Source organism: Clarias gariepinus, chromosome 19, assembly GCF_024256425.1.
Source record: "Clarias gariepinus isolate MV-2021 ecotype Netherlands chromosome 19, CGAR_prim_01v2, whole genome shotgun sequence".
In the NCBI taxonomy this organism is placed as follows: domain Eukaryota; kingdom Metazoa; phylum Chordata; class Actinopteri; order Siluriformes; family Clariidae; genus Clarias; species Clarias gariepinus.
The window spans coordinates 4,890,873-5,179,230 of record NC_071118.1 but is presented as its reverse complement, the minus strand read 5'-3'; the positions used below and the strand labels follow the sequence as shown (position 1 = coordinate 5,179,230).

The following is a 288,358-nucleotide window of genomic DNA, read 5'->3' as shown; positions in this document are numbered from 1 at the left end:
ATTGTTCCCGTCAACAGGAATATCAAAAACAAACAAACAAAAAAAAAACGTAGCTTGTTATGCTACCAAGAAATCTGAATGCACAAAGTCTTTATTCAGTGGCAGAAAACAGAAAACCCGGTGATACTGGAGACTCCTTCCTTAAATCTTAAACAGATATTTTAAAACAGAAACCGCCACTCCACCTTATTCTTTCACTTTTAAATCAAGTATTTTAATTTGTTTATTATTAGCCCCGGTGGTGGTGGCTCAGTGGATAGCACTGTCACCTTGCACCGCTGCGGTTCTGGTTCGATTCCCGCTTCTGTGTGTCTGGAGTTTGCATGTTTTCCTGGTGCTTTGTGGGTTACCTTCCCATTCTCATTCTCTGGTTTCCTCCCATAGTCCAAAAACATTCACGTTATTCACGCTAATTGGCATTTCCCAAATTGCCCGTAGTGTGTGAATGGCTTAGTATGAGTGTGTACCCCGCCTCGTGCCCTAAGTCTCCTGGGATAGGCTCTAGACGATGAGTGAGTGAGTGCGAGAGGGGGAAAAAATACTTTTGTTATATTGGGTTAATAGAATTAATGCCTTAAAGTATAAAAAAGTCCCTATAAAGGTTTAATCAAGTTACTTATACTTGGCTTCTTTTCATGCAGAACGAAAATTTTAGACAGGAAAGCTTTATGCTCCGCTGTACTGTTTGCTCCCTAAAATTATAACAGTCAAATTAAAAATTTAAACTTTACAACTCCCATGTGTGCAATTAGCTGGTGTTTTTTTCTTCTTTTTCTTCTTCTTCTTCTCCTTCATGGAGTGTGTGGCAGGTGAGAACAGAGAAAGAGGAGTCTTGATAGATAGATTGCCTCAAGACTTGAAATGAAATTAAATGCTTGTGTTCAAGACCAGGCCAGAAGGTTGTTTGTCTGAATGTTTGTGCGTGCGTGTGTGTGTGTGTATGTGTGTCATGCCTAGTGAGAGAAAGACACACTCGTGCCAGCTTACGCTCAGATTCCTTCCAAAACTTTCCTCCCCTGTGTAAAATAGTTGCAGCCTTCTGCAGGAGTTAAGAAACTTGTATTGCGATGTCTTGCTCCATCTCCAAAACACCTACAAATTAGACAAACCCGAAGCAATCCACCTCAGCCCAGGCCTTGTGGATAAAAAAAAAAAAAAAACCTAAATAAATAAATGAAAATAAAAGAGCCGAGATGCCCTTCTGAGTAGGAGGAAGAGCTGCTGCATGATTGAAAAGCTCTCCCAGACTCCGACACTCCCGTCCGGCGTGTGTGATTAGTAGCAGCCTGGTCCGCCCTCCTATTCGCAAGCTGTCAGGCCTGATCCAGACGCCTCTCGCCCCCGTCCTTCACCTGGGTCCAACTTCATGACAGGACACGCTGTGCTTCTCAAACGTATGATCCGACCTGATCTGATCTGATGCTGCCGTTCGGAGCTCTACTGTATGTATTTTTATTTTTCTAGCTGAAGGCCTGAAAGTGAAGGTTGAAACTGGAACTCACCAAAAACGGGAAGTATGTGTTTGATCACATTATCAGCTTACACCTTGTTGGGGACTTAAAGGTCCCGGTGATGCAGAGGAGGAAATTTAGAAACTCTTTCTATCCTTAAATATCTACAGTACGAAGCCCCACTGGTGCCATCTATAGTTTAAAAAATGGGAATGAGATCCTAATAATTAACACGACTTAAATAATTGTCTTCATTAATTTTAAGAAAGCTAATAATTAAGCAGAGCCATGACGCAGAAAATGTGGGAGAATAAAGTCGATGAAATTAAGTATAGACATAAATGAACCAGGATTAAACACTGGGTTGTGTTTTAAAATCACTGTGTGTGTTTACATACATTTACATTGAATGGCCAAAAAAAAAAAAAAGTCACGCACTGTAATAATTTGTTGAAATGCTTTTTTCTTTGATTACGGCACATATTCACCATGGCATCATTTTGATAAGCTTATGCAATGCCACAACATTTTATTTCCGTCCAGAGTCACATTCATTTTCTCTCTGATTAGAGAGTCAGTCCTAAGCATAAAGCCTTCTTCAGCACATCCCATAGATTCATAATAGGGTTACGGTCTCAATGGATCAATTCATGTGTGAAAATGATGTCGCATGCTCCCTGAACCACTCTTTCACAATTCGAGCACGATGAATCCTGGCACCGTTATCTTGGAATATATCCGTGCCATCGGGGGGAAAAGGAAAAAAAAAAATCCATTTGATGAGAAAAACCTGGTCATTCAGTACATTCAGGTTGTCAGCTGACGTCATTTGTTTGGGCGCATACAGTAACATTACTGAAACTAGACCTGATCAACAAAAGCAGCCTCAGATCATAACACTAACACCACAGGCTTGTACGGTGGGCTCTAGTCATGATGAGTGTGTCACTCTTTTCTTACCCTGGTGCGCCCATCACTCTGGAACAGGGACTCATCAGACCACATGACCGTGTATACTGTATGCCAACTTTATTTTATTAACCAGTCGCTAACAACTTGTAATGCTAGCGCCACCCCATTGTTCACTGTTTTCAATACGCCAAAAGTATCACCGCATTTCCGGAAACCTTTCTGCTACTTTTAAGCACTACAAAAAAACTCCAACTGGTCCCAGTACATTGTGAATGAGGGAGTGGAATGTTTAAAGCTAAGCATCAGCGCTGTGTTCATCAGCCTGCTTACGCTACACTGTGTCTGTGCGACCTAATTATCTCCAATAGTCTACTGTTTTGCTTTTTGTGTGTGCTGGAAACATGGGAAATGTTTTAATGGAAAAATATGGAATCCATTAACCTTGTGGACAAAGGCCGCTCGCTCTCATCTCGTTAGAGTCGAGGGGAATTGAGCAACTAAGTGAAATCTATTATTGTTTTAACAAGCCAAAAATGTGTTCATTTCTTGGGGTCTTTAGCGTAAACGCAATTTCTCATCACTATCAGCTTAATTGAGTGGGTGCGCTAGGAGTAAATTAGAGAAAGATTCGCTAAATAGGTAAATGTTCTCATGGACACACAAATACACACTACGAGCGTTATGTAGCTGTATGCACGTGAACATCGTGTGCCTATAGCACTCATTTACTGTAAAGTAGCAGCATGGTAATTTAAGTATAAGTATAGACATTACAAGAGTTTTAAAGGTGCACTACATTCACTTTTCCCAGAACTAGAAAAACACCAAAGGCACACAAAAGTGACAAGTAATGGACCACTTTAGTACCTTTTTGTAGGATTGATAAAGCTCACAGCAAGCCATCGGAAAGAAAAGAAAATATCAGTGGAAATGTCAATGCCATTTCATATCCGGAGAATTGTGTTTAAGATTTTGCATCAATAGTTAGATTTGTGAGACATAGCCAGGGGGCGCTACTGTGGTGGAAAACATAAAAACATTTACTTTAGAACAACAACATAAAAATCTTAAAAATACAAACAAAAATCAACATAAGAAACCAAGAACACAACAACACAAGAGCACAAACAAAAGTTGTTGGTTTTTCGTCTGCTCCCGCCAAGAGGTCGCCAAAGCAGAATATCCAGTTCGCACAAAAACTTGGCACAGGTTTCACGCCGGATGCCCTTCCTGACGTAACCCTCCCATTTATCCGGGCTTGAGACCGGCACTGCGTCCAGTGGCTGGGGGGTTTGGGTACTGGCTGGGAATCGAACCTGGGCCTTCCGCATGGCAGGCGAAACATCTACCATCGAGCCACCAGTGCCCAAATGAGAGCGCAAACAAAAGTAAGACCTAAAAACTAAAAACACAAGAGCACAACAACACAATCTTACAATCAAAAACACAACAGCAAAACCAAAAACAGGGCCTCAAAATCAAGAACACAACAACATAAAAAAGCAAAACATCATAACTGAGAACACAACACGAACAAAAGCAAGACCTTAAAATCAAGAACACAATGGCACAAACAAAAACACATCTACATCTAAGCATTTGGCAGACGCCCTTATCCAGAGCGACTTACATTTTTTTATCTCATTATACATCTGAGCAATTGAGGGTTAAGGGCCTTGCTCAAGGGCCCAATAGTGGCAACTTGGTGGTTTGGGGGTTTGAACCTGGGATCTTCTGAACCGTAGTCCAATGCCTTAACCACTAAGCTATCCCTGGCCCTCAACCTCAACATTAACATTAAGAAAACAACAACAAAAAACAAAAAAACAAAATAAAATAAAAACATTTTTAGTCTTTGTGTTTGTGCTGTTGTATTATCTTACTAGTGGCTTGTGGTATGGTAAATCTGGTATTCGGGTTTAGTTTCCGTGGTTTTGTTTACGTGGTTTTGTTTTTGTGGTTTGGTTGACATGGTTTTGTTTACGTGGTTTTGTTTACGTGGTTTTGTTTACGTGGTAGCCCCCAGTGCTGCTATTAAATAGCCCTGAGCATCAATAACAATAGGATTTGTGCTAGTCGCACGATAAAGAGGTTCGGACTGCAAACGTATGATGCTGTAGGATCATCTCAGACATCTGACCTCCATGTAACCTGCGTACGTATCTCCTCCATTACTGTAGCTTCATGAAAGCTAGACACCGACTATAAGCTATAAGATACCGTTCTGTTTGTGGTGGTCTGCTCCTCTGTTTCTCTGGACCAGTCGGGATTATAAACTTGGGTGGGGCTTTGTGTCAGGTGACGCCGGTGTTAAGTCGAGTCTTTTGTGTGTGAACACGCCCGTGCTTGCTCTCTCCCTGCCTCTATGCCGAGCTGAATTTCGGCTCAGTGTCTCGAGCATGCCTCCTCCGTGTTTACTTTAAACACTAATATTTGCACGGCAAATATTCCGGATCAGCGAGGATTGGGCTGACATATTTTCAAAAGAATATTGTACCGTCTGACAGACGGATATTGTACGATGACAGAGCTTTTTACTGCATAGGTCAACATTCTTGAATTTTCTAAATATTCCTTTATTATACGCCCCCGGAGTTGTTTTGAGCGGCTAACAAAGGGTGGGATAAAAGCACAATGGCCCTGAAACGCACTTTGAGTCAGGATTCAGTTTTAACTGTTGACTTACTTCCTTTTTTAAAGACAGAAATCAGAGAGGAAACGTGCAGAAGGGCTTAACTTTATATCTTTTAATGCTTGCTTGCTCAGTGCATCATACACACACACCTTGGATTGAGATCAAGTGTGTATCGTGGCACGTAAACCAACATGATGCGTGGTGGCTTTGCTCTGGGGTTCCTACTAGAATCCGCTGTAGAGCACGGTATGTATCTCAGAACATGTTCCAACAGTAATAAATAGTTTGTATTATGCTAGGAAACATTGGGCTTTTTGGGACGTGGTGCTGTAGCATATATTAGGTTCCAGATGTGTGAGGACGTTGTGGCGGTGAAGGGAGCATTTGGACCGATTTGCTAGAAGCGCCCTCACCTTGTTTTGGGGACAGTGATAAAGTAGGGCTCGCTTCTACCGCAGCAGCATCTGCCCTCTGACAGCAATGACAAATCAGCAGCAGTAAACTTTGCTGAAGAGCAGACGAAAGCAAGGTAGCCTTCCCATCCATCACGGGAGCACGCAAACGAACACACAAAGACTTAAATGGCTCTTTCACGTCTTGCTTTTCAGTGGAACCGCGACACCAGGCTTTCCACTTTATACGTCTCGCTGATGGAGACTGACATTGCCCTTCAGCAGGACTCAAACACAGCGGGAACTCGAAGTTCGTTTGTGGTGCGCGTGTGGGTTTGGGGAGACATGGGTGATGGCTGTGGGATGTGTGGGTTTCAAACAAATCAATAGAGGAAGAGGAGACAACGAGAGACAGATGATATCAGTCGTTACGTCCATATGACAGGCAGCGTCTGGGGTACGAGACGGCATCCAAGATGCCTTACGGCTCCCCCGATTCCCTGCGGAAATCAGCCACTCAGCCAGGGTCATATTAGACCCGATATGATGCTTAAAACGCGTCTGTGACATGTCATTTCCGAGTACACGGCATGTTCGATAGCATTTCATTTGGAGGGAGTGTCTGCAGCTGCGCTGGAGATTCCTCCGTAATCGTAGTAACACGTATCCACTTATCCAGCATAATTCTTCATATTTGGTTGTCAGAATTAAGTATAGGAGCGTGGGTGATGTGATTGAGGGCGGTGAGGAGGCAAGGACAATCAGCAGCACAGATGTCAGTCAAAGCAGATGGCAAGCGAAAAGTACGGGCTGTCACGTGAAGAAAAAAAAAATATGTCAGCCGTCATTTACTAGGAGCCGTAATCGGATTCGCCGAATCGAGCTGATAAGATATGTCAATATTTACACAAAGAAACTCCTTCGCCTGCATACGTAGGTGTAAAATTTAATATTTTGGGTATATTTATAAAATTCTCTCCATATACAAGAGGCATTTAAGTCAAACCATGACTTTTGATTGCGCAGAACATAGTTATGAGAGTAAAAACTCTTTTTAATTCTCTCTTTAATTCACTAATGCGCCTATTCCATGAAAGTAGAAAAAAACGCTGGCCTCCCAGGAACTCCTTCAATAGTCCAAACATGTGTAAATGCCTTGGAGCGAGGTCAGGACTATACTGGGATGTGGCAATAACTCCCAGATGAGTTCCTGTAATGTGGTGTAGGTGAGTGATTGTGTGTACGGTTCATACAGACAAATCAGTGACAAGTCATTGTCCATTGCTTTTCAAGGATCAGGCGTTCGACTTTCTGAATTTTCACTGGAACGTCTGCAGTTCAGCTTCGAGCCACCTCGGCTGCTTAAAAATAGTTTCACCGCTTAAATGATGTACCGCGGCGAAGAGTCTCATCATCTGTGACTGTCATTAAAGTCTTCTGTAAACTTCAATCACTTTCACGCCTTCATTAACCAGAAATTTCATCACAAGTCCCGGTTGGACTTGTGATGAAATTTCTTGCTTATTCGAGCAAGGAAAAATGACGTAAGCTCGAGGTCTGACTCGTGCTCACCTCAGACACGTGTCTGTTTTCGATGGTTTTATTTTTTGGCCACACGCTGGGCTGAAACGAGGCCCTCAGCACACTGATAGCTTTCCGTTTTCTTCCTGACGTGTCAGTTCAGCAGTCAGAAGCTGCTGTGCTGTTCATGGGCTCAAAACACCAGAGGTGCCTTTGAAAAGTCTTTGGTCACCATGACCTGTGTACATTTTCTGAAATGGGGAAAAAATGTCCTGGGTAGCTAGTAGCAACAAGAGTGTAGATTAAAGACGCTTGTGCTGCTTGTGCCTGATGTTCTGCTGATACGGATTACTGCGTGCCTTTAAAAACAGCGAGAGGGAAATGCTAAAGGAGAGCGAAACAAGGAGGCGTATTATTAACCGTATGAAATAATCAGCAGCTATTTAACAACGTTTTAGCAACACAAAATTTCATTCTCAAGGTGTTGACTGTATTTTTGTTACAATGTTTATAAAACAAATTACAGTACGCAGTGTACATTCAAACATCCTACTGATCTGTGAACAAATTAAATGTTTGAAAACATATTTTTAAAAGCAATGGGCCCTGACCCATTAATATTTATTTGTTTATATTTGTTTTTGGTATTTAAACAAAAATAGACCCACAAAAGATTTTCTTTGTGTAAATGAAACATAATAAAATTTGTAAATATTATTCTCTGGTTAAATGATTTTAATAGATTCAAATTATTTCTTTTTTTTATTACAACATGTCAGAGTACTTCCTTTAATTAAAAAAAAATGCAAAAAGTCTTTTATTTTCATCATATTATACCCCCCAAAAAAAATTTCTTGAGCAAAAAAATTACAATACACCAAAGAATTGTATGAAATAAATACATAAATAAACTTATCATATTTTTTAAATCTAAAACTTACTAAAATAGTTTCTTTTAAAAAATTATTTTAAATTGTCTATTTAAAAATTAATAAACCAGCAATGCTTTTTTATTAAAACACCAGTATTTTATTTGGCAGCATATTATACCCACAAAATGTTTTTTGAAGAAAAAAAAATTACAATACACCAAAGAATTGTCTAAAATAAATGTATAAGTAAACTTACCACAGATTTTTTTAAAATCTAAAACTCACTAAAATATTTTCTCTGTATGAATTATTTTAAATTGTCTATTTTAAAAAATCAGAAACCAGCAATGTTTTTTTAATTTAAAACTTACAAAAGGTTTTTTTTAAACAAATGTAAATAATTAAAAACATTCTTGTATTTAGTGTATTCTTGATTAAGAAATAAAACCCACCAAAGAATTTTCTGTCTTACAAAAAATGTAATATACAGTACCATTGAAATATTTTTTGCTATTTAAAGTATTTTTTTTACTTTTTTTATATAGTGAAAATACACCAAATTTCTTACTTTGCTTAAAAAATTTAAATCCACTGAAGTTTTCTTGAATTTTTAAAATGCTTTAAACATTCCAGAGTGTTTTATATTAAACCAATCAAATAGGGGCTGGGCAATAAATAAAAAATTTATTAAAACGGACATTCAGAACCTCGATGTCATCTTGCACATGTAATTTTTTTTTCTACATTCTGTTAATACGTTCTGCGCTCTGGGTGTTTATGTACTGTCCTCTTAAAAAACATTCCAGCATGTGTTTTAAGAAACTTGGAGGAGATATATCTCAGCTTAAATAGTTAAGTACAAACCCTGTCAAAAAAATTGTTTAATAATAATAATTAAGGTAAAATGTTTGATATTGGTTTGAGGTCACGTCACCCAGCACTACTATCAAAGTATTTTTTTGTTTGTTTTTTTTGTACTTTTAAACCTGCCATAGGATTTTCTGTATTTCACAGTACGAATCACACAGCACGTATCAAAGATCAGATCTTTGATGAATTTAACATGACACTGGCTTTTGACGTGACTCTAATATAATAAACACACTCTAATATAATTCCGTATCAAAAGAATAGGATTAGGGAAATAAATGAATAGTGCATCCGTGACACTTTGGTGAACCTGAGATCAGAATAAGTGCTGGCACTCGCCACCGTCCTCCGTTTGCCAATTTCCGTCCGAGCCGTGTGAGGTGGGAGGGAGAGGTGGTGCAGGCGGGGGTACGCGTGCTGTCACGTTTCCATGCCAACAGGTCTTCAGATCTAATTAGTCGAAATGCTAGGGACTTTGTTTTAATTATGATTGAAGCAGCCGTCTTCCTCCTCCTCCTCCTCGTCCTCCTCGTCCTCCTCCTCTTCTTCCTCCTCCTCACGCTCTTTCAGAATTAACAGTCTCGCTGAGTTTCTCTGCCACGCGCCTCTGCTGCTGGAACAGGTGGTCTTATCTCCGTGAAGCTGCTCCTGACATCCATGTGCACTCTGTTTCACAGGAGCGTGGCAGGGTAGCAGGGAACACACACTGCCGTGGCGCTTTGTCAGCCGGCATCACGCTGGCGATGACCCGCAGGGCCACGATGCTCCCTGCTCGTACCCAGTCAGGGGCCTGCGCCTCGGCTTTCTTCCCTCGTGCCGCCTCCGAGGCACAGCTGGAGCTGCTCGGTTCCAGGAGACACGGTCGCAGGAGTCTAATACGCGTTTGACATCCGGTCACCGCCAAAGCAGCAGTCCATAACAGTCTGTGTGTGTTTTAGGGGGTGGAGGGGGAAATGTGTGTGTGAGAGAGATGGAGCGAGTATTTATAGAGGCTGTTTGTCATGTTTTTAATATTCCGGCCTGGCGTAGGAGCAAAGAACCAGAACAGCACACTGTGTGGTTTAGAGGGAGCCCGTGTTATTGATCCTCCCTGTCAGCATGAACGGAGTTTAATTACCTGAGCCGCTTTGTCTGCCCTGCTCCTCCTAACTGGCCTTGTGGGGAGGCGTGCGTGTGTGTGTGAGAGAGGGAGAGCGTAGGAGTGTGTGTGTATGTATGTGCATTCATAGTTGTCTGTGTAAACACTGTATCTTTTGAAGTAGGGGGTGGGGGACTATAAAATGAAAATGCAATCTGTGCAATCAGTTCCCTCCAGAACATTTTTAGCTTTTTTGTAATATGAAAAGAGGTGTGGGAGGCAGATTCGGGAGACTGCCGTTCACACCGCGCGGCGTTTAACGATGCCAGCCTCGCTCTCCGAGACCGGAGAATTCCAGCTGCCGAGATTCGAAAGTCTTCACTTGATAACACGTCTGTACGATTAGTAACTCGGACCTTCAAATTAATTAGGACGTGTGCCTCCTCCAGTTGGAATTCCTTATGCCGTAAAAAAAATAATTAAAAAATAATAATAATTCCGGACGGTCTCATCGGCCCCGTGTTCCGCCAGGGATTTCAGGCGAATCTAAATGGCTGCTCAAGAGTAAACAAGGTAGTTTTAGCTTTAATGAGTTGCACTGTGTGTATAGAGTACTTAAAGTATTTGCTCTCGATCAGACAACACACAGATCGTCATCTCTTGTTCGTTTCTGCCGAAACACCGATCCGGGCCTTTTTTTTTTTAAGCAGGTGAATATCCGTCACTCGTAACAGTAAGCCAACCAGATTCCGTCTCCACACTTTATTAATAAAGGGATAAGTGTTAAAATCATGACGTGCTAGCAAGCAACAGCATCCGAGCTGCGAACCGTCCAGTGTTGATAGTGTTGATGTTTAGAGGCTCATATAGAGCTAATAGTGTCTTTTATGGTGACGGATTACAAACATAAAATTCCAGCGGTGCCTTTGGGAAAACTGGAGGAGTCAAAGTTCGATGTGTTCCGTCTTTGTTATGCTTTACCGTATGTGTTTAAACTCACAACAGAGCGCTGAGGTTTCCAGAACTCGCCCACGTAACGCCCCGACCGTACACAGATCCTCAGATCAATATTATAAAAAAGACTTTTTCTAATGGAGCTGTGAGGTCAAATTAATGTACAGTACAGTTATGGAAACATACCGTCTCCTCTCGACGTCATGACCTGAGAGGGTTTTAGAAATTAAAAAAAGTGCGTACAGCACAAGCGTGAGTTATAAAGATTATGATAATGAGACTGTATGCGGTGATGAGCAGATCCACGGCTGATTGCAGAGAATCACCGGCCACGCTCTGGACTTCCATTAAGGGAACATGAGAATCAATATGTTTGATATTTTTAGTATTATTATTGTTGATGTTTTTGTAGCATTTTTTTATTAAATCTATTTTCTTTAATCAGTTCTGGTGGAATCTGGCTCTGATTAAGCCATGACCAAAAAAAATCCAAGTTGAAACCCTTAAAAAAGCTATAACCATATAATTATACAGATAGATAGATAGATAGATAGATAGATAGATAGATTGATTGATCTGTGGATTTGTGGATGATGCTAGATGAATAGATAGATGGATAAATGGATGATTGATTGATTGATTGATTGATTGATTGATTGATTGATTGATTGATTGATAAATCTCTCTAATTCTCAGTTCTTATTGGTCTAAAAGTGTTGATTGATTTTCTATAGAAGTGGACTCGTTCTGACTTTATGCTTTATTGACTTGCGTTTGTTCAAACCTCTTATTTGTCCACCAACATCTTACTCAAGGACTTGCATTTCAGGTAGTCCACATAAGAGGAGTGGATTTTTTCTTGTTTGTTTGTTTGTTTGTTTGTTTTTTACTTACGGAAGGAGTCTCCAGTGTGAGAGCACTATAAGTTTCAAACATTAAAAAAGTTTATTTTTAAGTGCAGAGTGTTTTCCGGTTTCAATTCGCCGTTATATTCGTCCTATAAATTTGAGCGGAGCACGGGGAGGGAGTGGATCCAGTATTTACAGCTGCTATGACGCAAGTACGAACAGGAACTTGACATGGCATGGCATGTCCATCAGCATTGTGGTCAATGAGAGGTACTGCTTCAGAGAGCAGCTCGTCCTTCAAGCTTCACCGAGTCTTATAAAACTAAAACTCTCTGAGATTGTGATGGAGATGATTTTTTTGAACAGAATTAGGCTTTTTGTTTCGTTTTCTTTGTTGACGCCTGATGTGTGCTGAAGCACTTGATCACCTTCCTTAGACCGTGTGGGTCCTGTCAATATAAAGAAGGTTTATTCTGTTCAGTGTATTAAGCCCCACCATTTTCTCCTACAACAATCCTAATGAGACGATCCTCCAAATTATGAGTTTTCTTTTTTTTTTCCTTTTCTCACAGCCGTCGGTTGATTTGGCTTAAAAGGGCTTAGCGTTCTGTCTCGGCAGAGTCACGGGAAGCCATATTGTTTCGGTCGACATCAGATTAACTCACAGTTTGAGCGAAGAAGCTTTGTTTTACAGTCTGCTGCTTCGGCCACACGCGCCGGAATCCCTTAACTCGGCTACGCGTGACGCCGAGACGGGAGGAGGTCCGGCGGCATTGAAGTGCACTCATCTGCTGGTTAGCACCCAGACTTTAGAGCAGAGGCGGACTATTTACAGCTTGTGTGGGGTCGTTGGAAATGAATGTGAATCAGTGGGAGAGTACTGGATGTACCGTATAATGTGTTAATACGTTCTTTCTAATCGTAATGATAAGAGTTGACAAATAAAGTTGTAACGTTTTAGCGGTAACAGCGCTAGACGTTTAGAAGAAAGCAGCAGACAGACTCGGAGGAAATTGTTTATTTGTTGAAGCAGAAATGACAATCGAGCACACAATGTGTTACTGCAGATGGACTCGTCATAACGCTTAAGTTCAGCGTACGGGTCCATATGTTATAGCACGCCGGAGATACAGAGCGCGCCGGAGATCCTCTGCCTCGGGATCTTCTGTGAACGCCGTGTAGACGTAACCTCTCAGGTCAACACTTTCAGAGATTCCTCCTCCAAACAAAGACACAATAACATTTTTTTTTTACACACAAAACATTGCTTTCATGTTTATTTATTTACCAAGTGTTTTTACTCACTACAGCAATTTTTACTTAGTTTTAGATACAAATATGTTACCCCAATAAATGGTTGAAGGCGGCAGGGTGGTGTGTTGGTTAGCACTGTGTCTGGCACCTCCAGGGTCGAGGGTTCGAGTCCCACCTCAGGTCTGTGTGCATGTTATTCCCCTGTTTCCCTTAGTTTCCTTCCACAGTTCAAAGACACGCAAATTAGCTTAATTCTTGTTTCCTGATTGCCTGGATGTGTGCGTTGCGCAAACACACACACACACACACACACTGCAGGATTGGCACCTTGTCCAGCCTGATGCCCCCAAGTCTCCTGGGATCGGATAAGCAGTATAGAAGATGAATAAATAAATAGTTGCTTTTTTTATCTAATTGATTAATTTAATTAGTTAAAGAAGTAGTGCTTTAAAAATATTGCAACTTTTTCATGTGTAATATCAGATATTACAACTTTTCGTAGATAAATTGCATTTTTTTTATACTTTTGCACAACTTTCTTCTCAAAATTACATTTTTACAAATATTAATAAAAACTGGTAATTATTATGATTCTATTATTTTTATAATATTGTGACAAAGCAAATCTAAAAAAATTATCTCACATCATGAAATATTGCACTATTATTATATTTATAATTATTATTATTATTATTATTATTAGAGTTCTTGTAATATCAGAACTTTTGAAATGACGACTCCTTTTTCAAAATGTTTTTTTTTTTGTTGTAATATTACAACTTTACTTGCGAATGAATATTTTTTTGTCCCATATGTGATTCGTTTTTTTTCCTTCAATTTATTATGCAACTTCATTCTTGAAATCCACACACCTGTACGATTCCCTGAGCTGAGAGTTATCTTCATTTCCTCCCACATGCCCTAAAGCCATTATCGATTCGTGTCGCCTGACCGGCGGTTTTTTCGCCCGACTTTCACGTCACTGATGGGTTCAGCGATCCGTGTTTTTTTTTTTTTTGCAGACACTCTTAATTAAAGCCGCTGCTTTTTTTCTCTTGGTGCGAACACTTTTCCTGTACACGCAGCGATCGCGGCGGCGCTGAAGGCTGCCAGAGAGGCGGCAGGTGTAATTGGAATTCTCCTGGGAGGCAGAAGCAGGAAATGAATGTGACAGAATCAGAGGGATCTGCTATTTTGCAGCGAGCTCAATTAGAACCCAGACTCCCCCCAGAGGTGGGAAAGGGGGTGTTCGGGGGGGGGGGGGGGACGCTGTTGAAGGGGTGCAGAACTTCCCAACGGTGTGGTAAAAAGAGATAGATGGCTAAATAAATATATCAGGTGCATCCAGCCATACTGAGGACCAGGACTTCACGGGAGATTTGGTAACAATGGTTGTTGTTTTTGTTTTTTGTTTCTGTTTAAATGAGAAGGAATTAAAGCCGACACGGCAGTATTAGCTGCACTCTTCTATTTAATGCAAATTGCGCACACAGAGTCACAGGCCGGTGTGAAATATGAAAATAAGTGAGATCTCTTAGCGCGCATTAGAAAGCCTCTTATTTGGAAGTGTTTGGGTTTACCCTTCTCCCACCTGCCCGAAACCCTGAAATGAAGCATGATGGTAATATTCAAATACGCCGCAACGAAGGTGAGCCGAGCCTGTCAGGGCAGAGCACTCTTTTGTCGAGCGTTTTTTTTTGTTTTTGTTAAGCAGTCACGGCGTGTGAGAGGGGCTGATTCACTCCTTTGTTCGATTGCATAATAAACCTTTCTATCAGCCTTATCTTTCAGAACGCGGCTTTTTGTTCCTAATTGTGAAGAGAAGAGAAAAGGATGGCTTCGGCGTGAATAGTGGTGTGCCGGTGTGACGCCTAGGTCACAACTTCTCCACCTATTCTTTTCCCCTCTTTAATAGAGAGCACCGTGGTGTTTGTTTTGTGTTGTTTTGTGGTGCTTTGACCAAGTAAGTAGATTTGCATCCTGCAGTTTGCATGGAGCTGACAGGTTCTTACTCATGTTCAGATCTGGACGAAAAAGAGAAGGAAAAAAGAAAAAACCTGCTTCCTCATATTAACCCAGGACGCAATTCGGAAAGTATTCAAATTCACATCATTTGAAACCAACTGCGATTTTTTTTTCTTCTGTTTAATCATTTGGTCTGTTTGCCCGGGCGCTGATGGATTCTCAAATCTGATTGGTGATGATTCTAATACATACTGTATATCTACAATATTGTTTCTACGGTAACGACCTACGTACAGAGTCATATGTCGAACACACAGCAGAATCCAATCCTAATAGTAATCAACAGAATCAAGAATTTTATAAACATTTGGCATTTTTTATTTAAGAACAAGACAAGCTTTCATATTTTTGAAGGTTTATACAATTAAAAAGAGAGAGGGAAAGATAAAAGGTCAGTGAGGGAATGGTGGTCAGAAGTACTATAATAATCAAATAAATAAAAAAGGGACAACAAATTAAAAATCCTAATTGTTGACAAATTTGTTTACAATTTTTTTTGCTAAAAGGAAGCATAAAAGAACATCTAAGTTATAGTTAAAGAAAATCATTCCACGATGTTGCTTTGTTAACATGTCAGAGTTGATTGTTTTCCCGAAACCAACCCTCCCCAAACACCCCCCACCGTATTGTTTTAGTCCCTGTGTGTATATACAGTAGGGGAAAAAAATACAAAATGCAGTAATTAAATTACGATTTCATTTAATGAGGGAAATAAGTTATTCAAACCTAACTGGCCCTATGTAAAAAAGTAATTGCCCCCTAAACCTATTAACTGGTTATGCCATTCAACAACTACTATCAAGCGTTTGCGATAACTGGCATTGAGTCTTTCACATCGCGATGGAGGGATCTTGGCCCACATTGCTCACTCCGAGTCGGCTGTTCTGGAACATTTCTCGCAAGAACAGTTCTGTCAAGTGTATTTGTAAAACTCATCAAGCACCATGATGAAACCGGCTCTCATGAAGACCATCTAAGGAAAGCAAGACCCGAACATACCTCATTTCGAGTCACCAGACTCAGAAATCACCAATTAACAAACAGCACCTTAGATTAGAGCCGTTATAAAGAGCCATCCCAAAATCAACTGTTCAGAGGAGATTATTGCATATTTTGGACGCCTTCAGCAATAAAGAAAGAAAAAAAAGTCATGGAATTAGACGTTGTGTCCGAACGTTTGACTGGTAGTGTGCATGCATTACTGAAGCTTTGTTGCTTCAGCACTTTACATTTTAAACCCTTCAAACGCTTCAAGCAGTCCTCATTATCCACAGCACATCTAACCACCTTTTCATTTTCTCTCTAGAATGCCTCCTCGTCACTAACAGAAAGTGATGTTTGCAGGCTAAGAATGATTAGCAGCTCTCAGTGGTCCGCAGCCCCTGGCAGCCCACTTTCTCAGCGTGAAGCGCCTCGGAGGAGCCGAGAGAGAGCGCTTTGAGGAGTAGCCTTTAGTGGATATATTTTCTGGGTTTGATGTATCACACAGTGAATCAGGACAGACTGGGACTCTGCGCCCTTAAGCCGCTTACTTCTGACGCATCGACGTTGGTTTTCAGGGGTGTTTTCTTTTGATTTTTTTTTTGTTTGTTTGTTTATTTAAAAAATTTATATATATATATATATATATATAAAAGGCACTTATTACCCCATGCAGCCGTGTGCGTGATGTAATCTGCTTTGACTGACTTGCATAAATATGTGAATGTTGAATTATGGCAAATATTATTCCTCTCAGCATTGTGTTTTTCTAATGTGATTGTGAACGACAGGATATTATATTTTAAAATCAACATGCATTATTAATAAGGGTGGGAAAAGGAGAGGGGAGCGGAGTGGAGGAGAGCGGTGCGTGTCGAAGGCCGGGGTGAGAGCTGTTGCTCCGCAGCTTTGACTCGGAAACTGCGCTTGACAAACTCGAGGTGATTTTTCCGTTGCTGCTTTCCTCCTAGGCGCGTAAAGCGGTGTGAACGGAATAGGATGCGACAGGAAAGCTGCATTCTAATGAGGCTGGGAACCGGCATTCCGACTCTCTCTCTCTCTCTTTCTATTTCCCTCGTTCTTTTCTTGCTAAAGGAAGATGAAATCCAGCCGGTTGAACGTAAAAGGAGCTGCTTCTAATTCTGACTCTACCTCTTTTTTTTCTCCTTTTTTCCCCCTCCCTCCAAACCAAAGAGCTGCTGCGCTCAACCCGCTGGGAGCCCTGCGTTTGGCGAGTAGGATAGCTGATAACCTTGGCGAAGTGTTAGGGAGAGCGAGGATGGCTCCGCAATCTCATTAGCCCTGGCTCCAGCCTGGCTTTAATTACCAGGCACGTTCTACGAATGCCCTGTCTCTGATGAGTGAGAGGAGAGATCAATGGGCTGATGAGAGCGGTATGGCTTTCAGTGTGTGTAGGGGAACACCTGATGCACGCCGAGGGTGTCAGATTAAAGTGGGTAAAGATGCTCGGGGTGAATTATAAATACTAGCAGGCCCGGGTGCGTGAAAATCTACCGCGATATGCCAAAAATATCGTAAAGTGATAGCTAAAAGTGCAAGGTTCTGCGAGTGTGACGAAATCTTGGTTCCAGAAAAAGAAAAGAAATGAATGAATAACAGTACCAGCACATAAATGAATAAACTGAATTCAATTCAATTAAATACGAATAAATACAGATGACCCTGCTAATAAAAAGCAGTAATAAAAATTGGTCTAATGATTTCCATTTAGCATTTAAATCATTAGATTTAAATGAGAGAGAGAGAGAGAGAGAAATAATTAATGGAAACTATTACGGCAATCCTCGTTAAAATGTTGCGGGAAATAATAATAAAAGAATGAATACAAAAACATCAAGGAACAGATTAAAGGAAAGCACAAAATAAGTCTTATACTGTATGCCTTAGTGAGGGCAACACAATAAGTGGGTTTAGTGGGTGGCACTGTCGCCTTGGACCACCAGGTCTTGGGTTCTATCCCCGCCTTGTGTCTGTGTGCGGGTCGTTTGGGTTTTCCTCCGGGTACTCCGGTTTCCTCACGCAGTCCAAAGTCGTCCTGATTGGAGTTCCCAACTAATGATTATGGTGTTATACAGTACTGTGCAAAAGTCTTAGGCACCATATTATATGCTGTCCCAATTTTGTTATATATTTTTATCATGTCTGCATAAATGTACAAAATCATTCAGTATTTTCATATATAGCTTAAAAGTGTATAAATAAATAACATTACAGGAGAATATATGCATGTCTGTAAAAAAAAAAAAAAAAAAAAGAAAAAAGATATAATACAGACCAGTTTTCAGATGGAAACAAAAAAACCTAATGTACGCTCCTGGGATTTGCATAAAAATAGAAGAAGAACTCCGTATTCTCCAGCAGGCTCAGTAAAACCTAACAGCTGTTTTACTTATAAAACTGCACAAATCTGTGTCTAAAACTCCTGATATTAAGTTTTCACTCCAAATATTGATTATTTTATTTTATTGCCCTTTATTGCTCTTTATAGAAGTTTCTTTTATGCAGAAATGTTTTCAAAAGCATCTTTTGCTTATGCCATATTTTTGTTTGTGCCCAAGACCTTTGCACAGTACTAATATAAGACAATTGTTACCATCAATTAAAGTGTCCTTCATAGTTTTCGCCATATCAAATTCAGTCCTCGAGGATTTTTCGTGCATAAAAAATGGATTGTGTGAAAATTTCATGAAAAATAATCTTTTCATTTATCAATTCATCCATTCATTCATTCTTATATAGAGTGGTGTTCTTATATAGAGTGGTGTTCTTATATAGAGTGGTGTTCTTATATAGAGTGATGTTCCAGTGGATACAACTGTAATAGGAACACACTCTGAGTGAAACCAGTTGAGCACAAGATATTAAACACACACACGCATATGATAAAAGGTCGGTGGAACCTAGAAAAAAATGTGAGAGAGTAATTCAAGGTCAGAATTAAAACTATGAACCTGCGAGGTGGCAACTCAAACACTGAATATTTAATAATATATATATATAAACTGTGAAGTGCCGAGTGCCACAACGGAAACAATACCGTCACAATCACCTGGAGATTACGTGTTAGATCAGCAGGTGATGCTCCAGCCATCCGCAGCCAGGAGCTAAGGGAGCAGGTTGACCATGCTCCGTCAGGAGGGAGGGGTGACACCAGCCAATCATGGGCGCTCGTGTGTTAGAATAATCCAGTGATATAGATAAAATAAAACACCTGGGAACAAATGTGTTACTGCAGCAGCCTGCAAAGTGTCTAAAGATACTATATAAAAATTGGTTGTTTATGTAACACATAACTGTTTCTCGCTGGTTCATGTCCTTAAGATAGATGATTTTTATGCTTGATATGTGGCTTAACTAACAAAAAACATTCCTCTAAAACTGCTCAGATACAGGGACTGGACTGAAAATGTACGAGAGGCCGAAACCTACCAAACATGAGAGCCAACAAGTCCTTCAGGAACCCTGGAGAACTGTTTCTCAAGACTACAGACAAACTTTTTGGAAGCAAAATATGACGAAATGAGGGCTGGCTCAAGAACTTTGCACAACCTTAGCCGAATTCTGAGCGTTACTAGTCAGGTATCAATCAGACACATCTTATTTTCTTTTCTAATGCTAGTGATATGTGGTGCAATACTTCATCTATCTACTATGGTTATTATCTAAATCTGATAAAGCTTCTAATTAAGCAATATCACAACAGAGAAGGAGTGCTGTTGTACTGGTTATCAGCATGGTTGTGATAAGGACATAAGGGTAAGGGCACAGCTTGAGTGTCCAAGACATGCTCATTCCACACACTAATTAAAGCCCTTGATCTGGGGTTGGAGAGCGAATACTTTCATTACATAAAAGTACAGAGACAATTCTGAGGTCATTCGGGAATGATGAAAAAGCAGTAAATAAATAAAAGTCTTGTTAAAGATGACATAACGGTACCAGGAGTGTTTTCTGGCTAAATGTGTCTGTGTGATTGGTTTTGAATGTGGGTTTTGGCAGGTAGCTGCTCTCCCATCAGTATGGTGGACTGTACGGACCCACATTGGTGATCAACAGTTAGTGTAATTAACCATTATTATAACTCCTGTGATGCCGAGTGATACATATAGTTAAGCATCCCAATGTTGTTACTGAAACTATATATATATATTTATACATAATTTATGTGTAAAATTATTAATTTTTTTTTGCTGCACTTTTTTTTGCCAGGGCTTATTCAACATTTCCGGGTTCCCGTGTTTTTTTTTTCTGATTAACATCACAATGTATGCGTTTACGCATAACTATATACAGTTATTATTTTTTATTTGGAAAGTCAAGAAACAATACAATCTTTAGGTTGTTGTTGGCAACTACGCCGAACATGAACATGTAACCTACCCGAACTCGCCATATTCCATATCTTATTCATTACTTTCATGAAGCTGGTTTTATGTAAATCTGACACCTGTTTTTTTTTTTCCTGCCCCCCCCCTCCTACCAAACTTAAGCTCATTAATAAATGTATTACTGCAGATTATTTATTCATGAAGGTGTTGTGCATTGTAAGGTCTTCTGGCCTACACCACAGCATAAACACCTGAAGAACAAAGCTTATCTCTGAGAAGTAAAAAAAAAAAAAAACTCATATTCATAAATCAATCCATAATTGATGAAGCTAAACACACAGTGGATGGAAGTCACAAGAGACACTGAACTGTCAGATCCTTCAGCTTCACCTTCATCACTCTTCCTCCCTCAGAAGCCCAGCAAGGGAAGCACGAGTGAGTGGGAGGTTCTCCTCGCTTTGCCTCGCTCTCCTCGGTCTTCTTGGCACAAACTAAGCATTAGCAAAAATAATGAGAGCATTCTCGTTACTTCTGCATGACCGGTAACTGCTCTATAGACTGCGCAAGAGTCGGTCTTCTGATGTTTTTTTCTGAACGTAGTTCTTAATGTCGGTAAAATAAACATTTCTATTTACTTCGACGCATTGATCAGCAATGACATCAAAGCCGCCTGTTTAATATGGTGTAGGTGCTGCTTGTGGCGCAGCCGTGTGTTGTTGTATTTAGCCCCTAGACATCAGAGAAACAGAAGTCAGCTAGGTTGCGAGGTGTGGCCTCCTCAGGAGGAGGATCAGACTTGTTCTTCCAGCATGTACCGTAGATCCGCATTCAGGGTGAAATCAGGGAAATTTGAAGGCCAGGTCGCATTATAATACTGAAAGCTGTCAGCGTCATCAGGGAACTCCGTTCCCATGAAGAGGTCTACTCGGTCAACAACAATGTTTGGGTAGGTGGTACAAACTAACATCCACATCAATTCCCATCATTTCCCCAGGCGAGTGACTCACAAACACACATCCAGCCAGCCATTCTGATGTGAAAGAAAACGTGATTTCATCAGACCGAGCCACCTTTTTCTAGTTCTGACGCTCAGGGGCTCATTGTACAGTACTGTAGGTGCTCTACGTGGTGGACAGGGATCTGCATGGACACTCGGACTGGTCTGTTTTATGTCCTGACATCTTTCTATCAGAGCCAGTGTTGACTTTTTCAGGTATTTGTGCTCATCTGTGGAATCAGAACACACTGACTCCCTCAGTCCCCATGTATATCTTCCTTAGTCCACTTTCAGCAGGTACAGTACTAACCACCCGAGAACGTTTTTGGGCTTGCTCTGACCCAGTCATCCAGCTGCTTTCAGTTCTTCTCAACCTTATTCCTGAAGGACCCCCTGGCCTGAATGTTTTAGTGTTTTCCCTGCTCTACCACACTTTAATTAAGGAAAGGCTGTTAATTAGACGATTAGTTAAATTGTGTGTTCTGGGAGCTGAGAAAACATTAAAGTATGCTGGGCAGTGGTCCTCCAGAAAGGAGTAGAGAACCACCGGTTTAACCAGCACAATGCATACCTTGTGAAGGTCTCTCAGATTCTTACTCCTGCCCATTTTTCCTGCTTCCAATGCATCGACTTTAAGCAGTGACTGTTTAAACGCTACATCATAGATATCTCACACCTTGGCAGGTGCCACTGTAACACTATATGCTAAGTTATTTACTTCACATGTCAGTGGGTTTATGTTATGGTGTTATGGCTTAATTTTTCATATATAAAGCTTTTTTCCGCAATTTTCACATCATACAAATAGAAATTATTATTATTATTATTATTATTATTATTATTATTATTATTATACGCTTATTTCCTAAGATATAATGTTGTTGTTGTTATTCACATTGGTTCATCAATTTATATATATATATATATATATATATATATATATATTAGAATATCAAAGTCGTTTTTTTTTTTAAGCATGGTACTACATATACATTGTTTTTTATTATCGTAATAAAAAACTTTTTCGTCTAATAAAACACCCGTCCAATGTTTGCTTATGTTTATCAGAATAAAAACAAGAATTTTTATTAATTTGTTTATATATAATAAAAGTTATATATTCCTTTATTTATTTTCATTATATATAAAATATATGTTGTTTTAATGACATATAAGTTAATGATTAATAATAGTGCCTCAGGTTTTTTTTTTATTATTATAATAAAACCCCTATCCTTTTTTATAATAATGTATTTTTTGTGATGGTCAATTAATTCGAAAAAATTTTTAACAACAAATTGTTTATTTGTTTGTTTTTGGTTGTTTATATATTTTAAATGGTCTAGTATTGAGCCTTAAAATACTTAACATTACTTAAAATTTAAAATAAATCAAATTTAATACATTTTTAAAGGTTTGTAAACCAGACAGTCAAGATAAATGAAATAGTTAAAGGCATCTTTCACGATCTCCTTTCAACCCTGGCAGAGCATCGTCTCCATCATGTGATATTTGAAAAGGAAAAGGAAACGTGAATAAACATTTGAACAGATCGTCTGAATTGGAAATTGTCCGTTTGTTAATCAGAGGCTCTTTCTTTGCTCTCATTTGGATCGGATCCGCACTTTGTTATTGTGCCGCCGTCTCGTTTCCCTGTCTGTCTCTGAAAAGATGCCATCCTCCTTCTCTTAGCTCCATGTCCTCTCTTTTTCTTCCCACCAGACAATCGATAGGCCACCTCTCTTATTAGAGTGGGGTTTTTGTTTCCAGAGACGGCGTGTTCTCTTTCTCGTGGCCTTTCATCGCCGATGGCTCGGTCCGTTGTCTGAAAACTTACGTCCTAACTGAGTCTCTGTGCTTCTTTTTAAACTGAATCTCATACATTACATGTTACACGATAAATGGCAAACATCCCATACGTGCTTGTGTACTTCACTTGTCTTGTCATCTCTTCTCTCGATCTATTTTCTCTCCGTCTCTCCATGCTGGGCGAAGGGAGGAGATGTATCAGGGCAGGAGCGTGAAGTGACAGAAGGAGATTTCGGCACGTCTCCGTTGTTTATCGTGGTGAAATGCCGCTTCACACCCTGGCAGCCTCGCTCTCGTTCCCGTCTCAGGCTTTCACATGTGACAACCTTTTCCTCTTATTTACCAGCAGGATATTTCTCATATTGTCTTGATGAAGAAAAGAGGCTGATTGGATTTTACTTGTCAGGCTTCATTAAGCACTTAACCATCTTCACGCCAGAGATTATTGGCACATTTTTCAACTATTTTACGCTCAATGAAAGACAAAGCGCACTATTAATACAAGAGAATACATGGATTATAGTGACAAGCGGATACGGTTTACACATTATTGATAAATGATTGATAATGACCATAGATTACAAATCATTTAATTAGCCAGCGCAATACATGAAATCGTTTAGATACAGATCAAGAGCTTTGGAAAATGTCGAGATTGACCATCAGCGTGAGGGGGAAAACTGATCGACTTGACTTGAGCATTCTTTAGAGTTTATAGAGATTGGTGCGGAAAACCAACAACATCTAGTGAGCGGCAATTCCATGAGAATGAACATCTTGGGAAACGACGACGGTCCAAGTAGTTCCAAGCTGACATGAAAGCTCTGCTTATCAAAGAATATCTGACGTGCTTTTCTGCTCAACCTTCACAACCATGGTGAGATCAAAAGCATGTCAAATATACTTTGATATTCTGGACTAAATAAAAAAGTGATAGAAAAAGTAAAGAACTCAGATAAATTAACAAATGCAGTTTTTTTATGAATACCTTCCTTTATTGCATCCACCTTCAACTGCATCCTCACTATATATAACTTCTTTACTGTGTATTGTGTATTGTCAAACTATTTTGCACTGCGACTGTATTTAGTTGCCTTATATCTTACATGTGCTGTGACAATAAAGTTAAATCTAATCTAATTATCATGTTCAGTATCAATTAACTACATCATGTGCACTATCATTTAGCAGTAGCATGTGAAATATCTTTAAACAATATTATATTAAATATCATTTAACAATATTATGTAATATAATTTAGTAATATCAATATGTGTAATATCAATAACCAATTTCATTTTTAACATCATTTAAAAATAACATGCAATATTACGCATCATTGTTGCTATGTACAGGAAATTCTACATCAGAATTTGGTTTCTGCTATTCTATTGCTACAGATTGGTAGTTTGTGGGTTTTTAAAATTGTGTGTGTGTGTGTGAAGCTCAGAGGGCGAGAGTGTTTGTGTAAAAGAGCACGGTGTCAAATTCTGTAAGCGCAAACATAATCCACAAGCTGAAACAAAGAGGGAGAAAATGGATCTTTAACCACTCTAATGAGACTTTCTTTTGCTTTACACGCGCACACACGTGTGTTATAATAAACAGTACACGCGTGCTGTACACACATGCATACAAACACAAAATAAAACATGTTTTACGCACACACGTGGTCACAGTGTTATAGTAAACGGTACAGTACACGCGTGCACGGTTGTTAATTATACCAGTGAAAGACTTGTACTAAGACCCAGCAGGGGAGACGATTACCCACAATTCCGCAGCACAAGAGAGAGAAATCATTGGCTCAGTTGTGAACACGTGACACTCGACGTCAAAACAAGAAGCGCATGCTTAATACATGATACTCGTTCCTCGTAAACCAAGACTTGTTCGTTTTTTAGGTCACAATTTTTAAAAATCTTTGCTCGTCTTGCGGAACGCTCGCAAACCATCTTCCTCACAAGCCGAGGTTCCACTGTATATATTTTTTACTGGAACGGTTTCTGGCGCAGGTTTTATCCTATCTTACTTTATCTCATTTTAAACTTAAAATAATCAAATAAATGATGTGCTTTTCAATACACTTCATATGTAATTTGATATAAAAAGCAATAATACTGTTTAAAATTTAAGAAATAATTACAATACAAAAACACATGTTCATCAACAATGAATAATGTATCATATTGTAAAAAATTTATAATTTTTTTATAATGTATTGTTAACAAATACAATATTGTATATAGATTATATGCTAATACAGTATACATACATTATAATAAGGTTTAGAACATTATTATATACAGTCCAGTATTAAAATAATTGTTGTGCACTACGATTGACGCCATGTCTAGGAGGGGCAAAAGGGCGCATCAGGACGTCACTAATGACTTTTGTGTTAGTGTCTGGAGTGGTTTACCCATCTGCCCCCCTCCCTCTCCTGTCTCAGTCCAAGGGGTGGCATCAGAGGCACGGCTCGTTACCCGCTAACAAGCCCCATCACAGCCTCTCATTAACGCTCCATCGTCAAGAGCCAGATACAAAAGCTGTAAATCACTAGCCTCAGCATGCTGTAGTTAGCCGTTTTCATGAACACCACAACACACACACACATATACACACACCACAGCCCCACACCCCAGTCTGACCTAGCAATACACGATTTGTTATTAGTTCAAGCGCCATTATTCTTGTCTTCTCATTAACTGTTTGTTTTGGATAGATCTCAGAGTTTCCTCATCGCACCTCACTGTTGTTCGCTTTCTTGTGTATGTTGCTCTCTCTCTCTCTCTCTCGCTTGCTCTCTGACACTCCCTCTGTGGCGAGACTCCAGGTTTTAATTAAACTTCCACAACTGGCAAGGACATATCACATCCTGTTTCATCAGCCCTGCCATCCGACCCCCCTCCTTTCTCATTTAGCCCCAGAGGCATGGTTTGGACCAGACCTGGCTCTCCATTCGGGCTCCCCGCACTCTTGTACATTAGAGATGCCCACAGCTCCTCCATTATACTCTCATTCCTGCTCTCCGTCCAGTCGCAATCCATCAGGCCTCTCCGAGCAAAGCTCAAACACTAATCAGAGGCATCTATTGCTCTCCCTGGATATTACCCTAAACATATGATGGATGGCGTTTGCCAAAAAGAGATGGGCCTCTCATGTCTCTGAAGGTTTGCCTTAATTGCAATGGAGAGAGGACACGCTGCAGTAATGGGATAATGGTGGAGATGGACCGGACTTTGGAGCGAGAGTAATCAGATTCTCTACACTGTGCCTCTCTTCACTCTCCTGATCACCCCCAAGAACAGAGTGAGTGTGTGTGTGTGAGTGTGTGCGCGTGTGTGCACTTTGCTTCCGAGGGTGTGAAAATGTAAAATGTAAAAATGTGCCATTAACTCCAATGTAACCCAGATTTCCCTGCTGCGAGTGGTCTTTTGTATCTGCATATTTTTGCATAACATGGCGTATTTTCATAAGCTGCTCCAGTAGATGCGTTGCTGAGATTACAGAGCGTGGCCAGCGCACACGTCCTCCTCTCACATGACTGACACGCTAGCCCGTTTCAGAAGTACTGACCATAACCTGCTCTCATGATATCCCGTTAAGTAGTTCCTGTGCATGTTGAAAATGCGAGAGAGAAAAAAAAAAAAAAAACCTCTCGACTCTTGACGTGTTCATTTGAATACGATGCAAATGAACTCCGAATTACAGAGATCGTCAGAACCAAGCGACGCTGCATTTTTCATGGCGTAGCCACAGCATTTATGAGCGTTCCTCCTCCCGCTGTCTGCCAGGAAATGGACAGTTTTGGCTTTGATAGCTTTTTAATGTCTCTTCAAACATTTTTCGCCATCCATTAAAATCAAGCATTAAACCTGTAATGATGCTGCATGTAGTAGAATCATCTAACACTTTTGCTCAACCTTTAGCCAAGCTTGGCATGATGTAGATCTTAAGGATTTGCTTGTGTGTTTTTTTTTTTTCTTCCCGCACCTTGGTTGTCACAGTAATTAATTACGGTAAACTCAAAGGAACCCTCTCAGCACTTTCCTCTTTAGACGTGGAAAGGTGAGGTGACTCACTCACCAATTAATGCTCTAAGTGAGAGCTGAGGCTCGATGGAAGGCATTAGATTACCCTGGCCTAATGACTCGCAGCATTTCGCTGTCAGCCGGGAGCAGGAGCAGGGGAAAAAAAACAGAAAGAAAGGAGGAAAGAAAGAAACAGCGTCTCTCTTCTCTGCCCCTGCTGCGAGAGAATGATATAGAACAACGCTTCTAAAAGAGACCGGCTTGTAAATCGGTGTTGCTTTGCTCTAGGGATAAAAACACCTTTCTCAACTTTAGACTAGATACACAGCGCCGTTTTATGTTTTATTCTTGTTTTTTTGATCCCGTTGCCAGTGGCCAGCCCTCTGGATGCACCAGTTACCAATGTGGAAGTAGGCATAGTTTAACTTACAAGTCTCTCAGGTGTCTAGCGTGGACCTTTAACCCCGTGTCCACCGGGAGCTTCGGCAATCCTCCTTCGCAAGCTACACTCTCACGCGCACTCGCACACACAAAACACATTTGCCCTCTCCTGCCCTCTGTCATCCCTAAGGCTCACTCTCAGCCAGTTCTATCCATCCACCCTGCTTACACACACAATTTCTCTGTCTATCTGTCTATCTACCTCCTTATTTCTTTCCCCCCTAATAAGATAGGGGACCAAGGTGCTCAGGCTGTCTATCAGAGACATTTTGCTTTGCAGCTTTCTCTTTCCTTCCCCAGCTCCCCCTCCACACCTGCCCCGGGTCCGTGCCTGTCCTCCCCGACGTGAAATCGAATGAGCCGGGACGCCTGCTTCACCGCGACAGCTCCAGACTGGGAGCCCTGGAGATTTGAAACAAGGGATGACAGCAGAAATTGTCCCTTCAGCTCAGCGTTCAGCTTGGGGACAACCGGAGGAAGAAACAAGCTCTAAAATTGAATAACATCACACTAGTCCTTATGAAATATAGTCATTTTGGGGGGGTTCCAATGGGATTGAATTTGTGAACACCAGTTGTTGTTTTTTTTTTTTTTTTGAGTCTTTTTGGGATTGTTGTTCAATCAAATGCCCTAGTGATGTATTCACTACTGTTTCTCTTTTCCCTCATCACATGACATCTGCCAAACTGGGAGGGTAAAGGCTCATATGTGCTTCCTCTGAGACATACAAAGCCACTAAGACTTCCCGTCTTTTCGTCTATTGTTCATGTCCTCCATACCCGTAACATACAGTAATGCCTGATAAGGTGTAGATTCCTCCTGTGCCGTCTGGGCAGCTCTGGCCTCTCAAAGAAGCTTTTCAGAACATCTGGAGGTGCTCTGTGGTGTCTGGCATCAGGACATTGGCAGTGGATTCTTTGGGTGCTGTGGGTTGGGGCCTAGGGCATCCATGGAATGGAGTTTTCAGGCCGATTTGTGCTACACTGGCTTTTCTGTGGGATCGGACCAGACAGGCTGGCCTTTTGTCCCCAAAGGCAAAAATGATCCTTGGGTGCCCATGATCCTGTCACCTGTTTACGTGTACTGTGATAAAGCTGAGATTGTTGAACAGCGTCCCAGGAAACAAAGTCTCATTTGTGTTGTGGAGTCCCAGCCACAACTGAATTTAAACTTTTGATGATATTAGAACCTTTCTCCAGTGTTGGTCTTTGATCCTGAGGATGGGTTTCCTTAGAGCTCCCAAGTTTCCTTCCATTTTCCATAACATCTACCGATTTTATTAAGGGGGTATTAGGAAGTGTGTATTCCTCTGCAGCGGTCAGGTATCCTGTCGAGAGTGTGCTCCTGTCTTGAGCCCCCCAAGATAATGGCTTCGAAGATCGATTACTCGATTTTCAGGATCCTTAGCCAATCTCTGAAGCAATATTCGCGAAGCCATTCCAAATGGGACGTACAGAATGGGACAAATGACACGCAGCAGGTTTGATGTCCAAGACTGACTAGCAATTTTTAATTGTTTGCTACAGTACTAATGCGCTACGTTGCCCCGAGTGGTGATGCAAATGCGCCTGTTACAAAAGCACCCCGTCTCCTCCTGAGGTTCGCACATTTTGATTGCTCTGGCATCATGGTTGGCATGAATCTATTTAAAAAAAAAAACTTGCATAAAGCAGTTTTTTCAACCGAGAATGAAACTATAAAAAAAATCAAAATAAAATTACACCAACTGAAGCATTTTTATCAGCTTGGGTGGCACGCGAATCTCCACAAAGTCTTCAGCACCTGGCGGTTTTGCGAATTCAATGCAGCCACTTTTAAAATGGCCTGAATAATTGCTTCCCTCTCACTGTCATCACAAAAGAAGTGTTAAGTAGCAAACCCAGCTGCAGTGTATTAGAAACTGCAAGGCGTTGCTCAAAAATGCCTCCCGAAGAGCGCGCCGCGTGCTCGCAACAGTCGTTTCTTTCCGACTTGTTTATCATTTGCAGAGTCAGTAACCCCACTCAGGCCAAATGGCAAAATGTGTGTGTCAGAGAGAGAGAGAGAGAGAATGTGGATGTACATGCTGTGCCTCCATTCCGCCCTGTCTGTACTTTTCTGAAGCATTACTGATAATTGCATTTTGACTTCATTATGGGATGAGCAGCAAGAGACAAAATTAGATCTGTTTATCAGCCGCCCAGCAGTGTGTAAAGATTCCATTTACCAAAAAAAAAAAAAAAAAAATGCTTTTGTAGTAGCGTTTTGATTGGGGGAACGGTTCTCAGCATGAAAGACCATAGCAGGGGAGGACAAAAAGGAGAAATTAGTTCGCCCAAACAGAAATAAGGCAGTCCGACCTCAAAATAAATAAATAAATAAAATAAAAATGGAAGTGGCGCAGAAGGACAAGGTAGATAACGAGAACTTAAACAGGAAGTGACACATGGTAGAGGAGGGAACCTACTAAAAACAAAACCGGTCACCGGTGTCACCTCTTCTTCACTCCCACCTTTTCCTTCCGATACTGGAAGGACTGCGGGGAAGTGGACGTGAACGTGTTTGAAAATGTGGACAGGACGGAGTAGGAGACGACAGGCGCTTGTGACAAGAGAGATGATTAGAAGGGACGCTCATGTCCCGAGTCGGGGAAAAAAAAAAGTGCAGGGGGGAAAGAGGGAAGGAGAGCGCACGCTACACGTGGAAGCAGAAAGATTGATGACCGCCGGCAAAAGGGAGGAACAGCATAACTCATCCTTCATCATTCTGAAGAGCTTTTCATTAAAGCCTATATGGCAGCATGCTGAATTTTAAATGATGAGGCATTCGTAATTACAGATTAACTGCGTATGTGCAGCTGGGAAGATACTGAGACTGAGTTAAAAATGTAACTGCAGGGTTATCTATCTTATAAATTTTACATATGATTTGATTTTTATCTATCTATTAGCGTCGAGTGAAAAAATCGATTTAGTTCCGTAGTTTCGTGTGACAATTCACGTATCCTTACATTTAGTCTAAAATAGTCCTTAGTGATGTTTATAAATACGTTTCATGTCATATGTTTGCATTTGAGGTGAGAAAATGTTGCCATTCCGCTATAATCCTACAGGTGGTGCACTCTAAACTATTCACATATTGGCAGGCGGCACAGAATCCTGTGTGGTAGAAGCTAATTATTTACCAGGTTTGTTTAGAATATAACAAAATCCGGGAGTAAAAAAAAAAAAAATCCGGATATTTATAAAAATCTGGGTGATTTTACGACCAATGCGTAACCATTTAAAAAAGATTATAAATATATCCTACAGAATTGTACATTAAACAGCTTTTCATTAGACTGATAAAGCTCTCACACATGCTTCCTCGTAAGCTTATCAGCTGTAAATATTGCATGTATAATGTATATAGTGACTCATAATCATGCATTTTTATTAAGAACAACAAATATAAATCCAATCCCACAGGATTGTCAGTTCATTTACTGCAGACATGTTTCACCAGATAGCGCTGTTTATTTAACCCTGCGTAGACGAGGATTTCAGGAGTACTGGATTCAAGTCTTTGCATCCCACACAGAAGTCTATCTGGCTTATTCCTGGCCCACATGACCGGTTTCTATTTAACCCAGATGCCACAGAGAATGCTGGTCCAACAACGACCCATACCGCTTTGCTACAACGCTAGTCACGATGGTGTCAAATTTCCGCCAGCACTCGTCCTTATTTTTGGCTTGTCAGTAGAGCAGAACCTTTTTCAACTTTAATACCGAGATCTCAGCCATCTCTCAGCACCTAGATACTACATAAAACGACAGCCTAAGAGCGGTCCAGAATGATTCGCCAGATTAGGGCTGCATAAAAGCCTTAATAATAAATTTCAGCCATTAGTCGTGCTTTTTGTTGGCTGGTGCATGGGCCAGGACTCATTTCAGCTCTGGTACAGAATCTCAGCCATCTCTCTCAGTCCAGACATTGCAAAAAATGACAGTCCAAGAATGTCTCAGACGGGCCAGAGTAAGCCAAAGCATCATATATGCCAGGACTACTTGAATATATAGACATTTTGGACCAAATACCGTCACTCATCCACAGTCAACACATTTGCTGTTTGGCATAAAAGCTGTAGTGCTGTCTGACCAGCACTGCTGACTCAACACACTACACCACGGTCAGATATGTTTACTGTATTGAATTTTTACATGGCCTAGAAATTTGTGCAATTTCCCTGACTGTGTTATATCTAAATGCTAAAAAAAAAAAAAAAGTTAATATGCTTGTAGAATTCATTCTCATGGATTATTCATCAGCATTGAATGATACTGTATGCAGTATAGAATATTGCAAAGACAGATTGACCTTTGACTTCTTTGTACGGAATTTTTGGCAAACAAGAGCAGAATAATGAATTAACAACATAAAAGAGCAAATTTAAAAAGTAACAAATAAAGTACTGTAACAAATTATAAAAAAAATACAAAATTTAAAAATAACAAAACAAGAAAGGCATTTCACTAGTTAACAAAGCAGAAAAACTAAGAAAAAGTGAAATGTAACCGTAAGAATCAAAGAAATTTACAAAGAAAAATAGCTAAGTAATTTGCCATTTGACAAACAAAGAAAATAAACAAAGTAACAAAGAAAGCAAAATATCAAAGAACTGTAACAAATGATAAAAGAATTGTAAAAAAACAAGGAAATATACAAATTAACAAAAAACTGTAAATGTAAAAATACAAATTAACAAAAAAAAATTATTTTTACAATTAAAAATTTAAAAATAAAGCAAAGAAATGTAACACAATAAGAAACAAAAGAAAATTTACAAAGAAGTATAACAAAGTAACAAACAAAGAAAATAAAGTGACAAAGAAAGCAAAGTGTCATGATCGGGGTGTTGTGGCAGGTGTTGAACGCCGTGGGCGGAAGGAGCAGGCATAGAGGCAGAGGGGTGGTGTAACCCAAAAAGAGTCTTTTAATAACAAATAAGCACAAAGTATAAATAAAGATACAAACAAAGGAACAAACAAACTTAACCCATACTTAACTGTGTGCGAACAGGGGCTCTCTGGCAAGACACAGACAGGGGAACAAACATACGTCCTGTGACGAGACACAGGCAGGAGGAAACACAAAACACATCCTGTGGCGAGACACAGGCAGGGGGTCACACGAAACACGTCCTGTGGCGAGACACAGGCAGGAGGAGACACAAAACACGTCCTGTGGCGAGACACAGGCAGGGGGTCACACGAAACACGTCCTGTGGCGAGACACAGGCAGGAGGAGACACAAAACACGTCCTGTGGCGAGACACAGGCAGGGGGTCACACGAAACACGTCCTGTGGCGAGACACAGGCAGGAGGAGACACAAAACACGTCCTGTGGCGAGACACAGGCAGGGGACAAACGTAACAAGACACAAACGAGGCGTGGAGCTGAAACTGGACACACTAGAGAGGAACGGGAGACACTAGAGAGGAACGGGAGACACTAGAGAGGAACGGGAGACACTAGAGAGGAACGGGAGACACTAGAGAGGAACGGGAGACACTAGAGACTAGACGAGAGACCAAGAGAGGGACAGGACAAGGGCTAAAGACATGGCAATCAGCTAGGCATGGCTTCTAGCTAAACATGGTCAAGCATTGCTTAACCATGGCAGTTAGCTACACATACACCTAGCTAAGCATGTCTTTAGCCCCAACATGCACTAAGCTATGCTTACCTACTAGCTTAAACACACTAGGGAATAGGGGCACCGAAACACAGACAAGGATACCCAGTGGCTAGGCGAGGCAGCCCTCCTAGACTAAGGGAGGCGGCACTCACAAGCTAGTCGTTACTCCCAAGCCAGGAGGAACAGCAACCTAAACCTAGGCACACTGGAACACTAGGGGGAGAGGAAACACAGGACAAAGGATACCCAGTGGCTAGGCTAGGGGACCATCACAGGCTAGGCTAGGGGACCATCAAAGGCTAGGCTAGGGGACCATCATAGGCTAAGCTAGGCTAGGGGACCATCATAGGCTAAGCTAGGCTAGGGGACCATCATAGGCTAAGCTAGGCTCAGGACACATCAAAGGCTAAGCTAGGCTCAGGACACATCAAAGGCTAAGCTAGGCTCAGGACACATCAAAGGCTAAGCTAGGCTCAGGACACATCAAAGGCTAAGCTAGGCTCAGGACACATCAAAGGCTAGGCTGAGGACACATCAAAGGCTAGGCTAAGGACACATCAAAGGCTAGGCACACTGGGCAACTAGGAGGGGGTGAAAACACAGGATAGCTAGAGACACAGAGGGGCTATGGCTAGAAGCATGCTAGTACTGTAACTGCACTATAAACTCAACATAGCATTTAGCTAATCATGCTCCTAGCCACACATACACCTAACTGCTTACCTGCTCTAGCTAACCACACGAACACAGGAGGACAGGACTGAATCAGCTCCACAAACACAGACACACAAAACATACACAGAGACATTGCCAATAAGAGAGCCCAAGTCAACACAACTAAAATCAAAGTACAAATTAAACAAATAACAAAAACAAACCAAAATGCCCACATAACTGACAGTGGTATTCCCAACAATGCTCGACCCAGTTTCCCAGTCTAAACAGCTATTTATAGATTGATTGATGGCTACCTCGGTTCAGGTGTGCACTGCATCACCTGACCGAGGTGCCTGCTGGGAAACTGAGTCGGCCAACAAAAACTACAAAATAAAAACAGTGACCTCTAGTGGAGGACCCTTACAGTACCCCCCCCCCTTAAACCGCTCCTCCGGAGCGCTATTGGTGGTCCCAAGGCACTTCCCTGGTGTCCCTTCACCCGACCCCGACGGGCTAGCTCCCGTAGTCAACTGGGTGGCGGAGGCAGCACCGGATCGTTGTTGTAGGCCGGGCGGAGGGGGCAGCACTGTATTGCTCTGAGAAGTAGAGCCCCTGAAGACAGTGCTGTGTTGTCCCCCAATCCGGGCGGCCGATGCAGTACTGGCTTTTTCTCCGCCGTGCAGCGGTGGGTGCCCGACATCGAAGCCGGGTGCTGGACGCTGTGCTGGGGTGTCGCTCCGAAGGCGGTGAGCCTTGAATAAGGGCTACTGGACGAAGGTGGGGGCCTCCACATGAGGCCTGCTGGTGTTGCTGGGACCTCCTCGAGGCGCTCGGCGGCTGCTGCTGCTGGGACCTCCACGGGAGGCGCTCGGCGGCTGCTGCTGCTGGGACCTCCTCGAGGCGCGAAGCGTGCTGCAGCTGGGGCCTCCACGTGAGGCGCGAGGCGTGCTGCAGCTGGGGCCTCCACGTGAGGCGCGAAGCGTGCTGCAGCGGTGGCCTCCACGTGAGGCGCGAAGCGTGCTGCAGCGGTGGCCTCCACGTGAGGCGCGAAGCGTGCTGCAGCGGTGGCCTCCACGTGAGGCGCGAAGCGTGCTGCAGCGGTGGCCTCCACGTGAGGCGCGAAGCGTGCTGCAGCGGTGGCCTCCACGTGAGGCGCGAAGCGTGCTGCAGCGGTGGCCTCCTCGTGAGGCGCGAAGCGTGCTGCAGCCGTGGCCTCCTCGTGAGGCGCGAAGCGTGCTGCAGCCGTGGCCTCCTCGTGAGGCGCGAAGGGTGCTGCAGCGGTGGCCTCCTCGTGAGGCGCGCTTTAAAGTCCCAGCCCCCTCTGCTATGCCTTGGTGGGTCGAGCATTCTGTCATGATCGGGGTGTTGTGGCAGGTGTTGAACGCCGTGGGCGGAAGGAGCAGGCATAGAGGCAGAGGGGTGGTGTAACCCAAAAAGAGTCTTTTAATAACAAATAAGCACAAAGTATAAATAAAGATACAAACAAAGGAACAAACAAACTTAACCCATACTTAACTGTGTGCGAACAGGGGCTCTCTGGCAAGACACAGACAGGGGAACAAACATACGTCCTGTGACGAGACACAGGCAGGAGGAAACACAAAACACATCCTGTGGCGAGACACAGGCAGGGGGTCACACGAAACACGTCCTGTGGCGAGACACAGGCAGGAGGAGACACAAAACACGTCCTGTGGCGAGACACAGGCAGGGGGTCACACGAAACACGTCCTGTGGCGAGACACAGGCAGGAGGAGACACAAAACACGTCCTGTGGCGAGACACAGGCAGGGGGTCACACGAAACACGTCCTGTGGCGAGACACAGGCAGGAGGAGACACAAAACACGTCCTGTGGCGAGACACAGGCAGGGGACAAACGTAACAAGACACAAACGAGGCGTGGAGCTGAAACTGGACACACTAGAGAGGAACGGGAGACACTAGAGAGGAACGGGAGACACTAGAGAGGAACGGGAGACACTAGAGAGGAACGGGAGACACTAGAGAGGAACGGGAGACACTAGAGACTAGACGAGAGACCAAGAGAGGGACAGGACAAGGGCTAAAGACATGGCAATCAGCTAGGCATGGCTTCTAGCTAAACATGGTCAAGCATTGCTTAACCATGGCAGTTAGCTACACATACACCTAGCTAAGCATGTCTTTAGCCCCAACATGCACTAAGCTATGCTTACCTACTAGCTTAAACACACTAGGGAATAGGGGCACCGAAACACAGACAAGGATACCCAGTGGCTAGGCGAGGCAGCCCTCCTAGACTAAGGGAGGCGGCACTCACAAGCTAGTCGTTACTCCCAAGCCAGGAGGGACAGCACTCTAAACCTAGGCACACTGGAACACTAGGGGGAGAGGAAACACAGGACAAAGGATACCCAGTGGCTAGGCTAGGGGACCATCACAGGCTAGGCTAGGGGACCATCAAAGGCTAGGCTAGGGGACCATCATAGGCTAAGCTAGGCTAGGGGACCATCATAGGCTAAGCTAGGCTAGGGGACCATCATAGGCTACGCTAGGCTCAGGACACATCAAGGCTACGCTAGGCTCAGGACACATCAAAGGCTACGCTAGGCTCAGGACACATCAAAGGCTACGCTAGGCTCAGGACACATCAAAGGCTACGCTAGGCTCAGGACACATCAAAGGCTAGGCTGAGGACACATCAAAGGCTAGGCTAAGGACACATCAAAGGCTAGGCACACTGGGCAACTAGGAGGGGGTGGAAACACAGGATAGCTAGAGACACAGAGGGGCTATGGCTAGAAGCATGCTAGTACTGTAACTGTACTATAAACTCAACATAGCATTTAGCTAATCATGCTCCTAGCCACACATACACCTAACTGCTTACCTGCTCTAGCTAACCACACGAACACAGGAGGACAGGACTGAATCAGCTCCACAAACACAGACACACAAAACATACACAGAGACATTGCCAATAAGAGAGCCCAAGTCAACACAACTAAAATCAAAGTACAAATTAAACAAATAACAAAAACAAACCAAAATGCCCACATAACTGACAGTGGTATTCCCAACAATGCTCGACCCAGTTTCCCAGTCTAAACAGCTATTTATAGATTGATTGATGGCTACCTCGGTTCAGGTGTGCACTGCATCACCTGACCGAGGTGCCTGCTGGGAAACTGAGTCGGCCAACAAAAACTACAAAATAAAAACAGTGACCTCTAGTGGAGGACCCTTACACAAAGTATCAAAAAAACGTAACAAAGTAACAATGAATTGTATGTATCTAAGAAATAATTATAACAAAACAACAATTAAAATTTACAAATTAACAAATCCAAGAAACAATTCAAAAAGTAAAAATAAAACACATTTAAATACGAAGAAAAGAGTTTATAATGAGCAAAGCAAAATCAAAGAAACAAGTACTTAAAAAAAAAAATCACAATTAAAAAATAACAGTTTAAGTAATCGATCAAATTACAATGAAGTAAAAGACTAAATTAAATGATTTGTCCTTACGTTACATTACTAGCCGAGTACATGATTTTCTGTTTAAATGGAGTCAGGTGCAGGTTACAGTACAGATGATGATAGACAGTGGGATGTTATGTAACCTGTAATATTACTATTGCAAGAATCAAATTTTTAATATTCATCAATGGCTCCCATGCCTAGAGGATATTACAGTATGATTATGTGCCACTCTTGAGCTGTCCTCTACACTGGTCTGGACACGACACCAGACCTGTAAACCTCAACACTGTGGCTTCATTGCTTTTGCTTGCATCTGTAAGAAATGCATTTTTCATGACTACACTAAAACACCAAGGACGTACTGTATACATGCGGATGGCTTTGTTTTTTCTTGTTTTTGTGAATTTTATCGCAGGATAATTGGAAGCTCTTGGAACAGAATCCGAGAGCAATCCACTGCCAGATGTTTCCACGCTGAAAAAGTGCTAGCTAACGTGTCAGCAGATGATGTGTCAGGCGTACCTGTAGCTTTCGCCGCTCACTCGCTTTCGCCACAGATACATATCCTGTACAGGTGTAAATATAGCACAGGGTCCTGTTAGCAGGGCAGCTGTGAAAGGAGCTAGCAAGGCAAGAATAGCTTGACATAGGGATGGGTGATATGTCGGAACGTTAGCATATGAGCGAATAAAAAACTGTTGTTCCAATTTGTCTGCAACCCTCAAGATTTCCTTTATATTTGGTAAAAATACCTTTAAATACACGTGAATCTGATTGGCCTTATAGTACCACAGGAAATTAAAATGAAACAAACAAAAAAAAAGCTGTTGATTAACACAAAAATGTTTATTTCTTCAGCTACAATGCATGGAGAAGTTTTCATTAACAGGCGCATATTAAGGTGACGCTCTCTGATATGTAAATTTAGCAAATAATTGTATAAACGTTTATTAATATGTATGAGAGTCTGTTAATGTGTGCTAATCAGTTTGCTTATTTTTGCATATCAGTCAGTTAGTAATATGCAAAATAATAATAAGTAAAAGGCCTCAATTTGAAATGCTGGTAAGAGTCCAAAAAACCCTTCCACTTTACTTTGTGTGTGTGATTATGATTGTGCTTCGCTGAACATTATGTCTTATTCAAAAACCCAGAAATGTCAGATCTTCGAATCAGAACATGTGGATTGATTTTCTTTGACAGCATGACACTGACAGTACTTGCAGCTAAACTTCCATCATAAATCATCGGTTTCTATTAATGAGCTCTTTCTAATATATCATCGTTGCCGTAGTAACAGCACGTTCACGAGGCTCACGTGGCAGATATTGCACATGATCTAAGACGAATAATATTGAAAAACCTAAATAAAGTAAAAAACAGTTGATTGTTGACGTGAACGTTTATGGAAGGAGTCTCCAGTTTGAGGGATGTCTTGCCACTTTATAGGTTCTCAGTCACATAATAAGCTGCTTATCTTATTTAACATTAATTCCCTCGAGTCTCCTGGGTGAATGGGTGTTTTTATTGCCTCTCTAATACAAGTGATCATAAGAACTGTAACTAAAATCTACAGAAGCACTCTAACATTTGTTTTCACTTTTGTAATACGACACTGAAACTTTGCGTAGCGGCTGATACACATCTACAGTATATGTTTTTTTTTTTTTTCACTTGAAGTGCTTGACAGTTAAAGTCTTACTTGTAATTACAGTTAATTATAACACATACCATTATGATCACTGGTGACAAAGACACCGATCTGGCCTCCAAACTCCTTAGATCTCATTCCCATTACGCATCCATCGGATGTCCAATCCACGGAGGCCCCACCCCTCCAACAAACAGGACCCGAAATGATTTGCCGCCAACGTCACAGCACAACCCCAGAGGCCCTGCAGAGCCACGCCCACAAGGAGACCCCAAAAAAGGTAGTTTTAAGTTTAATGTTGTTAATGTGATAGCCGAAAAAAAAACTTTTTCATTAAAACTGTACGTGTTTCCAAATTCGATTTGCCGGTTTATTACAGCAAAAAAAGTTCAAAACCATGACATTTTGTTCATTTATTCATAACACTGCAAAAAAAAAAAACACACAAGTGAAGTATCTTAGCAAGTGAAGATATCTTTAATCAATATTAATCTACAATGTCTTGGATATAGGAATATAAAATTATTAAACATATTAAACCTAATCATTATAATCTGCCAATTGAGCAAGAAAATGAATGCTGCTTAAAAACAGTATAATATGTTTTGAAATAGGTTTAATCATTTTATATTTGGTTTAATCTTACATCAAAAAAAATGCACATTAATCATACTAAGTCAAGATCTGTTCACTTTATAAGACGTTGTATATTTACCCTGTAAGTATAATAGATTCTGTGGTATAAGTGGAATAACTCACTGGGACAATAACATGGGCAGTAAAGTAATCCTCTCTGCTTTGTGTCAGTTCGGTTCTTCCACCCTGACCTGGATTATTTTCCTGGAACGGCATGACTTGTCACGTGTTATTTCTTCCCCAGTCCGTGCTTGATATGATAGCCACCTGCTGTAGCGTATTCGTAGTTATTAGCATTCTAATGAAGGAATGCATTACAGATTTTGTCTTCGATTGTTTCAGACGTGCTCTCTTTCATCAGTTCGGTGCACAAAGGTCAGATCCTCGCTTGATTGGCATTCACGTCATGCCGAAAGCACGGCGCACGTTTTTGTTCCTTTCATGAACGGATGCCTGTTAAGCGATTTAGGGTCTGGTCTGTTCGGGCGAGATACGAAGCCAAACAGGTGAACTACTTCATTATGGAGATATGCCGGTGTAGCACCTGAGGCCTTTGCTTGTCATTAGCAGGGAAGATAGAACACACGCGGGCGTAAAGAATGGATTAGCGTGATAGATAAGCTTGTCCAGGAACTCATCCATCCACAATAGATGATGCCATTTGAAACTTATATAGTGGCTATTTCCATGTGGTTAGTCAGGGTGTATGCGAGCGTGTGTGTGTGAGTGTGTGCGTTTAGCACATTTATCTTACTGTACCTGAGTGAAGGTCATGTGAGTTGGTGTGTATTATAGTGTGGAGGATTACACTGCAGCGTATAAACTATTCAGCGAGGTCTTTCATCAGAGACCGTCCAAGGTGGCGTACAGTTTGTGTGTGTGTGTGTGTGCGTGCATGCATGTTTATAACTTGGTGCGAACAAAATGTTCCCACAAGGACAGGACTATCAGACAGTTTTGTCCTTGTGGGCGATTCAGATGGTCCCTGTAATTTTTTTTTTACTTTTTTCCTTAAAAATTACATATTTTATTTAAAAGCTTGCACGTGCATGTGTGTGTGTGTGTGTGTGTGTGTTTATATATGTGTGTGAGAGAACTACAACACAAGGCTTGACATTAAGCTTTTTGAGCCACTTGCATAAAAACTTACTTGGCCCAAAATGGAAATTATACAGTCTTAAGCCACCCTTCATTTCTCCATATTAAATTAAATAGCTCCGGCGTACTGAGAAGCTTTATAGCTAGATGGTATCCACGCACTAGTGAAACCCTGGAAAAAAATGCATTAGTGTAGCAGGGGATTATATAGAGAAATAGAAATAGAGTTTTTACTTTTACATTTGTTGTTGTTCTGTACAATCGAAAGTCTTGGTTTGGCTTGAACACTCCTCAGATATATTCACTCATGTTCTTTGCCGCTTTATATATAAAACAAACCTTTATGGTGGAATCCTTCTTCCTCCAGTTTCAAGTCACTTCTTTTTTGCCTAAAACCATTTTTCTGCTTTTCCTACTTCCACAGTCTCATGTGTTTCACTGGTGAACCTCCATTAGAAGACTTTTTTTTTTTTTTTTTTTTTTTTTACAACTATGCCTCTCTTAGTAACCATGACAACCATACCGGTGATGCTCCGTCCCTAAGCACGTGCACATCATTCTCTCCTCGATAACACTGAATTTAAGCTTTTTCACTATTTATTGTAAGAGTTTAGTTTATTTTATTATTATTTGTTTATTCACTATGAGGTTTTTCTTGCCGGTGGGAAGACTTAGTGTCATTATGACATGCTGTGTACAAAAATATTTGGAGTAAAAGCATTATATTAAAGAAGAAGAAGAAAAAGGATGGCTTGTATATTGCAATGGATGAGTGCCAACCCTTCTTTTAATCTACATACTGTATGGGGTATTGGAAGCTTAAGTCTCAATTGACTGTTTCTTTAGAAAAGGCTCCACTGCTTGATTTCCGGCCAACAACACTTGAATGCGCTTCACAGTCCATGTATATTCAGCCGGGTTGTATATTCAGATTTTAAGTGGCTAAAGTGCGCTTTGTCATACTGTTAGGAAACTGCAAACAAATTTAGCATTAAAGCAATTCAAATGTTCTTGAATTTAATCAAATCTCTCTATGATTTCTTAGAGTAAGTTTACAACAAACCAAATATAAGATCAACAAGTTTATTTCTAGTCAAATGTTACAACAAAATGCAAATACGTACAAAAATTTATTGATTTTTGCCTCTTTTTTTATGTGAAACCTATCAATAATTTCTTAAACTGTTTTAAACAAACCAAATATAAGTTTGTGAAGTTGATTTCCAGTCAAATGTTACTAAAAGTGCAATAGAAAAATTCTTGTTTTATTGCCAGATACATTTGCTAGTTTTATTTTTAGGAATCTATTTCATAATAAACCATAAATGTTCTGTTTGTAGTTCTAATAACAATCGACTGGAAATCGGACTGATAATCTTGTACAGAATGAATTTAGTCCATTCCAGATGTGAGTTTTATAGGCAAAACAATCGTATTGCGAAATGCATTTTCTCATAGGAAATAATGTAAATGCAGATAATCTGTTGTAGTCACACAAAAAAGTTACCAATATTACCAATTTTCCACACTGTAATCATATTTTTGCATCTAAAAACATTTCAAACATTTAGAAAACACATATAAATGAAGTAAAATATAAAATGAATAGACATGAAACCACCCTTAAGCTTACCTTATGATTCCTCTTGGCACCAGCTTCTTTAAAAATGAAATTGAAAGCAGCTCCCTTTTCTTCTTGCTACTGTCCTTGATAGCATTCTTGGGACCCATGCTGCTATGTCTTCACTAAATCTTACACAAAATGCAAAAGAAACAAACAAATAATTGGCTTTTCACTGACGAAAACAAAACAAGTTGGGCAAAGCAGACGTGTGTTAGCGACAAGTCCAGTGATCTAAAGCTATTAAAACCACTTACTGCATGTGGAAGAATGAATTGTAATGTGCCTTTGCCTAAAAATAGCAGTAACTATTAATGTGCTTAAACATACTGTACACTAATACTGTAGCTAGCTCGTTACTCTAACTGCTAGTCATCTAGCACCCTTCTCTGAAGTAAACACAAGCTAACATTGAAGTTTTTCATAGCAAAGAAACTCTCATAGCAAAGAGATCTCATGTTAATCTCTTCTTTGTCTCCTAGACAGAAATGAGCCTTGGGTGAGATTTAGGCATTTTTTGCATCTTCTCAAAAATGTTTTAAATGTGGATCATTACCTTTTAATCTTAAAGATAGTTTACATTTGTCTTGTGTGCAACTCACATATGCGGAAATGAGCCGTCTTTGAGTTTTCTCAATCCTCTCAAATGTGTCTCAAATATGGCTCCTTACCTCTAAATCTCAGAGATAGTTCATATTTGTCTTTTGTGCGGCTCACATATATATATATATATATATATATATATATATATATATTTTTTTTTTTTTTCTCCAAAGCAGTGTTACCGTACATAAAGTATACAATAATTGTAAACTGTGCATTTGGGTTTTCTGATATGATCCTTTTTAAAATTTTTGCTTAGTCATGTGTGTATAGTTAGTTAAAATAAAATAAAATTGAGTTCTTTATATTGAAGAATATATTCTGCTGAACAAATGTCACTCTATATTGCACAATCCTGATTCATATCCAGTATATTTATTAAAACATAATGCAGAGAATGGCTAAAATGCTTTTGGTTTACGTATACACTTATCATTTAAAACCAAACCTATTTTTTATTATACATTTGTGACTTCTCGGCCCGTTCTTGTAGCCCAGCAAGCAAACAGTTTTCCATGAAAAATTTCACTTTCTTTTCACTGGAAGATTGTCACATGCTGTGGCCTTTGTGTAACTCCTGTATAAATCACACTCTGAGTTAAGCAGTGTGACACTTAATATCTTTATCAGGTTTTATAACATTTTGTATCATTTAGTATCTTGATTTGCCTGATTTTGCTGGTGTCTGTTATATTGTGTATATTGTAATTTATTTCACTGTATGCTGTCAACTGAGGATTTTTAATATGTTCGATAAAACTATAATATTTTTAAGTTGTTTCATGCATCTCATTTGTAACTGATTTTAATCTCATCGTGATCTTATGTATGGCTCAGTTGCTTCTCCTTCAAATTAAGTTCTGTTTCTCATGTACATCTCAGCTTTCTCAAACGTTTCTCAAAAGTTTGTCTCGCTTTGTGTCTCAGTTATGTCCCTTTGTTTCTCCTAAGTGGGGTTTAGGAGAAATAGAAAAGACAAAGTCGAGCTTGTAATGAGACAGCTCAATTTAGTCTCATGAGACAAGATAAAGCTCATTCGGAGCAACAACATTTTGCTCTGTGTTTAGTTTCTGGTGAACACTTTACATTGTGAAATTCTCAATAATTTCATTGAACAGTAACTAAATCTACTAGGATGTAGGATAAAAATCAGGGGGAAAATCTCTTTAATGTTAGCAAGGTTGGCTAGTTTATAAGGCTAAACATTTATCTTCCATGTGAAGCATGCAGAAGCTGAGGTGAAATTACAAAAATACTTTTTTTTCCTTTGAAGTTTTATTCATTCAGACATGTGAGAAAGTCTTTTTCTTAGACAGAGAGGAAAAAAACAATGAATTTAGCGCTTGGATGATCAGCCATTTAAGAAGAGTTAGTCGAGTTCAGGGCTGGTTTAAAGAAAAGCTGCAGCAAGATGATAGCCGCGGACGTGCTGTTTTACTCAAAGTGATGTTTTTTTTTTAATCTAAAGGGATTTCTGTGACTATTTTTATAAGCACTATGGAAATAAAAATCGACTACTAGTGAACTCTTAAACGTGAACTCAAACAGATACACATTTTATTCAGGTGTTTCTTTGTTTTCGACTTAATGACTAAAATGTACACCTATTGTTGTGTTACGCATATGTTATGTGTAACTTCACATGATTGTGTGTCTTCTCAAGCGATCACTTGTGTAGGACACGGCAGAACAGAGTTGTTGCGCGCGAGACAAAAGCCGCCTCTGAATTCATACCCGAATCCGTTCAGCGTGTTGCAACCCCTTAACGCTGCTTCCATTCTTTATTCCGCGTAAGAAGAAGATCGATGGTATGGGCCGGCTTCCAAAAGTACACGTGGATATATATCTCAGCATTCACTCCCACGAGACCCGAGTCCATTGTCGCGCAGTTTCTGCAGAGAACAGAACGCCTGCGAGCTACAGTACAATACGAACACACACTCATTTTCATACACAGTTTTTGAGAGGTTTTGTGGTGATGGCAACAACAAAGCATTGAGTTGTGCCCTTTCTATTTCTTGCTGGGTCTCATACACACACACACATACACGCCATCACACATCCACACATGCACAAACCATCTCTTGCTCCATTGTTGCTCTCTGCACATTTGTCAGAGTCTCTGGGCGGAGGGGCTCTTTGTGAGCGCTGGCACAGAGCGGGCATGCCGTGCTGGGGTAATGAGGACGGATGCCCGCGCGTGGGAAGAGCAGCCTGCTTTGTAGCGTCTCGCAGCACAATACCACGGCTCCTGGAAGCAGGCAAGCCAAGACACAACCGTGCAGCAAATAGATACCCGGGCCAAGAAAGCGACAGTTTGAGGCGAGACAGTTTGTCTCTGAATTAGGCCCTAATGAGTGCACTTCTTCTGTTTCCCCAGCCAGGATTTATATAAAGGGAAGGTGTGCCATCAAGCCTGTCATGGAAAAGTTGCACCATCTGACAAAAATGCAGCAAACTGCAATATTGGTCACTGATAAATCTACACACACATTATTTACTGCCTTTTATTTATAATGTTCTGTATTACAGTATGTGTGGACCTGGACATGTTATAGCATATTTACAGAGAGCAAGGACATAAAAATATATTAATAATAAGAATAATCATTTTGTATTAATACGTAATACTGTATGATTTTTCTTTTATGTTTGAGCCCAACTGGGACTTTAGATTGTGCAAAATAACAGAACACATTTATAAAATTAGGAGTAAAAGGAGGAGTCCTTTATTTCTCTATATAATCCCCTGCCAAAACGCAGGCCTCCCAGGAACTCCTTAAATGCCCCAAGCATGTGGAAATGGCTTGGCGCAAGATCAGGACTGTACGACGGACATGGCAGTAACTCCAAGCCGGGTTCCTGTAACGTGCAAGGGGTGTAGGCGGTTTAAGGTCACACATTGTCTTTTAAAAAACAGAATACCTTTGATGGCATTTTTTTTTTCTTGAAAGAGTGAACTAGTTCCACTCGCTAAATGTTCATGGGAGTGACAGCAGTGGGCACAGAGCCACCTCAGCAGGGATCATCATTCACGGACATACAGCCTTCTTAAAAATGTTTGCACCGTTCAAATGTTTTACTGCGGCCAAGAGTCTCATCACTGTACTGTGTTTAAAGTTATCTTTAAATGTCAATCGGTTTTACGCCTTCATTCACCAAACATTTCATTACAAGTCTCAGTTTGACTTGAAAACCCCTCGTATTATCTTGCCATATTTAGACACAGCAGCCGTGCAATTTCTACAGTAGCATTACCGCACGACCTCGAGTGTGACATTGCTTTTATACAACAGTTTGGCAAACACCATTTATTATCATCAGATTATGATTTGGTTGCTGATTTAACGGGTTATTTAATGTAGCTCCGCCAACACATATCCTTCCTAGTAAAACTGTCTAAAAAAAATAAAAAAATAAAAGTAGTTTTAAATTCTTACTGGTACTATGTAGCCAAAAGGTGAGGAAAAAAAAGCATGAAGGTGGTAGACAGTCCTGTAAATCTCTCAAGTTCTCAAGTAAAAGTAAAAAGTATGGTGCAGTAAAACTCCTCATAGAAGTAAATCTTTTTCAAAAAGTTCCTCAAGTAAATATAATGGAGTAAAAGGCCTTATTTGACTTTTATATATTAATAATGGAAAAAATAAGCTTATTATTTTTTGGTTGAATTTTTTTTAACTCACAGTACATACGGTATTTTAGTTGAAAGTAAGTTTTGCTCATAATTTAAATAAGTTGATGGATGAGTCTTTTTTTAAGTTTGTTTGATCCTTTTTTTTTGAGTACAGTTTTGGACACGTCCACTATTAATTACGAAGGATTTTGGCACATTATCTGATGCTTTTGATTTTTTTGCATCATTAAGCTGGTCCCCATGAGAAAAACTGCTTCCCCAAAAAAAACAGTGTCTTTTATTTAAAAAAAAAAAAAAGAAATAAAACACAATATTTCTGAAAAGGTAATGCCTAGCATTAAATAGCTGTATTATTATTTATGTCAGTGCAACGTCCTCACTTGCATAATATAGGACTGTTATAGAATAGCACAGTAATAAAGACTAATTCAATATTCAGTAATATCACTCCACAAGTAATACAAATGAATTAAGGGTGTCATCAGTCACTCAGTAAAAAACTGTTTAACGTTTTGTTTGTTTATGCACATCCTGAAATCAGTGTGAATTGCAATTAGAAAGTGAGCGAAAAAAAGATAATGGAAGCTTGACATTTTTATAGCTGTGTCTGGCTTTTTGTTTAGATTATTTTTCCTCACAACATATCAGCCTGAGAAATAATTAGATTATTATAAGCACGTGGTTAAAAATGGAAGAAATGAATGCGATGCGCTTTGTTTTTTTTTTCCCCCCTCTCCGCCGTGCCACGTTCATATCGCAGCGCGCCGCCTCACGGCTCCAGGGTCCCCGGCTCGGGCCTGAGCTTGGCGATACTCTTTGCATGGAGAGGTTACAGTGACATGCATGTGGGTGGACTGGCATGTATTATACTCTCCATCTTGCACCCAGTGTTCCCAGGATAGACCAGAATAACCGATTCTCCTCTCACGAACGTATCAGAGTGGTGTATTCTGTATCGGCAAAACAGAAAGCCTATCAGAATGAGATTAATTCTCCCCTTGCTGGGGGCACACATTTATACCTGGGCCATGATAGATCATTTAATAGATCGGCATCCCTGTTTAGAATATTTACGTCCTGAATGATTTATTGCGGAAAGATTGCATTAATATTTATTGTTTTGACATCCGCCAACCGTGTTAACTCGCAGACCGTAGTGATTGAACTGACCATGCAGTCATTATGAGTGATTTCATGTCACTTTTAAAATATTGACTGCTACGCCGCTTTTGGCAACTCTGATACAAAATACAAAAAAAAGTGAATTGTATTCCTGATGTAATCCGTGTTATTGGTCAGCGGATAAGGTATTTAAGGGCTGAGATTTTCCAGAAGCAGTCAGGATGATGGCTGATAAAGATCCAGACAGCCGACTGTAATTAGATACTGCGTCTCGAACTGCATCCTAAACTGATATATTATAAGAGGTGCATCATGACCTGTATACTACTTACCTAAAAAGCATGTAAAATAGATGCTACATATCAAACAAGACTTCGTCCATTCTCTAATCACAAACTGCTCATAAACACTTAATACTGTGCTAAAATACTACATGATAAAGGAGTCTCAAAATGCATTTCTTATTACTGTGTAATATCTACTTTAGTACAATAGAGCCTCTTTAAAAAAAGTGCATCAGTACAGGTGCACTTATTATTATTATTATTATTATTATTATTATTGAACATGTTTTTCACCCCACCACGGTTGTAAAGATTTCATTCATTCATCTTCTATGCTGCTTGTCCTACACAGGGTCGCAGGAAGCCTGGAGCCTATCCCAGGAAACTTTGGGTACAAGGTGGGGTGGGTGCCAATCCTTTGCTGGGCACACATGCACACACCACACACACACTCGTTCACACACTCCGAGATATTTAGGAACACTAATTAACGTAATCTGCATGTCTTTGTCCTGTGGGAGGAAACCGGAGTACCAGGAGCAAACCCACCAAGCACAGGGAGTAGATGCAAACTCCGCACACACACACACACAAACACCGACCCAAAGCGGGAATGGAATCCAGATCCTGGAGGTAAGAGGCCAACGACGCTAACCGCTACGCCACTGTGCTGCCTCAGTTGTAAAGGGTGGTTATTTTAATTCCTGTCAGGTCTTAGAAAACTCCTGCTCCTTACTGCTGCCACATGATGGCCTGATTGTGTAATTGCATTAATATATACGTAGGTGCTTAGGATTTATAAATCTTTAGGAAACAAATCAACATTGCACCTAAGAGCACCTAATCATTTAAGATACAATATGACATCATTAGGCTGCAACTCGATTTTTGATGCTTTTGCTAAATCTGGCAGGATACAAACAAGATTTATAAGCCCACAATTTAATATTTAATGATGTCATTTAGGCGGTACTTGGCGGGTTTCCTCTGGGCATTTCCAAATTGCCCATAGTGTGTGAGTGAGTGCATTTGTGTGTGCGTGTGTGCATTGTGTATCCTTTGAGGAATCGGCACCCCATCCAGAGTGTACCCTCCCTAGTGCCCTGGGGAAAACATCAGGCTTCCTGTGACCTTGTACAGGATAAACGGTTATAGGGAATGAATGAGTAATAACGATGGTTCATTTACTATAAATTGATATTTGGAGAGGTAACTAAATCTTATACAATACAATATGGTAGCCCTCGATTTTGACACACAATACACGACCATCCTTAAGGCAATGATTTAGTATTTAATGATGTTCCCAATTCTCCTACAGTAAGATACTCTATATAATTTCAGTTGACAAGTCATTGCTTTGATGTCTGCTCCGATTTATGGAGCTTTTCAGTCACAACAGTGGACGTCAGAAATACCGTTTACTGACATTAGGCTACTGTGTATTTTTGCTGATAATTATTTTCGAGATGTATTTCAGAGACAATAATGACAAAAAGATTACCTGATGATTTGTCACACGGATAAAAGAGTAACCTGGCATTTGTTAGCTTCTGATCTGCTGATTATTAAATGGACCTTTTAACTTATTCAAGAAACAAGTGTGTGAAAATGGATGAAGATTAATTCATCAATCATAAGATGATAACCTCGGTGTACAAATATGTGATTTGATAGCGCTTGCTCATGATAATCTTAGCGTTAGCTCATTCAGTGCTTCTTTTGCGAACGACACAATGCTATGGAATATGCTTCGCTTTACGTGTCATAAAATGATGTGCAGGTGAAGTTAACCAATTCATTTCAAGCCTTCTAATTAACAGCTAGCCAGCTGTTTCAGTATTAAATCCCTAATAGCGTAAATGGAAAGCTAGTGTGCTATGCAGGGTCTTAAATCCCTTGTTCCACACACTCAGATCCTGGTGTAACGACAGTGTAGAGTGTATTGCATTGTGTCTGGTTGTTACTCTTGTTTGCACAAGTGCACTTTATGTTGTCTCTTTTTGTCCTTTTTAGCTAGGCTTGTTAATTTATGGTGTTTATTTATTTATTTGTATATAGCACCTGGTTCCTGGAGGAACGATGTTTAGTTTCACCGTGTATTGAAATGTAAATCTAAACATTCGAATATAAACATTCGAGTTACGAACTTTCCAAGATACAAACATGCGTTCTTGCATGTTCAATTGTGGAAGATAGATCACATGTCCTGCGTACATTGTCACATGCATGCCAGGATGTCCGGAAGCAAGCGTAAAAAAGCATCGGCAATGAAGCTGGTAGTGCTAAGAAGTGACAAACGATAACGCTGGAGACAAAGTGAAAAGAATTGAGATAATAGAGCAAGGTGAAAAGATGGCAGACATTGCTTGTTCTTTTAACATGAATTGTTTGTTAACCTTCAGCACGAGTCTAAACAACAAGGACAAGATCATGGAACATGTTCATACTGTTTATAGGCAATTGTGTATCCTTACTTATGTTTTACTATCTGTTTTTTTGATACTTGGGTTTGACAAATTTTTCTAAAACCTTTCCCAATAGTGTTTGGCTGATGGTACATAGGTAGTAACCTAGGACCCAGTGTACGGAATCTGTCCAGTGACGGAGACGTACAAACTTTTGAAAGTCCCTCTGGATAAGAGGTTTTGCCAAATGCTTAAATGTAAATATATCCTTGTACCCAGACAGTTTTTATTGTACCTAGGAGCAAATTGGACTTACGGAACTCGTTCATATATTGTGGACTTACTACGGATAAATTGACAATAAAAGGCTACGGTACTTGATTTGACTAGAGAAGGTATCACAGATTTTTGCAGATCAGGTTTTCTAGTCTGTTTACACATCAGTTTAAAAACTGTAATAATAATAATAATAATAATAATAATAAAAGTATATATGAATATATAAATAAATCCTTTTAGCACACTAATCTATTTATTATCTATAATAATCGAGTGTGTGTGTGGCAGGACCCGTGACTGACACACTCGATGAGCTCAGCTCAGCTCACCTACACACACACACACGCGCGCGCGCATTCACACACGCACGCGCAGCCCCGCGTCAGCCTTCACTCGCCTTTCCCCTCATAAAGCGCGCGCGGTGCTCCCTCTTCCTGCTCGCTCCTCTGTCAGCGCGCGGACCAGTCGGAGCTTTAACCTTGCGCGCGCTCGCTCTCGCTCGTCTTTCTCGCTCGCTCTCGCGCGGCTGTGTGCGCGTGTGCGTGCGTGCGTGTAAAAAGAGAAGGAGAGTGCAAGTGAGAGAGAGAGAGAGTGAAGGAGAGAAAGGAAACGCCCGGACGGAGAGATGCTAAAGGAATGTGCAGAAGAGCTGAATGAGTAAAGAGAACACACACACTCTCACACACCATGGAGAAACGGAAAGGTAAGCGCGAGACAACAGGCTGAGCCGAAACTACAGCGCGCGCGCGCGTACCGTGGAAAGCGTTAGTGTTTAAAGTGCATTATTGCATCGGTTCAGTTCATTATTCATGTTAATGATTTGCACGTGCACGCGCGGTTCTTGCTTGTTTTTTTTTTGTTTTTCTTCTTTTCCCCATCATCAAAGTGCATCAGACATTCTAAGAATAAGATCAGACGCGGTGAGTGTGTTACAGTGTATCGCTTGTGTTTCTGCGTCTGGAGGATGTGTGAGGAATCCAGTTCCATTATGGTCAGCTCTGGTTTCCGAGCGCATCCTGGACAAGTTGTGCATGCGGGTGTGTCTGAGGAACAAACCTGAGATGATGCTGAGACGGGGTGATGGATGGATGGAGGGATGGATGGAGGGATGGTGGCACGAGAGCCTCCCAGATGTGAAGTTCACTTACTACATCTTGATTGCAATCAAAGTTTTACATGTCTCCAGCTGTAATTACACACAACACCGCTGAGGGATAATGAACATGTTTCTCTCGCAACATTTCTGCTACCTCTTTGTTATTGCTGGGCAAATTAGAAAAGAAGAAGAAGAAGAAGGAGGAGGAGGAGGAATGCACCTCATTATATTTGTTTGTGCTGGTGTCCTGTGATTTATTTTATTTTATTTTAAATCATTTCTCACTTTCAGACACACGGGTGGAGAGATAGCCCTCAGCGTCGTCTCTGTCACTCTCTGTGTCGCTCTCCGTACCTCTCTTCGCACCCCTGTCATCCTCGGTGCCGTCGACTGGAGGCGTGTGAGAGATGGCGCCCATTTGCCGCGTTACCCTTCCTCGCTCCTCCAAGCCTAATGGCGCATGTCTCCCAGGGCCGCTCCATCATCATTAATTGACAATGAGTTTTAGGCTGACGTAAGTTCAGATGCTCTCGGGCTGGCAAGGCCAGTCGGGACAGGGTGCACGCCCGTCTTTTGTTTTGTAGTGTCCAGGTTGTCGGAGAAAACCTCAAATTGTGGTTTTGAGTCAGGAATTGACTCATTGTTGACACGTTGAGGTCACTCCATGCACAATCACACACACGTGGAATGTCGTCTGCTACATGTAATTTATTAACTGTTGCGCTGTTCTGTATTGATTCCGCTTTCAGCTTTCTACCTGTGTACCTGGGTCGGGGTCCCTCCTAAACCACACCCCTTCCCTTTATCGCTCTTGGAAGTGTTAAGGCCACCTCAGCGCTTTATGTTAATCCTGGGAAGCGTTTTTGACTATTTTAAGCTTTCGTAAAAAATTTCCACATTTGACATACATTCTGAGGAATTCATTTCTGCTCCTAATTCCCCCAGCTAGTTCTTATTCATTAAGTCTTAATTGAGATCCGGGCTACATTATTATTGTCTGCGTATTTTCCGTAAACGTACATTATCGCTTTTTGTGCCGTTTGCCTGTTCGTCATTGTGCCGCAGACACGCTTTCAAAAATAACGGCAATTATAAATCTTTTTTTTTTATTTCCTTCCCATCTTTAGCATCCTTTATCTGCAGAACAAAACATTTAGTATGTGAGAATAATTCCTCAGTTTGTCTTCTAAACCGCTCGATTCTTTGTGCCCGTTCTTTCAGCATCCTACGTCAAACACATCTTTCTTTTTCCTTTGAGTGCCGCTTCAACAACAGCTCCGCTTTTTGTTTTTTTTGTTGTTGTTTTTTTTTTTTGGAAAACACTCGCATTTGAACTTGTTTATGTCGCTTTAACATCACAACACTCCTGTTTTTCCCTTAGAGTCCCTAAAGCGCGTCTAGCATCCTAGTGTATCTGTAATAATATTATTATTATTATTTTTATCAATTATTCTTATAGTATTCTTATCATTTTTATTACATGAGCTGTTTGCTGTCCTGTCTAACAGTTCACAGTACGTCCGCGTCGTGTTTGTGTGTTAACGTGTTAACGTGTGTATGCATGCATGCGTGCTCCCCAGCTGAACAGGAGTTGCATCACTCACAGAGCTGCGACTCAGAAGGGGGAGCTGAGCTGAACAACACTGCGCAGAGTTCTCCTCGGGGTCAGATGATGCAAAGCCGTGGCGCGCTTGCCTCAGAGCAGTGTTCCAGAGGGCCGAGCACGGGCCCGGTGTCAGCCGTCAGAGCCCCCGCGCGAGCCTCACGCTGCCCTAATGACCAGAGACACACTCTCCCCAGGGCTCCCACACACACTCCTGTCACACACATCAGCTCTGACTGACATCTGCCTCCCAGCTCGGGCACCTAAACCTACCCGAATTCTGCTAAATTAGCCGGAGCTGATTTTAATAATTCATTGTGTAAGGCAGAGCTGGTTTGTTTGTGCGGTTCAGTGCAGGTGTGTGTGTTGCCACTTGTATCTTTCCAATGATATCATGGATCATGGTACACTCATATTCTTATCACACACACACATATATCTATCTATCTATATCTATATATATCCATATACAGTATATCTATCTATATATATAAAAAGGTGCCACGGTGGTCATAATGTGGCCTCTCACCTCCAGGGTCGAGGGTTCGATTCTCGTCCCAGGTGTGTGTGTTTGGGAAGTTTGCATGTTCTCTTCGTGCTTAGTTGGTTTCCGGTTTCCTCCCACAGTCCAAAGACATGCAGATTAAGTTAATTGGCTTTCCTCTAATGCCCGTGGTGTGTGTACAATATGTGTGTGTGCCATTGCGATCTATTTGCACCTTGTCAATAGTGAACCCCATACAGGATAAGATACATGCAGTATAGTTAAGAGGGACGAGAATCACCCGGGACCAGACGTTACAGTTTCATCACTATACCCTTGTGGCAATGCGATTTATGTTGCGATTTTGTAAATATCCCGATTCCATCTTAAATTTTTTTCCTGATTTTGTGGGTGTAGTGCCAGCTGTAGGATTATAAAAGAACTGCAGCGTCATATTACTACCAAATAGATTTTTTCTCCATCTATAATAGTTAATATAATATATACGTACAGTATACTTCTATAAGTTTGCGGTATAGAAACTTTTTCAGTCTATACAGTACATCACTACAGCTAAGACCCTGTGTCGCCGCAGTAGCTTTAAAACAAAGTTTTTTTTTCTTCTTTTGTAGTTTATCGCTTTATTTGCGATTTGATATTTGCTGTTGTCATATTTTGAAATGGTTTTCTGGTCAGATGGTTATAAAGCGTGATTATTTGAGTCGTCGAGCTCAACATGTTTCAAGCGTCGTCCTCTCGTCTCTCTCATAAAGTGTTTTTTATATATATATATATATATATATATATATATATATATATATATATTTTATTTTTTAATTATTATTATCATTTTATTTTTCCGCACTGTTCGGGGCTCAAACATATTAGCACATCAGCGGTTTTGTGTGTGAAAAACTCCGGCACCAGTCAAAGTGACCGAGATCAGCGACCTGCCCCACATCTGCACGGTTCTATGAGTTGTTCTGCTGATGATACATGCTTGTCAAATGAGACGTCCAGGTGTACATCTGTTCCTAATGAAGTGTATAGCGAGCGCGCCAGGGTCCCAGATAGTCAGCCGCTAGTAACACGAGACCACTTGTCTGCTGTCGCCGTCCTCCTTCTCTTTGCATTTTGCAAAATAAATGATTGTCTGTAGATGAAATACAAACATAACCTTTAAAACATTTATACTTTTTTTTTTTTTCGGTTTGTTTGAAGCAAAGCGCCGGTGTCAGGTGTTCCCCTGTGTGCTTTCTTGTACTTTGTGACACGTATGTTTCCGCTCTCAGGCTGTAAAAGGACAGACTAACACTCCAGGGGGATCTTTCGTATTGAACTTGCGTGCCGGTTTAATTTGTTTGTCGGTAAGTTAGTTTGAAGTTGTTTATTTTTTGTTTCATTCGAGCAGCTTAACTTGAACCTCAAAAAGCTGTTAAGAAACTTAAAGCAGTCATAAAATGTAGCACTTTTTTTTTAACTGATAGTTGAAAGTTAGATTAGTTGTTAATTATCAATAGTATCAATACGAACGTTTATTTATTGCCGCAATCACAATCGCAACTAACTAGTTATTTCGCACAAAATGAATAACACCCAAACAGTTTAAACATAATAATAATAATAATAAAAATAATAATAAACAATCATGACTATCGGGCCGTTTAAATTTTTCCACATAGTTCGAGTTTAACCGTCGTAGTGCGGAATACGGTCCTACTACAGCTGTACAGTTTGTTGTTACTTATTTCAGGCATTGTTATGCCAAATCTGTTATTTTATCTATTCGCAAGCTCACAAATAATAATAGCTTGCTCACAGGTGCACGCTCACTCATCCATGTTCAATCGGGTTGCCAGATCACAGCACACAAAGAAAATAAAATCAACTCCAGATGCATACTGTAGCTCAACTCCTCATTAACATTCATTCACTTAAATCTAAGTCTAATGCTTTTCATTATCCTAAGACACATTTTAATTTTTTTCAGTCAAAATTATTTAAAAAATCCCAAATAGAGGAAAACCACCCAATCTGGCAACGCTCATCTTTACACAGCCTAACGATATAAACTCGTGATTTTCTGTTTCTTTCTTAGTAAGTCGGTTCCTTCGTCCTTTTTCAACCTTTAAATTAGAAGAGCACCCTCTTGTGGTGGGTACGTTAATAAGTATATGTGCTACGGAGCATTGTTTTCCAAAACGACAATTAATGGTTAATACATTTTTAAACGTAGCAATTCAGATGTTAAGATTAGCGATGTGTCTTTAATGCAACCTTTAAATTATAAGTGCGCCCGCTTGTGGTGAACGAGTTAATAAGTACGTTCGCTACGAGTTAATAAGTATGTTCGCTACGTAAATTTTTTGATTATTATCCAAAAATTTACATTATCGGTTAGTGCATTTTTAAGACATTAGCTGTTATACTGTGTAATCTGCTGCTGTTGTGCTGCAAGCATGCTTCTTTTTAAGACGTTTGTAGTTTTATCATACACAATGTCTATTAAACACTATATCACAGTTGTCTCCAACCTTTTTTTTTCCACCACGGACCAGTTTCATGTAATACAATTTTCCACGGTTCAGCCATCGCACTCTTGTCAGGAGCATAATAAATTAAATAATAAATACAACATACCATAACGCAGAACCAGTGTGAGCCCCGAGCGTGTTTCCCTGCGACGAGACGGTCCTATCTGGGAGTGATGGGAGACAGTGACACCTGAAGTGTATTGCTTATGTCCAGTCTGCTCGGTAATTTCGCTTCACAAAGATTGCTTGTTGGAAATGGAGGTGGAAGTTGTCTCAGACACACCGAGGCTGCATCTATTATACCGAGCAGGCTCGGAGCGTGTGAATCACCTGCTGTGATAAACCCGTAATTTCGGTAGAAGTCTCAGCATTTTCTTTTAAACGCAGCTTTCTTTTTGTTGCCAGCCTGAGAGTCCCCTCTGCTGTCTCATCATTTGTGTATTTCCCCTTTTTCAAAGAAGCTCTCCAGAGACGTTTGCTTTCCACTCGTTTTGGCTAGAATTAGCTCGTAACGTTAGCCTAATTTTATCGGGATTCAAAACCGATAGTGTGGGGGAGAGGTACAGATGAAGCGAATGGAAGATTGTGTGATCGTTTTATTTTAAAAAATAAAACACTCTGCAGACTCAATCAAATGGAAATAAAATTAAAAAATATAAAAAAAAAAAAAAAAAAAAAAATATATATATATATATATATATATATATATATATATATATATATATAAATATTTTTTTTGCTGACACAAATCATCTATGGCATTGCTGATCGTAACTGAGAAAATTTCTGTTGAAAGTTGACACTGTTTCCTCACTTACATCATATGCAAACATCATGATAAATTCTAACAGTGTACAAAATTCTCAAATAAAAGATTCCTAATTAAAAAATTTCCTTTCGTTCCCTCCCTTTCGTTAAAAGTCAATTAATACCATGATACCATAAAACTGCAATATTTTTCATCTAGGTTATTTAAACTCCTAGGACGTAACAAATTCCTAATCAATTCATGTGTCATGTGACTCGAAGAAACTCATTACCACTGGGACTCGGGATACCGAAATACGACTTGTGTATTTGTGGATGTGCGACCCGTTTCAAAGCCTGTTAAATTTAGCAATTCAGACGTTGAGATTAGCGACGTGTCTGTAATATTCGACAAAACAACACCGCTCTGGAGGAAAAAAAACAAAACAAAAACGAATAAAGTGTCCCTGTTATGTCCTATAATAAGACGAGTGAGGCTAATAAGTATTTGTGGAGTTGTGCCGGTGATGTCGTTGAGAGAATACTGATTGGAGGAATCGAGTGTTGTTATGCAAAGAGTGTGTTTTCATTGGCTCGCAGGCTCAGGGGGATAGGGGAATGCAAAAAAGAAAAGAGAGAGAGAGAGAGAGAGAGGTTGGATTTGAAGAGAAAAAAAGATGAAAGAAAAAAACTAGGCCACTTTTTTGACATAAAAATGGTGAACGTTCAGGCTTCAAAGGCTCCTGCTCGAGGACGAGGTAATTCACATTCAGGCGTGTGTTAAGAGCTATCAGTTGATAGCAGAAGCCATAAGTGGTGCTTTGTGTAATTGAGAGCGGAGTCAGCGATTCATAAGCAGACGTTCTTTTTTCTTTTCTTTTTTTTTCATGCTGATCCTCTGTTGATTGACTGATAAGTCGTGATATCGGTATTGAATTAAACTGATTCCATTTTGAGCAATAAAAAAAAAAAAAAAAGAGAGCGAGACAATGCCGGCGATCTGGTTTGATCTCGATCTGGTATCTGAGGAGAGATTGGTCATTTTATTCCCTAGAAATCGAGGCCTACTCTTCCCTTCTCCAAAGACTTTATATAAGGATACCTATTCCGTCCTTCGTTGCGTAAGCGCCGTTTTTTTGTGACTCAGTGTTTATTCGGGGCCCAAAACTGTTGTAGATTTTACCAAAAATAGCAGGTTTCTTATGCAGCGAATTAGCCGTGGGGCCTGGAAAAGCAGGGGGTCAAATCTTTTCGATTCCAGTGTCATGCTACATTATGGCTGACGGCCACGTCACGCTGGAGCATATCATGTCAATTTTAAAAGCCAACCAGTGAAAAAAAAAAATAAGCGTGGGTGTTATTTTAAAGCCTGTGTACTCTGAGAGCGAGAGAGAGAGAATATGAGAGAGAAAACACAGCTTATTTTATAGTGCTGATTCTCATATTGGTATTCGTTAGGGGAAAAAAAGAGTTTCTCAAGATACTGTAAATGTTCAATGAGGTTTGGGTTTCTTTTGGATTCACCTTTGTTGGACAGTTTTATGTAGAAACAAGACAAAAGTATTCTTAAAATGGGACCGGATATGCAAAATTTACATGTTGGTCATCTTTTAGACATTTTTTTAGACAGATTTTTATTAGGGATGGAAAAGGAAAGGATCACTCGATACGGTATTATCACGATACCTCAGCGCCGATACGATTTGTATTTCTATTGATTTGTATTGATATTCTATGAGTATCACATTTTATAAATATTACAATTTGATATTACATCCGTGTTTTTTTTTTTTTTTTTTTTTGCTTTTGCTTCTACCACACAGGAAGTCGTGCTGCCTGCCAATGTGTGAATAGTTTAGAGCACCATCTAGGATTCTAGAGGAACTGTGACGTTTCACTACCTTAAATGCAAACATTATATAAATTAAAAATGCCTTTGAAAAAAAAATTAAGTTTGAAGTGAGTGCATGAATTGCCACAAACCCCCTAAAAAAGAAAATCATGATACAGTAATGAATTGATTTTTTTTCTCATCTCCTATCTCGGTGTGCGTATACAAAAAAAAATTACGCTTTTTGTCCCGTTTTTTCTTTGAACAGGGTTTGAACGAGCCATTTCAATGTTGTTCATTTCTTCTGTGCTTTGGAGAGGCGTGGCATAGCAGTAGCTCATTAGCATAAACACTGAAATGGAGTAGGGCATGAGGTATAAATGCACTCGAGAGGCACTTTTTATTTATATATATATATATATATATATATATATATATGTTCGCATTTGAGATGGTGAAATGTTGCAGTTCCTTTATAATCCTGCAGGCGGTGCACTCCAAATTATTCACACACTGGCGCAGTGTCCCGTGTAGTAAGTTGTAATAATATCAGATAAAGTCCAGCATGTTTATAAAATCATGATCGCTGACAGAATCGCAGTACAAATCGAATCGGCACCTTCTGTAGATATCGTGATAATATCGTACCGGGTGATCCCTGGTGATTCCCTTCCCTACTAAACATGCTAATGTGCTACTTAAAAAAATCAAAACCTTATTACACACTAAAACAGAACAGCAAAAGAACTATTGACCCCGGCTTAAATAAATCAGCATGGAAGGATCAGTGTAAGACAAGATCTGTCCACTGAACGCCGACTGCTTCAACACACACGATGATCTCTCGTCCTCAGCCATTTCCTGGGTACCTCGGCGTCAAGTGCGTCTGTCGTTACATCAAGAGAGCATTTTCACGTGTCTGTTTGTTCCGTGGAAATCCGGTGGAACCAAAGGGAGGGTAAACGACCTGTAGAAAGTATTGCCGTATATGGATTGAGAAGGAAGAGGGGGAACAGAGAAAGGGAGGAATGGGAAAGCTCACACCATCAAAGAAACGTAACAGCGATTAAGCGTTTAAGTTCACTTTGAAGTCACATTGCAAAAAAAACAAAAACAACTCATGCCGTTAGTGCTAATTATCATGCCAGGTCTAGATGATCCCTTACGGAGCAAAGCTTTGTGTGGATAAGCAGAACTCATTCAGATCATAACCAGTTCCACCTGTTGAGCTTTTAGAGACCTGCAAGTCTCCACAACGTTGGACCTAACGGATCGTGCTGGAATGTTAACGCAAGCTATCTGTTGCTCGCGGTATCTTTAAGCTGTTCTTAGCTTCTTTAGGCTGTTTTATGTGAAAAGCGTCTGCTTTAGTGTTCTCCGTAGTATCACACTCGAGGTCATGCTACGTTGCTACATATAGCACAGACGTGCTGCATCTAGCAGTAAAGCACGACCGCGAGTGTGATATTGCTTTCATATAGTTCAGTTGTAAACACCATTTGCTGCAACGTGTAAACATTATTGAACTTTTAAACATGTTTAGTCATTAATTATTATTACCACATTTCAATTTCCTGGGGATAAACATGAGGTTTAGCTTTGAGAAGGAAAAAAAAAAAACGTGTAATTAGTTTGATCGCCATGTCAGAACCGGTTTAAATGTATTACCGAGGTTGTTTCCACGCAGTTGCTCGAATAAACTGATTTTGGTTACCAGCGGAGGCCTAGGTCTAGGATTTCTCTGCAAGGATTTCTCAAAAAGACATGCTGCTGCTTTTTTTTCTTTTTTTTTTTTTGCTATGTTTTGTTATGTATTTGGGCTTAAAACGTGCAACATTTTTAGTCTTTTGCACCTCGGAGGGCCGTGTTTCGAATCTGAGAATCACAGAATTTATTATTTTTTTTTAAGAAAGAACTGCAAACCCAAATAAAAAAAAATAATGTTTTTCCAGTGTCATAGGCCTTTGAAAATGAACGCTGAAAGAACGGAGACCGATAAAAGACTGTTAGCCACAGAGACGAGATATTGGCGAGTGAGCGAGGAGAGAGCTGAAGGAAATAGACAGGGAGAGGAGAAATGTAGAAAGGTGGGGCAGGACGCATGGGCTGAGGCAGATGAAGAGATGAAAGGGGAAGAGATGAAACAGATTTCCGTCCAAATTTACTCGACGTGGCTTTGCTGATGAATTTTCTACCGCGGCCGTGCAGGTTTTTTTTTTTGGTTTTGTTTTTTTCAGAGGGCGGCCTCGCTCGTAGGCGCTTGACATCGTTTAAGGGTCCGACGTGGATTGATTTGCGCTCGAGCTGTCAATCAATATCAAGTTAGAATGGTTTGTTTGAGGAGCGGTTAAGGCCGGAGTGAGAAGTGGGCTTTTGTTGATGGCTATCGATTATGTTAAAACGTTGCGTCTTCACTGCAATTTCGGGTTGATTTGAGTCTGGAAGCACGAAGGATCGCCTCGTTTGATCCTGGATATTCTGAAATACAGACCTAATCTAAATCACGCCACCCGCCTGAAATGGCGTTCGGTAGATTACTCGGCTCGTGCTCGTTTTCCTGTGGTTTATACACACGTTAGTGGATTTAATAACAAACAATAATTCCCTGGCTGAATGTTTTGATTTGTGACTGTCTGCTTTCAGGATCCTGCCAGAGCTCATCTACGCCAAAGTCTCTCTCGCGGTCTTCTCCCTTCCGCATTTTGCTTGGTATTTTGGCAGAGTTTGTCATGATAAATCTCTGCAAATGTCACGGACCGAGTGGGCTGTGTGTACACAGCCGCAGCAGGACACGGAGACCGGAGAAAGAGAGCCGAGCGGTCATTGCGTAGCTGGGTGGAATGAGAGGAGGTGAGAAGAGAGGGAAAAAAAAGCCAGTTAAAGAGACACGTAAGCGCTGAGAGGTGGGGAAAGAAAGGAATGATTGATAGATTGAGCAGGAAGGAGGAGACAAGGACAGCGTGACAGCGAACGATCAACGATCAGTCCCGGCAGATTTAGGATAAATCAACTTGTTTTCATGAATCATTCTGGATGAAATTTGGAGTCAACACTTAGTTGAAAAGGTAAACGTGTCCATGCGATCAGTTACAGTGGCGTTATGGGTGGAAGTGAAGGGGTGGAGACGGGTCCGAACCACGCGGGCAACTGAGACGTCTTTAGCGAGCTCGCTGGCGGCCGTGTGAAACCCGAGCGAGATGTACGAGCGTGACGACAGAAATGCAAAGCAACGCAAAAGACAAATAAAAAGATCCCCAACAGCTAGTAGTGACGGTGTGACACCAAGGAGTGACCATACGCCAGCATTGGCGTTTCATCGGTGGAAGTCATTTTACTGGCTATCGCAGGTCGTTCTGTAGGATCTGTAAACACTCATAGCAAATTTGCTTTAGCGCTCTGTTAGCCGTAGCATATGATGTCAGAGCGTGTCCGAGCCAGGGAGGGCCAGGATTTTAAAACCGTAGCGATTCAGAGCAAATCAAAAACACACTTCATGCTTTAAACAAGTAACTACAATGTAAAAGCCTAAGCAATGTTTGTGTTGTTTCTGTTTTTGTAGTAAAAGCAGAAATGTTAGTATTATGAAACAGGCCAAGGTGAGATCATTTAGCCTAACCGTGTTTCAGAGTTTCTTAGCTGTCGCTCGAAAAACCAACTCCGGCTCACAGACGGGAACGGTCGTGAATGCGACTGTGTGTTAGTAAGTCTGCGTATAGACACGTGTCTGTTTTATTACAAACTGAATCAGTATTATTGCTACAGAACAATGTGATAGAGGATAATCTTGGATACTAATGAGTGCTTTATTAAAAGGAGAACTTGGAGGGTACGAGTCTTACGCCTATAGATAAGACGCACAGACAGAGCTGGCATTAACTGGAAAACATAACCGCCTGAAGCGCGTAATTAAACCGATGAAGACTTGTTTCGGATTGTTCTAATAAAATAAGCTTTTTTTTGTAAATTCCCAAAACATAAATAATAAACATTTCTCAATTAAATGATATTGATTCTCTGACATTTTTTAAATTAAGAAATATGAATAGCAGGAATTTATGCATTCGATTTCAGCAGTATGATTTATGCAGAAGGGCTGTTCAAGTCAAACCAGGACTTGTGAGGAAGTGTTTTGAAATCTTGCATAAGACCAAGTGATATTAACAAAAGATTTCAAGCAGAGTACTCTGATGAGATCACTGTGCATCCGTGAATGAAGATCCCAGCCGAGGTGACTCTAAACCCCACTGCAGTCGTTCCTAACATACATGATACATGATATTACTTCTATTTCCTAAGAGTAGAACGCCTGATCTTTGGAAATGTACGCATACCTTATCTCCAGTTTGTTTTAGAGATCATCTGTATACACAATTATTTACCAACACCACTTACACATTAAAGGAACTTATGTCCAGCCATTTCCAGATGTTTGGGCCATTAAGGAGTTCCTGGGAGGCCAGCGTTTCAGATTTGAAGCAGGCAGTCTGATCATGGCATTGAGAAAACTTTTTACCTTAATGGTGTCAAAGCACTGGTGAATCACCGGGGATGTGTGTGTGTGTGTGTGTGTGTGTGTGTGTGTGTGTGTGTGTGTAGCAAAGGATTACATGAGGAAATAATGGAAGCTTTTACTCTCAGATTATTTGATTGTGTTATTCTGACCAATCAAATGTCCCTAATTGACTTAAACACCCACCAACTGTTGTGTTTTTTTTTTTTTTATAAATGCTAGCAAGAGATTTTATGATACAGGTAAAAGTGTGTCGCTGCATGTTTTAATAATATTAAATTATATAAAATCAATATTACTTATAATTCAATTATCCATATGTTTGTTTTTTTAAGTATACAAATTATTAATACTTTTAATCTCCTTTAATTTCTTTAAACATAGCAATGTAATAAACAATGCACTATCTTACCATTTATATTTAGATCTTTTACACTTTCTGTTTTATTAAATATTCCAAGTTTTTTTTTTTTTTTACATGTTTTTACATAATTTCTTTTAGATTTGACGCTATAATAATTGCAGAAATGTATTCAATAAACTGCGGTTGGTTTCCGCAAAATGTGAACAGAACGTATCGGAATCCAAATACACAACGTATTCAGGAAAGGAAAGTGAACAACCCTGAATGAAAAAAAAAATATTTCAAAAATATAATATAATCTTAATATAAAAAGACTAAAAAAAGAATATAGTCATGGGTGAAGTGAAAAAGTTGTCTTTTAATAAAGAGAAGATGCAAATTTCAAATACGGCTGATGGAAACCAAGTTTTTTGTGAGAATGATGTAAATGCTGTACCTGTAAATATATATATTTAAACATAAATATCTAAACATCTTAAGTCTTACACACAAAAAAAAAAAGTCTGAATTTGCTGAGTTTAAATGTTCAGCCACAAACGACCAACATTTGTGAACGCAATTCAACCAAGCTAGGCTCTGCCTCTACTGCATTCGATTCAAATCGATTTATGATACATGATATTACTCCTATTTTTAAACATACCGAGCTTTTCTCACTTCGTGGGCTTTGTACTAGACTTCTGAATTATTTCCCCTTTAAGTCACATGGTATAGCAGTATGAGGATTTCCAAAAGTCTCTGGGGTCTTTTGCATCTGCAGTTCAGACGTACACACGGATTTCTTAAAATGAAAGTCTTTATATTTTGGCTTGTTAGAGAGTCAGTTGTATCGCCTTTGTTATTACATGACAATGACATATTTTCACGCTTCTGATTAGCCAGTCTGGCTTTAGTGTTAGGGTTGTTTCACCGCCTGCTGGGTTGGCATGCTCTTAACAGCGTGGTTTTTTTTTGTGTGTGTTTTTATGTGGACAAGAATTTTTTTTTTAAAGAACGAGGGAAAAATCCCTCATGTACCAGTATGACTTGCAAGCCTGAAAAACAATGTCTAAAACAAAAGAAATAATATATATATTTGCATTTAAAATGCAGTTCCTCTATAATCCTACAGGTGGCGCGTAAACTATTCACACTGTAGTTGTTTAGAATTGTAACAAAATCGAAGAAAAAATAATAAATTAGTGAATCGTGATATTCTTCAGTCATGATAGTAACACCTTGAATCGGCCCTGAGGTATCGTGATAATATCATATCAGCTGGTCCCTGGGGATTCCTATCCCTGAAAAAAATAGACACAATTTTTTATATAATTTATTATAAATTTAACTTGTAAGCCTACAGTATGAACTTGTACAACATTGTATAAACAACAACATAAGGCATGCACATAAAGACACGTCCCCATTATTCTCTAGCAGTCAGTACAATATAATAAAAGAATAAAATAAAGCATTGTGTAAAATATTATGTGTGGAGACAGCGCTGATGGTAATGCTTTTTGCCCAATTCGTAAACTCTCCTTTCTCAAAAGAGTAAACATGAAGCGTGTCTTTCATTTCTGACATGTAATGCCCTCGTAACAGAACTCAACTATTATTCCATAAAGCCGCGTTGTTCCCTTGTTTACAGAGTGACGTTAGATCAACATGGCCGCTCGGAACAACAGAAATGAAACTTAAGTTTAATTGAGTTCTGCGGTACAGTATATACATTAAGTATTAGCTTTGTATTCATTATACTCACACACAGACGCATTCGTTTGTTCCGCACATGTGCAAAGCATCGCAAAACCTCTGTAAGTTACGTACAGGAAACAGAAATGAGTAGTTACCTCTGAGTCTTTTCAGAGTGGTTTGTTCTATTGCCACGTGACTCCCATAGACGCTATGCGGTGCAATAGATTTAAAGAACGAATGACTCAGACTAGAAGATATGAGAGGTGAGCTGCTTATTCTGTTTATTATAATATGTCCTTAGCTGCCGAAATTTAACATGCCATTTTTTTTTATCGTGCTTATAAGTGTGCAATTAAATTACACGCAAACGAAGTTGCGGGCACATCTAATGGAAAAAAAAACAGAATTAAGCTGCGTGGCTTGTAACATAAACATACTGTAGCTGTAGCGGCTTCCTGTTTGTCTGAGAATAGATTGAAATCAGACATGACATAATACCGATCGCTAATTGTACTGTAGGTACAGTAATATTTAATTATTTTTTTATAAATAAACGTGTCCGTTTCACTTTTCAAAACTGTCCTGATTCCATATTTTTTAAGTAATATCTAAATATTTTGCCTGTTCTAAAAAACTGTGTAGTGGTTAACACGGTCGACTTGCACATCCTGAGTATGGGTTCGAATCCCGCCTCGGGTCCGTGTGCATGTCAGGTCTCCTGGGATCGGCCCCAGACCCCTCGCGACCCCATACACAGGATAAAGCAGTATAGAGGATGATGAGTTAAATCTACCGTTAAATTCTAATATTCATACTACCGGTTATTAGTAATTATTTGGTTTTAGACTGAGTATTGCGACAATCGAAATCTAAATTCTATCTGCTGTAAATGCTGTTGTGTGTGTGTGTGTGTGTGTGTGTGCGCGCGCTAGCATAGAAGATGGGCCAAGGATCAAAGCTCAGTATTCAGCATGCTGCTTATCTGCCAAACACTGATATAGTGCGCATTCGCTCTGAAACACTCACACACACTCGTACACACAGTCACATATCTGCCTCTTCATTTATCTTTAAACTCCAAGGCAATCCAAGTGAGATCATCTTTCTGAGTGACAAATGCAATGTATATGTGTGAGAGGGTGTGTGAGTGCATGTGTGAGTGTGTGTGTGTGTGTGTGTGTGTGTGTGTGTGTATCTGACGCCCTCTCCTCCAGGCTGCTACAGGTGTCTCTCAGCGTAAAGGTTCTCCGTGTTAATGCCGGATAAAAGAGGAAGGAGGAGTGTGCCGAGTGATAAATTGCGCTTGTTACAGCGAGCGGTGATTTGTCACTCTCGCTGCATGTCTGACCGCATCTCAACACGTCTTTATCTCCCGTCTCTTCATCTTTCTGAGCGGAGGGAGGGTTGACGGCAGGCGTTAGAGCCACATTGCAGTGGTTATTTTTCTCCCTTCCGACCACACCCCCCTCTCCGTCCCCCACCTCCCCACGTTTGACTGAGAGCTGACACGAAGGCGAAATCGTGTAACATCCAGTTCCGCGAGTTCGTGCTTGTCCGCAGATCACGGTTGGGGGGGGTGGCGGGGGTTGGAAACGGAGGAGGTGGAGCAGCCGCCGAGAGCAGGCATGATTTAATTAGCGTTCGCGTTCACTTGCCGTCGTGTGCGGAGAGAGAAAGGAAGGGTCCAGATGACACGAGTCCACACAAACACACAAGGCTGTGACTCTGCAACTCACAGGTATTACAAATTAAAGTTATAAAACGTTGCTCATCTGTAAATACCAGGTGCGGTCAAGTCAACCAGGATGTTTAGTTTAAGTCGGAGCCATGATCGGACTGCCTGCTTCACGTCTGAAACGCCGGCCTCCCAGGAACTCCTTTAATGGCTCAAACATGTGGAAATGACTTGGCGCGAGATCAGAACCGTACAATAACCCCCAGCCGAGTTCCTGTAATGTGCAAGTGGCATTGGTGAATGATTGTGTGTACAGTTCTCACGGATAGATGCGTCTCTTCTGCAATTTGGTTACAAGTTATCTGTAGATTTCGAAGGATCAGACGTTCACACTCGCTCAATGTGCACGTGAACGACTGCAGTGGTTCTGATTATCATTTACAAGATGTACGGCCTTCCTTAAAACGTTTCCCCTATTTAAATGTTTTACTACGGCTAGTAGTCTCATCATCGCACTGTGCTTGAAGACTTCTGTAAAAGTCGATCACTTTTACGGCTTCATTCGCCAGAAAATTTCATTTCCCGGTTTGACTTGAACGCCCTCGGTATGTCTATGAAGATTTTTTATTTTTTTTCAAACGCATACAGCATGACCCAAAAGTCTGGTTCCACAGGGATTTACCCTTATATAAAATTCGCTATTTTGAGCTTTGAAGCTAACAATAGGAGAAGAACAGAGCGAGACAGAAACACCAGTCGACTTCTTTCTTCTGGCTGATCTAAAGTCAGTGGTTTATTCAGAACACTTGCAGCACTGAAGATGGAAATCATCACTGCATGGAACAAGATTAAGAAACGAATAATGTTCTTGTGTACACGAGTGCCGCGGAGTTAAAGGTTGTCAATTTAAGCGTTTGTTGTAGTTTATACTTTTTAACACCTTCTAGCTGAAGATCCAGACAGGCTTCACCCTGTAAACCTCAGTACGGTGCCGTCCACTACGGCTGGTCTGTCTGATGACGGATGGTTTCAGCATTATGGATGTGACGCTTCGCACAAATCCCTGAATTCATTTGCATAGTGGTTAATGCACTGCGAAAAAATCTTTTGGAAAATCTTTAGGAATTTATTTCTTGAAAGAAGCTAAATTCTCTGCCTGTAGAACAAGGCATTGTTTGCTTGCAATTTTAGTAACATTTTACTAGAAATAAGCTCAATAATCTAATATCTGGTTTATTCTAATGTTATGTTATAAAATTATAGATAGGTTTGGCTGGATTTAAGAATATTTCACTAAGACATTTTTTTTTTTTTGAAGTGTATTGTCTCTTTAGCTAAAAAACTAAATTTATTAATCGTGTGTGAGTTATGGATGTGACGTTAATAAAGGTTAATAGTAATAATAATAATAATAAAGGTTTTCTATAAATTTTGTAAATACGGCTGCAGAAAGTCTTCCACAAATAGGTTTATAACAAACCAAATATAAGATTATTAGGCTTATTTCTAGACAATGTTAATAAAAACGCAAGCGAGAAATGTCTCGTTCTATTGAAAGAGAATTTTCCGTCTTTGAATAAATAAATGACTTAAACCTAGTAAAATTAACTGCCAGTAGAACGAGACAATTTTTGCTTATAATTTTAGTAAATAATATTATTACTATTTTTATGGTATATTAATATATTTAATTTATTGTAATCTAATTTAAAGAATGTGTATGTATATGTAACACTTACTATTTTAAGTCTTTGCAGTGTATCATGAAAGATACTTATATTAAAAAAACTGTAGACTTTGTCATTTTTGGAATAAATGATTTTGGATAAACTGGTATTGTGTCTACAAACAATATAAAGCACGTGCCGGAATAGTGAATACTGATTTTATTTGTAGTGGCCCGCCACAGTATCAACACTGACCTCCGCATATTCATTTTCTGCGTTTTATTGTTTAAAACGGATAAAATCTTATTTAATTGTGGAAAGAGCATTGATTCACTCAGACCCTTTATCTCTCTCTCTTTCTCTCTCTCTTTCTCTCTCTCTCTCACTCACACACACACACACAGACACACACAGACACACACATACAGACAGACCCATCTGGCTAAAAAAAATCCAATTTCGAATTTTATTTGTCACATAGACAACCGTACACAGTGCAACGTGCAGTGAAACACTGAGAACTGAGAATAAATAAATAAATAAATAAAAGTGTAAGGTTCAATCAATTCCATAACTAAATAAAACGGAAAGTTTGCAACTAAAATAAAAATAGGAATAAAAAATGCACAGAAAATAAGATTAGTAATAAATGTGCGAATACAAATAAGAATTAAATGAATAAAATATACAAAAAAGTCAATAAAATGAATATGCGCAAGCGAAAATATAAGGAGAAGTATGTACAGTACAGTAGAAATGCATTGTAATGCACTGATATATTGAACAGTAGTGACGGGCATAAGGACGGGCTAGCAAGGACAGCTAAGCTACAGTAAGTGACTACTGCATGCAAAATACACCTTATTAGTTATATAAGGTTAACTGTAATTAATTATTAACATCGCTAATAGGAACCTCCATGAATCCTGGCTGCTTTTCCCCATGGCAAGCTTGACCTTTACATTTACCCTGACGTCAGTGTTATAATAAATTACAAGCCTATTTAAATATATGTCCATGTTGTACTGGATATACTGTATACAGCACTGTGCGAAAGTCTTGATCCCCCTCCTTATTTCTTGATCAGTTTCAGACGAATGTCTTTTTGGTTTGTTAAGCCACACAGTGACCTATGACCTAAGTATTTAATGCAGATGATGAGAGATGATCAGGACAGTGATTAGTACTGTATACTGCGGAGGCTGATTGCTGAGTGGTTGGAAAAGACGAGAGGGGAAATGAGGCTGCTGTATACTTGCTTTGACTTTATTATTTAGTTTTTTACATTTTCGCTATTGGCAAATCATTCCCATTTCAAGCGAAAAGGACAGATACTAGAGAGATGAGGGTGTAAATAGGAAAAAAAGAGAAATTAACAAATTTCTCTGGCTTATATAACATCTATTTTATCCTCTTATTTCTTTGGCCTAATTCACCCATTTCTTTTTCATTTGCATTGAATGTATCTGTAAAGCCAGCCTTGAAACTTGGACCCCTAAACATCCCCTCGTATTAGTCATGTTTTAAATGTCATGCACCATATCATACATCATAAGAACATCCTCTATCTGAACATATAGTATAATCCCTCATAACACTCACTCCTCCGCGGCCCCTGGCCCACCTACTGTAACCCCACGCAGTAATTACAAGGAAGAGTTTAAAAAGCTTTACAGGCAAAAGCCTGTAGCATGTGTTACATGATCAGACTCGTGAGGAATTTCTTTTTTTTTTTCATCCATTAATAAAGCAAGGTGATTAAGCAAAAAAAAAAAAAAAAAAAGCAGCAGCAGCAGCATAGCATATCAAAGCCCCTGACCTCCTTTCAGTCCAGCGGCATCAAAGCGCAAGGTTATCTGCACGACTGAAAGCGCTTCTTTTCTCTGTCTTCAATAAGCTGTTTTGACGTTAAGCTCCTAGCTTTTCCAAAGCCGAGCTCCTTTCTATCCAGGCAGGGTTTCTTGTCTTTTTTTTTTTTCTTCTTTTTTTTTCCCCTCCACTCACTGATGCCTTTTTGTTTGTCTCGAATCAAAACTGGCGAGTTTAAAAGCCAGGAGAGTCACCTCTAAAGATAAAGGTCGACGTGTTCAGTCGTAAGGGGTTAGATGGAATTATTATGTACAGATATTTTTTTTTTTATCATTATGACTTTTTCACGACGACGTGCGAGTGTGTGGAGGAGCGCTATTGTGATCATCCTCTCCTCATCTCTAACATGCCTGCATGTACTTGCTCCTCAGGTCGTCCCCTCCCTCCCACGCCATCCTCCAGCCTGCTCCCTCCCGCCCCTCCTCCTCCGCCGTCAGGCCCTCATCCCTCCGCTGCTCCCTCTATCAGGGAGTGTCAGATGCCCCTGCTGGACAGCGGCTCCCCTCACGCCATGCTGGAGCCGCCCACCGAGGACGAGTTCTCCCCTAACTCCTACCTGCTCCGAGCTCAGGCTTCTAACGCCAACGCCGCCGCTGCAGGTAAGGATTCGGGTTAGCCTCCTTCCTAGCGTTCCTCCCTCCATCACTTCATCACCTGTCTCTCTCTCTCTCGTTCTCTCTCTCTCTCTCTCTCTTCATCTCTCTCCACCTCTCTCACATTAGATATCGTACTCTAAAATCACTACACTGCAAAAATTGACATCTTGGCAAATGTCCTTGAATCTAGCCAAAGCTATCTGTAATTTCTTCAAATGAGGTTTTAACTGACCAAATATCAGAATATTAGGCTTATTTCTAGTCAAATGTTACTAAAATCCAAGTGAAAATGTCTTGTTCTACTGGCAGATCATTTTGCTTCTTTTAAGAAATAAATTTAATCTTTTCTTAATAAAATCTGCCAATAAAGGCAAGCCACTTTCGATTACGATTTTAATAACATTCGACTATAACGACGCCTAAAAATCTTAAAATTTTTTATTTAATGTAATCTTATTTTAAGAAATAAGAGCTTCAACAATATTTCATTTGCTAAGATTAAATTTTTTGCAGTTTCTCTTCAGATCTGCTTTTGATGCAATGCATTACACTTTAACAAAATATTACTTAGCAAGGTAAAATATCTTAAATACAGTTCAAATTTATTTTAAAATTCTTAAAATAACTTTAAAACAAATCAAATCTTAGATTATTAAGCTTATTCTTATGATATTTTACTCCAATTTTAGGCAGAAATTGCTGTGTTGTTTCAAGAAATACATTTCTAAAACTAGTACAATTATCCGCCAGTGGAACGAAACATTTTCACTTACAATTTTAATAACGTTTCACCAGAAATAAGCTTAACAATCTTTAGATACAATCTTATTTAAAGAAATTATGCATAGGTTTGGCTAGATTGAAGAATATTTCAACTGCTAAGATGTCATTTTTTGCAGTGTAAGCACTTTAGTAAGCATGTGGATTGAACATGTACACTTATTTATTTATTTATTTATTTATTTATTTCAAATGTACAAAGATTTTCTTTATTCTAAAAAAGATAAATACTTTGAAATTAATTAACAGCTTGATGCTCTTGCGTCTTGTACCGTATACTGTGAATAGAGTAGCAGGGATTTTAGTGATTTATTTTAGGGCTTGACAACGTGTTGACAACGTGTATACACACACACACACACTCACATATAGGTATTGTAGTCATCAGTGTGGTATATGATCATATGCTTTTTAATAATAATGTACCAGAATGAAAGTTCGTGTCAGAACCTGAAACCAAATGATATTTTGAAGCCACTAAACTGCAAACTCAAACTCAAACTAAATTTGAACGTAGTGCTGACTTTGCTTTTTGTATTGTTACCTACATTTAATAATTATTATTGATGTAGACTAGAAAAGCACAAACTGATTAAAAGATTATTTCTGATACATTTATCAAATACTACTTAAGCTGATCGCAAATATTTAGTGTAATTATAAACAAATTCTACATAATTTCCTGCCTATGCGTAGATTACCTGTAATAAATTACAGCCTTTTGCGATTAAATAATTGCACAGGTCCATATCGTGATTTAGGTTGTTATGCAAGTAATTGTGCAGCACTAGGCTTTTCCTTTTTTTTTTTGCCTTTTGTTCCCCCCCTAAATGTTAAAATGCATAAATTAAACATAATTTTTATTAAACATTTTATTTATTTGTGCTTTATTGGAGAAAAACCTTCAAGTAGTCACATAAAACTGACACTAAACATTTTATTATTATTATTATTATTATTATTATTATTAAACTGTAAAATGTGTAATAGAATAAAAGTGTTAAGTATGCAATAAAAGCAGAAGTATTAAATTAGGGATAAGAATATAAAAAGTACAAAAATACACAATACAGATTAACATTTTAATTTACAAAAGTGTTATTTTATAAAGATATATATCTGTGAATAAATTATTACATTTACTCTCATTATTGTTCATTTTTAACATTGTTGTACTTAAAGAAAAAATAATAATATAAAATGTAAATGTAAAAGTATTCAGAGTATTTTCAATGACAGGATTTTTTTAGGTAACATTTATCATTTTAGGTTGCAAAAAAAAAACATTTGTGTGAGTTAAAAATACAGTATATAGACAAATCCTTTATTTGCTCTTGAGTTGAGTTTTTATTATTGTTACTATTTTAAATTTCAATTTATAACTCTATATTTTTTAAATGATATATAACCAAAAATAAAGCAAATATTATGATAGCTGGCGTGGAACGTTAAACACAAACTGTTTTTCCTTCCAAAAAAGTTTTATCCTTTTTTTTTTTTTTTTCCTCCACTGCAGTCAGGATAATTTCTGCAGTTCCTCATGCGTGTTATTGGGAAAATGATCCCAGTATCATTCTCAGGTCACGTGACTCTCCCGTAATGGTTCTCGTCTTATTGAAATACGAGTCGAGTCACATACAGTACGAGGCATCTCCGAGAAACGCTGATGCTGATGTACCGCGTTGTTTATTGGGATGGAAAAGACAAACACGTGTCGTCGAGGAGGCTGAAATAGCTCGCGTGCGAGGTGTGAGAGCTGACTCGGGCCCTGAGGGACGCGTAGGTGAGAAGTGGACGGGATCGGAGACGATCGCACTTCTGTTACACCGAGTCATCACGCTCTTCCACTCTCCCTGTACCAGAAATGCTTTTTTAAAATCCTTTTTAATTGAGATTTATGCTACTGAACTCAACGCTGCTGATATTGTATCAGCTTGCAAGCGGCTCACAGTTTCCATATTAACATTTTCTCTGCTGCTTAGGAAATACTTCGGAATTTAGATCATAACAAATTAATTGCAATTAATACCTCGTCTTATGACCTGTTTTTTTTTTCCACTGTGAAATGACCTGCTTTATATTATTTTAATGAAAATAAATGTAATAATTATCAAAGAGCTTTTTAATATTATATTTAGAGGAATAAAATCGTTGAAGTAATTAAAAATAAGCGGGTTATAAAAAGCCAGGTGTTTGCGGATCCAAAACAAAACAAATCCTGGTGTTACTTTATATCACATGGCCTCTTAAATATTCAGATTTAATTCAGATATTTTGAATGTGTCCAGTGTTAGCTACATTACTTAATTCTCATCATCTCCTGTACAGTTTCAGGTTGCTCCTACATTGTCTATGTACACTTCCTAGACGCTCTAGCTTTCTTTTTAATCCATGTTACGTAAGACATTTATTAGATCATCCGAGTCCTATTAGAATCCATTATGATCATGTACACTTTGTTGATCTGATATATGACACGGTGAGAAACAGCTGCGAGGCTTAATGTTCTGTTGTTGTCTGTTCTGTGATGCCTTTCTGCTCACTACCGTTGTTGAGAATGCCTATTTAAGGTGTAATATTCTCCCAGTTTGGCCATTCTCCTCCAACCCCACTGCTTATTGGGCATGTTTTGTTTCCCGAACCTTCCCGTGTTAATTCTAGAGACTGTCGTATGGGAAAACCCCAGGAGATCAGCAATTTCGGAAATACTCAAATACCCAAAGATGAGCTTATCTTGCAGAGACAACCATTTCCTCTGAGTGTTAACTCCGCCCCTCAAAAGGAGGGTAAAGGCAGGGTCGACTGAAGTCACGTGTCTGGGAGGGAGCACATGATACCTGCATTAATGTAGGGTGGAAGTTGGGAATATTTGAATACAGCTGAAATAGAAAGAAAAACAGGGAAATATCCAAAAAAGAAAATTAAATGCGGATGATGAAAGTCAAACCAGGACTTTTGATCGCGCAGAATAACAGAACACAGTTAAAAAACTCCTTTTATGTCTTTATATAATCCTGTGATACACTAATACACTTATCCCAGTGTTTTACTAGCGGCTGGTAGGAAGATTTCTTAGTAGACCGAAGCCATATTTGGGCTGCCTTCTTCACTGTCTGAAACGCCGGCCTCCCAGGAACTCCTTTAAAGGCTCAAACATGTGGAAATGACTCGGAGCGCGGTCAGGACTGACGATAACTCCCAGCCGAGTTCCTGTAATGTGCAAGATTCCTCTCGTCCACAATTTGGCAACAAGTTATCCTTCGATTTTTAAGAATCAGGTTACCGTAAAGCCGTAGCTTTTATTTTAGGTAATCAAAGTGATATTAAAATATATGTAATGTAAATACGTTGTTATTTGTTTTTTAACAAGTTTTTTATAATTGTATAATCATAAATCTACACAAAGAAATCACAATTATACTTAATTAAATTATATGTATAAATGTAAAAATATGTAAATACTGTGCATTGTCACTTCATAATATGTTGTACCTAAAATATAGTTAAGGTTTTATTTTTTTTTATTTTTATTTCTTCATAGAAATGATCGAGTTCTGTGAGTCAGCATGCGGTAAAGAAAAGGGAAAATACTCCGAGTGACATGATTTTCATTATAAGGGTCATATTTTCATTGAATTACGTTCGACATCATTTTTCAACAGTACTGAAAGCTCAGTATTTATATGAAAAGCTGAGGGGTGTGTTAGGTTCAAGGAGGTGAAGCAGCAGTGCGTAAGGATCTGTCCATCACTATAAACCGTTTGATGAATAAACCCTTTGAATTTAAAGAGCATTCGAACCCGAAGCCGTCCTCCTGCTTCGTCTTTGTGCAGCATAATTGAAAGCTATTTCTTTTTCGAATTTATACTTTGGATCTGTGCAGAAAACCTCGAGCTCTTATCTTTCAGTGTCAATATCTATTTTCTATTCAAGTGAACACGTACAGTATTTTGTAGCGAAATCGAATTTTAATTGTGAGTAAACGTTTTGTTGCTGCGATGCCAGCGGTTAACAAGATCAGCTTCTTGACGTATCTGCGGTCGAGCAGCGCTTTATTGGAATTGCTTTGGAAGTTCCAATTTTTAGCATAACAGTCGTGTTCGCTCTCCTGTGGCATCGCATTCAAGCTGATTGCTTTTACAGTATAGCACAGCAGCATCAATCATACAACAGCAAACTGAGCGTGCCAGGAATAGGCCAGGCTCGGTTTCACAAACCGTGCGGCTCACTCACTGCAACGCTGTGTGTGTGTGTGTGCGCGCGTGTGTGTGTGTGTGTATGTGTGTGACTGAGTGCATCCTCTGTGAATCTAAGTGTGGCCATCAGCATCGCTCCGATTCTACTGTTAGATTTCGAACTGTGCATATAATCAGTGTCATAGTAAAAATAAAAAAGTAGTAATAGAAGCGAAATCTAATACTCGTGCGCGTTCACGTTTATGAAATTATCCAGTCAACCAATCACATGGTGGCGACAATGCAGGGCATAATATCGTGTTAAAAACTTGATGTGTGTTAATGTTCACATCAAACATCTGAATGGGGAAACAATATGATTCCGGGTTTTTAAGTTGAATAGATTTTTTTATTGGATTTTTATATTTATTTTTTATTTTAACACACAGCAGCCTATGGAGATTATTTAGCAGAGGTCTTATAAGTGGTTGTGGCTGGTTGATGAGAGAGAGGTTGCTGAGGAAGAGCTGGACTGGTTCAAGCTGACACTAACTCGAACAATAACTCTTTACACCCATGGTGAGAAGAAAAGCAGCTCAGAGCACATTACCCAATAAACACTGATAGCGGCGTGTTACTTTTTCTTATAATTAATTTTGCTTATTTTATTACTGTTTTTTAATTATTTATAATTTGAAAAACATGCCAGAGCTTCAGTTTCTTATTAGTTTATACGTATATATACTGTAAAGTGTCGACGCTAGGGCTGCGACTAACAACTACTGTAATTTGATTTTTGATAGTCGAACAATTGATCAAATTATTAAAACAAACACAATGCACGATTACTTAATACATACCTACATAAATATATATATATATATATATATATATATATATCATTTATGTATATATAATTTCATTTTATTTATATTGCATTTATTATTGTAACAGCACTTGGAACGAGGTGTTTTATAGCAAATACAACGCATACAATACAATCATAGAAACACACACCACAACATGAAATCTACTGGTTACACTGCGTCACTATTAATATGCTGTAATTAGTATCGATATCAATATGATCAAAAGCCATAGAAAATAAATGAGTTTTTAACATTTGCTTAAACGATTTCTGTTAGGGGTAGGTCTTATACAGTAAAATAAGGTAAGCTACAGTATTGCACACAAATCACCTCTATTTACACACTTCCACTAGGGTATAGTAAAGATTTAACTGTAGATTTGAGGAGGTAAGAGAACAAATGGAGAAGTGTGTCCGCATTACCTCAGCAGGGTGCTGAGGGGCTAAATTATGAGCTTAAAAAAAACAAAAAATATATTTAAAAAAAAAAATTGGTTGGGGGGGGGGTGTCTGGGGGGGTTATTGTTGATTTGTTTATTTATGCTAAATATTATTAGTGGTTTATTATTTACTGTGTTTCACTTGTAACAAAGCAGAGCAATTCTATCCAAAAGATAAATTATATAGTTTTTATTTGTATCTATAAGAAACAAGTTAATGTAGTGGCACATGTTTTATATAAACCTGTACAAATTTTTTTTTTTTGTAGAACTGTTCCCATTTGAAATTGTGCAAATACTGTATAATATACTGTATACAGTTCTAGGAAAATAAATCATAAATCATAATCATGATTATTTAATCAATACTGAGACCTTGATTATTTATCGCGATAACTCATCGACTTTGAAAACGTCTTGCATTTATTCCACTTTTAATGAGAACACAAAATGAGAACATCACTGTGGAAATGGAATACAGAAAAACAAATTTTATTTCAATTATTGTGTTTTTATAATTGTATGCAAAATTGTAATTAATTAGCCCAATGTGTCACAGAATAACTAAAACTGCATTAATAATGCTAGTGCTGCTAAATACCAAAGTTACAGTTCTTAAATGTTTGATTAAATTATACACCTTTTTCTCACTAGAGCTAGTGCATATTCTGTTTTTATAGCTAAATGAATTTCTTACACCTCAGTAATTATATTTGGTTTATGATTTGCAATTAGGAAATATAAACTAATAAAATATGTAATTATAAATATGTAGCTATAATTTGTGTTGAAAAAAAATATTTCTAAGCATGCATTGTTTAAACATATCTTGTACTGTACATTCAACCTTATTACTAAGTAGTATGTAATATTACAGGATATTTAACTTGGGAAAAAATTTATTCAAATCGGTGGTTTTTCACATGAATTACTTAAATTACTTAAAAATATTTAAAAATTCAGTTGTATGTATGCAGCAAAGGGTATCTCTTATTACTTCACACTTATGTATTAATACTAGGTACTTACTGTACTGAGAAATTAAATTCCAACATAAGATTTTAAGTCAAAATGTACAAAAGTTCTAAACAAAAATTACATCTTAGCCGTATAAGGTGATACATTTCAAATATATATATTTACATATGATTGTTTATAAATGTAAGGCTGAAGTAATTCTATTTTAAATGCCCAAATAATTACTAAAGTAATAGTAAAGCATGTTGCTTATAATTATGTTTATATAATTTTTTATTTAACTTTAAATGGTGATTAGTTTATACTATTATTACTTTATATATTGAAAATATTGAAATTATTAGTAATTTTTTTTAGAACTAAGACTGGGCAATATCATGACAGAATATTAATATTGTGTTTTATAATATCACAATATGCTTTTTAGTAAAATAATTTAAAAAATTCAGTTTTTTACAACTATTTAATAATTATGAGGTGACTAGAAGCAGTTTAATGTACTTGTTATTAGAAAAAATATTAAAAAAAAAAAAATTTATTCATTGGGTTTTTAGATGAGATATATATTTTTAATTGTAGTAGCATTTAAATGCAGCACTATCATATCCTGTATGGTAGAAATACCTTTGAGGATCATCGCGTGATGTGTCTCAGATGGCTCGAGCTTTTATAGAACTACACGTCTTCAGGACTGATGTTCCCACCAATATAACACTGCTCGTTCTCCCAGACATAGCAATTGCTTCTTCACCTACTCATATATATATATATACTGTAAGGAGAAAAATCTTTACATTACAGGGATGTGGGATGTTGTGACTAATCAGTTGGCTGACGATGCACAGGCACTGGAGTATTTCTGGTGGTTGACGATGAGATTTCGCTCCAGTAGGGCCGAGGCTGAGAGTATGTCAGGGATGAGGAATAGATTCTTGCTTGTGTAAAGGATTACTCCTGATTTAGCTGTAATCTTGAGAAATCAGATATGGCACATTGTTTCAGTAGTGTGAACCGAGTACTAAATGATGGATCTTCAGCGTAATGATAGTCCACATAATTACTGAGAGAAGATCGGGGAGATCTTTTTTTTGAAATCGTGATTTTGTAAAGGAAGATTAACTGAGCAATGCAGATTTTAAGTAAATTCGCACAAAAGAGATAATATTCTTAAATACTTTAACAATTTGATACCATAGTTAATCATTCAAATTTAATTCGGACTACGAGTCAAAAAGTTTGGACACGCCTTCTAATTTCATTGTCGTTTCAGATTTTTATTATTTTCTACATTTTAAAACAGTGCAATAAAATGGAATTTAAATGTGCAATAATCTCCTTTGAACAGTTGATGTTGAGATGTATCTGCTACTTATAATGCCAATAATGCCTCCATAATGCCAATAATCCGAGGTGATGTGTGTTAATTAGTGATTTCTAAGGTTGGTGACTCTAAATGAACTTCTCCTCTGCAGCAGAGGTAAGTTTTGGTCTTGATTTTCTGGGACGTTCTTCATGAGAGACAGTTTCATCATGGTGCTTAATGGGTTTTTTAAAATGTATGTGGATAATTTTAATGGATTTTATTATTTGAATTCTAGTTACTAAACAGGCTATAATTGATGGGTAGAATTTTGAATTAAGTAAAAGTTGAACAAGTAAAAAAAAAATTCATAGTTATTATTATGGTATGCATATTTTAAAACTTAATAAAAAATAAATAAAAATAATAAATATTTACAACTTTAATGTGCTATAGCAACATATTCCATTTATCAATATAACCACATTCTAAACATTAAACACCATTTAGCTAGCAATAACAATTAATTTTTTTTATTTATTTGTTTTTTAAATGACAAGTCATACTTTTTAACCGTTTATAATTATAGGTATATACTGTAGTACAGTATATAACCATGAGAAACGCCAGTGAGGCGAGTCAATATCTGTTGTCTCTTATGTTATCGAAGATATAAATGGTCTTTCCATCACCAGTCTGGTTTGTCCTGCGGAGGAAAGCGTACTAACACTGGAGACTCCTTCCATATATGTTAAACCAACAAAAACCGTAATGTTAGTTAAATAAGAACATGTTTTTTTGACGTTTTTGGGTCATAGAAGATGCTGTGAGTTAGCCGTTACCATAGCAACGGCAGCATCGTCATCATCGTTTCACACTAATCAGAACAGCGAACTGTGCTTAAAACTTTATATATATATATTTTACTTCCTTTCAGATATCTGTGCACTGCACTGCAGTGATCCCCCATTTACCGTCCGTGTTAAACCGCGAGCGTGACCTGATCTATTTAGTGCCCAGGCTCCCAGCAGGACGTGTAATTGGTATGCGCTGATGTTCTGCTGCGTGTCTTTGGCCGTGCTGCCGTATTACTGCGAGCAGATGACGGCTCCTGCTGAAGGGGTTTCAGGCAGCTCCACTGCGAGCGTCTCTCTCCGAGTCATGTCCTTCGCCTGGCCTCTCTCTCTCTCTCTCTCTGCCGTGTTTTATTTCTCATCGCTTATCGCCGCAGTACTGCTAATGTATTATTCATGTTATTCCTGTTTCTCCTAGCTATTTCTGGATTCTTTATTAAAAAATAAAATAAAGATGAAATCACATCGGATAGCAAATGTTTGATCGTCACTTTTATTATAATTTCCTTTCGTAACAAATACCTCAGACGACACGTAGACGTGTTCCGTTACAGCCCGAAATAGTGATAGCGACGTAACGAGTGGTATTTTGACTCTGTGGCTGCATTTAGGGCACATTTGCAGTCTGGTCTCAGGGTTGCATAAGAGGACCATTATTACGCTCTAATTACTGCAGATGAGTAGCCAAGGCCACGATCAGAAAGCGACGTGAGCGGAATGCGTGAAGTCTCGCCCCACGTCGCCCTGCCTCTCTGCAGTTTCTCAGGAATTTCCCAGATGATGTACTCGTCATTCTCCATTTTTTATGAAAGATCTATACTTACCATAAGCTCTGTCTCAGTTCTGTCCTTTGACACTGAAACCGATCTGAGACGTCCCCAACATGAAGCGTGTCCCTGGGTAAAGATTCGAAGTCGAATAAACGCTTTTAAGGATAGCATGAGTGTCATGGCAGTGTTCAGCCCAGGTTTAGTAAAGAAACAGGGCATACGTTTCCCAAAATTTTCACTATTTTTCTTGTAATAAAACAGGCCTCGTGTGGAATTTTGCTTGTTCGGGCATTTACCTGCAGGTTGTGCGATTTTTATTTATTTTTTGGAACACGTCCAGATACAGTAGTATTCGGGCGAAACAGTAAAACATGGCTGGTCTACGGGAAAATAGCGTTTTCAGTTTTTTGCAGGGAATTAGACAAATGAACGAAAAGACAGAAACCAGCTCGGTGGAAACAATCTCACTTTCACACACACACTATATACAGACACACACACATATAGACACACATGCACGGTAAACAGAATGAGTCAGGAGCGGAGCAGCTAGCTCCATTACCTCAGCTGTCTCCAGGCTCCTGCTGCCACATTTAGATTGTGTCTTTTATCATTCCAAATTGACATTTATGCTTTTACTCGTATTGTTTTTCCAAGGTTCCCACCGCTCTTGTCGAGCAATTTATTTTAATCCCTGTCACGGCGAGGCCCTCTAGCCTAGCGGAGCTTAGCCTAGCGACGGTAATTTCGACGTGGCCGCGCGGCAGCGAGGCACCCCGCGAAGACCTCCGCCGACCTGCCTCTGCTTCACCCGCGCTAATTACTTTGAACATTTTCTCTCCCTCTTAGGCTTTCTCATCTCTCTCATCTCGCTCATCTCTCTCTCTCTCTCATATTGCTTCCTTGCTTCTATTCTGTGAGAGACGAGACGGAAGGCAAACTCGAGTTTCTTAGATTATTACCGACAATGCTATCCGTTTCCATGTCCTTATTCCCTGAGAGTTGTATATTTCTATATTTTTTATTGTTATTATTATAATAATAACACGCTTTTCAGTTTTGCCTCATGCTGCTATTGTGGCAAGTCTTTTTTTTCCCCCTTCTTTGCACCCACTTCACATTTCTTCCATTTTCTATCGATTCTCCTTAAATGTAAACGTGTCTCTTTGTTATCACCGTGATGAAAAGTGGCTTTCAGAGTCGGAAGTGACAGTCGGGGGCGAAATGGGCCTGGCGTCGCGTCTCTCTTTCTCTCACTCCGTCTCTTTTTTCTGTCTCTCTCTCTCTCTTTTTCTCTCCTCCTCATGTGACTCGGCGAGTATTTTGTCAGCTCCTGCCGTTTGCTCACTGAATCAAAACTCAATTATTCATAAACACTGTTAAATGGTGGGGAACGGAAAAGCTCGAGGAGAAAGAAACACGGGCCGGGGAGGGAGGAGGAAGAGAAGAAAAAAAAAAAAGGCAGAGCGAGAGGCTGGTGGAGATGAATGAAGGTTGGTGGCAGGAGACGGAATGGCTGCACAGCTGTTTCATGTTCCAGTAAAACGGATATCATAAAGCCTGTGATGCGAACGGAAACAGCAGGCTTTGACTGCTATACAGTCTTATTTGCACTCTGTGTTTTGAAAGCGCAGAACAGGATGCGGGTCGACGGCGTTCCGGCGACGAATGAACTGAAAACTTTCCTCCTAAAGTTGCCGGAGAGAAACTCGCTTATATACGCCGCTTTGAATTCGGTCTGAAAAGAACGTCTGAGAAACGGGTTTCCGCTTATTGTCTTAGAGCGCTCCGACGTCAATCGTTCCTCCGCACCTGGTTTACATTCAGCCGCGTATTTCCTCAATTGAACAATCGAAAGCGTTTAATAATGTTTAGAACAGAAGTGGGGGGGGTTTTGTGTGTATTATTGCGGTTCATAACGTCGGCTGCGATTTTATTATCGTTCCCTCCAGGTCTTTTTGTGTAAGATTGATGTTCTTGCAGAATTCGCTGAATTTTTCTAACATGTCATTTACTATTATTGTTGTACTCAGGGCCAGGACTAAAAGCAGACATCAGCATTCTGGACAGCAAGCGGGTCTTTTAACACCTAGTGTCCTTGTAGGGGAAGAAAAAAAAAACTAGACCAAACAAATGGTATTTCAAAGTGGCCTTGATTTCTGCTGATTTCATGCACCTGAGTGGGCTTTAGGTTGATGCGTGACTGAATAGCAGGTTATAATTCATTAGAAATATTTCGTACCATGTTCGAGATGATGTTTTATTATAACATTTTTTCCCGAATTAGATTAAAATGTAGTTTACTACTAGGGATGGGATCACCAGGGATTAACCGATACCATATTATCACGATACTGTAGGTGCCAATTCAATTTGTATTGCGGTATTTTGAGCATCACTTTTTTAAAAATAAATTGTTTTTTGTTTTTTTTAATGATGCTAAACTTTTTTTTATTAAAAATTTCAAAATTTTGCAAGTTAACCTTTGACAAGATGCACAAAAATAAATCCATGTCAGTGTAAGAAGCATCATTGCTGAACAATTTATAAAAAACAAATCTCTAAACTGGTCATTTTAAGACGTATTAATAATAGTTTCTGTATTAATCAAATTAAAAGAACAATCTTTTATGGCAGGTTAGGTTTGTTGTATTTCCCAACTTTTTTGTCAAATCTTGTCTGCTGCATTATGATTGGTTAAACGTGTTCAATCTTTTACAGTATATGATCAGTTCGGACCTCACTGAGGGAAACGTACGCGTGCAGTAGAGCATGAAGTCAGGTTCTAAAAATAGTGTTTTGTTAGCGCAGTTTAACTAACATGAACATTTATACATTGTTCAGTTTCAGTGTCAATTTAAAACTTTTTCTTAGGTTTCTTAGTTAATAAGAATGTGGACTAGCAAATAATTTTTATAATACAGTTTTCGAAAATATTATAAGCATCTCTCTGATAAATATCGAAATTTATGTTCTTGCTGTAACATAAATGTATCTTAGTGACCTGAAACGCTGCTATTTTCTCTCATAACTTCAAGTGAGAGAATTAAAAATGAGGCTGGTGAGAGAACGACTTGTGAACCGGAACGTCTAATGAAATTTTCTAGTGTAATAGTGACGTGTAAATATGCGGCACCGGTGGCCAGTGGTAGGTGTTTCGCCTGCCATGCGGAAGGCCCGGGTTCAATTCCCAGACAGTGCCCAAACCCCAGCCACTGGATGCAGTGCCGGTCCCAAGCCCGGATAAAATGGGAGGGTTGCGTCAGGAAGGGCATCCGGCGTAAACCTGTGCCAGGTTGTTGTGCAGACTGGATATTCCGCTGTCGCGACCCCTTGCCGGGAGCAGCCGAAAGACCAACAACAACAATAGTGACGTGTAAAAACGATTGACATTTACAGGAGATTTTTAAGCTGTAATGAGACCTTTTTTTAAAAAGGCCGAATATCCGTGACTGACGATCCTGAGTTCAGTGCAGTTGTTCCTGTGAACATTCATTAAGGGGAAAACCTGATCTTTAAAAAAATCTACGGATAACTTGTCGCCAACTTGCGAAAGAAACACATCTATATGTGGGAACTGTACAGAATACTTTCTACTTTTACACTACCCAAGCACTGGTTTAACGCTGAGATAAGTATGTTAGTGTACCAGGGCATTACATAGAAAAATATTGTGAGTTTCCATTCTCATAACGTTAATCAAAAGTCCCTGTTTGACTTGAACGCCTTTCATACTGTATAATTAGTGATATAAAAAAAAACTAAATTAGCTCTGGCTGGATCACACCACACCATTGTGGTTAAGTTGTGTATAACAACAGGGTCTCTTGTGTATTATTTCTTTATTTCACTAAGTCATTTGCACCAAACAAAAAAAGTGTTACACAGTTTGTGAATGTTTATCGGCAAGATTTGGAAAGCAGCCTGAAAAACAAGTTCCAGTTTTTCCACCTTGATAAGAGATTTCAGTAACTTGGCAACACTTGGTTTCGCCGTAGCGTTTAAGACGTTCCACCCTCGCTTTGGCGGTTCAGGAGAATTGTAATCTGCACTACCAAACGCAAACCGGATGCAAATAAAATCGGTCGGGTGGAAAAGGCAAATCGGTGAAGGTGAAAGAAAAGTGAAGTGTCAAAGACATTTGTTTCTGGTGAAGGTTACTTCTGCTTTAACTGAGTTGACCTGGGAGTTCACGAGCCTTAGGATGTATCGTAAACAAAATAACGTTAACGAATTATCGTAATTATGAAGCAACGTGATGTAACAGTACTAAAGTGTTCTTTGTGGTGGTTCAGTGGTTGAGCTTGCAGAGGGGTACAGGAGAAGAAGATAATACAAAGGAGAAAAAAAGAAGTCATCTTTTTTTTTTTTGCAAAATAATGCAAACTTTTGTGCCTTGAGATGAGTTGGCACGGTGCCCCCTGCTTTGTGCCCTGGGATCGGCTCCAGGCCCTCTGCGGTATGGAAAATTGACAAATTAATGCACAGTAACTTTAACAAAACGTCATAGTTACAAAGTAACATTAAAGAAACACAAAGGATACAAAGTAACGTTAACAAAGAGTCAATGTTCTGAAGGTAGATAAACATAGTAACAAAGTATTCTTACCAACCTGACACAAACAAATTAAATAAAAATGAACCAATATTTGTACCGTCCATTAATAAAATTTATTGCATAGAATTAAAGTAGAGTTTATAGGTGTTAACTGAATTAAATTTAGACATTATATACAGTAAGGTTTGTTTCTAACGAAATTGTTGTCTTTAGTTATAAATCGCACTTGATGTTAGCTAATGGGACACCTTAACCTTGTTCCTGAAGGTCCGAATAACCTAGGGTTTTTATTTCTGTTTCAACAGGTAATCTAAAAATGTGAACTCAAAAACACATACTTTGGTCATTTTCATTCATTTCTTGGCATAAAAAGTAATTTATTCCATAACAGCTGATTTCGCTAACAGTCCCAGTGGCGATAGGTGAATTAGCAGATGAACAGGCCTGGTTTTTTTTGCTTCCGTTTGTTTCATTTTTTTCGTTCTGTTTGTGTGGAAAAAGCCTGGATGTACAGTAATCACCGGCCACTTAAGGTCACTCCAGCTAGCTGCGTTTTTCCGCTCGGCTTTTGTGCCGCCGTATCCGCCGTGCGAAGGAGGTGAGCTCTGTGCCAGGCTTTTATCCGACTCCGCGGCCCGAGCCCGACTCGCTGGCTGGCCTTCATCCGTCCACCGGTTTGTTCCCCAGCAGGAAGAATACGTTACATTGTGCCTGAGCTCCACATGGTGCTGCGCGATAATAACAGTAACTGCACCACCTCGCACTGTAATCTCCGCATTACTGTCCTGACCTCTGCAATGGAAAAGCAGAAGACTGGCCGTATTGTTCTCTCGGCTTCACGCTGAGGTCCCTGGCTTGTTCTTCTCCTGGGTGGGAAAAAAAAAAACCCTGACACTACCAGCTCTGCTCTTTCTTTATGTTCCCAAGCATTTCCATTGATGGTCAGGGCCACAAAGCCAGCTCTCTTTAGCAGCTGTCGCTTCGATTTTTTGGGCTCCAAGTGGGAAAAACAAAGGGGGACGCTTCGGATTCAGGTTTGGCCAAGGATAACAGAGCGAGAAAGAAGTGCAAGTCCTGCGACGCCTTTGTACAGGCAGGCAGGGTGTCGTAAGCAGCCCAGGGTCAGCTTTGATGGACATGACACCAGGCTGTAATCCATTGTTCCTGCGGCTATTGTTAGGAGCGCAGAGCTCTTCCAAGAGTTCCTCTCTCATCGAAACTGCTTTGTACTGCGCTGCGTTTGTCGAGAGCTGATTTTCGGCCTGCACCAGCACGCCGCGCAGCGCCGAATTACACAGCCTGGACCCTCCGAGCGTAGCCGAGCTCCTCTCAGCCCTCAATCCTTCCTTTCATGTCTCCACCACTTTCTTTTCACAGTATGGAACGGAGCTTTCAGTTGCTCGTTTTTTTTTTTGTTTTTTTTTTCTGCCCTCTTCACAGAGCTGCGTGCTGGGAAAATGGCCTCGGATGAATTCTAATTTCTGCCCAAACACCGAAAGGGACAGTTTATGTATTGAGCGATTGTTTTTTTTTTAAGAGCAGCATTATCATGCCTTTTATGTTTACTTTAATAAGCCAGGCATTGTACAGTATAGACGCAAAATAAAGACAGCTGAAGCAAATGTAAAGAACCCAGGAATACACTTACACCTTCGGTGCAGTCAGTGTGGATAATCGAATAGAAATAATAAAACCTATGGATTATAGAGGCCCAGTTCAGCCTCTAAGTGTTATTAAATGTGCTAGTCGATTAGGTGTTGTTGGGGAGCAAATATTTTCTTTTTAGCAGAACTGAATAGGAATGGACAGAACGTCATTTTGTTCTTTTTGTGTTCCTGCTGTGAATGAATACACTTTAATGATATAAATAAAAGAAAAGGACAAAAAAGAAAATTGGGACAGAAACAAAATGTGGGTCAATGATTAAATTAAATATTTTTCAAAAATAAATATATAGTGTAATATTTATATACTGTATTTGTATACTTTTATAAATAAATATAAATACACCATACATTTTCAAACCAGTTTTGGTGTTTATTTGCTTATTAGTTAATTAATTTATTATTTGAATATATTTTTTACTACTAGTAATAATAATAATGATAATAGTAATAATAATATGACAGTCATTAAAAAAAAAATTAACCAATATAGTCAATATTAAAAAAACAACAAAAAAACAAAGCTGAAACCTTAGTGCACACATTCTTTATAAAAGCGTGCTGTTTGTAACAAAGGGGTTAAATTTCCTGGAATGGCAATTACAATTTAAGGCCAACAAAGGAACGCTCGAGCACTTCCTTTTCTCGCTCTCTTCCTCAACCTATAGGCATTTTGATTTCTTTTTATTCACTCGGATCTTATTTCACAGCGATCAGCCTCCTTCTGTTCCCCTCGACTCGAATTTCACATCCTCCTCCGTTCTGTTAGTCCGCTCTGAGTGTGGGAAAGGCACAAAGAAGATGAAGAAATAAAATCCATGCATAAGTATGCACTATTTCAAATAGCCGTGTGTGAGAAGACGCTTTGAACATTAGAAGTGCTGTAATTTAACACTCTCTCGCTTTCTCTCTCCCTGTCTCTGTCTCTCAGGTCCGTCCAGCCATCACAGCCAGACGGCCCCACGTCCTCCTCTGCCCCCTACGCACAACCACCACCAGACTTCGGCTAACTCTCTGAATTGCGGCGGTCATGGCAGCCGGCGCGCCCCGCAGAGCCACGTGCCCACCGCCGCGCCCGCCGACGGCCCGTCCACCCCGGAGTCGGTGCAGCTCCAGGAGAGCTGGGCTCTCAACAGCAGCGTGCCACTCGAGACACGGTCAGTGTCCGTCTCACACCTCACCGTCGTCACCACGTGTCTGCATTCACCTTCATGTGTCACCTTCATAATCTGTTCATTACTTCAAGCCATCAGCGCCGCTAATTCAAACAGCGTGATTGGAATATGCATAACCGAAACTGACTTTATATTCTATATCATTTATTTTTAATTATTATTATTATTATTATTTAACATTATTTTGGGGGAGAAATATTTCCCAGTTAAAAAAAACACTGAATAATAGAGTCTGGATCTCATTTTAAAACATAGCGTTTTTTATGCCGCTTGCAGGAACTCGGCCCAAGCGTATACGGCATTACAACACGAATTTAAACAATATTTAAGGAAATGAGCAAAGTCTTGAATTTCAGCTGATTTTAAAATACTCAGTATTAGCTTAGCCTCATCTCTACTTTTTATAAATGTAAACAATATTTAGAGAAATGAGCAAAGTACAAAAAAGCCCCGTGACACAAGCCTGCGTTACATAAAAAAGACCTAAAATAATGGATAATATACGGCTAATGTCATTTCAGAAAATAATGTTTTATGTTCATTACAGGAACTGATGCAACTAAAGTGTATAAAGTTTCTCACTGAAACACTATTTTGGGAAAGAAGCAAAGTACAAAGTCTCTTTAACAGTAATATTTGTGTAATCCCCTCGGATTTCACCACTGTACCAAAAACAGGTAGATAGATAGATAGATAGATAGATAGATAGATAGATAGATAGATAGATAGATAGATACCCCAACCTATTCATATACTGCTAATGTAATTATGGATATTATGTTTTATATTCATTACAGTGTACAAAGTTTCTCCACTATACATATTTCATACTAAATATATATAACTAGATTAATAATTGTTTTTATTCATACATACGCTAGAACAGTGAAAGGTCTTACTACATTACAACAAGCTAAACAGAGAAGAACTATTATTATTTTTCCGACAAGATCACTAATTCTGTTCGGGTGGGATGGCTTGTGTCTTTGGCCTGTCAATCAAAGTGAGTCTAGCCAATCAGAAGAAGGATTGAAGAGAGCAGGTTGTGGTTTTTCTCTGATGCAAGATGAGCAGCAGATCAAAAAGACGCTGTAACGTCATCTATTTAGCGTAAACACGTGTTAGCCCTCACACTTACTGTCAGGCCAGGAGGGGGAGGGAAGTTATAATATTATTATTATTATTATTATTAATAATAATAATAATAATAATAATAATAATAATAATTAAACAGAATTTCTAAATAAGCATTACAAATAAATCTTTTTTTACATCAGGTGCAAATCAGACTTGTCTTGTGTTTTTGTAATGCACTTATGAGGAATAGTTCACCAGGCTTTTTCTTGTCTCTCATTTTCAGTCCACTTCCTGTACATGAGCCGTTTCAGAGGGAATGTGTTTTGTTTGTTAAGCCACACAGTGATCTATGAATCATTCAAGCAGAAAAACTATCTACACTAATTTAATGCATGAACCAGAGAGAAACAGGTGCAGATGATGAGAGATGATCAGGACGGTGATTAGTGTACCGGTGATGCTGAGTGTTTGGAACAGACGAGAGGGGAAATGAGGCTGCTGCTGACGGGGTTACATAAAGAACCATCTTATGTTTAGGCACGTTGCAGCTTTTCGCGGTTAAACATTTGCTTCTGTTTAGTTTATACATTCTACATCGTTTAATTAAATTTAATATGAAGAAATGAAGGGGGCTAAAGACTTGTACAATTACTGACTTAATGCATACTGCCTCTGGATACTGCCTCGCTGTATCCGTATCATCACAAACTCCCTGTCCTCATTCAAGTCACATGACCATGTAGCAAAAATTCATGTGGTCTCGGACAACATACGGAAGTCACGCAAACCTGTCTTGAAAAAACATCGGATTTGAGCGTTTAGACCTAAAACATCTACATTGTGTCTCTTCGGGCTGGTAATGTGAACATGAACATATTGCTTTGGGTGTAGAATTGTGTATAAATTGTTTATTTCATAAACAACTTATTATATAACAGTAAAAAAATCTCAGCAACATTGATTTGAATCTAGATAGTTGGAATCGGTTGTGACGTACGACAGTCCTAAACCGTGTCACGATTGTACATTAAAGATATTTAAAAATGATCTTTTCTACAATTTCTAACGCACAATAGACGTTTTTTATCTCTATATACTGTATATGTATAATTGTATATATAATTCTATAAGGTTTTATTTTCCATAATTACTGTTATAAAGTTCAGACCTAAATGTTTAAAATAACATACAGTAATGATTTAACATTTAAAAGTAATAATTTTGATAAAGAATATTTTTTTAAATCTAAATAAACTATATGTTTAAGATAATTTATACATTTAAGGAGTGAAATTATAATACATTGACTTTGAAATTTAGTATTTTTTTCATTTTCTTTCTTTCTACTAAATATTAATTTAAATAATTCAAAGCACTTATATATATATATATTTATATATGAAAACAGGAAAATAAAAAATATAATAATCCAATAAAATTTATTTCTTAGTTCTAAAAATTTAAATAAAAAAAAATCTCCATTTATTTCAGGATTGGATTAAAATTCTCTCTTTGTTTCTTTCGTCACATATTTAATTTAATTCTGATATATCGGTAGACTACGGATCATGAGTATGGGATCGGTGCCATCTCTAATCCTGACATATCAGTCCTAAAATACCTGAGATCATAGCCTTATAGATATGCAAAGATAGACAGGCTGGCAAACACAAACACACACACACACACACACACACACACACACACACCTATCAGGAAAACACTATCTCCCAACAGCGTACTTGCTTTTCTCTCAACAAGGCTGCTCACACACAAACACACTTACATACACACACACACACACACACACACAGATCTGATGCTGTTGTGTTTTCTCTCTTGCTGACTTTTTTTCCTTCTCCTTCCCCCGGTGAGTTTTTTTGTTTGCTGTAGCGTTCATCCCCTACACCAGGGTTGGGGGTCACTCCCCTCTGCTCCTCCATCATAACACATACATGCTGCATACACTATTGATGACCCGCTCTCTCTCTCTCACACACACACACACATACACACAAACGCTATCTGTCTGTCTCGGTCTACAGCTCAGATGTTTTATTCAGCAGGTGCTCTGATACAGGACACAGCCCAGTCCCTCTACCCCTCTCCCCTCAGAGCTGTGTGTCTGCTTTCCTCGCCAGCTCAGACCTTCAGGAAGCCGCCGCTCCACACCCAGACGCTACATGAAGTGTTCAGTACCACCCAGTCTCACACACCCTCTTCTCTCACTTTTGCTGCTTTCTCCGTGTAAAATATTTTGACACTCGCTCTCAGACGAAGCAGGAGCAGCGTGGAAAATAGGTCATGCTAAGGCGGGCATGCAAAGCAGCGATCAAACACCGAGTGCTGCTCTGGAGAACTTTTCGGTTGTTCTTGGCAAAGATAGAGGCCATATGGTGACAGGAAAGTGAGAAGTGTACAGCTGCTGGGTTACTCATTCAACTTTGGAGGGACCCAGGTGGGACGAGCTCTGGATCAAGGCTGAGTTTTATTTAAACCGTAATAGTGCTCTGAGTTTTAACAAGCTATGGGCTTCTAAGGATTAGAAAACTAGATATAGGTATACATAGATTTTTATTTATTTATATGTATATTTTGCTATTAACCTTGTACATTAATAAAAAAAAATACCCTCACTATGATCCACATAAAATTATAATATATACATTATATTTAATCATGTACTTTCTTCGTTTGATGTAGAGTGTTTTAAATTTAAACAGCTCAGACTTTCCATCTACGGCCGTATTCAGAGTCAGTGACCCAAGCTAACATCAATATTTACACTCGGAATTTATTCAGAGTTGAACCGAGAACCTGCTTAAGGTTTGTGTTCGGATTATGCAAATCACCTGCGTGGAATTTATGCCTCTGAGGTTGGCAGATGTTTCTGGAGGTTTCGGGTATGTCTAGACTTACTTTTTTTTCCCGGACGATTTTCTCCCTAATTTTGTCATGTCCAGTTCCTCCCCGCCACTAGGGGCGCTCCCACATTAAGCTACTCCTACCACTCAGTCGTGAGGGCCGAAGACTATCGCGTGTTTTCTCCAAACCGCGTGATGCCAGCCGACCACGTATTTTCGAACTGCTCGCTTACGAAACACACTCGGAAAGCGCTATCCGCTCCCTCCGCTTGTGCGAGCTCAAAGACGCCCCTGATTGGCTGTAGATCTGTGATTAATGTGGGAGCACTAAGTACCTCTCATCCCTCCCCTCTGAGAGAGCTCGGCCAATCACCTTTCTCTAGACCTCCGGCTGCGAGAGTTTACAGCATCACCCAGGGATCGAACTAGAAATTGACCACTCGGGGGCCAGCAAGATGCTGCCTTTAACCCTTAAAACTCAAGCAGCAGTGATCCGGTGATCAGGTGGTAATTCTTCATTGGTCAATAATCGATTTTAAAAAAATCCTGCTTATAAGGACGTCCTGCCAGGGTGTGTTGACTGGGAGGCTTTGGATATGTCAGGAATAATCATTGCTTTTAAAACGCGTACATTTTACTGCTAACGGAATTAAAATAAACCGCATTTATTTTAATGTTTGGTCGTAGGAACACCAGAAAACAACACTACGGTATAACGTAACGTTTGTATAGTTGATTGAAGGGAATTTAAATTCACTTACCCGCGCATCATCTATAACGCTTTATCCTCTATACACTTTCGTGAGGGGCCTGGAGTCTATCCCAAGAGACTTAGAACACGAGGCGGGGTACACCCTGGTCAATCAATTGCAGGGCAGACGCTCATTCATACACTACGGGCTGTTTAAGAACACCAGTTAGCCTGATCTGCATGTCTTTGGACTGTGGAAGGAAACCAGAGTACCCGGAGGAAACCCATCAAGCATCGAGAGAACATGCAAACCACATGCACACAGACCCGAGAGAGGAATCGAACCCGGACCCTGGAGGTACAAGGCGACAGAAATAAACACTAAAAATGAAACACTAAGCGTGCGGCACATGGGGCCGTCTGGAATAAAATTCAGTCCATCATATTCAGTTCCCATCACAATCCGTTCAGTAAAATCACTGGGGGTAAATTTACAAAAAGCCTTTTAATTACGTGGCTTGGTGATGTTATCTATATAGGACATGATTACTTTCCGAAATGGTTGATTTTAGAGTTTAGTTTTTAGATGTGACTGCATGAGATCTATTACAATGACAGGTCATCCATCCACTTATCTCATTTGGGCCTGGAGCCCATCCCAGGAAACCTAGTGCACAAGGAAGGGTATGAAAGCATTACACAGATAGACACATACTCAGTCTGACACTATAAGTAGTTTGGAAACACCAGTCAGCCTACAGCTCATGTCATGGGACTGAAGAAGACACTGGAATATTTGGGGGAAACGCACCAATCACGGGGAGAACATGCACACTCCGTGCACAGGCGAGGTCGGAGCCGCGAGGTGACAGTGCTGGCCGAGTAATCACCACTTCACCTGTCATGGCAGTATAATGCAAAGATAATAAAATGGCTTCGAAGCGTATTATTCAGCAGTGTATAAAATAGCACTTGATCCAGCAGGTCAGGCAGAAATTTATTGAATGTCATGCAGCTCCAGGTTCTGTGTGCACACAAATACTGTAAATGAAGTCGAGGTCGGGACACTTCCAATTTGCTGTTGTTGAATGAATAAAGTTATGGTTTTATTTTTTATATATGTATATATATATATATATATATATATATATATATATATGTATATATGTTTGTATTTTATTGCTCTTGCTAATTGCTACGTAGTAAAAAGTACTGCTCTGTGAACGGTAGCAACGTTTTTAATTTATAATGATGTTTGAAATCAAATCACGGCACTCCACCATTTTTTTTTAAACAGAGTAACCACACACAAGCACATACACTTGAGGAAAATCCCATCCTCAGTGGGCTAATTAGCCCGAGGTTGGTAGTAGGTCAAAAGGGCTCGACCTCGCACTTACGACTCCTGCATTGCTCCAGCTGCTGGATGGCCCTGTCTCCCGTGAAGTGCAACTCCAGCAGTTTTCCGAGCGATTTAGTTCATTAAAACCGCTGGGTGTTTACAAGGCAATTTAGAACAGCCTTCAAAAGCCGGAGCCGGCGTTTCACCCAGCGGTGAGAGGGGTGACTTTTAACCTCAGCTCTGAATTACTGTCCATCATAGAGGTGCTGGGAGAAACAGAGTCATGTACAGCACTAACTCACAGCCAGACAACACCGAGGCAGACTTTAATCAGGTTCCTTTCCTGTCAGCTAAGAAGAGGAATCTGACCATACAGCGGGCGTTGAAACTGATCCTGCGGTCTTTTTCCGCTCTTCAGCTGTCTAATTGTGGTGAACCTGTCTCTGTGTAGCTTTAGATTCTTGTTCTTGGCTGAAGGGAGCGGAACCTGATGTTGTAGCTCGTCCAGATCAAGGTTTGACACGTTTTTTTTTGTGTGTTCGGAGATGCGTTTCTGTTCACCACAATGGTAAAGAGTGATCATTTGAGTTAGCATGGTCACTTTCCTCCGAGCTTTCTCATCAATAAAGCATTTCCAATTGCTGAGCCAATGAATAATTGATGTTTTTTGAGGTTCTGATCCGATGTATAGACTGATGTGTTTTGAAATACATGGATATCAGCTGATTTTTAAAAACAGCACATGTGGCAGCAATAACGCCACTGCGATCCATTTTTTTTTTTTTTTTTTTTTTTCTAAGAACTTTACATACAATTTGTGGCTTGTACAGTATGTGGATGATTTTATAACCTTCCACATGATTGGCTAATTAGATAATTACATGAAGGAGAATTTCAGGGTGAGTTGTAATATGGAATCTATTTTTAAAGATTAGATTTTTTTTATTCACAATATTAAATGGTCCAATACTGACAAATATTTAAAAAAAACGTAGCACAGATTTACAGAAAATACAACCTTCTGCGATTAATCGCATTTTGCGTATTGCTTTTTCATGTTTTAAGTCTACATTCAGTTTGTTGAAATACCGCCACCTACAGGACAGATGTGTGCACCAGAAGAATGACTGGAAAAGATTTTTTTTTTTGCTTTGTACAAGACATGACAATGACTTAAATAATCATCATCAGTATTGCATAGTTGTGAAATTTAAAACTGTTAAAATTGTTCTAGAATGTCGAAAAAATTAATTTTGACTGGTTCTGTACTTTAGTTGTTTTTAAGACTTGTACTGTAAGAAATATGGCTGCTTAAGACAAATCAGGAAGTGAAGTTTACATTTGCAAATCAGTCCATGTACTGCACTAGTTACAGATGTTCCTATTAAAGTGGCCAGCGCTTGTATTTATCAACCCGAATCATTAATAAATAATTTCCGAAATGAATGTTCGTCCTAAATTACACGAGTTCTCCATGCAACACCCTGCAATGTCAGTGCATATACGCGGACTTCAGTTTCAGCTACCTACTTTCTTTTTTTTAAAAATATTTCATCCGTCTCATTTTTTATTTTATTTTTTTTGGGTGAAATTCTCCTGGCTGCGAAAAACTGGAATGGAACATTGTTCTCCACACGCTCTTCGGAGACATCACGCTTTCTTCAGACATTCTGCCGTTCTGTGTCGCAGCACGCAAATGAGCGCGGTCCTTAATAGTCTGGTGTAGGAGCACACAGCCTGAAGAGCGGCAGCGCTGGGAATTCTCTTCAGCTCCGTGTCCTCGGCGTCTTCACAGCCTGCAGTAAGACCGGCTCTATATTTGTCCGGGAAAGAAGCGGGGGCTACGGTAGAGACCGAGCCCAATTAGGGAAGGTTTGTCAGGGATAAAACTCGAGCAGTGCTCCTGAGCCGGAGCTGGAACTACTGTGGACTCCTCTTAGTGAAGGGACATGAGAGAGACGAGTGTCTATTAGTGGCAGGGCATTTTCTTATGGGGCTGAATCGTATGTCCTCTTTCTTTCACTTGTCGCTCCTGCTTTTCTTTCTCTCTTCTCTTCCTCGCTGACTCGAGTCCTCTTGCTTTCTCTACTCTGTCCCCTTGGGCTTGTTTAGAATCCCAGTGTTGAATCTCTTACTCATTCTTTCCATGGCATATCACGCCGTTAACAGGCTCATGTGTCAGTTTAAGCCAAACTAATCCCTCTCTCTCTCTCTCTCTTTCTCTCTCTCTCTCTCTCCATCACAGCCCCTGTTGATCCACTTGTGTTGTTATGCAACTTATATCACTGAGCTATTATAATATTCAAATCTAATCGGTCAAAAGGTTCATTCTTAGGTTCAAGTTATCAGACTTTGACAGACGCCGCACATATCCAGAACCATTTGTGGTTATTTATGGAAGGAGTCTCCAGTGTCAGTGGATTGTAATGATCAATAAGCGCGCTTCCCGCTTTCTGTGTAACGTGACACTGCTTCAGGTTTTAACTTCATCAGAGGGAAAAGAAAGTACGGTAAGGAAAATACTGTACTAAAGTGCTAAAACTTGTCTCGGGCATCTTCAACAACATTAAAAACACATTGTTCATTAATAGAATAAAATAAAATCAGTTAATCATTGGGAAACCGGTATGGATGTGGTATAAGAGCGATTAACGCTCCAGGACGAAAAGAAATCCACTTTGAAGCGATAATAAGATGAGAAGTCTCACGCCTTGGGTTAGTCGTGGATTATTTTCCTCTACCAGCGCTCCCCGCTTCCTGTTATACGTATATTACGTATGAAATGAACTGGATTATTCGCGGTTCTGATTCTCCTGCTACACCGAGGGTGTATACATATTCATAAGCAGCGTTCAGGACACATTATGCAATTGTAATGAATTTCAAATATGACTCTGCGGATACAGCATCGGTGCTTTAATTCCCCACCGGGATAATGTGGCGACATGTTGTGCAACCGCGCTTTCTTGAGAGGAATTGCAATAGCCCTTATCTACACACGCTTCACAAACAGTGGCAAGCTGAATGCAGTGGTCAGAGGTTCGAAGCCGTGTTCAGCATTCAGATTATAAATGCAGCTCGTCTCTGCGGAAGTGTTTGTGTACAATAAGTGAAGAAAAAAACGTGACAAGAGATCCCGTTATGTGAAGATAATCAACAATGAGATGAGTGGTGAGATGTGGACGGATAGGAATTGAGTTTGCCTGGCTAAAAAAAAAAATGTATTTTGTTATGCCAGCTTAAGCTTTGATTATGATTGCCGTGTGAAATGTGGTTTCCAGTTTATGTGTAAAGCTGATTTCTCATGCTCCCAGAACCACTCTTTCACAATTTAAGTCCTGGAATATGGCGGGAAAAAAACTTCACTGATATGATAAAACACTGATATGATAACTTATAACCAGGTCATTCCTGATATGAAGATCGTCAGCTGACTCAATTTTATTGCCAAGTAAAGTTGTTGAATCTAGACTGGAGCAACTAAAGCAAGCCCAGATCATAACTCTGCCTCCAAAGGAGTGGACAGAGGCCACAATGCATGATGGGTGCTTTCTTACCCTGACACGCCCATCAGTCCGCTTTAGGGTCGATCTGGACTTTAGCGCTAGCCTTAATTGTGAGTCTCCTTAGTTGTTTTCTTTGCTTAAGGCGAAGCAATCATTTCACCCTTTAGAAACCCTACGTGAAATTAATTATTTTTAAAAACAGCATGTCCGGAAATGTTTGTACTTTTTTATGTTGTAATAAAACAGCACTTTGATTGTTTCTGAATGTTAACCATTTATAGCTACAATGAATGTTGTTCCGGATGACAAAGGCATAGCTTTAAATGTTCAGGAGAAACCAAGGATCAGAAAAACTTCTGTTCTGAAGACGTTCCCATGGAAACTCCTTGGAGAAAACCGTCCCATATCAGTGATTATACTGTAGGTTTTTGGTTAAATAACACGTCTTAAAAACAGGAGACTGACTAAGGTTCGCTTCGACCGAACTGCAGCTGCAACATATCAGGTGTTGGAAGCTCTCGATGCTCTCCACCATATTCCAAATAAAGTCATTTGGATCAATTTGTCACATTAGCTCCTGTTTCTACTTTTGTAATACTGGGAAAAGTGCCATTATGGGAATTGGCACTGTGTATTGACTTTAGCAGTATCTTACAGTATACAGGATCAGACCTTTCTTACTGTACATGTATGTACCGTATATAAAGGCGCCATCCTGTAGGCTTAAAAAAGAGCGAATGGATGATCCTGGTGCCTGCCATTTTGTAAAAGCTGCACGGAAAGCTGAAGCAATGTGTGCAATTGCGCAATAAATCCTTGCAATCAATCCCCTCTTCCGAATGAGCTCAGAATGAATCCTGAGTGCAGACTTGAGTATTTGGAGCAAGTGTGAAAATGCTCTTGGATTATCTACCCTGTCTAACACACACGTCGTTACTATAGAAACATTAACAATTCGATTAGAGCTGCTGTTATAGACAATTCTGACCAATCAGATGTAAAAAGCTTGATCGTTTTAACACTCCATTCTCATATTATAATTCTGGTATTTTTGTTGTTTATATACAATGAGCGTTCAAGTCAAACCGGGATAGTGATAAGACTCTTAGCTGCAGTAAAACATTTGATGAACAGTGCAAACGTTTTAAAGACGGCTATACTGTACTGTATGTTCATGAATGACGATCACTGCAGTCGTTCCCTTCAACATTTAACTGGAACGCTTGATCCTTCTGGATCTGTCTGTGGGAACTGTACACACAATCATTCACCAACATCACTTGAACATCACAGAAACTCGGTTGGGAGTTATTCATGCTTCATCCCTCGTAGAGTTTTGACCTCGCTCCAAACCATTTCCACTTTTTGGGGTTCCTGGGAGGCCAGCGTTTCAGACATGAAGCAGTCAGCCTTAAACATGGCTCTGGCTTACTGAGTGCATTAGTGTAACAGGCGATTATATAGAGAAATAAAGTTCAGTTGTTCCTGTTTGACTTGATTATCCCTTTGTATTTTATTAATAAGAAATGAATTATATTTTATTGAGTATTTTAAAACAATTTTTATTAATCAGGTGTTACACATTGCTCATCTTAAACATTTGATAAAGATCCTCATAAAAAAGGTTTGTTAAAATAGCTGCTAAAATGATCCCCAATAGGAAACTAAGAAGTAAATAACCCAGTTTTATTTATACTGTATATTATATAATTCATCTATAAATAGCTTAATTACAGTGAACAGTTTAGACATGAAAATGCGGCAAAAAACTTTAAATGCATTCCTCTCCAGAGTTACAGAATACTAACGAACACTCGAGCTGTTTGTGTTTGTGTTTCAGTGCGTTATCTGTTAAATCTCTTGTTTACTTGTTAATTGCTTTGGCCCATTCGCTCGCTCCCACAGGAGAAACAGGAAGGTGTTTGCTTGCGAAAGCAAGACTTTTTCACGTCTTTTTCACATCGCTGTTAGTTCTGTGCAATATTTCAGTGTGTTTGCGCAGAGGGCGGCTGCGTGTCGAGATCTCTTGGCGGATCGCGGGCCTTCTCTGATTGGCACGCCGCGTCTCATTCACCCAACCAAGATCAGGATTTAAAAAGGTAAAGAAACTGTTTAGAAAAAAAAACAGTCGGTATGGATGCAGATCGTGTGGTTTGTAGCTGAGCTATAAATCTGTTCAGTACACGGTTTAAAACAACATAATGCCCTTTTTTTTTCTTTTTTCCTTTTATAATGCTGTTTAGAACGCTCCCTAAAAACGATGTTATTGGGATTGATTTTTGGCGCCGCTCTTGAGCTTTGTTGCCAGTTCATATTTCAAGGACTATTTACTCACAAACACTTGAAAGGACGTGAGAAATTGCAAAGTCAACAGAGTAACAATGAATAAAATATGATTGAATAATCAATTAATTTACCTCCTGCCTGCCACGCTGCAATTAGAGTCTGTCTAACACTGGCGGTTTATTGACTGAAGGCTGATGGCTAGAGCTTTAGCGCTGCCCATCACTGTCGGCCTCGTAATTAATCTGTGTACGGGTGGGTGTGAGTTCTGCTCTTTGTGCAGACCGAACGTCCTCACAATGAGAGAAATTAATGATGCTTTGACTTTTGCCTTTCACCATTTTTAAACATATTTGAATAAAGAGAATTGAGCCATAAAGGTGAAAAATAACCAGCACGAGTGATGGAGTTCAACCCAGAAAGAACCATGTGGATTGAAATTAATTACATATAAACTGTATTTGTTGTTATTGTTGTTGTTGGAGAAATACCGCGTTTCCCCTAACAATTTACTTACAAATTTATCTGACGTTAATTAAGTACTTAATTTGAAATGTTGGCGCGATGGCGTAGCACCAAGGATTCGATTGCCGCCGCAGGTTTGCGTTTGCAGAGTTTTGCTGGTTCTTCTTGTTCTTGATGGGTTTTCTTCAGATACTTCAGTTTCCTCCAACAGTCCAAAAGACACACGGATCAGGCTAATTGCCGTTTCCAAACTCCCCTCCAGTGTGTGTGTGTGTGCTTGTGTGCCCTGCAGGGGGTTTGGCATCCCATTCAGTATGTACCCTGCCTCATGCCCCGAGTCCCGTGGGATAGGCTCCAGGCCTCCCATGACCCTGTACAGCAGGGGTGTCAATCTGGATCCAGAAAGGGCCATGTGGGAGCAGGCTTTCATTCCAATCAGGCAGAAGCCACACCTGATAGTCTATTGAAAGCCAAAAACGACTAATTAAACAGGCGTGGCTTCTGCCTGGTTGGAATGAAAGCCTGCTCCCACATGGCCCCTTTCTGGATCCAGATCGACACCCCTGCTGTACGGGATAAGCGGGAGAGAATCAGAGAGAGAGAGAGAGAGAGAGAGAGAATTTCAAAAGAAAGAGTACCTACATTTTTAACAAAGCATGTACTCTCTAACCGGGATATACTTGAAGTTATGAAAATGACTTTGCCTCAAACACTATTAATATACAGATCCCGTAATATTTCAGAAGGTGTTTGCATGAGACAGGAAAGGTTATTGTCCTGTTATTTATCTGTGAGAATGTAAAGGCATGCTAGGCCTATGAATGAACGTCACAAGGGTAAAGCACATTTACTGTACAATATATTCACACATTTCCAAAGTGTGTGTTTTATAGAGTTCCCAAAGTTCCCCTTAAATTCCCAAAAGGTGTTTTATATATATTTATTTATTTATTTTTTTGTGCACACAACTCACCATCTAAACACGAAGCAAATTAACGACAGCAATGAAGGCTTTCATGTTCCAAATAAGTTAATACAAGTTAAACTTAAGGCTTTTCATGCAACAAAAAAAAAAAAGGTAGAAAAAAAAAAACTTAAATAAATAACTTGTTCGTACAAGATTTAAAAATACACCTTTTGGGATGTTAGGGGCGCAGTAATATTGGGAACATGAAGGCCCTTTATTGCTTTATTTGAACAGGTAATTTATTTCGTGGTTAGAAGGTGAGCCGTGTGCGCGTAAAATAATAACTTGTGAGCAAGAGTTAAAATATAAATCACTTCTTTGGGGACTTGCGGCTCTCTGTAGTAATGGGTGTTGTAACAAGGACTTTTTTAGATGTTTCAGAGTCCTCAGTCTGTCTTTATCTACTCTCACAACTTGGTCCACTTCCTTAGTTGATCAAAACGGCTAATTTGGGCTGCTGCGCAACTGGAGTAACCTTGTTTATTATTTACAGTCATTCACAGGTCTATGGGAAAATCCTCCGGAAATGTAGCATTAAAATAGAGAGTGTGTGTGTGTGTGTGTGTGTGTGTGTGTGTGTGTGTGTGAAGGAGAGAGCGAGAGAAAGAGACAGTCGGAGACAGAGAGACAACTGGGAGCTGACCACGGTATTTCCGTGAGTTGGGGGTTAACGACCGCAGTTGGGGCAGCGTGTGGATTTGTCTCTGCTGTAACACATTTATTGGCCCCTCAGTCCTCCCTCCTCCTTCATCTGTCTCCTTCCATCCATCTCCTTTGTTTACACATCCCTCTGGTTCTGTCCTTTCACAGCACTGACATATGATTTCAGCCCAGAGGCTGAGATTGCTCAAGCGTTCCCGTTACAGCAACTGTTCTAACAGAGAACATTCAGAGTCTTCGAGGGTCTCCGGGCTCCCGCTGCGGTGATCAAGCTCACACGGTCTCCGTTAACGAGTCATGTGATCAGATGTTTGCGGAGGTTTTAGGGCTTGAACAACAACAATAGAAGCTGCATGAAGAACCTGGGTTTCTGTCCTGCCTCTGTCGATAATTGATTAAAAATCGTATGACTCTGAGTGTGAGAACAAAAACGGGTCTGTTTATAAAGACGGCGTAAAGTGTCTCACGCGCTCTCACTCGTGTAAAATGTGCAAGTCAGACAATAATAAATCATTGTAAATAATGGTATGTTTGCATTTAATACATTTAATATAATGAAGCGCATTTACAAATTTAGAAAGCTGTTCAAGTCAAACCGGGAAATTTCTTATGAATATAAAGGTGTAAAACATTGACATTTACAGACTTTAAGCAGTGATGAGACTCTTAACCACGCAGTAAGACACTTAAATGGTGCGAACATATTCAAGAAGGCTATACATCTGTTCGAGGTGGCTCAGAGCCCACTGCAGTCGTTCCCGTGAACATTCAGCCAGTGGAACACCTGATCCTCGACAGATAACGTGTCTCCAGCTGTCTGTGGAAAAATCTGAATCCTTCAGCTACACCACTTGTACATTACAGTACAGTCATGACCTCGCCCCAGGCAGTCCAATCATACTGAGAGATCCAAGCGTACTGAGGAAACTTTCTATCCTGATGGTGTCCGAGCTCTAATGAAACACGAATAAGTGTGTTAGTGTAGCGGGAGATTATAAAGAGAAATAAAGGGAGTTGTTACTCTCATAACTGTGTTCTGTTATTCTGCACGGTCAAATGTCCCAGTTTGAGTTGAACGCCCCTCATACTGAAATATATTATAACTATCGTTAGTACCTGTCGTTGACGGGTAGAGAGTTCATAGACATTGCTAAAAGGTTAAAGCTAAAAATAAGCTTTAATGTAATCAGTGATATTATAATTTCAGGTTGAAGCCCACGTAAATGTCTGCCTGTCTTTCTGTACGGCAGAACTCTCCGTCTAAGTTCCTAAATAAAAAGTATTACAATTTCGTATGGTTGAGTATCTTATTCCTTGTTTACGCTGAGTTGTACTTCTTTCCTCGTCAGGCAAATACACACCCTGTTTAAAGTAGATTATTACACCCGGCACAAAACCGTTCATAACGTCACTTTGACCCAACGTTTTGCATGTCACATGTCAGTTCAGGTCTTTTACACGCCCTCACCTCGGACTGCTGCGGATGTGTCTGCTCATTATGGCTTCAATTACCTCAACGGTTTCGGAAGAATAAACATAGAATGATCTGTCCATACATCTTTGAAGGTTCGGTTTTCAAAAAGTTGCATACTGTTTTTGAAGTAAACCATGCTGTGTCCTGTGTTTGGTGAAGATTTAGGTGTTTCGTAGGTGCATTTTGATCGCCTTCCACATACTCTGTGTATTTACGGTAAATGATAATGTTTCTTGGATCTGTCGAGTGATGCATATAGCTACGCCCACTCCGAGGGCAAAAGCGTCGTATTCATCTAAAAAAGCGCCGGCTGCTGTGGGGTAATCTGGCACAAAACTGCTTTTACGCAACATTTCGATTTCATTTATGGCGCAAATTTAAATTCAGAAAAAAATACCGAAATTTTGTTAAATTTGTGTGATGCTGTGACAAAATCAGCTGGACAGACATACAGACATACAGAGGCTGTTTTCGGGTCCTCCAATGTATAAACTGTAAATATTATCACTTAAAGAGCGGGTTCTGACCAATGTACAGACAAAACATTTCTTTAATCTTTCTTTTATACAGATATCACTGTGTAAAAGCTACATGAGGCCTGAATGCAGCCGCGTTATAAAATTAAAAACAAATTCCCTAAACCATGCGTACATGTGCTCTGTGGTGAACAGCAGTGCAGATACTAATTTCATTCTTCATTCTCTTTACTAAAACAACAAGCTGTTTAAAGGCATCTGTACTTATTATACAGTTTCCTCTTTAGCCAAGAGACACTCTTTAGCCAAGACTCACTCTTTCTAGTGTCTACATCTTAAGTACAACGGATAAGCACCTTGCACATGCGGCTAAAATGCATCTCTTGAAGTTGTTAAAGCAATCAGATTGGAAGCACAAAGGTGGTAAGATGTCTCATGCGTTACCACGTCGATGATTTACTCAGGTGGATGTTATGAAGGATAAGGAACTGTGGGTAAATTGCATAGAACTTAGTAGATGTGTTTATTTGCTTGCTATTCTTTGAATAAAAGGTTGCCTAATTAGCCTTGAATATCAAATTGCCTGGAGGATCACGGCAGTCTTTCTTGCCTATAACACTATGTAAACATAATCCAGCATAGCATTTAGTCTGTCGGAGCGGCTGCCTTTATTTCACTTCTTTTCTTCCTTTTCCTTTATTTTTTTCTAAGAATTCGAGAGTGCATATACACGCATACACATTGAGGCAACAGGGTGGGGAATGAAAGGATTTTCTTTCTGTCCAGTTGACTGCCTTCATCCACTCCTCTTCATACACTCTTAGCTCAGACTCACTTAATACACACTCAGCCGAACTGACATAGTCTTTTCAGCCCTCAGTAGATTTCACTGAAGTGAGAATACCCGCATCTGTGTTCCTAGAGGCGATTTTTTTTTTTGTTTGTTTTGTTTTTTATGCATAATGCAGCTTAGGCATACAGATGGATTATTAAGGAAACAAACATTATGAGACAAAAATGGTCTGGGTAAGTACATTGAGTTTTCTGCGCAGGGCTACTCTGAGCCGCTAGCCGCTATCTGACTGGCTTTAGGGAGGCTTGGCATCTATTAATCATGTCCTTGGAGCTGTACTGACGTGAACATATTTTAATTCTATTCAATTCAGTGCAGTTAAACGCTTTCATCTGTGGACGTTTTCTCCAGGCAGCTTTACAGAAATAACAATAAAAAAATATATACATTTCTAGCTTTATCAATTTATCACTAATAACCAAAAAAAAAAAAAAAAACTCCAGAAGATGAGATGAGGAACAAACCAAACTCAGTGAGATCTCGGAGAAAACCCACCAACCACTGGGAGAATCCCATCCATGCACACAAACCCCAGATGGGAATCGAACCCTCGACCCTAGAGGTGCAAGGCTGCAGAGACAAAACTGCTATGGCAAATAAATTCCTGAAACTATAAGCCATCAAGCAAAATCCGATTATATCAAATGCAGTCCAAAGCCATCTTCATGGTTTCTAAGTGGTATAATGCCATATGCGACCATATTTCCATAAGATATTCTCTTAACTGTGGTTTGATGTTAATCATGATGCTCATCCTCTTCATGATGGTGGTGATAAAAAGCGCTGTATCTCCAACATCTCTTCTAATTCTGAGGTGAGCCTGAAGGCCATGTCACAGAACCCAGCTTTGATTTTAAAAGTAGTAGTTTCTACTACAGCCTCACTTTAACCGCTGTGACATGTGCAGGATAAACGGGTCGAGTCCGGGTTCCAAAACTGTCACAGCAGTCAGAGCTACCAACCATAATGCTCCCGCACCTTACAGCGGTGCTTAGCACCATCGAGCACGACACCCTTTCTACGGCCTCTGCAGATGTTCTCGTATTACACCGCTATAGTTTATGTTGTACACTACAACTGGAGCATATCTTCCATATCGTTATCTTTGCTAAGACATCACTGTAGTGTTGCAGCAGGTACATTAGCTGCCTGACCCTTACAGGATCGACAAAAAGAGCTTTTGTTCCACATATAAATCTATTAATCACCAAGTCTGAGCGCCTTGGGCTTTTTGTTTCTTTACAAGCCTCAAGACGCCTTTTCTTGCTGAACTGCAGTATACTACGTACGCACAAATCTAGCGCAGTCAGAGAACTCTCAAAGCTTTACCTAATGGAATTTTCTACCCCGAGAGCTTGGATATATTCAAGGCCCAGCGTAAAAACCCCATGGTTTTGGGTTGACCATTATAACGTTGAGTTCCAGGACTAATAAATCTCCTGATTGATTTGTTGGCCGTGTAAAGCTTAGCTTTGGTCCAGGGCTTTGGATGTGCTGATGGATGGAGTGTGTTAGCAGGTGGCTGAGGCCGTATAGTGCTGGAGCTCTTTGGCACACAGGGGTGTAACTATGGGTTTAGGGATGAGGCAGCAGTTGGAGACTCAACAGGGGCTTGAGCCAAGGCCAGGTGGGGTCAGCCTGGACTTCCTGTTTCGAGCAGGACTGGTGGAAACAGATCTGAGGCAAGTTTAACACCAAAGTGGCGCCTGAGCCAGGCCAGGCATTCATCAAAGCTGCTTGGTCAACTTGCCTCCATTTTCATCCCGCTCCCATCTGCCGTGCACGCACATACACACAAACGCACACATCAACATGCAAACAAGACCTTGCATGCAAAATTTTCCGCCCACCTGTCACTCTTTGCTACAACAACCGAATCTGGCTCATATACACACCGTACTGGCGCCGTCTCAAAGAACAAAAGACTTCCCGGCCACCGCGATCTCGTGTTCCTATGTTCTGTTTGTGTTTATCCTCACGGACCGACGCTCTCCAAGTTGACTTTTGGACTACAGAGGATCTGTGAGGTCCAGACTAAGCGTGCTGAGAGCCATTGAACACACTGAGCTTGGTGAAACACTGCGCGCTTGATGCAAAATCAGTGCAGACTCTTGGCCGGAGGATTGGAAATGTGTATTATGGGCAACCTGTAAATCCTGGCTCACAGTGGGCTGGGAGATGGGAGTGAATTGGATGGGAAGGTTTCAGATCAGTTTATTTCATCAGTGAATGTAGTTCTGGAGCAATGCCACTCATATGCAAATCACACACACACACACACATACACACACTGTGTAGGGTTCTGCTTTGCAGTGCAACATTAAAACTGGTATTAGTGCTGAGCGATATGACTTTAAGTCAATATCATAATTAATTGAATATTTTACCACGATTATGATTAATGAGCGATTATTTAGTTTGGGGGATTTTTTGTTTATTTGGATATAAAATTTTTCTAATAAAATGGGTTATTTTTCATGTTGCTTTCATGAATTATATCACACGTTATATTTAGGGAACAGTACAAAGGGACAACACACACAGTGAGGAATGTATTAACCAGTGGCGGCTGGTGCAGATTTTTTTTTTTTTTATGGGGGGGGTTAAACTAAATTATAATTGAACTTTTAATCATCGCATGTAAATAGCCATAAGAAGTGCTGAAAAAGCACCGAGTGTAAGCTCAGCCGCGATCACTTGCCTGCTGCTTAATTAGAAGATCAGGTTGATCTGGTCCAAGCTCTTGAACTTTTTTTCTTTCTTCACTGATCGCCTTGCGAAGGGGTACAGAATTACAGGATTTCCTCTTATATTTATATATATATTCCACGTCAATCACTATTCAATACATTAACTAACAATCTGCTGACCGTTTATAAGACTCGTTGAGAATAGTCCAATCACGTGAGCCCAAATATTTAAAAGCAATATTGATTCGCTAAGAACAAAAGTGGGAGGGTGCGGGGCGCACAGTGCTGCACCCCAAGGATGATTTGAAAAAATCCAATTAGAGCTCAGCCTCAAATCACAGGCTTTTCAAACATTTACGCGCCTACTGTACATACTGTAGACACTCGTTTGTCCGGCGCCCCGCACCCACAAACAGAAATGAATGTAATACAGTTTAGATTTTTTTTTTTTGTAAATAAATTATATTTAGAAATACAGCGGAGTATTGTGACTAAATGACTTTATTTTATTATTAAAATAAATAATTGTTATGTTAAATAATTACAGGTTAAAGTAGCATTCTTCTCAGCGCCCCTTATTGATCGGCCGCCACTGGTATTAGGAAATAATTGACATAAAAATACTTTTAATTAAAATACAAATTTTATTTGTCATGTACACAACCATACACAGTACGATATGCAGTAAAACCATTATATGACTGATTGTGACCTAAGGAAGGGAAGAAATAGAATAAGAAGGTAGAAAGAGACAAAATGCACTAGAAAAAGTGTAAAATATTAAATTATAAAATTAAATTACAAATATAATAACAAAGCATAAAATTACAAATATACAAGTATACAGTTTAATAAAATTACTTTTTAAATGGAAAAATATTGGATGTATAAATTATGTGGAATGTGTGAAATGAAAAGAGGGTATTAGAGGGTTCATTGGTCAGCCTAACTGGTGTTATTATTCATTATCTATCTCCTTACAAAAGGCCTAATGCATTTCTAATTATGCCTAAGCAAAAAAAAAAAAGTAATAAAATAAAGTATAAGTAATGATATAAAGTAATATTATTAACAATATCAGTAGTACTGGTGACACGATATAATTATAATTATGAAACAAATCATGATATCAACAGAATCGCAATACAAATCGAATCGACACCTAAGTATCAGGATAATATCGTATTGGCTAGTCCCGGGGAATCCCTACTGTATACTTGGCTTTATAGTTTTTTTCCTATTTTGAAGCCATCTTTGTTTTAAAAAACATTTATTTGCATGTGCTTAAGAGTTTTGCACAGTACTGCATATAAATACTTGGTGTTAATTCAATATTGGGAATATGTCTGGTGGCCCAAAGAATCGTGAATCTTGCTTACAATTGAGTAGAATCCCACCAACACCGAGCCAGAGTTTCGGTTGTGGGTTACAGTGAATTAAGTGCTGGATTGAAGTGATTTTATTTGGATAATACCTGGTGTTCTCTTCAGTTCTCCCCGAGGATGCAAATTACTCCCCTAAACAGACCATTTAACAGCTCTCTTTAATGCATAGTTTCGCAGTAGAACAACCCAAGCCTGCTTCCATCGAATCCATGTCCGCTAACAGTCATTAGCTCTTAATAGCCTCATGTTTCCGTTGTACTCGAGTGTGTTATCTAGGCGTTTCTTGGGAAGCTTCGAATTTAGCAATAGCTTTGTTTGTTTTTTTCTCTTCATGCAGGCACTTCCTGTTTAAGACTCCGTCGGGGAGCACTCCTCTGTTCAGCAGTTCCTCTCCTGGTTACCCCCTCACCGGGGGTTCTGTCTACTCACCCCCGCCACGCCTCCTGCCGCGGAACACCTTCTCCAGGAGCTCCTTCAAGCTTAAAAAGCCGTCCAAGTACTGCAGCTGGAAATGTGCCGCCATGTCCGCCATCGCCGCAGCCATACTGCTCGCCGTGCTGCTCTCCTACTTCATCGGTAAGCTCGGATTGGTTGGCTTTGCTGTAAGATAGTTCAAGGATGTGTAAAAGGCAGCTTTACCCTTTTACTTTAGTTAAATTTTAGTTAAATAAATAATCAGGTTTTTTTATTAGTTACTTTTTTGGAAAACATCTGCGTTTTTGCAGCCAAAAATCAAATATCTGCTCGAATAAAGTATTCTGGTTTCTGTACAAAGCAGGAAAAAAATTGTCACCACATAATGTTGCCTGTGATTTCATTAGGAAGTTATTAAGTAAATACATTGGCAGCTCGTCCAGAGGAGCAGGAGGGCAGAGCATCAAGCTCAGCACACCGTTTAGCTCCATAGGGCAGGAACTCCGGTCCTGGAGGAACAGAGCCCAGAAGAGTTCGTATTTCGCCAACACATAAACACACCCACTGGACCCGGTAATTAACAGATTAGTTGAATCAGCTGTGTTTAAAAAGAAGAATCACCAAACTGTGCTGCACACTCACCCTATAGGACTGAAGTTGAAGAATCCTGCCACATAGTAACTTTTCTCCTAGTGGTTTTTATTTAAAAATGGAAACATGAAAACAAGCGCGTATAAAGGCCCATCGGGGCAGGAATCAGGCTGCCCCATGCTTAGGTTACGAGCAGGTAATGGAACAGGAACAGGGTTTCCAGTGTCGCAGCTATGGCAAATTATTCAAGTTTGAAAATACAAGATTTTCATATGTTTTTAGATTTCAGGCATGTCTACAAGTTCTGTTCTATGACATATTCCAAAGTTTGCATGACAATAATGTGGAATGAATTATGTTTGTAGATCCAAAAACAGTCTAAGAAAAAGAAGTAAAATAAGCAAAATATTTTTGAATGGCTGATTTTTTATTATTTATATTTTTGTTTGTGAGTCTCTTGAGATTAAAAGCGTCACTGGATATTTTGCTAAAACCTGTTAACCCTGGTTGATATTAAAGATATTAATCTCATAATGTTTATAACCAGCTTCTAGACTATGTACTGATTGTCCTACTGTATGCGTTTTTACAGCATTCTTCTAATAATTTCCTAAATAGCATGAATCAACTTCATTTTAGAAGATGTCTAGCATCTGCCATACAACTCTCCAAGAAACTGGCTGTCACTATAGCAACGCTAACGTATTAGAAGAAAGGTATTTCTTATATCCAGTCTATTAAACCTGTGCTTTGCTTTGCAGTTATTGAAATTTAATCAACACCTTCTGAACAGTCAGAATTGGGAATTTTCTAAAAAGTGGTATAACTGATGATAATCAATTCTTGGTTTTGTTATTTTCAAAGTACTCCAGAGGACACTGTTTATTTCCTGCATTAAAAAAAAAACAAAAAACGAATTCTCATTAAAGGCAAAGTCTTCCTAAACCCCTGGTATAAAAAGTAGTATCGTGTTATAGAACTGATACCTGAGGATTTTCCCATATTTTTAATAGTAAGGGCATTAAAACTTTTATTATAGACAGATCCGAAAAAGCAGCACACCTCAATATAAGGAGTTTTTAAAAAAGAATAATAAAGCATGCAGTTCCTCACTGTTTATCTTGACAGCGAGATTTATTTATTAAGCTTCTCTGTTTTTATTAGTTGCTATTTTTGTCTTGAAATTATACACAGAACCTTAGCACCAGACATGAAAACACACGGATAAGCTGACAAAAAAAAAAAGGCCATATCAGCAGAATTTGATCTGGTGATCTTCTTATGGAACACCCGTGTTCACGAGCTGTTTTACACTTATGGGTTTGTTCGCTCGCCTTTTGTCCAATACAGAATAGAAAGTGCTAATTGTGTTCCTACAGCATTCCCCAGTGAAAGCTTAACCGAAGAAACCGAAGAAACTTTTGATTTGAGAACAGGGGAAAGAATCCCGCACAAGGGCGCGCTTCACCGCCGCGATCATCCCTCGCTGGACAAGAACACCACAGTGAAACTCTTCACTTACATCCTTTTTAACGTACACAATCTCCGTTCATCCATATCGCTCATAATTGAATCAGGAACACTTTGTTTTAAAGCCTAGCTTCATCAGAGCACTTCTACTAAATAGCACACGCTATGTAAACTCGTTTAGATTAATGCACAAGTATGTACGCATAGCTAGTTCGAGACAATGTTGGGTGTAATGTAAAGTAAATCGATATACATACATATACATTGTAGCGCCAAAAGTATGTGGACACCTGACTTTTGCACGCTTATAAGGTTCCTCAAAAGGTCACAATTGTATGGAATGGTGTAGCATTATGGTCCAGGATGCCAGTGATGGTGCAGAACAGAGCTCTGACCTCAACACCTTTGAGATAAACAGGAACACCGACTACACCCCAGGCCTCTTTAGTCAACATCCTGATCTCACTGATGGTCTTGAGGACAAATCATCACAGCCACAATCTAGTGAAAACGCTTCCCAGATGAGTGGAGGTTATTAAACATGAATCTGATATTGGATGTTCAGAAAGTATGAAGTGGCGGTCAGGGGGTTGCATACTTTTGGCCAAATACTAAATTCCCTATTTACAAAAAAAAAAAAAACTTGTATAACATTTATAATGCCTAAAGTTGAATCCAAATATCGTTTGCAATTGAAAGCAAGTGTGTTATTTAAGATGTACAATCCCTTGTTCCACACACCAAGTAGTTCCCTTGATCAGGTGTTACAGAGGGATTTGGGATTCAGCTTTGTGTTAGAAGCTAGGTCTCTTTGTAGCTCACGTTAGCCGTGAACAAAAAACACAGAAGGTTCAGAAGGGAATCGGAACGACTTAGAACCAGAGTTATTGAGGACGCAAAGTCTTGTTTAAGATGACATAACGCTATCGGATGTGTTTTCTTGCTCTGAGTGCTTCCGTGATTGGTTCGGAACGTGGGTTTTGGCAGGCAGCTGCTCTCTCCTCAGTACTGCGGACCGTACAGATCTCCTTTCGCCCATGCTGCGACCAACAATTAGCGTAATTAACAATTTTTAGGACACCTGTGATTCAGAGTGATACGTATTTAGTTAAACATCCCAGTGCTCTATATCACCACTTGTGGAATGAATGGCTCTCATCCAATCGGATTACTCAGTCGGAACTAACTGTTGTATAATTATATGTAATCACATGTAGGTTAATTGTAGAACCTCGGCAGTGCACACTACGCTTACTAGAGCATCATTTGGAATTGAGCCAGAGGGGGAAAAGGGATAGGGTTTGTTAAATGCAACAAAGTAAAAGTCTATTTTTGTCATTTCGGTTTTAATGGTTCCCCTCATTAAGCCTCCTACCACAAGCACAGTTTGATAGTCGGTAGCGGTAGACGAATGTTGCCATGGTTGTTCGTACATGCCATGCTTTGGCCATTAAGACACACTTACGTGACTCACTCAAAAGACTGACATTTACCGCTGAGAGTCAAAGGCTTCAAAGGGTCTTTGATAGAGCGCTGATGTGTTTCATTGTTGTGCTCTAGGCAGAGTAGTGCGCTGAGAGGCGCAGGCAGAACAGAGTTCATCTGCCGGTTAATACAGCGGGGTCCAAAAATTTGAGAGCATTAGTTAAAAAGGCTTGCGTTGTGCACTCTTTTCTAATGTAATATAAAATTCATATTCAATCAGGATCAGTGTAAGCACCTTGAGCGAAACGCGGAAATAACATGAGTTTCAGAATTTCTTTCTGTACGCTTTTATGCCGAGTGTCTTGTGTGAAAACAAAGTAGATGATGTTGACGTTAGATCAAATCAGTCAAAGATTTATTTATCCGAAAAAGATGCTGGGATAAAGGAAGAAATCGGATCTTTTGTACAAAAAGGTCTTCAGTTTTAGGAGTGACCTAGTGCAGAATCTTGAAGGTATTGCAGTCACACGATAAATTCTTGGTTTTTTTTACACATCACAAGAATTATTTATTTATTTATTTATTTCGTAATTACCATGAGTTTATTCAATATTTGATAATAATTGGGGATTCTCAGCAGCATTTTTAATAGTATGTCGCAATCACTGATTCTTAATCCATAGGGTTTAATATGATATTGGCCCCGCCCTCTTTTTTTTAGCTATAACAGCTTCAGCTCTTCTCAGGAGGGGCTTTCCACAAGGTTTAGGAGTGTGTTTATGGGAGTTTTTGACCATTCTTCCAGAAGCGCATTTGTGAGGTCAGACACTGATGTTGGACGAAAAGGCCTGTCTCACAGTGTCCGCTCTAACTCATCCCAAAGGGTGTTCCGTCGGGTTGAGGTCAGGACCCAGTGCAGGCCAGTCATGTTCTTCCATGTCTTTATGGACCTTGCTTTGTGCACTGGTGCGCTGTCATGTTGGAACAGGAAGGGGCCGTCTTCAAACTGTTCCCATGAAGTTGGAAGCATAAAATTGTCCGAAATGTCTTGTTACGCAGAAGCATTAAGAGTTTCTTTCACTGAAAGTAAGGAGCCGCATATAATAAACTTAGCAACAGATTTTTAGGACACCTGACTGGCTTTTATTTTGACATACCGACAGGATGCATGTCGCTTCACTTCTCTCATGCAAAAAAAATGCATGTATTTTCTCTACTTGTCTCCGTCCTCTTTTCAAACACACACTGATATTAGGTTTTCACATTACATATATAAAATGTAAATGAGGATTGTCTGATCATTTTCCTGTCTGATTGGTTCATACCGAGGTAAGAAAATTTGACTATCAAGCAAATGTTGAGCCGAAGCCTGCCTTTAGCATTAGCTCCAAGATAGCACGTTCAGAGGTTCTGGGTGGCGAGTTTCACACTGTGCTTTTTCACGCATTCATTAGTTATACAAGAAAGCAAAACTTTATCTTCTGTCCACTTGTTCAACTCTAATCCACCACAACAAAAAGGAAGTGCGACCTTGTGGCACAGCTCGGTATCACCGTGTAGGCACATCGTTTAACATACGACTGTTAGAGGATATCGGACGGTATTCGATTTTTAATACCGTGTAAGTACAGTACCCATGCCTGTGTTATCATAGAGGAAACACTGTCTGGCCTTTTTTTTGAGTAATGAGTGTTAGGGGCCTTTTCTACATTCCCAAACTGTTCGTGAGATTCTGGCAAATACCCCTGGATTTAAACTACTACTTTTCTAGCTACAAATTGGCTATTCATTATCTCAGATGTATTTACAACATACGTACAATTACGATTTCCCCACAACTCCATTAAAAACATGCCAAACTAATGTCGAACCATCAAAACCTGCATGCAAAGGTACAGGATTTATCCACAAAGTACCTATAGCACAGTATGATTTGCTGTTTATTGACAAGAATTATCCAGACCTGCTCTGATTCTTCACCTCCTAACAGCGACCTGGATATTTGTAGTTCGGATGCCTTTGACTACAATAGCTATAAACCTGCCGAACACTTTCTTAATAAAGGTAACTCTTGGCAGTGCAGTGTCAATGAGCTATCCGCACTCATACATTAAAACGTCCGTTGGCCGCACTTTTGGTCTTATTAGCACTTTCCGTTCAAGGCTACTGTCTCCCCAGTCACTGCTGTGCAGGTGTGAACGTGATCGGTTCATTTGTAACTGCGGTGTGAACAAAAACAGATGCCCCATTTGTGATTTGCACAAAAGAAGAGCAGCGTGCAGCGATTTGTTTTTTTGTGGTTTGAGGGTGTACCTGCTGCTGAAACAGCTCACGGAAGAGCATAAACAGATGCATTTGTATATCTGCAAACAAAATTCAGACTCTATGGAAACATCCTCAATCGTCGACCAAGAAAAAGTCCAAAAGTCAACCATCAGCTGGAAAAAACGATGCTTACAGTTTTCTGGGATTCTCATGGGCCAGGATCGGAACATTATCAGGAAGAAGGTTTAATAATCAACAGCGCTCGTTACAGTGAGATGCGTAATGAAGTGCTGAAGCCTGAACGCAGAGGACCGCTATCTGAGGGCGTCGCGACACTTTTGCCCACACTGCCGACACTTTGCTGAAACTTTATTCTGAGGTGTTAAAGTGTCCTGCCTACAGTCCTGATCTCGCTCCAGAGGACATTCACGTTTGGTCCCCAGAGCCATGAACTATCTAGGAAGTCTAGGAAGGTCTTACGATCTGCTACAAGCCATATTGAGCTTCCCGAAGATCTCCTTATGATGTCCCACTATGTCCCAGTGCAGGGGTGCTAGAATGTTAAAAAGTTTTAGTGATGATGGGAACTAAATATTTTGCAGCTGTTGCAGCGTTACAGTTTGTGCTGCTCCATATGACCAGATCATGAAGCAAAGTGAGTCATAAATAAATCTGTGACGAACTGTATTACGCTACAAACCACCTCGGATGAGACGGACAGGAATGATGAAGAAATGCCCTTAATTTGTGACTGTGGCTCGTTTCTGCCGGTTTTAAGAATGGCGCTGAGACACGCAAAGGGAGGATGTGTCTAGTTAAATGTATGTGTAGTTAATTAAAAGTGGAAAAATGGCTCATTTCCAGCAGTGAAATGGACAGTAAATGTCACCGAGCACCGAGCCAGCCAGAAAGAGCGGCGCACAGTTGCAAAAAAAATAAATAAAAAAAAGCCCTTTCTCATGGTTCTGCTCGAGCGCTGGTCAAGTTTACAAGTTAACCGTCTCTTTATTCTTGTTTCTTTTTTTTTATTAGTTGTGTTTAGCTTCAGTATTTATCCTGGTGTTTAAAAAAATTAACTAAACTTAAGTTATGCATTTGCGCGAGTTACTGTATAAGCGAGTTATAGCCTGGAGGTTGCCATAACAACAAGAAGCACGAGAGTCCAGTCTCAGCTTTCCGGTCTTGGCGAAGTTCAGCTTTTTAATCAAGCCGCTTGTGTTGCTAACGAGTTTTCAATTATTTCCATCTCAGGAAAATGTCATCCCAGTTTGATTATTAAACAGAGCTTGTGAGTGCAAAAAAAAAAAAAAAAAAAATTATACTCCAGTAACAGGGATGATGTGCTCGTTGAGAATAATATCAAATGCACAAATTATTTATAGTTCTAAGAGATTTATAGTAATGCCTTATCTTCTACACAGTGCAGTTTCCTACCGTACTATGCAAAAGTATTGACTCCCCCCCTCATCCTGTGATGTACATTGAATTAAAGAAAGAAGAACACATGTTTTGGTGCAACAAGCTGCAAAATGTGTTAAGATACAGTTTAAAAAAAAGAGTTGTTTACGTAAGAATCTTAGCAGCAGCCTCATTTCCCCTCTCGTCTGTTCCAAACATGTTTGATTTTTTTTTAACGAGCATATGAAGAAATGTTCAAAACATTATCGCACTTTGTGACACAAGAACACATGTTTAGAACGCAACAGCGCCGGTTCTAACAACAAATGGAACACGTATTCCGGTGAACTCCATCAGGGGGCGCTATCGCAATCAAGGTGTATACATGAACGATCTCACGATCATATTGATAATGAATTATATTATAAGCTGCATGGAAACACAGGGAAATGGTACGTGTGTGTGTGTGTGTGTGTGTGTGTGTGTGTCTACGTGTTGTTGTGTGAAGCACGGCGCGGGAGCTACAGCATACCTGTGGGAGTGTGTAAAGACAGCGAGGCTCAGAGGAAGAAAGACGACAGCTCATCCGCCCACAGGGTAGTTCAAAATTAATGGCGCCCCGTCGTCCTGGGGACTATCACAAAAGGGCAACGGACTATGCAATCTTTTTGCCTGGGGCGATCACGAGACAATAAAAAAAAATAAAATACAATATCTCCCCATGGACTCGCTTTTCGAAATCGTAGATTGCAATGGATATCTGTCTCATCCACTTCTTTATAGTCAAATATTTTATTCTTTCCCCTGCCTCTTGTTATCAACGTTATCACTACCACTTTCTCCTTCTCTATGTATCTTGGGTACACGTTCTCTCTATTCTCTAACATTTTTCTCAGCTTAGTCGTCTGTCTTTTTTTTTTTTCAATCATTACCCTTTTCTCTCTCGCTTTTTCCCCCTCCAAAATCCCCTTGTTTTTCGCTTTGTACAATAATCTTCAGAGAACAAAGTCACAGCAGTCAGCCAAGCAGTTTTTCTTCTCTCTGCTATACAGATTTCAGCTCAGTTGAATTAATTCCTTTACCACTTAGCAACTTATGAGCATGTTAAAAAAAAAAAAAAAACACGGAAGCGACGTATGCTCAGATGTTCCGTTTAGCAGAGTGGTGATACCACTACCTCGCTTATAAAAATTAAAATAATAATAAAAAAAAAATTATTGTAATATTTTTTTCTGCTTTTTATCATCCGAAACCTCTCATGGCAGTAGCTCTAGAGTCAAGTTTTTACTTGAACAAACTGCGCAGAGCTCACACTGGCGTTTCCTTTCACGGTTCCTTCATCGCTCTACACAACATACATTTTTCATCCTGAACATCTTCCTCTTGTCATTCCGCTGGCATTTGAGAACCGAGATTCAGCAGCGGTGTCCTCTGTAGCTGATGGCACTGGATGCAGGTTGCTAGGAGACAGGATGTTGCGGTGCTGATGCGAGGGAGAAGCAGGGTTCGGGACACGGGGCGGTCGCCGGGGGGCGGGGGGGGGGGGGGGGGATGGGCGTGCTGGGGAGAGGGGAGCAGAAGGAGGGGCGGCTCTTCTCTGGCAGCATGACGGCCATACTGATTAATCGTAGCTAATTGGTGAATAAGACGAATAAGGATGAAAGGAGAGAGATAAATGATGCGTATCTGCGAAGCTACGGAGCATCACCACCCACTCACTTATTCCACACACAGATAGAGATTACCGGGCTGTTAGACTGGAACGGAGAACTGGCTAAAGCAAAAGATCAGAAGCCGGACAATATCGTATCGATTGTGCTGAGGGAATGTGAGGGCACTAGTTTGACACGACAAAGAATTAAATGAACGGGAGAAACGTTATATGGAACTTCATCATTAGCTGGTCAGGAGTATAGAGTCGGAAAAATGATCACAGACCTCTGATCCAAAATCCATCCAGGGCAAAATAAAATAGTATGAACTGTAATTATAACGATGTTTCTGATTATCTAAGTTCCAGTGAAAGAAAATCGTCATGCTACAGCATACAAACCCGTTCTTGGGGTGTGATGGATGGGTGTCCACATACTTTTGGCCATATAATGTATTTAAAGGCTTTTTTTTTTTTTAGACATTTAAAATGTCCAGAAAGTGGCATATCTGGAAGAAAAAAACCCTGCGTTTTTGGTTCACTTCCTGCTGTCAGGTCAATACAGGGTCGACTAGCTTTCACACTGCAATTAAACTGGCACTGGACCAAGAACACCTCGCTCAGACGGTCTTGTACTGGGAGTGCTGGTCTGCACCCAAGTCTGAGTTGTGTGTTCTGCCTGAAGAACCTCGCTAAGAAGAAATCTCACCAGGGTTCCATTCAAACAGAATGTGAAAAAACACCTTTATATATATATATGTGTGTGTGTGTGTGTGCAAATTCACTTATTTATTTAAAAAAATATGCTTTCTACATGTGAGCCAGAATGTTATTTAGTTAGTCACAGAGGGTTATAGATCGTACCCAAGTGCAGTAGTACAGTACGTCAGAAACGTAACCGCTAATCTGTGACTAGATGCGTGCTGCGATTAGAAAATGACTGCATCAGGTGTTTAAACCCATCATACATCATGATTAGATGTGAGACACAGCGTCAGCCTGCAGACTGTAAATGCGGTGCTGACACGTGTGAAACAGCTGGCGAACACACAATGAGCATATGCACAAACTTCTGCAAACATCCCCGAACATTTTACAGGCATGCTGACATGAAGTGGGAACAGCACACAGATTCATTTAACCTTTTTGTCTCAGGAAGTACTGGATTGTACTGGAACTGAAAAGCAAGTGAAAAATGTAATGAACCCCAGTGGTACTAATTCTCAGTGTAGTAACTAAAATTTTGTCTTGGCATACGAAGCGTTTTTGGGATATGAGCGTCCGAGCCGGTCACACGTACTTCCAGTTACATTTGAGCATTTGGAAGAAGCCCTTATCCAGAACGACTTACACTTTTATCTCATTATAGATCTGAGCAGTTGAGGGTTAAGGGCCTTTCTCAAGGGCCCAACGAGGGCAATTTGGTGGTGGTGGGGTTTAAACTTAGCACCTTCCGGACCGAAGATCAATGGCTTAACCACTGATCTACCTCTGCCCAGTTGTGCGTACATCCGGTTACACATACTATCGATTGCTCATGCGTCCAGGAGCCATACAAAACGTGTTTGCGCCAGTGGAAAGCCAAGCGAAGGAAGTTTTTTGTTTGCATTTTGAGCAAGATTTGGTGAACATTTAGAACTTGCAAGAATAGCGGAGCCGCTTTCAGTTTTATTTTTAAAGCAGCTGGTGCCAAGAGAAATCATAAATTGAAGTTAAGTGAGGTTTAATGTCTATTTATTTCATATTTTACTTTAATTTACATGTCTTTTCTAAATGTTTAGATTGTTTTTATATGCAAAAATTGGTCATATTTTTGGGTCGCTGTAACAGATTATCTGCATTTACATTATTTCCTATGGGAAAATGCGTTTCGCAATACGAAATTTCCACTTAAGTACTCACCTCTGGATCAGATTCAGTTTGTATCCTGAGTATCCTAAGTAATATGTACTACCAGTCAAGAGTCTGGACACATTTTCTAATTTTTTTATTTCTTTCTACACTGTAAAACAATGCTGAAGTCGTCCAAAATAGGCAAAAATCTACTTTATCCACTTCCTGCAAGAACAGTTTAGTGCCAAGTGCATTTGTAAAACCCATGCTTCCCAGAAAAGCAAGACGAAAACGTACCTCCGCTGCAGAGCAGAAGTTCATTTAGAGTCACCAGCCTCAGAAATCACCAATTAACAACCAGCACTTCAGATTAGAGCCGTTAGAAGGTTTTACAGAGCACACGTACGGACCCCACGTATCACCGGATTATTCCAAGGTGTAATTCCTGCCACTTGTTTGTATTAGTTACTTCAGAATTTCAAATCAAATTTCCGCTTGTCGTGCTGTCGTTTTGTTGCCGTCCATTTTTGGAGAAATCGTGCACAGCAGATGAACCCTCACCTGTCACGTTGTTGCTGTCCAGAATCTCAAAAGAATTTGTGCTTTATTATCTGAGCTTGGGAAGCAGGCAATGCTGAAAAGGCCATGCTTACTTTTATTGAGAGTGTGCCAGACATTTAGAAGCCATGTGTGTATATATGTGTGTGTGTGTTCCTGAACTCGCTGCCGAAGTGACCTAAGAACTCATCATAGCAGACCGACTAATATTCCAGCCACGGAGAGCGTTCTTCACTGAAAATAACCCAAGGCCAAAGAATGAAACGTGGCCAAGAGGCTCTTTTTGGTTCGGCTCCAAATCACTTTTTTTTTTTTTTCGTCTTCCAGTAAATTAATAATAAGGGGACTTTGTAGGCGATATGTTCACAAAAATGCTTTCACTGGTCACTGCACATAAATGAATAAAAATGAAAACATGTCTGAAAGCTTTCGCTCGACAGCGTCTCTGTAGACATTAGAGTTTTAGCCTGAATGTGCTGAAAATGACACCAGGCTTTCAGTGGCGTTGAACAGCCAGAGGAGTTATCCACAAAGTTATTAACAACCAGCCTCGATAAATTAAATAGACACTTTGTTAACTGAACCTCTGCCTGCTTTTTTTTACACATTGCGAATGAAACTTCTTCAAAGGTTTACGCTGTAATTAAAACTTTTTTTGTTATTAATTATTGATCGTTTTTTTCGTTACGCGCCACTTCAAACATCCATCATCAAAATCAGTCAAAGTGATAAGAGCATATAATCATAAACAACAATAAATAAATAAATGCAGGCACATTTGAGAACAGAGGCATACAGTAGATTTAAAAAAAATTTGGAAAGAAAGGAATAGGACGGGAGGAATAGAGAAACTGAATAAATGCTGGACTGAGAAAAGGTGCACACGTTACAATGCTGAGCAATGAGGAGACATGAAGGCGAAAATTATAAATAAAATTAGGGAAATGATGGCAGTGAAGGGGAGCATGACCCTGTAATACCGTGTGTGTCAGACGTTTTAAGGATTCGTAAATGATTTATTTTCATTAAGAGCATCAAAAAAAAAACAACATCTAACTAAAGTCAGTCTAAAGGTGCAGATGATGAGAGATGATCAGGCCAGTGATGCTGAATGCTGAGTGGTTGGAACAGACGAGAGGGGAAATAAGGTTGCTGCTGAGGTTGTTATGTAAACAATTAATCTTTTTTTATTGTATTTTAGGGTAAATTTCTTACATTTTATCCACATCATTTAATTTAATGCAAATATGAAGAAATCAGGGAATTCTCAAGACTGTATGCTCTATAACACTAGTGCAAATTCTTCACGAGAAAGAAAACACCAGCATTCATTGTATAGCTCGTAGGGCGTTTTAACACACAGGGGTCCCCAAATACGCCCACTTGATAATGTCATGGAAAACAACTCATGTTGTTACCGGTTGTAAACGGAAGTGCAGCGTAATTGGAAGGCAAGATGTAATAACTGTCAGATCATACACCATGATGAACAATGAGACTAGAGCTGTGCCATTTAATCAGTTATACAGTTTAATCATTTGCTGGTCAGCTCAGTTATTTGATTCATTGGATCAGTTTTTGATTTGGGTTTTGATTCACTACGGGCGATTCGGGAACGCCAGTTAGCCTAACCTGCATAACTTTGTCCTGTGGGAGGAGACCGGAGTACCCGGAGGAAACCCACCAAGCACAGGTAGAACATGCAAACTCTATGCACACAGAGACGGGAATCGAGCCTGTCTGGACCCTGGAGGTCCGAGGTGACAGTGACTTTCACACACACAGCAACGGATTGGGAATGACTGCTGTCTTACTCAGGGATTACATAAATTGTCTAATTAACGGATTACATTTTTGAAAAAGTAACTAAATAACTGAGTACTTACTTGGCGGACCTAATGCGTTAAAATACTTGTTTCATCAAAAAAGTAATCTAGGTACTCTAACACGTTACTTTTTAACACAGTTCCACCAACACTGTCCACAATACATCGCATCTAGACCAGATAGGGTTAAGGGCCTTGCTCAAGGGCCTACCAATGGCAACCTGGTTGAGCCTGGGCTCGAACCACCAGCTTTCCGATCAGTAAGTCGGTGCCTTAGCCCTCTGAGCCACCACTGCATATATGTCACCATCATTTACAATTAATCAGAATGGAAGAGGTTAATTCTAATTGTATTTATTGTGCCTTTTTCTATAGTAGCCGTCTGATTTTTCGATTAAAAGTCGCTGATAAAACTCCAGAACGCTTCCTACAGTAAGCCTTTGATACAGAGCCTGCATTTAAATTAGGCGAATGCACAAAATGTTCCTCTTTAATCTAATGCGCTCACTCCCCGGCATTTCTTTTTTTTTTTCAAACGCAGAAACAGAACATACGATGGACGAAATCAATAGAAGATATAGTCCTTTGTGTTTTCGTTTTAACAATAGAGTATTTATCGAAGGGTCATGCTGTAGTATTTGCCTGCAGTTGCTTTATAAAGCAGCGCAACTCGCTCGTCGTGTCTCATCGGCCAGTCACGCGGTGAGTCAGACGCCCTTTAGGCTTGCGTCAGTGCGCCTCGCGTGTGTGTCGATTTGACCCTGTGTTAAATGCATTTCCGGCTTCATATGGACACGGGCATTGCTTCATTCCACAGTCTCCGACTAGAACACTTTCTGACCTCCATTTCAGGCTGCGGCTTTATCACACACTCTCCGTGCCATTACGCGCAGCCCACACTTTCTGTTACACACACACACACACACACACACACATACACACATCGAGATGCTGGAGATTCTCTGTCTCTGTGAGATAAATCGCACGCCAGCCAATCTCTAACCCACAGCCGTGTGCCATCTGCCTGCCTCGCTGCTGACACACTCCGGCCCCCTTCGCCTCCAGCAGATAAAAATGACACTTCACTCCAAATATACTGCTTTTTTTTTCCCCCTCGCTTCCTTTCTCCTTCCTGCCATCATTCCCAGCGAGTTTTTGCAAGTGTGTATGAGACAGAGAGCTGGCCAGAGAGATAGGTAGATGCTGTTGTATGTGTGTGTGCGCGTGTGCGTGTGATCTGACTTGGGCCACTGTGGAGTGGAGTGGAGTGATAATACCAAGCAAGAGGCTTAAATCTTTGGAGTCGTGCAGATTTGACTAGAGATGATGTGTCAAACACTGTGACTCCAGAGGCAGGTGGATACAGCTACTGTCGTGTGTGTGTGTGTGTGTGTGGGTGTGAGTGAGTGAGTGAGGCACTTCCTGAAACTCAATTAAACTTGCATGCTTGAGGCAACATCGTAAGTGGTGTGTAAAGGTGTGTAAAGCTTCAGATGGATAAAACAGGTTGGACATCATGTCTCAGATGTCGGGCACAAGTCAGGAGTTTTGGTTCTTTCCCCACAACTTTCCTGTTGACATTTCATTCATTAGACATGTTATTGCACTATCCACGATGCTGCTGATGTCAAATTTAAGCCTCTAACTAAAGAGTGCGATCTAGCGGTGCTTTATCATTGAACAACCACAAATCCTGACTCTTAGCCCTTATGTTAAAGATTTTTCTTCGGCTTAGTGGTTAGCACTGTCGCCTAGCACCTCCAGGTTCCGGGTTTGATTCCCGCTTCAGGATCTGTGATCAGAGTGCTTGGTGGGTTTCCTCCGGGTACTCCGGTTTCCTCCCACAGTCCACAGACATGCAGATTAAGCTAATTGGTGTTCCCCAATTGCCGTTGTTAGTTGCCACCCCATCCAGGGTGTACCTCGCTTCGTGCCCTAAGTCTTCTTGGATAGGCTTCAGGCCCCCATGACCCTGTATACCGGATAAAGATGATGAGTGAGTGAGTGAGAACTCCATGGTAACTTTACTACTGTATATATCTTCCTGTGATGTCAGAGCAGAACTATATATAATTGTAAAAGTAAGAGCGTTTCTATGGGCGAACACTGATGAGAACTTCCAGACCGACCCTATTATAGAGTGATGGGCGCGTCAGGGTAAGAAGGGAAGCAGATGAAGCGATGCACCCATCATGCATAGTGCCCACTGTACAAGCCTCTGGAGGCAGTGTTATGATCTGGGGTTACTTCAGATGATCAGGTCTAGACTCAGCAACACAATGTGGCATTTATGAATCATTCTCACACATGAACCGGCCTCTATACTGCGCACCAAAAGCAAAGCTCAATTAGGTTTTTCGGGGCACGGTTTCTAAGTTTTCCTCTCTGTTGGCGTGGGTCATTTGTTCAGTGCTGAACTTTACACCTCAGGAGACCATGGAAATCCAGCAGATCATGTTGATTTAGGGAAAAGTGTGCCATGTGATGCCTGATGCCTGTCTGTTTATTCATGTTATGGTTATCGTCTGCTAAAACTGGTGTTTTTGTCCACGATTCACTGAGAAACCGGTGTGAGTTCCTACAATACGTGAAGCTTGAGAGTACAGTTAGCCAACAATGCCAAAAACAGCATGCCGAAACGAAGGCACTCCAGGTTTGCACCATGTTCATGTAGAAATATCACTGGAACAATTTCTCTGATTTTGGTCAGAACTGAATGCCCCATCAGGGGTACACATTTGGCAAAAGTTGGCGCAGCAATTTCCGTATCTCTGGCCAGTAAATGAGAACATTTTTAGTCCCTGAAAATTTTTTTTTTGCTTTTTGGTGCGCTCAATTATGTGCAAAAAAAACTAAACAAAAAATCCTCATCCTAATAGCAAATGAAATGAAAAAGTGTCAGTTTCGATATGAAGCAGACTCTGTAAACTGACTAATAGGTGTGAAGTAAGTTGGAGCAGGAGCGGGAGGCAGGGTTGGAGAGCCTGATGCAATCAGATTGAACGAGTCCTCGAGGGACCCGGTCCTCGCTGCTGTATCACACCGTAGCCTCTGATTTGTATTCGCGGCTGCGGAAGCGAAGCCACCTGTAAACCTCAATCAAACACATATCAGAGGCACACACGAGGAGATGAGCAAGACTGCAAACAACATTTCCACCATAAACTAGCTGTATGTGTTTGTTGTAAACGGGGTGGGGGGGGTTTAAAAAAAAATAAATAAAAAAAGGAAGACTGCTGGTGTAATCTCAGATATTTATCTGTTTGTCTGCTCTGAATCAGTGAAAATGATACTTTTGGATTGGATTGCTTCGGCTCAGTTGGGTTTCACTGGAAACGTGTATTTATTCAAGACCAGGAAATGTAGCGGTTTAGTTCGGAAATTTGATTCTTCAAACGCACCTGAGAACTTGATCAGAAGAGACGTATTGAACTGTCTGAGATAATTGCACATTGATTAGAGGAGCTGTCTGTATTGAGACTTGAAACCATGATCAGAATGTCAATGGTTGGCTAATGAGAGTAATAAAAAGCCTTGTCGGTATTTTTCCTTCTGCAGAATGAAGTTGAATGTTTTTACAATTTCATTTAACGTGTCAGCAAGATACCAAATCTGACACTTGCTAGTATTTGGAATACCGTAAATCATAAAAGGCGTAGATAAGATGGGGTAGTGGTTAGCACTGTGGTCTCACGTCTCCAGGGTCGAGGATTTGAGTTTGCAGGGATGTTCTCCCTGTGCTTGGTGGGTTTCCTCCGGGTACTTTGGTTACCCCCCCCACAGTCCAAAGACATGCAGATTAGGCTAATTGGTGCTTCCAAATCGCCTGTAGAAGATGATTGAATGTACTTACAGTATATTCAATTTAATCTACAGTACACTTAGTTTGAATGGAGAACCTCAAGTTTAAAGGTCCCATATTTTACTATTTCTTCAATACAGATCTCAGAGGTCACCCAGAACGTGTGTGTTATCGCTCTTCTCATGCAATTCACTTTTTTTACACCTTGTTCAGGGCCTTACCCCGCGGTGGCAATGCCCTTTTGGCAATTTGAGAACACCCAAATTCTTTGGATTGTGGTACACCTGCGGTGCCAATGCACTATGAGGAATAAGGGAACGCCAAATAGCCTTATCCGCGGGAGGAAACCAGAGTACCCAGAGGAAACCCACCAAGCACGGGGAGAACATGCAAACTCCACGCACACGGAGACGGGAATCGAACACAGACCCTGGAGGTGCAAGGCGACAGTGCTAACCACTACACTACCGTGCCACCTGTATTATTTATAATTCATTAAAATTTCTCGAGTATTAAAAAAAAAACACATCTAGTCTGAATAATCATAATCTTGTTGCAGCTTCGAACTTAATTACGCACACGTTTTACTACATGATGCGCACAAGTACACATCGACATGCGTGCTTTTCTCTTGTTAAGTTACACACCCCGAGCTACATCGATGTAAATAACAGAACCAGGTGCTTTACACTGCTTGTTTTTATACACACTTGCTGTAAGTGTAAGTGCGATTGCTTCATGCTTGCTCACGGTTCGGTAAATGATTCACATTCAATGTTTCGTATATATCGGCGCCCTTAGAGTATGGGTGTTTACGTCCTACCGGTGTTTATCTCTTATTATGTTCTCTTACCTCATAGACTCGCTTGCACACCCAAACACACATTCTTTCTAAAGGGTGTGCGTAGCTGGTGACAGTAGAGGCTCCTGTAAGGTCAGCCAGATATTGCTCTGAAGTGGAGCCGAGTTGCGTCAGCACGGTTGAGGTTGTGTGTGTGCGCGCACGTGTACGTCTGCGTGTCTGTGTGTGTGTGTGTGTGTGTGTGTGTGTGTGTGTGTGTGTGTGTGAGATCCTCAGGGACATCCTCCACTCCCTGTTTTCCTTAGAAGAACATACAGGAGTTGCTTTCTTCCCTAAGGGAAAGATGGAGATGATAAGTTAGACGTGTTACATGTATCAGTATTGGTGTTTTATCTGCTGTTATTATGATTAGTATTACTTGCAATATGATCAGAAGCTAATGTGTATGCAAAAACGTAGACAGATATGGACAGACATGGGAAGACTCTGTATCTCTCAGTCTTTCTTGCCTGGTCCTCTTCGCTCTATGTTCTTTCCTGACTCTGGGTTGTTTCTTCCTTCCTGCTCTTTGTAGTCGCACTTCAAAGCTCTGTTAGCTCGGCCCTACTGAAGAGCTGATGGTATATACGCAGCATAAAAAAAAAGGACTTGTGAATAATTTATTTGCTATCGCTAATCAATCGCTGTGTTTAAGGGAATCTGTGGGAGGGACGACGGCTGCAGGGTGAGGATAAAGGTTAAGAGAACATAGCGGGACAACCGGTTTTGCAATAAACAGTTGTATAGTCGGCACCAATAATCTTTTTTTTTCTTGATAAATAGAGCTGTGAATTATACAGAGGCTTTAGATTTAATTCTATATTTAGCCATTTTCATTTTTGATTCAATTCAGAAGCACTAAAGCTGACTGTCTTATTTGTTTCAAGGAGTTCATGTATATTTCTTACAGCTTTTTCAAGTATTAAAAACTACTAAATGTAACTAATAAACACAGAAATGTCATGTTACTTGTGTCGTTGACTGTTTAAATGTCACGTCTCGTCCAAAGTGATGATCATATTTCCTGCCATTCTTCTCCTCCACACTCCAGTCCAGTAGGTGGCAGTATTGCACCAACCGGTCCATGAATTTAAAAGAAGAAGCCATACTCTTGAAAAAACGCGAGCATTTGATGGAGCTGGTTCGTTTTTTTTTTAATTATTATTATATTTGTCAAAATCATTTTAAATTTGTACAAAAAAATCTTATTATCTAAGCAAGTGGAATATTCCTAAATCTAGCACTACTGTCTATAATTTCTTAACATAAGATTATTACTAACCAAATATTAAATTAAATTAATAAACTTGAATGTTACATAAATTGTAAGTGAAAAATGTCTTGTTCTGTTAGCAGAAAATTTTGCTAGTTTTTAGGAAGAAGCTAGATTCTCTTAAAAAAAATGCATTTATAATTTAAGTAACATTTGAGTATAAATAAGCTTAATATTCTTATGATTGGTTTGTTGGAATCTTTTGAGGTTTACCTAAGTAACTGAAAAAGTGTCAATCAAATCTGAATGAAAAACTGACCAACAAAAGATCAATTCAATTGCATAAGAGATTGAATAGCACAGATCTGAAATTAGAATTATAAGAACTCTATTAAATTGGGCAGTTTCATCCCTGGGGAAAAATTAGCACTTAAGCAAAATTAAGGATTTTTTTTTTTTTTACTAGTAAAGCGCAGCTTGAATGGTTTTGCATTGCGTGTACAGCAGTGGAGTACTGTGGGTAACTCATTTTGTTTCCATCGAAACGACAGACGGCCTTCAGAATTTCCAGTAAATGCTTTTTAAAAAATCTTGGTAAAGGACAAAAAAACTTTGTCTACTAAGCAGATTAAAGTTGATGGTCACTGAGTGAGTTGATCAAAAAGATGAGCCAAGTATTACTGGTTTTGTACCTAAATAGCACCGTTATTAGTAGTTTGGGGTTACATTTGAGAGCCTGGGTGATATTTACCAGTCATTATAAGATAATCACAAACCTAGTGTATAAATGAATTAGTTCCCAAATTATGAGGGGTGTTCAATTCAAACCGGGAACACAGTTAGGGGAGTAAACATTCCATTTATTACTCCATATATGCATCAAGTGTTTTCTCAGGGTTGCCTGCTACATGTCTGAAACGCTGGCCTCCCAGGAACTCCTTTAATGGCCTAAAGATAAGATGTTCCACTCAGTGAATATTCTGCAGTGGGCTCTGAGCCACCTCGGCTGGAATCGTCATTCACGGACATCCTGCCTTCTGTAAAAAAAAAAAAACCTTTGCGCAGTTCAAATGTTTTACTGCGGCTAAGAGATCCATCACCCATCACGTGCTGTGCTTCTGTAAATGTCATTCTAATTTACACTTTGAAATTTAATTACATGTCCTGGTTTGACTTGAACACCTCTCGTATGATTACGGTCTAGGCTCATCCAGGCTGATGTCCCTTTTCCATCAACATCCTCCTCTTTGAGTTTGACTGAAAAGGGACACGTGTCTCGATAGCATCCTTTGTAAAAACTCTGGCTCTATAATTTCAAGGTCTTTTTTTATTATAAGGGTAAGGGAGAAGTCTCTGAGTCAAATTTGCAGTTTAAAAAAAAGTAGATATGACTCTCAGATGCGTAGGCTACTAGAACACTGTCTGGAGGCAGATGGAGGTAAAGTGCGAGGCGTTCATTAACAATCCAAATGAGCAGAGAAACGCATGGGCAGAAACGGATAGGGCAATTAGAATCAAAATGAAGGGCACCAGCTAAATAGAACAGACCAGGAATAATGGGCAGTGGTCAGAAATACGCAGAGCCGTGGAGGAGTATTGCGAGGATAGCAAATGAACTGGTAAAGGAACACACAAGCTAATTAGGTTTAATGTGAAAGAGTGCAAAAATGCAAGGAATGGGATTGAGGAATTCATGGTGGCTCTGGATGTACAAAGAAAACAACTAAGGAGATTGTTTAAAGCCTTTATTATTATTATTAAAGCCTTAGTGCTGAAGAAAAGTCTTGCATGTCCACGAGAAAACCACTTGTTAGTGAGACACTTTAATTTGCTAAGAAGCATAAAGCATGAACTTCGGAGAAACGAAAAAAAAGGTCATGCGGTCCGATGAGTCCAGGTTGATCCTATTCCAGAGCGACGGGAGCGTCAGGGTAAGGAGGGAAGAACGAGAAGCAATGCACCCATCATGCATTGCACCCACTGTACATGCCGGCATATTGTGTAACAGTTCTTTATAAGGACATAGACTCGTTTCCAGGAGGATTAAAAGGAGAAGGCTTAGCTGAATACTAGGATGGCTGACCTAAATATCGCCTATTGAGGGAATTTAAACATATCCTTCTCGTATATTCTAGTGAAATGAAACCTGTGCAAAGGAAATCTCAAAAAAGTTGTACACACAGTACATTCCTGACATTTCTTTAAATCATGTTTTGGGGAACTGATGTTGCTTGTGTGTGAGGCGCATTAAAAATAGCTGGATGAGAATCAGAGCTGTTTATGATTTAATCGATGGGATTATGGGCTGATGGGTCAGTTTTCGATTCAGAATCTACTCACATTATTTTTTATTATTTAGGTAAAATTGACGGAATTTTTAAGGGGGAATTTATATATATATATATATATATATATATATATATATATATATAGAGAGAGAGAGAGAGAGAGAGAGAAAGAAAGAAAGAGAGATAGAGCACAACTTTTGCAGACGATCCAAACTTCTCGCATCTTCCATAAATACTTGCATTTTATGAGAGTATTGCATTTTTTTCTTCTTTTGAGGTTATGGTTGGTGGGTGCAATACTGCCACCTACCGGACTAATTGGCAAGAGAAAAAACGTACCATTTAAACAATCAAAATTAAAAAAGTGACAGTGTTTTAATGCTTATTAGAGGCTAGTTTTTCTACTTTAAACCTCTACGAAACTGGCATCTCAGCAGGAACCCTAACATCAGATTAACAATGTCATATAGTTGTAAAGACGTTGTGATGAGGCACACCATCAGGACAACGTTGTAGAAAGACTTTGATAAAATTATGTTGAAATAATGAACATCACATTCACAACATTGCAAATACGACCCCAAAACAGCGAAATTGTTACCTTTATTCAGAGCATTTATATTTCGATTAAGATCCATTCGCACAACATACAACCTTTGGTCCCTTAAATTTCTAACAGGGTTTAGAATTCTGATCAGAGCCTAGAATGGATACAACAGCTTCCCGCACACAGCGTGTGTGTATATCTCATGTCACGCATCTTAGTGTCGTAATGCTCGTCTCTGTTTCATTTTCTTTCAGAAACATTACTGTGAATTGCTTCTTAGCTCCCAGATTACTGTAATATGGTGTTTGCACAGCATCCAAACTGCATCATGTCTGCTGGATGCATAGAAAAGATCTGACATTAAGCATTAGGGTTTGTTTTTTGTTTTTCAACCTTTGGCTGCTTTCCAATTTAATGCGAGGATGAGTCAAAAATGATCCGCACTTATATCCGCACAGAATATTTCAAAACTCCTATTGGTCTCATCAGCGCTTTCCGTTCAGGGCTACAGTCTCCCCAGTCGCCGCTGTGCAGGTGTGAACGTGTTACATCAGTTCATTTGCAACTGTGGTGCGAGCAAAAATTGATGCCCCACTTGTGATTTGCACGGAAGAAGAGCAGCGTGCAGCGATTTGATTTTTTGTGGTCTGAGGGTGTACCCGACTCACGGAAGAGCATGAACAGAAGCATTTGTACTGTATATCTGTAAACTAAATTTGGACCGATGTTCAAAAGTCAACCATCAGCTGGAAAATCGATGCGTACTTGGACTTTTCTGGGGGGTTCTCAAGGGTCAATATGGGAACATTATCAGGAAAAGATGTTAAAAAATCAACATTCCCCTGAAAGCAGCCCTACAAGGACGAAGATTCACTTTTGATGAAGAAGTGAAGACAGCGGTGCATTCGTGGCTCTAAAACATCTTTAACTACAACTTGTTTTCTAAAAGAAAGTAGATTATAATGAAAATTGATCTATTAGTTCATTAAAACAAACTCTACAGCCAGAGAGCGAATAATTTTTGACTCACCCTTGTATTTTGGATCATTTTTTGATTAATTTTTTGTATTGCTTGTTGTTATGTACGTGCTTGTACTAGCATACTGTACATCCTGTTCTCCAACGGCTGGCACAAGGTGCTCCTGCCACAACGATCATGGTTCGACCCAGCACAGGCTGTCGGTTTGGCATTAATATTGTAATGTCAATCAATATTATGGTATAGTAATTCTAACCTTAAAAAAACAACCCAATACCAACGTTACCGCAACATCCGTAAGGCTGGGAAATGATCATCACCACGACGTTTTTTTTTTTTCAACCAAATATTCCTGCTGGTGTTAAACATTAGCGTTGCTGAATCTAATTGAGAGTTGCAGCGCCCAAAAATCGAATTGAGTCATCTGTCTACCTGTGATTCACAGCTTTACCGGGAATACTGCTCTGCATGAAGGTTGTTATGTAATAATGAGATCCTGCCGATGGAAGTTCGCGTTAATGAACGAGGTCTTTGTTTATCCCGGGAGCTTCGTGTCCGACTGCTCGTTCATGCCCGCACAAAAGTAAAAACCTTCCTCTTACACAGCTTTTTTGTTGAATCCCGCAGGATCCCAGTTTCGACACGCACCTCTAGGCTCAACCAGATGCCCTGTGAACCATTCTGGCAAGATTTCTAATGAAAAAAAGATTCTGAATCTTGAATTGTGAATATTTGGTTATATCTCTGGAATATATGTGTGTGTGTGTGTGTGTGTGTGTGTGTGTGTGCATATTGGCAGCTTGTAAACCAGCTTTTTTTTTTTTGCCTTAAGAGATAAACTAGCCTCCTCGACACACAGTGTGTAAACGGCTCCCCCCGCCTGACTCATCCGCTTAGTCACTTACTGGCACGACACGTCTGTCTTTTGCCTGGTGCTCGATAAACCACTCAACATTGCGTGGAACCACGAGCTGACCCGAGAAAATATGCTCGTCCGAGAAACCGGCGGTCCGGCAACCACAACCGCTTACAAGGGACCTCGTCATGAGACGGATTTGCGTCGATCCTAAATCTTCGCCTCTCTCTCTACCGAGCTTGAAGCACGCCTGTCAATCATGTCTCCTTTTAAACATTAATTTGCACGTTTAAATGGCAATTCATATTTCACGCTTTAAGCAGTGGCATGTTACAAGGCTTTTTCACACGGTTTGAACGGAAACAGATGCGCCGCGCCGTGCGAACGCGTAATGCGAATGCACTGTAAAACACATGGTTAAGAAAAGCAGCGGAGGAGGATGGCGTAGTACTAGCGCACATCCTGAGAAGAAGCGTTTGCCGCTTACCGAGTCGGGGAAGGAAAGAAAAGAAAAAGTTAAAAAAAAAAAAAAAAGGTTGTGAGCGTATAAAACGATATGCACACATCATTCTAAAAATGTGTAGACAAGTTTGAAGACTTTTGTGTATGCTGTAAAAAAAAAAAATGCACAAATGGTTTGAAAGGTGCAAATGTTCAAATGTGTTTTTTTGTACATATGGAGAATATGAGGGCATATTTTTGCGCAAATTTACACATTCAGGGTGTGTGTGTTTGTGTTGGAAAAGTTTAAAGTTTTGCACCCTCGCTCCAACTTTTGTTTCTTTGAACTTGTTTTTTTTTTTTACCTTTTTAGCAAAATGAGATAAGATTACTGTAGTACCAATTTTTTTTTTTTATCCAATAAGGAGAGAAGGTAAAAAAGCTGCATTTCCTGGTCTGCGTAATCTGCGCAGCAAATACTGTCTGTATGCCTGTCCAAATTTACAGTCAGAAGGCTGTTTTGTTCCCCGACGCTCGTCGATTGTATACGGCCGAAGCGAGCCCGTTCCCATCACTCGACCTGTGAGCTAAGTAAATGGACTTAGATGTAACGGGGGAATTCTCCAGGAATTACCCTCCCTGTCTGTCTCTGCGTCTCTGTCTCTCCGTCTCCGCGTCTCCTCTCTCACTCGCTCGCTTTCCTAGCAGGTAATTTTATACAGCTCTTTCACCAAGTGAATTATACATCGAGATTACATAAAGTGTTATGCACCATCTCATTAATTTCTTATTTAACACGTTTCCTCTTCATAATTCATGATTATTGCGACTGAGTTTGTCAAAGACTTTCCCGCAGATCTGATTAGCCTGGCTAAGGGCAGTAGAAGATTAGCGTCAGCGCGGAAAGCTAGCACCAATTCCAGCATGCGTTGGTTTCGGGTAGTTCTTAGAGAGGCTTGTTATCATTTTTAAAATGTTGAAGATGTGTGCGTAGGAAATGTGTAGAATTGAGACACTCTACACAAGAGACACACCAGGTATAGACACCATGTATGGACAGGGATGATGAGGATGACACAGGAGTAGGTATCTAGAGAGCTGGAACGTTCTAGAAATATACACACACTAGTCAATGTGCTGTTTCTAAATTAGTCACAGTGTACTGTGTGACCGAGTGCTTAGCTTGTCACCTTATTTCAGGAGGTTCTCGCTGGTATTTTAGCTCGATTCCATGCAGGCTGGAGGAGCTGGATCAGGTCTGACCCTACCTCCTGTATATTTAGTTTGACTCCACCCATGTAGAAAGAGCTGAATCAGGTCTGACTCCACCTTTTGGATTGTCGGTGTGACTCTACCCATGTATAAGGAACTGGATCAGATCTAACTTAATGCCCTGGACTTTTGGTTCGACTTCCACCTAGGAAGCAGAAGCTGAATGAGGTCTGTACCCATTTCTTGGACCTTTGGTTTGACTTCCCTGATGTAAAAGATCCTGGATGAGGTCTGATTTCACCCCTGAAATTTTGGTTTGACTCCACACAGGAAGCAAAAGCTAGACCAGGTCTGTACCCACCTCTTGGACTTTTTGCTAAACTCCACCCATGTAAAAGGAGCTGTCTGACTGTTAGATGTCCTCCTCCTTCAGCTGTATGACTATCAAACTTTACTCCCTGGACTTTTGGTTTGACTCTACTCAGGTAGAATGACCTGGATCAGATCTGACTCCACACTTTGGACTTTTGGCGTGGCTCCACCCATCTAGAAGTAGCTGTATGAGGACTGACTCCACCTCCTTGACTTTTGACTTAACACCACCCATCTAGAAGGAGCTATATTAGGTCTGACTACATCTCCTTGACTTTCGGTTTGTCTCCAACCAGGTAGAATGACCTAAATGGCTAAAGAATAAGTATTAAAAAAGAATTATAAATAAACTTAAGTATAAGCAAGTACGCTCATTTATGATGACGCTGTTGGTAATGAGAACACAAGCCTAATTAAACTTTCGGCACGGTTATGTAATAAAGCGATCGCTCACACGCCTTTTCTCGCTGTAAAATCAGCACTTTCAGGTTGAGGTGTTTCTCTATCTTTCTGTGCGTAGAGAGGTACTGTACAGTAGGGTTCTCTGCCCTAACATACACTGCACACTGACCCCTACAGGCCAGCGGTGCTCACACACTTTTATGAGAGTGTATTACAGCAGGAATGAAGTAGGCCAAGTTTTCCTGCTGTCTGTAGCAGCATTAGGAGCTCTGATGTCCGGAGATAGCGCTAAGCGGGAATCATTTTGGGGATGAGCGTGTTTCAACTCCGTCATTTTTCTTCTGGTGAAGGTGATAAGCACACATGCGTGACGGGGAAGGATTTACCGAGGCTTATGGTGTGCTCCAGAGCGAAATTACGCCACATCCAAAATCCCATATGATGTAATTTCACCATCACACTGAGAAATTTTGGACACCTACAATAGAGACATAAACATAAGGTCATGAGTGATATTGTTATTTTAGTATTAGGCTTAGCGCATGCCTAATAAATTTCTATAGAGAACAACAGGAAGCAAAATTCCAAACACAATAGCAATCCGATTATTTTATTTTCGTCCCATCATCCGTATTAGTGTTAGACAGACTTACGGCATCCAGATTGCACTATCAGTCAGGTGCAGCGAGGGAAAACGGAAGAAAAACGTCATGAGAGCGCGCAAAGAGAATAGCATGTTTGGTTCATGTTTCTGTATCTTGTACTTAAGCCACAAGTATGTCAAAATCTTCTTATAAAAAATAAACACTAGCGTTCACTTAAAAGAGAGGCGCTAGCTAGCTTGTTTAGCATCAGCTAGAGCTAATTTTAGCTTGCTAGTCAGCTTAGGTAGCTAGCTGAACTTTCGTCGTGAACTTTCAGCACAAAGTTGCTAAAAGTTAGATAGATAACAGAAAATCTAGTGAATGCAACGATAATTGAGGTAGTTTTTTTTAATTATTTATTTTAATCGCAGTTGCACGGCACAGCGGTGTGGAAAAGGTCCATTACACGGATATTACAGTATATTTAGCTGACTTATTATTGAGCTAAATACAGGTTTGTGCCTTTATACCTCTGCTGAAGAAATAATTACATATTATCCTGAAGCCTTTTCAAAAGAGTGACGACATCAGGGATTTTTTTTTGTTTGTTTGTTTGTTTGTTTTTTTGGGTCTTGTTACAAAACCCAATTCAATTGCTGGCCAAAAGTATTAAGACGGCATATGCCGTAGATTAGTATCACGTATCAGCTGGTTTAGTTAACGAATAGGACAAATATGTGGCAGGACGTTAACTTTTTGAAGCCGGGGTGTCCAAACAAAACATGCCTGAATTGTGAACTTCTGTGGTTAAGTTCTGTGCATGATCTGCAGGAAGCAATCAAACAGGCGATATGGAGGGATCGAGTGACACCCGAGAACCGCAGGCGGCTTTTTTGACTTTTCTGCCCAGCCAGATATAGCAGGTTTTCAAGGACTTCATACTTAATATTGATTGTAGTATATCAATGTCCTTGTGTCATGTAACAAATAATGTTTATAAAAAATTGTAATTGTCATTAAAAGATTGAATTTCAATCTTTCAATCTTTCTTCTTTGAAATTTTTCAAACAGGACCGGTGTTGTCCAAATGTTTCATGAAAAATATATATATCCAGGTGCTGTTTTGTAAATACCAGGAGAGCATTAACGGTTCTCATAGCTAGTCGTCCTTTCCGCTACAGTATTAGCTACCCTCCAACTAATCTCCTTTATCATGTTTTTCATGCATTTTTATTTTCACCATGTCTTAGTTACTGCAAAGTCCCGAATGTCAACATTAGCTCAAGTTAGAAGCTTCTGCAGTTTCATCGGAGTTGTAATTGTGCACTTAGATGCAATACTTGGACTCGATTTGGCTCTAGCGGCTCTTAGCGTCCTCATCAGCGTCCATAAGACTTCAAAATGACTTTGTAACCCTTTTCTTCCACTATATGAACAACTTTTTTCCCCTCCTCTTTCGCATTTCTGGAAGTTTCTTTGATCCTGCCATAATGAGCTCGTGGAAGGTTTGAACTTCACGCTGTGAGTTCTTGAAGGAAAGGTTTAGATTCAACGGTGCTGCAATCAGGTCCGACTGTGTTCTATCAGCTAAAACGAATTATCAGTTCATTAGGTTAATTTGTTGATCAAGTATCCAGGGGGTATTTACCTTTTCACATCAGACATACTGGTGCAGGGTAAATTCATTATATAACTTATTTAACTGTTTATCTGATTATTGGTCTTTAGTGAAAATAAGCTGAATTTAACCAAAAGTTTGTGGACATCTGAAAAAAAAAAGAACAAAGAGTTTTAATTTTGATGGTGATTACAAAGTGATTTTATTATTTTTTTTAAAAAAAGTGAGCATGTGAGCATTAGGCAATCAAGATTTGCAAAAATATTATAAAAAAAAAAATTCTAATGGTTAGCACTGTGGTTTTGCACCATCAGGGTCCGGGTTCGATTCCCACCTTGATCTTCATTTGCATGTTCTTTCCGTGCTTGATGGGTTTCCTCCAGCTACTCTGGTTTCCTTTCACAGTCTAAAGACATGCAGATTGGGATAACTGATGTGTGTGTGTGTGTGTGTGTGTGTGTGTGTGTGTGTGTGTGTGTGTGTGTGTGTCCTGCGATAGATTGGCACCCTGTCCAGGGTCTACCCTGTCCAAAGTCTGCTGGGATAGGCTCCAGGCCCCTTGTCACCCTGTATACAGGATAATCGGTATAGAAGATGAATACATTTTTACATTACATCTCCTTACATTCAACTTTATTGTCATTGCGAAGAGCGCAAAGTACAAAGCCAGTGAAATGCAACGTGCTGCAGAATCGCATAGAAATGACTGTGGAATCAAATTGAAACCCCTTCATCCAGCAGAGTTCTGGCAATCGGCACGGCTGGCAAGCATTTCCCCACCACACAGCTGGTAATAATATTACACTCTTCTTAAACCTGAAACTATGGATGTGCTAGTTTTGTTCCAGCTAGCGCTTCTCTTCGGGGAAAGCTAAACTTTTATACAGAAAAAGGAAAATTGTAAGCAGTGAAGCATCAGTGTTACCAAGGCTGATAACCTGCTTCACACAGACGCTGATCTGTTCATGTCTATGTGCTGTGCTCCAATGTTTACCGCTAACGTGAGGCAGGTAGAAAAAAAAATGAGAGAGGGACGGAAACATACAGTATAGAGGACCGAGTGCATATAAAATGGTTTTCACCAGATGCAGCAGGATTGAGCTTTCAGTTTATTTTTATGAAGAGAATTAAAAAAATTAAAAAAGCCAAAGAAATGAGACTTTCTAGGTTCGTTACGCTTAAGTAGGAATATTGTGGTCTGGTATGTTTCTTACCGTAATAATCAAGTGCACTGCTTCGTTACGGTACGGTTACGGTACCAGTCACATGGTGCTGGAAAAGCGGCGAAATCCCATCTCATGGGTCTGCTGCCAGACTGGACCGAAGAGGAATACGAAGAAGAAGAAGATGAAGTGTGTGTGCGTATGTGTGTGTGTGTGTGTGTGTGTGTGTGTGTGTGCATGCCCAAATGAGTGACAATAGAGTAGCTGACAGCAGAGCAGCAGATGGGCTGGAGGAGTCAGCACTTTCTTTTGGCCAGTGCAGTCACTTCACACACGAATGATAAGAGGGCCTGCTGCATTCATTCTGGAGTGAGAGAGTCTGTGTGTGTGTGTGTGTGTGTGTGTGTGTGTGTGTGTGTGTGTGTGACGGAGCGCGAGTGTGAGGGACGAGTAGGAAGGCATTGATTTTGCCGGGATGAGATTTAGGGGTGATGGAGGACTGAGCACGGAGGTGAGTCATTATCACTGAGACTGCAGACATCGGCATCTTTGCTCAGGGTGGAAGTGTGTGAACGGAACGAGCGTGCATGAGTGTGTGTGTGTGTGTGTTTTGGGAGTGGGGGGGCGGACATGCTTTTATCTCCTGATGGGGGACTAAATGCCGGCAAAAGGTCTCTCTGATAGTCTTGATGACGTGGTTGGTTGGGTGGCGTTACAAAAAGTGCAGCTTTTATTAAAGAAAAAGAACAAAATGATAGTAAGAAGAATGTGTGTGTGTGTGTGTTTATTTTTAAATATTACACACTTGGTAAATATGCTGTAAATACTCCTGCATGTCTCACGCCTATAAATATATACATGTGTATAAGAAAGAAGAAAACGGGAAAATTGGGCCATCACAGACAAAAATATAAAAAACCCAAAACCTCATAAAGAAATCAGGATGAACAATTCCTCCGTCTGACTCTGACTTAAAAACTAATTTCATTTTTTTTTTTTCTTCGAAGCAATTTTCCCGTCCCTCACGTTGCCCGTGTATGTCGAGATAAGCGCGGTGCCTTTTGTGGCATCTCGTCATGTGGCACTCGACATCAGCACGCCGCCTGCTTGACTGAGTCATCAGGGACGGGCGTTTTGACGTTTCTGGTGTCTGTGCTGAAGCCTGGTTTCTCACTGAGTCACTCAGGTAAAGTGAAGCTCGGCTAAGCCTGAGTGGGCACCGAGCCAGAGCCGAACTGCATCAGGGTGTTTAATGAGCGGATGTGCGCGTTCCAGGCAGGGAGCGGGGATTGTAGCGAAGTTCCTCGCTGTCATGTTGGGTTAGCGATGCATACGTGCCGCAGTGTCGATGTTGAGGTACTCTGTCATGTTCGCTTTCAGAAATCCCTCTTTTTCCTCTTCCTTCTCCCAGCTCTCAATCTGCTCGGACTGAACTGGCGTCTGAAGCCTACCAACGGGCACCTTATCAGCACCGGGCTCAGCACGGGCATCCCCAGCACCGGTGATGTGGCAACAGTGCCCTCCGGAGGCAGAGGTAAGAACGAGTCACGCTCCGAGTCCAGAGATGAGTGAGGGGTGAGAGTGCACATATCTCTCACTCGTAATGGGGTACTGAAATCTTTTTCATTTTTTTTTTTTTTTACATTTTTCATCCGTTGCACTTGACCCCCTGTCCCAGAAGTGTTTTTTTTTTTTTTTTTTCGGGTTATCAAAACATTGTGGCACTGTTCATTTGGCAAAGCTTTTCTCAGCTGCCATGGCAGTCAGTTTTTACTCTCACCTTCTTCTTGCTATTTTTAAAACGCACATCGCGGTCCATGTTAACAGGACATCAGAGATAATGGCATCGTTAACCTTTAATCTTTTTGTTACCAGCTAGCTGGTGATTACTGATACGCACCATTCATTAATTCAAGCATTCATTAATTCTATCCACAAAATACTTCTGAAATGATTTAAAAAAAAAAAAAAAAAGCAGCAAAGATCCTTTTTGTAATATTAATTGTTTTTTAGTTTGGATTATTGATTTATCTCATTTGCATAGAAAAAACTCTTCCTTTCCAAATGAAAATGAACAGAACATACACAGATTGTTTCTCTTTAGTTTTTGTTATTTAGTTTACTTCTTTTTTTATCTCGTAATATGTTTTCCTTTTTTCTACACTACATTTGTTTTTGAAATGCCTATATTTTATAGTATGCATTAAAAGTAGCATTAAAATTTATATTGCATCTATCTATTTTGCAAAACATTGCAATACAAACACATTTTAATTGTTAAAATGTTTAAATTTCTGAACTAACATTGATTATTAATTATATACCAGTAAACTGAGTAAACCAGTTAAATTCGAGTTAAATAAGTGCTTTGAAGTATCCATTAATAATTATTATCTTATTATTATTATTATTATTATTTACTGGTTTACTCGGTTACTAACCAGCAGTACTTTTATTCAAACACTGTTGTAAAAGATGAATTGTACACTATTACTCTACTGTTACACCACTAATACACCATTAATACTCATTATCACCCCAGTGTTACTCCACTACTCCTCCACAGCTATACTGCTGATGCTGTACCGTTACTCCATTATTATTCCACTACTACTCCACCGTTACTCCTCTGTTAGTTCACTATTACTCCATTATTATTTACTACACAATTACTCTAGTGTTACTCCACTGTTACACCACTGCTACACTGTTACTCTACTGTTACTCCAATATCACTCCATGGTTACTCCAGCATTACTCCACTCTTAAGCTACTGTTAGTCTATTATTACTCCACTGTTGTTCTGCCATGGTTACTCCACTCCTACTCCACTATTAGTCCACGATTTTGTGTTACTAATCCAAGTTAGCTGCCTAGCATGTTTCTAACAAAGCACAAACATGGTAATCTGGTCACTTCATCTACCAAATGCACATAAATTCCGACCAGCTTGGGAGTAGAACAGGTAGAAGGAGACGTATAAGCTTGCGGACGCTGTGGTTTTCCTTCACTTTGGTTAAACTTTAACAGCAGTCAAGGATGAAGAATAAAAATTCTTATATATTAGTCTACTTAGACTACTATAATTAGACTACTTAATACAGAATATCACCCAGCAGTAGTTAAAGCTAGACTGTATTTCCTTGCATCACCAAGCGGTACGGTGCGAATCCGCGTACCATTACACCTCTAATATACAGTGTGCTGCAGAAATGTTTTCAAGAATTTGTGCTATTTTGTCACATCACCCAGTCACCTAGGTTGTTATAGCAACAGTGCATCCTCACCATGACAACAATCATATACATGACACCATGGTAATGTCAGGCATATGTTACGTTTGTTGCGGGTGTGATTCAGCAATAATCCGAGCCTTTGTGGCTAAAAAATGACCTTTAAAGCTCGAATGCAGCACAAAAGTGAGACGAGACTGTCTGTCACCTTTTAATTATTACTTTTCCTGAATGAATGCTGTGTGATGGACAAATAAAGCTGGTGGAGCCTGGGTTTACGTCACAGACTTGGTACTTTAGTGTTTTGTTGTTCTATGAGTTGGACTAGCATGGGTTCTCTCACACAAACACACACACACACACACACACACTTTATCCTTTAAGGCTTTTGTCGTCTTTCTCTTTGCGGAAATGATTTTGTGTCATCAAATTAATGTCATCGCAACTCCTACTGACCATCAAAGCGGACGGGTATTGATCACGGCATGGGCATTTACACACATCCACGTCTTCCTTTTCTCACTCTAATCTCCAAAACAGAATCCGCCCACTGAGAAAGAAACACTGGTGGTGAGAGTGTGAATGAGCGCATGGAAAGGAAGAATCCGTGCAGGATCGGTGGAACGTGGGCGTAATGTGGGCAGGAAGATGGCGGGTGAAAGGGATTTTAGAGTATAGGAAAACTTCTCTCTCTCTCTCTTACTCACTCTCTTCCACATCCCAGAATAGTTTATCATACCGTCCTGATGGAGAGAATGTAATTGCTGCTTTTTTTGCCAGGTGTCGGTCACTTGTGTGCTTCTGGACACACTGGATAGTTTACAAAATGTTCACACTAGAGTAACAGTGAGTAACAGGAGAGCAATAGTGGAGTGAGTAATAGTGGAGTAAAAGTGGCGTAGTAGGTAAATAGTTGTTTAGTAGTATTGGAGTAATAGTTGGACAACAGTGGAGTAACAGTGAAGTAACACTTTAATAATTGTGTAATGTATGATAACGGAGTAATAGTAAACTAACAGAAGAGTAACAGTGGAGTAACAGCAAAGTTGTGGAGTAGTGGTGGAGTAACAGTGGAGTAACCATGGCAGAACAATAGTGGTAATAATGGATGAACAGTGGCGTAATGGAGGAGTAACAGTGAAGTAATAATTGAACAGTGGTGTAGCATTGAAGTAGTTGTGGTGTAAATGAGGAGTAACAGTAAAGTAACACAATATTTGCAGTGTACAATAATTGCGTAGTGTATAATAATGGTGTAATAGTGAAATAACAAAAGAGTAACAGTGGGGTTACAGCAAAGTCATGTGAAGTAAACATGGTGGAACAATAGTGGAGTAATAATGGATTAACAGTGGAGTAATGGAAGAGTAACAGTGGAGTAACTATAGCCGAACAATAGTGGAGTAATAATGGGTTAAGAGTAACATAACAGTGGAATAATGGGGGAGTACTAATGGAGTGATATTGGAGTAACAGTGTAACTGTGGAGTAGTAGTGGTATAACGGTGGAGCAACAGTGAAGTGGCATAATTGTGTAGTGTATAATAATGAAGTAATAATGAACTAACAGAAGAGTAACATTAAAGTAACATCAGAGTATCAGCGGTATAGCTGTGGAGAGTAGTGGAGTAACACTGGGATGATAATAAGTAGTTATGGAGTAATAATGGAGTAACAGTAGAGTAAGAGTGGAAAATAAATCCTTCCCAACAGTGTTTGACTGATCTTACTGCTAGTTAGTAACCTAGTGAACCAGTGTAAGGATAGATTTATTGAAGTTCAAAGCACTTATGTACAGTAAGTGGCGCTGGATAGGGGCATCTGCCGAATAATTTAAATGTAAAACACAAATAAGTAGTAATGGAATATGAGGGGAGTAAAAACGGTGGTGTTAAAGTAGTAGTTGGGTAACAGTAGAGTAAGAGTGGAGTAATAGTGGAGTAATAGTAGAGTAATAGTGGTGTAGCATTGGAGTACAGTCATAGTGGAGTAATAGTGGAGTAACAGTGGAGTAATAGCGGAGTAACAGTGGAGTAATAGTGGAGTAACAGTGGAGTAATAGCGGAGTAATAGTGGTGTAACAGTGGAGTAATAGTGGAGTAACAGTGGAGTAATAGCGGAGTAATAGTGGTGTAACAGTGGAGTAACAGTGGAGTAATAGTGGAGTAATAGTGGAGTAACAGTGGACATCAGTCTCTTTTTTACTGAATGTTTTGAAGTAGTAGAGTCTCCATAACTGTTCGACTCGATGATATGATTGAGTGGCGTCAGTGTGAAGGTGTTATTGCTGATAGGAGTGGGTGCCTCTACATGGGCTTTTTATTATTAGTGTTTTTGACATGTCCAAGATGTCTCTGTCCTGACTGTTACTGATCCCTTACTGTTCTGGTGTGTTACTCATCTTCAGTAAGCACTTTATTCTGGTCAGAGTCCTGGTGAAGCCATGAGACAGGGGTGACATGGGGTTTGTTCTGTTTGTTGTCTTCTTTCCTTCATTTGATTTCTTTTTCCTCCCTTCTTCATCAATTTTTTCTTTTTCATTTTAATTCTTTCTTCCTTTCCTTCCTTCTTTCTTTTTTCCTTCTTTCTTTCTTTAGTTTCTTTTTTCTCCTCCCTCTCTCATTTTATTACTTTCTTTTCTCTCTTTTCAAAAAATCCCTTCATCACGGCTGAAGAAGAGAGAACTTTGGGATGAGAAAGAGAGGAGTAGAGAGCAGAGAACCTTGAGAACACACACACACAGACTGAGCGAGCATGCACACTTCCTCCACACAGACAGTACCCCAAGTGCGGCCCGTGCTCTGTGTGTGTGTGTGTGTGTGTGTGTGTGTAGCAGTATCATCTGACCCCATCTTGACCTCATCTCAAGAAGAAGTGAAAAGTAAAGAAAGAAAGAAGAGGAAGAAGAAGGGACAGGCCCTGGTTGTGTGTGTAACTGATGGGAGCAGTTCTGCCCGGATAAACTGGTGTCAGGAGTGTAAACCCTCAGCCTACGCGGGCCGGCCTCTCCTCCTTATGTCGACTTTCTTTTTCTCTCAGTGCCTCTGAGGTCTCGCTGCATATCTCTCCATCCGTGTGTGGTGTTAATGAGAAGGGCTGGAGCAGACTCCCACTGGTTTGGAGGCAGCGCAGATTTTAACAGGCCTGTCACTCAGATCTGTATGTTTGAGTGTGAATGTGTGTGTGTGTGTGTGTGTGTGTGTGTGTGGTGAAGCCAGCTGAGGGCTGATTAGTATAGCAATAAGAACCCCTGGTGTTTCTCTTGCACTCATTCCTTCTCTCTCTCCCCTCTCTCACTCCATCCCTCCCTGTTTAATTGGAGTTAGAGGGTTTTTACACAAACAGGAAGTGTCCTGATCGCGCTCCATCAGACCCTGTGAACAGCATGCAGCGCGTCATGTGCGGTAACACTCACTAGCCTCGGACACACTAGTGTGTGTGTGTGTGTGTTTGCATTGATTACTCTCCTGCCTCTGTTCAGTATGTTCATGTGAAGTTCCTCTGGTTCCTCTGGACTCCAGAGTCACGGCTGCCTCTACCAGGATAGAGTCCTGACTCAAAAGGGATCAGCTTTCTTTCTTTTCTCTTTTCCTTTTTTTTATTTCCTTTCATCAGTTTAACATTTTTCTTTTATTATTCATTTGTTTTCTTTCCTTTTTATTTCTTGTCTATTTATATTCCTTTCTTTATTTTTCTCCTTTCATCTTTTCTTCTTTCAATTCTTTTGTTTGTTAACTCATAGTTTTTCCTTCCTTCCATTCTTCCTTAATTTGTTTGTTTATTCTATGTTTTTTTTCCTTGTTCTTTCTTTCTTACTTTCTCCTTCCTAACCTATCTGTTTTCTTACTTTTTCTTCATTCCTTCCATTTTGTATTCCTTTCTTTATTTTCTTCCTTTCATCATTTTTTCTTTCCTTTTTTCTTTGTCCCAGTATTCATTCTTCCTTCTTCCTTTCTTTGTTTTCTTATATTTTTCTTTTTCCCCTCTTTCCTTCTATTTTTTTTCATTTGTCTCTTCCTCTTTATTTTTTTATTATCTCTGATATTATTACTTTTATTATTATCAGTTCGTTTTTATTATTAGAAGTGTATTATTTAGTATATCATTATTCTATTATTATAAGATGGTACGCTCAGTGTTTCGTGGTGTGTTTGTTTTCCAGGATGAATTGTTGACACAGCGTTATTCTCAGAGTCTCAGCGCCATTCAGCCGCTCCATCTGCTAATGTTTCACTTTCATGCTAGCTCACGTTGTTTCCTATTTAGCCAAATTAAAGCTGATATTTAATACCGCAGTTATTTGTACTGGCTGGTGTTCGCTGTATTTAGTGAAATACCGGGATTAGTAATAGATTTTACACATTGCTGCGCTGAAAGCATCAAAATGCCTGATTTAAAAATAAATTTCTTTCTCTTTTTTCTTTTTTTTTGTCCAGCTGATGTTTTGTCAGTTGGAATAAAACTGTTTGATAGATAAACTACACAGGGAAAGTCTTTTTTTGTTTGTTTCGTAGTTTCTTTGTTCATAAGAAAGAAAAAAAGATAAGAAATGAAGAGATGAAAAAATTAAGTAAAGAAGGAGAGAGAAAAAGAAAGGAAAAAAAACATGAGTAAAGGAAGGAAAGAAATGGAAGAAGGTAGGGAGTAAAGGATGAAAGAAAATTAAAAAAAGAAAGGAAGGAGATAAAGAGAGTAAGGTGAGGGATGAAGAGCAGGAGGTATGGGTTAAAGGATAAGGAGTATAGAATGGAATGATGTGGGTGTGTCCATTTTTTTTTTTTATGGACCTTGTGCAGCTGTAATGTCAGAGTTGAATGTATATGTACACGTACTATGTGTGTGTGTGTGTGTGTGTGTGTGTGCACATGTGTGTGGCTCAGTAACTGTGCTGTAGTCTCTCTTGGGAAAAGGCAGAGCTGGAGTTTAAGTTGATGGCTTTGGCAACCCACTCTGCAGACTCATTAGTACAGACCGCAGTCTCAGTGGGATAAAACGTGTTGATCTTCCTTCATGGGCTCTCAGCAAGTGTTTGTATATGAAGCAGAAAATTATTTCTCTCTCTCTCTCTCTCTCTCTCTGACAGGCTGCCGTCCTTACTTATTTTGTTCCTTTCTTTTGTCTGCACCCAGCTGATCCAGCATTACTGATTCTCTCTCTCTCTCTCTCTCTCTCTCTCTCTCTCTCTCAGGCCCATGGCTGTTGAGGAACAGCAGTATCAACAGTGGTGAGCTGGAGGTGGGACGGCGAGTGAGTCAGGAGGTTCCTCCAGGTGTCTTCTGGAGGTCTTTGCTCCACCTGCGCCAGGCCCACTTCATAAAGTTTAACATCTCCCTGGGGAAGGATGCCCTTTTCGGGGTGTACATGCGTAAAGGCCTGCCTCCTTCTCACGCCCAGGTCTGCAGAACATCCCCAGACACAGACATGCACACACACCTTAGCCGTGTTCGCTCTTTCGTTCTCCCAACGTGTGTCCAGTTTAACCTCACTAAAGCTCATGGCTTTTTATTTCGCTCTGCTCTTCATGTACTCAGGCAGCAGATCCACGGCTCTGTCACTCGTTCTCTCCCTGGACTCAGCTTTATTGATCCTTAACAAAAACATGTCCGGGTAATGTCGTGCTCGTCTGTCCGTTTCCATTATCAACTGCCATGGTTTGAAGAAACTCAGGTGGTTTAAACAGTTATGGGTGTAGGTCACTGGGTTTCCCAGGGGTGCTGTGACTGACTGACCCTGCACTCTGACCCCAGCTTCCTAACTGTATATGACTGAAATATGTGAAAAAATCATTTAACTGTGCTATCAGGTACATGTGAAAAATAATTAAGTCTTAATATTAAATTACATCTGAATAATGATTACATAATACAGCAATCACATCTGGATAATAATTATGCAATACATAAATCACATCTGGATCATAACAAAAAAACAATATAGCGATCAGATTGCGATAATAATTACACAATACAGTGATCACATCTGGATAATAATCAAAATATAGCAATCACATCTGGATAATGATTAGACAATAAAGAAATCATATCTGGATAATAAGTACGCAATACACCGATCACATCTGGATAATAATTACGCAATTCACCGATCACATCTGGATAATAATCAAAATATAGCAATCACATCTGGATAATGATTAGACAATAAAGAAATCACATCTGGATAATAATTACGCAATTCACCGATCACATCTGGATAATAATCACAATACAGTGTTCGCATCTGGATAATTACCACACAATACAGCATTCACATTTGGATATTAATTGCACAATACAGCTATAACATCTGGATAATAATTACACAATATGGCAATCACATCTGGATAATAGTACAATACAGCAATCACATCCTTCTTCTTTCTTTCATGGTTTTTCCTGTTAATGTACTTTTAGCTTTTTTTTTACTTCCATTTTTCTTTTGCTTGTTTCTTCCTTTCCCTTATTCTTTGTCCTGTTTTTTAGTTCCGACTTTCTTTTCTTCACTTCTTTGTTTTCTGTCTTTCTTTCTTTTTCCTTTGCTTTATCTGTATTTGTTTTATACATTTTAGTTTCTTGTGCACTCAAACCTGCTCTCTCTCTCTCTCTCTCTCTCTGTCTCTCTCTCTCTCTCTACAGTATGACTATATGGAGCGTTTGGATGGGAAGGAGAAGTGGAGTGTGGTGGAGTCTCCGCGGGAGCGCCGCAGTATTCAGACTGTGGTGCAGAACGAGGCTATCTTTGTGCAGTATCTGGACCCCGGCACATGGCACCTTGCTTTCTATAATGACGGCAAGGAGAAAGAGCCTGTCTCGTTCAGCACCGTGGCTCTGGGTACGTCTCTGTACACACTCTCATTACCATATCACTCGTACACTTTAGCATCTCAATATAGGATTTTGGCTAAAAGAGCAGGCTACATTCCAAGTAGTAAGAGCGGAGCACAGATAGAGGGTTAGGAAGGTACTTTGGAGAGTGTCAAGCCTGAAAGAGGAGCGTGCGATCAGCTGGAGCTAGAGCAGGCTTATGAGTTGAATACTCCTTTGAGAAGTCGCATGGAGAGGGACGCCTTTACATGCAAAGTGTTTAAAAAAGAAAACGCTGAGTCTCCCGGCAGAGAAGGCCTCAGCTCTCACATTCACACTCAAGGCTTCAGTGCCAATAGACTGTTGCGAAAAAGGAACATTAACCAAGTGCTTACTGCTTTAATATTCTACACTCTGAAACGATAAGGAAATTTTAAAAGACTTATAGTTAAAGAGGAAATAGTAGAGTTATTAGAAAGAGGTATCAGTAATTAGTAATTAGGAGTTTCTCAGTGAACAGCAAGTGTTTAATGACGTCCCTGTAAAACTCACTCATTTATTCTTTAATAATTTTGAAAAGTATTTGGTGACACTTTGTATTTATCAAGGGGAAAAGCTTTTAGTTCAGTCGACAGTTCCAGTCAAATGTTTAGATTTCTTTTTGACATTTTAGAACAATTCTGGAGCAAAAGAGATTATTTCATATTTTGGACGCCTTCAGTACTGTTAGTTAGTAGCTAATATTTTCATGTGACTTTAAGGTTAAAAGTACTTTAAGGTACTTTTTTTTTTTTTTACTTTTTTGATGTTTTCTACGTCATGACGGTTCACCTTCATAATTACAAATTACTTTTATCTAACTCTGATTTAATCAGATCTAATGCATCTCTCCTCTGAAACTGCACGTATGCGCACATCGATACGCCGTTGCTTACACCATTGTCACATTTGTGTGACTACACATTCATTCCACTCATTGTATACAATTTTAGCAAAGATTTTGGAGGGTTTTGCTCTGGAGGACAACAAGCAGTTAGTCAACTGATTTTTTTTTTAAGGAGCCACAGGAATCAATAAAGGCACTGTCGCCTTGCACCTCCAGGGTCCGGGTTCGACTCCCGGCCAGGCTCGATTCCCGTTTCTGTGCTCCTCGGATACTCCAGTTTCCTCCAACAGTCCAAAGACACGCAGATTAGGCTAATTGGCGCGTGTTAGTGAGTGTGTGTGCCATGCGATGGATTGGCACTCTGTCCAGCATGTACGACCATTTGAGCGAGAAGAATGAATAAAGAAAGACACCCAGTTTTAGCTGTTTTAGCACTGCTATAAGATCCTCGCGTTCCCAGTGCTGACTGTTGATGTCTGAGGCAAAAAACTATGGATTCAGATCTGATCGTTTTCATTCAAGTGACCACATATCTGATATATATCCAATCTAAGAGCACATACAAAACATCAGATTTGTGCATTCATGCATTTGTGCATTAATGTGTCACATTAGGGCAAAAAAAAAAATCTGATTTGAGTGACTTTAAGTTGGTAATGTGAACACAGCCTTCTAGTTGCATCTTATTCATATTCTCCAAACCAAATAATGATGAGAATTGACGGATTAATCCAAATAAAAAGGGACTGAGAAACAGTAAAGTAGCTTGCAACAGATATGTTCAGTCATATTTAATAACCTGGGTTTAAATTATTGCATTATCCAGTAAAAATCTTCAGTTGATATTGTCATAACTGGCACGTCATAATGTAAATATTGATCATTAGTGCTCGACCAGCGTAATCCTAATGCATGAAATCTCTTCCAAGCCAGCATTGTGGCAGACAGCTTGAATAATAGTACGGATATTCTTATCCTGATGGTTATTAATCCGAGACCACCACCTCCTGTCTGTTCTGCTTTAAAAGATTTATGCTGAGACTTTATGGCTTATTAGAGTAATAAAATTCCTCTTGTTTCAAGTACAGCCAGGAAAATTTAAACATCAGGGCCTTGCCCACTTCCTTCACCGTCATTAATCATCGCGTGTCATTAACACACTTTTTTTTTCCTTCCAACATCACCCAGATTCGGTGCAAGAGTGTCCGCAGAACTGCCATGGCAACGGAGAGTGCACATCAGGAGTGTGTCATTGCTTCCCTGGTTTCCATGGCATGGATTGCTCCAAAGGTACTACTCAAAGAGCATCTGGCTGATTTATTGCGTACTTGTTGTCTAAACTGTAGGCTTTGTCAAATTTAAGGATGTTGCAGTCTATATTAATGTATACTGGATATATATCACATGAACACTTAAATTAATTTAAAGGGCACCTATTATACAAAATTTGCTTTTTAGTCATTTCTTGTCATTTGGATATAGTATCCCCTGTGTGTGTTCATTTTTTTTATTTGACAAAGTTTAAACAACCCAAATAGATTTCCCCCTAATGTGACCTCATAGGAGAAGGTCCCCTCCCCCCAGCTTTGTTTAGAAAAGCAGTGAAACAGATTGAGTTTGAGGAATGAAAAATACATGTGAGGGGGATTTCAGCTAGATCATTAACACACACACACACACACACACACACACACACACACGCTTACAGGAGCTCTGAAACCTGTGTCAACTGGTTGGGAAAAAAATACAGGACCTGTAGCCCATAAAAACCCACAGTGACACTGGTGTCGCATCAGCATCGTATCAGCATCTTTTGTTGCATCCCAAATTGTAACAAAATCGAAAAAAAAAATGTAACGTTGAATTCTAAAATTGTGATCTTTTGTAGAATCGCAATAGAGATCGATGAGTGATTCCCATCCCTACGTCACACAAACGTTCTGGAAAGTTCCTTATTCAGTTTTATATTTGACTTCCTTACAGTCATGTGACAGTCATGTGACGATTATGTTCCCATGACATCATTTCCAAAACCATGAGCTGCACATGTGACAAAACTAGCTCATTTTAAAAAGCTTGGGTTTTTTTTGTTATTGAAAGTAAGTTTCATCCAATTTAACAATTTTAATGAGTTATAAACATCTCATATTTTATATTTAATCTATCTGAATACATTTATTGAACAAACTGATATACAAAAATATCTCTATGACTTAAAATGTAAAATCAAGTGATATCTTTCAAAATGTGTTCCATAAAGATATATATCCGAAAGACTGAATATCTTAATCTGACAGACTTGTCAGATAGCAAGTAAAAATGGCACGACCCTAAGTGGAGGAGCACGGTGATCACAAAAACAAATAAGGTATTTAATAAGCAAAAAGCTCCGTTATCACACTAACCAAAAAAGACTAAATAATTAACCTGCTAATCACAGCAACGAGCAGCTGGCAACACATGCCACATTACTTTACCATTCCAACAGTTATTTTAATCCGAATTTCACACATTAAGAACATGTTTACCAGTGAAGCTAGGCGTTCCATCGTTCCTCTGTATACTTCCTGACTATTAATCACCACTGCTTTATATATATTTTTTGTTTTTAATGCTCTGTGACTAAAGACGACTTTTTTTCTAGAGGAAGTTATTTAAAATCTATTTTAATAAAATGCTTGTCTATTCCAAGTGCCTTCAAAAAATCAAATATTCATGATGAATTCATGAATATGCAAATGACTGTTTCATCATCTGGAAGCTTCTAGCAACTTTTTAAAGATTAGGTGCTTTCCCTTGAACCGAGACGTCAAAAATGCTCATGCTAGTCAGCATTTTTTTTTTCTTTCTAGTAAGCCAATTTGACGCTATAATGCTGTATAAAATCTGTAAGAAATTTTCTTTGGGGACAAAGTTCACTTCACAATGTAGCACATGTGATATACACCGTTCTTACCCTGATTATAGTCAGTCGCACACGGGAATGCTGAAGTGTGCACTCAAGCTTCAAGGCTAACGTTCTCCTTTTTCTTTGTTGTTTGACGCCGGTTGGAATCCAGTAGGTTACATTACCGCCAACCGTATGTCTCACTCTCCCTCGTCTTCCCGACTTCTTAACACCGGGTTTCCAGACCAGCCTTCTTTAAAAGGTCTAATGCATCCTTCCCTGATCCAATCCTGACTTGTTCTGTGTGTTGAACTCTTTAACCGCCTACTGTTACGTCACAATATCAGGGCTAATGTTACTAACAAGTAAAGTTAGCTTACTGTATGGCCAAATCATAAAACCCCTCCAGGCATCAGACTCTATCAGATTGTCTGCTGCTTTTACATTTAGCAGATTACAGACGTTTCTTCAAGAAGAGCTTAGCTGCCTCCATAGAACGCGTATCTTCATGCTAGCGCAAACGTTCAACCCCTGTTTAGTACTGTACAGCAACACAAACAGTACACCCTGAGGGCTTTGGCGCTCGGTTAAGTGCTTAGCGAAGAGGTGAGTATGTAGATTTGGGTTGAAACCAGCCAGTGACTCTGGAAAAGTTGCTTATGCGGTTTCTGACACTGTGTGATTTACTGTTGCTTGTGTAATGAACAAAAGCGTAGCTGACAGCATAAAAAAGTAGCAGCCATCTTGATGACAAAATCACTTTGGCTCCACAGAAACAAGGAGTGTTTTGAGGCACACGTATAATAATATACTCTATGAATATACTTTATTCAATTGTTACTTTATAACTGGCTGTTTAAAAAATGTTTTTGAGGCAAGTCTGAGGTGATTTATAGTGTAGACGAGGGTGAGTCAAAACTGATCCGCACTGATCTGGCTGTGGAATTTATTTCAGTTAACATTTAGAAATGATAATATACATAATTTCTCGACATAATCTCCTTGCTTTTCAATACCTTTCCCCCATCTGTCAACATTAGTGACATTCATGAACGATTCTTTCTTTTTAAATGAATCTTTAACGTGACACAGAAGAACGAGTAGTCTCGGAGAGAGATTCGCGTATTTTCTACTGGCCGCGCATGTGCAACGCATCGCAAAACCTCCGTAGGTTGTGTACAGGACACAACAGTGAGTAGTTACCTTTAAGTCTTTTGGCCCGAGTCGTTCGTCTTTTTGTCATGTGACTCCCACAGACGCTACGCAGTGCAATAGATTCAAAAGAACGAACGACTCGGACTGGAAGATATAAGAGGTGAGCTGCGCATTCTGTTTATCATAAAATGTCCTTCGCTGCATTGTAATATTTTCATTACTGGAACTATAGCCATAATTTGTGCATGTAGACGTGTTGGCGGTCTGTTTATTGAAAATACAACATTTTATTTTATTTCCTATCAAAAGGACTAATTGAACTAATTGACTGAAAAAAAAAGATTTGTTCATTTTGATGAACGAGATTCAAAGAACTGAGTCACTAAAATACTAAAAACAAACTTCCCATCACTAGTCAACATGCTTTCGTATTCCCACATTGAGAAAATAGTTCAGGCTGAGCTGCGAGCCACGAATCCAGCGCTATCGTCGTCCTTGTAAGGCTGCTTTCAGGGGCCCGAACAGGTGAAAGTCTAATAGAGCGATATATAGGACTATACTGAGGATACGTTAACACTTTAAAACTACATTTTTGCAGAGTGTCGACAGTGTGGGCAAAAGCAAGATCACAATGCTACCTCTTGGATATCAGATATTTAATCTGAAGTTTACGTCTTCAGCTCTTCAATAAGCGTCTCAATGTAACGAGCACTGTCAATTGTTGAACCTTTTTTTTTTTTCATTTATATTCCAATACTTGTCCTTGGGTTTTTAGCCGATGGTTGACTTTTAAACTTTTCTCTAAGTCTGCGATTGATGGGGCCTCCGAGTGGTGCAGTGGGAAAGCGCTCGCCCTATCATCCGGATATCGCGAGTTCGATTCCCGGGTGATGCTGTAACCTCTTGCAGCCGGAGATCTAGATTGGCCGAGCCCTCTCAGAGGGGAGGGGTGAGAGGTACTAAGTGCTCACACATTAATCACGGCTCTACAGCCAATCAGGGGCGTCTGTGCTAGCTCACGCAAGCGAAAGGAGCAGATAGTGCTGTGTGTGTTACGAATTAAATTAGAGAGAAAAGTCTGCGATTGAGAATGTTTCAGTTCCATACTCTGCTGTTCACTCTCAGGCTCATAGTAACGAATCCGTTTCTTGTCACCTGCAACGATTCTTTTTGAGACACTTCCACCTTCCTTTAAGTTTGTGCGCAGATGTCCAAACACTTCTGTTTATCCTCATCTGTGTTTTATTTCAGCACCAGGTACACCCTCAGAACACCAAAAAATAAATCACTGCACGCTGCTCTTCTTTCGTGCAAAAAGTGGGGCATCTGTAACACGTTCACACCTGCGCAGCAGTGACTGGGGAGACAGTAGGCTTGAATGGAAAGCGCCGATAAGACAAGCACGGCCAACAGAAAGTGCGGCCGACAGAGGTTTAACAACAGAATAAGTTTCCAGATCATTTTTGACCCACCCTCGAAGAAAGATGCGGTAGATGTTACACTGCTCGCTGTAATCTTCCTTGTAGGCTCCATAGTCCTGCTAAAAGGCTAATCATGGCTCATCTTAAGCGGTCTTTGCTAATAAACTATATTTGCATTAGTAGAAAGGTCTGTACATTTCATACATTTCATTTTTGATAATAATATTTCAGTAAGCTGAGGAGAAAAACAGAGAGAGGGAGAATAACTGCGGCCTCCTGTCCTTTATCTACGAGACTCCGCTACTGCAGATATTACTCTGTCTCCTTGCTTTAATAATATATGAGTGTATGAGTTGTGTTTCCTTCGTGGCGTATCTGCGGGAGTTGCTGAGTGTTTGTTTGTGCGGGGTGTGTTTATCGTAGCAGACGCACGCTCTCTAACAGATTCTCCCCCAGTGCGTTTCTATCATTTCCTTTATCCGCAGTCACAAACACTGATATTACGATATGAATAATGAATAAATCGCCACCACCAGACGTTTGTTTAACTCAGGACAGCTCATGACCGCGGTGCAACTATTCAAATCTTTGCTTCCACGTGTCTGTGCTTTAATTAAGCCATTTCTTGTCTTTGACTTTCCTGTCTGTGTGTGTGTGTGTGTGTGTGTGTGTGTGCTGCAGCGGCGTGCCCCGTTCTGTGCAGCGGTAACGGCCAGTACAGTAAGGGAGTGTGTGTGTGCTACAGCGGCTGGAAGGGGCTGGAGTGTGACGTCCCGGCGGCGCAGTGTATCGACCCCGAGTGCGGAGGCCACGGCACCTGCAGCCACGGCACCTGCACCTGCGCAGCCGGATACCGCGGGGAAAACTGCGAGGAAGGTGCGAGTCTGCACACGATTTATTCCCTGCGACTTAACGCGTACCGTCCTGACACACAAAGAGAACATTTCTTTTTTTCTTTTCACTTTTCTTTTTCCTACTTCTCTTCCCTTTTCTTCCTCCTTTTTGTCCCGTTCTCTCCTCCGTTTATCCTCATCATTGACATTCTCGCTTTTTCCTTTTCTCTTCCTGTTGTATTTATTCTCTTCCTGTTCCTATATATTCCCTTAGTTTATTCTCAATATCATTTCCTCATCCTCATGCGTTTCATTTCTCTTCCTGTTTCTCTTCCTCCTATTTTCTATTCTGTTTCCTTCAACATTTCCTCTTCAGCTTCTTCACTGTAAAACGCTTTCTCTTCTTCCTTTTTCACTTCCTCTTCCTCCTATTTTTATTCTCTTCCCTTTATCATTCATGTCTTCTCTCTTATCCTTATTCTCCTCTGTGTCCTACGACTTTCTCTTTCTCTTCTCTATTCATTCACCTCCTCTTTCTTTCTCTGATCTTCAGTTCTTCTCTTCTTTCCCTATTCCTATTCATCCTCCTCTCTTCTGCATTTTTTCTTTCTCACGCTCTTGTCTATTTTTGTTTTTTTCCTGCGTCTTTATGTTACTCTTCTCCACTATGCCGCCTTGGGGTCAGTGGTAATGACACACTTATAGGAAGAAAAAAAAAGGCGTTGCACCAGCAGTTTGTGAACTGAAATATCCCTGGGTGTAAATTGTTTGCCTCTCTGAAAGAGCAGGTGTGAAATCAAAACTAGACCTTTTTCTGCTAATTGCTTCATACTTCAGCTGATTAACACCTTTTTAATATATTTTTGACAAATATAGCTTTCCACAGATGGCTAAGAACTTTTTTTTAAAAACATTTATGTTTATTAAAATAACTCTTACTTAAATCCTGAGAGCATTCTACTCATAATTTGTCGATCCTGTAGCTAGCTATCTGTAACAAAGGCTAGTTTCATGTTACAAGCCGCGTCGCTCAATCCCCATAATTTTGGTCAGATCGGATTTGCGTGTGATGACGGTTCACATTCATAATTACAAGTGACTTTTATGTGACTTTAATGTGGACGCGTCTGTCCTCTGAAACAGCACACACATCGATACGTCTTTGTTCGTGCACATCAAAAGTTTGTGCGCCCATTCATTCATTCATTTCGAACAATTGATGTGATTTCAACCAAACTATGTTCTGGGTTTTGCTCTGGAGTACGACAAGCAGGTCCAGAAGAAGAAATAAAGCCAGACGCCTCACTTAAGCTGTTTTATAAGCCATTGTCAGCGCTGCTATGAAATTGCCGCGCTGCTGATGCTGACTGGCTTTAGCTAGTGCATCATATGATAAAAATCATATGTATTCCTGATCATTTTGAATCACACACAATTTCTTACATTTCGTACACATTTCCATATTTTCTTGTGATTCTGTAAAGCTGCTTTGCGACAACGACCTGTTAAAAGTGCAATACAAATAAAATGAAATTGAATTAGATTAAATTATTCCAATTTGTCTGTTCGCATTTAAGCCACATGGCGGCATCCCTGATCTAGGAGCACATACGAAGGTGACTCTGATTTGTGCCTAAAGAGATCCCTTAAAAAAGTGCAATCATGTGACCATCTGTTTCCTTAAAATTCTTTTTGCTCCTCTTATTTTTTGTTCTTATTTTTTTTTCTTTATCTTTATCTTGCCATTACTTTACTCTTTTCCCCGTTTCTCTTCCTCTTACTTTCTCCTTCCTCTTTTTCGTCTTTACTTCCTCTGCCTTAATCATTTTTAATGTCTCCTGTTTCCTGTCTTATTCTTGTTTCTTGACACTTCCTTTGTCTTTTCCTCCTTTTTCTCATCTGTTTTGCGTCTCCTGTTTTCTCTTTATTCTTCTTTACTCTTCTTTTGTTCATTCCCTTCCTTCTCTGCAGAGGTGGAAAGTAACGCATTACAGTACATTTACTCGTGTTACTGTAATAGAGACCTTTTTTTGTGTACTTTTACTTTTTAAAGTCTGTAATTTTACTTAAGTATGTGTTGTTTGAAGTATTGTACTTTGCTACATTTTAAATAATATTTGTTACTAAGTAAAAAATAAATTAATTAAATCATTTACAGAAGTAACAGTACTTTTACTTAAGTACCAAATTGTATTACTCTTTCCACCTCTGCTTCTCTTTCTCTTTCACCTTCTTTTCTTGTTTCATCGTCTCTTTGTCTTTCTTTCATTCCCAGTCCATTGTTTTCTCATTTATTTCTTTGCTCCTTACTCTTATTTTTTCTTTAATGCCCTTTTCGTGCCTTCCACTCTCAACTTTTCCCATAGCATCATTTTTGAAAATCATGGTGTGCCTGCGTGGCACATCTCGTATTTTATATTTTAAATGTTCTGACTGCGTTTCATCCTAAACAAATTAATATAAAACATTTTTAAAATATTGCTGCAACATAAATCACATGAGCTTTCTACCATACAATTGTCAGGGAAATGTCATGTGGCATCTTTTAAAAATGTCTTCCATGTGCTCCGTCTGGTCTGGTCTGTTCTGACCGTATATGCCCCGAAATGTCCCTTAATGGGGGAAATGGGCTGGGTCTGGGCTCTTATGGGTTAAAAGCAGTTCAACACACTGTTACAGGAACATTACAGGTTACTTTCTTTCACGCAGCAGTGGAACGTAGACGCCGGTTGTCATTTTCGCGATGTGTTCATGCTTAGAGGAACTCTACACTTTTCAGAGGAGCTTTACACTCACGATATCTACACACACAGTTATCACACTCTAAACACACGCACACACACACACACACACACACACACCAAAAAGAAATCCTTTTCTGGCAAGATTCCGTATGAATTTCTGTATTTGTGTTGTATTAATAGTTCCTCCGGCGGGGAACATACATCATAAGCAGTATGAAGGGGATTAAATTGGCCTTATTGATCAGGCTTTTAAAGAATTGGCCTGAACACTCTCACTTACTGCACTGCTCATATATCTCACTCTTTTTTCTTTTTTTTTTTTTTGGCACTGGAAAGATTCCAGAAGTCAGTTTAAGGGAGCTGCATGAAAACAAGTTCCAAACACACACACACACATCAAAAAATGGATTTATGAAATGTATGCATGTCCAGAGGCCAAGATGGAAAAAAGGGCTTTTTCACACATCTGAAGAATTCTTCTGATTTATTTGTTTGTATTTCATTTACATGAACTCTCTCCCTCCTTAGTGGACTGTCTGGATCCGACTTGTTCTGGTCACGGCACCTGCGTATCCGGTCAGTGTCTGTGCAAGCCGGGCTGGGCGGGGCCGCTGTGTGAGGTTCCCCGCTCTCAGTGTCCCGAGCAGTGCCACGGTCACGGCGTCTACAGCCCCGACACGGGCCTCTGCACCTGCGAGCCCAACTGGATGGGTCCCGACTGCTCCACGGGTCAGCGCTCATACACTTATCTTTCACTTTCTCATTCTTCATTAATCCTTTAATCCTCTTCTCTTCCCTTTACTTCCTCATGGTCTTCCTTCTTTATGTCTTCTTCTCCTTTTCTGTTCTCTTTCTAACCCGCTTTGACTTTTTGTTTCTTTATTCTTCTTTCTAACTGTCTTGTTTTTACTTTCTTATTCATTTCTATAAGAAATTCATTTTCAGAATTCATCTTTTCTTGCATTACATTGCTTTTTTATTCCCCCTCCCTCCTTCTAACTCTTTTTTTCCTCCTAATTCCTTCTTTTTTTTCTTTTTTGTAAAATTTCCTTTTTTTATCCCATTTCCTTTTTCTTCTATTCTCTGTTTATTCTTTGTCCTTCTCCTCATCCCCTTCCTTCTCTTCCTCTTCTACTTTTCTTTTCTTGCTTAACCTTCTCTTCCCCTTTTTTCCCTTTGTTCCCTGTCCAGTCTTCCATTATTTATTCCTTTTCTTCTTTCTCACATTTTCTCTTTCATGCTCTTTTTCTCCCTCACTTAACACTCTTTTACTCATTCATTTGTTCCTCCTTTCTACTTTTTACATTCTTTTTATCTCCAGTTTTCATTTGATTTCATATTCTTCTCCCGGCTTCCCTCTTTTGTTTCTCTCTTCCCTCCCTTTTACTCCTCTTGTGTTATTCTCCTCTTCTACCTCTCTTTCTTTATTTCTCTGACACTTCTCTTACACTGTGTTTTGCCTCTTTTTCTTCTTCCACTTAATTCCGTTTCACTTTTGACTTTTCTTCCTCTTAATACTCTCTCTCTCCTTTTAATTTTTTTTTCTATTTCTCTCTTTATTCTTTTGCATGCTATTTCCTCATTTCTTTTAAAATATTATTTTATCTTTGTCACTTTGTGAACTTGATCTCTGTTCCCCTCTCTCTCTCTCTCTCTCTCTCTCTCTCTCTCTCCGTGTGCAGAGGTGTGTTCTGCAGACTGCGGGAGCCACGGTGTGTGTGTGGGTGGTGTGTGTCACTGTGAGGAGGGCTGGGCAGGTGCTGGATGTGATCAGAGGCTGTGTAACCCGCTGTGTGTGAAACATGGCACCTGTAGAGACGGCAAGTGCCAGTGCGAGCAGGGCTGGAACGGCGAGCACTGCACTATCGGTGAATACACACACACACACACACACACACACACACACACATGCACACACACACACACACACAGAGCTGTTCACAGCTGTTCACTCAAAGGATTTAATGTTACCAGTCACTTACAGCTGTAATGTTGTCAGCTGCCACAAAGTGAAATAAACGCACAAAGCGCTTTGATATACGGATTTATGATGGTTACAGCCAGACTACTCACAGCTTGAGTTTTTTCATCTTTAAAGGGGATGGCCAAGCCACTGAACTCTTGTTGGTGTTGTTGGTACTGGTGGTTTAATTAGTTGTTTAAATAATGCACTTTTGTGATGCTGTTTTAAAAATTCCCATTTTTGTTTTGTTCATTTTTATTTCCTGCTCCTGTTAGTTAAGGTTTAAAGTGTTCTAATTTTAACAGAGACAAAAGCAGAGCCTCCTTCATTGTAGCAGATAGACACAAAGGCCACGCCTCCTTTACCATAACAGACAGACACAAAGGCCACACCTCTCTTATAGTAGCAGAAAGACACAAAGGTCACGCCACTTTTATTGTAACCAATAGACACAAAGGCCACGCCTCCTTCATTGTAGCAGATAGACACAAAGGAGACACCCCCTTCACTGTAACTGATAGACACAAAGGCTACGTCTCCCTTATTGTAACAGATAGACACAAAGGCCACGCCTTCTTCATTATAACAAATAGACACAAACGCCATGCCTCCTTTATTGTAGCAGATACAGGTAGGCACAAAGGCCACACCTCATTCACTGTAACAGACAGACTCAAAAGCCACGCCTTCTTTATTGTAGCAGATAGACACAGGCCACGCCTCCTTCACTGTAACAGATAGACACAAAGGCCACGCCTCCTTCACCGTAACAGACAGACACAAAGGCCACACCTCCTTCACCGTAACAGACAGACACAAAGGCCACACCTCCCTTATTGTAGCAGATAGACACAAAGGTCATGTCTCTTTTATTGTAACCAATAGACACAAAGGCCACGCCTCCTTCATCATAGCGGATAGGCACAATGACCACGCCTCCTTCACTGTAACAGATAGGCAGATAGAAAGGCCACGCCTCCTTTATTGTAGCAGATAGACACAAAGGCCACGCCTCCTTTACTGTAACAGATAGGCACAATGGCCACGCCTCCTTCACTGTAACAGATAGACACAAAGGCCACGCCTCCTTCACTGTAACAGATAGGCACAATGGCCACACCTCCTTTATTGTAGCAGATAGGCACACAGGCCATGCCTCCTTTATTGTAGCAGATAGGCACGAAGGCCACGCCTCCTTCATCATAGCAGATAGGCACAATGGCCACGCCTCCTTCACTGTAAAAGATAGGCAGATAGAAAGGCCACGTCTCCCTTATTGTAGCAGATAGACACAAAGGCCACGTCTCCCTTATTGTAGCAGATAGACACAAAGGCCACGTCTCCCTTATTGTAGCTGATAGGCACAATGGTCACGCCTCCTTCACTGTAACAGATAGGCGCAATGGCCACACCTCCTTTATTGTAGCAGATAGGCACACAGGCCACGCCTCCTTTATTGTAGCAGATAGGCACGAAGGCCACGCCTCCTTTATTGTAGCAGATAGGCACGAAGGCCACGCCACCCTTATTGTAGCAGATAGGCACGAAGGCCACGCCTCCCTTATTGTAGCAGATAGACACACAGGCCACGCCTCCTTTATTGTAGCAGATAGACACAAAGGCCACGTCTCCCTTATTGTAGCTGATAGGCACAAAGGCCACGCCTCCTTTACTGTAACAGATAGGCACAATGGTCACGCCTCCTTCACTGTAACAGATAGGCACAATGGCCACGCCTCCTTCACTGTAACAGATAGGCACAATGGCCACACCTCCTTTATTGTAGCAGATAGGCACACAGGCCACGCCTCCTTTATTGTAGCAGATAGGCACGAAGGCCACGCCACCCTTATTGTAGCAGATAGGCACGAAGGCCACGCCTCCCTTATTGTAGCAGATAGACACACAGGCCACGTCTCCCTTATTGTAGCAGACAGACACGAAGGCCACGTCTCCCTTATTGTAGCAGATAGGCACGAAGGCCACGCCTCCCTTATTGTAGCAGACAGACACAAAGGCCACGCCTCCTTTACCTTAACCAATAGACACAAAGGCCACGCCTCCTTTACCTTAACCAATAGACACAAAGGCCACGCCTAAACACCACTAACCTTAATAACACGGGTGACTTTTTAGGCCTGTTTGCATCATACCTGTTGATCGGGTGCCATCGTGGGTGAGAAATTATTTAGGTTTTCAGTTTTTTGCTAAACACATTAAAATTTTGCTCAGTAATGATGGAATAATGAAAAATTTATAAAGGTCTGCTGTAACAATACACCATATGTCACAAAATTAGGGCAGATTTGTGTAGATAGCTCTTGTGTACTGCATAAATATGTATGTGTGTGTGTGTGTGTGTGTACGAGGAGAATGAACACACCTTGCACTAGTCTAGTTGAGATTCTACAGTCTGACTATGGTGTAAATTAGCCAGAATACTAATAACAGTGCGACGTAGGTAGAATACTAATTGGCTGCTCTGTGGTTCAACACTGTGTGTGTGTGTGTGTGTGTGTGTGTGTGTGTGTGTGTGTGTGCGCACGCGATCACTATTCTCATGTTGTTTAAAGACAGTAAATGCTCAAGTAGCTCTGGTGGAACACAACCATGCTGAGCAATCTTCAGTCTTTAACGAGCTTTCTCTACAAGTGTATTTCTCTATTAAAGGCACCATAAGAGGCTATTACACAAGCAAATGCAGGAAAAGGGCAGAAAATTACAGTATTTTAGGACTTGCTGGATTACTACAAATGGGGAAATATGAGGGCATTACCTGTTATTATCTGTATCTAAAGTAGCATATATAGATCATACAGCTTTTTACTATTATTGTAATAGTAAAACACGTACACTGTTTTAGTCAAAAGTATTTGGACACACCGTGTTATCATTTTCCTGAAACCATTTGTACGAAACTGGAAGAATACAATGTTATAGAATGTAAGATAATTACACAGAAACATACTTTCACTGAAACTAAGAGGCTCAAATCTGTTCCAGCTTTAACAAAGCAAGTTATATGTAGACATTGTTTGCCTGGTTGGAGTGGAAAACAATATTAAAACAATAAATGAATATTAACTATTAATTTACCATAAGACAGACACCATAAGACAAAAAATTATATGTTAGCCTTATAATTAAAGTGCAGCACCGTTGTGTATTTCGGATGGATGCCAAACAGCAATTGGAGTAATAACGCCATGGATTGTTTATTAATTATTTTAACACTTTTGAATACAATCAGTCTATTAATAACATTGTTGTTTCATACCTGTATAATACGTACACAGAAAACTATTAAAACATTGTTTGACTTCCTGAAAGATGTGATTTGTTTGTCTTGGGCATACAAATTAATTATCTTGTCCAAACAATTTGTTTGTCTTTTTGTTTACAAACTGTTTATCTTGTGGAAGTAAGTAATTCATCTTGTTTAGCAAGTTATTTATCTTGTGTGTACAAGTTATTTACCTTTTGCCCACATGTAGTTCATCATGTATACATGTTGTTTATCTTGTCTAAACAAGTTTTGTTTATCTTGTATTTACAAATGAATTATCTTTGGCCCACAAGTTATTTATTTTGTCCCAAGAAGTTATTTGTCTTGTGTGTACAAGTTATTTATCTTTTGCCCACTAATTATTCATCATGTTTACATGTTGTTTATCTTGTCTAAACACAAGTTTGTTTGTTTTGTTTGCTATTTGCTTGTATGTATAAGTCATATACCTATTGCAAACAAGTCATTTATCTTATGTATGCAAATTATTTATCTAATGGGTTTAAGGTGTTTATCTTATTGAAAAGTTATTCATCATTTGCTCAAAAATGATTCATCTTGCGTGCACAAGCTATTATTATTATATACAGCCCACACAAATCAGATGCATAAGGCTACAGTGATCATATAACAGAGAACTCAGCTAATTAAACCTTCGCAGATAAATACTTGTTCCCTCAAGATAATAACCTTTGTGTACAAAACAAATAACTTGTTCCCACAAGATAACAACTTTTGCACACATGGTAAATAACTTATTTGCACCAGATAACAATTTGTAAGCTCAAGATAATTACTTGTTCCTACAAGATGGGGGGAAAAAATCACACCCATTGGGACGTTAGAGGCTCTTTAAATTTCAGAGCATCTCTGTTTGTCAGGTTAATATCCCTGAGCTCAGAGTGTAGCTAAGAGAAATAGTGGGTTTTAAACTGGGAACATGAAACTGATGATTAAACAAACTACTTCACTCTGCAATAGTTTAAAATAGAGGATTTTTTTATTATTTCATTCACATCGGACGAGCAGTTAAGCTCAGTTAATGTGTAAATTACATTTGCACATCTGCACGTATATATATTGTATATAGTGTATCATTTACGTGTGTCATGTTAGACACCCATAAATATGTTTGGAACCATGCATTCTGAACCACTTTGCCAGGGTTTAAGCCGGCTCCCACTCTGTACAATTCATGCGTTTCATGTTTCGTGTGCCTCATTCTCTCTGGGGTCCCAGATGTAATCTGCTACAACTCAAAATCTCATTTTAAAATTGATCCATCTCTTTCTCTCTCTTTCTTTTTTGTCTCGTACAGACGGGTGTCCTGGCCTGTGCAACGGTAACGGCCAGTGCATTATAGGTCAGAACAGCTGGCGCTGCGAATGCCACACCGGCTGGAGGGGGACTGGTTGCAGCGTTGCCATGGAGATCTCCTGCAACGACAACAAAGACAACGAAGGAGGTGAGAATCAATTTGGGCCGCAATTAAGACGGAACTCCGGAGGAACGCCCGAGTGGTACAGCGGGACACGTTCCTGCCGATGGAATTCGATGAGGTTTTATTGCATACGCATTCAGCCATGAGATAGATCCCTAAAGTGAAATTGAAAACCTATTCCATGGAAATGATGTGTGTAATATATAGTAATGTGAATCGATGAAATCAATACAGGTGCTCCTCATAAAAGTCTCCTCCTAATGCACGCTTTTGAAAGTCTCCGTTATGAATGTGGCAGAACGTTTCGATCAAGGAGAGCACTGGAGCACACCACTGCGTCTTCAGACAGGATGAAATCTGGGTGATTGCATGGCCACGGCTCACATTTCCCAAGAGCCCATATTACACTGTCCATCTCCATTCCACCTCCAGTGCACTTCCATCCTAGTGAGAACAAATCAATGTCCCTTCCTCCTTCCTCCTCCGAGTGGCATTTGAAACAGGTTCGAAGAAGGGTTCGACTGTAACATTCAGACTGTTAAATGATAGAAATGTTTAAACTCAGCAAAGAGCTGAAGAAGGCCAGTTAGGCACTAACCCATAACAGCCAAGCTAAACTTTTTTAGCTCTTAAAGGGAACATTCAAGTCATTTTTAGACATTCAGACGGATCTCCAGTGTGCGTGAACAGACAAACGAAAAACGAGACAAATACATTCCCTGCTTTTTGTTCTTTTTTGGCCCGGGCCAATACAAAAATGAAAAAAAAGGACAAACAGCAGGAAATGTTGTTTTTCTCATGTTTTTTGTTGGCACACGCACACTGGAGACCCGACTGAATGTCTGAAAATAATTAAAAAGAGAACTCCTTCCTGTTCCAAATATCCAATAAATGTTAACCCTTAAGGTCTTTACACACCAGGAACGGTGTAAAAAAAAAAAAAAACAGTGTGAAAAAGCAAAAATTTCAGAGGCGAATTAAACACCTCTTAGACAAATACACGAATTAAAGACGCGTGTACAGGTTCCAAAAAGTCACGCTACCAAAAAATGAATTCCACATCAAGCGATTTTCTTTTCCACATGCCTGGCCACTCCTCACCTTTCCTCACCCTTCTCTCGCTTCCTTCTCACATGGTTATCGCTCAGATGTTCCAAGCGTTTTCAGGAACAGTAACTACACCGCTCCCAAACACACACTTAACATGCAGTGTACTGTATAATGCCAATAACTACAGCACCTCTCTGTTTCAGCAGGGCCGTAGCAAAGAACATCACGTTCATGTTCTGTCATGATTCTCAGAATCGTGGAAATAAATTCTAGCGTTATGTTTTTACGTTGCACGTTATTATATACTACTCTCAGACTTTTTTATTATAAAGAACTGCAACGAGCAGCTTCCAACAAGCTGCATTGTGATGCAGACATGAGCTGAATGACATCTAAAAGTCGCCAGTCTGGGAGAAATCCACACAGTGCCAATGCCATCCACATGTGTAGAGTGCCATACAAGACGTAAACCCTGTTTACAATTCCCAGATTGGCCGAAACCTAAAGACGTTTCACTGGTAACTCTGTTTACTGGTAACCGTTGGGCCGAAACCTATAGTAAAGACGTTCCGCTAGTCACTGTTTGGGTGTCTCATGCAAATAAATAATGTCCTATTGTTATTCTGTATTCTATTGGTTGCAAAAGAACTCCTTAGCCCAGGATATTTCCAGGCAGAAAAGGGAACGGTAGGTTTCTGTCTAGTTGACATTGCGTATGTGTTTGCTAAAAGTGTTGTAGGCATTAAAAAATGCACATAGAAGTAAACGTACCACTGCAGCTGAAACATTAGATGAAATATTGGCCCATTCTGACTCAGCTAGTGTTTTAGAAACCAGCCAGAGTGATTCAGAGCCCGACGAGCAGCAGCAGTATCGAATGCTCAAAGCATCCCATCAACATCAATACAACATCAATACACACCCTGTTGTGATTTAGCTAAAAAGTAGCCAGCACCAGGATTCTGGGCTTTTTAAACTACTTTGCCGGTCTAAGGGTTAAATGTTAGGAATGTTAAATGTAGGCATCTTGAGTAAGAGCTTTGGACTGGTCAGAGTTGTGGTGGATTCTGAGATAATCCCAGATATCGTTAGCTGTATCACTCACACCTAGGGCTGTTCAACATAGCACATCCACTTACTGGCGGAGGTGGGAAGAAACTGGGTATCTTTTGGAGCTTTTCCATGATAGTGGATAATAGATGGATTTTACTTGCAGCCGTAACATTAGTAATATTATGTCACAAAATCAGAGCTGAGGATCCGAGGTGTGAACTCCAGAAGATCTCAAAAGGCACATGTCCTCATACTGTACGTATACCCCTGGGAAACATGGCATGCTTAAAGGCAATTACTGAAAGTAAGAAGAAGAGGGACTGAAAGTAAAATATAAATTTACTGCATGTCCAGTACCAGTCAAAAAATTTGTACACACCTTCGAACTTAATGTTTTGTGATTTATTTTTTACATTCGAAAACTATGAAATAATACATATGGCATTAGGTAGTTAGATAACAGCAACATCGACAGTCAGTTGTTATTTTAAGATACCAAGGTCAGCTGTTCTAAAATAGTTCTTGCAAGAACAGTATTGTCAAGTGCATTGGCGAAACCCATCAAGCACCATGATGAAACTGGCTCTTGTGAAGACCATCACAGGAAATCAAAAAGTAGTTCATTTAGAGATATCAGCCTCAAAAAATCACCAATTTACACCCTGGTGACTCAAAATCTTGTTCGGGCTTTGGGTTAGTGATCGGAAGGAAGGCAGGCAGATGAAACCCCACCACTGCCAAAGCTTCATGAGATTAGAGCCGTTATAAAGGATTTAAAGAGCAAGTAGCTGACACATCTCAATATCAACTGTTCAAAGGAGATTATTGCATATGTTGGATTTATTCAATATTATAATATATCAATCAATATATATTTAGTATAGCAATTTAGAAAGAAATAAAAATCAGGAAAGATCCTGGTTATAGAAGGTGTGTCTAAACTTTCGACTGGTAGTGTATCTATAGAAAGTTGTTCTCATTAATTAAATATAATAAAAATATTTTTTTAAAAAGAACAAATCTTGACTATCTTGAACAAATAGTATCCTCTACCAGTAGAATAGAGAATTTTAGTTATTAATGTGTGTTTTTTTTTTGTGCCAATAATTCTGGAGGGAATTACAGTATATATGTTATTTCAAATCCGTAACATTGATATCATGGAAATATGATTAAAAAGTATTTGTTATATTTCCTTTCTTTCCTAAGGCTTTCGTTTTCACCGTTATTCTGTATCCAGAACGTAATATTTCTGCTTGTTTGTCAGTTGTGGCATGCGTTACATCATCGTCATTATCCTTATCACTATTATAATATGCTATGATTTATATTTCCATCAAATTACAGTAGCAGAGCTCAACTTTAATTGGTGTTCACAGCTCCCTTGAGCCGGCCTCCAATTTAACCCCCGGGGTTGCACTAAGAGATTAAGTTGTTTGTCCTTCACTACATTTCTCCTTTCTCTTCTCTCCCTGTCTTTCTCTCTCTCACACACACACACACACACACACACACACACACACACACGCACGCACGCATGCTTTCATTGTCTCTCTTTCTCTATCTGTCACAAGCACATGTATTTCCTTTTCTTCTCACTCTCTGTTTTCTTTTTCCTGCTACAGGGGAGTTACTTCAGAGAGACCGTGCAGATCAGAGACAGTTGAGTCAGAAAGTACAAAGGCCAGTAAAAGTCGTTGGCAGTGAGTGTTTGTTGCGTGTTACAGACGGATGAGACTGCTGCATTTGGGGAATAGTGTTTAAAAGGAGTATGGAAACAGAGAGACAGAGACGAAGGGAGTTGGAGAGAGATTATATAAAAGAAGAAAAGAAGAAAAGCCCCCCAGGATTATGAGTGATGTTCCCCATGACTTTGATGTAAATTTGATAGAAATTATTATAAAAAAAAATTAAAAAAAAGACGAGACGGAAAGAGTGTGTGTGAAAGGGAGACCGAGTCTGAGACAGACAGACAGACAGATAGACAGAGAAAGTCTGAATTAGAACATCATTAAGCATGGGCGTTGTCTTCTCATTACTGTCTGCTGATCTAATTACAGCCATAGCAGCAAACATTCTCATTTGAGTCATGATTATATTTTATGTTAATATAAAATTTTATGTTATTTTGTTGGCTTACTTTATATTTAAGCAGTGCAGTGTCTAAAACCTAAAACATAATGTCAGCTTTAGGATTAAGCTGGCAGTCAGAGTTTAAACGCATCAGCCACTTTAATAGGAACACTTGTACCGCTGATTATTCATTCATGCCATCTGTCATCTCTGGGACTTTGACCATGGCATGATTGTTAGTGCCAGATGTGCTGGGTTGAGAATTTAACTGCTGATCTTTTGGAAGCTTCATGCACAGCATTCAATAGACCTTCCATATTATAGTGCGGAAATATAAGAACCATCCAGGAGACATTGACTAGATTGGTAACTGGAAACTCTTTTTTTGCAATCCTGTTGAGCAGAATAGCATCACATCCTTATGTTATGAGGTGACCATGAAAAATGTTAATTTGAGGCTACAGTGGTCGCAGCTTCAGCCAGTCTAGACAGTTAAAAATTGGGTAAACATTTTGTGCATGCTTATGGTTAATTACAGAACATTCTTGCGTGAGTTGATTTTTCGTGTCAGATATTCTAGAGCTTGTGGTTTTACGCTTTAAGTGCCAAGAAGGCATCTGACAACTCAATTTATTTCTGCTTAGGATGTTTCAAGATTGTTTTAAGTGTCATTTCATATAAAAACGTATTTTAAGGTCTTCTAATGTATATGTTCAGTGGTCTAAGATAAACCTAATGATCCACAAAGATGTTTTTCATAACCTCTGCTTCCCCCCAACTCTACCAAAGGTGCCAAAAATTCTGGAGCTGACCGCATAATATCCTTGTTTTTTTTTTTGTTTTTTTTTTAAACATACCCTTAAGTTAATAATAAGTTGTGTTTCCTGTTTTAAGATGGCCTGGTGGATTGCATGGATCCAGACTGCTGCGCTCAGAGCTCTTGCCTGAGTAATCCGCTATGCCGTGGATCACGTGACCCGCTCCAGATCATTCAGCAAAGCCAATCAGCCGGCAAGCAAGTCAGCTCTTTCTACGACAGAATCAAGGTGCTGGTGGGAAGAGACAGCACTCACATTATACCAGGAAGTAATCCCTTCAATGCCAGGTAAGTTATCATTCGAATTACCTGACAAACACACTAGAAGTGCCCGACTTATGAACATTGGCAGTGTTGAGAAAGGGGACAGATTTAGTCGAGTGGCTTGCTATGCTTTACATTGTATATTCGTGTTAAAGACGTATAAGCCTCTTAATACTTCGTCGGACTTAAGAACAAATCCGACTTACGAACGTGCTCCCGGAGCCTAACTCGTTCGTAAGTAGGGGACTACCTGTATAGAAGGGTAGTCAAATTATTTTGAATCAGATAGAGTGTCTGGATATAGTGTATTAAAGTGTCTTAAAGCACAGTTATTTTAAAATGAAATAAAAAAATAATAAAATAATAAAAATAGTAATAATACACTGGTTTGACTTTCATCAACCTCCTACGAATAATCAGGTGCTAATCAAAAGAGTTTAATATGACCACGAGGAAATCAAGGTCAGCCAGTGGACCCAAAACATCACATAATAAACCAGCGGACACATTCTCTCAGGCTAATTAAAACCCCTGGAATTAATTTGCCACTGAAGTGTAAGTTGTAAACACAATATCGGAATTTCAATAAACAATCTAATCACGTGCTAGATATTCACCAACACACTCCCATTTTATTCTACCTGCTTTTTTTTTTCCTCCCCTCTCTTTCAACAGCGAATCCATGACCAAATCCTGCCATTTTCTTTTCACCAGTGCCATTTCACTCCATCACTGCAACACATTTCCATCATATTAATGTCACAGGGCTCATATATTCCCGTAAATATGTTTTCATAATAATCTAGCTTTCATGTCTACTGCAGAAGCTGTTGCTTTTCCACACACATTTCCATTGCAGACACATTTGAGCAATGCGAAATGGAATTTGACAGGTCCACACACACAAACACACCCTAACACACAAATAAGCACACACACACACACACACAGGATGTTTTCAACTTTTGTGCAACTGAGAACAGTGGGAGAGCAGTTGGCATGCTTTTATCGCTTTAGCAAAGCACATGAAAGCACATTGAAGCAATAGAGGCAGTGCTTTGGCACAGGTAACATTAAATCATTTTATTTCAGATTTCATGCTTTTCATATCTTCCAGACTGATGAGGATGGGGAGGTCAGAAAAAAAAAAAACATCAAATAAAACCATAAAATATTTATACCGTTCAGCCGTGACATTAAAACCACTGACAGGTGAAATGAACCACATTGATTATCTCGTTGCAGTGGCACCCGTTAGGCAGCAAAGGAAGTAATCAGGTCTCGAAGTTGATGTGTTTGAAGCAGGAAAAATAGGCAAGCTTAAGGGTTTGGCCAACATTGAACCAGGATCAAATTGTGATCAGGGCATCTGGCTGTGAGTGACAGATGTCAACATAATTAATACTGAAGTGCGTCTTTATTTTGCAACAAACTTTTGCAGACTCAGATTTTTCAATTTGAGAAAACTGTAAGAGGTGGATATATAGCATTTTGCAAAATACAGGACCCTTTATTCCTTCATATTGAATTAATTTCAATTAAAGAAACAAAAACAAATGTTTTTTTTTTTGCAACAGGCTGCAAAGTTGCTTAAAGAGACAATGTAAAAATCAGTTGTTTATGTAATAACCTCAGCAGCAGCCTCATTTCCTTTCTCGTCTGTTCCAAACACTCAGCATCACCAGTACAGTAGCACACTGGTTCATGCCTTACGTTAGAGCCGTTTTTTTATGCTTAAATGATTCATAGGTCACAAACAAAAATATTCCTCTGGTCCAGTCCCTGCTCAGATGCAGGGACTGGACTGAAAATGAGAGCCAGAAAGTCTTTGAGGGAGCCTGGAGTACTATTCCTCAAGACTACATGAAAAAAAAATACTGGGCAAAATATAAAGAAATGGGGGGGTCAACACTTTTGCACGGTACTGTAATACAAAAATCATTCTGCTATAACCAAAACTAGTTTGACACAATATTTTGGCAGTTGTGCTTTTTAACACCCTTGAGGCAGTTTGTAGTAATTTTTTGCATCTTTTGCAAAAACTCGATTTTCTCAAAACTGCCAAAATGGATTAATCTGGTTTTGCAGTGAGATAAAGCCCCTGGAGTAGATATATATACTTTTTTTTTTTGCATTGGTTTGTATTATGTTCTTTACTTTAATTCCATAAGAGCTCGTTTTGCCTGGCCATGCCAGCTCATTTATTTCAGATTCTTTTATCCTTCAGTTATGTGACACGCCTTGGCCTCTAAATCCTCTAATCAGTAGTCCAGATCTTAAACTCCTGACCCACCATTCAACATGAGAGCTCCCATCTGGTCTATGTAGTAATAAATATGACATTTTTCTCTTTTGTCTTTTTGCTTTTGTCTCTGTATTTGTATCGGCGTGTGTAGCCTGGCGTCTCTGATTCGTGGACAGGTCCTGACATCTGATGGCACTCCTCTGGTGGGCGTCAACGTCAGCTTCGTGAACTACCCACATTACGGTTACACCATGACTCGTCAGGATGGCATGTCAGTATCCATACAGACGGTGTTTTCAGCAAAGTCTATCGATATAAACACCGTATTTTGTTTCACACAGTATATAATGGGAATGATGGGAAGTGTGGATGAGGGATCCTAGGTTTACGATTCTGTCTGCGTCTTCAGGTTTGACCTGGTGGCTAACGGGGGCGTGTCTCTGACCTTGCGCTTTGAGCGAGCTCCGTTTCTGAAGCAGGAGCGCACCGTCTGGCTGCCTTGGAACCGCTTCTACACCATGGACACTTTGGTCATAAAGACGCAGGAGACCGTCGTCCCAAGCTGTGACCTGAGCGGCTTTGTCAGACCTGACCCTGTGCTCGTGCCCTCTCCTCTATCTTCCTTCTTTAGCTCCAACCCCGCAGACAAGCACATTATACCCGAAAGCCAGGTACACACACACACACACATGCTTGCTTAACGAAAAACATGGTAATACTAACTGGGAAGGAAAGCTATTAAGGATAAGCGTGATCATGGTGTATGAGGCACACTTTGGATATGAATATTATTATTTATTAAATGGATTCAGTAATTGTGATTCTTGTTTGAATTCCGTACCTTACAACAAAGACAAGCTGTAGATAAAAACCTATAACATCAAACAGCCTCATATACAGTATGTTTAATAATGTCTATTTATATTATTATATGTCTATGTATATTTTTATTTATACATTAATATCTGTTTCTTTTTACGTTAAACACGTTTCGCATGTTGCTCCTCAGAAAAGCTCCACTTTCCTCAGCCAGTCAATAACGAAAAACAAAAAAGAGTCTCACCAATTCCAAACTGAATTTCTAATGAAACCTGAAAATAAAATAATGAGAGGAGCCTGGGGCTTTAAAACAGTTTGCCTGAAGGGCAATAATATGCAGTAGCTTGGTAAAACTAAGAAAACAATGACTCACAGCAGTGTAAAAGAGCATCGGTTCCCTGGAGCGTCTCTCTAATCACCTGTAACCTTCTTCGCCTTTGTGTAATATTGTCTTCATGGAGATTATATATTTTTTTTCGCTGCTTTGAAAAGCTGCATAACATGCAGATAATACGTGCATTCTTAATTTCTTCATTTCTTCCTTTCTTTATTTGCCATATTTAATGTATTTCCCGAATAAGCGTCACATTGATGTAATTTACTCTACTGTATGCGTTAAAAAAAAGAGGGAAGCGTCAATCATCACTAATTAATGCTTCTTTCTTTAACTGGCTTTCTTTCTTTGCACACAGGTTCTTCATGAACAACTGGAGATCCCCGGTTCTAGTCTGAACCTGTGCTATCTGAGCTCGAGGACATCCGGATACCACGCCCTTCTTAAAGTCACCATGACTACCGCCCAAGTGCCTGTCAGCCTGGCCAAGGTGCATCTGATGGTGGCCATCGAGGGTCATCTGTTTCAGAAGTGGTTCCACGCCTCACCCAACCTGGCCTACACGTACATCTGGGACAAGACGGACGCCTACAGGCAGAGAGTGTATGGCCTGGCTGAGGCTGTAGGTGAGTGCTCTTAGGGTGCGGAGAGTGTTTGCTTGCAGTACATTTATTTTCTCTAGCATCTGTGTTGTCCAGATAACTGGGGTTATGGGAGTCTGGTCATATGATTGATTGAGCTTGTCATGTGATTATGTTCTATTTCAAGTATCACAACAGGTGGAGGTTGTGGTCTGTAATGCCTCCTGGATACATGGAGTGAAAAAGGCATTCAAGCACAAGCAACTAATATTTCACAATGTTAAAATTTAAAACAGCTTTGACCAGGGATGCGTTCGAATTACCAGCCTGATGGGACTCAATTTCTGTGACTTTTAGGGCTGTGTGAACGCTCAAATCTGATGTTATTCATATCAGATCTGAGTCACTTTCGTATGTGGTCTTGGATCAGATACGTATCCGATACGCGGTCATGCAGCTTGAATGAGAACGAGCCGATTAGAATTCATGCAACGTTTCCCGCTGACGTTTTTTCATAGCTAAAGTGTATCACGTTCACATTACACGTTTGTGTTTGTTTTGCTTCCTTCCTTCAAACGCTCAGCATCCTTTAGAGCAAAACCCCAAGAATATACAAGCACGAGCCCATGGCGTTCTTTAGCTCAGATGGTGTGAGCAAAGATGTATTGATGTTTGCGGAGTATAGACACGTCTGCATTAATTATGAATGTGAACCGTCATGAAGTGCAAATCAGATCCGACCAAAAAGATTTTTTTTTCGGAATTGATCAACTTGGCTTGTAATGTAAACGTAGCCTAAAAGACCTCGCGTGAGTGAGATTAGCGCTAGGGTTTTCTGAAAAAAAAAAAGATTTCTAGAAATGTTTTAATTCACTGGACGTCTGTGTAAAGTCTTGGATATATTAGGTCTTTGATTTTTATTTTTATTTTTTTTTCAAATGAAAGCAGCGTACCATAAAGCTCATCAATTACATTTTTTCTCCCCTTCGGTTTAGTACGCAATTAAAAATGAAACATTAGCAAGAAATTTTATCTCAGGAAGACTGAAGAAAATTAAAAAGCAATTTGGGAAATAGACTTGAATAGATAGACAGGAAAATTGCCAAAAACAAAAACTCTTTTTTTAAATAAACAATTATTAAAATAAAAAAAAATGCATCCAGTCTGGCTCAGTGCTATTCCCTCAACCACACATCATTTAATATGGAGACTCCCTCTCACTCAGATAATAAGGCCTACTGGACCTATGTTGTTCTCTTCAAATTAGTTGAAGCAATAAGTTGTGTAGTCCCTGGTCAGCAGTGAAATTAAATTAAGCTCATAAAATGCGTGTGTGTGTGTCTATGTGTGAACCTATTTCTTTCCCTGTATGTCTCCTCTGCTCTCTCGCTTTCTCATTCACTCCAGTCTCTGTTGGATACGAATATGAGACGTGTCCCACTCAGGTCCTGTGGGAGAAGAGAACGGCAGTGCTGCAGGGCTACGAGCTCACCCCGTCGAACCTGGGAGGCTGGTCACTCGACAAACACCACACACTTAATATACGCCATGGTGAGTCTAATCAGTCACATCTTCAGTGTCACTCGGTTGTGTTGTGCAGCTGGACACACATGGAGCTTTCATTTCACTCCCGATTTTCTTGCTCATTTAGTCGTGTCCAATTCCCACATGTCACTAGGGGACTCCCACATTAAGGCTACTACCACCAATCAGGGAGGGATGAAGACGCCAATGATTGGCTGTAGAGCCGTGTTTTATGTGAGAGCGCCAAGTGCCTCCCATTCCACCCCGCTGAGAGCTCGGCCAATCAGCTGTCTCCAAGCCCCCGGCTGCGGGAGGCTACGACGTACAGGAATCGATCTAGCAATCCACGGATGATAGGGCGAGCGCCATGCCTGTATGCGCATAAAATATTGCACTTCCTGATTCCGTATATCATAACACGATCTATAGCCTGTATTCAGACCAATAAACATCCAAACAGCTTGTGTCTGCTGGATCCCTTTTGTTTAACCGGAAAATGCAAACGTATTTCCTATTGTCTGTCTCTGGGTCTCTCTATGACTGGCATGATAATGACTCATTTTTTCGATGGCATCTGGCCAGGAGCTTAAATCTGCTCTCTCTGCTGATAAAACACAAAGATCTTCAGACATCATATGTGTTCCTTCATCTCTCCAGGTTCAAACATCGGCCGGTTCGTGTATTGAGGTGTGGCGGACACGACAACCAATATTTCTTCTACTTCTTTTCGTTCATCTTCAAACGTAACAATTTGGACACTCTTTTAAATCTAGGCCTGTAAGTGTAAGTCCCAATCAGTGAGCATGATGGAGCTCTGGGACAGTTGTCATTCCTGCCAAATCACCCAGCTTCGAGCTCTTAGAGAACTTTTGGGGTTATTTGGAATGGCAGGTAAATTTAAAAAAAAAAACAACAACAAGAACAACAACAGGCGGGAGAAACTTTATCTAAATTGCACATCCAGTTAGTGGAAGAGTGGGACAAATTTGACAGGATGGCGGGACGCCGGTGGAATTGTTATTTGACAGTATTGCTGCTGTTATTAAGGTGACTTGAGGCATAACAAAGTAGTAGAGAAGAAACGACACGTGTAAACAATGTTTTGCTGTAATTTTCCTCTCGTTTTTTCCTGCCTGATTCTGCCAATTTCCGCCCACCAGCCAGCTCTTCCTACTTGACCAGCGAGGGTGAAGGCTCACCACTGCTTCCTTTAGGACTTTAAGGCCAACTATATTTTTGGCTTAACTGCTACCCTCTCTCGCTCTCAGTTGTCTGTGATTGACACAAGGCAAAGAGAGAGAGAGAGAGAATATATATTCCCTTTTCTTTCATCTAGAGCGCACCACCAGTTTTGCCCCTTTGTTATTTATTTGGACTCTCACGACTGATCATCGTCAGGATTTAAAATTTCTAATGCTTGACGTCAGAGCGACGTCATATCACGCTCTCTTACATAAACGGTTTGCGCAAGTCTGCTTATTACTTCATTGGAGAAAGGACACGATAAGGAACCAACTGATGATTCTACTGACACACACACACGCATAAGGTATTACTCACACTACGTCCAAAATGCATGTGGCAATAGTGCTCAGGATTAAAGGACATGCCTGTATTAACATGCTGCTCGTTTTATTCTACACTTCCCGTCCTCTGGCATGAGGTGTATATATCTTCATGATGAGTAATTAAAATTGCACATTCAAAGCCTCTCATTCAGAGTCATACCGCAAAACGTCCAGAGTGTGTGTTCGTGTGTGATGTGCGAAATATTTACATCGACACATCTGAGCCAGAACGCGAACTCACACACTGGGAACTGTTACAAATGAATGCCGAATACAAAAAGGATCCAAGCACATTAAAGCTAAACGACTCACCATAGTAATGATCCGAGAGACAATCTCTTTTTTATATCACCAGCGCTAAATATAAAACGGCGGTTATAAAATGCAAATATGTCGATCCGACAGGCACGGTACGGTACGCGCTGCCGATCTGCTGATTAGTGAGCATGAGGTTTTATTAGACAACTGGTATGTAACACTTCGCACCCACAGCACTGATGAAATCTCATTTCTGGTCAGAAGGTGTTGATTAATTATCTATAAGAGCAGCACCGACAGTAGTTACAGCTGTGCGGGTTATATTAATGTGTTCACTCTGATTGTAACAAGTATACAGGGACTTGTTATGCAGATGCTCCAAACATAATAAAAAACCCGTGTAATTATTGATATGGTGAAGTTTTCTAGGGGGAGATGGTTCGTTAGGGTTTACAGGAGGAGTCTGCAGTGTCAAAGGTAAAGCTCTGACGCCAGGTTAAAAAAAAAACGCTTTGTGTATTTTTTGTGACAAGACCAGCTGCATTTTTGTTTGATCGAGGAAAGAAAAAAAGAAAGGAAGGTTGAGACGTAGCTGCTAGGAATATTACACACTATTACAGTAGCTATAAATGAATAAAATTATTTAAATGGGCAAATTTTTGGCAAAATGAAACACTTTGTGGCATGCATATTTCCCGATCATTGTTTGTGCATAATTTATATATCCATCATCATAATTATCATTAATGAAGTTCATCTTTCAATAATGCTGCTGCTTCTAATGTCAGAATTTCCACTTGGCATTTGTCTGTTTTAAAAAAAAAAACAGGATCCTGTGTATTACTGCAAATGTTAATAAATGCATGCCGTTGTCTTTAATTGCGTCCCCCAGGTATTCTCCATAAAGGCTCTGGGGAGAACGTCTTCATATCTAAGCAGCAGCCTCCAGTCATCAGCAGCATCATGGGAAACGGGAGGCGACGCAGCATCTCCTGCCCCAGCTGCGGCGGCCTTGCCGAGGGCAACAAGCTGCTGGCGCCCGTGGCTCTGGCGTGCGACGGAGAGGGCAACCTGTACGTGGGCGATTTCAACTTCGTCAGGAGGGTGTACCCTTCCCTCAACACCACAGCCATTCTGGAGCTACGGTAAGACATACGTGCTGTCGTGCTTTTTTGTTGTTGGTTGTTGTTTTTTTTTTTTAAAGAAAGAAATGTACAGTTTCTGTCAAGTTCCAACCGTTCTTATGCGTCTCTTTCTTTCTCCTTTTTTGTGTCCACGACTCGGCATTGAAGAAATAAAGATTTCAGGCACAGGTAAGCGGCATGGCCTCGCATGCTGAATAGTTTAGCTGTAAATTCTGTAGCAGCCCGAGAATTTTAGATCTACCTGCAGTCTGAGTCGCACGGATTATAATCAACACACTGGAAATGTTCTGGGCCGAGAATAAAAGAGAAGCGTGAAATGAAGCAGTATTCCGAATTACAGTACTTAGAGTATTTATCGAATTATTTCCTCATTATAGATTTAAACCCATTTTAACAACCATGATTCGTACCTTTAACACAGGAAAGTTTCCAGTAGCAGTAGAGATTTTCACTTTTTTTTCTTCTCTATTAATCCCCTGTATTTTATCCACTTTCTTTCCATTTTGCATTCCTATCAAAGTGATGTCTTTTTTATAGCTTATTTTAGAAGTCTCATTACTCTGCTCAGATGAGCTTTTAACATTTTATCATGCTCACCAAGGTGACGGTGCTCTTGGCCCAAGACTATTAAGAAAATTCCTTCCATTTCCCGTATTTCCATAGCAACAGCCCGGGCCACAAGTATTACCTGGCAGTGGATCCGGTCTCAGGAGCGCTGTTCCTGTCAGACACCAACTCCAGACAGATCTACCGCGTGCGCTCGCTGAGCGGTGTCCGCCCACTCATGGACAACGCTCAGGTGGTGGCGGGCACGGGCGAGCAGTGTGTGCCCTTCGACGAGTCACGATGCGGGGACGGCGGCAAAGCCGTGGAGGCCACACTGATGAGCCCCAGAGGTGAGCAGCACTGTCTGTCCTGTTTACTGCAAATGAGGGCAGAAAGGAAAAAGGGGTTTAATGTTAAATATTAGATATTGTTATAATTTGTTATTAGAAATAAAATTTTGGACATTCAGTCAAATGATGTGCTCAGGGAAAATAAGCAGCGTTGTCTGTTTTTGACCTTTCACCCTGTCTGTGTTTATCTAGATTGAACTCCCAGAAGCAAAGCTTATGATTATGTTTTATGATTCTATAAACACATGTATGAAAAAGATCAGAGCCTAATGCTGGGGAAACGAAACAAAACAAAACAAAAAAATGGCAAAAATTGTTTAAAAGTGAGCTTAGAACAAAATTTATATCGGGTCGGCTTTAGCTTTGATTACGTACAACATTCACTGGGCCATTATGGAATTATTTCCATCCAGAGCTGCATTAACTTTTCGCAGAGACCTCGTATCGATTACGGGAGAGTCGAAGCACTCGATAAAGTCTTCTCTAGCACATCTTAAACCCTTCCAACGGTTTAAAAAAAAAAAAACCTCCATAGATGTGATTGGGCACTACGCAAGCGCCTCCTTTTTTCTGATGAGTCTCACTAACTAGTAGTTTTCGTCCACCGTCAAAGCTGTTTAGCCTCCGAGTGGCGCAGTGGTAAAGCGCTCGCCCTATCATCCGGAGGTCGCTGGTTCGAACCCCGGGTGATGCTGTTTTCCTCTCACAGCCGGAGGCACAGAGAGAGCTGATTGGCCGAGCTCTCTCAGGGGGGAGGGATGAGAGGTACTTGCGCTCCCACATTAGTCACGGCGCTACAGCCAATCAGGGGCGTCTGTGAGCTCGCGCACACAGAAGGAGCGGCTAGCGCTTTCCTCCGAGTGTGTTACTCCGCCCCTAACGGTGCGTGAGTGAGCAGTTCGAAAAGATGCGGTCGGCTCGCGTCACGTGGTTCGGAGGAAACACGTGATAGCTTTCATCCTCCCGACTGAGTGGTTGTAGTAGCCTTGATGTGTGTGGGAGCCCACACAATGACGGGGAGTAATTGGCCACGACTAGATTGGGGAGAAAATCGGGGAAAAAAGAATTGGACAGAACTAAATTTATAGAAAAAAGAAAAAAAAAAAAAAGCTGTTTAATCCCAGTCATGTGAGTATGGTCATTCAGTCATTCATGATTTTTTTTTTTCCCGACCATAGCTCAGTGATTAAGGTTCAAACCCCTTGAGCAAGGCCCCGAACCCGCAACTGCTCAGATGTACAGTATAATGCAGTAAGAATGTAAGCTGTTCTGGATAAGGTGCGTCTGTCGAATGCCAAAATGTAAATTCCAGTAATTTAGTTGTTTTCTTTTCTTGATGCACGCCATCATCTTTTTAGAGAGCCACAGGATACATCTTCAGAGACAGTTGTTTAGGAAATAAGAAGCGACTCTTTGTATTAATTAGGATTAAAAGAACTCGTCCCAGGTGAAACATATTAATGACTGCAGTAATTATCCAATCAAAGGCTCTTAAGCATCTGCTTATTTTAATCCATATGGATTTATTTATTTATTTTAGCCGTGTTATTTCATAATCTTATAAAAGAAAATGTACTCATTTATTTATTTAATTATTTTCAAAAATACCTGGCTTATTTTCGAGCAATATTTTCTCACTTTCGGATGCAAACAGGCATTAAGATGCTAGAATTTCCCAAAAATATACTGAATTTAATGTCAAAACACTGTGTTAGTTTTTCGACTAATTTGCATTTTTATTAGGTATAAAAATCCGTTTTCGTGTGTTTTTTTTTCGGCAGTCTTATCACACAGATGTTATGAGTGGTGCTGTGCACCATCGCTGACAGATCAGCATTTCTTTCCATAATGTTAGCTAATTATTCATTTTTAGTATTGCATTTGAAAGATGCATGGCATCCGTAGATATGAATATCTCCTGCTTTATTCTGTGTATTGATTTTATATATTGCCCAGAGCAGAGATTTTGCTCTGCGAGGGGGATCAGAGCTGCTTTAAATCAGTCTATCTAGTCTTTAGAAGACAGCTCATCAACATGTTTAGACATCATCAGACAGGCTGAGAATGCTAATCTGTATTTCAACAGAGCTGTCAGCGCAGGTGTTTAACTTATGAAGATTGTCAGCACTGTTTGGCTGAACCTTCCTTCGCAGTAAATAGAACATGAATTTGTTTGCATGCCTGTAAGCGCTGAACGTTATGAAAGGCATATTTTTTATTTTTATTCTTCTTCTTCACCTACAGGCATCGCCGTGGATAAGAACGGCCTCATGTACTTCGTAGACGCCACCATGATCCGTAAGGTGGATCAGAACGGCATCATCTCCACTCTGATAAAAACCAACGATTTGACTGCGGTCCGACCACTCAGCTGTGACACCAGCATGGACGTCAGTCAGGTCCGAGTATACTCCTCTTATCTTTCTTTCTGCTTTTCTCCTCTAGCTGTTTATTGAGAGAGTTGACTCCCACCAACATGACCGATGGCTGTTAAAGCGAAGGCAACATCACAATTATGGTTTAATATGGAGGAAGTGTTCAGACTGATATCTGCTATTTGGTTTATATTAGCTGCCACCACAGCATGATATTTTGTCAATGATAAGCGCAAATGAGAAAGCATTATGGTGATATTAATATGCTAAAACGTGCTACTGATTGAATCAATGCACAAGCAACAAATAAGATAAAACAATAAGGGCCTTAGATTCTTTTTTTTCTTGCGTTTTTTTAAGGATCAGTGTTACCACTATTCTGTCATTTTATTGTTTTCCATTTCTTCTGTTTGTGGTATGCAGATCCAATCAGAACAATTTTTCTAGCACTACCTCGAAATATCATTTATGCCAAATTCAAAGTGGAACATTTGGTACTGAACCAGTGCCTGGTCAAAAACATACTGGTAATTTATGGTGTGGAAAATGGCCTCCATCTCTCTCTCTCTCTCTCTCTCTCTCTCTCAACCTTGCACACTCTCAAATCTGTGCCCCATCACATACTCCATCATCATCTTTTGTGTCTCCGTCTGACTAGTTCCTTCTCCGTCTTTCCACTAAAGGTTCATTACTCATGGCCCAGATGCTTGCATTGTTTGTTTGACAACCACCCGTACAGAGGAAAGATCCAGGCTATCAGTCTGTAACATGCCCTAGAATGAAGAGACCCTTCAAACTGATAGACATATGTGTGTGTTTATGTGCAGGTGCGTCTGGAGTGGCCCACTGACCTGGCCGTCAACCCCATGGACAACTCGCTGTACGTTCTAGAGAACAACGTGGTCCTGCGGATCACTGAGAACCAGCAGGTTAGCATCGTGGCTGGTCGGCCCATGCACTGCCAGGTTCCTGGTATCGACTACTCCCTCAGCAGGCTGGCCATACACTCGGCGCTGGAGAGCGCCACAGCCATCGCCGTCTCCCATTCGGGCGTGCTCTACATCGCGGAGAGCGACGAGAAGAAAATCAACCGGGTGCGGCAGGTCAGCGCAGACGGCGAGATGTCGCTGCTGGCGGGCGCTACGTCTGAGTGCGACTGTAAGAGCGACGTCAACTGTAACTGCTATTCCGGTGACGAAAGCTTTGCTGCCGACGCCAACCTCAACACGCCCGCCTCGCTGGCGGTCTCACCTGACGGCACACTTTACATCGCTGAACTGAACAACATCCGCGTGCGATCGGTGCGCGCCAACCAGCCGTTAATGAACGCCGTGGGACAGTACGAGCTGGGATCGGCACTGGAGCAGGAGCTGTACGTGTTCACTGAGGATGGCCTACACAAGCAAACGCTCAGTCTCGTCACAGGCCTCGCGCTCTATAACTTCAGCTACGGCGCGGACGGAGAACTCGTCTCGGTCACTGATAGCTCCAACAACACCCTGAAGATCAGGAGAGAGGCGGGTGGAGTGGTGCGGCTGTTACTGCTTCCTGAGAACCAGGTGGTGACATTGGGAACGGATGCGAGCGGAAACCTGCGCTCCGTTTCCGCCCTGAACCAGGAGGTGGCGCTGCTCACGTACACCACCAACACAGAGCTGCTCGCCTCCAAAGCTGACGAGTCAGGGTGGACCAACTTCTACGAGTGAGTAGATGTACAAGGCTTAAGAAAAAAAAAAAGGATTTAAATAGACATAGACAGAACATGTTGTAGAAAACAAAACTGTAGTTCTGTGCCAACTCATAAATCGCTTTATGACCCAATATTCTAATTCAAACTTAGATTTTTAAGATTTATTTGGATTTACTTATTTATGTACAGATAATAATGTCTTTAATTTGCTGATGTGTAGCAAAATAGCTCGGTTCACCATTTATTCAGACACATCACTAAATAAATGTTTACTGCAGTACATAATGCTGAAATATTGCTTTCTCTGAAATTCAGCCAAAGAAATAAATGTTCACTATATTCATCACTATATATATAAATTCATTATGTTCATATTTTTAAAAAACTAGAATTAAATGATGCCATAACTCGCGAACTTGTACAAGCCTGAAACCATTTCCTACATCAAAAAAAATGACATCAACTGTCATGTCGTAGTCTAATAATATTACAACAGTGAGTCTTATTTAGTAATGAAGAATAATGCTATTAATAAGGACATTAATTACAATCTCAAACACCAAATTTGTTTTGGCAATTGTATCACGGATTGATAAATATAATATATTTCCACGTTTTTTTAATTACTGTTATGGCAACAGAGGCAGAGGAATGAGCGTTTTCATTTGAAATGAGCTGCTTTCATTTCGATCAAAAAAACAAAACAAATTCGAAACATCTTCCAAACAGTTTTAGTGCCATCTAGTGGCAGAAGTACTGCAGTACTGCTCTCTTAGATGTTCTGAGTCATTTTACTGAAAACAGGATCCGCTAATAAAAAGTTACGTTTAGAATAATGTCAGTGTGATCTGTGATAATATTTGTGTGTAATATTAATAATATTAATGGTGGTGACATGGTGGCGTAGTGGTTAGCGAGCTGTGGTTTTGCACCTCCAGGGTTGAGGGTTCGATCCCTACCTCAGGTCTGCGTGCACAGTGTTCCTCTCCGTGTTTGGTGGGTTTTCTCCGGGTACTCCGGTTTCCTCCAAAGACATGCAGATTAATTGCATTTTATTTGGTGCTCTCAAATCGCCCCTAGTGTGTGTGTGTGTGTGTGTGTGTGTGTATGTCCTGCAAAGGATTGGCACCTTGTCCAGGGTTTACCCCGCCTCATGCCATAAGTCTCCTGGGATAGGTTCCAGGCCCCAATGACCCTGTACACATATAAAAGAAGGAATGAATAATAATAATATCTCTTTGATCCTTTTGAGAGTGAAGGAAACATTGCAACCTGCATATTCATACATACAATACAAAACTTTTTGTTTGCAGCTACGACACAGAGGGTCGCTTAACGAACGTGTCCTATCCCACTGGTACGGTGACCAACCTGCGGCGAGAAATGGAGCAGTCCATCAACATCGACATGGAGAGCTCAAACAGGGATGATGATGTCACTATCATCACCAACCTGTCCTCAGTGGAGGCATCGTATACTGTGCTTCAAGGTAAAGAGAGTAAATAGGAGTATACGACTTGACAGCACACGAGCACTTACAGTACAGGCTACAGGTTTGATGTTGTAGCGCATCACTAAAGCAACAGGTAGCGTGGAATCCCTCTTGACTAACTGCAATGAAATGTATTTCGTCCAGCAGAGTGTAGAAAACAAAATTAGAACGAGCCCAGATGTTCGGCTATATTTCTTTCTAACAACGGATCGCTTTCAGTATTATCCCACTAGCTATGCCATGCTTCCTATTAAAGCCAGCTTCAGCATGTGTTGTTTACTCAGGATAAATGAGTTTGAAGGCTTTCCTGAGCTGTCGTTAGATACCCGGTGCTTGTTAACCGTGTTCCGGAGTGTACTTAAAAGTTTCTGATGACTTTTCAATGTGTAAATGATTGCATTTTGTGCGTGCATGTCTGTAGAGAGTGCCGGCTGATGCAATTACAGCGTGTAAATGGAAGCGAAGGCATTCGTGCTGCTTTTAGCCCAAACCAAAGCGCTTTATTCCCGGCAATAATATCAGCCTCATTTTTATTCTCCCGCACACATAACCCGGCTGGAACGATACGTTTTCTAGTAATGTGTCGAATCCGATCAAGTCTAAAGCCTTACAGCAAATAAAAAACGCAGCTTGGTTTCTTATTCCTCGCTCAGTTCTTTAATATCTCCCCGTTGCCTTCTCACAGATCAAGTTCGGAACAGCTATCAGATGTATTACAACGGCACCCTGAGGGTCTCCTATGCTAACGGCATGGGACTCAGCTTTCACACCGAACCTCACATCCTGGCAGGCTCGGTCACGCCAACCATCGGGAGGCGCAACATTTCTCTCCCGACAGACAGCGGCCTGAACTCCATCGAGTGGAGGATGAGGAAAGAGCTGTCCAAAGGCAAAGTCACGGTGTTTGGAAGAAAGCTGCGGGTCAGTATGGAGTTTTGATGATCAAATACATATACACATACAATACTGAGCAAAAGCCTTCTTGTAATATACTGTATTATCTGTAGTACAAATGGTCTTCTATATGTTTCTCATGTCTGCATTATTTTATAAAAACAATGCATTCACTATATAAAAATAATAAATACATAAATAGCATTACAGAAGATTTTTTGCAAAGCAGCGAATTAAATGACGGACCAGTTTTCAGATGGACAGAAAAATGACATAATTTAAAAACAGTTCCTGGGTTTTGCATAAAAATAGCAAGTGTGACGAAGCTACCAAAAGAACGCTGAAATATTTTCCAGTACCCTCAATAAAACCTACTATCTGTTTTACTTACAGTACAAAATTATCAAAGAGTTTTCACACCAAAAATTATTGACTGTGTTTGTTTTATTACTGTATTTGTTTGGTGCTTTTTTAAAAAGTTTTCTTTATTGTAGAAATGTTTTGTAAAAAATGTTCTCTTATGCCATTTTTTTTGCATGATCCTCAGACGTTTGCACAGCACTGTAAGTAAAACAGCTGTTAGGTTTTACTGAGCGTGCTGGAGAATCTGAGTTCTTCTGCTAACTCTCTCACACTTTCTATTTTCATCCAAAACCCTTATGTTGCTTTCTTTACAGGCATGCAAATGTTAGATATAATAGATATATATGTCTGTATTATTATGTACAAAATCATTTCCTATCATCCCTTTAAAAATTAATAACATTACAGAAAACATTTGCATAACAACATTCGTACTGCAGATAAAACGGTCCCTTTTTTTTTTTTTTTTGGACAGTACTGTATGTGTTATGTTGGTCTTGGGTTGACTGACAGCCGTTAGACAACTTGCACATCAACTTCATGTCTGAGATTTTGTGTAACTTGGCAACACAAGCTTACATAGAGTTCTTCGGTTACTGTAAAAGCGTCTGCCTCAGATCAGTGTCAGTTACCAGTCAATAATCTGATAACAGTGTTATAACAAGTAGAATTAGTAGATATGTGATAAGAATCACACTAAGATGGTGCAATTCTTTAAAATCCTTACAGGCTCATGGCAGGAATCTGCTCTCCATCGATTACGACCGCAACACGAGAACCGAGAAGGTGTACGACGATCACCGTAAGTTCACGCTGCGCATCATTTACGATGCTCAGGGCCGGCCTGCCACCTGGCTCCCGAGCAGCAGTCTGGCGCTGGTCAATGTGTCCTACTCACCCACGGGGCGTCTAATGGGCTTACAGAGGGGCAGCATGAGCGAGAAGAGCGAGTTCGATACGTTTGGCCGCATCCTTTCCCGCACCTTTGTGGATGGGAGGGTGTGGAGCTTCAGCTATCTCGATAAGGTGATTTATGCTCGGTCTGATTGTTGGTGCTGTATTTGATTAGCGTGTATAACGTATAGTAACCTACTATAGGGTAAGAGCAAGTAAATGATGATTTACATAAGATGAAGCAATACAGTCTAATTTAATAAGTGGCCTTCCACATCAAATATTAATTTGAGTGTCGCTTCTTGTTTGTTTCTCTGTGCACAGTCGATGGTGCTGATGCTGCAGCAGAGTCAGAAGCAGTACGTGTTTGACTTCGATAGCTCCGGTCGACTTACGGCGGTCACCATGCCCAGCATGGCCAGACACACCATGTCCACCCATGTCTCTGTGGGCTACATCCGCAACACCTACAATCCTCCCGAAAGCAACGCCACCGTTATCCATGACTTCAGTGAGGACGGTCGTCCCTGGGCCACCTTTTACCTGGGAACAGGTCGTCGTGTGCTCTACAAGTATGGAAAGCTCTCCAAACTCTCCGAAATACTGTATGACTCGACCGCCGTTACCTTCAGCTTCGACGAAACAGCTGGGGTTCTCAAGATGGTCAATTTGCAAAGTGGCGGTTTCTCCTGCACGATCCGCTACCGCAAGCTCGGCCCCCTGGTGGACAAGCAGATGTACCGCTTCTCAGAGGAGGGGATGGTCAACGCCCGCTTCGATTATACCTACCACGACAATAGCTTCCGCGTGGCCAGCATAAAGCCGGTGATTGGAGAAACTCCCCTTCCTGTAGATCTTTATCGCTATGATGAGATCTCTGGCAAGGTGGAGCACTTTGGCAAATTTGGCATCATTTACTACGACATTAACCAAATCATCACGACAGCTGTAATGACCCTGAGCAAACATTTTGACGCTCATGGGCGCATTAAAGAGGTGCAATACGAGATCTTCCGCTCTCTTATGTACTGGATGACGGTGCAGTATGACAGCATGGGCCGTGTGATCAAGCGTGAGCTTAAAATTGGGCCCTATGCCAACACTACTCAGTACCGTTATGAGTATGACGGCGATGGCCAGCTTGTTGGTGTCAAGGTCAACGATTGGTCCATGTGGCGCTATAGCTATGACCTGAATGGCAACTTGCACTTGCTGAACCCTGGAAACAGCGCCCGGCTGCTCCCGCTGCGCTACGACCTGCGTGACCGCATCACACGCCTCGGGGACATGCAGTACAAGCTGGACGAAGATGGTTTTCTCAGCCAGAGGGGCTCTGACTTCTTTGAGTACAACTCCAAAGGCTTGCTGGAGAGGGCTTACAGCCGCACAGCCGATGGTTGGAGCGTTCAGTACCGCTACGATGGGCTCGGGCGGCGTGTGTCACGTCGCACTTCTACTGGCGAGCACCAGCAGTACTTCTACGCAGACCTCAATCACCCAAGTAGGGTGAGCCACATCTTTAACCATTCCAGAGCCGAGATCACTTCATTTTACTACGACCTCCAGGGCCACCTGTTCGCCATGGAGGTGAATGGAGGCGAGGAGTACTATATAGCTTCGGATAACACAGGCACTCCGCTGGCGGTCTTTAGCAGCAACGGGCAAATGGTGAAGCAGTTACAGTACACGGCGTACGGCGAGATATACCATGACTCCAACCCAGACATCCAGCTTGCGCTTGGTTTCCATGGAGGCCTGTATGACCCTCTTACCAAGCTGGTCCACTTCATCCAGAGAGACTATGATGTTCTGGCAGGCCGCTGGACCTCACCTGACCACACACTCTGGGAGAGGATAGGCAAAGAACCGGCACCATTTAACCTGTACATGTTCAAGAACAACAATCCTCTCAGCGACATGATCGATGTTAAAAACTACGTGACAGGTAAGAGTAAAAAACAAACTGAAAGCTTGAGAGATGCAGGTATCATCAGTACTTTAATACCATTTCCCTGGCACATAATTAGCACAGTATTACCTGCTAATTGGTCAGCAAAACTAAATATTGTGACAGTCTGCCATATTGCGTTCTATAAATATGCTGACATCAGATCATCAGGCGCCTGCGTAACCGTTTAGATTATTCGTTCTCTTCCTGTGCTCTCTTTTCCTAGATGTGAAGAGCTGGCTGGTCATGTTCGGCTTTCAGCTCAGCAACATCATACCTGGGTTTCCTAGGCATCCATTATATTTCGTTGACCCCCCATATGAATTGCTTGCCAGTCAGGACAGTGACAGCGCCCAGGTATGCTTACTTTACCAGTAGGGTGTAAATACCACGCTCTCCGGTTATTTTTGCTGAAATAACATATACTCTTCGACCTTCACAGCTGTTCACAGGAGTACAGCATTCAGTGGAGCGACACAACAAAGCGTTCATGGCTCTGGAGGGAAGGCAGCTCAACAAACAGTGGCGTGTTAAACGAGACAAGCCCGGCTATTGGTTTGGCACCAGCACACCTGTTGTGGGAAAAGGCATGATGCTGGCCATCAGAGAGGGCCACGTTTTGGCATCCGTGACAAGTGCAGCCAGCGAGGGCAGCCGCAAGATCGCACAGGTACTTACCGGTGCAATTTACCTTGAAGGCTTGCACTACACAATAGATAGGCGTGACTGGCACTTCTTCGTTAAGCTCGGGCTACCCGACGGCGACCTCTTGGCCCTGGGGATCACTGGTGGACACAGGGCACTGGACAGCTACGTCAACGTGACAGTGAGCGGCCGATCGCGTCGCGGGGTCACTGTGGAGATTCACACGGCTGCGGTAGTGTTTAGTGTACGCTACGGGCTCGGAACCGAACTGCAAGAGAAGGAGCGAGCCCGTGTGTTGGAGCAAGCTCAGCAGAGGGCGGTGGCTCGAGCCTGGGCCACGGAGCAGCACCAGGTACAGGAGGGCAGGGATCTGAGCCGGGCGTGGAGCGAGAGCGAGAAGCAGCAGCTCCTGGCAGTGGGGAAAGTCCCAGGATACGAGGGTTACTACATACTCCCCGTGGAGCAGTATCCTGAACTAGCAGACAGCAGGGCTAACATTCAGTTCCTCAAACAGAATGAGATGGGAAAGAGGTAACAGAGCCTGGCTGTTTCTGGCCGTCATTTTCTCATCTCCTGCGGACAGAGGAACCCGAATCCAGAAAGAGCTGCCAGCAATTTCCACAAAGACTTCATCCGCCTTGAAGAAGCTACAGCACGCAGCCTAAACAATCTGGACTGGATAAAGGCTTGTAACTACACAAAGTTTTTTTGTTTTGTTTTTTTAGACTTTTTAAGAGATGTCAGAAGTTTTTAGACCGTTTTGGGGCTCAGTGATGGCAAGCCTGACATCCATATCACCAAGGCACCGTTCAAAAAAACAGCAAGCTGATAAGAAAGACGCTGAAAGTTGGTCACCGTCTCAGGCCTCAAAATATGATTGTCACTTAAGCCATCACTTGCCAGTATATGTATTAAACCTGTGGACGATTAACCCTACGGGATTCATTTGAAAGATTTCGGCAAAAGGAACTTCGATGTGTCTCATTTCAGTCTCTTGTCCCCCACAACCTGTCCACAGACTTTGACTCGTACTAGACAGGGGTTGTGGCGTAGGGCACTTCGTTGGAGTACACATCAAGCGTGGTTCTCGAGATCTCTGTCCTTTTACATTTGCACTATAAGACAATCACGAGGAGATTTTTGCGAGTGAGCACGAATCTCCGTAAACGATTGATCGTTTTGTTTAACCTTTGTATAATATGTAAAACTCCATCGAGATTTTTCTTTTATTTTAATTTGCAGCCAAGCGAAGAAGTTATAGAAAGGTAATATATTGTGTCTTTTGTTTCTACTTTAAATTATGTCTTTGAAACTGTGAAATACATATTAATCTTATCCTATATGTAAAACTGTCAGTAAGTAGGAGGACTGAATTAAAACCCAGTGTGTACATTTATTTAAAGTGACTTTATGTTTGGCAAAAATTCATGTAAAGGAATCCATGCTGAACAGTTCACGTGACGTAGGGTTTGGTTTTTTCCTTTTTCTAATTGAGTTCTGTTTATTGTTGCTGAACCAGAATCTCTTCTCTCTGCCTGTGAAACGCCACAGTGGATGTCAAGACGTACGGCTTGTGTAAAAAAAAAAAAAAAGAACAAAACACACACACACACACACACACACACACTCGAACACTATACTATGGGAATTTGAAAATAAACCATTACATTTTTACACTTTAATTGTGCTTTTTCCTCACAAGAGCCAAATAAATGTATTTTGTAAGTTTGTGTTCTTAATTACATCCAATTAAAGAACCAATTATGAGCAGACGAGAATGTGTATGTGCAGCATTAGCGAAGGTGTCTGATTATATGCGATGTTAAAGCTGTGTATGTGTTATACTGTAAATGCATACATCTATTGTAAAAACAATTTTATATGTGTCCTAAGAGTTACCAGGGATAAATTTATGGATAACATAAAGGGTGGAATGGCACAGTAAGGGGGATTTCCTGCATTACTGATCTTTTCGCTAGCGCACTCCGATTTGCCTGTAATCTAGATAAGTGATCCTTATTATTCCCTACAAACCATCAAGAACTGTCTAAGCTGTTTCACAAATGATCCACCAACTGTTACAGAATACATACCATACTTCACTATGAATTCCCAGGACTTGCCAAGAATCTGATTTCTATTCAAGGACATCATGATTGGTGATAAGCAAATGACTTTTATTAAGCTTGCTTATAGCTTACAAGCAACATGCATTCAGGTTTTACAACAGTCTGAGACAAAGTACATTCAGACCTAGAAGAGAAAAAAAATTCACGGTTTGACTATAGTCAGATACCTAAACCAAAGCAACAAAACCTCTAACTTTAAAGAACATACACTCAGTGTCAAAAAGATTCAGAATTCTGTTCAAGTTAGTGCAAAAGAAATGGCACAGTTCCCCCCTCCTAATTGTATATATATACAATTTTTATCATAGGTGCATTTCCACTGTGAGAGACAGAATCTAAAAAGAAAAACAATAGACACACCAAGCACATGTATTTAAAGGATACATACCAATACCATTATGACAATTAGAACTGATGTTATAGTGCTTGGGCCCTAAAAAAAACAGTGTGGTCACTAGACAGAGTCACTGAGTTTTTTTTTTTTTTTTTTTTTACACATTCAGATCATAATGTCCTCACCGGGGGACGTGATTGATACAGACAGAAGACGCCAGAGCCTCGCTTTTCTCAGTCTTCTGTCTTCAGGACAGAACGTGAAAGCATGTTAGCTGTTAACGAAAATCAATGATTATGATTGAACTCTTAAACAAAAAATGTTTTTATTTCAAAATAGGAAACGTATGCTTTATTACATTGTTCCGTTGATTCCCTAATTTGAGGTGTGAACTGAATCTGGATTGACCTGCCATGAGGTCTGAATCTGGACCGGAGAAACCCTGTATTGGGGATTGAGAGGTTTTTATGAGCGCACCGGTCGCTACAGCTCTCCATGTCAACACTGAACATGGAAATATTTTTGGAACTAATCCACTACAAAGAGGCACAACCACCTACAAAGTCCAAAACCATCTATAAGCACCACAGTCTGGTTTCAAATCAATACTTTTATGGTTGCTGACTGAATTTCAGTTATTTTTAATATTTTTATTTTTTATAATTGCTATGAATTCTCGAAAAACATGACACGTAGTACTAAACGTGCGGAAAATACCATTAAATCAACAAATGATCCTCCAGGGTAGATATGCTCTCATGGTGGTGATGTAGTTAATAAAAGAATATTAGCTTTTACTAAATTTCTCAAACAACAGCATGAAAACTTGGTTTGCTAACTAGCTAGTTGAGTAACCCTGCCAAGATGGCGGATCTCCCATAAGACACTGCATTAAGTGTTCAGTCATCCAGGTGAGGTTGTATTTGAGTTGAATCATGTTAAATGAAACTTGTGTTTATGTAGAAATGTTTTACTTCTTATCCAAATAGCTTCTCCAGTCTGAGGGAAGTTGGTAAGTGCCACCTATTTGTATCCTCCAGGGTCAACAATGGGGAACTAAAAATAGAAGTCTACAGGAAAGCCACATACACAGACCAATACCTGCGGTCTGACTCGCACCACCCACTGCAACACAAATTAGGTGTCGTCAGGGCGCTGCACCACAGGGCAGAAAACAGCCCCCTCTTCACTGACGCTAACAAGAAGGAATACAGGAATCTTAAGACAGCTCTCAACGCCCGTGGATATACTAAGTGTGCTTTTAACAAAAGGGCTGCCAGATCTAACAGAAGGATGACAGAGAGAACTGAGACCCAGAAACAAGGAAAAAACCTTATCATCCCGTGTCAGAGAAGCTAAAAAGGATTTTTGGAAAACACCACATACTCTAGTTCACTTCAAACCCACCAACACACTAAGACAGAGCAGTACAATATACAGTACGCGGCTCAATGCAGTAAATAGTGTTCAGAGCTCTAAATTTGGAAGACAAAACAAGCGTTACATAGGAGGATGTACCAGCACAGCGGGAGCAACAATCAAGGAGCAGAATCAGTGGTGTACCTTTACTTGAAGGACAAACGATTGATGTACAAAATCATGGACAGAGAGTGTAAAATTGGGGATTTTTCAGATTAGAGCCCCAGGTTCATATCTGATTCATTTTGATCAGTGAGAACACAATTGTTTTGCGCTCAGGTCCTGTGCCTGGGTCTGCTGGAAAAGGGGGTATCGAGAACGATACAGTGTACTCGGGCACAGGTTGAATCCGATATGGAAGCCAGTCGTACCTGAGAACAGCAGTAAATTGTTCTGTTGACGTGACCTCTTTTCTAATAATAATATTTTAGGCTAATTTCCTTATGGCGTCAGTGGTTTGGTGGTTAGCACTGGTTCAGGGTCCGGGCTCGATTCCCATCTTTGTGTGCATGGAGTTTGCATGTTCTCCCCATGCTTGGTGGGTTTCCGGTTTCTCCCAGAGGCATGCTGATTGGGGTTACTTGCCCAGAGTCTGTGTGCCCTGCATTGGTTTGGCAACCTGTCCAGGGTGTACCCTGCCATGTGCCCTAAGCCTCCTGGGATAGGCTCCAGGCCCCAACTACCCTGAATACAGGAAAAAGCGGTATAGACTATGTGAAAGTGAAGTTCCTTATTCTCTTCTTTTCTTGTGTTTGTTGGTGGTTCAAAAACCAAGTACCTGCATACTGCCACCTGCTGTATCAGAGAGTGTAAATACACAAATACGCAAGTGTACTCAAGTGTAAGTATAAAGGGAAAAAAAATATTTGAACACTGACCAGAAGGGGTAGCAATTGTTCCTGGACATGGTTCAAATCAATCGAAACGCCCTCAGACACAACCCGTCTCCAATTTTTCATGCTCCTCTTTCATCCCTCCCCAGGAACATCAAGACCTCAACACTCATCCACCAGGAAAGCCACACCCAAGGACCCTTACTACAGTACTCTCCCTAATCTCTTTCTATTGCTGGATCTTCTGAAAGTCTGCTACTCTCCCTCCTACTCGCACTTTTTCTATTGTTCACCTAACCAGACTTTTCAGACAAGGTTCGCATCACCCTGGACGATGATTTCCCCTCAGACTGAAGAAGGTCATTGGATAAGTAGTGAAATGTTTCTAACTAACAAGAAAGACTGTGTCAGGTAAAATTTTACCTTAATATGTAACTCATTAGCGGACTTTAAACAGTATTGTGTAGAGAGAAGTCAAAGGTGGGAGAGAGAGAGAGAGAGAGAGAGAGAGACACACAGAGGCCATAAACACTCATCTTTCACAATCACATAAACACAATCTTTGCGTCATCAGCCCTGGAGACGGTGGAGAGCAGATACAGCCGTAATGTTTATCTACTTATTTACCAGCATGCCTCTTTAAAAAAAGATTTCCCATAATGTCAACAAATATTGTAATTCTTTAGTGCAACATAATTTAGAGGAAAGATAAATTATTTACAGAACAATCGTGTGAACTCAAAAACAATGAATTAATCATGTTTGGACTCATAAACCCAGACTTCCACATACAGTAGCATTTTTAAGCTTATAATAAGCACCTATTATTATATGCTCCCTGTACTTTTATTCTGCTATCATTCTCCGATAAGGCCAGTTGAAAAGATAAAACGGCATTAAATCATTTTATTGATGTCTTCAAAACTCTTCATAGCTTTAACTGGCAAATGAATAACACAGGCCATCTTTCTGTTCTTGATCAGTCAGCTGATTTATTCCATGTGCAGCTGCAGCAGATGTTTGAACACTTGAGAAATTCACACTAAACATTGAAGCAGGTAAGCACAATCTTTCCATCAGAATGTCTGGTCAATATCAAACCCTGAGCCTCTGGTGCAGAAATGCGTCTGCTGCTCTCTATCTAAACACACAAGCTTCTTTTCCGTCTTTTTCCACTGGGATGAACATCTGTCACAAGTAGACAGCGCTAAATACAGATGTGCACAGGGTCAAGTTAGTCTTGTGATCTGACGGATAATCGGAAGGTTATTTAGGATGCTGTGAAAGGTGCCCTGATACTGTCCATCCCTTACACAACAAAACACCACCTATGGTCTCCAGGGTTGCCAAGCTCGCCATCTTTAAATGGAATTTAACTACATTTAAACAGCTCACACAGTGGCACGGTTGGAATTGTTGCATACCTTAGATGCACTGTATTAAATCCTAGAATGTGGTCAAAAGTATGTGGGCGCCTGCCCATCAGGTGCTGAATGTCTCATTCCAATAAACATGGATATTATTATGAATATTAATTAACCCTACCCCTATAACACACTTTAATGAAAGCTTCCTCACTCATTGTATATACATATATAACGCTTTACCCTGAGGCAGGGTGCCAATCCATCACAGGGCACACACACTCACATGCTTATTCATACACGGGGCCAGGGGTAGCTCAGTGGTTAAGGCATTGGACTACGGTTTGGAAGATCCCAGGTTCAAACCCCACAACCACCACGTTGCCACTGTTCAACTGCTCAGATGTTTAATGAGATGTAAATATGAGATGGCAAATATGTAAATGTACACTACAGGCAATTTGAAAATGCCAATTAGCCTAATGTCTTTGCATTGAGGGAGGAAACCCACAAAGCACAAGGAAAACATAGTAAATAGTCCCAGAGCAGGAATCGATCGCTTTGTGCATGTGGGCTTTGTCATGTTAGAACAGGTTTGGACCACTTACTTTCAGTTAAGGTAAATTTTAGCGTTAAATGTTAAAGTTCATAGAATGGAATTCTAAAGATTTGTATGCGTCCAGCTTTGTGGCAACAGTTCAGGGAAGATCCACATATGTATGTGATGGTTGTGACACGTGCTTCTAAATATCTCTGTGCAGCAATTTAGTGCCACGAGGCAGGGTACACACACACACACACACACACACACTGTGGAAAATTTGGAAACACCAGGTAGCCTGATCTGCATGTCTTTGGACTGGAGGAGGAAACCGGAGTACCCGGAGGAAAGCACAGGGAGAACATGCAAACTCCACACACACACCTGTGGCGAGAACTTAACCTTTAACCTCAAGGTGCGAGGAAACAATGCTGACCACTTCGCCACTGTGCTTCCATTAATTTACTCAGCTGATGTATTTATATACTATCTGTAATAATAATATTAATAATAATATTAATAATAAAACTAGTTGTTGGTCTTTCGGCTGCTCCTGGCAAGGGGTCGCCACAGCGGAATATCCAGTCCGCACAACAACTTGGCACAGGTTTTATGCCCTTCTTGTCGCAACCCTCCAATTTTATCTGGGCTTGTATATGTAGTTGCATTTAAATATTAGATTTATATTCATTTTGCAGGAGCGGTGGCGGTGGTGCAGACCGTAATGTTACCACCTAATAGCTCCAGGGTCCTGGTTTAGCTCAGGTTAATATCTGTATCACATGTTCTCCCTGGGTTTCATCTGGGTTCTGGCTTTTTTCCCCATTTTCTAACAAACGTACATGTAAGCAGATTACAAACTGCTGGAAGGGAAAGGGGAGCCACAGTGCACCATCCGATCCACACAAACTTGGCACAGGTTTTACACTGGATGTCCTTCCTGATGCAACCCTCCCATTTTTCTAACTGGGCTTGGGACTAGCACCAGTACTGCGAGGTAGTATGGGGTGTGGCAACCCATTGCCAACAACCTAAAGTAGGGGAGGACAACCTTAAACACTGAAAGAACCATTTGGAGCTCTTTTTACAGAGAAAAGAAAACACCGGGACCCACAAAACTCTTTCGACATCTAAAATGGAGATAACACTGCTTTCACCTTTATACCGTGTATAAACAAAAACTATAGTGTGTTGCATTTATCAAATCTATGAACTGCTATAGAGAAATTTAATAAAAGAAAGACGCCGGGTTGAAGGTTACTTTCAAATAAAAAAAATGAAATAATAATGAAATAAAAAGCTGAACTTAAATTATCCAAACCAAAACTGCCATCTGCTTCTGTGTGCCGTCATCGTTTTATCGCGTGTACTGGAGCGCGCAGTCAGCTGTCAACCTGAATAAAAAAGGACTATTTATATAAATCGCATGCTGGCGGGGGTCGCACATCGATATGTGATGCATATTTTGAGCTGCAAAAAATTTTGCACATTTTCATTTAATGGTACAATAACCACCATAATCACAATAACCACCATAATCACAATCACCACCATAATCTTCAATGTTAGAATTCCATGCGGCTCCGGAGCCGCAGGTTGCCGACCCCTGACCTAGAGCCTTAGCCACCTGAGCCATCACTCGCCACACGTAAGCAGATTGTCTGTGCTAAATTACCCTTAGATCTGAAAGAGAATATGTGTGATTATGTACATGCATGGTGCTTAACAATTTAATGGTGTCCCATCAGGCATAAATTCCGACATGGTGTTAGACACGGTGTTACTGGTAGTGTTGCGTAGTCTGATATCGTTTTCAGTTTCAAATTACCCTTAGAATATAAAAGCAGTTTTATCAGCCCAAACTGGATCTCCAAACACCTGGGACCATGTTTACTGAGAGTGGGTTCATGCTATTGGTGTCGTTCCAGCAGTGTATGTTTGTGGCTCTTGGCATTTTGCAGAGTGGAGTGAATATTACTGTGACATAAAAATGATAGGATTCAGAATTGGGTGAAAACACATCAAACTAATGAATTTAGTAATTTAGTAATAGACAGACAGATGGATGGATGGCGTTGCTGTTTATTAGTGACGTAAAGGAAGCGTTTACTGCATATAATAGAGAAGGTAACCCTCCTTACGATGCATTTCAGTTTTATCAGTGTGTGGGAATTGGGAGGGAATGGAGACGCTGTCCAGTCAAAGTGTAAGACAGGGAGAGACAGGATGGGACAAGTAACCAAAGAGGGGAAGGGCTGGGAAGACTCATCATCCAGGAGAGGTTATCTTCATTCTTTCAAATATTTTCAACATCATCAACATCGATTTTGAAATATTTTTTTTTTAATTTATTATTATTATTATTATTAACAATCCAAGATAAAAGTGTTAACATGGCTCACAGCAGGACTGAAGACTCATCAGTGTACTCTGACTTAGACCCCAATGGGTTCGGTCGAGTTCGGGCTTAATTTCTATACTTTTACGCTTGCAGTGAAACTTTATTAAACTGCTTCCAAGGAAATCTCGTTTCAGTGCTTTTTCAACTCTCAGATGCGAGAGGGAATGAAAGAAAGTCGACTTCCTGCTTCCTGTTTATCCAGCGTATTAGAGCAGGCTATTAGGTTTTAACATGGAAATAAATCCTTATCAAAACACAGCCGCAGGATAAGCAATTACCATAAACGCATGGATGCTTAATGTAGTTGTAGAAGCACATTCACTGTGTGTGTGTGTTTATGATTTACCGGCTTCTTCTGTTTTATAAAGTGCAATGTATAATATTAATATTGTGTTAAATAGACTATAAAGAAATAGAGTACTGTGCAGAAGTCTTAGGCACATGCAAATAACTGCTGTATGTAAGGATGTCTTAAAAACAAGGTTCTACATAAGAAAAATAATATAAAAAGCAGTAAACAGTGATTAATGGAATAAAGTCAGTAATCGTGTGACGAGTCTTTGCTTAAAATACTGTCTCAGGTGGAGTCGGTGCAGTTCTATAAGTAAATTAACTGCTTAGTTTGTACGGAAAAATCCTGCAGAACCAGTTACAGTCTTTCCGAGAACTTGCTTCTTTTTTATGCATGCAAAACCCAGAAGCTACCTTTTTTTTTCCTCTCTTTTTTTTTTTACTGAAAAGTGTTCTTTTATAAACCAAAAATGTGCTTTCTTTTCTGGCCTACAGATATTTTCCTGTAAGATTAAAAATCTTTGCTGGAATCCTAATATTCAGAAATCAGATATGTTTTTTGTTTTTGTTTTTTGTCTACTGACTTAATAATGAAGTCATAAAATTAACTTGTACGCTACGTATAACAACGTTTATACGAAACAAAGAAACAGGGTGCCTAAGACTTTTGCACAGCATTGTATATACATTTTCGGCCACAGTTCTGCAATAAGAATAATCAATCACTCGTTAAAGTATTGCAGACTTTTTCTGGTTCGGAGAAACTGGCAATGAACCAATAAGCACTCGGTACAACCACAGTGAGCTGAGAGGCATCTCGGAATCAACAACACGTCAAAACCTTTCACCATCCTTATTAATAAAAACAGCATTGGAAAATATTTCTTTGTTTATCATTTTCTCTGAGCAATAATAAAAAAAAAATTATCACATCCTGGTACAGGCCTCTTACAAATGGTTCAGATATCAGATATCGCTTCATGGTAAAAGTAAATCAGGAAAGTCACATAAAATGTTAACCTTCGTGTAGGCGTGCTACAGCACAAATGCTTTGGTGCATTAGGTCCACTTACTAGTGTAAGTACCCGTCATTAACTGGAAAAGTGTGTGTAGAAATGGTTGAGAGGTTAAATCTTTTAATTATTTAGATGGTACTACATCAAGCAGATTTTTTTTCTTTAAGCCTAACATGTGTCGAGATGGCTCAATCAGGTTAAGCACAACACATTTTTCAATACGATCCAGTGACTTAAATGTGCTTTACCAAAAAAAGTGTGCAGAAATTAAGCGCTTAAGGCTATTCCCAGTGATGGGTCCGTCAGGGTAAGAAGGGCCGAGTATGAAGCGATGCACCCATCAAGCATAGTGCCCATTGTACAAGCCTCTGGAGGCAGTGATATGACCTGGGGTTGCTTCAGTTGGTCAGATCTACGCTCATCAATGTTAGGTGGCAATAAAATTAAGTCAGCTGATGACCGGAATGCACCGAATGACCAGGTTATGTAATGAGTGTAGGTTTTCTTCCCTATTCCAGGAAATTGTAGAATAGTGGTTCATGAAAAAATTATTTACACACATGAATTGGCCACCACATTGTGCTTTACACACACACACACACACACACACACACACACACACAAATACTGCCTGGGAAAAAAAAAAATCTGTTTTTTTTTTATCTAGTTTTGAGTAAGCAAATATGTAAAAGTTTAGCATTGGATAATTACTGCAGTGATTAATGTTTCAACTGCAAAACATTATTTCACCATAATTGATGCAATGAGTAGCTTCTCATTTCTGCTTTGAGACAATGACAATTGTTAAAAGCGCTATATAAATAAAATTTAATTGAATTGAATTTCTTCGTTTTAGCTAAACCATGTCAGAAGACATATCCTGTGGACGTGACAAAGAAGGGGCAAAACATTGGCCTACATCAAGCAAATAAAGTAACAGGGACAAGGACATGAAACTGCTAAAGTTTGGTTCAATGCATTATAAAAACCAGGAGGAATGCTGGGAGGTCATTTTCACACATAAACAATTAACTTTGAGAAAGAAATGCGCTCAGGAAAACATCCTGAATGAGTGTAAGGGGAGATCCCGTAAACATTTGGTGAAAGCACAATGCGAACAAACAAATCAAGGGATTGGGGCTAAACAGCTGTGTAGTCTTAAAAAAACTACTTATCAGTTGAATGAAAATAAGCTTTAATTTACTAGAGAGCAGAAAGAATGGATTGTGAAGCAGTGGAAAAGGTCATGTGGTCTGATGTCCAGAGGAACTATGGGGACATCAGAGTAAGAAGAGAGATGGATGAGGTAAAGCACCCATTATGCCTTGTGCCTACAGTACCATATATATATATATACATACATACACACATACATACACACACACACTCTCTCACATGGCCCATAACCAAAACTATTTCATTGGATTACCTTTTGTTTTGCTTAAGGTCGTTAGACAATGAAACTGAAACTCTGGCCAATATTGTGCTGGAGGTTTCATGGCTAAATTTGACCATCTTAGAGGCCAATCTTCATTGATTGCACATTCCACCAGTAAGAGCAGAGTATGAAGATTTAATTAGCAAACTAATAGCCCAGTTTTGTTTAAAATATTGCAATGCACACATCTGGACATGCATCTGTCTTTGTGATGTATCAAGAGCCACAGTATCCAGGGTAATGTCAACATACTACCAAGAAGGACGAACCACTTCCAACAGGAGTAACTGTGGACGCAAGAGGAAGCTGTTTGAAAGGGATGTCCAGGTGCTAACCCGGACTGTATCCAAAAAACATAAAACCACAACTGCCCATTGTCCCATGGCCGGGCTGCTATAGCCAAACCTTTGGTCACTTGTGCCAGTGCCAAACGCCGGTTTCAATGGTGCCAGTAGCGAAAATCTTGGGCTGTGGACAATGGGAAACATGTATTGTTCTCTGATGAGTCCACTTTACTGCCTTTCCCATATTTGGGAGAGTTACGGTGTAGAGAAGCCCCAAAGAAGCATACCACCCAGACTGTTGCATGCCCAGAGCGAAGCATGGCGGTGGATCAGTGATAGTTTGGGCTGTAACATCATGGCATTCCCGAGGCCCAATACATGTGCTAGGTGGGTGCGTCACTGCCAGTGACGACCGAACCATTCTGGAGGCCATGTGTACCCAATGGTTCAAACATTACATCCTGAAGGCGGTGCTGTGTATCAGGATGATAATGCACCGATACACACAGCAAGACTGGTGACAGAGTGGTTTGGTGAACATGAAAGTAAAGTTGAACATCTCCCATGGCCTGCACAGTCACCAGATCTAAATACTATTGAGCCACTTTGGGGTGTCTTGGCGGAGCGAGTCAGGAAACATTTTCCTCCACCAGCATCACATAGTGACCTGGCCACTATTCTGCAAGACTTGTATCGGTCATTTCCAAGATGAATTGATGCTGTATCGGTTAAAAAAGAGGCCCTACACCATACTAATGAATTATTGTGGTCTAAAACCAGGCGTTTCAGTTTCATCGTCCAACCCCCCTGTATGTAGCTGTGAAAAAGCAGATTTTTTTCACATTTGTCACATAACCCAAGATGGTCAACACAACCTTTAGATTTACCAGTAAACGTTACTGTTGACAGAGTAAATACTGACACTGTTAGCCTCTAAAAACAGTCAAAAGTAAACAGATATTAGGACAGCCTTCCGTGTCTGACGTGGTCCACACTGTAGTGATCATAAACTTTCTGTTCCATGTAAATCTACATGTATATGGAAGGCCGTCTCCAAGCATACAGTATAAACACGTTTCCAGAGAGAGAGCCTTCTGTTGGGTTTGTGTTACAGCTTTAAATAGCATCGAGCAGTGGAGGTTAAGTTTACACATAGGAACTATTTAGTGAGCTGAGTGTAACACCACTGGGGAGGAGGGCTGACACGAAAGCACCGTGGTCTTTAATCACCCTGGGGACGTCATGACGGCTCTTGCTTTCAAGCGGCTTATGCAAGAGCATACATAACAGAACGAAGCACAGGGCAGGGGACAATGTGTGTGTTAACTACAGTATGATTTTATCAGCTACAGTATGTTAGCACCATTGAATTACCTTCCATATATTTTATTTTATACAGTTACAACCATCAATATTTATTTTCTCTCTTTACTGAAAATGTGTTTAGATCCAGCATTAAATTGCAATCATTAATTCATCACCTGAACTCCTCAGTGAGACTATAAGACAGTTATTTGGTCATTATGCGTTTTATTAAGTGGTGAAGTCAGCTAGACCTATAGACCTCAAGTGCGCACTTGAAGTTCCAAGCTACACTATAAAATCATACAATCATACAAGTTTTCAAATATTACATAAATGTGATTTAAAAAAAAGGGGACAAAAGGTTAAATTATACCCAAAAAACATTAAGAAGCTGAGAAACTCTGGCTTTTATTTAGCATACATTAATTAGTACAAAGTTTTATTCTGACAGTACTTTCCTCTATAGTTTAACTCTCATAAACCCTTGACATTAAACTCAACAAAAAGCATGCATCAATCAGCTACCTTCATCCTTCCTTAGTACACCTGTAGACAAGTTGATTTCTAGCAATGTATTCGCTTTGTGGCTACATCAAATAAAATAAAAATAATAATTAAAAAAAAAAAACAGCTCAGTTTCGATAGGTCTAAGAACTAGGAGTGCATGTCTATAATAAATGTCTCAGTGCATAGCATTGACTTTATTGAAGTTGTGAAAAGAAATAATCCAAACCGGATTTAAACAACATTTAAAATCCCTGAAACACACAAACACGCATATCGCTCTTTCTTTCAACGGACTGTGATTTTTGCAGTAGTCATACATAAATACAGAGGAGAAAGGTCTTTACACAGATCAGGGGCGTGGCTGAAGACAGATTAGGTCAACATGTCCCAGAGACAGCAGCAGCACAGGGCCGTCCAGCACGCGGTCAGACACGCCTGCTCTCCCGAACTGTCCCGCTGACCTTGTTCCACCACGTACACTGCACAAAAACAGGCAGGGGTAACACAATGAGCATCACATTACATTTACATCATTTACATTCGGCAGACGCCATCATCCAGAGCGACTTCCCTTCTCATCATACATTATATATACATCTGAGCAGCCTTGTATAGGGCCCAACAGGGGCAACTTGGTGGTGCTGGGGTTTAAACCGGAGACCTTCTGATCAGTACCACTGAACTACCCCTGCCTTGGGTTAAATAATCTAAATAAATAAAAGAAAGGTTTTGTCTGTACATTGGTCAGAACTCACTCTTTCAAATCATGTTTGTTTTAAACATTATACATAAACAAAATAAGTCTCGGTAAAGAAAGGAAGTCTTTTTGTATGTCACTCTGGATAAGAGCGTCTGCCAAATGCCTAAATGTAAATGTCTGGATCATGTCACAGCATCATGCAAATCTGTCTGGACAGAATTTAATAAAATGTTTGCAGTACTTGGATAAAGTGGGGCAAAAAAGTACTTGGTCAGCCCCCAATTGTGGCTGAAAATCACAGAAAATCACAGTGGACGATTTTTAAAGAATTTATCTGCAAATTATGATGGAAAATAAGTATTTGGTCAATAACAAAATTCCATCTCAATACTTTGTTATATACTCTTAGTTGGTAATGACGGAGGTCAAACGTTTTCTGTAAGTCTTCACAAGGTTTTCACACACTGTTGCTGGTATTTCGGCATATTCCTCCATGCAGATCTCCTCTAGAGCAGGGATGTTTTGGGGCTGTCGAACAGACTTTCAACTTTCTCCAAAGTTTTTCTATGGGGTTGAGATCTGGAGACTGGCTAGGCCACTCCAGGACCTTGAAATGCTTCTTACGAAGCCACTCCTTCGTTGCCAGGCCTGTGTGTTTGGGATCATTGTCATGCTGGAGGACCCAGCAACGTTTCATTTTCAATGCCCTTGCTGATGGAAGGAGGTTTTCACTCAAAATCTCACGATACATGGCCCCATTCATTCTTTCCTTTACACGGTCCCTTGTCCCTTTGCAGAAAACAGCACCAAAGCATGATGTTTCCACCCCCATGCTTCACAGTATGGTGTACTTTGGACGCAACTTGACATTCTTTCTCCTCCAAACATGCAGTTATATTTTGGTTTCATTTGACCATATGACATTCTCCCAATCCTCTTCTGTATTATACAAATGCTCTCTAGCAAACTTCAGATGGGCCTGGACATGTACTGGATTAAGCAGGGGGACACGTCTGGCACTGCAGGATCCGAGTCCCTGGCGGCGCAGTGTGTTACTGTTGGTAGCCTTTGTTACTTTGGTCCCAGCTCTCTGCAGGTCATTCACTAGGTCCCCCCGTGTGGTTCTGGGATTTTTGCTCATAGTTCTTTTGATCATTTTGATCCCACCGGTTGAGATCTTGTGTGGAGCCCCAGATCGAGGGAGCTTATCAGTGGTCCTGTATGTCTTCCACTTTCTAATAATTGCTCTCACAGTTGATTTCTTCACACCAAGCTGCTTACCTATTGCAGATTCAGTCTCCCCAGTCTGGTGCAGGTCTACAATTTTGTTTCTGATGTCCTTTGACAGCTCTTTGGTCTTGGCCATAGTGGAGTTTGGAGTGTGACTGTTAGAGGTTGTGGACAGGTGTCTTTTATACTGATAACAGATGCTATTAATACAGGTAACGAGCGGAGGACAGAGGAGCCTCTTAAAGCAGAAGTTACAGGTCTGTGAGAGACAGAAATCTTGCTCGTTTGTAGGTGACCTAATACTTATTTTTCACCATAATTTGCAAATAAATTTTTTAAATATCCTACAATGTGATTTTCTGGATTTTTTTAAAAATGATTGTCTCTCATAGTTGATGAAAATTACAGGCCTCTCTTATCTTTTAAAGGGAAGAACTTGCACAAATGGTGGCTGGCTAAATACTTTTTTGCCCCACTGTATCTGCCTGAATACAAGAAATCAAAGTGTCTAGTAAAAGTGATGTTCTGAACATGTTTTGTGGTGGATTTAATGATCAACTTTGAAATAGGGTAATAAGTTACTTGCTCAATGTAAACAAACACCTGCACCCATAAATATTAATTAGAAAAGCTAAACTGTTTATTTTAACTGGGATTAGTTCATATTTTCACCGTTGACATGTTAAGTGAATTTTAACGCGCCGGAGTGGTTTTAAATCAAAACTTCATCTTTATCCGGTCTACTCTTTCGAGTTCTCATCTGTGATTCACTCTCTGATTACCCAACGGGGAGTTTTTGGGCTGATGAAAGACGTACAACTTAGTGTAAATAGGTGCAATACAGAATTTTTATTTCTTTGTATTAATAAGTTAGACAGAGGGTTCTGCAGGACAGACAGACAGACAGACAGACAGACAGACAGACAGACAGACAGACAGACAGACGTGTACGTGAGCTTCAATCTGAAATAATAATATTACTGATTACATCAAAGCTGATCTAATTATCTTTAGCTTTAACCTTTTAACTATTTCTAAAAACACGTTTTCCCCGTTAACGACTGTAACGCTTGTAATTAAATATAAATATTAACTTTCTTTATGTAAGAGACAGATTTTACCACAGTGGAAATCTTAATCAGATGGTTCAATTGAGTTGAATGAATTAAAAAACATTCAATTCAGCCCCATAATTCTGATAAATCTGTCTTGAGGGAGTGTGTGGAATTTATGCCACAGTAAAAGAAGTCTCTGGCTACCAAAAAAAAAGGAAATGTAGCACATGACGAAATGGAGGTATCGGTACAATTTTGTAAAGAGTGAGAATAACCATCACATTGTCGCAAGTTTTAAAACAGAACTGTACTGTTCCCTATTCAGACACAAAGCTCTAGTTGCATTTCACTGTGTGTGTGTGTGTGTGTGTGTGTGTGTGTGTGTGTGTGTGTGTGTGTGTGTGTGTGTGTTGGGGGGGTGTTATTCAAATGGACACAACAGCAAGTGCGTTGTCTTCTCTGCGACACTCAATCAAATGAAGCTGGTTGTTTTTTCAGCACAAGATCACCCCACCCCTCTAACCCCCCACCCCTCTACCCCCCACCCACTCCCCGAGCCTGAACAGCTTCTCATGCCATTTAAAGCCACAGAAAAGAAGCATCTTCTTATATAGATTATATATCTAAAGCACTTTTTTTTTTAAAGATTTTCTGAACCCATGCACAGTTGGATTTTTTTTTTCAATATGTGCTTCATTTACATCGATTCTTGTTTTCATGATTTGTTTTCTCTAAAAGTTATGAGAAATCAGTTACATGCTTCCAGTCACCAGCATAACCCTTCCCTCTGTGTATTGGCTCCGTGCTCATGACCAGAAATGGCACAAATTCCAGAGAATTGTTTGTGCTTTTAACTCTTGACTGCTCAGCTACAGGCTCGTATTCAGCCTCAGTTACACGCTGACACTGGAGAGCTATAGAAATAATATTAGATATGCTTGATCTAATACATTATCATTTCTTCTTTTCTATAGGAACAACGGACTCTGCTTTTTTCTTTGTGTACAAGTAAAAATAATATATAAAAAAAAAAAAAGGCTGAAGCAGCTTACCTGTACTTTTAGGAGCGTCGCCATACGCCGGTCCTCCATACCCAGGTTGAGGAGGCACTGGATAGCCCTGATAGCCAGGTTGGGCGGGGTACGGCCCCGGTGGAGCAGCAGGGTAGTTAGGGTACGGCGCTTGAGCGGGGTAGCCCTGAGCGGGGTAGCCCTGAGGCGGGAAGCCTTGAGCGGGGTAGCCAGGAGCGCTGGCAGGAGGGTAACCTGGAGCAGGGGCACCCGGCCCTGTGTATGGTGGAGGATGATCGTAGCTCATCTCCACGCAGTAGTACTGGTCACCTGAAGAAAACAAAAAGTCAGTTTTAATTCAATCCGAAGACTCGCTAACGAAACCAAATGGACTACGGCCTCGCACGGGATAGTGCTAGTTGATAAAGCTCGCGGGGAGTAAACACTCGGAAGAGAAATGTAGAAATGACTCATTCGTCACAAACATTAACTGATGTAAATGTTCCTGATAACATTGTCATAACTGTTTGCAGTCATTACCACATAGAAGTATTTCGACATGTGATCAGTACGGGCTAACTGACTCAGAACAAGGTTAAGGGTTGTTGGTGGTGTCTTAAAAACTTTTAATCTCTAAAAATGAAGCAGATCTTGTATTTCACAAAGTGTAAATAGTGTGTAACATACTGTGTGAAAATTATAAGAGGTTATAGAATCTAGAGCATTTTCCTACGATGCAAATACCCTGATCAAACCTCTTGTACACAAACCACAGGACAAGCCGTCCATTATTAGCAGCGCACAGCTAGGCGAGAACGTCTACAGTAAAGCTAGGTCAGGGAAAAGGACAGCGCTTACGCGGCTGAACAGAAGCACATTCCTAAACTGGGACAAAACATCTGCTTTCCCCCGCAACCCGAATCAATCGAGAGTAACTACCATAGACATAAAGAGAGCCCTTCAGTTCAAATTAACTAATGGTATATTGGCAGTCTGAGTACGGAGACGATTTCTATTTTGGTCCCAAATGACAGCCTTAAATATCATCCCACTTAGTATTAAACACTTTAAGCGTGTCATGGAAACTTTCATTAAACTACACAATCATAATAAAGAACAGGCCTAGTAGCACAAGCGCATGACCGAGAAAACAAAAACAGCGTAATAAGAGTTTCCATGACATACCTGATTGCTTACACTGCGTACATTATTGCCAAAAAGAAATATGTGCTGGTACTCAGATTTCTGGTCCTAGTCTGAAGATGTGAGATTGCTACACCTCCGGGTTTGTGTTGGTAACATGTAAGCTCTTTTCTTTGGCCTAATTATCAAACAGGCCTACTGTACCTTCGAACCAGGAATTTATGAAAGCATTACACAGAAACGTGGACCAACACAAATCCAAAGTACAGTAAACAGGGTTTCCATGTTTTGTTCTGTTTCCCTCTTTCTCTCTCTCCATCTTAAAGGTGTTGTCCGTTACAGTGCGTGGCTGAAAATGTAAGACAGCTGGAAAATTTCTGCAAAGCCAAGTGCACCATGAGCCGACGGATCAAATTCCTAATCGATCTTTGATCTTTATTAATATACGACGGGAAATTAATAAACATTACCGACAGGGCGCGGGTCAGAACACTTAATGATACCTGGACATGTAGATTTAGCTTTTTATGACTGGTTTGGACTGTTGGATATCGGTTAGGAGATTCTGCAGGGCTCTTGGGCTAAGAGAAGTATGGGAATATTTTTGTGTATTTGAATTCACATATCACATTTTCCTTAGTGTTTTTTTTTCCCCCGTTGCTTTTTTGTAACCTGGCTAGTAGTATCAACCAGTTTTAAAACAGAAACCTTATGAACCATAGCATTGAAACCACTTGAGTAATACTGTGTAGGCCCCACTTGTGATGCAGAAACAGCTGAGCCGACGAGGCCTGGACTCCACAGGACCACTGAAGGGGTGCTGATGTTTCTGGCATCAAGATATAAGCAGCAGATCCTTCAACTTCCACAGGTTGTGACATGATCTGACATGTGCATTATCCTGCTGAAAGACACCACTGACATTAGGGAATACCATTTTCAAAGAAGAGACAAGACAGTTTAGGTAGGAGGTACGTGTCAAAGTAACATCCAGATGAAGTCCAGATCTTAAGGCAGAACATTGCCCAGATAAACATTGCTCTATAAAGAACTCAATCAACAGAAGACACACCTGATTAAACCTGTTAATTAATCTATGAAAAGCGAAAACAACCATCAGACGTGGCTTCTGCTTGGTTGGAATAAAAACCTGCACCACAGATTTAACATCTCGGCCCTAGCGGATCCTGAAGCACAAGGCAAGGGACAGACACTTCATCAGACCAGATCACCTTCTATCGTTGTTTCGTGGTTCAGTTTCGATCCTAACATGCCCACGAAATACCTTTACCGATCAACATGACTGGTCTGTGGCTACACAGCAAGCTGAGACGTACTGTGTGTTCAGAAACCTTGCTGTGTTTCAGCAGTTCGCGTCATTGTAGTTCTTTTGTGGGATCGGACAAAAGAGACAAGCAAGGCTTCTCTCCTCACGCGGGGCAACATGCGAGTCTCACCAGCTGTCCTTTCTTGTCCCAATTTTGGTAGGTAGCAACAGGGCACTGATGGCTCAGTGATAGGTGTTTCGCCTGCCATGCGGAAGAGCCAGGTTCGATTTCCAGCCAGTTCCCCAAACCCAGCCACTGGATGCAGAGCCCTTGTTGTCTAGAGTCACTGAGATCCTTTCACTTGGCCATTTTTCCTGCTTTCAGCACATCTACTCCAAGAACTGGCAGTTCACTTGTTCTCTGCATTATAACAAGATACCATTATTCGCCACATCTCTTAGTGGTTTGAATGTTATGGCTGATTTGCAATATTTTAAATGTAAAGGTTATAGTTTTGAGATTGAATGAACCAATTCATTCATATCTCCAAAACATAAATTTTATGTGAACTGGGCCAAAGATGAGAAGAATACAGGACTCCCAGTGAAAAACAGAGACATTTTTGTTGTGGTCAAACACGTTCGTCTGCCAGGTTTGTGTCCATGAAGTGAAATGAAGAGGAACCCAGACACACCAAATGGACGACAGGAACCTTAATAAGATAGGAGAATCTAAACAGCTATTAAGCAAATACGTTGGCTAAAGGATACTAATGACTGACGTTTGGTGTTTGTATTTATTCAGTGCATTTTGTGATCATTTTTAAATCACAAAAGCATAATCAGTGAATTCAAAAGATATGTTTGAATCTCTTACTCCTTAGGCAAAGAAGATGGCGAAATGTACAATTCAAACTAGACCGCAGAACAAAATGAGAATTATATTAATCGTAACTTAAACATGTACGAATTCACAATCAAATGTTTGTTTAAAGTTTGCAAGCTTGAGTAAAAATTCAGCGATATCATTTCATTAAAGACTGAACAGATTGACAGCTTTTTGTAGGAAATGACTACGATAAAGCTAATAAAGTCAGCCATTTTACAAGCCACGTAATGTACGTCCCATGACAGACACATGCCTTTCCCAGTGGTAAATTCAATAAGTGTGTGTATTACATCCTTACAAACAGAAAGCATTGTATTATACATGTAACAGGATTTCTGGATGTCCAGTTAACATACACTAACACACTTTTCACTGTGTAAATGTAATTCAGTGTGATATCTAGTCTAGATAGAACTCACACAGTTTAGTACCATAACGGTGGTGAATTATTAACTAGAGGGCCATTAAATGGTGTGCACACACACACACACACACACCACAGACAAACAACATTGGTAGGTTTGTATGACTAAAAGACAAATAAATCTCTTTCACACGTTAAAAAATAGAATTATTATGTTTATACTTCAAAGGGTATTAGAATGCTTTTTGTTTAGATGTGCCCCGGACATCAAAGTGTTCTGTATTGAACATTTCCACCAAGTGTGCAAGTGCACGCGCCATGTTTAGGCGACTAGAATAGAGAAAAAGCAAGGGGTTGGGTAAGACAATTATGCCATATATAAATAACCGAGAGACATGAAAAACGTTTTGTCCCTCTAGCAGATGAAAAAAAAAAACACAACGCAGTAATATTAGACGTAGGTGGTTTGTTGTTTAATCTGGGCGGAGATAGGACCCTGGGGATCCTCTATGAGGCTGAAATGCATAAGGAATATATAAGGCATGAAAAAGGGTCAATGTCTAAATCACACGGACACACCGTTTTTTTTCGAATAAGGAGTTTTGTTGAAAAGCTTAGTAAGTTTAAAATACCTTTGGTTTATCAAATGTCGTCGCTGGAGCTCGTCGAGGTGGTGCAGCGACCAACTGATCCTGGAGATGATGCGCTGTGGACGGTAACACGTCAGGCTGTAAGACCCCGTGTGCTGTGTGCTGAGTCAAACACGCTCACTGAGCAGCGCTGCGTAATAATGACGCCACTGTTGCGGCGGTGCGCGCGACCTTATTGGAAAGTTCTGACAACACTACCCTGACATCAGCTGACTCTGGGCCGTGTTGCCAGATTGAGCGTGAATTCCCCGATTTCGCGGTATACAGTCGCGTCGAGGTGCCTTTGGGGATTGTCGCTGTGTGAGGTCGTAGAGAAAATAGGATTTTACGAGCAGTTCATGTTGGTTTGTAATTTAAATCGTGACTGCTTAGTAATGAATAAATGACTAACTAACTAAACTCTAAATAGCAACCCTGGCAACACAAACATCTCCCTACTTCGATACTACGTCACAGATATGATTCTAATTGTCTAACACATGTGAGGGGGTTTGGCTGGATAAAGTGAAATGTTTACGTAGCCTCATTAATTACACTGGGAAACTGGTGACCAATATAAAACAGATATCTAACAATCTAAAAGAAAAAAAGAGTGTTTATTATTTTGATTTGTCTATTTGAACTTTGACACTTATCTTGATGTCTCTCTGAATTCATTGGGTAAAGGGATAGGAACACCTGATCATCACACCCGCATGTCCCTAAACAGAGTTGGAAGAATACCCTCACTCACTCATCGTCTATACACTTTATCCTGTATATAGGGCTCAGCGGCCCTGGAGCCTATTCCAGGAGACCTAGGGCGCAAGGTGGGGTACACCCTCTGGACAGGGTGCCAATCCATCATAGGCACACACACACACATGCTCATTCACACACAACAGGCAATCTGGGAACACTAGTTAGCCTAATCTGTCTTTGGATCCACCAAGCATGGAGAGAACGTGCAAACTCCATGCACACAAACTCAAGGTAAGAATCGATCCCGGATATGCAAGGTGACAGTGTTATGCATTAAGCCACCATGTACAGTATATACAATACCTTCATATGATATATCATTTCCCTACCCTGAACTGGGCCTCTTACCTGCAGGGTCTAGGGTTCAATTCAAGCCTCAGGCATTTCCAAATTGCATGTGACTGCACCCCAGGCCTCCTCACCCAACATCAGTGCCTGACCTCCTTAATGCTTTTGTGGGATGGGAATTGGATGTAATCGTCAGTTGTCCACAAACCTTTGGGTATATATTGTGTCTAAAGCTTGTTAGAGCATAGACTGGAATTTTATCCAGAATGTTTCTTTAACCCCCAACTTAGTCTTTGGATCGACTGCAACCTTTACCAGGCTACCATGTGGCATGATGAGACATTTATCTCATCATCCAGGGATGACGAGTTTGTATTCTGGTGGCCAGGAGTCCATTTAGTGAAGTTGAATGAATGATGATGTACACATTTCACTGTTAGGGTTACATCAAATTTATTTCATAAAGAGTATTATGGTTGTACTGCACTGAAAAAACTTATTCTAAAGGTTATGAATCTTGATCAGACCTGGGCTTCAGTGTGTGAACTCAACAATAATTTAATAAATTTAAGTGCATTTTATTGCAGTTCTTTACTCAATAAGATAATCAGAAATCTGATATTTAAAACTCAATGTTTTTCCCCTTGTTCTCTTTTTTGTATTTGCTTGGAATTTGGCTAAAAGAAAATAAATCTGAATTTACTTTACAAAGGAAAATTAACAACTTAATAACATAACGATAGCGATCAATCTCACAGGCATTCAACTTTTTAACTACATTTGTCATGGATCATTAAAGATCATACAAAAATACATTGACCTGCCTTGAGTAATAATACTTACACCGATAGTGCAACATGAAAACAAGAACAAAACAACACATGCTGTGTGTATGCATTAATATACTGTAACTAAAGCTGTTTCACTTGAACAGATTGGCCCATTTTTCCTGACTAAGGAATATATGCTGCTGTAGCTCAGTGAAAGACGGTCTGTCTCCAGCGTTTATCGTAAAGAAAAGGCCAGAGACATTTCCTGATTGCAGTTTTAAATGGAGTCGGCTCCACGCTCAGCCCAAGCAGCTCCAGACGAGAACATTCTAACTGCGCATTCTGTGGCCTCTGAGCGCCGGCTCCAGCAGGCTGCTCCGTCAACTACACAGACAGACACACAATAAACACACAAACAGACTATTTTCATATAGTAAACAAAAATATTTAATATTTTAAGGAGATAAATACACTATAGTGGTGTTCAAATCAAAAAGGGGTTCCTGAATGTTATAGAATAACAGAACACATTTATGAGATTAAAAACTCTTTACCTTTCTATATAATCCCCTGCTACTCTAATGCACTTATCCCAGCATTTCACTAGTGCTTGGATACCATCTACGTAAAAAATCTTTTCAGGATCAGACTGTCTGCTTCATGTTTAAAAAGCTGGCCTCCCAGGAACTCTTTTAAGGCCCAAATATGTGGAAATGATTTCCAGGTTCCCAGGAAAGTCCCAGGTTGACCTGAACGCCCATCGTATAAAGTACTTTGCAAAAGTCTTAGGCACATGCAAGTTAATGCTGTAAAAATCTATGTTCGAAAAGTACTACAAAAAAGCCAGTATCTTTTAATCTGTGATCTTATAAATTAGCTGATAAACTTTACTAAGTCCCCTGACATTCTTGATCTTCCAGAGATTTTGTCACATTTGCTTCTTTTATATACACACATGTACACAAAAACCCCTTTTTGGGGGGTATTATATGTTGCTTTCTTGACAATATTATACATACTGCCTTTTTGTACTGACTCAGGGTGTCTAAAATGTCTGCACAGTACTGTATAATATAATAAACAGGAGAAGTACATTTTCTGAGTGGTTCTTGCCGTGGCAAAACTCGGGCCTCTGGGATGCCTGAATAAAATGACCCCCATGTCCCTGGAGGATCCACAGGATCCACAGTTAGGTTCAGTATCAAAGTTCCTATAGAAGTTACCATTATATGTCAATGGGGCAAATTTGGGCACCTCTTGTGCCCCAGGGGTACAAATTATATACCAAATTCTTGCTCTGCGCTAGAATCCGCCAAAGTTGGTCTCAATGTTTAGTCTATGGCATTTTTTAGGGCAATATTTACCGCCCACCCCTCAGAAAAATCATACTGTAGCACCATTCCTGAAAAGCTGCACAATTTGACAGCTCTTTCGTGGGTCTAGCACAAACCGCACAGGACTAGTTACATACAGAACTTTTGTAGGGAACAAGAAGAAAAAAATAATAATAAGCCTGTGAGATAATATCAAACTAACTGTCTAGATTAACAGGATTACAAAATCAGAAAATTATGGTATTTTAATGACTAAATCCCAGTAATATTGCAGTATTGTGCATGAAATTATAGACATACCGGTATCAGGTGACTCCTGTGCAGGTTAAAGGCATCTGCAATAGCACAGGCTATTTCATATTTAGTCATTTGCTCTTTTCCAGAGTAATGGAAAATCCCACGCAAAGACGAATCCTAGAATGCCAAAATAACATAGGGAAATTAGTTGACTTCAGCACATGTCAATTACTTGATAGATAATAACACATCACAACTTCAAGTCTGAGTCAAATACTCTCCTGATTTTTTCTTTATGCTTTTAGATCAAATTGTGGTGTCTATGTTTGTCAGGTGATCATCTTAAATTCTTTTCAAAGAGCTCTTAAGTAGTAAATTTGTGACATCTTCCAACCTCAAAGGGAAAAGGATTGGCCTCTGCCAAGGGAAAGAGTTTACCCCTAACTACCAAAATACTGCACTTTCCACAGAGAGCCAGCATGCTAAAGTCAAAATAGCATGCATGTAAACAAATTAGCTGTAAAAGGAGGAGGTTGTTCTCAGACCGCCTTGTCACTCTAATTTTACTAGTCACAAGAGAAACAGAACATATTTACGCCTGAGACAAAATCAGATTTTTCTACTAATAGATTTATTAGGTGCTTTTTTTGCAAATCCCATTATAGATTTACTTCCTGTTTTTTGTAATAACCTGCACACTTCTAGGAAGGATTTCTGCTAGATTTTGGAGCGTGGCAGTGGGGATTTGTGTTCATTTAGCTACAAGAGCATTAGTGAGGTCATGCCCTGGTGTCGAAGGGTGAGGAAGCCTGGGATGCAGTGGGTGTTTAGGTTTGTTACAAAGCTGTTTAATGGGGTCTCTGTGCAGGGCACTTGGTTTCTTTCTTTTTGGTCTTATTTTTTAGGTCTTTGAGAGCTCTCTTTATGTACAGGGGCAGAGACATGCTGGTCCAGGTTTAAGACTCTTAGATCTAGTGAAGGCAAATTGTAATGCTTCCAAAATTGGAATTAATAATGACATACCCAAGTGGCAGAAACTATTAAATAAATAGTGAAGGTTTTACTTTTAAATGCATCTCTATATCAATTTTTTTTAAATGTTGCATTTAAAGATTTTATTCTGACTGCAGCACCGAGAATATCAGGGACTTACGCTGGTTCTTTTGCACCCATTGTCTATGTACAGTAGCTGTCTAACAAAGTGTGATGCTAACAGTATATGAAAATCAGTTTTAGTTAGCATGGCTTTAGGCATTTTTATGTCAAACTAGCTGCTTTAAATTGTAGTTAAAATCATATGTTTACATCATTTTTCTTAAAAGTTGAGGTATTAAAGTGTGGATGAAATGTGATCTTTGTCTCTTTTTCGTCTCACCCTGCTCCAATTCTGTGGCTGAGCCAGCACACAGGAGCATTTCATTCAATTCATAACTGTGGTACATGCAACAGTAGTCAAGTCAGGTAGGTTTTTCTCGTCTTTCATCTAATGTTGTTTGTATACACTAAACCTAAATTCTGTTCTCCAGGAACTTAGAGCAACGCACAACAGTGTAGAAGATTCCATAAAGTGCAACTTCAAAACAGTATGAGACAAGCGCAGGAAGGTTAATACACATAATATGGGCTGGAAGTGTAAACTGTTAAGTAGTGTTGCTGCAATAAGTATAGCAATATCATTAGCAAAACAAGTTCCATTAACTTACACAGGTTATTGATACAGCTTTGTAAGGTTGAAATGTTTTGTAGTATTTGAGTGATGGCTAAAGTTGACCCAGATGTTCAGACATTCTATAAGAGGGGTGTTCAAGTCAAACTGGGATTTGTGATAAAATTTCAAATTTTATCACAAATTTTTTAAATTAAGGTGAATCTGATTAACGAAGAATTAAACTGAATAGTGCTAATGTTTTTAAAAAGGACATACGTCCATCAATGATAGTCCCGGCTGTCCACTTTGATCATCCCGATTTGATTGGCCTAAGTTGCTCCTCATGATATTAAAACCATGATTTCCGAACCTGCTGATTAGTTAGTTAGAATAGTATTTTTAGCTTAGTTATAAAAACCCTAAAAGGCCTAAATTAACATTGATTACCTGAAGACCTCGCTCAGCCATGTTCCTGCAGACACGTGCGACATCACCGGTATAAGTGGGGAAGCGCTGCTGGCAGTGGTCTACAGTCGAGCTCTCCATACCATCCTGAATGCGATCCCACAACACAGTGACAGCACTCTCCTCCACTTTCTCCACCTCTCCATACAGAATGGGCACCCTGAGTATTGCAGCACCTGAACCACCCACCAGGGGAAAATAAATTAATAAATAAGTAAATAAAATAGGAAGTACTTTTCCAGTATATTTTCAGTACGTTTTTCCACAACGTATACACATTACTGCTGTTGCTGATAAGGTACGGTGTATAGGTTCTTACACCTGCCAAGATAATTAGATTAGGGTTAACCATGTGCTTATTAATGTATATTGAGAAACACCTGATCTAACAATACAGATGAGCTGTAGGCTGATATCGAAGCAAGCTGGTCTTCAATAATGCCTCAGCAGTGCCACAGCCTGATCGTCTCCAAGCCGTTCCACACTGACGTAATAATTAGTGCTAAAGCAGCCTTAACCAAGTATTGAAAGCATAAATAAAATATACATTTCAGAAGTTGGATATTTCTACATTGTAAATTCTTTTTTGATTGATCTTAGGAAATATTCTAATATTTAAGGAACTGGATTTTTTTTTATTTTCATGAGCTGTAAGGTGGATAGGTCAAAGACTTAGAAAACGTAAATTCAATTAAATCGAGTTTTAAACCAGAGGTCACTGGTGCGAAGAAGGTTTTACAGAATATATTGAAATATATTGCAATAAGTTTAAAAAGTGAGAGGAAATATGTATTAATCAGAATTACCAGATTGTCCCTGATCAGCAAGCCAAGTATGACAGTGTCAAGGAAAGATTCCTTGAGATAACATTCGGATGAAACCTTGAGAGGAGCCAGGCTCAATAGGGACCTCATCCTCATTTGGGTGCAAATATTTCACTTTTTAAATGCAATGAATCTGGAATAAACAATCCTTTCACTTTTTGAATTAAGTAATTTATTTATTTAAAAAAATTAGAAAAGGAATATATTTAGATGCATTGTAGTGACTGTGAAGCCAGAAAGAGGTCAAGGATAAATCTTAACGTTGTGATACCACCACAAGCCTTTGCTATATTCTCAGGGTGATTAAGGGTTTCTGCCATACATAATGCTTGGTGCCAATGCAGATGGATCAATGTTGGCCAACACACACCACAGTGCCATTTTTTGATTCTCCAACATCTCTTCTGGCAAACTCTCAATAAAGACAAGCCTTCAGGAGTGTCTGGGCTCTGGTTGTAATATGAACAGCTTCTCCCATCTGAGATACGGATGTCTCCAGCTTGCTCAGAGTCACTCTTGGCCTTTTACTTGCTTCTCTGACTGTGTTTCCTTACTCACAGTACATCACTCTTTTTTAAGCAGACTCGCAGTTATATTCTTTTAATTTTTAACACTAGATTTATTACAGATTTCATATACATTTGTTCGCCTTTTTAATCGGTCAGGGATACAGAAAGTGTTTTATTACAGTGTTAACGAGAAACTAAATCTAAAAGGAAAGAAATTTCCATACCTGGACAGTGTCTGAGTATCTCCTCTTCCCCCCTAAGCTTTGATTTTCCATACATGTTTAACGGGTTGGGGGTGTCGTTTTCTCCATATGGGGGATTGCGTCCATCAAACACATAATCAGTGCTAATGTAGATCAGATAGATGCCAGCTGCACAAATTGTAAAAATGTGAAAAATTAATCAGAGGCAACACTCTTCAGGAAGCTAAACCTTTTTTCCTTAAGATGCAGACAAATATTCTTGATTGCTCCCTATTAGTCATTTGAAGCTTTCTCTTGAAAAATACAGTACAGTACAAAAGTCTTGAGCCATCCTTCAGTTCTCTATATTTTGCTTCCAAAGAACCAGAATTTTTTGTATGTTTTATACAATTTTTAAAAACTTATTGTTCAGGCTTCCTAAAGAACATTTTTTTTCAGCCCAGTCCCTGAGCAGTTTCAGAGAAATGATTTTTGTTTGTGACCTTTGAATCAATTAAGCATAAAAAACATCTAACGTAAAGTATGAACCAGTGAGAAATGGGTACAGATGATCAGGACGGTGATTAGTATACTGGTGAAGCTGAATCGGTGTTGCATTCAGCGGTCTCCCACACTACATCTCCTCTCCGCTCCCTGCACTGGCTTCCTGTAGCTGCCCACATCAAATTCAAAACACTTGCTCACAAAGCTAAAAACAGCCCAGCACTCACTTCCCTCAAAGCTCTAATCACATCCCGCACCGCATCACGTTCCCTCCGATCCTCCAGCACTGTTTGACTTGTCCAACCATCTTTCAGGGATTGAAGAAGAGATGCATCTAGATGGTTTTCTGTCCTGGATCCTAGGCAGTGGAGTGAACTTCCTCTAGGTATCCATATAGCCCAAACACTGGCAGTCTTTCAGCAATGACTACAGACCTATCTGTTTCTTAGGCATTAGGGTTAACTCACATTGCTGATGACGGAAATGTCAAAGCAGTTTTGTAAGTCGCTCTGGGTAAAAGCATCTGCCAGGCCTAAATGTAACTGGTTGGAGCAGATGAAAGGGGAAATGAGGTTGCTGCTGAGATTTTTACATAAACAACCAGTTTTTAAATTGTATCTTTAGGTACGTATTTGCTCAAATTTCTTAAATTTAATCTACATTTTTAATTTAATTCGTTTGAAGAAAATGAGGTTTGGCTCAAGATGTTTGCACAGTACTTTAGCTTAATGGCTAACTAAGTAAACATGAATTAAATAAAGCAGCACAAAGTGTCAAATCTGATTGTTTAAATTACAGACTATGTATTTTTCTTTGTTCTTGCTCTGCGGGCAGATTAGGAGAACAAGCCTACAGTATTAGCTACGTGCACTCAGCAAAGCAGGGTTGCCATGGATTTCTAGAAATGTCCAAGACTAATTCTGCTGAAAACCCGGTGCATTTTGTTGCCAAGCCTTACAGTATCTCCCCCCTCCCCTTTTTTGGGGGGGGGATATTTAGATAAACTCCCAGTGTGAAAAGTGCTACCATCTGATGAAAGTGCATTGTTACTTGTGTTTTTCTAGAGCAGCATGGGCAAATGGGTCACTCTGTTGAGCTTTTATTTCACATTGACAAAATGTGGTTTCCTTATCCTTCCTTATCATTAGCCCATTTCTCTCCCAGTGTTTACAACACTGTCCCCTGTATCTGGCTCATTTTTCTGGCTTATGACCTGGATAAGCTTATTACAGTCTAGCCAGCAGGTTGCTTTTTCCTCCGTCTCTGTTTATCTGTCTCCATCTCTTTCTCCTTATTTTTACCCATCTCTCTTCTCTCATTTCTGTTCAACTTTGTGTTATACACTCATTTTAAATTGATTTCAAATAGCTTCTCCTGTTCTTCATGTTTACAAATTTGTGGTCCGGACATGGATTTTAGGCTTCAACCAATCACAAGATATCAAACACGTCACTCAGTCTCAAGTGTTGCCTAATGACTTCCAATTAAAAGAATCTGTATAGATTACTGTAAATTAAAATTCTTTCTGTTTCAGTTTCTGCTGTTTCGAGTTTTGTGGCTGTGGTATATTTCGAAATTCGTTCAAAAAGAAAATGAAACCTGACCCGCTCCATCAGATTTAGAAACTAGCCCAATGTATTTGGGAAAACTCTTAGACCTACTGTGCTAGTCAGGTTGGACACATTTTTTTACTCCATGGTCTTTCCTGATTTTATTTCTTTCTGTTGTAAAACAATGCTAAAGGCGTTCCAGAATATGCAATAATCTTCTTTGAACAGTTGATATTGAGATGTTTCTGCTACTTATGATCTGTAAATCCTTCATAACGACTCTAATCTGAGGTGCTGGTTGTTAATTGGTGATTTCTGAGGCTGGTAACTGAAATGAATTCCTCCTCTGCAGCAGAGGTCAGTTTTAGTCTTGCTTTCCTGGGAAGGTCTTTATGAGAGCCAGTTTCATCATGGTAATTGATCATGGTTTTGCAAATGCACTTGACATAATACTGTTCTTGCAATAACTGTTGCAGAACTTCTGACCTTTATATCGTAAAATAACAACTGACTGTCGTTGTTACTAAATTACTCAATACCATTTTTGTTATTTCATAGTTTTAAAATCTCCAGTATTCTTCTGAAATGTAGAAAATAAATGACATTGAATTAGAAGGTGTGTTCAAACGTACTGAGATTAGAACTGTATCCGTGCTAATTTGCTTAAATAAAAATAAAAAAGTTTCATTTTATTCATGTTAAATAAGAGGGCACATTTAGCAGGAACAATTACTCCAACTGTCACAACAATTATTTTGGCTTTTTTTTTTCTCCTGCGAAATAGTAACTAGGAACTAATTGAAGATAGTTGTGTACATGAGTGAGTGAGAAACTGAAGTAATGTTGAACCACACGTTCATTAGGATTGATCCAAGAAATCATTGTGACTAATTTGGTTCCATGTGGGTTTCCTTTTTTAACTCAAATTTTAGGGGTCTAGTTCATGACTGAATGCACACAACTGATCTAAAAATCGACCTGGAAATTGTACCAGGTTAACACTAGTAACTTTTACAGATCACTTTCAACCCAGAACGAGTCTGAAATGCATGAACCATTTATGGAGAAACATACACCCAATTACAGCAATCGAGAAAATGATGCTGTAAACCTGTTAGTCCTGTTGCCAGATTGGGCGAGTTAACCCGATGAATGTATGAATGCAGCGTGACCAATTACTTAACTGACCTGCTTCTTTTGCCAATGTAGCACATGCGTGTACATTCAGGTTCAAGGCTGCTTCTGTGTGATGTTCCACCACGTCCGGCCTTCTCTCAGCAGCGCAGTGTATGATCACATGGGGCTGCGCACACAGCATGCAGTGTACTATGTAAGTTATGCATGAGGCTATGTAAGAGGCTGCCTGGCCTTAACGGAAACTTCAGTGACAAGAGGCAGCAGCAAGAGGCATCGATATAAGAGGAAAACTAGCTAACTAGGTTATAAGCACCTGGAAGCGGAGAATAACGGCCCGCACGGCGTCCTCGTCCAGCAGGTTGCAGCAGAGGAAGCGAGGCCGAGCACGGTTGTATCCACACCCCAGAGTAGCCCAGCCATTCTTATGGAACTCCTTGTAGACCGCACGTCCAAGAAGACCAGTGGCTCCAGTCACCAGGACTCGCCGGTCCGGACTGCACACGTCCTCCTGAAACGGGCAGAGAATGGGAATCATTTCTCACTTCTCACGTTTAAGAAACTTAGACAATAGTGTTCGTAGCTGCTGCAACAAAGTTCTCCTTAAACGTTAACAAATTTGGAAGGAATTTGTTAAAAAAAGTTAAAGTTAAAGAATGTCTAACATCACACCAGTACAGAAATGCTAACTCTAATGCTATTTTTAACACCACAGGTTATTACTAACAAATAACAGGCCAGGATCTGCACAGCATACTAACACAGAGTCAGGTGTAAAGTGTGAGCTGATTAGGCATCACAATCATGTGTTAGCATGTTAAACATGTGCTGTAGACAGTCACACAGACTCCAACCTCAAGCACTTCATCAGCAGGGGTGTGTATGAGTTTTTAGGCGCGTCATGCACTGCATTACGATTTTGTATCACAATTTTATAAATATCCTGATTTTATTTCATTTTATTATTTTTAAAGATTTCATTATAATTTTAAAACTTATCAACTAATTTGCTCATATCTAACAAGATGCTGTGTTGCATGCCAGTGTATGGATAGTGTAGAGCACCACCTGTAGGGTCATAAAGGAACTGCAACATTTTACCACCTCAAGTGCAAACATACTGTATACTGTATAAATTAATACATCATTTTCCAAAAATAATAATAAAATTTAGCAGTCAATGTGGGAAAACAATAATCCAATCACCCATACATAACAAAATGAATCCCCCCTCACCTCCCATCTCTATTTAAAAGGACCTCCAACCTAGCAACAAAGGTAAACAGTTGGCAATACCAGTGAGATGTGGGTTCATGTCTGAAAGCACAAAACAAAAAAAATAATAAAATAATAAAAAAATAATAATAATAATAATAAACTGACCCGGAAACTTTTACAGATCAATTTCAACCGAGAGGGAATCTGAACTACAGTCACCATTAATGGATAGGCATACAGCAATCTGTAAATCGATGCTGCAAGTCTTAAAAAAATGTAAAAAAAAATTTAATTGCCTTGGGTTTGAAAATGCGTCTAGGCCAGAAAAAACAGTTTTTAACCTAATGTTTAAATTGGGGCTCTTTTGATAGGTTTAAAAGATCATTCCTTGACAATAAAGCACAAACCCCACCATGTACACGGTGTTAAAGATTTCAATCCATACATGGCGACTAAAAACGTCATGAAATAAGATCAGCTACATAACATGCCAGACATTATGAAATGTGTTTGACTTGGCAAAATCACTTTTTAAGAAGATCTGATTGCTTTATTGTTGTATAAGTCACTATAATATTACTGTATTGGAAGGAGTACCATTCCAGATAACAGATTTGCCCAACAATCATAATTTAATTCAACATGTGCCAGATTTTTGACACAGAACTAACAGACCACGGACAGTCAGTTAAGTATGCAGATTCTTAAATGCTCCATGCAGTTGAGACTAGTTCTGGGATTAGTGTGATCTGTAAAAGTTACTATAGTCGAACTAGTACCCACGGTTACCAAAAAACATGGATTCAGTTACGTATGGTGATTCTCTCATGTGGCAATTTATGTTTTACCACACTAAGTGGTAAAGTGCTCGCCTTATCATCCAGAGATCGCGAGTTCGATCCCCCGGGTGATGCTGTAGCCTCTCACAGCCGAGGTCTAGAGAGAGCTGATTGGCCGAGCTCTCTCAGGGGTGGGATGAGAGGTACTTAGTGCTTCCACATTAATCACGGCTCTACAGCCAACCAGGGGCGTCTGTGAGCTTACACAAGCAGAAGGAGCAAATAGCGCTGTCCTCCGAGTGTGTTACACTGCTCCCAACGGTGCGTGAGCGAGCAGTTAAAAAAAAAGTGTCATCAGTGACGTCACGTGGTTCGAAGGAAACATGTGATAGTCTTCAGCCCTCCCGACTGAGGTGTAGTATCTTAATGTGGGAGACCCTAGTGATGGGGAGGAACTGAACATAATTTAAAAATATATACATTTTTTTTATTAATTTATAGTATATTCTGTATGTTTGCACTTGAGGTGTTAAAATGCAGTTCCTCTATGACCCTACAGGTGGTGCTCTAAAGCTTCTAAACACACACTACCGAGCAGCACTGTGTCCTGTGCGTAGGAGCAAGTTAGTTAAGTTGTTTGAATTGTTTACAAAAATAAATAAATAAATCAGGATATTTATAAAAATTGTCATACTTATAGAACTGCAATGCAAATCAACGAGGTATCATGATATCATATTAGGTCGTCCCTTCCTGGTGATTTCCATTCCTACTTTTAAACCACTTAGACAACTTTAATTAAAGAACTTAGCAGGAAAAATAGTAGGAAGCAAGTTTAGTGAATGTCCCTTTATTTCTTTATGTAATTCCCTACTACACTAATGCACTTATTTCACCGTTTCACGTTGTCATTCACGGACATACAACTATTCTTATGTTTTATTGCGGCTTAAAGTCTCACCACCGTACCATGCTTAAAGTCTCATGTAAGCGTCACTAACTTTCATTCACAAGTCCTAGTTTGACTTGAACACTCTTTGTAAGTTATTGCATGACAGCTGTTTCCTTCATATCTGTTTGCCAATTTATTCTTTTCTAAACTTTTATAAGAATTATAATTTCTAAAGGCAAAAAATGTTCTTATTTATTATAAATTCTGATAAAACTATTGTATTCCATGAGTCTTCTAAAAACGTTCCTCCTTCCTATTCTGATATGCAAATAATAATCCGTAAAATTCAAACAACATGCAAAATAATGCACTGTGTGATCAGGTGATTTCTAGTAACTTTTAGAACTCACTTCAGGGAGTCAGGACTGCATTTCTTCAGTGGTTAATGTGATGATTTAATTTAATACGAGTTAGATATGATTGGTCTGTATGAATGGGACAGGACTAATATACCAACAGGGGTCAGAGATAAATATTTCTGACTGAAATCAAAGAAATTAAAGATTGTAACTAACTAGAAGTGAGTAAAACATCCTAATTACTATCTGCACTAAAGATCTGCATCATTGCAAGTAACTATTCACAAATGCATCCTTCGAAATAATTAAATGCATCAATCCATAACTATAAGGTAATTCCATTTCCAACACCTTTAAAGTGTAAAGTAAAGGTGCAGAGGGTGCAGCATGAGTACTGGCCTTACCTGCACGTGCTCTACGTGGCTTGGATTTCAGCAGTGCTACAGTGATGATTTAATTCAATATGGGGTAGATAATGATTAGTGTGCATGGAAGGAACAGGACTAACATACTAACAGGGGTCAGAGTTAAATGTTTCAGACTGAGTACATAAAGCTTATAAATAACTAGATGTGTATGAAGCATGTTATAGAGCATTCTAATGCATGTGCAAAAAAAAACCTTATTGCACCATTGCAATAACAATAATTTACAAATAATCTAATGCATAATACATAACTAGGAGACAATTGCATCTGAGACAAGTGTAAAGTCAAGGTGCAGAGGGTGCAGCATGAGTACTGGCCTTACCTCCACGAGCTCTACGTGACCTGGGCTGAAACGGATCTTTAACTCCTTATCCCTGAAGCTCATTTCACTCTCTCTAATCTGACGAACAGCGTATAACCGTGGATAAAGTGTCACTGCCAAAAATTTAGCAGCCAGAACAGGTAAACACACTCGACATAGCTGGTTTGGCGGAAGCGATGGCTCAACTTTAATAACTACATAAACAGGAAGCCTGCTTAGTTTTGTACGAATTGCACATGCGCAGAACAAGGAAGCCTTCATGGGCGTCAATGCTAACACCGAAAAACGCAGTTTGGAATTGTGGCAGGATGCGCTCTACCGTTTCATTACATTTCCTGTAATAGAAATATAATTCACATGGCAATTACTACAATTTTCATTTTCTAAAATGTTATAATTTTTCCACTGTGCAAGTAAACACATCCTGTAACTGTGCTCATACAGCCTACTTAAAATAAATATCACGGAACAACAGTCATTCACACATCCATAACGGAACAGCTGCAGACTAGAGCTCCACTAAAGAAACACACATTTTCTAAACATCTGGATTTTACCTCCGACTCACCATATCCGTGTCCCAACATATCTGAGCAGCGTTTAACATTTAAAAGTATAAAATAATCCTGCAAAATCTGTTCCTGAAGGATTAACTTTTGTCCGAAGGATTTTTATTTTGTTATGAGCGTACTCTTAATCCATTTCAAAATTAGAGTCCTCGTTTTTTCAGGAGTTCAGAACGCTCAATTCTGGACATGGTGAAGCTTACTTTGTTAATATAAACTAAAAGTTGTTTCCGCCCGGTTTCGAACCGGGGACCTTTCGCGTGTGAGGCGAACGTGATAACCACTACACTACGGAAACCTTATGTATAGGGTTGATAATAGTCACCACTGAATGATGAGAAGGCATCTGTTCAGGGTCAGATAAAGAAAATCAGCCTTGTATGTGGGGAACACTATGTACAGTGTGTAGAATATGTTGGCAGTGACATTTGTGTATATAATAGAAGGGCTAGGAGAGAGAAATCACCTTTCCTCATGCTGCAACTGTTTTCTGTATGAGACTGGTCCTTCTGCAAAAATTAATCAACGCTTGTTACTTTGCTCTTACCTAGTGAATAATTTACTTGCCCTTATACTTTTTCCACCAGACACGTGCAGAAGGATAGACAGTGTGCCCCTTTCCATGTTTGTTATATGTGCAACAACAAGCAGAGGTAGTGGTAAACGTCTAATGACATATGAGGGTAAAACTTTGTGAAATATCGAGAATTTTGGAGCAGTGTGTGTTTTGTGAGAACAAAAAGAAGGATTCGTCCATGGTAAGAAGAGAAAAGCTCCTTTTTATTCTCTCTTTCTCTCTATTGGCCTTGCAGGAGCAGACACACTTCCCTGACTGCACCCGAGAGAAAAGGCTGGCCTTGGATCGTTGCTTTCTGTAGATAGAGTGCAGGACAGTGAGATTAAGTGCCCTCGGTTGGTTACGCCGGTCTCCGTAAAGCCTGAATAAGAACATGGGTTTACCATATTGTTCCCATGTTGTTACCATGCATTTGTTCTATGCATATTTGCACACACAGCACAGTATATTTCAATTTGTACAGTATATTTCTATTTTTGTACATCATATTTTTATTTTTAGTTCTATTTTTCCTAGCACATTTCTATTTTTATTTTTAGTTCTATTTTTCCTAGTTTAATTTACTTTTTTATTTAATTTCTATCGTATTTCTTTTATTCATATTTATTTCTTATTTGTAAACTTTAATTCTCTTCTAGGGTCAATGGCAGTCGTATAATGCATTTCACTACATTTCGTACTGTGTATGTTTGTGTATGTGACAAATAAAATTTGAATTTGAATTTAAATCTGGTCCATCTTACTGTTACTTCTCCACCGAAACTACAAGCATTTCGGTTAATTGGTAATGGAAAACGTTTTGCTTTAAAACATGTTTCCGCCCGGTTTCGAACCGGGGACCTTTCGCGTGTTAGGCGAACGTGATAACCACTACACTACGGAAACTGGATGGCTGCTGCATTTGTTTAAGTTAAGTTAAGTTCTTTTTTCATATAGCTGAAGGTACTGTATTTAGTGTCATAAGTAGAAATAAGTATTAAGGGTGAACCTAACGCGCGTTCTTAAGAAAATATATTTGAGATCACTGCGGTACCCCCAGAAAACGCTAGATGGAGACACATTTGAAGACATATTCACCTGTGGAATTTAAAGGTTTTATTATAAATGACCAACCATTATAGTACAGTACTGGTTGTCATTGAAAAATATTTTGAATCATTGATAAATTTTCCCATATAGCTTGTAGAAGCTTTAAATCTTGCCAGCTGAATTGTAGAAAGACAAGGCCGAGGATAGAAACAAACTGGCCATTGTCACAACCGAATGATAATGGGGAAGACAAATGTCTTGGTTTAAAACATGTTTCCGCCCGGTTTCGAACCGGGGACCTTTCGCGTGTTAGGCGAACGTGATAACCACTACACTACGGAAACAAGCTGGCTGCAGTTTCTCATTCGTTAAGGTTAAAAGTAAGTTACCTTTTTCTTTTTTCTATAGCTTAAGGTTCCACAGTTCCACATTAGATATGTTTGTACACAATACTGGTGTAATAAAGCACAGGCAGTATCATATTAAATACCCACTGAACTTTAGTAGTACCATGGTATTCACCAAAGTGTTGTATATTATACTTAGGAGGGAACCATGACAGGTAAAATGGCATTGCAAAAGTTACTGTGTAAAGATTACTATTACTATCGTGATAGCTCCCATGTATCTGAGGGATTTTCATGGCAGTGTCAGGCCTTTGCCAGCATTACAGATAATGTGAGTTTGTTTAATTTGTGTAGAAGGAAATATAGACAGGTAGAATTGGATAGTGCGGACAGTAAAAGTACCTGTGCTGATATTTAAACTTCATAATCCTTGTTATCCGCTTAGCAAAAAATAACAGAAGCAAAAATAGAAATAAATATAGCATTATTTTGCATTATTATATTGCACTTAAAATATAATCTGTATACTGATATTGCACTTGAAATGTAGTATAAGTGAATAGACAATAATATTGCACGAATGTACTGATAAGATATTGCACTTGGACTTGGAACTTATCTTAAGTTGTGGGAACAGTAGTGTCCGAAAGTATTATTGAGCATTAACTACTGACAGTCCCTATCCCTTAGTGAAAGCGTTACTGAGATGAGTTATATAGTTTAATGGCCGTTGGAAGAAAAGATCTCCTGTGGCGCTTTGTAGAACACCTGGTCATGATCAGTCTCTGGCTGAAATTGCTTCTTTGGTAGGAGAGAACACTGTGTAGCGGGTGAGGAGAATTGTTCAAGATTGTGTGTATTTTGGACAGAATCCTCCTCCTTGCCACAACATCAACAGAGTCCAGCTTCATGCCCAGGACAGATCCAGCCCTTTAATGACCTTGGCCAGTCTGTTTTTATCTGCTGCTTTCATGTTGCAGCCCCAACAGACCACAGCATAGAAAACGACACTCGCCACAACAGATTTATAAAACATCCGAAGAATGGTATTGCAGATGTTGAAAGACCTGAGTTTTCTCAGAAAGTACAACCGGCTTTGTCCTTTCTTGTAGAGCGCCAATATGTTAATTGACCAGTCCAGTTTGTTATCCAGATGCACTCCCAGGTATTTATACTCAGACACAATGTCCACTGTCTCTCCCTGGACAGATAATGGAGTCACAGGGGTTCCCCTTTTCCTTAATTAAACAAAATATTTTTTCTTTGTAACAGGTAAAATGCAGGTTTTTCTTAAGGAACCACTTCAAGATCCGACTGATACAGCCCCAACTAATAAAAGATAATCCATTTCTTCAGGACAGGTCTGCACTCATGAAGGAGCAACACGTCAGACAAAACACCCTCACCGTGGTCAGTCAGAAAGGAGGGAATGTTTCAGGGTTCTGCAACTTTTTCTGTCACCACCACAGTGATGGATGAAGATAAAGAGCTGGAGAGAGCGATACTGAGTCTCTCTCCTTCCAAACCGTCTGTGCACAGATGTGAGTTAACATGTATTTTAAATTAAAAAGAGATCAGTATGCCTATCATGAAATGTGCATGCCTATGTAGTCTTTATTTCATTTTCCATGTTTCTTTCAGCTATTGCTTCTGCTGCTGCTTCTGCTACGGCGCCAACGACATCGACTGCCAGAGAAGGTACAAGCATCAGGACCTGAAAGAGCTGTCTAACCAAAAGTCCTTCTGTGCTGGGACCATGAATTGTTTTCCCAAACTGAGTCTTCACTTAAATCTTTTCTTCTCAACCCAAACAGCTGACTTGTACACATAGGTTACCCTGGAATGGCAGGGAAGTAGATTACTGACCTGCAAAGGTATTTTCTTTGTACAAGGATCTATATAATCATTTAGAAGGAATTATCAGGGCATGGAGAAGAAGATGACCTGGAGAGAATTTCAGGATTTTACATTTAATCAGATGAAAAGACAAAGTGGGAAAAGACAAAAAAGAGAATGTAAGAAAGGGGGAAACTGACAGTGGTTTTTTTAGTGTGTATTCTTTTGTTCTTCTTGTTCTTTATAGTTTTTTATAAATAAATAAGAAACACACATTTTCTAAACATCTGGATTTTACCTCCGACTCACCATATCCGTGTCCCAACATATCTGAGCAGCGTTTAACATTTAAAAGTATAAAATAATCCTGCAAAATCTGTTCCTGAGGGATTAACTTTTGTCCAAAGGATTTTTATTTTGTTATGAGCGTACTCTTAATCCATTTCAAAATTACATTCCTCGTTTTTTCAGGAGTTGCGAATGCTCAATTCTGGACATGGTGAAGCTTACTCGGTTAAAATAAACTAAAAGTTGTTTCCGCCCGGTTTTGAACCGGGGACCTGTCACGTGTGAGGCAAACGTGATAACCACTACACTACGGAAACTACATGTCTAAGAGGGCTAGGCTATTTCTTTACAGTCTGAACTGTAACTGTAATTATCAGTGGTGGCTGATAATAGTCACCACTGAATGATGAGAAGGCATCTGTTCAGGGTCAGATAAAGAAAATCAGCCTTGTATGTGGGGAACACTATGTACAGTGTGAAGATTATGTTGGCAGTGACATTTGTGTATATAATAGAAGGGCTAGGAGAGAGAAATCACCTTTCCTCATGCTGCAACTGTTTTCTGTATGAGACTGGTCCTTCTGCAAAAAATAATAAACGCTTGTTACTTTGCTCTTACCTAGTGAATAATTTACTTGCCCTTATACTTTTTCCACCAGACACGTGCAGAAACATAGAAGGATAGAGAGTGTGCCCCTTTTCATGTTTGTTATATGTGCAACAACAAGCAGAGGTAGTGGTAAACGTCTAATGACATATGAGGGTAAAACTTTGTGAAATATCGAGAATTTTGTAGCAGTGTGTGTTTTGTGAGAACAAAAAGAAGGATTCGTCCATGGTAAGAAGAGAAAAGCTCCTTTTCATTCTCTCTTTTGGCCTTGCAGGAGCTGACACACTTCCCTGACTGCACCCGAGAGAAAAGGCTGGCCTTGGATCGTTGCTTTCTGTAGATAGAGTGCAGGACAGTGAGATTAAGTGCCCTCAGTTGGTTGTGCTGGTCTCTGTAAAGCCTGAATAAGAACATGGGTTTACCATATAAATCTGGTCCATCTCACTGTTACTTCTCCACTGAAACTACAAGCATTTCGAATAAATTGCTTCGTGACAATCCTGGACACGGAAAACGTCTTTCTTTAAAACATGTTTCCGCCCGGTTTCGAACCGGGGACCTTTCGCGTGTTAGGCGAACGTGATAACCACTACACTACGGAAACTGGCTGGCTGCTGCATTTGTTTAAGGTAAGTTAAGTTCTTTTTTTCATATAGCTGAAGGTACTGTATTTAGTGTCATAAGTAAAAACTAGAGAGGTACATTTCCTGAAGAAAATGTGAGTGGTGCTTGCCGTGGCGAAACTCTGACCCTCCATATCTCTACGACAATGGGATCTTGATAGCAACATGCTAATATAGCTAGCATCAAGCTAGCACCATGCTAATCAGCTAAACATCATGCTAATTACACTAGCATGATGCTAGGACCATTCTATACATGTGATTAGCGAAAATTAGCATAATGCTAGCGACATGCTAATAGCGTTAGCATCATGCTAGCGATGTGCTGATGAAATTAGCATAAAGCTAGAAACATGCTAATTTTGTTAGCATCATGCTAGCAAAATGCTTATCGCGTTAGCATCATGCTAACAGCATGCTAATGAGGGTGCTAGGGGGCGTGGCTCATGAGCATGATGATAAATGCAAAAGAGTGTCTCTACGACAGTCAGATCCACAGTTAAATCAATGTTAAGTCTGTAGGTGGTTAATTGCCCCCTGCGGGGACAATTAACCACCCACCCCTTAGAAAAGCCACAGCACCCCGTTCCCGAAGATGGGCCGCACGGTTTGACACCTCACTCATGGGACTCAGTCAAAGTTGGTCTCAATGTTAAGTCTGTGGGTGGTTAATTGCCCCCTGCGGGGGCAATTAACCACCCACCCCTTTAAACAGTCAGAGCACCCTACTCCCGAATAAGCCGCACGGTTTGACACCTCATTCATGGGTCTACGACGAACGGTGCGGCACTAGTAATTTTTTAAAATTCCCATTATAAGTCAATGGGCAAAGTCGCCAAAATCCCCATTCAAATTCTATGGGGCAACTTTGGGGACCTCTCTTGCCCCGGGGGTCGAACTTATTCCCCTGTGCGGGGTATCATCTGACACAGGCTGCAATCCTCTTCAAATGTGGTAAATCTGACGTTTCTACAAATTTCACTCTCTGCGCTACAATCCGTCAAAGTTGGCCTCAATGTTAAGTCTATGGGATTTTTTGGCCGGTTAATTGCCCCCTGCGGGGGCAATTAACCGCCCACCCCTTATAAAAGTCATAGCACCCCATTCCCGTATAAGCCGCACGATTTGACACCTCACTCATGGGTCTATGACAAACGGTGCGGGACTAGTTACGCGCCAAACTTTTGTACGGAAGAATTTTGCAAGATAACAATAGTGATGCTTTGCAAGCACCACTAATAAGTATTAAGGGTGAACCTAAAGCGCGTTCTTGAGAAAATATATTTGAGATCACTGCGGTACCCCCAGAAAACGCTAGATGGAGACACATTTAAAGACCTGTTTCACCTGTGGAATTTAAAGGTTTTATTATAAATGACCAACCATTATAGTACAGTACTGGTTGTCATTGAAAAATATTTTGAATCATTGATATATTTTCCCATGTAGCTTGTAAAAGCTTTAAACCTTGCCAGCTGAATTGTAGAAACACAAGGTCGAGGATAGAAACAATATGGGACTTGTCACAACTGAATGATAATGGGGAAGACAAATGTCTTGGTTTAAAACGTGTTTCCGCCCGGTTTCGAACCGGGGACCTTTCGCGTGTTAGGCGAACGTGATAACCACTACACTACGGAAACCAGCTGGCTGCAGGTTCTTATTTGTTGAAGTTAAAAGTAAGTTACCTTTTTCTTTTTTCTATAGCTTAAGGTTCCACAGTTCCACATTAGATATGTTTGTACACAATACTGGTGTAATATAGCACAGGCAGTATCATATTAAATACCCACTGACCTTTAGTAGTACCATGGTATTCACCAAAGTGTTGTATATTATACTTAGGAGGGAACCATGACAGGTAAAATGGCATTGCAAAAGTTACTGTGTAAACATTACTATTACTATCGTGATAGCTCCCATGTATCTGAGGGATTTTCATGGCAGTGTCAGATAATGTGAGTTTGTTTAATTTGTGTATTAGGAAATATAGACAGTTAGAATTAGATAGTGCAGACAGTAAAAGTACCGGTGCTGATATTTAAACTTCATAATCCTTGTTATCCGCTTAGCAAAAAATAACAGAAGCAAAAATAGAAATAAATATAGCATTATTTTGCATTATTATATTGCACTTAAAATATAATCTGTATACTGATATTGCACTTGAAATGTAGTATAAGTGAATAGAAAATAATATTGCACAAATGTACTGATAAGATATTGCACTTGGACTTGGACTTGGAACTTATCTTAAGTTGTGGAAACAGTAGTGTCCGAAAGTATTATTGAGCATTAACTACTGACAGTCCCTATCCCTTAGTGAAAGCGTTACTGAGATGAGTTATACAGGTCCTTCTCAGAAAATTTGCATATTGTGATAAAGTTCATTATTTTCTGTAATGTACTGACAAACATTAGACTTTCATATATTTCAGATTCATTACACACAACTGGCCTGGGGTAGCTCAGTGGTTTTGAGTGACTACAGTTCGGAAGATCCCAGGTTCAAACCCCACAACCACCAAGTTGCCACTGTTGGGCCCTTGAGTAAGGCCCTTAATCCTCAACTGCTCAGATGTGTAATGAGATAAAAATGTAAGTTGCTCTGGATAAGAGCGTCTGCATACCGCCCCAACCGTTCTACTGATGATGCCATCTCTCACCTCCTCCACACATCACTCACTCACCTGGACGCTAGGAAAGGGAATTATGTGAAAATGTTCTTCATCGACTACAGCTCTGCATTTAATACCATAATTCCCTCCACACTCACCACCAAGCTGGAGCACCTGGGACTCAGCTCATCTATGTGCCAGTGGATCTCCAACTTCCTAACTGGCAGACCACAGGCAGTAAGGATGGGCGGTCATGTCTCAGCCTCCCTCACTCTCAGCACTGGAGCACCCCAGGGCTGTGTTCTGAGCCCCCTGCCAGAGAAGGTACAAGCATCAGGACCTGAAAGAGCTGTCTAACCAAAAGTCCTTCTGTGCTGGGACCATGAATTGTTTTCCCAAACTGAATCTTCACTTAAATCTTTTCTTCTCAACCCAAACAGCTGACTTGTACACATAGGTTACCCTGGAATGGCAGGGAAGTAGATTACTGACCTGCAAAGGTATTTTCTTTGTACAAGGATCTATATAATCATTTAGAAGGAATTATCTGGGCATGGAGAAGGAGATGACCTGGAGAGAGTTTCAGGATTTTACATTTAATCAGATGAAAAGACAAAGTGGGAAAAGAGAGAAAAGATAATGTAAGAAAGGGGGAAACTGACAGTGTTTTTTCTGGTGTGTATTCTTTTGTTCTTCTTGTTCTTTATAGTTTTTTATAAATAATGCTGCCCTTTCTCAAAAAAAAAAAAAAATCAATTAAACATGTCCACTCATCTGATTGTTTATATTATTATTTTTTTGTATCCATATGTATATTTATCTCTTTTATCTTTCTGTTGAAATCTGTAAGACACTCTGGTGGCCCCAATAATTCGTAGCTGGACTGTGGGAGGAAATCGTTGTAGGAAACCCACCAAACACAGGTGAACATCTAAACAAACTCCATGCACACAGAGACAGGAATCGAACCCAGACACCGTGCTGCCAATGCTCAAATCTGGACATGGGAAATCTCTCTTGTTTAAAACACACTTAAAGTTGTTTCCGCCCGGTTTCGAACCGGGGACCTTTCGCGTGTGAGGCGAACGTGATAACCACTACACTACGGAAACTCTATGACTTAACCTCCTAAGTATAACCCTAAGTACATATGTATAATGTATAATATTTCTTAATAAAACGTTATTTTTATTAGATTTTTTTGTTATAATAATTATAACATTGTGTATGTGTCCTTAAACTTTATGTCCACCCTGTCATTTTTTGGGAAACTGTCCCTTTAAGAATCTGGTCGATGTAATCAGTAACATCACCATCGTTTTGTCTTTCGTCAGTGGAGGTTGAACCCACATTGCATTTATTATTGACACTTATTTCTAATTTTTCAATTCTTCCGCGGTGACAGAAATGAATCTGATTCTACAGGGACTTCTGTTTATTAACTTTGTGACAATGCTTAATTCGACATGGAAAGTCTTTAACTTTAAAAACCTGTTTCCGCCCGGTTTCGAACCGGGGACCTTTCGCGTGTGAGGCGAACGTGATAACCACTACACTACGGAAACTTCATGACTTACATACTGAGTATATTTAGTGTTAACCTAAAGTAAAAATAAATCTGGTTGGCATGCTGGTGTAGTGGTGAGCACTGTCGCCTTGCACGATTCCCAGCCAGACTCGGTTCCCGTCTCTGTGTGGATGTTCTCCCCGTGCTTGGTCGGTTTCCTCCGGGTACGCCGGTCCCCTTCCACAGTCCAAAGACATGTAGATTGGGTTAATTGGTGTTCTCAAATTGGCCATAGTGTATGTGCCCTGTGATGGATTGGCACCCTGTCCAGGGTGTACCCCGCCTCGTGCCCTAAGTGTCCTGGATAGGCTCAAGGCCCCCGCAACCCTGAATACAGGATTAAGCGGTTATAGGTGATGAGTGAGTGAGTGAGTAAGAAAAATAAGTCTTAAGAGCGTGTTCTTGAGCACGTTAATTTAAGATCACTGCAGTTCCCCCAGAAAACGCAAGATGGAGACACTTTTAAACACCTGTTCGATCCCATTTACATTACGTTTTCATTGCACTTTATTATGTCGCAAAATATTGACGTTCCGAAGGTTTAATTATAAATGACCAAACATTAAGACACATCTCAGTAAAGTTATAAGCCTGTTTTTTGAAACATGTCCCTTTTTTTTAAATATTTTCTTTGATTGGGTTTATATGAATTTGTCATGTCCCACTTAAAGTAACTAGATGCATTAAATAGTTAATTTACACAAAACTAAAATACTTTTTACGTTTTTATTATCAACTAATTCTTTAATAAAAAGTCTGTTTCCGCCCGGTCTCGAACCGGGGACCTTTCGCGTGTTAGGCGAACGTGATAACCACTACACTACGGAAACTGAGTGAGAGAGGCCCCATGATGTTAACATAAAAGTAAAGAAGTCTTGCGCGCGGTCCTAAGGGGTAGCAAATGTTAACTAAGTAAATTGTTTTTAAAAAACATCATCTCACTCTATTACCTTTGCACGCATGTCTCAGACAATTTTAGACACCCCTGATACTTCCACAGCCAGTAGGAGGAGGGAAATCGATTTTCCGGATGATCAGGAAAATATGTTTCTCATACTTCAATTTAAAAGACAGTGTTTTTAAAAACATTCTGTGCATTGTGCCCCATGTACACATGCCTCTGAGGCAATTTCAGACATCCCTGATACTTCCACAGCCAGTAGGAAGGGGGAAACGGATTTTCCTGATGCCCACGAAAATGTGTTCCCCATATATCAATTTAAAACACAGTGCTTTTGAAATATTATTTCATTGTGTGTGTATCTATATGTGTATATATACAGACATGTATATAGCCTATTGTATGGTTGTGTGTTGGGGGTATCTACTCAAAAGACTTAGGTACAATGTTATCTGTAGTACAAATGTTATACAGTAGGGCAAAAAAAGTATTAAGTCAGCCAACAATTGTGCAAGTTCTTCCACTTTAAAAGATGAGAGAGGCCTGTAGTTTCCATTATAGGTATACCTCAACCATGAGAGGCAAAATAGGGGGAAAAAATCCCAAAAATCACATTGTAGGATTTTTAATGAATTAATTGGTAAATTCCTCTGTAAAATAATTATTTGGTCGATAACTAAATTTCATCTCAATACTTATACACTCCTTGTCAGTGGCGGACTGGGACAATAATTCAGGCCGGGAATTTGACTCCACTCCCAGGCCACCTCTGCTGCTGCAGTCACCACCACCCTATTCATGTAATCTACTGGACTGATAAACTTGTAGGCTAACCCTATTATTGTAACAGGTAGACTACCAGATGCAATATAAATGAATAAAAAAATAGCCCTTAACAACTCACTAGGAATACACCATTTATACTACCAAACCAATGACAAATAGAAAATTGGCTTTTTAAAAGAGATAATAAGAGACACATTCACATGTTGAAATATTTACATTTTATGTATTTTCAGTGCTCAACTCTAGTATATCAAATGCATCAGAAACACAAACACAAATAAACTTAACAAAACCTATGACAGCGTAAGTAACAGATACCAATGTTTACTTTATTATGGCACTATGTGGAACAGACCAGTAAGAGTAAACAGTAAGTAATTAGCACTACTAGTACACCAGTAGGCGTTTGAATTGGGTGATACTTAAAAAAAAAAATCTAAATCCTTAGACTGTGGACAGGCAAAATAATCAAAAGAGATATAAAGGCTTTCACTGTCTCCTTAATCTTTCCCTGAATCCTTCTCTCTCTCACTCTGCACATCTAGTTGCTTTGCAATATGAAATAAGCGTGTTCAATAATCTGTATTTATAATTGTGCAGCCATCAGTTGTATGTCCCCAAAATCACAGTCCTACTACTGATCTTATAAATCATAAAAAAGCACATGTTTAAAAAGTATAGTCTGCTGCCTGCATGTTTAGTTTTGCTTATCTTTAACTTTACCTGAAGGTCCCTGCTCTGACTCAAACGCTGAACTGTCCACCACCTCTAGCTCAACAGCAGGAGCATTTACAGCACTAGTGCTACTGCTGCTTCCTTCGTCACCTTTTCAGACGAAACGAGACTTGACACAGCACAGCAGCACTTACATATTGTTGCTCGTTTGTTGGTTTAGTTTTATCGATTGTGATGATCTAAGTGATTTGGATGAAAGTGTTCGTCTGCCAAATTATTATAAATATAATGTAGATGTAATCTTGACCGACCTGTTCCCTTACTGGCGAACATGGCTGGGATTTTGCAGCAGCTTGCTGCGTCTGCGGCCAGGGCTTTTTTTTTTTTTTTTATACGCTGACTCTCTGCTCCTCCTTTGCGTTTACGCTCCATTTTTTGAACGATTTAGTCAGATATACCCTGTCTCTGGATATAGCCAGATATTAGGCAGTGCGTCGCTGACGTTGGGTCATGTGATGTGGGAGTGTAATTTTCCCTCCTGATCTTCTAATCTTCCCCTCCCTTTCCATTGCCTGATTCGTAGATTGAGAGATCCGTCAATTAATTCGTAGTTATACACCAGCCTATCACATGCCAGGCTGATCGTCTGCACAGCGGCAGCCGGCAGGCCAGAACGACCGTCAGGCCACCGGGAAATGTCCCGGTGCTCCCGATGGCCAGTCCGCCCCTGCTCCTTGTTGGCAATGACAGAAGTCAAACGTTTTCTGTTAGTCTTCATAAGGTTTTCACACACTGTTGCTGCTTTGGCCCATTCCTCCATGCAGATCCCCTCTGAGCAGTGATGTTTTGGGGGAACACGGACTTTCAACTCACTTTAAAGATATTCCATGGGGTTGAGATCTGGAGAGTGGCTAGGCCAAAAATTAAAGAAATTTAAAAAAAAATTATGGAAGTGTGTAAGTGTGAGAAAAATGTGTCTAGATAATAATGAGATCAATGAATGAATGATGAATAAAATGTCTCTGATGAGCAAGCCAAGGGTGCCAGCGACAGTGGCAAGGAAAAACTCCCTGAGATGGCAATAGGAAGAAACCTTGGGAGGAACCAGACTCAATCAGGGAACCCATGCTTATTTGGGTGATATTAAATAGAAATTATATAACATCATGTGTGTTATGCAGCTGAAGGTTAATATAACAAAAGTTCTTTAAATTAACATGAAGTCCAGTTCAGCAGAGGGATGAGTCAGCAGATGCAAAGGGCAGATGGGGTCTGGATCACTGGAAGCACAGGAGCAGTATGTGTAGCTCCAACCATCATGAAGCAGAATTTAGCTGGAGCTGGTCCTTTTCTGGATGCCTCAGGATTCTCGCAGGGTTGGAATTTGTCTACTGAAGCTGGCACCATCTCAGATGCCTCGGGATGGGTAGAAAAATAAAAAAGGGATGGAAAAAATTAGTGTAGTTGCCATTCAGAATTTACTGGAGTATGAGTTTATGGCATGAATGGCCATTAAGGAGATGCGTCTTGAGTCTACTTTTAAACTGGGAAACTGTGTCTGAGCCCCGAACATTGTCTGGAAAGCTATTTCAAAGCTTTGGAGCTAAATATGGAAATGTCCTACCCCCTTTTGAAATTCTGGGAACTACCAGATGTCCGGAGTTTTGTGATCTTAAGGAACGTGGTGGATTGTAGCGTATCAGAAGACTGGCTAGATATGTGGGAGCTAAACCATTTAAAGCCTTGTATGTAAGTAGTACTATTTTGTAAACAATTATAAACTGAACAGGGATGATAACATTGGGGTTGTATGATCATATTTTCTGGATCTAGTGAGAACCCTGGCGGCCGCATTTTGGACTAACTGAAGCTTGTTTTCTGAGGATGCAGGACAACCTCCTGCTCCTAAGCTTGGCAATATTTCTAAAATGAAAAAAAGGCTGTTTTTGTGATATTTGAATGAATGTGAATCCAAAGGTAGTAGACAAAATATACATTTCATTATGTGACCTGTGTAATAATAATAATAATAATAATAATAATCGTAGTAGTGGGCACATTTTGGCAAATTTTAACTGTCAGCTTCTCATTTTCTGGCACAACAACTAAGTGGTTCGTCTGTTATTTATACTTGTTTTTGTTTATTGTATAAAAATAAGCTCCCTCTCTTCCATAAACATTTCCATTAGACCCCTTTTTTTGCATTGTGTTGCTTTAAATCCAAAGTTAATAGCCATTGTGTTAATATAATATAATATAAAATATAATAATATATAATAATAATAATAATAATAATAATAATAATAATAATAATAATAATTGTAGTAGCAGTAGGCACATTGTGGCAAATTTTAACTGCCAGCTTTTTATTTTCTGGCACAACAATTTTTTTTCCAGTAGCTGAAGGTCAGATGGTCTGTTTAGACTGGTAAGTGAAAATAAGTTTTGAGACTGCTCCTTCAGCGCATTCTTAAGAAAATGAAATTGAGATCACTCCAGTTCCCCCAGAAAACCCGCAATTTTAGGACCAGGCGAGTTTCCCAGGCCATTGTTAGCACTTTGGTATTGGGTCAATCTGGACTCACATCAGACCACGTAACTTTTTTCCTAATAAACTTTTTTTTTTATTTGTCTCACTTACAAGTGGTGTTTTTCTGTAATTACATTAATAATATTAACGTATATTTTCTCACTTCCATCATATTGTGTTTGTAGTTTGAGGTTGTCAAGCTTAACATTTACACCCTGTCATAGTAAACTATTAAAGAATATATATACATATACAGTATATATATAAAAAAAAAACCTTTTCAGAAATTCAATATACATGCAATAAACAGTACACAATCAAATTTAACAATGAATCACTTTGCTAACTGATTGTCTATCTTGACCTTTTTATTAACTAAAATATGTTGTTGAGAAAAGAGATAATATGGGGATAACATGTACAAGCTATAATCACTTTGTGATGAAAATGTATTTTACATTGAATTTTGTTGATGACACAGTGGACATTTTTTGTGATTTGCTTGTACATTGTCCACATTCAATTTATTTACAAAAATGCAGCCTAAAGTCTACTTAATACATTTGATATAAAGTTACAGTGCCTTGCAAAAGTGTCCATACCCCTTGAACTTTTCCACATTCTGGCACATTACAACCACAAACATAATTATTTTACTGGGATCTTATGTGCTAGACCAACATAAAGTGGCACATAGTTGTATTTTTTTTTTTTTTTTTTTTTACAAATAAATATCTGAAAATGTGGCATACATTTGTACTCAGCTCTAAATCATTGTCCTACTGGAAGGTTAACCTTTGCCCCAGTCTCAAGTCTTTGCAGACTCTAACATGTTTTTGTTTGACTCTAACAAGTTTGCCCTGTATTTGGCTCCATCCATTTTCCCATCAACTCTATTCCTTCTTTCCCTGTCTCTGCAAAAGAAAAGTGTGTTCAGGGTGATGTGCAGTGTTGGTTTTCCACCAGACATACCGTATTGTATGACCAGAGCACCTTCTTGTGGAGTGCACTAATAGTAGATTCTCCCACCTGAGCCATGGATCTCGACATCTCTCCAGAGATACAGTGGGCCTCTTGGCTGCTTCTCTAATTAATGCTCTCCTTGCCCGCCTTGTCAGTTTAAATGGATGGCCATGACTTGGTAGGTTTGCAGTTGTTCCATAATCTTTCCATTTTCGGATGATGGATAGAACAGTGCTCTGTAAGATGTTCAAGGCTTGGGATTTTTTGAATAACTTAACTCTGATTTAAATTTCTCCATATTTTTATTCCAGACCTTTTCCTTGGGTTTTATTATGCTTTTTGTTCACTGATGTTTTAACATACCTCTGGGGGCTTCATAGAACAGCTGTATTTATACTGTCATTAAATTACGCACAGATAGATAGATACTGTAGATAGATAGATAGATAGATAGATAGATAGATAGATAGATAGATAGATAGATAGATAGACATTATTGATCCCATGAGATAAATAATTGTGTTATAGCAGAAGCAGTAGTAAGGGGGGGAAAAGGGTGGAGGGGAATGTAATTGTACCTTATATAAATTAGCAGGTCATAAAAATAGATCATATATATATATATATATATATATATATATATATATATATAAAAGATTCTCGCAGTTTCTCGTTGAGTAGTAATGGTTGTATTGTTTTAAAGGCACTGGAGAAAAATGTGCTGAATCTCTGTGCAGGCCGCCCCCCTCCTGACTGTCTTTAATGTTGAAGCCAGTGATCTGCTTTATACCCATCCACACATCTCTGATGTCATTCTGCTAAAGTTGATGCAGCATTTGATAGGAGTCCTTGTACTCATATAGGATCACCCTCAGTTCCTGCTGTATCCTTTTCAGTTCATCCATGTCACCTGACCTAAAGGTTCTCTTCTTCTTTAAGAGATAAACATTATTGACTTTTTCTTCTTCTTGAAGAGCTGGACCTCTTTATTTTAATGAGGTGGATGTTATTTACTACTAAGGTGACTTTTGGAGGCAATTGGTTCCACTGAATTTTTGTTAGGGGTATCAGAGTTAAGGGCACTTAATACAAATGCACGCCACACTTTTCAGATTTTTATTTGTAAAACAAAAAAAAAGCTGCATCCTTTTTTTCTTCACTCTGCTGCTACTATTGTACTGCTATTTACTTCCATTGCAGTCAAAATTTCAGAAGTTCAATCAATCAATTAATCAATCAATCAATCAATCTATCAATCTATCTATCTATCTTTTGTTAGAAAGTGACATCAGTAGTGAATGCAACTTAGATTGGAATTCATCTAGTTACAGTACAGACTGTGGGTAAATAATAACACCTCTGGTACCTGCAGTGTTTTAGGGTAGCATGTAAGCTAATATCAGTTGACTTGTCTTGTCGTATTTTAGTCATAACTAAGTTATATACGATTTTGATAATTCACACTAATAACTATTATAATATTAATTAGTGTATAACTATCACGATAATATAAAAATAAACAAAACCTGTTTCCGCCCGGTTTCGAACCGGGGACCTTTCGCGTGTGAGGCGAACGTGATAACCACTACACTACGGAAACTTGCCTGCCAAGCACGGTGCATAGTTGCCTAAAAAAATAATATATATATATTTGAGGAGCATTTTTAGGATATCCATGTCATGTAGGCATTTACTAAGTGTCCAAGGTGTACAACGGAAAATATCACATGGACACTATAAAATGTCCTAATAACGTAATAATCCATTTGGTAATATGGTAGCGACAGCGACATTGCCACAGGTAAGATTACTATTATCTACCGCTCCTTGACAATTTATTCTAATTAGTTTTTTTCTTCATAATAATAAGGTCAATGAGACCAGATAGTGTGTGTGTGTACAGTCGCAACGCAAAATCTTTATTATAAACGTAAGGTTTTCTGCTTTTTAGCTTTCACGCTCATATCCAATTTACATAAGTATTCTGACCCATCACTTGGTACTTGGTCGAAGCCCCTTTGCCAGTAAATGACAGCCTTAAATTTCCTACAAGCACGGCACACCTTTCTTTTGGAGGTTTCTTCCATTCCTTTTGGCAGATTCATTCAGGTTCGACCAGTCTTAACAGGCAGGGTTAGTGCACAGCAATTTTCATGTCTCTCCAGAGGTCGCTCTGTTAGTGCAGGTCCAGACTCTGGCTGGGCCACTCCAGGAGTTTCAGTTTTTTTGAAGCCCCTCCTGCGTTTCCTTGGTGTTATGCTTTGGGTCATGGTATTGTTGAACTGTAAACCTTCATCACAGTCTGAGATCCTGAGCACACTGGGGAAGGTTTTCACTCTAATCACCCAGTCACAGTAAAACATCTCTACAGCATGATGCTACCACCACCATGGTTTAAATTCAAATTTTGTCACATTCACAGTCATACACTGTTTGACTGTATGGATGGTTTTAATATGATGTGCAGTTTTCCTGACTGCAAATAATCAATACAACAGATTTTCTCATCATAAGTGTCGTTCAGGTGCTTTTTTGCTCCCATGTGGCTTTTAGTAAGGGATGGCTTCAGTTCAGCCACTGTGCCTTATAGGCCCGATTGGTTTAGTGCTGCATTTCCACTAGGGATCTCATTTATAGTGACCTTTAGGTTCTTGGTGATATCTCTGAACAAGGCTCTTCATCCTCAATTACTTCGTCTAGTTGGGAGACCAGATCTGGCTACCATGCTCTTGGCTGCTTTCAATGCTCCAGAATATTTCTTGCATCATTCCCCATCTGTGACATCTGATAATTCTCTAAACCTCATGGATTTGGTTTTCTAATCTAGTCCCATGAAGTAAGTTAAGCACAAGTGGACAGTCAAGTTGTAGAAGCATGTCAAGGACCACTGATTGGGTAGGATGCACCAGAGCTCAATTGTGTCATAAAGGGTCTAATGTATTTATGTGAACGGAATATTTAGGTTTTTAAAGAAATAATAAAAAATATAAACACTTGTTTATACTTTGCAATTGTGGGGGATTACGTATAGAATGACAGGAGCGGGGGATAAAGTCTTTTAGGATGAGTCTTAAACAAAAGGGCATGACAGTTCTTGTCTTTTCAGTGTTCCCTTTCACGGGCTGACCACAGTAAATCATCTGCTTCCATCTAAACCTATTGTCTGCATCCTTATTGTTTACCTCATATACACACCCCCTACAGCAAATGTTAAAATTTATAGCTTTTGATTTCCAGCCACTTATGTACATGCTGAATAAAAGGAAATTAAGGTTTCTTGATGCATTAGAACTGGTGTAACAGATAATTTTCTCCTTTAGTACAATAATTGGTGGCATCCACTATTGCTAGTTTCAAATTCATTTTGGGTTCAAATTCTAATTTCATATAAAGAAAATAATGTCCAAGGATACAGACATTTGGGTCATTCTATAGGCAGAATATCTGATTTGTTTAGTATAGAGCAGTTACATATGTATTGATTTTTTTTTTCACCCCCCAAAATAGTAAGGCTACTGCACATACTTAACACCACCTACAAACGTTAATGTTACAAATCTATAGGCTCAATACTTGATTAGTCAACAGAAGTGACTAGAGACAAGAGTTGGGGTGGTAAGGACCGTTTCCATGGAAACAGCAGCCACCCTGACATCCATGTAACTCTTCCCCAAAAAGGTTAAAACGCCTTTGATCATTCAAGTCAAAAGGTGGTGTCAATATGTGTTAATTTTAAAGGCAGCAAACTTTTGTTATCCAGTTTTCAGGAAACTTGAATTACACACAGATCCACAAGAGCACCCTGCTGAAGTGTGTTCAAATCACAAAATACTTTAACACTAAGTACACATACCATGCCTACAGTATTAAATATTTTTGCAGCCTCCCTTTGCCCGTTCACATTTTAACGCATCAGCGGTTCAGGTCGGTCCAGCTCATGCTGATCATAAACATGTGACAAGGGAGACATTGTACAATTTAAACAAAAAAAAAACAAAAAAAAAAAAAAAACAATGTCAGGCTAACTGGATACAAGCAGTCTTATGTGAGAGTGGGCTTAGTGTCCTTAAAGGCAATAATTACAAAAAAAAAAAAAGTTTAACACTAGCATTACAAAAAATATAGGACAAGAAGATAAATATTAAAAGAAAAGGTTTATTTCTAAACTTGGCCAATTACACTGTAGGAAAGAGCTCAATAAAAGGCAGAAAAGCCACCTTTTGACAGGCATTAAACTTTCACCAATTACTACGATCTAAAGGCTTGTCAAGTTAAAAATGCAAAACAAAGCAAAACTGCCGAATGCTCAAATACACAGATGCTTATATTTTACTACACAACTCTAAACCAATCACTCCCCTTGTTCTTTTCCTTAATACGTGCATGTGAATTGCAGCAACAAAAATCTAATCTTGGAAAAAAACAAGGGAAAAATAAAAATAATTACTCAAACATTTTATTTCAAAAGCTCTGGGAGCTCACAATCCTTATACACTAAATTCAGTTGACATTTAAAATACAATACAGGATATTCAAAAAGGTACCAAAAAGTACAGTAAAAATTACACTTCCACAATTGGAAATGTGAACAAAGAAAATAAAAGAAATAAAAAGTTTGGAACGAGACAGCGTCCCCATTTCTCTGCTGTCCTGTACAAATGGAGCACGAGTCCCATCATACCAAAAAGGAAAGTGTCCCATCTTGTATGACCTCCTGCTGCTTGCTGTTATGCATTCTTGGATTGAGAATACTTAGGGCCTGAAGAGAGGGGGGGGGGGGGGGGGGGGGAGAGAAAAAAAAAAAAAAAAAAAAGTACAGAAAATGACCAAGTCCAAAACAAAATAGGTAACCAGAGTAAGGACATGCTGCTAAAGAATTAAGCAGTGACAAGCTAAATAAGAGTTTATAAATTTTCAGCAGAGAAAAGCAACAAGCGTTATGCAAAGCAGAACAGCAATTTACTGTAGAATATTTTTTGTTCAACATGCAAACTAAGCAGTCCACCACCATCACCACCACCTCAACCCTTATTGATCAAGTAGTGTAGTTCAGATGCATATTTTATGAAATTTTAAGATTCAGTGGTTTCCTGTAGCTCTTCTAATCTATGGCGGTTTGTTGCTAGAGACGTCTATAATGCGGTGAATAAGATTGTGCCGTCGGCAATTTTTTTTTTTAGTTCGAAATAAAGCTACTTTAAAAAAAACAAAAAACCTAAGTTTATCCGTCTTTTTTTCTCTTTTTATTTAAAAAAGGAAAACGCATACCTGCACTACACGTGATCAGTATGGCTTGTAGCTACTCTGGTGGCCTCCACGTCTTGGAGTTTTCCCATAGCTCGTATTGCCCTGGTCTGAAAGACGAGAGAGAGGATCTGAGCACCTCTGTGCAAAGGTAAGTGAACCATGGTGATCAGGCAAGCGGAAGCAGGCAGCCAGTGCACTTACTGTAGTCATATCCACCACCATAGCCGTAGTAGCCGGAAGAGTAGTCATAGTTGCCATAACCCCCGTAGTTGCCATAGCCTTGTTGTCCGCCATAGCCGTAGCCCTGATTGCCGTAGCCCTGGTTCCAGTAGTTGCTGTATCCCTGGTTCCAATTTTGTTGTTGGCCTGAAAAGGAAATAAAGCACAGGGACATGGTAATTTCTAGAAGGTCACCTTAAAAAGGCATGCATGTTTACAGTGCACCACAAAGAACACAAACTGCACAAGCCTTAATCATACAGACACAAGTGACTAATCCCTGCAGTACAACTCCTTTAGTTGCCAAGTGTAGGAGTTGGAATCTGCCCCCCGCCCCCCCGCCCCAACCTCCTTACTACAGCCAACTCAAAAAATAACGTACAAAATAATTTGATGAGTAGATCTGACTTACCGCCACGACCCCTGCCACGACCCCCGTAGCCGCCTCCACGTCCACCATACTGCTGCTGTTGCTGGTAAACCTCCTTAGGCTGGGCAACTTTAATTTCACACTGAGGTAGAAAATAACCCAATTACCCAAAACAGTTTGGAGCTAATTAAACTTTACACCGAGTGTATAGGTGCTCCATAGATGTAACAAACTAGATAAACAAATGATTCTCACTACAAACCTCAAAAAGCACTTCCTTTGGTTTTATTACCTTGCTCCCATTGACAGTATGGTATTTCTTTTCTAGGATGTTCTTTACTGTTGACTCCTCTGCATAAGTAATGAAGACGAAACCCCTCCGTTTGCTTGTTTTTGGATCCGTGGGAAGTTCGATAGATTCAATCTATATTAAATAAAAATTTAAATTAAAAGTAATCAAACAGTTGTAGTCAAAATTAAACTGGGAAGGCCTTACCTCGCCAAATGCACCAAAATATTCCCGGATTTTTTCTTCTGTGGTCTCTGGGTTGAGTCCACCAACAAATATTTTTTTAACAGGGTCCTTCTTCATCGCCATTGCTTTTTTAGGATCAATCTGTCTTCCATCTAATCTGTGTTCCTTTTGCTGCAACACCTACAAGGCACAAAATAAATAATCCTTTTTAATCCCTCTAGTTTATTTCTAAACTTAGCCAATTACACTTTAGGAAAGAGCTCAATAAAAGGCAGAAAAGCCACCTTTTGACAGGCATTAAACTTTCACCAATTACTACAATCTAAAGGCTTGTCAAGTTAAAAATGCAAAACAAAGCAAAACTGCTGAATGCTCAAACACATGATCCGGATGCTTATATTTTACTACACAACTCTAAACCAATAACTCCCCTTGTTCTCTTCCTTTATACATGCATGTGAATTGCAGCAACAAAAATCTAAGTTACAAGGCACAAAATAAATAATCCTTCAAAAGGTCTTAGTGCTAAGAATTTTATATAATTTTTTTATATATAAAACATGGCCATGTATATGGCTAGTGGATTTTTTTTATACTCTTAATTTGGATTTGATCTTAAATTTATATACATGGATAAAAGTTCTACGCTCACCCCCACTGGCTGCCATTTGGACAAATGACTACTTATGTCCTTTCTTAGAGATTCAGCGGGGTATAAGACGCGCACCCTTTGTCACCCTCTGTGTTTCCAAGCCCCATGAGATCTACCTTTAATATTGCCATTTTCTCTTGATGCAAGAAAACAGCCATGGCAAAGTTTCCCCCTTTTGCTGACAACATAGGATAGTTTACAGATCCTCTTCATAGTTTACCAAAACTTGTGGACTTACTGGAAAACTTTGGCATCATTTCATTTTTTCGTAGAATAATCTTGTAGCCAGATATTTCACAGATCAAAACAATATTACACAATAGTACAGATTTCTGTTTCAACTGAAAAATCCCCTTCAAAGTAGTACTAAAAAAAATTATATTTGAGGATCTGGGCAACACAAGTATGTGAAGACCTAATTATCAGCTTTTACTGTCCAAAATAAAATTTAATCTTGAATGATGGGACTTGCTTAGGCAGAAGAATAATCAAAATTAATCTGTCTCCAAAGGCATGGTCGTACTTCTTTAGGTTACCTCCAAATACTTCTCTCCCTTCTCATCTTAAAGCTCATTTCCCAGTCCAACCCTTTCTAAAAACGACTAATGCTTTCCCCCTTCCCTGAGCTTGTCTTAATATGCCTTGAACTGTTCCTCTGCCACATACCAACACTTTTCCGGTCCAAAATGCCCATACACACACACACAATGTCTTCCAATTAAAAAAAATTTATGCACAAGAAAATACTTCAGATAACCTCTGGCAAAAGAAAACACGTAGAATCTATTCGCCTTTGGTTTGCCTCAAACACACGGCAGTTCAATTAAAAATTGTCCACTGGCTTGACCGGTGTAAGCAGGAACCAGCTACGCTAGTGTACATGCCTAAAGTTACAAAACCGAGTTGTGTCTTTGACACCTTTTCAGAAAATATCCCAAATACTAGTGGACCATCCCTGTTCTTATGGGGAAACAGATGGGGGAAAGAGGGGTGTACCGTGTACAAAGATCCATCAAGTTTAAATTTAACAATTTTATTTTATTTTTTTAAATTAAATATATGGCTAGTGATATTCAATTTTGGAAACTGTTACAATATTAGCAACCAACAGGTGGTATTAGTATTTATTTTCTTACACCTTCTCTTCCATTCTAAAAACAGGATTTTTATAAAACCATGTTTATAAACAATTTTTGGTACTGACAAATTATTATAAAATCATAAAAAGCTTTTGGAATGAGCATCTTTGTGTCACACCTGCAAGAAACTACACTTAGTGAAGAATACTCTATTACAGATGTAATAATTTACCTTTTCCACACTTGCTGCCTCTTTAAAGAGGATGAACCCGAAACCACGTGACCTGCCCGTGTTAGAGTCCATTTTGATGGTACAGTCCATGACCTCACCAAACTTTGAGAAGTAGTCCTTAAGATCCGTTTTACTCGTGTCCCAGCTGAGACCGCCAACAAACATTTTACTGCAATAGAAAAATATATACGTTAGATTGCAATAATTTTCCAGGACAAACTTAAAATTTTTTATTTGGTTATCCTTAAACAAAAGCTTTTCAAAGCCTTTAACAAACATGTAACTCCATATGCAAGAAAAACGTAACAAGCTGCAGTAGTTATTGCTGCTCCTGACAATCTAGAAGCTGGGTTGCCAGCATATAAACAAATTAGCCATTTCATTATGACCACCTGCCTAATATTGAGTAGGTCCCATTTTGCAGCCAAATCAGCCCTTACCCGGCGAGACATTAACTCCACTAGATCTCTGACGATGTGCTGTAGTGGGTCACCAAGCAGTCAGTAACAGATCCTTTAAGTCCTGTACATTGCAAAGTGAGGCCTCCATGGATCTGACCTGTTAGTCCACACATTCCACAGATGTTCGATTGGCTTGAGATCTGGAGAAACTGAACGCCAATTCAAACTTATTGTTTTTGTTGGTCATTGTCATCAGGAAACACTTTCCATGAAGGCGTTTACTTGGTCAGCACACAATGTTAGGTAGGTGGAACATGAAGTAAAATCCACATAAATGGCAGTTCCCAACAGAACATTGCCCAAAGCATTACACTGCCTGTGCCAGCTTGCTTTCTTCCCATAGTGCATCATTGTGTCCTCATTTCCCCACTCAGGTAAGTGACGTACTTACCTAGCCATACACATTAATAGAGGAAAAGAGAAAATCACATGCATCAATAAGCCTAGGCCGTCCACGACAACAATGCTATGGCGGATCGATGTAAATGGTCCGTCTCTGGGTTAAATAGCCTCATTATCGAAAAGTGGTGCAAAAACACCACCATTTCTTGCTGGACAGCAGTCAAAAAATTAAGTAGCATCACTTGAAAATGATGGGATTTTGTTGTGTACAATCATGAGATTCTAGGGAGTGACTTTAAAAGCGGTCACCCAAATCCAAACATTACTTATAAGCTGCTAGTATGACTGCTTGTCTCCTGTACGTGACCTGAACCAGCTTGTGGGGTGGTCCTTCCCAAGAAGACTCACTGCTGCCGCGTAGCACAGCACACGATATATTGACAACCCCATTCCTCCTTGCTGCCCTCTGGCACAAACGTCATGGCCGATATATCATAACAAATGAACAATCTTAGGGACGGCTAGTACCCCAGAACCATATAAGGACTGAACACTGCCAAGCAGCAACACTGACTGTTAGGTATTAAATGCACTACACAAATGTATTTTAAAAACAATCACGGAAATTTTAGTACATATTTATTTTCGACTACAGTTCCTGCATGTAATACCCATGCAATTTAGCAAATATACAAAATTTAAGGGAACAAAAAGGAAGTTCACAACATTACAGAAGACATTACTTGAGAGAAAGCTGGCAATGCTGAACATAACAGGTTCTCAAATTTAATAGGATAAGAATTATTGTGGGGAAAAACAGAGCAAGTGTTTCATCACACGTATTGAGAGAGTCGGCTCCACTGAGGACTCGAATCCACAGCATCAAGAGCGGATGCTGAGACACAGACAGGCGGACATCCCGGGCCCCTCCCTCGCCCCACACCACACACACACAGCGCGCGCGCGCAGACACACGTAAATCGCGACTGAACAAAAGCACACAATTAGAGAAGCGGCTCGAGCGCTTCGTCTCACCCGGCGTCCTCCTCTCCCTTGCTGGCTTCGATCTGTCTTCCATCCCCCGCTCCGTTCTGCCCCTCGTCCTGAGCGGCTTCTCCTCCCTCATCGAACTGCACGTCCTCGCTCGCCGCTCCGTTAAGCGCCTCCTCTCCGTTTCCGTTCTCCGAGGTCTCCATAAACTGCTGCTCGCTGTCCTCGGCCATCGCGGCTTATCTTAATCTTTTCAGCCTCCTGTTGGAAAACAAGATTCACGAAATTTTGCCAAAAGACCTTACAATGTCGTCATCACGGCGCGTCACAGCTGATCTAAATTATAACATTTACCGACTAACCGTTTAATGCATATCAGACACATTTTAGGTACCGAGTAATCGCAAAAAAATACGAAGACATTTTCACTTAAACAAAAACATTGTCATAATTGTAATCTCTTAACTAGCACACGTACAATGGCGCACGTAAATATCATACGCGGCTACATGCTAACAGCTGAGATGCTTACATTTGCACCCTTAAACACACTAAAATCTATACACTTTTTTAAAAATGTATATTCATGCAGTATGACGAAAGAAATTGTAAACCACTATAAACAAGACATAAAAACATATATACCGGCTTACTGTTCCAACAGCTTGCGCCAGTAACCACTGATCAAAAATGGCCGCCTCTCGCTCACATCGCCGACTCGTGGCAGCTTTTATATTGCCGGAAGCAGACTCGCTTGAATAAAACATTTTTCTATTGGGCAACCAGAACAAACAGAACGTTGACGGCGTCCTCCAGTTGGCCAGCGCCGCTGCCGCGTCATCCGCTACGTTCCTCATGCGCAGTTTTTACGCCAGTTCAAACCGAGGGCTCGCGCACTGCACAAAATGGTCCAGTCTCTGGCAAAATTATGTTTTGTTTATGTTATGTATTTACAATATATTTACCATAATTGAAACTAGCTAATAATTTACAATATATCACATAACGCACTAATAAATTATTTTCCCAAGCACCACAATTATGTTTATGCTATAGTACGTAAAATTACAATACATCAACATTAGACACAAACGAGTAAACAAAAAAATCTCTCGTAAGATGAAATGATAAAATTTAAAACATAATCATTCACCTAAATATTTATATAAACATTTTTATCTATCTTTTCCTAAATAAATACAAGGACGTATTTATCCAGTTATATATCAAATAAACATACTCTGTAAAATAATTATATAACAAATATTTTATATTGTTTAATATTTAAGTCAAGAGAACAATTTCTTATCTAACCTGCCAGCTTGAATCTGGTTATGTTTATCTAATAATATAGACACACTACAGGCAACCCAATGAACCTAATCTGCAGGTCTTTGGACTGTGGGAGTAAACCGGAGTAACCGCACCAAGCACTGGGAGAACATGCAAACTCCATGAACACCTGGCTGGGAATCGAACCCAGACCCTGGAGGTGCATGTGTGAGCGACAGTGTTAACCACTGCACCGCTGTACCGCCTTCCCATAGCTTAATTAGGGAATTGAAAATTGTAAGGTGACACGAAATATTAAAGTTAAAAACACAGCCCAATCTTTGTATAATTTTAGGACACACTGATATTTTAATCTTTAATTCTGTTTTTGTGTGTGAGATGGCATTCATTACTGTTCGCAATTGCTCTTCTAGCTAGAAAACAACTAAAATCATACAGATTCGTTGCACAAAAAATGATTTTTTTTTTCTGACAAACAACTAGCTTTTTATTATTTTAAAACCACTGTTAGAATAGTTTAACAAGCAAAAAAAATACCATTGGAACTGTTTGAAGAAAAATCAGTTGGTATTGACCAGGTCACAGGAAGGAGTTATTGCATCATAAAATATAACTGCTAGTCATGTAAGATGCAAATGCTGGTCAGATCACACTAGTTTACCAGTAAAAGTAGGTGTTTATGTTTAGGGCACTGAAAAATATTTATATTTAGAATCTTTTTGATAAGGGGAAACATCGCATTACATTTTTGTGAACCGTCATGTTTATTATAAAATCAAGTATGAAAGTAATCGATACCTAGATGGTAGGATGTTAATCCAAAGCTGGTATGTAAGAAAACATATTAAAGCATTTTGTTTCTTTTGAACTGCATCAATTTGCCAGAACTTACAATTTATATCAACCTTTATTTAACATGGGGACACTTGTTTGATTTGACCAGCTGTCGCAACAATAGTGTTAGATGGGGTGAAAATGTACACACAAAAATCTCTAACCACAGTAACTCCAAAATACATATGTAACTGTCGTTCCAGGGGGGAAACATGTTTTCATAATGTCTATGGTATTTTAGCTTAGTTTTTAACACAGACATCCATTCCATGCTAGCCTTGAAGCTGAAACAGCTTGGCATCAGCACACTAATCTGTAACTGGAGGACCTCACCCCTTCCAGTTTCACCCTCGGTATTGGGAGTTCTTCAGGGATGCGTATGCCCCCTGCTCAATCACTAAAGCGTACCTGATTATGCCTCAAACAGTATAAAGTTTACAGATGACATCACAGCCTGATCAATGGTAACGATAAAACGGTCTATAAGCAGATCCAGCACCTAGCGACATGTGTGAAGACAGTATGAAGACATAAGAGGTCGTCGTGGATTTTAGACAGACACATACTCCCGATTTACATCGACAGAGCTGCTGTGAACATGTCCCCAGCTATAAGTTGCTAAGAATTCACATATCCAAGAACCTCAGTTGGTCCCTTTACTCCACTTTTCTGGTTTAAAAGAGGGCGCAACGGGTCCTGCATTTCCATAAAAGTGCACACCTCTGCTTTAAGATTCTTGTAAAAAAAAATTATCACTTAAACAGTAAGAGCACCTTGACAAACGCTTCTGATTTCATCAGGGTGAAAAGCATTCAACAGATCATTGGCACTCTCCACTGTCCACCTTGGAGGACATCTCCAAGACATGACAGCTAAAATCTTGGACGTTTACCCCCTCCCCCCATGGTGGTAGGTGCTACAGGTGCCTCACCACCAACACAAACGAAGATAGCTTCCTATTACAGTTTATTAACCACTACACTACTGCACGGTCTTCAAACCACTATTGCTTTAACCACAACATATCTCTGCACCATTCAATTTATCACTTACCCACTTCTGGATAGATGCTAACCTGCATTTCACAGGGTTTGTACATATATTTAGCACAATGACAAATTGGAATATAATCTACTAGACTAGACCGTGAGACTTTTAAAAAACAAATTTAATCTATTGAAATAGAAGACCCTTATTTTGTTAATATCAACACAAAATAAACCCACACGATGTGTTAACAGGACATGAAATTGGTGTCGCTTTTTAGGACAAAATAGTTTTAACACATTGCTATTTTTCTATACATAGTATTGTTTATTACCTTACATCCCAATTTTAACTTGGCCAATTCCTAACCAGCAGTTACATCTCCGCATCATACAACAGACACCTTGTGCGAAACTGAAACAAGAATAGGAACAGGAAGTTCTGGAAACTGTAAGATAAGTTTGTAATCCAGGTCAAGTAAAGAGATATAAATTTCACCCGTCAAACAAACTTCAGCCGTCTGATGACCAATAAACGTAAACAATAAAGCCACAGCCAGAGTGCACAAGCACGAGGTAACAGTTTAACTTTAACCACTTGATATTACTTAGAACAAAATATATATATAAAAAACACACTAAAGATACCAGATCCGATTTTTATTATTTTATTTATTTTTATCCAAGTTCCATTCTTAGCATTTTGTTCTTGGAATTAAGGTGTCTATCTGGTTCCAATGGTAACCTGCCACACTCTGATGAGGTTGTCAGTGTAGCCAGCAAACAGAGTCTGAGAAAGAACAAATATGAAACATTATGCTTAATACAAGTGCGCAAGAGCTCACCTGGCTGCTGCATTTACACTTCACATTTAACAGCACATTAAATAAAAAAATAAATGAATCAAAAAACAAACAAACTTGAGGCTCTCCCACACACAGGGATAAACCAGAAGAAGAGTCTGCTCTCTTACCTGTCCATCAGCAGACCAGGCAAGGGAAGTGCACTGCGGTGGCTCGGCCTTGCTGCTGGTGCTGATCACCTCCTGTCTCAGCTCATCAACAATGATTTTGCCCTCCAGATCCTGCAAAGAATGCAGGGACATCAACAGAGATCAGGAACAGAGCCAGAGAGACACTTTGGAACAATTCTCAACAAATAACAAGCAACTCAAAGCAACGGGGGGAGGGTAGCCCTAATACTGTCCGGCAGACAGAGGTCTCTACCAGAAGTGTTTCCTTCCATCTGTGCCCTGATCATAACCTTAAGAACTTATTAAACTCATTCATTTAAAATGTAATTTATGTAATCCATGATTCCAAATATTTGTATTTTTTTTTTTATGCAAAAAGTAATAGATGATTCCAAATGTATAAACATAGTCCATTCAGCTGATAACATTTTGATCATAGCATAAACTTGAAAAAGTAAATGCCGGCCATGATAGAAAAGCACCAGTGCATCACAGAGCGTTGCACATGATGCACAGCACGCATTGAGTCCAAGAACGCAGAGCCGTCCTACAAACAAGCCAGGCCCAGATCTAATCAAGCATCCCTGAGATGCACCAAGCGAATAAGTAATCCTAGCTGCACAGCCTCCAGAGGTCCTGAGTGGCCCCCGTGGCCCAATTTATGACAAGTCCTTTGTATAAAATTTTAAAACCTATTCACTGAAAAAGTCGAAAAGTGGCAATACCCAGATCTTGATGGAAGGGCCGGTGGCTGCGCAGAGCCAGTATCTGTTAGGGCTAAAGCAGAGAGCGTTGATGGTGTCGCCACCATCCAGAGTGTACAGGTGCTTCCCTTCATTCAGATCCCACAGCATGGCCTGCCCGTCCTGCAACAAAAGAACAAGACAAACTATCAGGGCAAATATATAATTGTATTAATCTGAACTGACATTACCAAATAAAAAACAAAAAACAAAGCTGCCAGCCTGCAATGACCTGCTGAGTATCCTTAACTGTTAGACAAATCAGACTTAGTGCTTAGGATTACATAGCTTTAACATGAATATATCAGCTCTTATTTAGAGTTAAACAAAGGTGTTACCTTTCCACCAGAAGCGCAGAGGGACCCATCAGGGGAAACGGTGACTGTATTGAGGAATCCAGTGTGACCAATGTGGTTGGTCTTCAGCTTGCAGTTGGCCAGGTTCCACACCTGGGGATGGTTGGAGTGTTATAAAGGTAGGGGAAAAGGTCAGATGCCAACAATACTGATACAGCCTTTTCCAAAATATATTAAAGCTGCATGAAGTGTCAATAAATTTCCAATTGATGATTGGAACCACAAAGCCTATTTGTGCAAAATAAACAAAATCTTAAGTCAGCGTATCCATGAGCTCACCTTAACCAGTTTGTCCCAGCCGCAGGAGACAATGATGGGGTTGCTGCTGTTGGGCGAAAAGCGCACACAGGACACCCACTCGCTGTGGCTTTCATCCTGTGAACACACACGAACATGCACATATTTAAGGCTTAGTCAAAGTGAACTTCAGGCATGCACCCGTCCTCTCCATAACCATACACACAGCATGCAACTGGAAGGGGGCAAGACTTCAAGAGCATGTCAGTTAACACAAGAGTATTTAAAGATGTGTACATGTGATGGTTCAAAGACCAAAAATTTAAATCTACACCATCTGACCTAATTCTTTACTTGTGACGGATTATAGATACAATCAGCCAGACTCACCTGGATGGTGTATTTGCAGACACCCAGAGTGTTCCACAGCTTGATGGTTTTGTCCCGGGCGCCAGACACGATCTGGCGGTTATCAGCAGAGAAAGCAACGCTCAGGACATCCTTGGTGTGGCCGACAAATCGGCGGGTAGTGGTTCCACTAAAAAAAAAAAAAAAAAAAAAAAAAAGGATACAGGAGTGAAAAACAGGACACTGACAGATTCTATGGAATGACGGACTAGCGTTATATGCATTAGGCATGACTGAGTTGTACCATGTCTACTGCTTCCCCTCCACACTGACCGACGATTACATTGATTTTTATGCTCTGTTCCCGAGAACGTTTGCATAATTACACTCAAGAGTAAGTTAACTTTAATGCCGCGACTAGTATTGTGGATATTTCAGGAAAACTATCAGCTATGACTGGTCAGAGGATGAGACTGACATGTGCTTCACGGACACTGAGATTCTGAAGGAGATGGACATCGAATCTGAACAGCTATCTACTTAATTCTCAGGTACAACTACTTCCTTATCAGCTTCAATCTGTGCCCAAATACGTTGTATCATTCACAAAGCCACTTAATCCAGCAGACTCGGAAACTCGTTTAGACAATTAAAAAAAATAAAATAAATAAAATTGGGGTCCTGGAAATTTATTCCATCACTCCTTCATCACAGAAGCTTATTAAGTCATGCACCTGCCTCACAGTGTTGTAGATATACTCAATTTGGAAAAAGTCCTACCGAGAGATGTGCTAACTTTTAACCAACAAGATTTCTCTGTAAAAGATCTAGCTTCCGGGGTAAATTAAAGGTGTTTTCACATTAGGGCCATGGGACTATTTCCAAGAACACTTGACCCCAAAGTCTGGTTCACTCTGATTAGTGATAACACAATTGTTCTGCACTCGTGAAGCGTGTCCAATCCTTGATCGCAAATCGAATCAAATGTGGAAGCCAATCGTACCTGAGAACGAAAGTAGATCCCTGTTTAGACGTGACGTCATCAGTGCCGTCTGTTTCCACTGAAATCGGTGTGCGTGTAGCAAGCACCATTTTCATCCTCTGACCTACAGATCCATAGCAGATAAAGTAGGAAGGCACGCAAGAGCGTTACTCTTGACATTTTCCCCAAAATATCAATAATAAACATAACTGTCTCATTCTTATCCTCACGTCTTACTGCCACCTACTGTATTAGACATCATGCCTGAGAATGAAGCACCACGTGAAAACACCCTAAAAAAGCCCCATCTTGGCTACTTTACCAAATTTCAGGTAAAATAACTAATGGGAAGCTACAAGTCGGACCCAAATAAAGCCCGGCACAAATAAAACTCCTCTTTCAAACTCACGTGGTAAGATCCCAGAGACGAAGAGTGCTGTCCCACGACCCGGACAGGGCAAACTGGCCGTCCGATGAGATGACCACATCACTGACGAAGTGCGAGTGACCACGCAGAGCGCGCTGGGGCACGCCATAGTTGGTCTCATCACGGGTGAGCTTCCACATGATGATGGACTTATCTGCAGGAGAACATCAGGACAATTTAAGAAGTGTTTTCATACATGGTTATTTGACAGTCCAGTCACATGTGGTGGAATAATAGTGCTCAGTATTCATTCATTTCTTTATTAAAAGGATGATTTATGGTTATAGAAAAAGCATAACAGTAAAATAAGACTATTTTTAATTGTGAAATAATTTAAGGAATATTATTGCACCATGAACTTGACAGCTATTAAGAGTATTATCTTTCACATAAATAATATTAACTTTTAGAACTAGCTACTTCTTGCTGCCAACAATAAATTAAACAGTAATAAGCCGTAATATTTGTGTTTCTCTGGTTATATGTGTAAGTTATTAACCAGAGCACTGAGCTGTGCCACCTAGCAAAGCCGGCACAAACACACAGTCATGGCGCAGGCGCTCCTCACCTCTGGATGCGGACAGAATCATGTCTGGAAACTGAGGAGTTGTGGCGATTTGGGTCACCCAACCACTGTGGCCCTTCAGGGTCCCTCTAAGAGTCATCTGCTCGGTCATTTCGGTGAACCTATATCGCGCCTTTCAGGGTCGATGGCGTTAGATTGAATCGGAGGGCTAAGTTAGCCTAACTCCTCAGTTTTTTAGGCACAGGAAAAAGACCGAGAAACACCCGGAAGCAAATCTTGTGCGCGGGGTCGTCCCCGATGCATTCTGGGATCCGTAGTCGTGTCGTTTGAAGTTTAATGGTGGACAGAATTTTGGCTTTTAAAACTACAGGCACTGTTTCTTTTATAAATATAATAATCATTTAAATATTACAGACTTCATCAAATATATTTAATGTATTAGGCAAACCTATACAGCGATATTGTTTATTTATTTACTAAAATGTTCCATAGAACACTGTGCTAAGATAAAGCTCATTATAACTTCACCTCATCTTATTATTTATTTATTTATTTTTCTAGCTTATGCATATTAAAGGTTAAAAAAGTTATATAAGGTTAAAGCTAAACATAATCTGATTAGCTTTATTGTAATCAGTGATATTTTTTTTTTTCACGTTGAAGCCCACATATATGTCCTCCTGCCTTTCTGTCCTGCAAAACTCTCTGCCTAACTTATTAATACAATAATAATAGAAATAAAATTTTGTTAGGTTGAGTATCTTACACCTTGTTTACACTAAGACATACTTCTGTCGTCGTCATTCAAACACACTCCTCCCTGTTGGTGATTCCTGAGGAAAGAATTATAACATTAATAAAATATTTTGTTTTATTTAAGAAAATCATTGCTGTTTAATTAATCATGCTGAAAAATGCTGTTCTTTTTCATCTTTAACTTTCTTGTGGAAACCTAAAGGTTTTGTGCCAACATTGACTGGTATTTGAAACTGTTCATAATTCCCAAAAAATGAATGAGATTGAAGAATTACATGTGAAACATTAATTACTTAAAGTATCATATGAAAAAACTAGTCATGTAAGGAATGATGTGAAGGTAAATGAACTCTAAAGAGTCAGGTGAAAATGAATGAAAATAAAGAATCACATGGGAAAACATGAATTATTTGTAGAATTAAACAAAATCTTCTCAAAGGATCTGTGGTACGGTCCTGCCACTTTCTTCCTCCCACATCATCTATCCTCTTATGTACAGCTGTGTCCAGCTGCTGACTGCCTGCTGCTGATCATAGATCTGAAAAAAGTCTATGATGTTATGACCATACAACTCGACATGAGTTTACATTAGCAAGAGTTTACCAACGCCCAAACCCCAGCCACTAAATGCAGTATTGGTCCCAAGCTTGGATAAAATGGAAATGTTGCATCAGGAAGGCCTTCTTTTTACAGTCATTTCTATTTACAGTCATTTCCATATTCTCCAAGTTCAGATGATTTTTACATTGAGGTTTGTGTTTTATAAAATAAAACTAAAACTGAATAGCAAATGAACCAAAATTAAAATAAAAAAATATTACTTTTTTAAACAAAATAAAATATGCATAAAACTGTATGTAGACACACAAAAAGAATGGTCCCATCTGTGCACACACACACATGACATCATACCTCCATTTAAAATCTAAAAGGATGATTTTGCATTTGAGAATAATGCTAATAATAGCAAATAATTTTAATTGTCATATTTTTCTTTTTTCATTTACAACGTATCAGATTTACAAGAGGACATCATGTACACTGTAAAAAAAAAAAAAAGCCGTCTCAACATAAAAAAGTTTATTAACAAGTTGGACAGCTTTTTAAATTTACTCAGCTTTTAGAGGAATGTGCTGGCCGAACAAAATATTTTACATTGCTGTTTAGTTTTAAAATCCTTAACTTGTAATTCAAATATTTAAGTCAGCTTAAGTAGTATTGGTTGTGGGCCCAATGAATTATATACTGCTCAAAAAAAATAAAGGGAACACACAGTCTCGGTTTGACTTGAACCATGCATACACATATGAGAGTGTTCAAGTCAAACTGAACTGTTCATCTACTCAAAAAGGTAAGCTGTCTCCCATTTTAGTCCATTGGTTCAGGTGATTGTTTTTCTATTAAATTAGTTATCCTAACAATACCTCAACAATTAAGACACACAAACATTACTTAAAAAAAACCTTTATTGTTTTAAAATTAATTAAAGTTAAAACATTGATCTGCATAAAACAAGAAAATACATGTTCTATTTTGCTTAAGGGTCAATAAAATACCTGGTGATTGTCAGTATCTTACTGATTTTTTTATGTTCCAATATCATAACCATTTTTAAAAACTAGCAAAGATGAACGTTTTTTTTTTGTGTAAAAAAAAAAAGAAAAAAAAAAGTCTATGCTGAGGCAATAAGAGTTCCTTAGCATATGAGTAAGGGGAACATGTCGCTCCAAGTCAAATAAAAATCATTTGGATGGCTTCATAGGTGTCTATCCAGGCCTTTTTGAATTCAATGTTCTTCAAAGGCCTTTTATATATTTCAATATCATTGTGCCTCAATTAGCTAGTTACAAATTGAGAGATGTTGTACAGATGTCTTGCTGCTGTGTATTATGCTGTTAAAATAGCATTCTGTTCCATCAATTATACTCTTGTGAAAGTTCCCTAGGAGCACAGGTAAAATATTTTGGAGATATCCAAAGATATGGAGGGCACAACCAACTGATAGATTTATACTGTGCGAATAATCAAGCATTGACAATAGTATTGTTAATTGTATTGCGGCACAGAGGGGCCCCCAAATAAAATTCTGCTTAGGGCCCCATAATAGCTTGGGCCGGTGTTATGCTCTAAAATGCCCTCCTGCCACGGATTAAACACACACACACAATAATCTCTTTCCAATATTATATTAGGACATAAATTCATAGGTTTATTATTATCAAATATGTTATTACTATTATAATTAACCCTAGGCACGTGACAGCTGTCGAGACCATTAATACAAATTGTCATATAATGTTTATTTTATGGCACATTTATTTTGCAGGGGTTTGTCATGTAATGTAAACTAACACTTTTATTTATCACAAATTACACAAAATAATTATTGTTTATAATGAAAAATTACATAAAACGATTTTATTATAAAATAAGCTATATAAAAATATACATGTTTTTTTTATAAAAAATATAGAGCATAACACCAAACACCGGCCCTGCTTATACGCCTTTGACCCGAATTTGCAATATAAAGCATACCAAGCCACTTGACATAATCAGTCCCCTTTCCCAACACTGCCATCACGTGGCCAAAAACTGTAACCGTGCCTAATCGCGCAGTGAAACGCTGGCCGCGTTCCATTTCGAAGTGTACTTCACAGGGTGCTCCCTGCTCCTTTCTCCGTTTGCAGAGAATGTCGGTAAAGGGAACTTCTCTCGACAAAACTCCACCTTTCGGAACACCATGAGAAGACACCAGCGCAGACGTCACTCCCTCCGTGCGTTACCATGGTAACATAAGCACCTCGGATACCTATCGTTGCTGCTGTGGATATTTTACAGTATGGACATTAAATATTTAATATTTAATGATATCATTATAAAACATACAATTGAAACGTTTATAACTTGTGAATAAATTATTGATTAATTATAATAACTGAGTAAAGATTAAACTACAGAGATTTTTTTCCCGATTATTAGCCTATATAATAGTAAGGACATCCTAATTAAATTAAAATGTAATTTTTTGTGTCCTTTCAATATGATGTTGTCCTCGATAATAATGATAATAAATAAATAAATCTTTTTTCGACCTTTTTTCACGCTCCAGAATGACTTCTGGGAATTTTTATACCCTCTTTTGGTGAAGTGAACACCTGTTGTTCACTCGTTCCCTACAACGTTGGCAGTTCCCCTTGGACTGAACATTTTTGCTCACTGCGGTTTGGAATAACACTTAACATGGCTGAACACCCTGTGTAGTAGACTTCGCAGGGTACTTCAGGCCGTTTGGAATGCAAGGAGAATCTTTGAATAATTTTCATGGTCAGATACTGTTTTGTCTACAGTATGTTTATTATAGCAACAGATACACATTCTGATGACTGGAATTGCCACTGTTATGTTATGAGGACAATTATCAATTACCCCCCCCCCCCCCCCCCCCCCCCAAAAAAAAAAATTAAAAAATGTCAAGTACATGTGCAGTTAAATACACATACATTTTAATTACAAGTTATTTACATATTCACATTTAACAAATTTGAAAATAAATAAATGAAATAAAATTCATACAAACTACTGTGTCTTTTCACAGACAGTTTTATTTATTTATTTTTATTTCTACTCTTTGTAGATTGAGCAAACTGCACAAAAAACTTTTTTCTTCATCTCTGGCTGGCCAAGACACATTTGATGGAACCATCAAATTTTATAGGAATCACTTGAGATCTGTATAGTAAAAATATTTTAAAGGTCCTACACATCCCATTTTTCATTAAATGTTAATCTTTGATTATCTTTGATCTTTAGGGTCCTAATGAAAAGTTTGTATTATACGTTAATTAAAAATTCAAAAGGATTGTGTTAAAAAAACACTACTTTTACCTGGTAAAAACTAGGGATGCACCGAAATGAAAATTCTGGGGCGAAAACGAAACCGAAATTTTTGGATGCACTTGGCCGAAAACCGATACCGAAACCGAAAATGGCTTCATTAAAAAACATGTTTAAAATATTTTCTTTTTGTTTGTATTAAAAAAACTACAAATTAATTAAGCAATCAAACTTTTATTGATAATAAATAACAGTAATAAGGCTGTTTAACAATAACAAAACTTGCTTCCAAGTGCTTCCAAACCGCCGACATACTCCGTGTTTGATGCGTAATGACAGCGCGAACGAGACGGGAGGATGGGAGAGGCGTGGCGACAATTTCGGCTTTTATTTTCAGCGCTTTCTTACGTTTCGGCCGAAACCGATAATGCTATTTCGGCCGAAAATTTTCGGCGGCCGAAATTTCGGTGCATCCCTAGTAAAAACTAGCTCTGTTCTCAGCAACCTGTTTCAGTACATGCTAATTTAAATGCTCATGACCTCTGCTGAGCCCGATCCCCCCCTACCCCCCCCCCCAAGTTCCGTGGGGCGTGTCTTCACAACACAAGTGGGGTATAGCCACGGAAGTGTAGTCCTGACAACGCAGAAATTAAAAGAATGGACATGCATCGACTCGATTTGTCTTTCTCATCACTGCATGGGCATGAATTAATGGGCTGTTACACTACCGCGAGCAACAACAACAAAAACCGGAGATGCTTACTGAGAGAGATACGAACGCGATGTGATTACTGATGTGTTTACATGACTTCGACAGACATCGTTATAAACCATCTAACGTAACAAAGGTAAGCATAATATAGTTTTCCGACTATGTACACAGTTTGCAACTAGACAATCACCTTAATGCATTGTTTATTATAAACGGGCGATTAGGGATTATATAGAGACGGATTTACACAGAGAAGAAGCCATAACCATGTTCTATGAGAGTTTAAGTTAACTTACACTCCACATTCATCGTGATCATTAAAAAAGGCGTTCTGCAAAGAGTCATAGTAAAAGGCATTACACTCACTGAGCCTGGTGAAGATGAAGCAGGAACACGAAGCGTTAGTACAGATCCAATTTTCAGGAGCAGCTTCCTAGTAAAACCTGCTTTATATTGACCCGCGTTTATAAAGCAGTCTGGTGAAAAATGATTATCGCAAACATGAATGCATTTAGGTAAATCGGCGGGGACGTTAGCTTCAAAAACTAAATTCAGCCACTGCGTCCTCAGTGGCTAGGATACCTAACCCTAGGTAGGTACCCTAGGTCACTAACCCTAGGTAGTGAATGACGACTGCTGTGTTCGCTATTACACCTAACAACTGTACACAACACTCGCTTAGGCGCCATTTTGCTCCAGCGGCGAAAAACAATGGCCGACAGCTTCTTCTCACTCGGGGCGGGTCTTTGCTAAAACACCAGTGTCAATCAACTAGTGTAGGAGCGGCCTCTGTCGGTGTGGCGTCACACGGCAAGGCATTTGAGATTGGCCTGATTTCAGAAGGGGTATGTTATTGTAATAAACGAAAAGAAAACCACTGGGCGGCTCTTTATCATCGTAGAGTGGTTGTGTACGCACTCTCCTAACACACTGTTCAGTCCAAACAGCTTAAAAAAGTGCATGTAGGCCTGTATGACCCCTTTAACAATTGCTACTATATAAGCACATTTTGCACAAGAAAATTAGCAGTTTCTGCAACACTGGAACTGGTACCTAACAATACAACAGTAGTGAAGGGTAGTGGGATAAGTTAGTTTTCCACTTTAAAATATATTCATCACATGTAAGGTGTTTTTATTCTTTAGATTAACTTTATTTTACACACACACCCATGTCAGCTTCTGTTCCTTGCAGTCATCCACACTGGCCTTCCCACAGCGATGTATGAGGCGCCGTATAGAGCTTAAATCAAACTTCACTCATGCACACACATGAAAACACTTGCATACAAATATATGAAACACTCACACATACATATATACTACTAACTGCTCAAACAACTACACATGAAACACTCACACATACATATATACTACTAACTGCTCAAACAACTACATATGAAACACTCACACATACATATATACTACTAACTGCTCAAACAACTACATATGAAATGCGCGCGCACATACATACATACCTTCCGCGCACGTACATACAAACTCTTCTTGCACATTCACCCATGAGATTCTCAGTGTAACCGGAAGGCATTTCAGTGTAACCGGAAGGCATTTCAGTGTAGACGGACTTGTCGCTTCATTCTCCCTGAATGGTAGTACTGGTTTGTATCATCACTGCTCAATCACATGGCGTATTCAGAACTATCCTCATAATGTCTAAATATTTCAGCGGCAGAAAACGCAGGTGATGATTTGCAAAAAGAAAATTGAAGCACGGAATCTGTGGCTAATATGTCGGATCCTACAACAGAAACAAATACTGTTTTGTATTTGTTTCCTCGCCTTCGCTAATATGAACAATAACTAACTCATCGGAATCCCACGGGACAAACATTGTTCCAACTCTCCATATCACCCACTTTTGTGGTGATAAATAAATCACTCGTTGTCTTCTAAACTGTCTATTAACGGTCTATTTAAGAAATGCTACTACTAATCAGGGAGAATGAAGTTCATATACATTGAAATGACTACTCCCTACACCCTACTCCCTGCGCAGGAAATGTCTGATAAGGAAACTTCACTCTACAAAATTCCACCATTCAGAACACCATGCAACGTCACTTCCTCCTTGCGTTACCATGGTAACACAAGCACCTCGGATACCTGTCGCTGCTGCTGTGGAAATTTCACGCTACGGACATTAAATATAGATCATTTATTGAAACAAAAACTGATGCCATAAAAAATATATAACGTATTATTCATTTATTTATTTTTACAAATTACTAGCCTATATAATACGAATGGTTTCTTAATTAAATTAAATGCAAATTATTGTGTCCTATTTATATGATGTCCTCGATCAGGGACGTGCACAGACATTTTGAGGGGCAGGGACACAAGTGCACTTCTCATAATTACTTTTTTTTTACTTTTTTAAACAAAAAAGTATTATATATTAACACAACACTGACTTCAAGGTTAATTTTATCTTCCTCAAACTCATGCAATTGTTTAATTTTCAAAAGATGTCTACAAAATAATCAGTTCACACAGAAACCATGGTCTCCTTAGTATTCACTAGGTTTATAGAGCAGCAAAGGAAATCATTTCACAATGTGCATATTTTGAAAACATTTCGCATGTTCGCTTCAGAACTCCTGACCTGATATTTAGATATACTATTCTTCAATAAATATATTTGTTTGACAGGGAAGCTGCGCGCAAACAGGAATATATATTATAAAAAAAAAAAAAAAAAAGCACCCCAGAAAAAGGGCACTTTCTCTCCAGGAATAAAAAGGGCAGGTGCTCAAGCCCCCTTTGATCTCTATGTGTGCACGTGCCTGTTCTCGATAATAATTATAATAAAAATATAAATTATTTTTCGAGTAAAAAATATTTCACACTCCAGCGATATGTAATGAATTATAGGAAATTATCCATTCCCTTTTCCGCTAAACTGAAGATCCGTTGTTCACTCGTTCCCTACACCGCTACAGTTGGCTTTGTGCGCGTGCACAGAAAGTATGTATGTGTGTGCGCGGAAAGTATGTATGTGCGCGCGCATTTCATATGTAGTTGTTTGAGCAGTTAGTAGTATATATGTATGTGTGAATGTTTCATACATGTGTATGCAAGTGTTTCATATGTGTGTGCATGAGTGAAGTTTGATTTAAGCCCTTTACGGCACCTCATAGTATCCTGTGGGGGTCCATGCTGACAATCTACTAAGTATTCTGCCTGTTTTGGAAGTCCAGCAAATAACTTTGTTTCAAGAACCGCATTGCAGACGTTTGTGGCAGGTCATGCAGCAAGTAGATTCCACTTCTCATATAGTGATAGTGGAAAAAAATCTTCAGCTGTGGTAGACACGGAATAAAAAAAAAATTAATAAAATAAATATATATGTGTAGTGCAGGCCAAAAGTTTGGACACACCCTCACCATTCAATGTGTTTTCTTTTTTTTCATTACTATTCACATTGGTAGATTCTCACTTAAGGCATCAAAACTATGAATGAACACATGTGGAGTTATGTACTTAACAAAAAAAGGTGAAATAACTGAAAACATGTTTTATATTTTAGTTTCTTCAAAAGAAACCCTTTGCTCTGATTACTGCTTTGCACACTCTTGGCATTCTCTCGATGAACTTCTAGAGATAGCCTGAAATGGTTTTTCAACAGTCTTGAAGGAGTTCCCAGAGGTGTTTAGCACTTGTTGGCCCCTTTGCCTTCACTCTTCGGTCCAGCTCACCCCAAACCATCTCTATTGGGTTCAAGTCCGGTGACTGTGGAGACCTTTTTTTGTTAACTTGTTGTTGTTTTTGATAACTCCACATGTGTTTATTCATAGTTTTGATGCCTTCAGTGAGAATCTACCAATGTAAATGGTCATGAAAATAAAGAAAACACATTGACAGATAGATGAGAAGGTGTGTCCAAACTTTTGGCCTGTACTGTAGATATTACATACAGTGCATCCGGAAAGTATTCACAGCACATCACTTTTTCCACATTTGTGTTATGCCACAGCCTTATTCTTAAATGGATTAAATTAATTTTTTCCTCAGAATTCTACAAAACAGCCCATAATAACAACATGAAAAAAAGTTTACTTGAGATTTTTGCAAATTTATTTATGCACATGTACATAAGTATTTACAGCCTTTGCCATGAAGCTTAAAATTGAGCTCAGGCGCATCCTGTTTCACCCGATCATCCTTGAGATGTTTCTGCAGCTTAAATGGAGTCCACCTGTGGTAAATTCAGTTGATTGGACATAATTTGGAAAGGCACACACCTGTCTATATAAGGTCCCACAGGTGATAGTTCATGTCAGATCACAAACCAAGCATGAAGTCAAAGGAATTGTCTGTAGACCGCCGAGACAGGATTGTCTCCAGGCACAAATCTGGGGAAGGTTACAGAAAATTTTCTGCTGCTTTGAAGGTCCCAAAGAGCACAGTGGCCTCCATCATCCATAAGTGAAATAAGTTCGAAACCACCAGGACTCTTCCTAGAGCTGGCCGGCCATCTAAACTGAGCAATCGGGGAAGAAGGGCATAGTCAACCAAGAACCCGATGGTCACTCTGTCAGAGCTCCAGAGGTCCTCTGTGGAGAGAGAAGAACCTTCCAGAAGGACAACCATCTCAGCAGCAATCGACCAATCAGGCCTATATGGTAGAGTGGCCAGAGAATCGCATCAGACCTGAGAATTTGAATGGAGCATGTAGTGATTTGTATGTTATATCTGTATGTGTAAGCACGGAGTCATCTTCACTGCTCTGCTTCTCCAAGGCCAGATATAATCACTGTAGTTGTATGTGATCTCTTCTCCAGGGTTGATGCTTCTATTTGTAAATAAACACAGATAAGGTATGTTATGTTAATGGTTAAAATTATTTCAGTTTGGGCCGATATGGTCCTCACTGACATATCTCCTGAGGGACCAATCATCTCTGGCAGCATGAAATAAATTAGATCAACACTAGCATAAAATAAATTAGAACATAGTCGTGCTGCAGGGAGGACCTTTGTAATAGTGATGCGCAGGTCGAGTATTTTCCCAACCCGCGGGTCCCGCGTTTATGAAATTATTTGGCCCGCCCCAGTCCGCCCCGCACCACTGTATCTATTTTTACAACCCGCACCGCCCTGCCCCGCACCCGCGACCATTAAATAGACATACTAGGCATTGTAATTAAAATGAAAACAGTCTTTATTTCCCTCGTGTTTGTATATTTTTTCACACGAATTGCACTTCACGTAGCCGATACTGCTGTTGTCTCCTGCTGAAACTATTTCTGAGAACCGGTCCCAAACATTGGATTTAGCAGCCTGACTATTTTTTCTTTTAATGATGTAAATTCCCAACCTCAATCTCTTCCGCACCTAGTCTTCCATCTTCGCTTTTATTTCTTTGTTTTTGTTGTGACTGTCAGCGGTAGCTGCTTGGCGCTTTCGTGACTTGTCACGTGACGTAACCTTATCAAAGAACTTGAATCAAATATGAAAATAGATATTCCCAAATATTTAATATAGGCTATAGGGAATTGGACGCAACATACTTGGATTTTTTTTATTTAATTTAGTTTTTAATGACCCACCCTGCAAATAAAGTGACAATTTCTTGACCGGCCCCAACCAGACGACCCGCGCATCACTACTTTGTAACGCTCTACACATTGAAATACAGTGGAACCTCGGATTATGAGTAACGCGGTTTACAAGTGGTCTGCAACATGAGCAAAGATTTTTGATAAATTTTGACTTGAAAAACGAACAAGTCTTGGTTTACGAGCACCGAGTATCATGTTTTACGCATGCGCTTCTTGTTTTGACGCCGAGCGTCACGTGATCACAACTGAGGCAACGGTCTTTCTCTCTCTTGCGTGCGTAATTGTCTCCCCTGCTGGGTCTTAGTGCTCGTCTCTTACTGGTATAATCAACATCCGTGCACGAGTGTACTGTTTACTATAACACTGTGACCCCGTGTGTGTAAAACATATTTTATTTTGTGTTCGAAAGCGCGTGTGTACAGCGCGTGTACTGTTACTTGTGCGCGCGAGTAAAGCAAATGAAATTCTCAATACAGAGGTTAAAAATCTATTTTCTTCCTCATCGCGGTGTGTGTGTGTGTGTGTGCGTGCGCGCACGCGAGTTTAATATGACACCTTGCCAGCTATGTGCGTGTGTGTGTGTGTGTGTGTGAAAACCCCATTCACAAACACACACACGTGCACAGAAATTAAGGTGAGAGAGAGACACTGCTCTCCGAAGAAATACTGTCGCAAATCTTTTCAGAGGTAATGTGCTGTTTCTGTTGTTTGTTTGTTTGTTTGACTTTACAGCAGTGATTTTGTTAGTCTGCGCTCACACGAGTGTCATTAGCGATGTTTATTGCTAATTTTCAGATAAAACAGTGTAGCGGGAGAGAGACGTTGATTTATGGCCGCTGTTTACGAAAGTGTAGTCCAGTGTGGGAGATGCATTGTGGGTAATGCAGTCCAGTGTGTGTGAACGCGAATGCGAGATGTAAGCTAGGATATAGAGCCTGAGTTTTGTTCTTCAGTAGTTTCTTTAGTTGAATTTAAGTACAGGATCCACCTGAAAGTTTGTACTATAACCTGACAATGCAGCAAATAGAAGAACGGGCATCGACCAGTGTAAGTATGTATAAAATATAAATAAATAGATAAATAATAGAGCAAAATTTAAATTAATAAAGGCATGAGTTAAACAAAGCTGTAAGGGTCCACCACTAGAGGTCACCGTTTTTCATTTTGTAGTTTTTTGTTGGCTGACTCAGTTTCCCAGCAGGCACCTCGGTCAGGTGATGCGAGTGCACACCTGAACCGAGGTAGCCATTAATCCATCTCTATAAATAGCTGTTTAGACTGGGAAACTGGGTCGAGCATTTTTGGTATTACCACTGTCACTTGTGTGGGCATTTAGTTTAAGTTTGTTTTGATTTTAGTTGTGTTGACTTGGGCTCTCTTATTGGCAATGTTTCTGTGTATGTTTTGTGTGTCTGTGTTAGTGAAGCTGATTAAGTTTTGTCTTAGGTGTATGTATGTACTGTGGTTGTTGTCCTCCTGTGTTCTTGTGTGTTTAGCCAGTACCAGGTAAGCACAGCTTAACCATGTTTAGCTAAAAGCCGTGCCTAGCTGATTGCCATGTCTTTAGCCCTCGTCCTGTCTCTCTCTTGGTCTCTAGTGTCTCTACGTGTCTCCCCTCCCTCTAGTGTCCAGTCTCAGCTCCACGCATAGTCTGTGTGTCCTGTTATGTTTGTCCTCCTCCTGCCTGTGTCTCGCCACAGGACGTGTTATGTGTCTCCCTCTGCCTGTGTCTCGCCACAGGACGTGTTATGTGTGTTTGTCCTCCAGTCTGTGTCTTGCCAGAGAGCCCCTGTTAGCACAGAGTTAAGTTTTGTTTGTGTCTTTATTTGTACTTTGTGTTCAACCATCATTAAAAGACTCTTTTTTATTATTTTTTATTTTTTTTGATTACACAACCCCTCTGCCTCTATGCCTGCTCCTTCCGCCCACGGCGTTGAACACCTGCCACAACACCCCGTTCGTGACAAAAGCGGGAAAAAACAATTATGGACTTCCTGACCAACAGACCTCGGAATGTTAGGATGGGGAACCTAACATCTGCATCTAGGCAGAAATTAAATCATCATAAATTGTCCAAATTGTTTTTTTTTAGTTTTTTGGTTTGTTCCAACTGACAGACATGTATTTATGATCGAGTCCATTGAAGCTTTTGATAATCTACTTCAAAACTAGGTGTAAGTTTATTATTCTTCCACTTCAGTGAACTTAAAATTAACTATTGTTACTTACTTTAGCCTAGTCTAGTGCACACAAAATGGCTACAATGGTGTGATATCCTTAAAAGTACATGTTCCTGGTACACTCCAATAAGGGATGTGTATCTGTATCTGTCTAAGTGTATCTATAAACTCTTTTCCCTATCAGTACCTTTAAATGATACATGAAGTAACAGGGTGAGCTGTCTGGAGAGACAAATGCCAATGGCTCACTCCGAAATGTCAAACGTGACAGTTCAAGGCATGGGATGGGAAGATATGTGTGATCAATTTGAAGAGCTGCTGCTCATGATTGCTGGCAAAAAAGTGTATTTGACCTGCATAGAGGTGAAACAGAGCAAGCACAAATGGAGCTGTTTGCAATCTTTAAATGAAAATTGGAAAATTCCATACAGGGTGTATTACTAGTCCTCTGTCCAGAGTACCCAGGATAGGCTTTGAAGCTATACGACAGTGGTTTATGAAAATCAAGAAGGATTTAAAAAAGTATTTTGTTGATTTGTAATTATAGCACCACTGGGCTTTTTATTAAGCAATATCACAAGAGATGTCATGCTGTTGTGCTGGAAATCAGCATTGAAGCAAGAATACTAAAGATATCACAGCCATGCTGATACTGAGTACAACAGCACAACCTCAAGTGTGATATTGTTTTTATATAACACCATTTATTATAAATCTATAATCTGATTTATTTGTTTATTTAACCAGTTACTTTGCTTGGCCAACACATATTCTTCATTCGCTGATGGAACCAACTAACCACAATTGGTGAAGCTGGTGACCCACAGACAGTGTTATAACAGGGTGAAAGTAGGTTTAAATTCTTACATATACAATGTAGCCAAAAGGTAAGGAGAAAAAACATGGAGGTGGTAAACAGTCCTGTAAATCTCATGAATTTCTCTTTATATTTCCACTTATTTAACTTTAGAATGGACATCAAGTAGTGCCCTTGCACTCAGGAGTTTGAGAGGGATTTTGGATTTATCCTTGTGTTATACGCTAGTTAGCATTCTAACTTGCATTAGCCATAAACAGAACAGCACGGACAATTCAGGGTCAATTCTAATGTTATTACTGTTTTCTTGCTCAAAGTGCCACCAAGGCTGGCTTAAAATGTGGGCAGTGTTCTCCGCTCTGCCCAGTACAAAAAAAACATCATATTATGTTGGATAGATTTCCTAATGTCCAGCTTGTGAGATATAGTTTAGTTTTTGCCTTTTCGTTTACAAACCAAACACGCAAATGGTTACTCCAATAACTTTTTATTTCAGGAAGGCACATAAGTTAGAAACAAGAATGTTTGGCAGATTTAAAATAATCTTAAATTAAAAGCTTTCAATTTACATAAAAAGACAAATACCAAATGCAACACTTCAAGCAGTCAAACCTTATATCAACTTTTATAGGGTTAATCAGTTGTGTTTAAACAAAGAAGGGGTTTACACACTTTACAGTAGTTTATCAATTTAAAGTTTAATTCGATATGGCAGGTTTAGGCAATATCGTGACATTAATATTGTCATAAATTACAGGAAAAGTACAAATTTCTTTGATGCTCTCTTTTTTTTTCTTTTTTACAATCGGTAGCTAACAGGATGCAATTATATATTTTTGAAATGAGTGTTACATTGTTTCTTAAATTGAAATTTCTTTCTAGACTTGAGATCCATAAAAACATTCATAAGTAGTCTGTTGGTGCTTAAGTACCGTGACAGATATTATGCATCATGACAATATCTCAGATTGTTTTTCTAAAAGCACGACATAAAACTAGGCACCTGGTATCAGGTGCAACGATTCAGAACACCACTTAACACTGCAAACACTGTGTGTGTGTGTGTAAGGAAAATGTGTGTGTGTGAGAGAGAGAGAGGAGAATGTGTGTGTGTGTGTGTGAGAGAGGAGAATGTGTGTGTGTGTGAGAGAGAGAGAGGAGAATGTGTGTGTGTGTGTGTGTGTGAGAAAGAGGAGAATGTGTGTGTGTGTGTGTGTGTGTGTGTGTGAGAGAGAGAGAGAGGAGAATGTGTGTGTGTGTGTGTGTGTGTGTGAGAGAGGAGAATATGTGTGTGTGTGTGTGTGAGAGAGGAGAATATGTGTGTGTGTGTGTGTGTGAGAGAGGAGAATATGTGTGTGTGTGTGTGTGTGAGAGAGAGGAGAATATGTGTGTGTGTGTGTGTGTGTGTGTGTGAGAGAGGAGAATATGTGTGTGTGTGTGTGTGTGTGTGAGAGAGGAGAATATGTGTGTGTGTGTGTGTGTGTGTGTGAGAGAGGAGAATATGTGTGTGTGTGTGTGTGTGTGAGAGAGGAGAATATGTGTGTGTGTGTGTGTGTGTGTGTGAGAGAGGAGAATATGTGTGTGTGTGTGTGTGTGTGAGAGAGGAGAATATGTGTGTGTGTGTGTGTGTGTGTGTGTGTGTGTGAGAGAGGAGAATATGTGTGTGTGTGTGTGTGTGTGTGTGTGTGTGAAAGAGAGAGAGAGGAGAATGTGTGTGTGTGTGTGTGTGTGTGTGTGTGTGTGTGAAAGAGAGAGAGAGGAGAATGTGTGTGTGTGTGTGTGTGTGTGTGTGTGTGTGTGTGAGAGAGAGAGAGAGAGAGAGAAAGAGGAGAATGTGTCTGATTTTCCTCAGTTTTTGGTTTGTTAATCTAAATGAAACCAGACATATCAGTGCCAATCCAATAACATAAATAGAAAAAAGTGCATAACAGTGAAACATTTTCCTAAAAGAACAAAAAGTAGGCACTTGGTTTCTGCAGTATTAGTGCAATGAGTTAGAACTAGCACACACTGCAAACTGATTTTCCTCAGTTTTGGGTTTGTTAATCTAAATGAAACTAGATATATCAGTGCCAATCCAATAACATGATATACAAAAAGGGCATAACAGTGCAAACAAGTCCCTTTTCTAAAAGAACAAACAAATAATGTTTCTCCTATCTGGAGAAATAGTGCAACACCTCTTTACACTGCAAGTTGGTTTTTCAGAGTCTGAATTTTGGGTGGCAGCTCACTTTTACCCAGGTTAAACATCACCTGCTGAACAAAGCAAAAAGTGTTTTTCATGTATCTGGGATAGTCCAGGTGCAAAAAGGACACAGAAGGCCTGAGGAAGGTTGGCCAGATCATTCATCACCACATTCCCTTCCAAGATGATTCCCACTTTGGATGGAAGGTTCTCTTCACCGATGAAAAGCAATCCCACTGGAGTTTGCCTGTACAAGTCATTGTCAGCTGTGTCCTTACAGAGAAACAAATGTACAATCGTGTGTTAGTTAGCACAAACATTTTCGAGATGTTAACAATACAAATACCCTAAGAAGAAACACTGTACTCTGACATATTAGTAAGAGACACTCTGTTCATACAAGATATGAGGCCTGGCTTGTTCAGTTTCCTTTTCACTGTACAATTACAGCAAAATATTTAATGTTAACTGAACCCAAATTTTTTCAGCCAAGTTTTTTCAGTTAATTTCATGCCACTGATTAAACAGACAATAAAAAAAAAAAAAAAAAAAAAAAACTTCAAGTCTGAAAAACTGAATAAATCTGTAGCACATAGTAGATTAATGCTTTAAAAATAAAATAAAAACAAAGAACATGCATTTATGAGGGGCCGTGCAAGCCATAATTCATTCTGGCACTCACACATATTCTCCTCTCTCTCACACACACACTCCTCTCAGAGGAGAGAAGGATGTGTGAGGAGTGTGTGTGTGTGTGTGTGAGAGGAGAGAGTGTGTGTGTGTGTGTGTGTGTGTGAGAGAGAGAGAGGAGAGTGTGTGTGTGTGAGAGAGAGAGGTGTGTGTGTGTGTGTGTGAGAGAGAGAGATGTGTGTGTGTGTGTGCGTGTGTGTGTGAGAGAGTGAGAGAGGAGTGTTTGTGTGTGTGTGTGTGTGTGTGTGTGTGTGTGTGTGTGTGAGGAGAGAGAGTGTGTGTGTGTGTGAGAGAGAGGTGTGTGTGTGTGTGTGAGAGAGAGAGAGTGAGAGGAGAGTGTGTGTGTGTGTGTGTGTGTGTGTGTGTGTGTGTGAGAGAGGAGAGAGTGTGTGTGTGTGTGTGTGTGTGTGTGTGTGTGAGAGAGAGGAGAGAGTGTGTGCGTGTGTGTGTGTGTGTGTGAGAGAGGAGAGTGCGCGCGCGCGTGCGTGTGTGCGCGCGCGTGCGTGCGTGTGCGCGCGCGCGTGTGTGTGTGCGCGCGCGCGTGTGTGTGTGTGTGTGTGCGCACTTGCACGGCCCCTCACATGCATCTGCAACATGTATAAAAAATGAATTTGCTTACAAAGCAGGTCTTGAAGAAAGCAGAAGGATCATCGCCCAAGGTGACCGGCAGTCCCTGAAGACAAAGGCATCTGACTTCTGTTGGCTCAGTTGTCTAGACAATAGTGGACATTGAATAAAACACTTTATAAGGATACTGAAGAAGAGATTAGGAAAAAACAATAATGGAAATAGGAGATAAAATTATGAGAATAGAAAATGCAGAGGTAAAAAAAAGGTGTAAAAAATGAATAGAAGAGGGAGAAATAGAGAAGAGCAAAGAGGGGGGAGAGAAAAATTAGACAAGAAACCAAAAGGATAAGGAGGAAAAGCTTCATACTGTAGGAAACCAGGACTGATGTAGATATGTTAACTTACCTTTGTCTGGCATAAAAGTTCATCCAAAAGCTGACCAGTAAGGCCTTTCTTCTTTTTGAAGAGGTCCATGAGGCTTGGAGACAAATTGTCAAGTGCATCCAGGAAGTTTTCTCTGAGATTTTTCCCTACCACTCTGCCAAATTCATAATAAACCTGAAACATGGCAAACAATGCATCATTCAATATTCACACTGTTTTAATCTGACACACTCAACACTACATGATATGTAGACACTTAACACAAACCTGATTTTCTGTAAAAAGAGCTGGCCAACGATGCACCACCTGGCTGATGGCAGGCTTCTCATTGACAATCTCCTTTCTGCGAAAAGCAAAGTCACATCCATCTCTTTCTTAACCAGGGATTCCTTTGGCTTTGTCTTCATCATTTCATTGACCAGAACCTCACGAGCTACTTCCATGTTTTGGTCATTCATTCCCTCTGGAAAATTAGGCAGGAAATTTATTTCTCCTTTCTTTGGCTTCTTGATCTGTGTGTTTGGAGGATCGCCATTTGTAGTGTCACTTCCTCGCTTGCCACCATTGACAGTAACATCAAGTCGACAGGCTAGGAGAGGCTTTGATGCCTTCTGGTGTTTTGTAGCAAGTGTCATGGCAACATTTTTAAAGTTCTGAGCAGTGCGAATTACCCTCTTAAAGAATTTATGCTTTCCCTCGAACCGCATTGTCCAAACCTCAGACAGGGGACCAAATTTCCTTACCAGCTGAGGATAATGTTCCACAAAGTGATGTTTTGGCCTTAAACGAAACTCTGGAAATGTTGACTGCAGTAAGCGCCTGTGCTCTGCTATCTTACAGTCCAGAAAGTTAAGTGTCTTTTCTGTATGCTTTGGTGCTATAGCTAGCTCAGTAATATCTTTGAGCAGCATGAGAATTTCCCAAGTGTTGTCACCCTCAGGGACACAGTGACCAATGAGAAATGGAAGGAGCCTTATAAGACATCAGTTCTCATGGCCATTTCCACCAATGGTCCCTTTACTGGAAAATCCCTTTCCAATAACCTGAGGTCGATCTGTTTTGTCACTAAATGAGTACTTAAAACACCTGATGGCCTGATTCAGCATATCTAGGGTGAAATAAGTCTTGCCTATCAGGTCTGTAAGGCACAGGGACAATTCAACTGGAACAATACCTTCCAAAATATCATGCAAGATGTCAGGAGGGTACCCACTGACCACATGAAAGTGCTCAAGATTCTCAGTTAAAGGACATGCTCCTTTTACACCATAAGCTCGAGTCATTCCAGGGTCCTCTCTGATATCCTGCACCTGCCGGTCATGGGACTCTTTGTCTCGAAGTTAAAAGAAACCAGAACATACCTCTTGTTGTTGAGTGTCTCTACTGCTTGCCAAACAGAATCTGCAGAACTTGTCGACAGTAAAACTCTCCAGGAAACCTGCAAGAGAGTGGGCAGCAAGATTGTCAGCTGTAACATACAAGACTGTACCATTCACACTTGCACCTAGTTGTTCCAGGTAAACGCCATTCTGCTCCAATAATTTTAGATCATAGATCAGAGGTTGGAAAACTTTTGCATAACCACACTCCTTGACTGTGGAGGTACTGCACAGTAGAGCAAGTTGGATAGAACTGAGGGTTGACGGTATTTTGAAGGTATGTTTGCGATAACCCAGTATACTGCACACATCTTGTGTTTAACCTTTGATGTTCCAAGAGGATTGGTGACTTCAAAGTCATCAATGTAAAGTACAAGAGCAATTGTGAACTCATCTTTTGCAAGAAATGGATTTTCAGTAAAGTATTGCCCATCAGCATATGATCTGAATTCCTGAGGGACATGTACTTTTTCTGACATAGCTTTGTCTAAAACATCAGTTTTGTTAAGCAACTTCTGTAGCATAGGAACAAAGGGAACATATGCAAGAGTTTTTTTGCCTTTCTCCACAACATATTCAATTGGATTTACCAGTGGAAACTCTCATAGAGCAGCACATAGGCTGCTCTTTTTTTGGCAGTTCCTAAAGGTCCATCTTTGGAACAATGTGTCATTATGTTACTTTCTGACACAGCACTAATAGTCTCTTTAATAACAGTCTCATCCATGTCAGCACAATATTTGTTTAATATGCCCCTGACTCTGTGTTGTACAAGTGGTTGTGAGAGCTTATTAATTTGACAGAGCTGCTCTATCACATCTTGCACTGCACTCTCTGGTATGTGCAGAACAGTGTGCATCTTTAGTAATAAAGATGCCAAGTTGTGCTTAAGCTTTTTTTCTAAATCGTGCAGATCACATTTAGTTACCTCATTCAACTCTTCTGTGTCCTCAATATCATCAGCATCTGACATCTGCTCTTGTGAAGCATTATTGTCATGGCTTATAATATTGTCACCAACAATTTCTGATTTAAACCTCTTTGAGATCTGTTGTTTGTGTACTTTACTCTTGTGTGCTTTGAAGGTGGAGTAAACACTGCTTTCGAAATTACAGTCTTCATAAGGGCACCTGACTTTATGATTTACTTTTAGATGTGCCAATGCAGGTGAGTAAAAAAGTCACTCTCTGAACAAGACTCTGTAAATCCACACGACAAACAGCTAAACTTAGTTGGTATATCTGTACTTTGTTGCTGATCTGGAGTTTTTGTGTGAATGCGGGACAGGTGAACTTTTAGTGCATTTAATGATTTAAATGTGCACAGACATTCCTGATGTAAACAAGGAAAAGGCTCGGTTCTGGTACAACCTCCGTGTTTTAGCCTGTAATGTTTGAATAATTGTGCTCTTTTTTCACAGCTAAAAGGACAATACTTGCACTTCCAAACCATTATTTAATCAGTGTCTTTAGACTCAACTCTAAGAATTTCTCTTTATTTACCCTGCAAATGAGCAAACATTAACAACATTTACCTTATGAAACCTAACAGACTAGAAAAGTCTGAACATGGACATCACATTTATTATTTTGCTAGTTTACGGCGAATTAGCTTTAATATAGGTCATTTTAAGTCACATACACATCTTAAGATACATATTCGCTTATGTTGTCTTAAAGGAACTTACCAGATACAATAGGCCGTGGTAAACCGCGTGGTAAGGCCGCATGTGTTCCCGCCTTCTTCTAGGAAAAAACGCCGCTTGCAGCCGGCCAGGTGAAAGCCTAAAGGCAGTGAAACTGGTTAACCACACTCCTAAGTTAAATGTTAAAAAAATGTTTCCACCGCTGCCCCCAAACACCTCCCCCCACAGTTAGCTAAATTAGCCAGTGTCTAAAAATGTCCGTTGACAGAAAGAGAAATATTAAAGAAAGAAGCTAAGGAACAAGGACAAGTTGGAATTAATATTGCAGACATGCTTAATGGTCATAATAATAGAAGTGTATTACATTTTTTGAGAATAACTGGATTAATTAACAGAATATAATTAGTATGTGTATGAAGGGGACAATTTACTATTATTATTATTATTATTTTTTTCTATTTATTTATTTATTTTTGTTTGTTTGTTTGTTTGTTTTTTGTTTTTTTTGCGTGGGAGGTAGCGGATTCAGACCCACACTCCAGTACAGTAGGTGGCGGTAATGCACCTTAACGTTGGATGCCAACCGCCATTAAAACAGAAGAAGAAGAAGAAGAAGAATGTCCGTTGAAATGGCGAAAGTTTAAATCAAGTTTTTACAACTGAGGGAGTTAAACTCACCTTCCAGTACCTCGCCAGCGGTGCTTGAATCCACACACCTGCAACAACGACAGAAAACTTCGACTCTTTTATGAAACTTCGTATTATATGTCTGTGTAAGAGCAGGCTGCAATATAGACTGTTGGAATAAGGAAAACTCACACACACACTGATACCTTGAGCAACTGCTCGTTGTCACAATTGGGAAGAAGAGGTGTGGTCTGTTCAATAACTTTTCAATTTAAGCTTATTGTACTTCAAATTATTTGCACATTGGACTATGCCAACAAATTAGTAGAATATACTTAAAATTATGAAGTGATATAATCAAACTTTTTTTTTTTTAGTATATAATGCTTTAATATTTAAGTAGAAACTAAATCCGGGCTAACAGTGTGTTAGAATAATCCTCAGGACAGTCTCGGAACAGACTCACATGAGGCGGTGTGATAAAGTCAAAGCTCTAGACCTGCACCTGGTTCTTGTGGAAATGTTTGGTCACGGGGTATAAGATGGGTATGAGGAGGACCACAGAAACAGCGAACAGAGCCAAGAGAAGCCAGCGCAGCAGGACGTTGACCTTTGTGCCCAGCGTGGTTTTGAGAGTTCGTAGGGTGCCCAGGATGTTCTGGTTCCCTGGAGTGCTGTCCATCACCAAGCCTACGACATACAGTGAGCTGCACTGCTTGTGGCTTTGCAGGATCTCCACCATGTAGCGGTATAGCATGAAGCCACCGTTGCTGAACACATGGAAGAAGATTGGGTTGTTCTCCACCTCGTAGTCATACAGGATTTCAAGCAGTTTCTGTGCTGTGTTGTAGAGCCCCTTGTAACCGAATGATTCGGAGATGAACACCGTCTTCAGGGGAGCTGTGTAGCGCACAGTTACACAACCCTGAAATGCAGGCATATAACACAGATTATACCATGTACATGTAAAGTAAAACAGAACTAAAGGAGGACTGGTCAAAGCTCAGAGCTTACTTGGTCGTTATACATTGAGCTGTACTTTGAGAGATACTTGTCCCGACAGCCGGCCCAGCCTAATAGTATAACCACTGGCTGCTTTGATCTGTGCCAGTATTTCTCTAAAGGAAGAGAACAACATTAGTAAAGAAAATGAATAATTACAAGTTCTATCATGTCCAACACCATATAAATGATCTGTTCTTTTTTTATATTTTATATTTCTGTTCAACTTTAAATCAGAGGTCTCACAGTAACACAAGACCTTCATCGTCAGCACTGCATTTGATTAAGGAATAGAATAACAGATGCTTCAACATATAGTACTGTCCAAATAAATACTGTACTGCCAAGATGCCTTCACCCAAAAAAAAAAAAAAAAGACGATGAAGCAATATGAATTTATAAAACAATATCAGTATTTGACGATGCTTTGAAGACCCTTTAAGTACAACAAATCCCCAACTTTTGGCCGAGTACAGTTCCGGGAGCACATTCATAAGTTGAATTCATTTGGAAGTCCGTCAGATTCAATGCTTATTTTTTGCAATCAGTGCTAATTCTAATTGTAATCTTTTTCTTTTTTCATTTACAGCTTATCAGATCAAGATAATTGTATGTTAGGAAAATTCATGAAAATAAGCTATGTTGAGAGCTAATGTTAGCTGGCTAGTTAATTAACAGCCTAGGTCTGTCTAGATCTTCTTGTTTTAGGGAAGGTCATATTTGAATAAACACCCTCAAATAGACTTGACATCTTTAATATATTATAATAAAACAAATTAGTAAGATGGTTTCATTGGAGTTAGTCTGAACTTCTCTTACTGTACATGGCCGTGCACAGACCTTTTGAGGAGCATGTGCTGAAACTGAAAAAAGGGCACCCCCCCAAGCCGTCCACGAACCTCTCCACCACCAAAAAAAACAACGCACAATAATATTCTTATATTATTTTTAATTAGTATTAATAACTGCAATGTTGATTGAACTATAGGTCTACATGTTATACACCTTTATAATGACATATGACAAAGGCATTTAAAGACCATTTCCTTTCTAAATTACGATAGCTTATAAACAGCACAGCTGTTATGTGGTCGATTTAAATTCTTACCTGCACATTGTATCAAAATGCCCAAACCCAGCCACTGGGTGTGGTGCCAGTCCCAAGCGCAGATAAAATGGGAGGATTGTGTCAGGACGGGCATTCGGCGTGAAACCTGTGCCAAGTTAGAGTGAGGATCAGGTGGTCCACTGTAGCAACCCCTCAACGGGAGCAGCCTAGGTGGTGGACGCTTGCCTTTCATGTCAATATACTGCTCGGGTCATGTCTAATAAAGTCTGTCAAAGTCAGTAAAGTCATTTTTGAAGCAAAATCAACACAACATGGTTGTAGAATTCAAAAAAGAAGAATTCTATATTTACATTTTGAGCAATTGAGGGTTAAGGCCTTGCTCAACAGTGGCAACTTGGTGGGGCTGGGTTTTGAACCTAGTGAATTTTGGTAATTTTCTGGGTTTCTGTTAGGAAGGTCAGGGGTTCAAGCCCCAGCAATGCCAACTTGCCACTGTTGAAAATGTGAGCAAGATCCTTAATGAGAACTATTTCGAGGATAGAGTTATTCTGCTTTATCCGCCACCTCGTAGCACCAGGTCACGCTACGTTTTTCTAAATACATATTTATGACCTCATCTTTAACAGCATCAAATCTCGCCTGGTGTCCTTTGCCCTCGAGCCACTTTATCTTTGCAAAAATGTCAACGTATAATTCTTTGCTGTTAATAAAACTAATTAGTGACTTTATTTTCATTTCATCGCTATCATCTAGCACATTTTTATATCTATATTTTTCGGTTGTAATCTTGAGTAATAATTCGTAAAGTTTGCGTGAAGTTTGTCCATACACGACCGAATTCATATTTATATAGAATTCTTCCATTTTTATGTCTACAACCATCTTGTGTTGAATTTCCGATTCTGTCGCAGGAGTCAGTGTATGTTTTGCCAATTCAGTAAAGTCTTTCCTGTCGTAAGATGAAGGTAAATATTTGGCTGCAAATGAGGTGACTACTTTTGAATGAAATTTTAATATGTTGTTGTTGAAGACGTGCTCCCCCCTTTTTGATCTTGTTAAGTCCTCTTTTATGTCGTTAAGAAATTTTAAGTCGATTGCCAATTGATTTATTTCGTCAAATGCCTCTGTCAGTTTGTTTTTGACCTCGGCTATTACGCGCTGTCTGTTTTGTGTACTTTTAGCTAAAGAAATCAGTCCTGTGGGGGAAAAAAGTCAAATCCAAGCTGTTAACTCTATATTAAATGTATTCAATTTATTTTTATATTTAGTGAGAAAGGCAGAAATAACATACTTTTAAATTCTTGCTCAGACCAGAAAGGCAATGCGTCTTCTGCTCCCGGTGGCTGTAGTGCAAGCCTCTGAATAGGAAAAGATAAAACAATTCCTTAAAAAACTGTTAGTATAAACTGGCCTAATGGTGAACATACAGTAATTATACTAGGTCATATATAATGGCATTGATGAGCACACTGGACAGCAGGACCGGCCGCTTTCTTTCTTTTTTTTTTTAATCTGTAAAAGAAAATTTAATTGTTGCCTGCCCAATGTATTAAATTGATGATTTCCGAAATTGACATTCAATTAGTTCATTAAATATTAATAACAATATTAATATGTTCAGTAATCTGTATGTGTTATTCTTGACTGGCATCTTTACGCTATGTTCTCTCCGCGCTTCTCCAGAGCGGCAAAGCAAACAGACATGCTAGAGAGGGAGTGGGCACAAAGAAAGCACTTGTCGCATTTCCGATCTATTCGGAGCTTCAAGTGCAGGTCAGTTTCAGCTGTAAATTATTGTATTTTTTCTTTGCAAGTATTCAACTGCTAGCTAATATTAGGTGTAGCGCATGGTCTTATCGTCACTTAAAATACTATATGTTAAAAGACATTTATATTATTTATTGTAAAGTTACATTAGCAGACAGAAAAAAATCACGATATTTTCTAAACGTAGGAATGGAGCATGGTGACAGAAGCTATAATGCAGACATGAACCAAAATAAGTCATAAAGTCCGATTTTTCAAAAAATATTTTGTCATAATGTAGTCATAATTGTTCTAATTTTTACATTTTAGAAAATTATGTCTGCATTTGTGAGGTTTAAAACTTCTCTTTTTTTCAAAATAAGGCGGAGACTAATACAGAAAAAATAATTGGTTATAACATTGGATGATAATTTATTGTTTTGCTAATTTGGGTATCTAAGTTATTTAAAGATAAATGAATGAATATATATTTATTTCGATTATAAGATTATCTAATTACAATGAGGTGGTTATTGGACAGCAGTGAAGTAAATATTTCACTTTACATGTAATTAATCTACAGTACAATACACAAGTTAGATTTCTGGAATAATAAAAAAAAAACATGATAGACTTTTTTATTATTATTATTATTTCGATGGATCGTATAAACACACACAAACACACACACACACAAACACAAGACTAGCCAGACAGGGCGGAGTTTTGCCCAGGGCGCCGCACTAAGCGCGCGAAAATAAAAGTTAATAATAATAATAATAATAAAACATTTGTGTAATCAATTAAATTTTAGTTAAAGAGCAATTATAATTTATCTTATAGAAAGTGAAGTTGCTGTGCTTTAAGCAGGTCTATCACACTGCACAAATGAAAGGCAACACTAGACAGTTTCAGTCATACCCTGGAATTCAAATTCTAGGACTCATCTGACTGGATGCAAGAAATCTAAAAAACCCTTACACATAAAAAAGAAAAACTTCCCATGATAGTATTTTTTTTATTATTATTATTTAGATGGATCGTATAAACACACACACACACACACACACACTGTTGATTCCCTTGCATTAAAGGGAAAAATAATTTAAAACTAGCAATATTTAAAACGATATACAAATAAAAATTAATTAAATTGAACTAAAAAAGTAACAATTAATGATGTAGTTTGAGCATCAATTGTTGAAAATCAGACACTGCGTTTGGATTGTAAATCATTTAAAAACCAAACTAATGAAACTGGCCTGGACAAAAATGATGGGAGCCTTACCCTAATTTTTGGGCTGGGACCCTCTATGATATCCTCAGATGGGGAACTGGGGTCTGAGGAGGCCGAGTCTGTGCTCGGGGCTGCGGTACTCTGTATGCCCTGGTATGGAGTCAGATCAGTGTCATAACTCACAAAAAAAGAATTTGACCTTTTCTTATTTATATATTTGTTTTAATTTGATGAACATCAGGACATTACACACTCCTAACTAAGAGTCAGGACTAAACCATTTTCCCTCGGGGGTGTGTTGACTGGTTATAAGTTATTCTTACTGATTTAACACAGAACAGAAGAATGAGATGTGCCTTTAATGCTGTACAGTACAGTATATACTCACAGTGTAATTAATAATCTGTGGTTTATTCTGTACCATTTCGTAGTGTAAGTGATTTTACTAAGTGCATTGCTGTATAAAGTTAAATATGTGACATGAAAAAATGCACATCACACATGATTCTCAACTTTTACTTTATATACATCATTAAATTTTAATTAATTACACAAATGTTTTCTTAATTTTAAACTTTTATTTTCGCGCGCTTAGTCCTGCGCCCTGGGCAAAATTCTGCCCTGTCTGGCGAGTCCCAACCAATGAGAAGCGTGCTCTCTGCTCCCTGTGTGCAGTGTTGCCAACTCGTCAGTAAGAAAAGTAGCTATTGGCTGTCGTAGAAGTCGCTAGCTGACGTCATCACGTAATTTGCATAATGCAATTCTGTCATATGGCTTTCAAAAAGATACGTGACACTTATTTGAAGCTAGAAATATGGTAAGAATGTGTATTTGTATCTGACAAACCCATTTGTAACATTTCGACTTTTATCTCATAACATTGAGTTTATTCTTGTAGATTTACATTTTTTTTAATTTTTAACGTTGCACTAAAGCTCCATCGTACCGTCGTAGTTTTTATACATAATATATATTACTATATATATATCACCATTTTTTTCATATTTAGCAGATGTTTTTATCCAAAGGGACTTATAAATGAGGACATTTAAAGGAATTAAAATCAACAAAAGAGCAA

The 288,358-nt window shown here is 39.9% G+C and overlaps 5 protein-coding genes, 10 non-coding genes and 1 pseudogene across 19 annotated transcripts; 1 reads left to right on the top strand and 15 right to left on the bottom strand.

The window, feature by feature from the left end:
- The first annotated feature begins 51,154 nt into the window (after window positions 1-51,154).
- tenm2b (teneurin transmembrane protein 2b) lies at window positions 51,155-192,492 on the top strand. The gene is made up of 28 exons (XM_053478437.1): window positions 51,155-51,245; window positions 70,971-71,198; window positions 88,514-88,739; window positions 109,828-110,066; window positions 140,651-140,773; window positions 147,661-147,866; window positions 149,105-149,300; window positions 151,347-151,448; window positions 156,303-156,497; window positions 159,727-159,927; window positions 160,881-161,066; window positions 165,766-165,912; window positions 170,959-171,169; window positions 173,542-173,661; window positions 173,800-174,061; window positions 174,902-175,169; window positions 176,532-176,675; window positions 179,367-179,619; window positions 179,767-179,787; window positions 180,283-180,515; window positions 182,760-182,914; window positions 183,718-184,592; window positions 185,894-186,069; window positions 186,758-186,993; window positions 188,059-188,355; window positions 188,548-190,168; window positions 190,398-190,528; window positions 190,614-192,492. The coding sequence occupies exons 1-28, from the start codon at window positions 51,230-51,232 to the stop codon at window positions 191,349-191,351; spliced, it is 7,806 nt and encodes a 2,601-aa protein (XP_053334412.1). The 5' UTR covers window positions 51,155-51,229; the 3' UTR covers window positions 191,352-192,492.
- Window positions 192,493-204,563: 12,071 nt separating this feature from the next.
- On the bottom strand, window positions 204,564-213,138 carry zgc:165573 (cysteine-rich and transmembrane domain-containing protein 1). The gene is made up of 3 exons (XM_053478021.1): window positions 212,969-213,138; window positions 208,716-209,003; window positions 204,564-205,157 (listed from the first exon to the last, which is right to left on the bottom strand). The coding sequence occupies exons 2-3, from the start codon at window positions 208,978-208,980 to the stop codon at window positions 205,051-205,053; spliced, it is 372 nt and encodes a 123-aa protein (XP_053333996.1). The 5' UTR covers window positions 208,981-209,003; window positions 212,969-213,138; the 3' UTR covers window positions 204,564-205,050.
- Window positions 213,139-214,451: 1,313 nt separating this feature from the next.
- On the bottom strand, window positions 214,452-227,915 carry mat2b (methionine adenosyltransferase II, beta). 3 transcript variants are annotated; one of them, XM_053479270.1, is made up of 7 exons: window positions 227,739-227,915; window positions 223,489-223,683; window positions 223,227-223,341; window positions 220,027-220,173; window positions 218,452-218,645; window positions 216,420-216,533; window positions 214,452-215,169 (listed from the first exon to the last, which is right to left on the bottom strand). In XM_053479270.1, the coding sequence occupies exons 1-7, from the start codon at window positions 227,775-227,777 to the stop codon at window positions 214,993-214,995; spliced, it is 981 nt and encodes a 326-aa protein (XP_053335245.1). In that variant the 5' UTR covers window positions 227,778-227,915; the 3' UTR covers window positions 214,452-214,992. The 3 variants fall into 3 exon arrangements, with proteins under 3 accessions (XP_053335245.1, XP_053335246.1, XP_053335244.1); XM_053479271.1 differs by having other exon boundaries at window positions 227,728-227,889; XM_053479269.1 differs by lacking the exon at window positions 227,739-227,915 and adding an exon at window positions 227,171-227,411.
- A 46-nt stretch (window positions 227,916-227,961) lies between these two features.
- Window positions 227,962-228,034, bottom strand: trnav-cac (transfer RNA valine (anticodon CAC)). Its single transcript has one exon. It is a non-coding gene; the product is annotated as a tRNA-Val (tRNA).
- Window positions 228,035-229,125: 1,091 nt separating this feature from the next.
- trnav-aac (transfer RNA valine (anticodon AAC)) lies at window positions 229,126-229,198 on the bottom strand. The gene has a single exon. It is a non-coding gene; the product is annotated as a tRNA-Val (tRNA).
- A 415-nt stretch (window positions 229,199-229,613) lies between these two features.
- On the bottom strand, window positions 229,614-229,686 carry trnav-aac (transfer RNA valine (anticodon AAC)). Its single transcript has one exon. It is a non-coding gene; the product is annotated as a tRNA-Val (tRNA).
- A 2,371-nt stretch (window positions 229,687-232,057) lies between these two features.
- On the bottom strand, window positions 232,058-232,130 carry trnav-cac (transfer RNA valine (anticodon CAC)). The gene has a single exon. It is a non-coding gene; the product is annotated as a tRNA-Val (tRNA).
- Window positions 232,131-232,954: 824 nt separating this feature from the next.
- On the bottom strand, window positions 232,955-233,027 carry trnav-aac (transfer RNA valine (anticodon AAC)). Its single transcript has one exon. It is a non-coding gene; the product is annotated as a tRNA-Val (tRNA).
- Window positions 233,028-234,616: 1,589 nt separating this feature from the next.
- On the bottom strand, window positions 234,617-234,689 carry trnav-aac (transfer RNA valine (anticodon AAC)). The gene has a single exon. It is a non-coding gene; the product is annotated as a tRNA-Val (tRNA).
- A 2,014-nt stretch (window positions 234,690-236,703) lies between these two features.
- trnav-cac (transfer RNA valine (anticodon CAC)) lies at window positions 236,704-236,776 on the bottom strand. The gene has a single exon. It is a non-coding gene; the product is annotated as a tRNA-Val (tRNA).
- A 380-nt stretch (window positions 236,777-237,156) lies between these two features.
- On the bottom strand, window positions 237,157-237,229 carry trnav-cac (transfer RNA valine (anticodon CAC)). The gene has a single exon. It is a non-coding gene; the product is annotated as a tRNA-Val (tRNA).
- A 759-nt stretch (window positions 237,230-237,988) lies between these two features.
- trnav-aac (transfer RNA valine (anticodon AAC)) lies at window positions 237,989-238,061 on the bottom strand. Its single transcript has one exon. It is a non-coding gene; the product is annotated as a tRNA-Val (tRNA).
- Window positions 238,062-244,613: 6,552 nt separating this feature from the next.
- On the bottom strand, window positions 244,614-244,686 carry trnav-cac (transfer RNA valine (anticodon CAC)). Its single transcript has one exon. It is a non-coding gene; the product is annotated as a tRNA-Val (tRNA).
- Window positions 244,687-247,221: 2,535 nt separating this feature from the next.
- On the bottom strand, window positions 247,222-253,884 carry LOC128507837 (heterogeneous nuclear ribonucleoprotein A/B-like). Of its 3 annotated transcripts, none has more exons than XM_053478963.1 (9): window positions 253,799-253,884; window positions 253,199-253,414; window positions 251,361-251,529; window positions 249,419-249,577; window positions 249,215-249,346; window positions 248,965-249,064; window positions 248,535-248,699; window positions 248,355-248,440; window positions 247,222-247,845 (listed from the first exon to the last, which is right to left on the bottom strand). In XM_053478963.1, the coding sequence occupies exons 2-8, from the start codon at window positions 253,384-253,386 to the stop codon at window positions 248,370-248,372; spliced, it is 984 nt and encodes a 327-aa protein (XP_053334938.1). In that variant the 5' UTR covers window positions 253,387-253,414; window positions 253,799-253,884; the 3' UTR covers window positions 247,222-247,845; window positions 248,355-248,369. The 3 variants fall into 3 exon arrangements, with proteins under 3 accessions (XP_053334938.1, XP_053334937.1, XP_053334939.1); XM_053478962.1 differs by having other exon boundaries at window positions 253,807-253,853; XM_053478964.1 differs by lacking the exon at window positions 248,355-248,440 and having other exon boundaries at window positions 253,807-253,855.
- A 3,034-nt stretch (window positions 253,885-256,918) lies between these two features.
- Window positions 256,919-261,122, bottom strand: LOC128508023 (receptor of activated protein C kinase 1-like). Its single transcript, XM_053479217.1, has 8 exons — window positions 260,901-261,122; window positions 260,315-260,486; window positions 258,966-259,113; window positions 258,618-258,713; window positions 258,321-258,431; window positions 257,965-258,105; window positions 257,240-257,350; window positions 256,919-257,056 (listed from the first exon to the last, which is right to left on the bottom strand). Exons 1-8 carry the CDS (start codon window positions 261,007-261,009, stop codon window positions 256,991-256,993), a joined length of 954 nt encoding a protein of 317 aa, XP_053335192.1. The 5' UTR covers window positions 261,010-261,122; the 3' UTR covers window positions 256,919-256,990.
- A 21,510-nt stretch (window positions 261,123-282,632) lies between these two features.
- LOC128507685 (transmembrane protein 53-like) lies at window positions 282,633-284,529 on the bottom strand (annotated as a pseudogene).
- Between the last annotated feature and the right edge of the window lie 3,829 nt (window positions 284,530-288,358).

Excerpts from the sequence above, each read along its gene's own strand:
- LOC128507837 (XM_053478963.1), bottom strand. The coding sequence starts at position 253,386 with ATGGCCGAGGACAGCGAGCAGCAGTTTATGGAGACCTCGGAGAACGGA. Across the intron at positions 251,530-253,198 it reads AAGGGAGAGGAGGACGCCGG|TAAAATGTTTGTTGGCGGTC; the intron begins GTGAGACGAAGC and ends TTTCTATTGCAG. Across the intron at positions 248,441-248,534 it reads TGGTGGTGGATATGACTACA|ACCAGGGCAATACGAGCTAT; the intron begins GTAAGTGCACTG and ends CTCGTCTTTCAG.
- LOC128508023 (XM_053479217.1), bottom strand. The coding sequence starts at position 261,009 with ATGACCGAGCAGATGACTCTTAGAGGGACCCTGAAGGGCCACAGTGGT. Across the intron at positions 258,714-258,965 it reads TCTGCAAATACACCATCCAG|GATGAAAGCCACAGCGAGTG; the intron begins GTGAGTCTGGCT and ends GTGTGTTCACAG. Across the intron at positions 257,057-257,239 it reads CCTGGTCTGCTGATGGACAG|ACTCTGTTTGCTGGCTACAC; the intron begins GTAAGAGAGCAG and ends GTTCTTTCTCAG.
- mat2b (XM_053479269.1), bottom strand. The coding sequence starts at position 227,233 with ATGAGCTTCAGGGATAAGGAGTTAAAGATCCGTTTCAGCCCAGGTCAC. Across the intron at positions 218,646-220,026 it reads GATACTCAGACACTGTCCAG|GTGCTGCAATACTCAGGGTG; the intron begins GTATGGAAATTT and ends TGGGTGGTTCAG. Across the intron at positions 216,534-218,451 it reads TGGCTGAGCGAGGTCTTCAG|GATTCGTCTTTGCGTGGGAT; the intron begins GTAATCAATGTT and ends TTGGCATTCTAG.
- zgc:165573 (XM_053478021.1), bottom strand. The coding sequence starts at position 208,980 with ATGAGCTACGATCATCCTCCACCATACACAGGGCCGGGTGCCCCTGCT. Across the intron at positions 205,158-208,715 it reads CGACGCTCCTAAAAGTACAG|TGTACGTGGTGGAACAAGGT; the intron begins GTAAGCTGCTTC and ends GTTTTTGTGCAG.
- tenm2b (XM_053478437.1), top strand. Across the intron at positions 151,449-156,302 it reads TGGCATGGATTGCTCCAAAG|CGGCGTGCCCCGTTCTGTGC; the intron begins GTACTACTCAAA and ends TGTGTGCTGCAG. Across the intron at positions 182,915-183,717 it reads CCAGCATGGACGTCAGTCAG|GTGCGTCTGGAGTGGCCCAC; the intron begins GTCCGAGTATAC and ends GTTTATGTGCAG.